This window comes from Salvia splendens, chromosome 9 (genome assembly GCF_004379255.2).
Source record: "Salvia splendens isolate huo1 chromosome 9, SspV2, whole genome shotgun sequence".
Taxonomy (NCBI): Eukaryota; Viridiplantae; Streptophyta; class Magnoliopsida; order Lamiales; family Lamiaceae; genus Salvia; species Salvia splendens.
The window spans coordinates 13,372,712-13,657,192 of NC_056040.1; the positions used below are offsets into that span (position 1 = coordinate 13,372,712).

Consider the following 284,481-nt stretch of genomic DNA (forward strand, 5'->3'; position numbering starts at 1 on the left):
GGTTGGAGCAGAGAGAATAGGAAGCTCGGCTAGATAACTTTTGAGCTCGTCAAAGGCCTTTTTCTGCTCGGCTCCCCACTCGAACTTTGGTGCTTTTTTCAACACTTTGAAGAACGGCAGTTGCTTTTCGGCTGCTTGGGAAAGGAATCGATTCAGTGCGGCTAGACATCCGGTTAGCCTTTGCACGTCATGTATGGACTTCGGCATTGCCATGTTTTGAATGACTTGAACTTTTGAAGGGTTTGCCTTGAGTCCGTCCTTTGAAACCCAACAACCCAGAAATTTTCCTGAATCTACCAAAAGGTACATTTTTGGGGGTTGAGTTTGAGGTTGGCTTTCCGGAGCACGTCGAGAGTGGATTTGAGGTTGTCTTCGTACTCCGAAGTGCTTTTGCTTTTGACAACTATGTCGTCGACATACACTTCAACCTGTTTCCCGATTAGGTGCCGAAAAAGCTTGTCTACCATCCTTTGATAAGTGGCTCCGGCATTCTTTAAACCGAATGGCATCTTTTTATAAGCGAAAATGCCGAAATCGGTGATGAAAGCTGTTTTCGGAGCGTCACTCTCATCCATCAACACTTGGTGATATCCTTTGTATAAATCAAGAAAACAGAAAATTTCGAAGCCGATCAAAGCTTCTACTTTTTTATCTATATTCGGAAGGGGATAGCAATCTTTTGGACAGTGCTTGTTTAGATCGGTAAAATCTATGCACATCCGCCATCCTCCTCCTTTTTTCTTGATCATCACAGGATTGGCCACCCAAGAAGGATATTTCACCTCGAATAGTACATCCGCTTTTAGTAATTGGCGGACTTCGTCATGGATGACTTGGCTTCTTTCTGCCGCAAAGAGTCTTTGCTTCTGTTTTACTGGCCGGATTGAAGGATCAATATTTAACCGATGAGTGATTACCTCGGGGGGCACTCCGGTCATGTCCAACGGAGACCATGCAAAGACATCTTTGTACTCCTTGAGGAGCTGAATGGTCTTTTCCCGGAGTAGAGGCGTTCCTGCGAAGCCGACGTTGACCGTTCTGGATGGATCATCTTCGTATAACTGAACGGTCATTGAGTTCGGCTCTGAAGTGACTTCGGTCATCTCGCTTGCCTCCGACTCCGGTTTGCTGTGATTGCTATGCTTGATGGTGCCGAACTGATTGCTCGGCACTTTTAAGCGCAATCTGCAGACATTCTTTTGCTCTTTTTTGATCACCGCGGATGACCGCTATCCCATTTTTAGTGGGAATCTTGATGGTGAGGTGATAAGTAGAGCAAACGGCCCGAACTGTGTTGAGCCAGTCCCTCCCCAGGATGATGTTGTACGGAGACCGAGCTTTCACCACAAAGAACTCGATCATCGTATTGGAGCTTGTAGGCGCTTTTCCCACCGTGATCGGAAGGCTGATAATACCTTCAGGGCGGGTGTCCTCCTGGGCGAAACTTTTCAGAGGAAGTGGAGCCGGACTGAGCCGAGCTGGATCCACTTCCATTTTATCGAAACATTCTTTAAAAAGAATGCTGACTGACGCTCCTGTATCCACAAATACTCTGTGGACCAGTTTGTTTGCCACCCCGGCTTGGATGACAATAGCGTCTTGGTGAGGAGAGATGGCTGGGACGGGATCGGCATCTGAAAATGTAATCACTTCGTCTTTCTTCAGCCTTTTATGTGTTGGCTCCTCTTGATTGGAACCTCTGCGTTCTGCTTTTAGGGACGACTTAGTCTTCCCGGCTGGGAGAGCATCAATAGTCAGGATTACTCCATCGTATTGCGGCTCGTCGTCGTCTTCGGGATCCTCATGTCTTTTCGGATCCTGAGGATTGCAGTTCGCACTTCTCTGCCTTTTGTTCTTTTTCGGCTGCTTGCTTTGGTATTTTTTTAACGTTCCTGTTTTCACAAGAACGTCAATACCTGCAGCCAAATCTCGGCACTCCTCGGTATCGTGACCGTGGGTTTGATGGAAGGAGCAATATTGATCCTGAAGTCGCCGTGCGGCTGATTTCGTCATCCGCTTTGGTTTTTCGAACATATCGGAATGTAGTTCGAAAATTTCCGCTCTTGACTTGTTTAATGGTACGAACTGAGCGGGCGGCTTCTCAGGATTGAGACGTGGTCCCAATCTGCCTTGTACTGGTGCCCTTTGAATTCTTTCAAAAGGAGTTCGGCGAGGAAGCACCTGGTCGCTTTGATCGGGCTTCCTTTTGTCTCCTTGGGATGAGCTGTCTAACGACCGTTTTCGACGGTCTGCCTCATCCGCACGAGAAAACTGGTCCGCAATGTCCCACATTTCTTGAGCTGTTTGCGGACCGCACTCCACGAGCTTTCTGTAGAGAGCTCCGGGCAGGATTCCATTTTGGAATGCCGAGATGACAAGTAGATCATTGAGATTATCTACTTGTAGGCATTCCTTATGGAATCTCGTCAGGAAGTCGCTGATCTTTTCGTCGCGACCTTGACGTATAGAAAGCAGCTGAGCCGAAGTGATTCGGGCTTCCGCTTTCTGAAAGAACCTCCTGTGGAAAGCATCCATGAGATCTCGGTAGGATCTGATGCTGCCTTGAGGAAGGCTGTCGAACCACCTTCTGGCGTTCCCGATGAGCAACTCGGGGAACAACTTGCACATGTGGACCTCATTGAGACCCTGGTTCGCCATATTATATTGATAGCGTCCCAAGAAGTCATGAGGATCCTCTAGCCCGTCATAAGTCATTGACGGTGTCCGGTAGTTCCGCGGCAAAGGAGTCCGGGTGATGTCGTCCGAGAATGGAGTCTTTAATGCTCCGTACATGGCGAACCCGACATCTCTTCGGTACGGAGGAGATGGAGTTCTCCTGTGGTTCCGGTACCGAGGAGGAACATGTCGGGGTTGAGGATTCTTTCTCCTGGAAGACACGTCACTACTGCGGTAGTGACTTTCATGTCTGGATGAGGAGGGAGAATCCGCCGTTGTCTTCTCCGACTGTTGGCTCTTCTGCAGGAAGGTTAAGAACTCCTCCTGCTTCTCGGCCAAGAACAGCTTGACAGCCTCGTTCAAATCAGGCTGCTGGGAAGACTCGGTGTGTGGACCTTTTGAGCGGCTTGCTCCTTCTCCGTGAGAACTGGAAGTAGATTTTTCACGAGGCTGCTTTCCAGGCCTATGGGCTGCTGGATTAGCTTCCTCATGGTTATCACGGACGGAGGCACGGGTGTTATGTGATCTGGTATGCATTTTTTTTTTTTTGGTAGAAGAGGATCAAAAACTCGCTTTATCACAAATTTGGTTCTCTGTTTCCCACAGACGGCGCCAGTGATGAAGCGGCGAATTTTCGATGGTAATTAATGCACGTAAAAATAAATTACGTGATGAAGCGGCGAATTTTCGATGGTAATTAATGCACGTAAAAATAAATTACGACACAGAGGTTTTACGTGGTTCGATTTACTGAGGTAAATCTACGTCCACGGGGAGAAATGGGGGCAGGTTTGTATTGCTTGATCTGCGAATTACAGCTTACAACACTGGCCTGCTTTATGATATTCTCTCTAGAGAGCTTTTTTAGAGTTTAAAAGAAGAAGCAGAAGCCCTTATCTATCTGACCTAGGTTCTATTTATACAGTGAACTAAGATCGTGGCATGCAGCATTTATTAGGTAGTGGATGTCGTGGAGATCGTGGCGACCTTGCATGGGTCCACTATCCTGCATGAGTTAATGACTGCTTGACACCACTAAATAGATCGTCGGTGTAGTGGAGGTGGAAATCTTGCATGAGTCCATTATCTCCTAGTTCGGTCGAATACTGAGACCGAACTGCTGAATTATTGCCGAGCAGCTTTTGCCGATCTGAGAGTAGAGCTTGATGCCGACCTGAGAGCAGAGCTTGATGAGTTGGCTTTCACCGAGCTGTAGGCTGGGGCCGAACTCTTTGGTTGTGCCGAACTGAACTCTTTAGTCACGCCGGACTGATACTCTTTAGTCATGCCGAACTGATACTCTGTCTTGGGCTTTACTGCTGTTGGGCTTGTTTAGTACGTACTCCATCACTAATCTTCATCGAATTTGCATAAACTATTCAGATATATGAAGAGAAATACTACTATGATATGTACTCCATTAATTTGTAACATTTGAGTTTCAAAGAAACACGGAGAATTTAAGACTAGTTAAGCACTGATGGAAAACAATCTAAACTAATTTTTATTATATATAATTATTTCAGAAAACTTATTAGTGGAGTATTAAAAAAGATTTATCATTAGATGCATTATAATTGGCAATATAGTGGAGTAATAAAGTTGATAAATAGGGATGTCAATGCATCTGAATAACTTATTAAATTTTGAGAATTTGAGTTAAAATTTTCTAATTCGATAAAATTTCAAGTTAGAACATAGCTGACCTAAAATCCCAGGGGTTGGCCCTAACTGCGCCTATTGCCTAATTTTTTTTCACATTTTGACAAATAATATGATACTTTAACGACAATTTCAAAAAAAAAAATAATTCTTCAATTTATATTTAATGTAACGGCATTAGTTTTTATTAGTATACTGTAATGTAATAGACCAAAAGATCTGGCAATTCAAGTTTACTGTTAAAAATTTTCTGAATTCTAAACTACTTATGATTTAAAATTTGGCGAGATGTGTTGATGTTTCATTTTTAGTTCTATAAATCTTTAATTAAATTTTTAACATGTCATTTTTATCTCATTAACTTATAGTTTTATGTAAAATGATTCAACAACTCATGATTTATGAAGTGTTATTTTTATCTAATGTCATATTTTTAAAATTTTATATTAATATACTTAATTAAGTTTGAGTTTATGTTTGTTATGTGATTAATATCTTTAATTTTGAATATATTTATAGATAAAAAAATTATAGGATCCTTATGAATAAAAAAATACATAAATTAATTTGATTAAATATTTAGTTTTTAATCTGATCAGCTCGCTGGTCCAAAATTCAAACATTTATGGGTTAGAGTTTGAAATTCCTAATCCAATTAACCCGCATCCGACTATCCCATAATTTTAGACAGACCCAAATTCGATGGATTTGGCCACTTGATATCCCCACTCATAAGCTTAACTAAAAAAATGAAACACGTTTTAGGTAGAGTGTTTAAAATTACCATGACTCCATGAGTGAGAGTGTTAGGGATGTGAGGCTATGGGCTTTTGACAAGTCTGGCTCTTTCTTTGTTTCTAATTTTTACCATCAGGTCTGTCGCATTGTGGGACAGGGAAGCAACCGCTTGTGTCATGGGAAGCTCGCATGGGAGAATGTGGCTCCGCCGCGTGCACAACTCCTCGTTTGGTTGTCCTATATAGCAGACTAAATACAAAGGAGAGACTTTTTAGATTACGATTCCCTGGAGTTGAGGATGAGCTTTGTGTATTTTGTGGGGAGGAACCTGAAACAGTGCATCATATTATTTTTGGTTGCATGTTTTCTAGTAGCTTATGGTATTTCGGATGCAACTGCTGGAACCTTGCTTTTTGTCTCCCCAAAGATCCGATGGCTTGTTTCCTTACATGGATGGATGCACCTTTCACGAGATTTGACTTTAAAATTTGGAGTTCCCTATTCTATGTGATCTCATGGTCTATTTGGTGGCTCAGAAATAAAGTTATATTTCAAAAAATGGAACCGAACTGGGAAACTGAGAAGAGACTCATTATTTGGAGGCTTGGAGCATGGACTAAAGGGTGGTGCCCGGAATTTCCTTTCTCACCAAGCTAAATGTGTGAGGACTTACTTAAAGCTAGAAGATGGACAGGGCATAATCACAGAAGCAACTCTGATAAACATAAAGGTGCAATATAGCTTGCCTTGTTTCCTAGTCAGTTTTTTGCTTGGTGGCTTTGGTTGATGGTTGTTTAGTTTTGTTTTATTTGTTCTGGGGTGCTTTTCCTTTGCTTGACTTGCTCTTTTTTGGTTTGAGGTTTTGTTACTTATTTTTTTTTTTGGACTAGTTTGTTGATACTCAACTTTGGTTCCTTTGCTCACTGATATCTAAGCGGTTTGTGACTTTTTTGTCCTATCAAAAAACTAAGTTTTTAGTTTATACTACCTTTATATACGTACATTTTTCATTATTGTTATTGTTCGGAATTATAGTTGCAATAATGGTGGTAGTTGTTATCAAATTTTGAATAATTATACTACTATTTGATATTGGTATGAAGGAAGGAAAACCCCGATATAAAAACAAAACTCGACGACTAATATGGAAAGAGAGAGCAAAACAAAAAAAATCTAAAATTATTCAACAAATTCTTTGTCCTTTCAAAGCTACACAAAAGTGACTACTTGTTTGATTAATTTCAATAGTGTAGCGCATTAATTAAATTTAGTGGAGTATACGTATATTTTAACCGCCACCGTCACCCCCATACAAATTTAACCTTTCACTCAATTCACCGAATAAGTCTTACTAGTAGTGTTAAAATATACTCCAAATTAACGTGGACTTGAACTTTTTTTTATCGAATACTATCTCATAGTGTTCTCCACTTCCCAACTTGGCTATTTCAACTCAGACCATTATCAAATGACTAAAGTCCCAAAATGGTCCTTAACATATGGCGTTTTTTTTTATTTTGGTCCAAAACATTATCTTTTGAATTATTCGGTCCCTCACATTTGAAATTGGACCATATTTAGTCCAAAATTGACGGAATAGTTAAAAAACAACAGAATGTAACAGTCAACGTAATTTTAATCAATTTTGACCAAAAATTCGATTAAGAGTTCGGATCTCTCGGAAGGAAGAGCGGCTCGCCGCCGTACTTGTTCTCGTCGTAGAGGAATTTCTTCGTCTCTCCGGTGATGAGGTTGACCTTCGCGAAGCCGGAGACCTTCGGCCACGGCTCGGCGATTGCGAGATACGCGTAGCGAGTTTTCCTGCCGAGCTTGTTGCGGTTGACCATACCGGCCTCCAGGTTGACCTGATCGTCGGCGGAGAGGATAGGGCGGCGGAGATTGAGGCGGATCTCGGAGAGGTCGCTCTCCAATCCTCGATGTCATGGGCGACCAGTGGTGCCGGCGGCGATCGACGGTGGTGAGGCAGTACCACAAGAACTACCAGCGGGAGATGTGGAACAGAGTGCTGCAGACGCTGAATCAGGATGGGCTGCTGGTGAACGGGAAGCCGAACAAGCAGATGATAAAGGAGAGGTTCAAGGTGTTCACGGCCACGTTCGAGGAGATATACCGATCGCAGACGGCGTGGATTGTCAACGACGAGCAGCTGCAGTCGGAGCTGAGGATATCGATCGCAGCCGTGCTGATCCCGGCGTACCGGGCATTCGTGGGGAGGTTCCGGCAGTATATGGAGCACGAAGCAGGAGGATAAGTACATCAAGTATCAGCCGGAGGATGTGGAGACGATGATCGAGAAGCTTTTTGAGGGGAATAGTATTTCGATGATGAGGAGGAAATAAGATCGTTCGTCTCCGGCTCCTCCCACGCGTTCCAGAGGTGGAAGCAGAAGCAATCCGACACTTCCACCCATTTCAACCATGGACCGTTACATTCCGTTACATTTTAACTATTCCGTCAATTTTAGACTAAATGTGGTCCGATTTCAAATGTGAGAGACCGAATAATTCAAAAGATAATGTTTTTGACCAAAATCAAAAAAACTTTATATGTTAAGGACCATTTTGGGACTTTAGTCTTATCAAAATTTGGATTACTTTCCGTTGATATAAGAGATGCAAATATTTGAACACTTTAAATACTTTAGAACTTCGATGAGATTTAGAAAATCACTCATTAAATCATTAGATAATTACATAGGCATATATCAGATTATAATAATAGACATGTCCGAGCACAAATAATTTTCAAGTTCAATGACGTACATATACCTTGAATTATTTATCATGTCTATCCATAACTACTAGTACTATATGTCATTCTTACTTTTTGTAACTATATATTTTATACAAGTTACAACCCTTTATATTAACCTTTATTTACCAAAAATGTCATTAATGGACTCACCATAATGACTATTATTGCAATAAAAGTCATACTCTTATTTCATTCACATTACATTTAACTAATTTAAAACTCTAATAAAAATGAAACTTTCAATTAACTCACCTACACTTATGAAATTTATCAAAATTTATCCCAAGTCAAAAGAAATATTTCCTCCATTTCAACCTAAGTGAAACATTTCTATTGGCACAAGAATTTGGGTAATAGTGATAAAAATTTAAATATTAAAGTACGTGAAATAATAAAGTAGGATATTAGAGAAAGAGAGAGTAAAAGTAAAGTTAGAGGAGCAAAATATAGTAAGAGCATCCGCAATGGCGGACTTCCGCGCGGAATTCCCACGGACGTCCCAGAATTCTGTCGCGGACGTCTGCCATTAGGCGTGCCCGCCACGGATACGGAATTGGGCTGAGGACGTCGCAGGTTCGCGACGTTAAGCCGAATTCCGCGGGGACGTCCGCCATTGCGCCGACTCCCGCGGAATTCCGCTTTATTTCGTTTTTTTTAATGTTTATATATACCGCTAGTTGAACTTCGTTTCATTTCGCACCACTTATTTTAATTATTGAAATGTATTTTTTTATTTGGTGAAATGTACTTTTCTTATTTTAATGGAATTTTTTCCTTATTTTCGTTGAAATTTTAATTACGTAAATTGTTTACTTCTGGAAATTGTTTAATTTGTGAATTTGTGATTTTTTAAGGTGAGAATTCCGTCACTGTGCAGTGGAAAGTCCGTATGACGTGGCAGTGCAGTGGGAAGTCATTATGACGTGGCATGAGGTGTTTTTGGGAATTCCGCACCACTGCGGATGCCCTAGGAGATAAGAGGATAAAATAAGAAAACAAATGAATTTAATTATTACCTAAAAAAATGTCTTACTAGGAGGCTTAGACTAGGATGTCCCAGAAAAGAATACACCATAGGCTGAGAATATGTGTGTATTATTTCATGGACAAGGAGCTTAGGGCATCATTAACCCCGTCCCCATTTCCGGCCCCAAGTCCCCTCCACGTCATCATTCCTCTACAGTTGCGGCCCAGGCCCCAACTGCTGTAACCCTGCAGGTTGCGGCCCGGACCGCAACTAATAAATGACACTATTCACAACTCCAACCTATTTAACTCGTAAAATAAAAAACGCTGGAAATTTATAACACGGAAAATTTAATTTCATCGAATACTGCAAAATTACAACATAGAAATTTTAAAACTGAAAATAAAATACATAAAAACATAACGTCAATTCTGGAAAACATTGGTGCGAGTCCAAATTTCTTCGATTAGATCGGCATTTTTTCGAATTATAGGAAGAGATTTGAAGTTGAATATGAAGTTGAATGTGTATGAAAATGGAGTAGTATTTATAGAAAAAATTTTCGAATTTAAAAAAAAAAAAAAAATTGGTTGCGGCCCGGCCCGAGGAGCGTGTAACGCTGGGCCGGGACTCTACAGTTGCGGCCCGTCACCGTGCAACGCCGTCCCAGGCCGGGACGCGGGACGCGCGACAGGCCGGGAACGCGGCCCCGGGACGGGCCTAGGCCGTGACTCTCCTCCGTGCAACGCTCGGGACGGGCCGGGACTCGCGAGATGCGGCCCGGCCCCTTACGTTACAGATGCTCTTAGGATAGAATAAACATAATGAGTGGAGTATTCATTAGTAATTAGGTATATTCTTAAATGGTCTGTTTTTTTATTATTAAAAACAAAAATACTCCGAATAACAGTCCCATAAAATAGAGGGTCTTAAACTAATTTGAGGTAACAGAATTTAAGTCAAACCGCCCTAGATATATTAAAAACAATTGTCTGCAGAAATTTTGGCCACTTATGTGGTGTCACATTTGAACACAAGCCAATCAAAGTCAAATTTATGCGAAATGAGGTCCAGTCGCCAATGAATAAAACAATGCCCAAAACTGAAGATAATTTATGACTAAGGATATAATTTTTGTGATTAATTTATCCTCACTATAGAATTTAAATATTATTTTCACAATATTATTTAGACAAAATCAGGGATTAGATTATATATTAATTATCGTAGTATTAATTTACACACAATGTAATATAATTACTAAATTTAATTGTAAAATCATACTCCTATTATAACACGATATATTAATATATTCCTTTTAATTTAATTATATTGTAATTTAATTTCTAGATTTTTCTTTATCATTAATATTTTTCCTTGGCCTTTTTCATTTTATTCATAAATTTTCTAATATAAATCATCATGAAATATTAATCATTTTTTAGAAAAGAGTAAGTATTTTCCTTTATATAATAGGTAGGAGTAGTACGATGATTAAGCATTTTCCTTTTTTTGTTACTTTTCTTTTATTTTTATTTTCCTTAAACTTGTTTAATCTTTTGTTAAATTTCCAAAATTAAGCAATTATTTTAAATTTAATATATTGAAGAAATGAGTTTTTTTTATATAATTAAATATTCGCATGTGCTAATTGTTGAATCGGCTTGTCTGATTAGTGGTCATACTTATTCAACTAACTGATAGTTTATCAGGTCATTTATCAATCTAATTTTTAAAATATTACGATCATTTTTATTCTTAAGTCAGAAAATTAATCACTTAAGTCATACTATCACTCACCTTATTTATAAATCATATTCCACGAAAAATTAGTTCATATTCGAAGTCATCCACTTTTCCATACAGCAAATTAAAATGAAAATTCATCTGAACATACTACTGTACCTAACAAGATTAAATAAAAATATCACCCAATTATTAATATAAAAAAACGTCATGCAATGCAAAACAAAGTGGGAAAGGAAGGGAGGTGAAAACATGATCAACGTGTCGGGATATGATTTAACATAGTAATAAATAATTGATGAAAAAGGCAGGCTAGGCTAATCCGTCACATGTCGGTGAGGTGACTCCTATTAAAATAAGCCGCGACTGCCCTTAACGGCTAAACCCATCGCTCTCTTCTCTCTCACACACACTCTGTGTTCCTCTGCATGTTGATTTTACACACTCCTCTGGTTTTGCTTACCTAGATACAGAACGGAAAGAAAAAGGGGATAGTTCTGGCCGGGTTAAGGGTCTTCTGTCGACTCGGCGGTGGAAACCGACGGCGGAAGGTCAAAATTAAGGTCATGGATTGGTGGCACAAAATCGTCTTCCCGGTTAGGCGGGCTTGGTTTGCCGTCTCCGCCCGCGTTAAAGCCCGAAAAGAAGGTGAAACTCTCATCGATATGCCTATTGGCTGGAATTTCATTGTATTACGACTCAAATGCATTTTTAAAATATGAAATTAGTGTAGTTAATTTCGATTAACATCTGTTAATTGAGGTTTTCTGGAGGTTTTGAAGTGATTTTCGAGCTTCCCTGGCCTGCAATATCAATATACACTAGTGCGTGCGTGTAAATAATTTGGTGGACTGACGTGTGCGAGGATTAAAAAAGTTGGTTTAATTTCTTTCTGTTTCAGCCATTTTTTCAGTTTGTTATTTTCCCCCTTTTACGGGTAGTTGGTAGGAGCAGATTTTCATGAATTTCCCTTCTGCGAGGGCTTCAACGGAATGATGTTTTGGTCCCCTGTTTTCATTTCTGCGTTTCTGTGAACAAATTATGCATGATTTAGATTTTTACTGGAAATTTGGGTGGTATTCCCTTTTTTCCTTCTTTATAGAATTATATCCATGGAATTTAGTACTGCTAAATAATAAAGCATTCACATATCTTTACACGTTTAAAGCAAAACACTTTGTTTGGGGACCTTGTTCTTCAAGGATATAGTTCATGTCACTCAATGGATTCCATCGGATGTAGCATCTATCGTTCATTTGAATAATGTCGCGTGCAAAATGGAATCCGTCTGGTATAGCATCTGTGAGACTCTCTCTAAATAATCCTAAAAATGTGGGGATTATCTCATCTCAGTTTCACTCACTGTAGGAAGATTCTTTGCTGCATTCACTAATAAATTGCCCCTTATCTTTTTTGCTTGTTTCTTTAACTATCATTGGATGCCTTAACCAAAAGTCTGTTTCCGAATCTAGGAAGAATTGGGTCGATATGGAAAGAATTAGGAGGCTTAGACTTGGTGTGTCAAAGGTTATAAAGGTTCCGTTGACATAGATGAGGCGTTTTGCTTAAGCTTTCGTACTAGTTGTTGCTGTTGATAGTGCTTGGTGGAAGATGACTACACAAGCACTGAGTAGAGCTCCCAGCCCCTGGTTTATGTAATGAACATTAGCAGACTATACGAGTGTATGATGTAAGCTAGTGATTGAGAAGGAGAATGACCAAACGAGGATGATGTTGTTAGTAGCTATCTGGTCAAAATGAAGTATTTAGAATGTATGACAAGGATAGGTTACTGATTTGGACACAATTTGGCTGAAGTATTTTATGATGTTCTTGTCATCCACTTGTGGATTAGTGCAGTCTTAGCCTTTGAAAACGGTATTCTTTCGCGCACTGATGATGGCTTTTGGAATATAGTTGCATTTGTTTATTGTATGGTATATGCTCATTATACCTAAAAATTCCACTTATAGGTGCTTGTAGTTAGTTCCACTCAAGAAAACAATAGAATAAGAGATAATTGGCCCCTTTAATATTACAAAACTAAAGCAATGTCCCACTTTTTTATTCTTTTTTCCTCTCTATATTGCCTGCTTCGCTTTCGGTTTCTGTTCTTTTCTTCAGATTTTTGTGGCACTAAAGATCACATGGGAATGGAATGTATATTAACTCTTTGATGCTTGTCAGTTGTAATCATCCTAAAAATCGAGTGATTTGAAGTGGGGCTCTGACGATTTAGTAGGATAAGGTTATAGAAACAGCCAAGGAATCAGATTCTTTGTGGATGAGATGGCTATAGCCTATATGCATCTTTCTTTTTTGCTTTAATGTGTGCTCATGTTCATGTCGCTTCGTCTGAGGAACTTTGGCCGTTGATGTGAGGGAATGAAAATGATTAATGATGGCTTTTACTCTGCTGTGTAGGTGGGGGGCTGCTGAAACTCCATGATGACATTCAGACATGCGGGTACGAGGATGTGCAGATCATGTGGGAGATGTTGAAGAAGACGGAGACGGAGGTGATGTCAAACCACAGCAAGCGCAAGCGCTGGTTCTTGAGGAACTTGAATCAAAGTCAATAAGGGAAAGCAGTCAGCAATTCATGGGTGCAGCAGCAGCAGCAGCTGTTGCAAATAATGGCAACATCATCACATCACCCCTTTTGATGTTTTACAGAAAATGTGCTTCTTCACTTTAGGATTGTAATCACTCCATTATTGCAGTGAAACTCATTTGTAAATATGGCTTTGCCATCCATCATCAATCCTTGCTCCAAGGAGTTTTACAGTAAAAAAACAAAGAGCAATATCTTGGCTTTAATCCATTCCACACACACTCTCTATCATAATTACAAGTCCCAAACATGAAGCAATAGAAGACATTTAAAGCTACAAAAGATATCCCAATGAACAATTCAATTTCAAAGGAAGAGTAGCAAAACAAAGTTTAAGACGTTTAACAATGAACATATGCGACAAAGACCACATTTTGGTAATCATCAGAATCTCTAAACCAAAAACACCAAGAACAAACCGTCACCTAGAATGAAGGGGGTGATCTCATAGTTTATGGTCTGTGAAGATGCATTGGTAGGATCCTGAGCTACTATAACTTATCCACAAAACAAAATTTAACAAACGTGCACTTAAGAGATAATGCCAAGAAAAAATAGTGATTAAGAATCTTTTCTAAAGGATCTCAGTTCTCATTATTTAGATACTACATAAAAAATTAGGAGAATTTAGATTCAGGTTTGACAAAAAAAATTAGTATCTACGAATTAGTTGGAGGCAACTAGTAAGGATTTGAAAATAACTTCTCTTTTTTGGCCAAACCTCATAAAAAACTGCTGCATTATTAATACTTGTTCTGATAAATCAGGCAAAGTGTTGCCACGGTACGAAAATGCCTCCATGCCCGTGTCAAATGCAGTACAATATGATAACATAAACATCATAAGAAACCGGCCACCACAGACCTGTGTTATTTGTAGAGCTCCATGCGCATGAATACTAGCATCAGCCTTGATCAGTATTATAACAAAATGCTCCCTCACCTGCAGAAGAGGTAACATATAAGTAATCATACTTTTGGAAACAGTAAGGTAAAATGTTATCAAAGAAGGAGAGGGCAGAGCACAGAATGGAAGCAAGTGGTTAAACTGTATTGTTAATATTAAGATCCCAACCAATCTTGATGGTACATACACAAGACTATTGTATCATGCAACCCCACCACTTTTTCCACTGAGCTACACAAATTATTCCTGCAAAACTGTTCTACAAATTTCTCACTGTAAATTACAGGACAAAGAAACAAAAAAAAGAACTTGGGATCAAGCTAAAGATACAACAGCGAGTGCAACCTTAGATTCGTGCATTCAGCTCATCACAGTGGTCGCTAATAATGGGTGTTTTGGATTGAAGAGAAACCAGAAGCAGAATGGAATAGACACTCCTGCTTTTGCCCTGGGCCGGTCATGAATTTGAGCTACTAAATCCACACCAGGGCCAGAAGAGCGGCAGCGCAAGCATGCCTTGAGATCCAATAGGACCATTACTCAACTATGAAAAACCATTAAATGTGAGCTCCCCGCTATTCTTCAAATGCATGTGTACATATCTTCTCCAGCAACATCGGCCAGTCTTCTCCAAGTTTTTGAGGATTCAGCTCCATGGCTACTCTAAAGTCCTGTAACGAAATGGGGGACTGACTTCTTTGTTCTTGCACTTCCATCGTCTTTCCACTATGTTGCATCAGAAATTCATGACCCGGTTTTACACCGTTTATCAGCTTCATGTAACTGGGATGCTTATTGGTTTTGTTCTTCGTTGACTCATGCCCTGATCTTGGCCTTACAAGCTCGATGCACGATCTAATCAATCCTTTCATGTAAGTATCTAAACTGTGGTTCAATATGTTGGCAGAATCCACTGAAACCCCTTCAAGACCCTGTACGAGAGCAATCTGCTCCATCTGTTCCCTTAATGTTAGACTGTCCAACAAAGAACCATTGTTATATGAGCCAAGACATCTACTGCTACTCGATAGAGGCAGAGCTCTGTGTGCTCCACCAACGCTAACAGGACATAACTGAACCCCAAGGGGAGCTCGAAGTGGACTCCTAGCTGAAGCCTCTTTCCCATCATCACTGACGACCAACTCAGTTTGATCTTTGCTACATGAAGGAGCTGAAACATCCAGAGATCTCCTAACGATGGACATTTTAGCAGCATTTGGGGCAAAGATCTCGTTTTCGCTCCCTGATTGCTTCCGTAGACTTCTCATATCAGGTGGATTCAAATCTCCATTCTCCAACACGGCACCAAAGTCACTTGACAGAGTAGCAGCAGGAAGCTGAGTAGCAAAACTAGCCTTCCCATTAGGTCCAAGTGCACTACGACGGTCACCAGCTTTCAGGTCACGGATATTTGTCCTGACCTTTCGAGGCGAGAGAGGTAGCAGCATGTCACCACCTCCATTTGATAAACAGGGTGAACCAGAAGCCTGAGCTATATTGGCGTGGGACCCGTTTTGCAGGAGACTGTCACTGGGCATATCCTTGCCGGCAAGGTGCACACCATGTCTCAAAACATCATCCTTCTGATTGGCCGGAGGTGGTGTCTTTGCACTACAAGCATTTCTCAGTATCGAACGAATCAACTGATTGTGAAGTGGAATATTCTCCCGGCCAATAATTCTAAGACACAGCTTATTGAACTCAACCTTACTCAATTTCAAACTCAAGAACATATGAAGGAAATAAAAGTATTGCTTTGCCCCCTCTGGCCCAAGTTTCTTCACTAACTGAGCTTTCAATTCAGCAAGATTGATCCGCGAATAGTGATGTGGTGGTTGCATTTCTCTCTGTCTCTATCTCTCTATCTCTACACTAAAAATCCATATAACAGAAACACAAACTTGCACGCAACCTTACAGCACCTTCAATGAGTTAGGGTTTTTAGCTGCTACATCTCCAATAACCCAGTTTCCAAACATCCAATCCCTCTAAAAACAACCCTAAAACGGTCAAAGCTATGGCTCATCTCCAACACCTCAATTTCAAACACTAAAGTAATTTGAGGCTCGAGTCCAAGCCCTGAGATCTCAAACTTCCAATTAAAATTGAGTCTCCCTCCAAAACCCCAAATTCAAGATAATTCACAAATTCTTCTACACCAACCACGAAATTCACAATTACCATCCAAACATCCCCTTTATTGAACTAGACCCCCAAATCCAGATACGTCCATGCAACTCCAAGTAAACCGCCCACCATTTTCACCTGTATTATACAAATTCAACAATAACCAAAATGCCACTCCCTCAATGAAAGATTCAAGCTTGAATTCTGAACTTCAAGCTCAGATTTTTACGGTCAGAATTCAAACTTGAACCAAAAAATTGAATCAACTAAGCATAAAGATTCAAACTTGGACAAAAATTTGAGTTCAAACCAACAAGATTACAAATGGGCTGACCTAATTGAAGCTCACCAAATTCAGATTCAACACAAAATTTAATCACATAACACTTCCAGCCTTAATTTTCTTCAATCTTCTTTTAACTACTAACTCTGACCCATCATGTAGCTTCTCCCACCATTGCTTCAAATTCTTGCTTCGCATTCCCCAATTAACTCTTCAAATTTCTTGCAGAATGATTCTGAATCAGAAATTTGAGAAGACCCTTCTCTTTGTTTTCCTCTCTGATCGCTCTCTTCTTCGATACACCTTTCTCTCTCTTCGCTCTTTCTCTCTCTCTTCGATTTCTGTCTGTAGAAAGTAAATGTGTTTTTTTTGTAATTTCGTGGAGAGGTACAATCGTTGATGCACGGTATACAACAAATGAATGTTGTACGTTGCGCAGTAGATATTGTACTTTGATCTGGCAGGGGGAATATCAGTTTGGCATTATAAATTTCTTCTTTTAGAAGGTTTTGGATGCCACGCTGGTATAGATCCGTGATCACTACTCGCTGTATCATTGGTAAGTCTTAAGTGACGTGCTTTTATATTATTGCACCGAAAAAAGCCTCTCCTCAACTGCGAATGTGGAAAAATAAGTCATGTGGATTTTTAGAGCGTGTTTGATAACTTAGTAATACAAAGATTGAAAATTATATATGGACATTTCTAATTGTTTGATATCATAGTTACGCTTAACTCAAAGCCTAATATAAGACAAGGGCACTCTCCAATCTTACCAAAATTATAACTTTAACCATGTTTATGTAACCCACCAATTTGTCAAGTTAAGCCATGTTATTTAATATACTATACAAATTTAGATAATTTCTTTTCTATCAAACAACAACGAAAAAAAATCATATCTTTGCATATCTTGACATGAAGCCCGTATTTCTTATCTTGGTTCACATATCTTCTCATATCCCATCTTTTTTATCAAACGAGTCCTTATAGTATTATTTTCCTATTAATCTTTGGGTGAGAAATTAGATATTTGACATAAAATTTCAGATAAAATTCCATCGCAGGGAGCACAAACACCTTAGAGCATCAGCCATGGAGCAGAATTCCCGGCGAAATTCCCAAAAACACCTCATGCCATGTCATATGGATTTCACACTGCCCTGCCACGTCATACGGAATTCCCTGCGGAATTCCCGACGGAATTCTCACATTAAAAAAAATTCACAAATTCACAAATTAGACAATTTCAGGAATTAAACAATTTACGGAATTAAAATTTCTACGCGAATACGGAGAAAATGCAACCACTTTATTTTTAAAAACAACCATACTTCATTAAAAAAAATACATAATTACTAAAAAAAAGTACATTATTATAAAAATAAAAAATGGCTTCTCACTCCTCGGATTCCTCGTCGCCAGTCCTCTCGTAGTCGGCGCCGCCGCCCCCTCGCCGCCATCGTCCGACATCCCGTCAAACCCCAAATTGCGGCACATACTATCGAGGAGGGGCTTAAGCTTCCGCTTGTAATGGGGGTCGGTCGCTTGGCGCCATTCAACCATCGCACGTAACAAGGTTTCATGTGCGGCGATGCGGGCGAATGAGGGGTTCTCGGGATCGTTTTGGGGGTACTGCCAATTGAGCCTCGGCGGATCCCCTGGTGCTTCCCCTAGACATCCGCGTCGTGGACTTTGGCCCAACCGGGCGACAACGACGGCCCAACGATGTGGGTGTGGGGAACTCTGCTTAGGCGGGGGGGAGTTCCGCGGAACCAGCACTGCTACTGTACTCTCCGGAGGCGCTGATCTTCATCCGCTTCGGCCAGCCAGATTCAACACCCGCAGTTAACTTGGGCGAAGACTGCACCACAAGAAACACCGACTAATACTTGAATTCCCCGAAGCCCTTCTCAGCGTCGGGGAACTGCTGATGAGCCAGCAGCTTCACATCCTCGGCAGACATGCCGCTGGTTGTCGAGCGGAGGTTGTTTGTGTAAATGCCGGCAAATCGGTTGAGATGCCTCTTCAACCGGTCCCACTGTTTTCCAGCATTGCTCCGCGTTGTGTGCCTTCCCCCCTTGCGGTTTGAACTAGAGGTAGCTTTGGCTAATGCGCCACCACATCCGGTCGATGTGCTGGTTCGCCCCGACGTATGGATCCTCCACTACACTGATCCACGCCTTCGCCAGCGCGACGCACTCGTCCATGCTCCAGACGGTCCTCTTGTTCCTGCTGGATCCCTCCCCCACCTCGCCTCCACACACCGGGACGCCTCGTCCCCTGCCCCTCATTCGCCCGGTCCTCCCTGCCCTCCCCGTCGCCTGTGGTGCATTAGCGGAAGTATCCCAGACCGGAGAAAACCCCAACTCCTCGAACGAGACGTGTCGACGCCAGCGAACTGAGTCTCGAGAGGAGAGCTAGCCGGGTTGTCCGTCAACAGTAAATCCATAAAAGGGCCGATAGACGTTGTCCACCGGCGATTGGGGGACCCCCTGCCTACTCACCCCCCCGGCGCAGCGACAGGCGACCCATGCATCTGGGGCATCATCCCCGGCATCTGGGGCCTCATCACATACCACTGCGTGTACATGTTGTAGTACCCGGGCATCATTCCCGGTGGCATCTGAGACTGGGGCATCATCCCCGGTATTTGAGGCATCGCAGCGGACATCAGCGTACTCTCGCCGATGGAAAATGGGGTGCCGGTGACTCGCTCGAGGCGGGGGAATCGCTCTCATGGTGCTCCATTGTTGATTCGAAAGAAAGGTATTTTTAGAGAGAGAGAGAAACTTGTTAATACAAGTGGTGCAAATGAAATGAAGTTCAACGGGATGTATATATAGGAACCGAAAAAAAATATTTAATGAAAAAAGCGGAATTCCGCGCGCATCAACGCAATGGCGGACGTCCGCACGGAATTCCGCGGAACACCGCGGAATTCCGTATCCGTGCCTGGGACGCGCAATGGTGGACGTCCGCCACGGAATTCCCGCACGCCGGTGGGAATTCCGCGTGGACGTCTGCCATTGCTGATGCTCTTAATAAATTTATAAAAGAAAAAGTAAAAATGAGTACATATGAGATTAAATTTATTTGTAAATAACTAACTCTAACAGTACTCAATTTTATTAATTGCTTCACCAATCAACTAGTTCTATGAAATTATCTATTTATATTTTTATGAATTTACTATGTATGAAAAGAGGTTTACTTGAATTAGTGTAGCCATTTATTTAATAAATTAATTAATTTATTATTGATTATCTTATTTTTCAAATGCTTAATTATATGTTCCGTCAATATATTATAGTATCAAACAAAGTAAAACATATTACAGTGAACACATTTTCAAATGCTTAATCATATGTTCCGTCAATATATTATAGTATCACACAAAGTATAACGTGTTACACTGCACATTTTTAAATGCGTAATCACACATGCTTCATTATTGAATTTATATTGATTGACAACATATATTCACAATGGTTGTTACTAGTATAAATAAGTGACAATAGTTCAGACTTCAGACTACTCTTATTATAGGGGAGTAGCAAATACGGAGTAGTATTATTTATATTGACAACATATATTGACGATGGTTGTTAGTAGTACTATATAAGTGCATGCTCAACAAACTAGGTGACTTAGATTTTGAGAATATAATGTAACGAGATGTCAACTTATAACTATAAATATATCAACTGAACCTCCCCAAAGAAGAAGGAGATATAATTAACATGTTTTGTTTTATATTTATTTATATTTTTGGTAAAGAAAGTGGTTAATTAATCTTAGATACAATGAAATAACTAAAATAAGAATCACCTAATCAATCTATCATGCAAAATCCGTTGGGGTATTTCCAAATATTAGCTCCTCTATAGAAATAATCAACAACCAAAAATTATCTTCTCTATGTATGTACTTGATCACCACATATTTGAAATCTTGACACAATCGATGCACCCTTTTTAAATACGAACGACAATTGACAAAGACCACAAACTGCCCATAATCATTCAACTCTAACAAAATATCACTTTCTATTTTCAACTTTCGAAATTAGTACAACGTTGTTCATTCTGAAGTCCATAATATATATACCAAATCTTTGCCATTATAATGGAACAAACTCCAATTTTAGTAACAAAATAATGTCTTGACAATTTTTTATCTGACATGAACACGCACGAAATTAATGGATTTGGGTCAACCCTTATTGGATTTGTATGTCCTTATCGGACTCACCCGTTAGGAACTCGATAATTTTAAGTTGAGTTGGGGTCGGATAACCCATTAAAAATAACATTATTATTTTTATTCCCAACTTAATTAAACTTTAGTTTTATTCTCTAAATTCGTATAAATCAAGTTTAAAACGTGTAGATAAGTTTTATCATGTAAATCATGTTTAGTCATGTAATACTTAGTTTTGATCGGGTTCTGATCGTTATCGTGTAATTATAGTGTCGTGTCAACACATATTAAATCGTGTCGTTAATGAGTTCATGTCGTGAGTAGGTCGTAGTTGGGTTTGAAAGTAGCATGTCAGGCTCGTATTCGAATTGAGACTTTACTTAACAAGTCAGATTCGAATTAGGCCTTATTAGAGCCTAGTCATAACTATTAGTATTATTAGTTACGCGTTCTCAAAATATGTAAGTAGTAAAAATCAGGAATTGATTTGATGAATATTTATTTCCATACAATATTAGAATTTAATTTGGTGTTAGTACGCTCTAATTTATTGCATAAATCTAGAAGATATTATTTAATATTACTTTTATTAATCATATTTATACTAGGATTTGATTTGATCTAATTTTCTTAAAATATCCTTTTTTATACATGTATTTTGTGGTCTTCCAAGTTCAATAAGAATCTTCTAAATATCTTTTGAGAAATTCGCCATTTGAGTATTGTCGGGTATAATAATTTAGTCGCATTTCGTCCTACAATTAAACATAAATGTCAAATCAAATAAGCTTAAACTTTTGTACAAACTTTATAATTCTCAAGTTGGTTTGAACTCAATCAAGCTTTTACCAAACGACTGTTCATACGCACAAAATTTATGTACCACTTGTAATATGCGTATTGACAAGTTAATTAGTAAACATCAACAAGTTTAAATGGAGAAGCAGTACACGCTAGTAAAGTGTTTTTAAAATAGGATGTGGTGCAAAAACTTCCTACACATTTATAGGTCCAAACTTTTTTAATTTAAATTTAATCGTAATTCATTATTTTGCCAAAGTAGTAGTAGTCCTTTTACACACTAAACTGCTGTCCAGTTCTTGATTCCCTGCCCACTCATTTTTCTTGTTCATCTCAGGAAGGTTTCTACTGAACCTCTACTTTTTGGCTACACAATTCTTTAAAGACACCGAAAAAAAATCCAATCTTTCTCTTACAAACGCTCTGCTTCAGCAAATGGAAGCAGCTTTTGAAGGTTACATTTCATCCATCCCCACTTTCTGAATTTTTGATGATTTAAGCTTCACTGTTTCTTGCCACTAGAGTAACTAATTCTGCTACACTCGATTGCTGAAAAATAATCTGGTTTATCGAATTTCTTTTTTATTGAATACTAATTTCTATTACCTGTGTAATGTTGATGAAATTCTCATTAAGTTTCTGTGTATTAGGCCTCTTAGGTGAGTTTATCTGCCAAGGAATTAAATAAAGATCAAAATTTGAAATAATATTCATTTCTTGTTCTAGAATAATTTGTGGATAATTACTTGTACAACTCTGAAATGATGAAAGATTTTTTTTTTCTTGGATTCTCGGAATTGTTCTGGAATGTATTGTGAATCGCTGCAGTGGATGGAGGAGGAGAGCGCCTGCTAGGTTTGGTAGATGGGCATTCTCCTGAAATGAAAATAGAGGTGAGGGATCTGACAAGGGTTTCTGACAAGGGTGTAAGAATACTGAACAAACTCAACCTAGACATTCCCAAAGGACTGATCATGGGGGTGATCGGGCCGAGTGGCAGCGGGAAATCCACATTTCTTCGCAGCCTCAACCGGTTATGGGAGCCCGCCTCTGCTACAGTGTTCTTGGATGGTGTGGATATCTGTCACCTTGATGTTCTCAGCCTTCGCCGAAAAGTTGGTATGCTGTTCCAGCTTCCTGTGCTGTTTGAAGGTAAAGATCTTTGTATGCTTGTGTCAATGAGAATTGCTTAGAGTTGGCAGTAAATTAGCTAGATGATCATAAAACATGATTAGTTTTTGTGTGTTTTGATCCATTTAGAAAGAAAGCAAGGGTAAAATCTGCTTTTCAGCCTGACGCTGTTCGGTTATTGCAATGAGTGCTATGAAAAGTCTACTTTCACAATTATTGTTAGAAGCAAGCTTTTTAGCTATAGATATGTTAAGTATTTGAGTAACATGGTTCGGTGGCATGCTTTGTTCTCAGATCCACGTAGTTTTGGTAACTCGTACGCTCCTTGTTCTGTTGCATATTGAGTAAAATGGTGTGAACTTGTTGCAGGAACTGTTGCAGACAACGTGCGTTATGGACCACAGTTAAAGGGAACCAAACTAAATGACAATGAGGTATACAAGTTATTGGCTCTTTCAGATCTCGATTCCTCTTTCTACAGCAAGTCTGGCGGAGAGCTATCTGTTGGTCAGGCGCAAAGGGTTGCTCTTGCAAGAACCTTAGCTAATGAACCGGAGGTGATCTTGAACGAGCTTCTAGTAACTCTCAAGTACATTGTGCTCGAAATAATTGGTCTGCTATTTAATCTGGAAAACCCCTTTTGTCTATGAAGGTTTTGCTGCTTGACGAGCCAACGAGCGCATTGGATCCGATATCAACCGAGAACATAGAAAATGCTCTGGTGAGGCTGAAGAAAGAACAGGAAATGACAATCGTTATAGTGTCTCACAGCATCAAACAAATACAGAGGATTGCCGATGTGGTGTGCCTTGTTGTAGATGGGGAGATTGTTGAAATATTGAAACCTGATCGCCTCTCCGAGGCTAAGCATCCCATGGCACAAAGGTTCTTGCAGCTTAGCTCTTAGACTTTTATATATTTGTCACACAAAAAGTTGTACCGATAAACTTGCGCAATATGTATAATATGCCATGTTGATGATCACCTGTAGTCCACTTTTATTTTGTCAATGTTAATTTTACATGGAAATCTTCACAATTTAGCTAGAGGAATGAATTTGACAGTATACATTGTTGAGAGAAGTTGATTATTGTGAATGCTATCAAGGGAAGAATTACAACTCTTTCAATGACTTATTCTAGCTGAGGGGCTCCCCACCTCATGACAGATCCGAACAACTCTTGAAAAAACAGAGTCGTAAAAGTTAAATGTTTCGATACTTGTTGCTGTATCAAACTGTTGATGCTAGGTAAATGCCGGACAACACCATTGTAAACACGAGACCAAGGCCGTACTCAAGAGGTGTGGCCGCGCTCTTCGCTACTGGTGTACCTCCGGCTGTAGTTGCTCCTCCAACCTCTGATGACGGTCCCTCTGCACCTGGAGCCATAGCTGAAACAGGGGCGTTTGCCGTTGGTGCTGTGGCTGGTGATGCGGATGGCCTGGAAGGAACTGGTGCTGGGACTTTTGAAGGTAAAGGGGCCTTGCTCGGCGTTGGTGTGGTTGCAGCTGCGACAGGAGCAGTGCTCGCCTTTGGCGTGGCTGTAGATGGAAGGGGAGCAGCATTGCTTGGTGTTGGTGGAGCCAGGGCTGGGACAGTGGCTGCGCTTGGTGTTGGTGGAAGCGTTGATGGGATCGGAAGCAAGCTTGCTAGTGGTGGCGGTATCGGTAGAGAAGGTAATGTGGTTGGCGGAGGGGTTGCAGCGGCGGTGGCTGGAGGTGGAGGGGTTCCAGCAACGGTGGCTAGAAGAGGAGGGGTTGCAGCGGCCGTGGCTAAAGCAGGAGGGGTTGCAACGGTGGCGGCGGGAGGGGATGTGGCCGGCGGAGAGGATGTTTTGGAGCCATCAATCCCCTGAGGTATGATAGCACTGCTCACTTGCAGGATTGAGATGTTGAAAGGCTCTAGGACAACAGATTTGACCAGGCTTGAGTCGAGTGGCGATCCGGGCATGGCTGAGCCGAAGGAGAAGCTGCCGACTGCGGGGCTGGACACGCTGACGAAGCCCTGCTGGCCGCGGGCGAGGCCGGTGGTCTGGAAGAGGGTGGTCATGAGGTTGCGGCTGGCTGCCTGAGTCTGCAGTCTCGGGGCATCGTAGTAGTCGAGGAGGACGTGCACGGAGAGGATGCTCCTGATGAGTTCCACGGGCTTCCCGGAGAGGGGGGAGAGGCTCCCGTTGTCGAGTACGAGGAGGGTGATGGTGTTGCGGGCGTTGATCTCGGCGGCCAGGTTGGTCTGGGTGAGGTAGCTGTTGAAGGTGGCGAACTCGGGGTATTGGTTGAGGAGTTGGGTGATGTCGTGGGCGTTGGCAGTGTGGAGTGAGAAGATGAAGAGAGAGAGAAGGAGAGAGAGGGGGAGAGCCATCTTCATGTTCTTTTTGAGAGAGGAGTGATGAATAGTATTATGGAAGTGAAGAGTGGGAGGAAATGGTATTTGTATATGAGCAGGGGCGGGGCTAGGAATTTGTAGAGACAGGGGCAAGTTTACGAGATAATTTTAAGAATTTGAGGAGGGGCATTTAAGAAGAAATTGAAAAAATTAAATTGTAAAATACACAATATATATATATATATATATATATATATATATATATACGAATATGAAAATGTGAGGTGGGGCAATTGCCTTTCTCTTCTTGTATGTAGATACACCCCTGTGTATATGAGTATGTGAGTGAGTATAGGTGGTTTGTAGGAGAAAGGTTCGATCTCCTTAAAAGGTGGAGATGGTTGGTTGGTTGGGAAGGAAGGCGAAGGTGGTGATCTAAGAATTGGTATTACTTCTCATTTCTTAAAATAGATTTTGTTCAATTCTACATGATTTTTGTTGTACTTGTTTTATTCAATTTCTTTATATAGGCTGTAGTAGTTATTTTGTGGAATTTCTTGAATTTTATTAGTTTTTGCTGAATATTTAACAATCTTAAAGTTTTGTATGTCAAGCAATGGCTTAATATATTGATTGGCTTGATCTTTTGATTAAGAACATATATTGCCTAGTTTCTATTAACCTCAATTGGAATACAGCTTATTAAAGCTGCGTCAGCCATATCTATTTTGTTTTATATAGTAGTACTATTTGTTTTTATTTTTTTATTATAACATTTCACAATATATTATTGACACCAATAAATCTTCAAAATTGCATAACATTCAAATGCTAACTTGTTAATTTATACTACTATAAATTCAAATTTTAAATAAAACAACATATCAAACTTTTAGTTTTCCATAATTTATAAATTTACGATGTTAATAACAACTTTGAAGGTATTATAATCAAACTAAATATATAAAGAAAAACAAAATCAATATTCACTAAATGATTGAGGTGCTTATAGATGTATATAATTTTTAAAAAAATAAAAATAATAACACTTTTATTTACACCATATAAGACTTTTTTTAAAAAAAAAAACTTTTTTACACATTCTATAATTACATTTTCATTATATTTTTCATGAAAATAAACAAGGCTTTCTACACTTTTTATTAGGGCTGGCAATTTTCGACACGACACGATAATCTGACACGAATCCGCACGAAATTATTGGGTTGGGGTCAAGTCTTATTGGATCCGTGTCTTTATCGAGTTGACCCATTAAGAACCCGATAATTTCGGTTGGGTTCGGGTCGGATGCGAGTCGGATACGGGTAACCCATTAAGAAATAATATTATTATTTTTATTATTATTTAAAAAAATATATATTACTTTAATTTTTTAATTTCTAATAAATTAGGTTTAAATAGTATAAAACTAATTTTAATTGTGTAAATTAGGTTAAAAATTAAGGTTTAATCGTGTAATATTAGGTTTTAATCGTGTAATATCAGGTTCGGGTTGTTATCGTGTCGTGTCAACCCATATTATATCGTGTCGATAACGGGTTCGTGTCGGGTGCGGGTTGTGTTCGGATTTGAAGGTAGCAGGTCGGGTTCGTGTTCGGATTTACAGTTTCCTTAACAGGTCGGGTTCAGGTTAGGCCTTATTGGGTTGGGTCATTATCAGGTTGACCCGATAACGACCCAATCCGCACGATTTGCCAGCCCTACTTTTTATTACTTATAATCAAATACTCTTTTATTTGTTTGACTTTACGATATTAAACGAAACTTCCCTTAAATATAAATGATATTATAAATGTAGTTATTAATATGAAAATAAGACTGGTTTAAAACAAATTTCTTTAGGTGTGATTAAAAGGATTGTAATTGGTTTAATGAAAACTATTACTATGAAAATATAGTTATACCTTGCACATGAAAGCCTTATCTATCCACGGTAGAAAAATTGGTCGTTGCAATTCGAAATAGGTGGTTACAGTTCATCAAAGGGAGGAATCGTAACCGGCCCGTGTAGGAAGGAGGCGGGTCCGGTTCCGGTTCGGCGTAATATTGTTAATCCCATTTCATTTTTTCAATAATTAATTTCCCTTTGACGAAGATATTATCCTGCAAGATTAAGATGTACTAGTATAATTTTATGTAATTAGACTAGATGGCCGATAGCATTACTGAACTCAAGTTTGAACTTAAAATTAATTATTTTGTCAAGATGAACTTAATTAGTAGTAGTACGAGATAAAGATTAGTTTGGTTACAGTTAATTTCATAGTTGGAAGTGGATAATTTGCATCCTATCACACTTAACTATAATTTTTTTTTTGGGTGCATCAGATTTTCCACTTAATGGACAGATTACCTGTGTTATGCTCAAAAAATGCATGCAAGCATAGTAAAGTATGTCGAAATACAAAGTGAAACACAAGTTAAAAAAGGCTGATTATTGTCAATTTCATTTCATTTCATCAAGGAAAGATTTGCATCTTTCAATGACTTATTGTAGTTGAGGGGTTGCCCGCCTCCTATAATGATCCGACAAAATTATAGTAGTATGTATGTGCTAACAACTCTACAAAATCCTTTCAAAATTTCCACTCTTTTCTCAAATTGTTGATGCTAGGTGGAGAGTGGACAACGCCATTGTGCATACCACAGCCACGCCAATTTCGAGCGCCGCTGCTGCACCCTTGGATGCAGGTTCGCTCGAAGCCGTTTCGTCTGATGCTGGAGTATCATCGGCCGATGCAGCAGGGGACGAGGCAGAGCCGGGGGCAGCAGATGGAGTGGCGGCCACGGTTGGGGCAGCAGCCTTGGTTGGCGCAGCCGCCTTAGTTGGAGCAGCCGCCTTTGTTGGCGCAGCAGCCTTAGTTGGGGCAGCAGCCTTGGTTGGGGCAGCAGCCTTGGTGGGAGGGGCTGCCTTGGTTGGGGGGGCTGGTGTTGGTGGGGCCGTGACCGTAGTATTGGCGGGTGGAGGAGTGGCTGTGGCCGTGGCATTGGCGGGTGGGGGAGTGGTGGTGGTGGTGGCGTTGGCAGTGGCGGGTGCTGGGGGTGGAGGAGTGGCTGTGGCCGTGGCATTGGCGGGTGGGGGAGTGGTGGTGGTGGCGTTGGCAGTGGCGGGTGCTGGGGGTGGAGGAGTGGCTGTGGCAGTGGCATTGGCGGGTGGGGGAGTGGTGGTGGTGGCGTTGGCTGTGGCAGGTGCTGGGGGTGGGGGAGTGGCCGCGGCCGTGGCGGCAGTGGTAGCGGCGGGGGCTGAGGTTTTGACAGCATCAATGCCTTGGGGAATGATGGGACTGCTGATTTGGAGGATTGATATGCTGTAAGGCTCTGAGGTGACAGACTTGACAAGGGTGGAGCTTTGGGTGGAGCCAGGCATGGCAGAGCCGAATGTAACGCTGGCTGCGCTCGGGTGAGTGACGTTCAAGAAGCCTTGCTGGCCTAGAGCGAGGCCAGTGCTCTGGAACAAGGTGGTGGGGAGGGGTGAGGTGGCCGCGAGCTGTTGGAGCTTGGCGACATCGTAGTAATCGAGGATGATGTGTACGCTGAGGATGTTCTTGATGGCTTCGGGTGATTTGCTGGAAAGGGAGGCAAGGTTGGCGTTGTCCACGACAAGGACGGTGATCGTGTTGCGGCTGTTGATGGCGCTCGCTAGGTTGGTCTGTGTGAGGTAGCTGTTGAAGTTGCTGAAATCCGGGTATTGGTTGAGGATTTGGGTGATGTCAAACCCATTGCTTCTATGGATCAACAGAAGGAGAGACAAGATCAGAAATGAGGGAACAACACTCATTTTCAACTTGTTGTTTTGCTAGTGGGAGATAGAGAGAGAGATGATGATGATGATGATGAATGGAGGAGAGTATTTATATGTGTAGTTAGTGAGTAAGGTGTGTGAATTGAGCACAAGTGTAGGCTGATGATGAATGGAGGAGGGCTCTTTCTCCTTCATTTCAGGATCTAAGTTTTATAACTAACCGATTCTTGAAATAGGTTGTAACATTCCAACTGTATCAAAATTTGTACTTCACTTAAAACCATGAGTTACACTATATAATAACTTCCTCTAAGATAAACATGTCATGTGAAATAAGACCTTGATATATCACATTTTGATCGTGTATATAATCTTTTACCCTGTAATTCCACTTTTATTTGGGAAAAGAATACCAGAAAAGAAAGCATGGGTAGAAAAATCACGAGAAAGAAAGAAACCAAAAAAAAAAGTGGAAAAGTGAGTAGTATGCTACATATTCCACTGGTATAGCATACAGTTCTTGTTTGTATGTGTACATAATTCTTCAGTCTTGGCATATTCTACAATGGCTTGAGGCCATGTCTAAGTGCCGCCTCCCACACAATATCAATCTGATCGACATTGATCGCCCCGACTTCGTGATGCTTCCACCCTTCAAGAAAATGTACAACTCCTCCTGCATGACAAGCATGCACCACCCCTCTTCCCATTGTATACTTAAAAAAAAAGGACAGTTTCTAGTGTTAGGACAGTAGTAAAAGGTACAAGAATGATCGTGTTCTCAGGTGCATACCTCGCATGATCCGAGCCCCTCGACGTCATCTGGCAGCCTCATTGCTGCCAGCTTCCCATAAGTGCAGCCCCTTCTAAAAGGGATGATGGGAGGAACCACAAACTGGTGGAAATGTGTTCCTGATGGAGCCCAGTACTGCTCTCTAGGCGTCGTCCACTTTCCGATTATCCATGTCTAGAAGATTCTGGAATGATCAGTACAAGGTTGAATTTATGTAAAATTCAAGAGTTGAGATGGACCAAGAATTACCTTACAGTGTTGTGCTGCCTGATACTTAGTGACTTGAACTAAGTGTTTTTGGCAGTCTATTGGTGCTTCTTTCTGAATCTTATTGAATCTATCTGTCGACAGCGTTAGCATCTGCGTTCAGACATGTTTTTCAGTTTAAAGACGACGGGTTTCTAGGATCAATAAATGAGCTTATGGTAAGAAGCTAATGGCCTCATCAGCAGATCTATGTACAAAAATGTGATTGTGTACTTACCAAGACTTTAACTTTGCGACGAGCAAGGTAGAGAGCGATGGCTCTCCCAAGTTTAGAAGTAGCACCGGTTAGGAAAACTTCGTCTGCGTCATTAGGAATCTCATGTAGGATCACAGCCGCTGTGAGGGTGTTGCCATGAACCACTCTTACTCTGAGGTTGGGGTGCTTGGTAGTAAAGAGCGTCCCTCCTCCATTAAGGCTCTCGTTCTATCAAAACAACAAATGTATCACCCTTGTATCCACGATGTAAGAGACGAGGCCAAAGGTAGGCAATGCTAACCTTATTTAGTGCAGCAAGACTAATAACCTTTACTCCAAGCCTATCTGCTTTAAGGATAGCATCTTCTATCTGATTATTTATGCCTTTTGTTGCAAACGGTAAGAAATACTGCCAAAAAATAATTGAAAAATATTCAGAGGGCTTTGCTTTATCTTTGCCAATATTGAAATATGTGTATTAGGGGGATCAAAATGCACCTGAAAACCGAATCTTGGGACGATCCATGTCTCGTGCAGTTTACCTCTGAGATAGTAAAGGCTGAACAAGAATGTTTTAGCCTTTGCCCACATAACAAGCATCACCAAATAGGTAAAAGGCCACATTGGAAACAAGAAGGGCTTTATAGTGAAAGGCATTGAGCTGAATGATCGGAAAACGAATGGAGAGTGTAACGCTGATATAACATCAACGACATGTGCAAGAAACACAAAATCTGCCACTCTGCTCTCTGCAAGTTTCCACTTTTTCTTAGTTTTAAAGAGCTATTTTTTATAAAGTATTCATATACTTTTGTGTTAAGAAAGAAACTTCACTTTTTCTTGAACTAATCTCTCGTTGGAGCTCCCATGATTGGGCGTTCGTCGTCTTCCATAAATTGTCGTAGAAGGGCATAAAGAGGCAGAAATTAGTCACCATGTCCGTGTGGTGAAGACTGTGGTATCTGCAGCAAAAGCATGATAATGGTTTTTATCAGATCATCAGACAAGCAAGACTATGAAGCTCAAAATGTGCAAGAAATCAACAAAGAAAACATGGACTTACGTAGGTGTACGAATGAGATGCTTGAGCAGTGGGAAATTATCAAACAAGTTACTGGTGAAAACTTCAACATTGCAATGAGCCAAACACTGAAGAAAATCGAAGGCCAAAAGATAACCATACATCAAGCTTATCGACCCGTATCCAATATAGATCGTTCCCAAAGTCGGGATTCCTACAACTACACAAAGCAGCAGATGTTCCAAGAATGTAGCATGTCCAGCTGCAGACAAGCACAAATCAGACACATACATTTTCATTCATGATCAATCGAAGTTGAAGGAAACGAGCAACTTAGCTTGTCTCGTATGGTTCCTAACCTGTGAAAGGATGCAGAACTCTAGAGCTATGGTGGAGCCAATGATAATGTTGGAAGAAAGCAGGGGAATGTAACAACCTATGCAGCCAGTAATACAGTGGCTCTGAGATTCCTATGTGGAGAATTAGGCACCACAAAAAACCCCTCGAATTGAAGATGGGAAAATCGGATAAAGGCAACCTCAAGCACAGTAATGAAGCAGCAATCATTTGAAGCATCAAGAAATTGTCCCTGTTGCATGATCAAGATTCAAGATTTAAGCACCAAGAAACCAAATTTATCCTAATTTGATAGAATTGTATTATACCAATGCCATTCTGCATCGATTTGCTTGAATTCCAAGCCCTTTTGATCAATTCTTCGATTTCGATTAAGGAAAAGCATGCTAGAATAGGTCCCCCAAAGCTGATGAACAAGGGCTCTAGCCCCAAATAAGATGAGAATATGCAAGCACCAAGCACCATTCTTGATTTCACCTCTATAGATAGCATAAAGGGCATTTGCAACTAATGGAGCATACACCAAATACTGCTCAAATACATCAAAAAAACACAAAAATCAAACTCTTGACAATAATCATAAACAGTGAAATTCTTGCAGAAATGAAAAGTTGTTACCTTTAAAGTACCCAAGTTCTCCCATGGCCAAGAAAACAAAGAAGCTTCATTCCTACATGAAACACTGCAATCTTTCTCACTTGCCATCTTTTCTGTCTGAAAACAAGACATTTGAAAAAAAATGAATCTTGGAGGATTGTAATAAATGAATCTTGGACTGTAACAAGGAAACCATTAATATATATACAAGTACATTTTCCCAAATATCCTTTCACCTTTTTCTTGATCTTTATTGCACTCCTCTCAAGTCTCAAAGCTATAGAGGCCTTATTATACACGTACATATATATAGATAGATAGATAATTCCTCTCTTTTCTTCTTGAATTCCACAGTAATTGAACCTACTGAAATATTGACAATATGCAGAAACTAACAGATTATTTTATGCATCTATGCCGAGATATAACTCATTAAACAGTTGACAGCTGGGGGTTGGCACCACAAAATCAAAGAAAATTTAATGTGAGTGAGAAGAAATTGAGATGGTTGGGTGCACAGACATTAAGCTTTTATGGGAGTTCTAAACTTGTAGTTAGTGGATTACAGATTGTGGTTGAGAGATGTGGACGACTTAGTGTAACCGTCCTAATCCTTTTATGAAGCCTATTTGCTTTCATCATCATCATCTCAATTACTACTCTTTTTTTTTCTTTTTTTGTTCCCATTAATTAATTCATTGTCTACAACTTTTGACATAGATTTCTGTAGGAATAATGAGATCACTTTGTAAACAGCAAACATTAAATAATATGTCAGAAATTAATCAGGTTTAGTCATGTAACATAAGCGATACTTGTGATGTTGAAGCTCTTTTGTTCATAGATTTTGTGTGGTGCCTAGGCTTGTAGGGTTGGGACTAGCTTCCGATAGTCATTGTGTCTTAACCGATTTCTTACCTAACAATCCCACAAACTTGGGATACTCTTGTTTATAATTTAGATTTCCTTTTATTGTACTATTATTCATTTTTGAAATATACATGTATCACTATATAATTGTGCTATTCAGAACATAATTCGACATACAATTGTGTTGGTACGTGTCGTGATCCTATTTGAGATTGGATGAGCTGGCATTTGTAACAATTGATTCATGTATTTAACACATTTATTAAAGCAATTGCTACGCTGCCCTAATTTGTTTCATTGAATGATGATATGAAATGTAGATCATTGCCCACTGTACTTGAATATGTTTGAAAGGACGTGTATGAACATAAAATACCAAATACAATCATCCTAAACATTAACTGAATAATATCCTTTATGCGGAAATTGATGAAGTTCTGACCGACCTAACTATCAATGTCGATATCTTACTTTTGGAATTTGGTTTTGGTCAATATCTTAATAATTTCTCATAAAATACTAGTCATTACCCAGATTAATTCTTTGGTTTATGTATTTTATTCAAATTGTTAAAGTAACAGATTCCTAATGAGACAATTTTAAATTTGCTTAGAACTAAATCATAAAGTATTTAATTTTTTAAAGTTAATTTGAAATATCTACGATTTGAGTAAAATAGTACTAATAGGGAGTAATAATTTTGGTTTATAATGTAATAATCTAAGTTTTATAAAGTACTAATAATTTTAGTTAAATCATATATTAATATACTCCAATTTTAAAATGATCTCAATAAATAAAGTATTTTAATAATTTGAATAAAATACATAATTAAATAATTTAATATGTTAGTGTCAATTTAAAATAATAAAAAACTGATTAAAATTAATACATTATTTTAAAAGTCAACTGTAAATCTTAAAAATTACTAATATGCATATTCATAATTTGATGGAGATGAGATTTTTTAGAATATAGTACTCCTAGTAGTTTATTTGGTGAGATAGGTTGCAATTATAAATAAATTAAGTAATGGTAAAGCGTAATAATAATGTTGAAATTGCATAATTAAAAAGTAAGGATAGTTTTGGTACAATATTAATAATTATCTAAGTATTGTACGAATATTATTAAAGTTCATAGTAATATTCTTGGTACAAACTAAATAATCCAGGATTAAATCGAATAATTGCCTACACATGCAGCACATGGTTACGTGTGCAAGACATATAATTACAGAGTTTTATACCCATGGCTTATCAATTCTCATTCAACAAACTAAACACATACCAAAGTAACATTAATAATTGTTTTAGTATATTCCCACTTCCCATCTTTGATCCTCTCAACTACTTAAAGCTAATTAATACTAAAACAACTGTATGTATTATATCATGACAAGTCATGCTGTCCTAACCATATTCTGTTTTACATCACCCTCACCAATATTTATATATAATATAATTGAGATATAAATTGAGGTTTTTGTTTTATAATTATTATTGAATTAAGAAATACTAACAGTTACGTTTAATATTGTGAACGATTTTAATCTTCTCCTCTTTGCGAACTGAATTTAACAAAATAAGGCTCACATTCACAAATCAAATCAAACTCTTATTTAATTTATTTTAATGTCACACCCACACAGTCAGCCAACTCAAAATACTTTCGTAAATACGTGATTTTTTATGGTATTCTTTTTTCTTTTAAGTACAGTATTAAATTTAATTTATGTCCAGTGTGTTACCTGTTTTTCTTTTGGCATTCGATATGTAAATATATAACAAGAATAAGAAAATCCTTAAAGAATATGGAAAAGTAAATATATTATGTGGACAAGTGGATAAAAAGAAGATTTATATACTTAGATTTTTTAGAGCTCACAAGATATATGAGTGGCACAACTGGACTCTAACTACCTTAGTTAATCTTACTAGTCAAACATATAAGAAAAACGATTCATGTGGAAATATTATTTTTGGAGATATTCAACTGGAGTGATTTAAGAATCAAATATCTTTCACTTTTTTCCAGTAAAAGATGATGCATGTGGAAAACTTTTACTTTTGTCTATGTTTTATCCTTTAAAAAATCATTACATAGAATTTCGTAGGTGACACAAGTACTATGTGACATGGCGTATACTCATAAAACGAAACACTCTATCTAACAGAATTTATGACAGAGATCTAACTTGGAAGCAAGCAAGATGAATCGTGCTAGAATATCTCATTACATATTTAGGTTTTTACAAGTTTACTACATAAAATCTCATGCCGAAAAACAAATGTTTCGTTTCTAGTGGAACAGAGTGGGTATTGTATTGTATTGTTATTTGTTACTGACCGAAATTCAAATTTGATTTCTTAGTTTGCTTAATTCGTAGTCGTGGTGCCCGATCTTTCATTAGTTTATTTTTCTTCATATTTTGTGTGATCGACGTATTTTCATGCACGCAACCTTCAAATATTAACAGTTGATTTATTAATTAAAAGATGTAATCATTGTAATCATAGTAGTGTAATGATCTGTTGCGTGTCTATCATTTTGGCGATTGGACACATTACCCATTTTTCTCTCTGTCCATTTAATTTCAATATCTCCTTTAATCTATCTATCTTATTCTCTTTTAAAAATAGAAATTATTTCTATTTTTAAACAGAAACTTTCTAAATTTCCTATTTTATTAAGTGAATCTCATAATTCATGACTTTATTTTCACTTTTTTTTCTCTTCCTCTCTCTTATGTTACTTTTTTTCATTCCCCATCTCTCTTACTTTACCAATTGTTCTATCTTATTTTACTAATTGTATATTAAAACTGATGTTGTTTCAAATATTTCTATTTTTCAAAGATGGAGGTTTAATAAGAACTGAAAAGCAATAGAAGACATATACTATAGTTCTACGAGTTATTATTTCCCTGTTATATACAGATTAAAGCAGGTGTTCGAGTTCCCCGTTTCGCCGATGAATGAGTGTACCAGAGGTTGATGTTGGATTCGATTATTAGACCCTTTTTTTTCTAACCTAGTTGCTATCTTTTCCTTTTTTTTCTGTTTGGTAAGTTAGCAATGCTTCCATGTTCTACTTTCATATTTTAGTTATAGGATATTGCTAATAGTAATTTATTTGTTTGCTGATGTGTTTGTATCAGCTTGATTATCTGAGAAGTCCCCTTTTTCTTGGATTTAGGTATTGGATTATAGGAGCTTTATTATTGATGTATTGCATGAGAATTGTTTTGTTACGATTTTGTCTAACTATCTACTAGAAGAGTCCTTTTTTTTTCTTTAGAGTGAACTGAACCAAATAACTCTAATTTTTGCACTTATTATACCAGTGACTCCTAATAAAAAAAAGCACCAGAGGGGCCTAACAAAATATATAATCACAAACAAGGTTTTTTTAGCCATTTTTCAGACGAAAATACCCAAATGACTTGAAGGGCAATATAGTCTGATGACCACCAAACCTACACACTTACTCTGCATACCTGTAGAGTTTTGTCAAATCATACAGATTATATTTTGGTGCAGATTTTCTATGAAGTTTTTGTGAATTACTAATATTTATTCTCATCCCCAGCCTCCGGCGGCGTGCCATCTTTTCCTCCGGACCTCCCCTCGTCGACTTGCCATTTTTTCCTTAGAGCAACTTTTGTTCTTCTAATTGAGCTTCAAGCAAAAGTAGATTAAAAGTTAATTTAGGAATTTGGAGAAGAGAGAAGTGGTGGGTGAAGTTTGAGTGGCATCAGGTTTGATGAAATTTAATTCTATATAACTAATTTTTATAAATAATAAATAATTAGGGACTTGATTAAATAAATGGAAACTCATTCCATATAAATGGCATTAATTAAAATCGAGCCTTAAATAAAAGGTTTTCTCTTACAAATTTTCGTAATATTATAAATTTCTAAACATAACAAATTCTTTAACATAAAATCATTATATTTTGATTAATAAAATTATAATTTACAATAGAATTAAGAAGATTTATAAATAACTAAAATTTTCAGAATTGTGCAAATTTTGGTAAATTGGATGGAGTGGGTTTTCATTCCCCAATGTCACAAAGCAGCTCTCACGCCTCCTACAGCATCGAGCCCACCTTTCACCAAACCCAACTCCTCAACCTCATTGCAGCTGTCGGTTCCACCCTCAAACGCAGGTCAAGTGCCTCCTTTCCATCGCTTCAGCAGCAAATCAATCTGAGTTGCATATAGAAATCCGGCGCCACCTCGTCGACGGAGCGTCGGTAAAAAGCTCAAAGGAGGCTTTGAGCATTCACTACAGCCTCCAACTTTGAGAATCCATCCTTAATCCCCTAGTTTTTAGACCAGAGCTAAATCCTCCATAGCTTTGAAGCTCTTGTTTTCCCCTCCTCGGCAAACTTCCAATACAACTTCCCCATTAACTTAATTCAAATAAAATAAAAAATAAAAATTAATTCAATCATCCTCAAGCTCCAAGATTGCGAAATAAGTGAAATAGAGAGGAAAGAACATCTTTAGCCATGGAATAGGGAGGAAAGAACATTTTTAAGTCATATCATTTGTCGATGTGACAGTCACACAGTACGTGCTCAGGGCGGCATCATCATTGTAGGTAATTTGACAAGAATGCCCTTTAAGTGCCTGAGGGTGTTATCGTCTTAAAAAACTTCATTTGTGATTGTATGTTTTATTAGGCCCCTCTGATGCTATTTTTTTTGTTATGAATCACTGGTATAACAAGTGCAAAAGTTAGGGTTATTTGGTGCAGTTCACTCTTTTATTTATTATAACAAAATTAAGCTTATTTGATACTCCAATTGGATGTGGTAGTGATAATTAGTTTTATTATGATAAATACATACCTGATGTGGTGCTTCTTAAACTCGTAAAATTTTAATATAAACTAGTACCTATACTACTAGGACTTCGCCATAAATAAGTAGGATATATAGGACTGTGCCCAACTCATCTGTATTTCGATCAATCCAGCCTATATAGTTTTAGTTGCTATACTTTTTATATACCAAAAAGTAAAATTCAATTATGTATTCAGTAAGTTTCAGGTTTTGATCGAGATTAACTACACACACAGAGTCACACAAACACATTACTACAAATATGCCTTTTTCATATGATTTTTTTGCAATATGCCGTTTTTCTTAAATGAGCTATAAATTAGGGGAGTGGTTGAAGATATTATTCCGATTAGTACTTTCTAATATCATTCTCATCTAGAAAAAGAGAATTAATTTAATAAATAAGAATCGAAACGTCATCAATTTTTTATTTTTTATTTTTGTATATTCCTGCGATATGAGAATACTTGTAAGTTGAAGGAAGCATTATTGCCTCTATTTGAGTTACGCCAATGCTACTTTAGTTTATATTGAGAATATGCTTTCATAGACTTGCCCTACTTTACAATGTGAAGACAAATGTAATTAATCAAAGAAATAACTGCAACTAACACACCACAAAACATGTACATGAAAATGAATCAAAGAAATAACTGCAACTAACCCACCACAAAACATGTACATGAAAATGATGTAGATAGTTGAGTCGAAGAATCTTGTCTTTCCAAAACCAGATACACATCTTATTTCTTGAGTAGTGCTCATAATTTGGCGTGTCGTTATTAATAATAGCATATGAAACAACTTTGTCGAAGCAACTTTGTCTCGTAAGAATAAGATAGTTGTACTACAAACTAACGAGCTCCAGCGAATTGGAACAACAAGTCAACAACAAAGGTTGAGCTTGGACATGTTTTGAATTTGAAAACAAAAACCAATATTCATAATTTCTTTTCATATGAGGGAAAGTGAGTGGGCTTGTTCTGGGCTTCGTGTCCATTCAGTTATACATACAATGATTACATTCCTTTCCTAATAACTTTTGAAAATGGATTTGAAAAATTAAATATCACAATCATTTATTTATGTCTTGGATCAGTCACACACCATCTACTTCATTTAATTTAAGAGAAGTAAATATTTAACGAAAAAAAATCAATCAAAGCCAGACACAACCACTTAATTAAAACCTGCAACTAACTTAACCAAACCTTATTTTCCAGTGTTTTATGCTCTTTTACTAATATGTTCAACATTGAAATTGCTTTTAAACAATCACAAAACTAAGATTAGGTGTGGAAAAAGGTAAAAACAATTAAATTGAAATAAAATACTCCTATTAAAAAAAATGCAAGTCACGTGCAGCGGACGTGCCAAATTCAGTGTAAAATTGATTTGAAAAAGCATTCAAGATTTCTTTGGTGCACTTTTTCATTCCCTCAAATCTCAATTCACTTCTCTCTCCTCTCGCGATCCATAGTGTGCTTCTAGGGTTTGTATATTTCTCAACAATCTAACATTTTTTCAGAAAAAATTGTTCGAATTCGCCGATATGAAGCTCACCGTCAAAACTCTCAAAGGCAGCTACTTTCAAATTAGCGTCCATGCTACCGATACCGTCAGTAACATCTCTTTCTCCCCCTCCCAGCGTCAATAATAATTGCATTTTAGTGTTGAATTTAATTTAAATTAAATTTCAAATTTGTTTTTTGGGTCTGCATCTGATTCCACACTTTTAGCTTGAGGACTAGCCGTTGTTCTGTTGTTGAGGTTTTGTCCCTACTTTTTGAAATTATGTTTGACAATGTGGGCTTGTTGATGAGGCTTTCGTGTTTAATTGCCAAAGCAATTCAAAGGAAAATTAGTAGCCATAGATTATGTCAATTGACTTTCTTTGGTTTTTCTAATTAATAGAAGATGAAATTGTTAAAGGGATTTGGTTTTAGAGTATCTTCTAATTTTTTATGTCTAGTGGATCTTTCTGGGTTTTCTTTTCTTTAGAAAAAAATTATCATCTTGGTGCATTAACTCTCTGAAGTTTTCAACTTTTTTGTGGGACTTTTTTTGCAATTGTGGTGGATGTGTAATGTGTTTTTACTTGTGGTGATATGCATCTGTTATTTCTATTTGATTACCGTGTTCTATTAGTGTTCTGCCTCATTGTTGTGACTGATCAAGATCTGGATACTCCTCTGTTCTAGATAATGGCTGTTAAGAAATGTATCGAAGATGTGCAAGGAAAAGATAATTATCCATGCGGTCAGCAGTTACTGATTTATAATGGGAAAGTGTTGAAAGATGAAAGTACCTTAGCTGATAACAAGGTCTCTGAAGATGGCTTTCTTGTTGTTATGCTAAGCAAGGTAACCACTTGGACCTAGGTTTTATGCTATGGACGGATTGTAATACTGCACTATCCGTGCTGTCTGTGCCGCCAACATATGGTTCTTGAAAAAATGGTGTACGAGCCTCATTGAACACCTTGTTTCTTTTTTTTTTCTTTTTTTTACAGAGCAAAAGCTTGAGCTCAAGTGCGTCAACATCTTCTCAGGTGTTAACATTGGAATGCACGTGTTTCATCATCTGTATGTTATTGTTGGTTATGTTTTGAGACAGTTAACAACTTAATTGTTTCTGCAGCCTGCTTCCACTGCTGCACCATCTAGTAAGCAAGCTGCGCCAGTTAGTAATCCTGCTCCTGCTCCTGCTCCTGTAGCTGAAGCTCAACCATCTGTACCGTGAGTTATAAAACATCAGAATTTGCTACATTAATAATGGTTATATATACATATTTATCATGTTACTTTCATTATGTAGGGATCCTAAGAGCACCGGACCAGATTCTGTGGCCCCGTTAGAAAAGTATGGTACTTTGTGTTTTTTCTACATGCTTGTGTATTTTCTGGATATTTGGTAGCAATGGTTGTATTGTTGTTACAGTAGCCAATCTGGATCATACGAGGAAGCTGCTTCCAGTTTAGTTGCTTCTGATAATCTTGACCACACTATTCAACAAATCATTGATATGGGTGGTGGTAGTTGGGACAAAGAGACAGTGAGACGTGCTCTTCGAGCCGCATACAATAATCCAGAGCGAGCTGTCGATTACTTATATTCAGTATGGCTTGATTTATCTTTATGTTTTACTATTATCTATGGTGACTGGAATTTGTACTGAATTTTTATTTTCCTCTATCAGGGAATCCCTGAGAGCACAGAAGTCGATGTTCCATTGGCTCAGCCTCCAGTAGATTTGATGGATGTAACTGGTCCACCAGCTTTAGGAGGACCAAACTCGTCCCCATTGAATTTGTTTCCTCAGGTTCTTCATCATCCTGAGGCTGCTTCATATTTCTTGTTTTTCTCGTGTTTCTCACCCTCCATTGAAAACCCTCCAGGAGGCTATTGCTGGTGCTGGATCCCTTGGTTTCCTCAGGAACAACCAGCAGGTGAGTTTATTTTTCACCATTTGTCCTTTAAAATCTGTTGACATTCCTGAAATGCTTTTGAGATCCTATTTTCTAACATATTGCCTATCCCTCTTAGTCATCCTAAATGTTTTTGAGCTATGTAACTAAAGTTGCTCTGATTTGATCCAGTTTCAAGCACTGCGTTCACTAGTTCAAGCTAATCCACAAATTCTACAGGTTGCCTTTGTGTGACTTTATATTTATCTGTGTAAATGATTTCTTTTTCTTAGAGCTAAAATTATTTCTTTTACAGCCCATGCTTCAGGAGCTGAGAAAGCAAAACCCTTCACTCTTGAGACTCATACAAGAAAACCATCAGGAGTTCCTTCAATTAATTAATGAACCTGTTGATGGTTCTGAAGGGTGAGTACTAAGATATTGCTATATAAAATAGCATGCGGGATTTGGGTCACGTAAGATTAACGTTAAATGTCTTACTGCTTGACCTGTGCTTCGATCTGTTATCTGTGAAATCTGGTACTATTGTGAGGAGCCTGCAATTAGTATTTTTTACATCATCCTATGGCATCGTGAGTAATGTTCCCTTCTAAACATCACTGTTCCCATCACCTCTCTTTTCCTCTCAAAATCTGCTTGATCTATGCTTTGAGCTATTTGTTCTGCTAAATTTGGTAGTGTTGGGAGGTAGTTGCAGTCATCAGTTTTACTATTTCCTCTGGCATTGTGGATGGAGTTTCATAAGTGTTTCACTTTAGTAATACCCTGGCCTCCTCTTTCACATGCTGATTTCTATTTTGCTGTAAGATTTCCTTGCATATAAAAGTTAATGCATTCTACAATTTCGAACATGATCTCTCGCTGTACCTGTGTGTTTTGATGTGAACATCTCCTTGTACATATCCATGTAGACCTGAGTCTTTAGAATGTTACAGGGATATATTCGATCAAGCTGACCAGGACCAGGACATGCCACACGCTGTCAGTGTCACACCTGCTGAACAGGAGACAATCGAAAGAGTATGAAACATGCCAAATGCCTTGGCTCCTTTATACACTAATTTGAGAATTGTATTTTGCATAGTAACATTACTAAACTAGCATCATTTTCTAGATGGAAGCCATGGGATTCGATAGAGCTCTTGTGATTGAGGCATTTTTAGCTTGTGACCGCAACGAAGAACTAGCAGTGAACTACTTGTTGGAAAACGCTGGAGATTTTGAAGATTGAAGGCGCTGGCAGGTTTAGATTGAAGATTTTTTTTGAAGTTAACCACAACACGGTTGAAAGAATTTTTCCTTGTTATAGTTGCAACATTTTGAAAGATAGTATATAACTATATACTTATGTTTGGTGTTGGTTGAGGGTGTGGATTGACAATTTATTAATAATGCTGATCAACTAAAGCTTGTTTGCTTGCTTCTTCTGCCCTAGCATACTTGACAACGGATCAACTAAAAGAAAATCGTTTTTCGCTGTTTGAAGGCCGGATTTGATGGCCAACTGTATAATATCAAAGCGATCTTTGCTGCTCCATCCGAGGCACACTTTGTTGCATCTGGACCGTGCTAATTAAATTCTAATTATGATCGACAAAATTTGAATAAAAACTGGAATGCATTGTGGCATTTTAACGTGCATAAAAATTTACCTTGCCTAATTAGTTTAGTCAGAGTACATGAAAGGATTGGGACATTTTTGTATGCACTTGACGAAATGCATGTGACAACGATAGCTTGATGCATCAAAATGTTGCAATTGTGTTATATGACAAAACGAATGATGATAATAGGACTACAGTTTTAAATTTGGCGCCACCAGACTTTCTAATACTTCCATTCCATATATTTAAAGCCAAATACTTGGTACTTATTTACCAACAAAATAAAAATCTGGAGCAACATGAAAGCACAACCAAATAGTACAAGTTCCATCGACAATCTTGAAAGTCATAGTTAATCTACACGCTTACATCCGTCTGGATTACAGTGGTTCATCAGAATTCTCTGTCAGGGAAGAGGACTGGTGCAACGAGGGACCAGATGAACAACGCAGCGGTAGCCCAACCAGTTACAATACGAACCCAGACAGACGGCCAACCTACATCGACCAACTTCCCGCTCTCTCCAACAGAAGTTGACCATCCTGTCAGCAGCATGGCGGAATACATGCTAGCTAGGGAGAAGATCAAGTGGAAAAATGAATACGAGTACGTGACAGACTTTTCTTTCTCTTTCTCTTTATCCTCATAATGCTCGTCTGCCTTGTCCAATGGTAGCAACGGCTTTCCAGATCCTATGCATGATGAAACCAAAAATGAACCATTTAAACAAGGAAAAAAAGATAGTCAATTCCTAGACATTGTTTCCACTTGTCTACCCCCCTGAGTCACTTTATTTCCACTGAAAAAAGGTTCAGAAAATATGCAAGAGAAATGCATTGGAACATGCCTTTTGGCTAGAAGGGGAAAAAGGTAATTACAATTAACAACCTACTCTAATGTGTAGAAGTTCAGTTCTTTTTTCTGGAATCATATGTTTGTGTGGGAAATAACTCCAATTGGACACAATTCTTCATGTGAATTATTTGAATGGCCAACTAGTAGAAAAACAATCATGATTTCATTGTGAACGAAAATAAAAATTAACTAACCTGCTCTTGGAGAGCTTGGAGGAGAAAGCAACGTTGTAGAAGATCCGGCACGGACAGCAGAATATACAACAGATAAAACTGTTGTGAGCAGCCCAAGGGCAAGACTACTGGTTGAAACTGCTCTAGAGTGCTTGTGAAGACCATTGCATTCATAATCCCTAGGTTCACTAGCAAGCCCAGTGTAGCAGAGGTACATGCAATATAAAGATATAACAGAAGATGGCAGAATGCTTCCGCTTACCTATTTCATTCAGAGCATATTAAGATCAGAAATCATAGCAATCTTGCATACTGAAAACAATAACTATAATAGATAAAATTTCTATACTAACATGCAAAGCAACAGAAAGAAGCTGATGACTAGATATGAGGAGAATAGTAAGCATAACAATGCCAGACAAGTTCATGAAGTGATATGATGATTTATTTAATACCAGCATGCAACCACACAATCTACATACTCAAAAGCCAACATTGTTAATCAAAAAGAAAGTCATGTTTCAAACAAAAAATGCTTTTGGAAAGACACAATATAAGAAATCATATAATGACTAACAATGTCTCCCTTATATATCTGAGGCCAACATGAGAGTCTGGATAATATGAACACTGCATCTTAAGTAATGAACAGATGTGATGTGTCTATGGCCAAATTGTAAAGCAAATACAGTTTAACATTTTCCCAGGACAATGCAATCCCAGTGATAGTTTATGATCACCATTTTGATTATAGAGGATTGGTTAATGTAACTACATAAAGTTCAGAAACTTACCGATGGATGCAATGTGACAATAGTAAACACAAAAACAAAGATCAATGTTATCACAATGAAAAAGGTATTGAGTCCACAATCAACTCCGGATGGGGTAAAAAGATAGAAGAGCAGGGCTGAGAACAAAATGGATGCCACGTAGCAAACAAGTGAGACCACAAGCAATGCTACAAACCTGAAAAGCACAGGAAACAACACTGAGTGGAAATAAATTTGCTATAGGTATGTAAATAAACAAAACGAATAGCTCACCAAAACTGTTCACCATATCCAACCCATTTGTCATTCCATCCATGAACAAAATCGAGTAGAAGTACAACTTGAACAAGAAGGAACAATCCCGATCCAAACTTGGAAATTGACTCTGCATTTATAATTCAAAATTAATCAGGAATGATATATGTTATTGGATTCCTTTACTTAGATGTTTTGCTGAGTGTAGTGATAAAATGATTCAGGGCTGTTATTTGCATCGGTGTCATTCATTAGAATAAAAATTATAATTATATAGTTTCGCATCATTGGAAGTTCAATTATATAGTTTCGCATCATTATAAGCAGAACTTCCGTAATCAATAGGAACAATTCCTCTTGTTCATGTTCCTTCCACTTGTAGGTAGAATTCAAAAGAATTTAAGCAAGGTCTTCAGCAAAATAGAGACCATGTTTATCAACACAAACAAGTGTTTTCACAATATTAAGCAATAGGATCATCCAGATATTCTAATAAAATTTTTAAAGATCTCTTAGCACAATTCTAAGTCCAAATAACAATGTGCATCCAAGGGCACAAGAAAAGTCTGTTATCCAAATTGCATTGAAAATTCAAATTTTGACATAGTGGAGACAGCACAATGATGGGAACAGATACATAATATGGGCCATAAACATAAAATGTACCATAGAAGCTCACGATCCCGTTGGGGAGAAAGAACATCAGTATCACCAAAATGCACCAGCAAATGATTTTCATCATCCAGCCCCCATGGTGCAAACTATCCCGAGGATCCTTCTGGTTCTTCACACCAATCATAAAAATAGCAAGGATGGTAAAGAACAAGAAATTTCCCAAGCTCACTCGCAATACTGCATCTGTCTCAAACCACTCTCTATCTGGAGTTTGGTGAAAATGATTGATCCCTTCAAAAAATTTATAACAGACTGTCAGATCACACTGCATCACAAGAAGTAACAAAAACTACATATTAACAGAAAATGTAGCCCTTCTTCCTATTTTTTAACAAAAACCTTCAAAATTTGTTCAGCTCATCTCTTAACCTCCCATCGATTCAGAATAGATCAACTCAAGTTTCCAAAATTAAAAGAAACACAGAGCAGTAGAAGTACACTATACCCATTATATTAAGGACTTCCCTTATCATTTCCCAACAGAAGTACAGCCAGAACATCAAAACATGGACGACTCAACAACCCAGTTGGATAAATCGAATTTATGTATAAAACTTTTGCTTACATGTAATTTGAAAACTCTTAACTGATTGACACAAAATCACATTTTATCGACATAAAACATATCAAAAGGGGAAAAAATAATGCACAGAGTGTTGAGCTTGAGTTTATAAAATTCAATAATACAAAATAAATTGAGTTCCCAAAATCCAATGACACAAAGGAAGCACTTACAAGGAATCTTCTCCATGAGGGGAGCAGCAACCTCGCGAAGAATCCACGAGACAATCAGTGAAAGCGCAAAGAGACCACAGTAAGCAATGCGAGCCGAGCGCCGACTGATCCCTGACACGACCGTCCGGCACGCGTCGCAAGCGCAAGCAGCGCAGCATGATGCTAGGCATGAAGCAGCCCACATCTTGCTTCTGTGCGATGTATGATCAACTGGTTTTGCAAATATATGTAATCCCTACAGCTACCGAAAAATCAAATTGGCCGATCAACATGAATTCAATTCGTCAGCATCAATCAAGATAAGTCGGAATCGTAAAACCCTAGGCAAATTCAATCAAATTCAAATCCAAACGGATAATTCAACAAATTTTTACTACCAGAAAATTAAGCACACGCAGGTTGAATGGTTCGATCATACCTAACTGGGCGAGGAGGACTGGGAAGATTGAGAAAACGCGTGTGAGCTGCAGAGAAGAATAATATGATCAACTTCGAATAGCCCCCCCCAACCCAAATCGTGATTTCCATGTATGTATTTATATAAATACTACATAGGACCCCGGAACTTCTTTGTTATTCTGAGATGACCCCGAAACTTCTATGTTAATCTGAGATGACCCCAGAAACTACTATAACACAATAGTACTATATGTTAGATTTGGCCCAATTATATATAATAGAATGAATTATACAAACAAACTAGTCATCTTAAATACTCCTCTCCTCTCCTCTCCTCTCCTCTCCTATATGGAATAAAAGATCGAAATTCTGATGATAAAAGTATATGGTCCTTTTCTGGCTTGTATTTGATAATGCCAAAAATCAGTTCCTACTGAAAGGCTCAACCTAATGTTTCGGTCACTAAAGTTTAATCCAAATGTTTGAAGTTCAAATGCTAAACTAATCGGTCTCACCTCCACAAAGCTTTCTTTGATCTTATTTAATGCACAATATATACTAATTTACATAAAATGCATAATATACTATGCACAAATCATATAGTACTATAAATTCAGACTAGCATATAAATTAATTAGGACATCTAACTTGCACATATTAATCCATATACATATTTTGTCTTACATGGAGACTTTCATAATCTAGGGAAAATAGTTGCACATTTTAATTCATTGCTATTTGAATTTATTTAAATATATTCTAAACACAATAATAGCAATATTTACTATTAATAAAAATTTTATTTACCATATACTAACCACTAAATATGTGTAGAATCCAAATAGATTTAAGTAAAAAAATTGTAACCAGAATTTAAAGTAGTTTAAGAAATTAAACTCTTGACGCAACTAGGCTGCAGTGCACGTGATGCTAATAAGTTTTAACGTGCCATTTTCCACAAAATACTAGAAAAGCTCTACACTCATAACTAAATTTCTAATAAGATATGGGCACTCTTATCAAAGAAAAAGGTGAATTTCTTGCTCAATAAGCATAATAATCGAAGTGCAACCGAAAAATAACAATTGAAAAGGGCACATCCCTTATTTAAGCAAGTTCTTAGTTAATACTTTAATCATCTTAAATCTGGATAATCTAATTACTCGAAAAACTGCATTATTTATAGCTGGGGACATGTTTGAGATTTAATTAGTAGGCATAATTGATAGTGATGGAGTACGTACTAAACAAGCCCAACAGCAGTAAAGCTCATCAGCCTAAAGCCCAAGAAAGAGTATCAGTTCGGCATGACTAAAGAGTATCAGTCCGGCATGACTAAAGAGTTCAGTTCGGCACAACCAAAGAGTTCAGCCCCAGCCTACAGCTCGGTAAAAGCCAACTAATCAAACTCTGCTCTCAGGTCGTCATCAAGCTCTACTCTCAGATCGGCAAAAGCTGCTCGGCAATAATTCAGCAGTTCGGTCTCAGTATTCGACCGAACTGGGAGATAGTGGACTCATGCAGAACCTCCACGACCTCCACTACACCCACGATCTATTTAGTGGTGTCAAGCAGTCATTAACTCATGCAGGATAGTGGACCCATGCAAGATCGCCACGATCTCCACAACATCCACTACCTAGTAAATAGCTGCATGCCACGATCTTGGTCCTTTGTATAAATAGAACCTAGATCAGATAGATAGGGTTACATTCTCTCGATTTCTAGAGAAAAATACAAAATAGCAAGTCTGTATTGTAAGCTGTAGAAAACAGATCAAGCAATACAACTCTGCCCTCTTTTATTCCCGTGGACGTAGATTTACCTCAGTAAATCGAACCACGTAAATTCTCTGTGTCGTGATCTGCATTTTCCTGCATTCATCACTATCAAAAATTCGCCGACTCATCACTGGCGCCGTCTGTGGGAAACAGAGAACCAAATTTGTGATAAAGCGAATTTTTGACCTTTTTTTTTTACCCCAAAAAAATGCATACCAGATCACATAACACCCATAATACCGTTCGTGATAACCGTGAGGAAGCTAGTCCAGCTCGCAGGTCTGAAAAACGGCCTCGGGAGACATCTACCTCCGGTTCTCACGAAGAAGGAACAAGCCACTCCAGGAGTCATCGCACCGAGTCTTCCCAGCAGCCCGATTTAAATGAAGCTGTCAAGCTGTTCTTGGCCGAGAAGCAGGAGGAGTTCTTAACCTTCCTGCAGAAGAGCCAACAGCCGGAGAAGACAACGACGGATTCTCCCTCCTCGTCTAGGCATGAAAGTCACTACCGCAGTAGTGACGTGTCTTCCAGGAGAAAGAATCCTCAACCCCGACATGTTCCTGTTCCTCCTCGGTACCGGAACCACAGGAGAACTCCATCTCCTCCGTACCGAAGAGATGTCGGGTTCGCCATGTACGGAGCATTAAAGACTCCGTTCTCGGACGATATCACCCGAACTCCTTTGCCGCGGAACTACCGAACTCCGTCGATAACCTATGACGGACTCGTGGATCCTCATGACTTCTTGGGACGCTATCAGTATAATATGGCGAACCAGGGTCTCAATGAGGTCCACATGTGCAAGCTGTTCCCCGAGCTGCTCATCGGGAACGCCAGAAGGTGGTTCGACAGTCTTCCTCAAGGCAGCATTAGATCCTACCGAGATCTAATGGATGCTTTCCACAGGAGGTTCTTTCAGAAAGCGGAAGCCCGAAGTACTTCGGCTCAGCTGCTTTCTATACGTCAAGGTCGCGACGAAAAGATCAGCGACTTCCTGACGAGATTCCACAAGGAATGCCTACAAGTAGATGATCTCAACGATCTACTTGTCATTTCGGCATTCCAAAATGGAATCCAGCCCGGAGCTCTCTACAGAAAGCTCGTGGAATGCAGTCCGCAAACAGCTCAAGAGATGTGGGACATTGCGGACCAGTACTCCCGGGCCGATGAGGCAGACCGTCGCAAACGGTCGTTAGACAGCTCATCGTCCCGAGGAGACAGAAGGAAGCCCGATCATAGCGACCAGGGGCATCCTCGCCGGACTCCATTTGAAAGAATTCAAAGGGCTCCGGTGCAAGACAGATTGGGACCCCGTCTCAATCCTGAGAAGCCGCCCGCTCAGCTCGTACCATTAAACAAGTCAAAAGCGGAAATTTTCGAACTACATTCCGATATGTTCGAAAGACCAAAGCGGATGACGAAATCAGCCGCGCGGCGACCTCAGGATCGATATTGCTCCTTCCATCAAACCCACGGTCACGATACCGAGGAGTGCCGAGATTTGGCTGCAGGTATTGATGTTCTTGTGAGAACGGGAACGTTAAAAATATACCAAAGCAAGCAGCCGAAAAAGAACAAAAGGCAGAGAGGTGCGAACTGCAATCCTCAGGATCCGAAAAGGCATGAGGATCCCGAAGACGACGACGAGCCGCAATATGATGGAGTAATCCTGACTATTGATGCTCTCCCTGCCGGGAAGACTAAGTCGTCCCTAAAAGCAGAACGCAGAGGTTCCAATCAAGAGGAGCCAACACATAAAAGGCTGAAGAAAGACGAAGTGATTACATTTTCAGATGCCGATCCCGTCCCAGCCATCTCTCCTCACCAAGACGCTATTGTCATTCAAGCCGGAGTGGCAAACAAACTGATCCACAGAGTATTTGTGGATACAGGAGCGTCAGTCAGCATTCTTTTTAAAGAATGTTTCGATAAAATGGAAGTGGATCCAGCTCGGCTCAGTCCGGCTCCACTTCCTCTGAAAAGTTTCGCCCAGGAGGACACCCGCCCTGAAGGTATTATCAGCCTTCCGATCACGGTGGGAAAAGCGCCTACAAGCTCCAATACGATGATCGAGTTCTTTGTGGTGAAAGCTCGGTCCCCGTACAACATCATCCTGGGGAGAGACTGGCTCAACACAGTTCGGGCCGTTTGCTCTACTTATCACCTCACCATCAAGATCCCCACTAAAGGTGGGATAGCGGTCATCCGAGGTGATCAAAAGAGAGCAAAAGAATGTCTACAGATTGCGCTTAAAAGTGCCGAGCAATCAGTTCGGCACCATCAAGCATAGCAATCACAGCAACCGGAGTCAGAGGCAAGCGAGATGACCGAAGTCACTTCAGAGCCGAACTCAATGACCGTTCAGTTATACGAAGATGATCCATCCAGAGCAGTCAAGATCGGCTTCGCAGGAACGCCTCTACTCCGGGAAAAGACCATTCAGCTCCTCAAGGAGTACAAAGATGTCTTTGCATGGTCTCCGTTGGACATGACCGGAGTGCCCCCCGAGGTAATCACTCATCGGTTAAATATTGATCCTTCAATCCGGCCAGTAAAACAGAAGCAAAGACTCTTTGCGGCAGAAAGAAGCCAAGTCATCCATGACGAAGTCCGCCAATTACTAAAAGCGGATGTACTATTCGAGGTGAAATATCCTTCCTGGGTGGCCAATCCTGTGATGATCAAGAAAAAAGAAGGAGGATGGCGGATGTGCATAGATTTTACCGATCTAAACAAGCACTGTCCTAAAGATTGCTATCCCCTTCCGAATATAGATAAAAAAGTAGAAGCTTTGATCGGCTTCGAAATTTTCTGTTTTCTTGATTTATACAAAGGATATCACCAAGTATTGATGGATGAGAGTGACGCTCCGAAAACAGCTTTCATTACCGATTTCGGCATTTTTGCTTATAAAAAGATGCCATTCGGTTTAAAGAATGCCGGAGCCACTTATCAAAGGATGGTAGACAAGCTTTTTCGGCACCTGATTGGAAAGGAGGTCGAAGTGTATGTTGACGATATCGTTGTCAAAAGCAAAAGCACTTCGGAGTACGAGCACAACCTCAAGTCCACTCTCAACGTGCTCAAGAAAGCCAACCTCAAACTTAATCCCCAAAAGTGTACCTTTTTGGTAGATTCGGGAAAGTTTCTGGGTTGTTGGGTTTCAAAGGACGGACTCAAGGCAAACCCCTCAAAAGTTCAAGTCGTTCAGAACATGGCAATGCCGAAGTCCATACATGACGTGCAAAGGCTAACCGGATGTCTAGCCGCACTGAATCGATTCCTTTCCCAAGCAGCCGAAAAGCAACTGCCGTTCTTCAAGGTGTTGAAAAAGGCACCAAAGTTCGAGTGGGGAGCCGAGCAGAAAAAGGCCTTTGACGAGCTCAAAAGTTATCTGGCCGAGCTTCCTATTCTCTCTGCTCCAACCGAAGCCGAAGTAATATTCTTATACTTAGCGGCTTCAGATCAAACCATCAGCGCGGTGCTTGTACGAGAAGAAGGCCTAAAGCAGTTTCCCATCTACTTTACAAGCCGAGCATTAAGAGGTCCAGAAACAAGGTATCAACCTCTGGAAAAAATTGCTCTGGCGCTAGTAAATGCAGCAAGGAGACTGCGGCCATACTTCTATGCTCACAAGGTATGCGTCTTAACCGATCTGCCTCTTCGGCAAGTTTTGACCAAGCCAGAAGCATCAGGCAGAATCGCCAAATGGGCCATAGAGCTGGGAGAACACTCAATCGAGTACCTACCTCGGAAAGCCATCAAGGGACAAGCCTTGGCAGATTTTCTTACAGAGGCCAAGTTCGATCAAGCAATCCCTGTCATTGCCGAACAGAAAAATTCTGCCAATACCGAACTAGCACAGCCCTTGGAATCCGAAGTAGAGCCGCCAGACTGCTGGAGCGGATTCGTAGATGGAGCTTCAAACAAGATGGGAAGTGGAGCTGGTATTTTACTCGTCGCTCCCGACGGACACGAGGTAACCTACTCACTTCGGTTCCTATTCCCCACTACTAATAATGAAGCCGAGTACGAAGCCCTCCTGGCCGGACTCCAGTTAGCGCAAAGTCTGCTCGTCAAATCTCTCAAAGTCCATTGTGATTCACAAGTCATAGTAAATCACATGTTGGGTACAAGTGAAGCCCGTGACGAGAGAATGAAGAAGTATTTGGACAAAGCGCAAAGCATCAGCCGAAGTTTCTCCTATTTTCGGATAATCCGCGTTCCCAGAGCGGAAAATAGCCGAGCAGATACCTTAAGTAAGTTGGCCTCAGATCCGAGCTCAAAGGCGGAAGAATTAATGCATCGAAGCATTGATGAAGCCGAGGTACATTCAGTATCCAGCTCGCCGAAATGGATGACGCCGATCTTGCAGTATCTGGATCAAGGACAATTGCCCGAGGATAAGAGAGAAGCTCGGAAGATCACGTGCCGAGCACTTCGGTACGAACTTCATGAAGGAGTCCTCTTTAGAAAGTCTTACCTCCAGCCGTTATTGCGGTGCGTAGGACCAGAAGAGACGGACTACATCCTCAGAGAAGTTCATGAAGGATCGTGCGGCAGCCACATCGGAGCTAGAGCTTTAGCTAAAAAAGTTCTAAGATGGGGATATTATTGGCCAACCTTGGTACAAGAAGCAGTGCAGCTCGTCAAGACATGCCCAAAGTGCCAAATCCATGCAAATATCCCAAGGATGCCGCAGACCGATCTATCCACTATGCAAAGCCCTTGGCCTTTCATGCAATGGGGCATAGACATAGTGGGACCACTTCCTCAAGCTCCGCGGCAAATGAAATTCCTAATCGTTGCCGTGGACTACTTTACGAAATGGGTGGAAGCTGAACCATTAGCTACGATAACGAGCTCGAAGGCATTGGATTTCGTCTGGAAGAACATAGTGTGCCGATTTGGCATACCCCACATCCTCATCTCGGATAACGGGACTCAGTTCACCGACAAGACGTTCAAAAATTGGTGCCAAGAGCTGAATATTCAACAGCGGTTCACTTCGGTCTCTCATCCACAAGCAAACGGACAAACGGAGGTAACAAATCGTATCCTGGTGAAAGGGTTAAAAGCTCGGTTAGAACAAGCCAAAGGACAATGGGTAGAAAATCTCCCTCAAGTCCTATGGTCCTACCGAACTACACCCACAACCTCCAACGGTGAAACTCCGTACAGTCTGGTGTACGGCACTGAAGCTGTAATTCCGGTAGAGATCGGCGTACCCAGTCCCCGAACTCTAAATTTCTCCTCAGAAATGAATGACGACGGACTGAGAGCCGAGCTAGATCTTACCGAAGAAAGAAGAGAATTGGCATGCATAAAAGCAGCCAAGTACAAGGAGCAAGTAGCCCGGTATTACAACCAAAGGGTGAAGAAGCTGCAATTTCAAGTGGGAGATCTCGTCCTGAGAAACAACGAAGTAAGCCGAGCAGAAAAGCTGGGCAAGCTCGAACCCACATGGGAAGGTCCGTATCGGGTGTCAGAAGTCCTCGGCAAAGGATCTTACAAATTAGCTCACATGTCAGGAGAACAGGTACCCCGAACATGGCACATTTCCAACCTCAAAAAGTTCCATTTGTAAGAGACAGTCCGGTCAGTCAGTCTTGAGTCCTGTTTGCTCAATGTGCTTTATTTGGTTTACTTGGTCTTTATTTGTCTCTGTGCGTTTTGTTTGTGTGTTTTGTCTGTCTCTGTGCGTGTCGTCTCTTACAAATGTTACTGAGGTATCTTGTTCTTCGAAGGCTGATCCCCTTCTTAGAACATATACAAGCTAAACGATTGTGAGTCAAAGCTTCTACAGAAGATACAAGACCACAATTCAGCTTAAACAAGCAGTTCGTCTGAAACGAGCTGCAATAAGCCAACGATTGTGAGTCAAAGCTTCTACAGAAGATACAAGACCTCAATTCAGCTTAAACAAGCAGTTCGTCTGAAACGAGCTGCAACAAGCCAACGATTGTGAGTCAAAGCTTCTACAGAGGATACAAGACCACAATTCGGCTTAAAAACCAAGCACTTCGTCTGAAACGAACTGCAACAAAAGTCCGATTCACGCGATAAAACTTGCCTGAATTAGGACAAGGGAAAGTCCGATCCACGCGATAAAACTCGCCGAATTAGGACAAGGGAAAGTCCGATCCCCAAATTAGGACAACGGAAAGTCCGATCCGAGCGATAAAACTCGCCAAATTAGGACACAAGCTTAGTCCGGTCAAAGATGTTTATTTCATCAGACCAAAGACAAGTCCGGTCAAAGATGTTTATTTCATCAGACCAAAGACGAGTCCGGTCAAAGAAGAGTTCACTTCATAAGACCGAGGACAAACATCAACTTACCCCGTACCTTTATCCAGAATGCCGAAGTAATTCACTTCGCTTTCCGGGGGGGGTAGTGATGGAGTACGTACTAAACAAGCCCAACAGCAGTAAAGCCCATCAGCCTAAAGCCCAAGAAAGAGTATCAGTTCGGCATGACTAAAGAGTATCAGTCCGGCATGACTAAAGAGTTCAGTTCGGCACAACCAAAGAGTTCAGCCCCAGCCTACAGCTCGGTAAAAGCCAACTAATCAAACTCTGCTCTCAGGTCGTCATCAAGCTCTACTCTCAGATCGGCAAAAGCTGCTCGGCAATAATTCAGCAGTTCGGTCTCAGTATTCGACCGAACTGGGAGATAGTGGACTCATGCAGAACCTCCACGACCTCCACTACACCCACGATCTATTTAGTGGTGTCAAGCAGTCATTAACTCATGCAGGATAGTGGACCCATGCAAGATCGCCACGATCTCCACAACATCCACTACCTAGTAAATAGCTGCATGCCACGATCTTGGTCCTTTGTATAAATAGAACCTAGATCAGATAGATAGGGTTACATTCTCTCGATCTCTAGAGAAAAATACAAAATAGCAAGTCTGTATTGTAAGCTGTAGAAAACAGATCAAGCAATACAACTCTGCCCTCTTTTATTCCCGTGGACGTAGATTTACCTCAGTAAATCGAACCACGTAAATTCTCTGTGTCGTGATCTGCATTTTCCTGCATTCATCACTATCAAAAATTCGCCGACTCATCAGATAGGTTTATCTGACCCTAGGCAATTTCAAGGGGTGGAATATAGTGACCCTCCCCAACGGCACAACCCCAACAACTTTCAAAAGCTCAATTCTAGAAGGGAGATGCCATGATTGGCTGATAAATTTATTTCGTACATCAAATAACAAATCTCTTGTTATTATTATTAGTAAGTTGTTTGATTCGATAACTAATGTATACTGATATTTTTGAATGGATAAATTTGTTAAAGATTGGAGTATCTACTTCATTCATATTTTCATGTAGTAGTAATGAAATACTCCACTAGATTCGTCTAATTCATGGTCTTTGCATTTGCACATTCACGACGCCCTAATAATAACCTAACCCATTGTAATTTTATATAGATAACAAATAAAGAATATGCAGTCGTATAAATGAGTAGAATGGTAGTCAAAAGTCAAAACCATTTAATGACAAAACCCTATTTACCACCTATTAAATTTTAAACAAACAAAACAATGATATAAATTATAAATGCAACGAACTAAATCACGGGATTGTAAATGGCATTAAGTAGAAAAAAGAAAACATGAGAGTATATCACTTCTCTCCTAACCCATTTCTAGTTGCTTCTCTCTCTCCACTGTTGGAAAGTGCGAAGCGCGTTCTCGCCGGCAACTCTACTTATATATCTACCCGAGTCACAAGCCCGTAACAAAATGAATCACAAATTCGCATAAAAATTCGTTGAGTGATAGTATTAGATACGTAGAAATCAAATTCAATTATTTGGGTTTGAAGAAACCCGAGTCAGTGTCTTTTCGTTAAAGCTTCTTTTTCCTCCCCGTTGTCAGCGACAGGAAGGTATGTTCTTGATTTAGATTAGATCTGCCTGTTTTCTCGCTTCTCTTGTGTGGGATTTTTATGATTTAGGTTTGGGTGAATTGCGCTAATCTTATTCTTTATTGATTGCGTGTTAGTTTGGAGTTCTTTGCCGTTTAATGTTTATGATTTAGTGGAAAGATAGGATTTTGTGATTAGGGTTTCAGAGTACGGATCGAGTTGAATTTCTAACAGATTGATGATACGCGATTTTATTCTAAATTATTTAGCCGTCTGAGCTTTCTTGATCTGATCTGGCATTGGTGATTGGGGGAAGAAAGAATGCAGTGGAATTTGGGGAGATTATTGGATTAAATGATAATTTGAATCATATTTACGGTTTAATTTGTTGTTTGTTCAATGCTGTGAAATTATGTTGTTATCTTGTGTGTGTGTGTGTGTTTTCTTGATGGAGTTGAATTTCTTAAGAAGAAAAGGGATGACATGAAGTTAATGGTATCCACACGTTATAGACTTGTTAGGTTTTAAATGTGATTAATTATGCTTACATTTCATGATTATACTGTACTTGGGCTGCATTAATCTGAATAAATGCATTCTCACTTTAGGAATTAGCTAATATGCAGCAACAAATTGAACCCTATGCATTGCTTATTTCTAGATAGCGTAGATACAGTGTGTGGTAACAAACTCATCCTGATTGAATTTCTATGTAGCTTTCGACATTTAAGCTTGATTAATGATTACAATGAATAAAAAATGTTGTTTAGCAAATAGCAATGCATCTTTGTTTGTTTTATGTCTGGCAATCAGTTTGGTTTCGTTTATCGTGTTTTTGAAGCCCTTTTTGGTTTTTGAGATGATCCTGCATTTTGAATGTTATACCCAGCTCATATATCATGGATAAAACATGTGCAGGAGCAAAGCAATTCAGGACATGGCTGTTGACAAAGTTATAACTTCACCTCATCGGAGGTCGCAGACACAGACTGCATTCTCTCCACCTTCACCTAGGAAGCAACACTTGCGAGACACAGAACTGGGAAGCTGCACAACCCTTGTTCAGAGACATCAATTCCTCCTGATAGCCCTCGCACTCCTTGTAGTTCTGTGCACTATTTATCTTTACTTTGCCGTGACTCTTGGGTCTGCCGATGAATGCTCCAACTTGGCGGGGGCTCAAAAGGCAACATGTCGTCTTCAATTGTTGAAAGCTTCTGCAGCGAAGGGAAAACTGAAATTCCTTTAGGAAAAAAGGACTATTTATACCTTGCCCTGTCTCCCGAGTTAAGTGCCAAAATTGTTTGAAATATCCTAGGCTTATTTTATTCCTTCCCAAGCTCACTGATTTTTGGTGTATATCCACAAAGCAATCTGCTTTGATACAATTTTCTATGTAACTTGTGAAATTCGTATTTCTAAATCTTCTCTTTAATTGTAACATATGCAACAAAATCATTTTTTACTATTTCAAAACAGAAAGTGAAATGATGCCAAGTTCAAGATCATCTATTCCTATGCAAGTAATTTCTCTTCACGGCTAATAAAAAAAGCTGTATATCTCCTTCTCATATCATGAAGAAATGCTCTAATTCTCAAGTGTTATGATGCACTGAAGCAATTCATCAAACAGCCTCAGACCCCAACATCCGTCATCCAAATGTCAATAAATCACAGAGCAACGACCATTATTCGCCAGCAGCCAAATATACTAGCATATCATTTTATTTAAATTGTATGCAACAAACGACTGGAACCATACTAAAACTTCACATTGGGACGTTTCCACCTCAAAATTTCCAGAATTCAACTAGTGGGTCATGTAGCAGAAAACAGGGTAAGTGCAGTATCTGAGCTACAAAGCAGAAATACCAGCAGGCATCAATATAGTACACATTACAACGATTGTCTTGTAACTACGCAGAAGAATGCTACTTGGCAAGATAATTTTGGTTCTGTGCGTGCACATCATTGTGTTGTGTTCATCCACCCGTGTAGCTGTAGAGAGAAAAGCGATCTTCTATGAGCACAAGAGGTTGCAGAGGTCTTCAATCCTAGCATGTGAAACATTAGCGTAGGGAAGCACCCTATACTTGCCATTGATGGAGCAAGTCAGAGTCAACTGTGCTGCACTTACCATTGCCTGCAACACGCACGAAACAAGAATCTTTATACCACTTGCTGTTCTATGAAGTTTAAAATGCAGGCATACTCCAATAAGAAAAGAAAAAAAAATCTGTTTTCTTCATGTTATAAGAAAACAGCCTTGATACAAATCATCTCTTATACTACTACTATCCGCAGATGTATAGATACCTGGCATTCCAATGTTTGGTCACTGCAGCTCCACCATCTAGAGGGGATACAATCCAAGTACTTGCACCAGGCACAGTATTCGTTCAAATTCATGTGTTGAAGAAGGGCCACAACACTTCCTGCAACTCTGCATGAAGAGGAGAATTATGATAAGATTTCACCCGAAGATGGTACAGATATAAAGCAGAAAGAAGAGCATGGACTTACAGAAGGCTGAGGACGACAAGAGAAACAATCCTTGAAGTTCGCCTGTCCAACTTCCTCTCAAGTTTGATGGAGCTCTTGACATCATATTCAAAAATGCCTCTTCTGTTTTGGTGCAGTTTCCTTGCTTCAGGCTTAAACAGGAGCATGAAACCAGCAGTGAAGCCCGAGATAAATCCTCCGATGTTTGAAAAGTTGTTGATGAGTGGCATCAGGCCAAGGATGAAGTTTAGCAATAAGATTGTAGCAAAAGCAACGAGAGTTGCAAACTGCACATTAACCGAAGAGATGTCATTGGTCTATGCTAAGATGCAAACAGTAAACAAATAAAGTGGATTGCAACATCAAGAACCTTTTTGGAGTAAACTTTCCAATTCTGGATAAGCCCAGATAGCGTGGCACCAAGCAATCCAAATAACGCCCCGGACGAAGCTACTGAAGGCCTGTCTTGTAGAAATAGGGATGCTAGCAATGAACCCGTAAGAGCAGAAAGTATGTAGATAACTCCAATCCTTACTGCAAAGATAGAATGAGAGTAAGTGAATGAGTAAGTGCATCAAAACAAAAGCATAATAGAACGAGTTTGGCTAAAGAATTACATGGTCCAAACTCTTGCTCCAAGTGAATTCCAACAAAAGTCATGCTAAAGAGGCTGATGATAAGGTGGAAAACGCCTGCATGCAAGCATGGACTTGTGAAAAGACGCCATAATTGTTTATCATTTGCCAGATACCTTAGTCGAAGTGACCCCATTGTGTCCAGCCTGTGGCAGGGAGAAAAAATTCCTTAGATGTTTAAACTCAGACTGAAAGAAGCATTTCTAACCCTTCAAAAGATTGACTTATTTTCATATATATCAATTTATCAGACGATCAATCCATATTTCATAAAATAAATAAATGAAACAGGAAGCATAAGCCACCCCTTGAATTGGTTGATTCATTCAAAATGTTTCAACCAAGCCCACAAGTCTATACATCACCTCAAAGCAGGATTAATATATTAATCTGAAAAAAAAACAATCAAAAGAGGAAAATTTCCATTTGATTTGCCAGACAGCATATCCCAATTTCAAAGAAGCACAGGACTAGCGTAAGCCCTTTAAAATCAGCTTATTCATTAAAGATGTTTGAATAAAAGATTACAAATCTGTGTATCAAGGATTGAAGCATAAATCCTTAGTCATTAATCTAAATTATCAATCATAAAACTAAATTTCATGAAATTGAGAAACATCTATCGATTCAGTAGCTCCATTTTCAACAATATGTCATCAATTTAACACATTATGCAGATATACAGCAATTCAACAAAGTCTGAACATCAATCCGTGCAAAAAGGAACTGAGAATAAACAGACATAAATTTCCTCTAAAAACCCTAAATAAACTCGATCCACTACATTTCCCATTCAATTAAAAAAGTAATCGAAAACTCAAACAGTAGAAACTCACGTAGAGGCTGAGGGGCCGAGCAGGGGGTTCTCCGACAGCGGCTGAAACGAGAACCTACCGAGTTGCTTGAAGGCACACTGACCGTGAGAATTTCCCCAACAATCATTCACGGCCATGGTTGTGACGAAAGCGATCAAATGCAGGATGACGAACAGAGAGATGATCCATGTGCTCTCCTTTCTCTCGGAAATTCGCCTGAAAAAGGGGAATGGAATTCTGTGCTCCTTGAGCAACTCTTCCGTGCTGAGTTCAGTCGACATTCTCGCAAATGAGGGTGGTGGAATCGACTTGATCTCCATGCAGGTTTGGAGCTTTGGGATCGGACTATCCGCCATCGGAACTTGATTCAAAGGTTTGGTCGAAAGAGGGGATTATTTAGGTTGAGAGAGAGAGATGAATGTGGAGTTGTGGCGGTTTTTACAGCTGTATCTCTGGAGTTGTTTGGCTGTGGCGGGAAATAGATTTAAATTGCAGTTAAGTTAGGTATAAGGTCTCCAAGCTTCGTTCACCTAAGTTCATTGATGATTATTTAGAAGAGGTGTGAAAAATAATATCATTAAGTTTTCTTTAATATCTAGGTTATTTTAGATAACAATCGACTAAGTTCCTTGATAGTTCATTGTTTGTTTGGATTATCCTCTTACGTAATGACTCTCGTCGTTAGACATCCGATAACCAAGTAATTCAGTTGAAAGTTGACTTGGCAAAGTTATAGCTCTCCGATGATTCGAGATGTGATTCCAGACATTCCTCATGGGAGAACACCCCAAATTATGTGCTTACAATAATCTCAATCGATATTGAATTTTAGTGCAGGATGTATCATGTATGTCTAATTCGAAAGGTCACAAACATCAGCATCAATAATTAGTATGTTTAGAGAAATGGTAGGCGATATGAAATTTAAGGTACGTATGTAACAACTTGAAGTCCCATTTTTACACAAAATGATAAAATGTAGACCATAAAAAAAAAGAACTCTAACTAAACTATCTTGAGTTCTTTGAGCCAAGAAGTGTGTAAGGGACATGGATCCTGTTTGCCTTGAGCGATTGCCTTCTCTGTGAGAGAATAGAACCATCCATTCCTCCATTTGAACTGCAGAAATAACTCCATAATCAAATTTTGAGCTCAAAATCATTACAACAATCAAAGCATCCGAAGAAGAATTCGCATTGGTACCTCTTTGACCGCTGTAGGGAAGTGAGCAACTGCCCGTGAGTAAGCGCATAGCCTCTCCTCAATCGCACCCTCAAAGACCAAACCTTTCTCTGAGGCTGCAGCTGCAGCGAGTTCACCTATAAGGGCTGATATCTGCATGTGATGATAGCCTCTGGATTAGCATACACCTTCATGTTTTTCTTCCCATCACCAGTTATTACTAATGACTAATAGTGCACATAAGGCCAAACAATAGCAGAATGCCATTTCTTCCTATAGTAAAGAATGTTCTTTTTCTACCTCAGAACGATATTCGTTCTCCACAGCACCTACTGTTGCTCCAGGATGGCGGGCTCCAACAAGCATGAAAGCACATATCCATATAAGTTTCTCAAGCATTTGTTTCTGGAAAGCCTCTTTTTCAAGCACCTAAAAGATTTTTTCAAGAAAAGAACTGAATCAATAACAATGTACTGACTACCATCACACCATCCAAAACCATATCAAACATTACTAAATCATCAAGCCCCTCAGCTCTTACCTTGCAAGATAGGCCCCCAGCACGCAATCTCCCAGCAACAGCAGAAGCCCACTTCCCATATGCAGCAGTTAATCCCTCTGGATTAGTGTCAGTTATCCCGTCCACAGGAGGCTCACCCAGCTTTGACACAGCAAAATATGCCAGAACTTGATCAGCATCTCCAAGGCCTTTAGTTTCAAACCACGGCTCCAGCATTCCGTTCTGGAAAAACACCAAATCTGCTACATTGTTAAGAATCATCACCATCAACTGATGAGCATTGCAGATAGCATTATAAACACATACACAACCACAAAACTTTTGCAACTATGGCCATATCCATATCCTAGAGTAGACTGTAGCTGTATAATCACGAGTGAACTAGTTGTAACTGAAAATATACAACCCACTCTAGCATAAGCAAGCTAGGTAAGCAAATTATACGCGTTTGGCCAATCTTTCTACACATCTTCCACTAAGATTGGATACAACAAGGGCCTGAAGATTGCAATTTTCTGCAAACAGTATATGGAATCAAAACGTAGTTGTACTACAAAATACACACAGAAACTTGCAATGATATCTAGCTCTGCCTGACTGGTGAAAACTTGTCAAAGAACCAATGCAAAATCAAAATCCCTAGTTTATAAATAACACAAAATGTACATATACATACATGTATTATGCATAATATAATGCTGCTGCAGACCTAATTTCAACAACAATGGCGGCATTGCACAAGTTAAGCACACTCACAAGCTCAATCACTTTCAATTTCATAAGCATCAATCAACATTAGTCAAATGTCAGAACAAACTGCAATTACCGCCAATAAACAATATTTAAAAAAAAAAAAATCCCCAAATCATACCGCTCCATCGCGATTTCGGAGTGGATTCAAGCACCGCATCTAGGTCATCATTGCGGGTGCAAACCAAAATCGGACCGGCGAAATCCTGAGGCACGGGCTCCCCTCTCTTAACTAGAACATCATCGCCGCCGCCCATGTCTTGCAGGGCTCTCCCGACGCGTCCACCGCCCACTATGACTGCGGGGATAACCTTCTCCGTCGTGGCAGCCATGGATGACGGGGACGTCGACAGAGAAGCTCTAAGTCTGAAGCTGGAGCTGCTTCTTGAAGTGGATTTCAGAAATGAGGAACTAGATAGAGAGAGCGTGGTAGCCATGGCTGATGTTGGAAGAGTGTGAAAAAGCCATGGTTGGATTGGATTTTCTGGTTTGGGGGATCATGAAGTGAGCCACTAGTTCCTCTCAACCATATCCGGATCGTTTTTCGGTTCGATGCGAGTTGTACCCGACCCGATATTTGATCTAATTTAAGAAATAAATTTAAGGAACTTTTTGTTGAATCAATTTTTTCGGGACAATTGGAAGCCCATTGCAATTGCAGTGGTGAAGCCCATTAAATGAATACTTATTAATACTCCTATATAGATGTTAGATGACAAATACACTATGTTTGGACGTTTTAATTCAATATACTTCACTTTATTATAATAAATAGGGATATTGACACCTAATATCATGAAACTTTCAAAATGTTGGGTTTTTCCTACAAACTTTAAAATTGGTAAATAATATCACGAACTTTACACTAAGTTTGTTATTTCCCAACAATTAAAAAATTATGGCTATATCAATAGATTGAAGAACAAATTTGGAGGGTGTGCTTCAAGAAAAACTATTCTCAAAGATTGAAAATCTTGAAACTCTCGAAGTTGCTGTCGAGAAATTATGAAAAAAAATCTGTATTATGATATTATTTGTCGGAATTTTTTCAATGGTGGGAAATAACAAACCCGGGGTAAAGTTTGTGATATTATTTGCCAATTTCAAAGTTCGTGGGAAAAATTCAATTTTTTGAAAGTTCCGTTATATTAGATGCCAATATCCCTAATAAATAAAGCAATAAATATATACCTACCATCAATTATAATAACAAATGAAAAATAAAATTAGTGTTTTATTATTATCTTTCTTATGTACCATAGGTATTATGTGAATAAAATACTACCCCCTCCATTCCATAGTAGTGGAGGCCCTCCATTCCATAGTAGTGGAGGCATTTCTTTTCGGTAGATTAAGAAAAATTGTGTTAAGACTTAAGTGAGTAGAAAATGAAAAAAAAGGTAGAGAGATGAATAGAAAATAAAGTAAGAGAGAGTAAAGTAAGTGAGAAGAAATGTATTAATTTTTACTAAAAATGAAAATGAGTCCACTTCTATGGAACGTACTAAAATAGTAAAATGTCTTCACTACTATCGAACTGAGGGAGTATGTGAAAGTCATCTAAAAGAGCCCAAAATAGCAACTCATTTTTTCACTAACACATTAAGCTAAATAAGTATTATGAGTTATTTTTGTGACTACTTTTGTAATATATTAACACAAACAAATTATCTTAAGATCCTAACACATATTCCAGAATGCAGAATTCATAAATCATACGTATTAATCTCTACATGTTGATATTCATTTATGTTATCAACAAAAACTAATTGTTTTGTAAATAATCACCAGTTCTTACTGATTTACGAGGAATATACTTCACTGCTTGATATACAAGTTAATAATAAATAAAATTATTCATTTAGAATATGAGGAAGACAGGAAAATTATAATTTTATTATAGAATAAAACAACATGAATCTATATATATAAGTCCATGTTACATATGAATAACCAAATAGTCTTAAAACATTCCAATCTCCATCTAAAAATTGAGATAGAGTTTACAAATAATCAAATCACCTAAGTGTAGAAAAATCAAAAATCAAAAATCAAAATAAATTAAAACCTCACCTTATTCATTTATCCTCCCTTTTCTTTCTTTCTTGATCATCTCAAGGCAAATAATGTACATTGATATCATCATCAATGATTAGGTAAAAATATATGAAAAGAATAGTAAAATTTGTAAAAGATCACGCTCACTCATCGAGCTCACACTGAAACATCGATAAAAAGTCATAGTCACCAAATGTATTGTCGTGCTCATCAGCATAGGTGCTCAAATCTTGAATATCAAAGGAGGTTTGTATGTCATCTGGGAAGCTACTACGTGGCGGATTTGGCTCCATCGTATCTTCAAACTTGGTGGATTTCAAAAGAAGCCCTAACGCCTCACCGGCTTCTCCCCCGATGGGTAGCGGGGGAGATGCTGCGGCCTCAGCCTCAGTCGGGGAAGCTTCCCCGGCTACAGGGCTATTTTCATCCATGTTACAAGTAATGTAACGGCTGAGGTCAAAATTGGTAACTGCATTATTTCCACGGTATTTTATTGCTGCCATGTCATATGCAGCTGCTGCCTCTTCTTGAGTGGCTACATAAAATAATTTGGAATGAGGAAAATGTGAGGGGTATTTTTGGAAATTCTGGTGGTTGGTTAATATTGAATTCAAGAATTTAATTTGCATGAGAATTTCGGTGGGAAAGGGAGAAATTATGTCTGCAGACCTATAGTAGTTGAGAGTTGGTAATTTATGCTTTCTAGCCAACCACATTTGTTTGCTTTTTAGTACTAATTGTCAATTTATTATACCATCATTAAATGTGCGTATCATATATAAAAAAAAAGAAAAAGAAAAAACTAATATGCGGTTATTTTTAAAGGGTTTAGCTTCCTATTATATAGGGACATTAATAATTGGCTATTAATGTAGTTATGTAGGTAGCCTAAGATGATGTTGATTTGTTATTGTGTAAACCAATTTCTTAGCTAAATTATGAATAAAACAATAACTCGAAGTCTAAGGTTTGCTCATCAACACACACCAACTTATTGGACGATTTCCTCCGTTCAAAATAAAATAGTTGGAGAATTAAATAGTTAAGCTACTTATGTATGCGATAAGTAGTACTAGTAATTAAATTAAATTAAATTAAATTGTATGGAAGTATATTGGCCTACCATATGTACCAAGGTATAGGTACTTGTTGCCAAACACCCTGCCAATACGAGCTTCCCATCTTCCATTATGATGATGCCTGTCCACACACAATATCTAATTTAAAATTTATTATCTACAAAAAAGATGCAATAAATTTAATATGATCCACTAAAATCATTAAATTAAATTAAATTAAAAGTTTATATACATTTCAATACAATTTATATAGGGCTAGGTATGTCTAAGGGATTAAGATAAAATCATAAAACTATAATAAGATAATTCAGTAACATTTTGAAGACTTGCACACATATAGTTTATTGCATAAGTTTTAGAGTATAATATTTTTATAGCTGTGTTATACTTCATGTTTCATTATCACCAAATTATACTACAAATATAGACTATCAGACCAAATTTTATTAAATAACATCATAATATATATATTTTTTGATATACACATGAAAAATATTAAAGAAAGTGAACAATAAATGTAATGTAATAGAAAAATAGAACGGTAATATATATCAGAGCAACTATAATTCAATAGGGAGCATTAAATTTCATTCATGTACATGAATAAGCAAACGTACACAAGCAATCCATAGTATTCTTTCGTCCGCCAAAATAAATATCTCAATTTTGATCGAGTTTTAAAAAATTGTTTGACTTTATGAAAGAAAGTAGAGAAAAAATTAGTAACATATGAGTCTTACTTTTATACTTATATTATTGATTTATAATAAAATGTTAGTGGAATGAGTATAAAATATTACCACAATAAAAATACCAAACACAAGATCTTGCTAGTATTAGGAAAAAGGTTCCTTTATTGAATAAGGTACACATATTTTTGGGGTACTCAAATAGTAGTAATACTTTTATGAAGCCACAAACCAAATCATACTATACTAAATTGTTCTAATTAATACGTACCTTGCTACGCCTCGGTATTTTGAGACACCACGAGAAAAACCACTACTTTTTCTGCCATTTCATTTCAAAAAAGATAAACAAGTTATGATATATACAATCAGTTTAAATAAAATAACAGAACAATTATAGTGGAGTAATAATTAGAGTCCAGTAATACCTTCTCAATGAACAAATATATTCTTCCTTTGACTGTGCCTCCATTTCTTTAAGCTCATTTTGATATGTGGGTAGCTACACAAATAATAAATTAACTACATAAACACTAATATGAACATTATTAATTTAATTATTATATTAAATGGATTCTGACTTAGTTAAATTGTAGACATACTGGAAAGTTTAATGTGGTGTCTTGACCCCAATATTTCAGGGCAGCCAAGTCGTAGGCACGAGCTGCTGCTTCCTCGTCATTATAGGCCCCTAAAATAATTTCATAAATATAAGAAAAAATATTATTATTTAAAGATATTGGATAAGGTCTATTGGATAGAGCCAATGGTAACAAAAACAAATGCCACATCATCACAAAAATAAACTATGAATAAAAGTATATATTTTTTATTCAGTTTAATATAGCATAGAGTGGAACCAGAAAATACATACCTAAATATACTGCATTTTAATAGCATCCCCACAACCATCACCATCAAAGTAGACCACCAAATTAGCAAGGAGCAAAAAAGAGAAACAGCATTAGTAAGCATTGAGTAAACAATAATTTGATATTAACAGTAGTTATTATTTTTAGCACAATCAAGTTGAAAGCATTATAGCAAAGATTTATACTATCACATCCTCTATTTAATGATTCTGTTCTGTATTAGTAATATCAGAATAAAAGATTTAATTTTGTAAAATAGGGATCATTGAAAACGACTATTAAGAAACCTTGTCTTCCTTTTTTGTTTTGTGACTCATTCCAGCAATCCTTATCCCATAAATGAGCTTCAAAACGGCCTGTCCATCGGTGCCTGAATTCATCATTTCACAATTATAAATACATTATTCCAAAAATTAAGATTAAAACAGAAATATATTATTACTCTATACAAAATTATAATGTTATGGAGTACTTAATTACTTTCTAAAAGTATACTACTACTACTACAGACAATCGCATTAAATACTGCTATAATCGTCTCATTTTGACAAGTCACGAGTTTGAATTTCACCGAAACGGACAGTAATAATTAAAAAAAATGACCTCGTCACGCCTCGGTGGATTGAGCTACGTTGTTGTGGAGACTCCCTAAGTGCACTTTTTCGCTTCCGCTTCCCCTCGTGGCGGCCATTGTCGGAATTCTTGGTGGCGGCGGCGGCGGGGCGATTCTTTTGTTTTGAAGACCGCGCCATGAAATGAAACAAGAGTTAAATTAATTAGAAGGGGGACCACCACTGAGAAGAGGAAATGGAGTGAAAATGGGGGATTTGGGCGGAGGAATAAACAGCCGGCGACGGCGGCTGTGTTTATGTTGAGTGAGATTTTGTATCAAGTGTTTCACTTGATGTGGGCAATATTTATATGTGTGTGAATGTGCTTTACAGAATCGTTGTAGACTGATAGTCAAGATTGGTGTGGGCTTTCCCTATTTTACTGTAATTATTTAATTTTTGGAAACAATTAATATGGCTTCTAGTAAAACGTCCACATTTTCAGTTCAAAATTTAATTCTCAGCTGCAATTTCTGATCCATACTTTTCTGACCTTCTCTCTATTTTATAGGCCGCAATATATACGCAGGATACCGTTACGGATGTTTTTGTTTTAAATTGGTTAGGCACCCTTTTATTTAATTATTTTGGTTAAATGGATGTACTACATCTCTTTTAATTTGTGTATTTATAGTGATCAATTTTAATTATTTGATAAAGGAAATTATTAAATATATATAAATTACTCCCTCCTTCCTTACGAAAAAAATTATATATGGAGGAAAGGTTCTCAAAAAAGCATCGAATTATAGAGTTTTGTATCAAAATTAGTAAGGCACTAAAATCTAATAAATGGGTATTAAAAATTTAATTTTTTTGGTACCAAAATGGTGACCGGCTATGGTGCTTATAATTTTTTACCCTTAATAAATGTCACATTTCTACCTCAAGCTTCGTATTAAATTTTTTCGATTGCAATTAAATGTTTTAACAAAGCAAAACTCGAGCTGTGCCGACCTCCGCAAGCATTAGTTAAAGTTAATTAATGCGAATTCCTTACTAAAAGATGTATTAGGACTTTATTAGAGATTCAGAGCTATTAATTTTGATATTGAAATCTAATTAGTTGTAATTAAATTTAAAACTTACTATCAATCATAACAAAAAAAAAACTGGAAAAACAAAAGCAAGGGGACTGGTTTAATGTGGCCTTTTTACCAATTAGTATCACTATTTCATTTTATTATTAAGGACATTAATCTCAATTGTGAAATGGTATGAAAGAAAATCTATATAAATAAATAAATGCTATTATATACTAGCATTATATTGACATGTATTGTCCATTCAACTTGGTATAGAAATGAACTAATGAAGCATGGATGATTGTGAACACGAGAAAATGAAAATATAGTGATTGTAAATTTATAAAAAGTCAGGGTCAAAGTCATCTTAGATGGATGTGTGGGTTGTGTTAATTATGTAACTTAAAGCATTTTATGTTACATAATTCATTGCGCCTAAGTGAAATAACCTATCTCTTTCTTTCGTGTTTATCTTAAATCAACAATTTTAAAATGATTTTTTTAAATATCAATAATACACGACAATCTTTCATTACTATCATACTTTAAATTTACATAGTTTTCTAGTTATTTTACTAAAATCACCAATCTCATATTGGATGTTATGAATAGCCATCATTCATCAAACTAAAACTTGCACACATATTTATTCTTTAAAAAAATTATTCTTCCCACTATCTCATCATATGTGATTGATTTTTGAAGAGAGGATTTTTGCACGTGTGTCGTGTGCACGTGTTCCTCCTTTCAACAAGATTTATAATTTTCCCACTAATGCAACAAATATTACGAAGTATAAGCGGCAAGAGCGGGGTCGAACCACTGAGACTAGGGACCTACTCGAGATTGTTTCTACGACACATTCAGAAAAGTGATCGGCTGCTGCCACGCAACGAGAGGGTTGAGTTTTAACTCCTAGACCTGGGAAATTAAACCTAATCTATTCTATCTACTGGGTCCAGAGAATGGAAATTGCTTGAAATATAAATGCATGCATGATTCGAAACTGAATTTAACTTTGGATCATTCACCGAATTTCCTGGGTCAAGCAAACAAGTTTCCTGGGTCAAGCAAACAAGTTTCCTGGGTCAAGCAAATAAGTTTCCTAAAATAGCCAGACAACAGATCGTAAGAAAAGCAGCAGAACAGATTTCCCTAAATAGCTACTGACAAGAAGGCTGCAACTAACAAACTAAAGCAGATCCGATCCTAACTACCAGCAAACTTCATCTTCTTCATGAAACTAAGCTAAAACAGAGTGAAAACAGAGCATTGAACACCATGAAAATAGAGCAATCTCAGATCTAAAATTAAACATGAAATTCAAGCTAGAACTGCCAGATCTACTCTCCTGGGTCAAGCAGAAAACAGAATAAACACAAATCAACCTTGCATGCATCACTTAAACTAACAAATCTGAGAAATAGAGCACGTGAATAACTAGATCTCAACCTCTAAACTACTGGAAATCATGTAAACATCATGGATCTAAACATCTAAGCTACCAATTGCGAAAAGCATCCAAGAACATGAGTAAATAGCATCATCAACATGAAAATAAACACCAAAACTCCATTAAACCCGAAATAGGTCGAGATCCAAAGGCGGAGTCGTCAATTCCTCCGATGAAACTCGAGATCCAACTACATCATCTCAAAAACGGTAAAGAAAGCAAGGATCCAACGCCGGAGTCGTCAATTCCATCGTCGAAACCATTGGACTAAGCTATGAAATCAGCAACCAAACTAAACTAAGCTAAGAGAGCAGTGGCGTTAAGCGCCTATGAGAGTTTCCTACCTAAACTACGAGAACGGTAGCGTTAAACGCTACCGAAAGCTCCCTACCTAAACTACCATAGCGTTAAGCGCCCCCTTTCTTCATTCATGTTGGTCCCTTTATATAGGGAGGCTTCAAGCTCGAATCCCTAGGGTATGCTCTTCATGATTTGACGTTTGTACCCTTAAAAAAAAGGATCTTTTAAATCTGCTCTGCTCCATTTTCCTCGCCCCGGGTAATTTGTGTGCGTTCCTGGGTCCGGCAGATTTTTCACACACCTGTTCTCCTGATAATTCTCCTTGACCTAGCGGATGTTTGACACTTTTTACTCCTTTTCTGCTCATTTTGCATCTGCTCGGTCAATTTGCAGCTTCTACTTGACCCAGCAAATATCTGCACACTTAAGCTCAAATTTGCGCATTATCTCCCCCAAAAAGCATGTAATATTACCAAAAAACAATGCATGAAACGAGCCTTATCAAACTGCTCACACTTAAACCATGCTTGTCCTCAAGCATGAAAGACAAGAAAAAAGAAATAAGGCAAGTTTCAATGCATGTCCCCCCTTTTAACCGACCCTAAGAAAAGAAAACCAAACTAAGACTCCTAGACCTAGGAAAACTTGGACATAGAAAACAGACACGAACACTCATACGGAAAACAACATGACAAAGAAAAACACAAAAACACATAAACGCATAAGCTGGTATTTTTCCTAGCAGCCATCCCCACAAGTTTAAGGTCAATCCAAGCATTTACAGCCTCAGATTCTTCCCCCTCCCTTCTTCTATCTAGTCAAGCTGTCAGTTCGTCAAGATAGCCTTAAATTTTACCTTCTGTTGGATTCACTTGATCACTCATTCCTCACCAGGGATGTTAGGATCGATTCACTCTTAAGTCAATGACACACCACTGATGCGTCGGGTTATGAGAGTTTCTCCTTTCTACAGTCCCCTTTTCCTTTTAAATCCTGGGTCAGGTTACTATTGCTTCCTGCCCTTAGATTTCTTTTTTTTTTCTATTCCTCCCTTTTATATATATATTTTTCCCCCTGGACTTCGTCCAGCTTATACCTCCGAATTTTTAGTTTATTTCTCCCCTGGACTTCGTCCAGCTTATACCTCCATTTCCTGGACTTCGTCCAGCTTATACCTCCTTTTCCTGGACTTCGTCCAGCTTATACCTCCATAACCCATTTTTTCTCCTTTATACTCTACTCCCTAAGCATTCAGTGGCGGTCCCCCCTTTTTTTGTTAGCTCAAAGTGTTTAGGCTTATAACTCACTCTTATAGAGGGGCTTCACAGTAAGCTTAAAATTTAGGCATTTTCTATCGTTCTTACTTCATCCAACTGACTTTGATTTATTAAGAGAAAATGATTCACAAATCAGCATGTATTTCCTCTTCAATTACTCTCCATAAGGGGCTTTTGCTATTTATTATACCGGTTATGCTAACACGAAACGTAAAAAAAAACTTCTACAAACTCCTAGACCTAACAGAATATGTACAAGACACTAACTGCACTAACTGCTTCCCCCCTCCCACTTCATTTATGCTTGTCCCTAAGCAATCCTTATGAAGTGGAAAACAGGCCAGTTAGTGGCAACACAACAGAAAAACAGAAAAACAATAAGGCACACACTTCTCACACTTAGACAAAGCATTGGGCTAAGTGTAAGAAGGAAAAAAAAACACAACGAACATGTACAAAACTATCTTCTCACACTTAGGCCAAGCAATGAGCTAAGTGTGAGCAGATACGCAAGAAAACACAGAAAAACAAAACATACTAGGCATATAAACTTCTCACACTTAGGCCAAGCTATGGCCTAAGTGGGAGAGAGCATAAAAAACGAACATCATAGCATGCAAACTAAAAAACAAAAATTAAAAACAGAAATGTAAAAATTTCTTGGTTACTGGGGGTGGTGGATCAATTCTGACCCTGGTTCCTTTGGAGTCAGCCTTCCTAGGGCTGCTGGTGGTGTTTGCCTTCTTGGTCCTCTTGCTGGTCATGGGGGTTTGTAGTGCATGTTTGGTCACCCCCTGCTGGGCGGTATCCCCTATTTCCCCTGTTTCTGACTTTCCGTTCTGCTGGGTCAGGTTGTCGCTTCCCTTATTTCCTACAAAACTAAAACTTGAAACTCTTAAGCAAACTGGTCAAGTGGATATAAGATCCAAATGAATTTTTTTTTCATTCATAAACTTCTTTCCCAGATTTACTTAGAATTTCGAAAATCTTTTTGGGCTTAAATTTTTTTTCTTTGTTTGGATTTTAATAAGGAATTTCAGAAAAGACATACTCACACTATGTACAACTTGTGCTCAAGTATTCTTGGGAGTATACTGGATCAGTCCAAAAATTTTCAAATTCCTTCCTATCTACCTGACCCAGCAGATTCCCGAAGAGTACTTAGCAAACTGACCAGCTAGGCAATAATTGGGTGCATGCAATGGAATTTCTTCCACTACGCGTAACTCCAAATTATCCCTAAATTTTTGTGTCTAGGTCTAGGAGTTACAAACTCCTAGACCTAGACCTAAATGTTTTTGTAATTTTTTTTTTTTGAAATATTTTTTTTTTAAAAACATAAAATCTTTTTGTAATTTTCTGATTTTTTAAAATATTTTTGAATTTTTTTTTTTTAGAAAACTATTTACAAAAATTAAAACTCTACTAAAAGTATTTACAAAATGAGCTTCTAAATTATCCAAGGATTATATATGCAACCAATAATCATAAAATTGAAAGAACAAGAAAACTCCCTGCCCCCACTGGCATTCTTTCAGCCACATGTATTAGGAGAGCTTTCCTTCTCCACTTCAGCCCTTGATTTTTTTTTCAACCTTGGAGACCGCCTTGGATAAGAAGTCATGCCTAAACAAAAGAAAACGATCAAAAACAGAAAATTAAAGAAAGCCGAAAGCTATTTACAGTGTCATAGAAACCAAATCAAGTAGATAACGCCATAGTCCCCGGCAACGGCGCCATTTGAAGAGAGGATTTTTGCACGTGTGTCGTGTGCACGTGTTCCTCCTTTCAACAAGATTTATAATTTTCCCACTAATGCAACAAATATTACGAAGTATAAGCGGCAAGAGCGGGGTCGAACCACTGAGACTAGGGACCTACTCGAGATTGTTTCTACGACACATTCAGAAAAGTGATCGGCTGCTGCCACGCAACGAGAGGGTTGAGTTTTAACTCCTAGACCTGGGAAATTAAACCTAATCTATTCTATCTACTGGGTCCAGAGAATGGAAATTGCTTGAAATATAAATGCATGCATGATTCGAAACTGAATTTAACTTTGGATCATTCACCGAATTTCCTGGGTCAAGCAAACAAGTTTCCTGGGTCAAGCAAACAAGTTTCCTGGGTCAAGCAAATAAGTTTCCTAAAATAGCCAGACAACAGATCGTAAGAAAAGCAGCAGAACAGATTTCCCTAAATAGCTACTGACAAGAAGGCTGCAACTAACAAACTAAAGCAGATCCGATCCTAACTACCAGCAAACGTCATCTTCTTCATGAAACTAAGCTAAAACAGAGTGAAAACAGAGCATTGAACACCATGAAAATAGAGCAATCTCAGATCTAAAATTAAACATGAAATTCAAGCTAGAACTGCCAGATCTACTCTCCTGGGTCAAGCAGAAAACAGAATAAACACAAATCAACCTTGCATGCATCACTTAAACTAACAAATCTGAGAAATAGAGCACGTGAATAACTAGATCTCAACCTCTAAACTACTGGAAATCATGTAAACATCATGGATCTAAACATCTAAGCTACCAATTGCGAAAAGCATCCAAGAACATGAGTAAATAGCATCATCAACATGAAAATAAACACCAAAACTCCATTAAACCCGAAATAGGTCGAGATCCAAAGGCGGAGTCGTCAATTCCTCCGATGAAACTCGAGATCCAACTACATCATCTCAAAAACGGTAAAGAAAGCAAGGATCCAACGCCGGAGTCGTCAATTCCATCGTCGAAACCATTGGACTAAGCTATGAAATCAGCAACCAAACTAAACTAAGCTAAGAGAGCAGTGGCGTTAAGCGCCTATGAGAGTTTCCTACCTAAACTACGAGAACGGTAGCGTTAAACGCTACCGAAAGCTCCCTACCTAAACTACCATAGCGTTAAGCGCCCCCTTTCTTCATTCATGTTGGTCCCTTTATATAGGGAGGCTTCAAGCTCGAATCCCTAGGGTATGCTCTTCATGATTTGACGTTTGTACCCTTAAAAAAAAGGATCTTTTAAATCTGCTCTGCTCCATTTTCCTCGCCCCGGGTAATTTGTGTGCGTTCCTGGGTCCGGCAGATTTTTCACACACCTGTTCTCCTGATAATTCTCCTTGACCCAGCGGATGTTTGACACTTTTTACTCCTTTTCTGCTCATTTTGCATCTGCTCGGTCAATTTGCAGCTTCTACTTGACCCAGCAAATATCTGCACACTTAAGCTCAAATTTGCGCATTATCTCCCCCAAAAAGCATGTAATATTACCAAAAAACAATGCATGAAACGAGCCTTATCAATTTTTTTTCAACATGAGATTTAAGAAAACGATCATGATAAACGATATTTACCATGTTTAAGTGTAGAGAGTAAAGTATGAAAGATGATAAAGTATGAAATAAAGAAAGAGTAAAGTAAGATAAATTATTGATATTTTATTTTTTAGCTAAAAAGAATTAATTACTTGTAGAGGAACAACCAAGAAAAAGAATTAGTCACTTTCAGTGGGACGGAAATAGTAGTTGATATTTATCTCACTTGGTTTATATTATTCGTATAAATAGCAGAGCAATATCCTCATTGAAATAGTTTCAGCAGACATCGATGCCGAAAACATCGACGGTGTAATAATGACTTAAATCCGCATGGTGCAAATTTTAAGTCTAGCATGCAAATACTCATGTCCAAACATGGTTAATGTCCAAACATTGATATTTTATTTTTTAGAGTGAACTTCAAAAACAGTTCCTGGACTATGCGTTTATCTTGCCCTTAGTCCCTAGCCTTTTAAAATATCATCATTTTAATCTTTTTTCGATCGAAAATACCCTTTTGAGGGTTTGGAAAATTTAACTTTTCATGGCGGTGTCAGCCTATTAATGATTTTGTGCATTGTTCTCTTTCTCTTGCCTCTCACCTTCTCTTTCTCTTATCTATCTATCTCTCTTCCCCTTCTCCCTCCTCTTGGTTCCTCTGCAAATTCTCGAATCAATGAGAAAGATATGAGTGATTTGAAACGTCGGATGTATGATATTGAGCGAAAAATTGGCAATTGTGCGGCTCCTTTCATGTCATCACCGCTGCTTCTTGCAATTTGATGACTGAATAGTGAAAACAATCATCCGGATATGCAGAATCAATTTTCGGAAAGCGATGGACGAATCATCCTCTCCGGATCAAAGAAACAGTAACGTTGATGAACTTCATCTCTTCCTCGGACATGCAATCGGTGAGGCATCTCTCGTACTTTTTGAATAACTCGTCGATTATCGTCTCCCCAAAGTGTTCGGCCACCGATCTCATGCATTTCGCCACATCCTCCCCGCCGCCACTGCTGCCGCAGTCAGCCCATCTGATCTCCGAGGTCTCGAGGCGGCTGATGGCAAAGGAGCCCTCGCTCCTCCTCACCTCCGCCGGGGAAGGAGTGTATTGAGGGATGTTGAATGAATGGAGCTTCTCTTCCTCAATGGCTCCCTCTGACACCATTTCCTTTAGAGAGAGAGAGCCAAGAGTTCCCAAATATAGCAGCACTCTTTGCTCGCCGCGTTGTCGCTCTTCCGCCCCCAGAGAGATGGATAGATGAGAGAAAGAGAAGGGTGAGAGGCAAGAGACAGAGAAAACAATGCACAAAATCATTAATGAAATGGCACACTAAAAAAAGTAAAATTTTTGAAAATATCAAATTGCCCGAATCTCCAAAAGGATATTTTTGACTGAAAAATGTCAAAATGACCATTTTTGAGATAAACATTTAGTCCAAGGTTGTTTGGGGATATTTTAAAAGTTCATGGACTAATGGCGAAATAAACGCATAGTCTATAGACTGTTTTCGAAGTTCACTCTATTTTATAGCTAAAAAAGGATCAATTACTTGTAGTCTTGTAGAGGAATAACCAAAAAAAAGAAACAATCACTTTCGGTGGGACAGAAATAGTAGTTGATATTTATCTCACTATTATTTAGTTCATATTATGCGTATACAATGGCAGGGTAATATCCTTATTGAAATAATTTGAGCATACATCGACAGTGTAATAATGACTTGAAATTTGCATGGGGCAAATTTTAAGTGAGTATGCAAATACTCATGTCCAAATATAGTTAATGTGATAAAATTTCAAACACTTTCCTCTTGAAACTTGATTTGTTATGCAGCAACGGTGAAGAAATAAAAAAGCAAAAGCAAAGACGCAAACGCAACCCATTATTAATGGTACTGTATATCTAAGGATTTTCATCTTAAACACATATTGATAAATCAACTAGAACAAAGACAAATGCACAAATAGATGTTTGACTCGCTTTTCATTTTAATTTGTCCACAGACCAATTATTAAAAATAAAAATATTTTTCTACTTACTTTATTACGTCTCTCTACTGTACATACAAAATAAAGATAGTACGGGTTTTTTCTTCTTTTGTTCTAAACTAGAACTTAGGTTCTTTATTTGTTCTAGACTTTTTTTTTGTTCCGGATTTGGGAGAGACGCATGACCCTCATGCGTCTCCTTTTAATGAGACGCATGACAGTCATGCGTCTTTCATAGAGACGCATGAGGGACATGCGTCGTTAATTTTTTAATTTTTTTCGGGCAAAGACGCATGAGGGTCATGCGTCACGGGCAAAGACGCATGATCATCATGCGTCGCTATTTTTGTTTCTTCGCTCCGATTGTCAGTGGTTTTTATTGCTTTAATTTGTTGGTTTTTGTTCAGTGATTTGACCACACATTTGACACCATAAATCATGTGATGGGCTAGGATGGTCCACCTCCCCTTATTTTATGTATTTGTCAAGTGATTTGACCACACATTTCACAATATAATAACGTGATAGGCTAGGATGGTCCACCACCCTTTATTTGTCGGATAGAAAATCAGCCCTCTAGGAGTTTACCTATCTTAGTGGACTAGCAATTATTGGTTCAGGTGTCATGTCACCCAACGTGCTTATCATCACCGCATTTGAAGTGCTTATTTCATTTATTGTTTGAACCAGGTCAGAAATAGCGACGCATGATGATCATGCGTCTTTGCCAGTGACGCATGACCCTCATGCGTCTTTGCCCGAAAAAAATTAAAAAATTAACGACGCATGTCCCTCATGCGTCTCTATGAAAGACGCATGACTGTCATGCGTCTCATTAAAAGGAGACGCATGAGGGTCATGCGTCTCTCCCAAATCCGGAACAAAAAAAAAGTCTAGAACAAATAAGGAACCTAAGTTCTAGTTTAGAACAAAAGAAGAAAAAACCCAAGATAGTACCATCTTCCTCTGGGGAATACTACAAAATAAACCCTTTACTAAAGTAAAATCAGAATTCAGAAATTTCCAAAATCTTCAACCCGATGTTCAGAAATGCAATCTTGCGAGAATGCGAAACTGTTCGAACTTATAGAATATGAAATTGATTTCAGGGATGGGGAAGGGAGACGGGCGAGAAAGAAAGAGGCGCGAAAATTGGAATGTCTGGCCGAATTCCAAGCCCTTTCTGCTCAGTCGTTTTGGGGGTGGTGATCGTGTGCACGCAATAAAACATGAAAAATGAGCAGAAATTGCAGCCCTCTAAAGCTCAGGTCTACCCCTCCATGATTATGATGCCTTAGATTGTCAAATCTCTCTGGGTGAGACTTTATTTTATATGCTGCTTGCTTAATTTTATGGGGCCGTTATAGCGCAAAGTGAAGTTTGTGGTGTGAATATTGATCTATTTTATGATATGTAGCACAATAAGGACTTTCTCATCCATAGAAGTGTGCAAAATTGAGTCACTGTAGGTTTTTCTCTGAGGGGTAGAAGATATTACTATAAGATATTTTCTTGAAATATTAGCCACAGTTTCAAAATGAAATTCATTTCTCCGGTGGCTTCATGCATATCATGTTATGGACAACTAGTTTGTTTAGTTTTTAGCTGGCAGCATGCAACTTGTGATGAGCTTCTTCGGGATTAGGGCTCGTGTAGCTAAGAGTTGTGTGCCCTAGGTTATCACGTACTCCCTCCGTCCCATTAAAGATGACTCACTTTCCTTTTTGGTTTGTCCTAATCAAGATGACCCATTACTAGAAATGGAAATACCTTTATCTCTACTTTATTTCATCTCTCTTGTTTTACTCTCTCCACTTAACACACAAAATAAAGTTGCATAAAAACCCGTGCCTCCCAAGGAAGGGGCCATCTTCCTTGGGAAGGAGGGAGTAGTTGTTTAGTGACATCCTATCAATTAAGACATAGAGAACACGTGTGAACAGTTTACGGAGACCTTCATTCAGACTACTCATGAGGGATATAAGATAACTATTTTGTGTACCTTTACTGGCCTGTGTTTATCAAGGTACATAAAGTTCATAGGTTTTTTGTCTTCAATGATCAATCTTGATGAAGATATATTCTATAAAGTGAAAGTTTTTTACATTAGTAAGTCTACTATATATGAAATGAGATATTCCAAAGATGCTTCTATGTACACGGTGCACCCCAGTATTTCTCAAGGGTCAAGGCACACCCTTTGTTCTGATACACATTTTTCCCCATTTCTCGAATCAATTCCAATGGATAGAGAAATGGAGATGTATTTAGCAGTACCCAACTCAATTCTGAATAGCTGCCTCTTCTGGGAAGACACTCTATTCATGAGATTTTAGTGTGCTGTTATAGCCACACTCTTTGATGGTAATAATTAGGGTTATAACCGAACTCTTTGTGAATACAGGCACAATTGGCATCATATTCATGATTATTCTATCACTCAAAAAGGACATGATTATTCTATCACTGGTACTACATTTGGAGATGTTACTATCGATGCATGTGTTACTAGTATGGCTCATCGCTCATCCTTCTGTTGCTGGAGAGATGCAGAACTTATGCGCATTGTGCTGTTCGGTGGGGCAGTTAGTTGGGATTCATACTAGTCCATCAAATAGGATCCATAGTTGCTATTACAATAGCACTGCATATTTCTGCCTCATTGTTGTAGATATGAGAAATGTAACTGTGATTTGAAAACTTTACTTTCTAGCTTCCTGCTTCAAGCTATTGCTCATTTTCCCAACTTCTTATGTTAATTTGCTTTTTGTGCTGATTATTTACCAATCATTTCCTCATATGGTGCATTAGGGGTCTTTAGGACCTTAGCATTCCAGCTGCACTTGTGAGTGTCGTGGGAATCATAATACAGGAGCCCGTGATCAGAAGTTTCTTATAAGTGAGTAAGAAACAATTACCAAGGTCATTTAGCTTTATTGCTTGTGTGGAGCTAGCATATAAAATGCATTTCTGAATAGATTAGTCAGAAGTTTCAGGATGCTGGTCGAGGCATGTGGAAAGCTCTCAGATCCCCTGTTGTTTGGAGGCCATGTTTATACATGTACCAATAATATGTTTTATTGGTCTACCAATGCACCAAATGATCCTTTTATTTAACAGGCACTTCTTTGCTCTTCAACTTTTTAATCTGGAGTCACGACATCTGCAAAATTCTCAAACTGAATACTTACTCATTCTCAAAATACACACAGGCAATATCATTTGTGTAATTGGATTATTATACTAGTTGAAGCGTAAGCTCAATCTTTCCCAAGTGCTGGAGGCAGTTGGATTAAAATCAGCAGCTGTTGGTGCAGTAGGCTCTCTTTCCACTGAGTGCTTCTGTTGGCACAGTTGCTGTATGTTGCTTCAGGAATGCTGGACGTGATATTGGTTTTTCGTATAACTTGATAGTTGTGGTTCCGGATTATGTAGTCGTCATATTTGGTGCAGCTGTCAGTCATGTGATTGGACGTTTCAAATTGATGCCTCTTCTCATGGAAGCTCTGGCCCTCTGGCATAGAAGGCAAATTCTTCGCCTTGCTCGTGTCAATTTGATCATGTAGGTTCGATCACGGTATCAGAACTGATCATAGCTCATCACACTCATGTTAGTATTGAAGCTGACACAGTTAGATTTATCCCTTGTTTTTCTCTTGTGTTGATCTGTATTCTGTTTATATTGCAGAAGAAATAAATCGATCCATGGTTAATCGAATTCACTTTTCTCTAGTCAAATACATAAGAGGATAGATACACCAGCTGGAGAATGGTGGCTGCAACTATCATCTGCTTAAATTTCACATCTTGTAGCAGTTCCTTTAACCTTCGCCTCTTGTGAATTTTGCCAGATAACTTTGGTTTTCATTTAAAGAATAGGCAACATGTCAGTGAGACGTCAGAGGGTCTAGCATCGAGACATGCTTTACAGGCCTAAAAGAATTCAAGAATTCAGAGATTCCCCTTGAAAAATATAACCTCATTTGTGGTGATTCTGGTGAACATGCAGAAACAATTCCCTTTTGTCCTTTTGTTTGTCAGTAACCGATGTAGTTATATGATTAATATATTACTACATTTATCTATTTCTGGGGAGTTTATGTGGTCTGGATGAAAGATCAAGTTTGAGAATATCCCTTCTTCATTTTTTGCCTAGTTTCTTTTATATCTCTCCAGCAGGATTCTTTTCCTAAGATTAGGAAAAGCTCGAGGTTCAAGACGACAAGGAGGCAGGTCCCACGAAATTCCCTGTGTTCATATGAGGTTCCCTCTTTTCTAGTAAACTTTCTGCTGAATAATGTTTATTTTCTTGTCATAAGACGACATCACATCAGTGCTTAGACAAGAATTTTTTGTTTTATTTGTTTGTAGCTGATGTAGTTTCCTATTCTTGTTTTCTGGGGTTACTTTGTGATATTTCAGTAGGGCTTCTTAGCAGAAGATGTTCTTCGTATTGTCTAGTAGATGCTATACATGATGAATTATACAAAACACATCCACATGATGTTTTTCCACCACGATATATACATAGAAGTTCTTGACTTATCATACCTTGTGTGGGAGTATTGTATTTGGACATTAAGCACAAAAAATAAGACTACATCAATATTCTATACCACTCATACAACAAATTCAAATTGCTGAATCAAATCTAGGAAATCAAACCTTTCTGTATGTGTTCATATTCATTTGGCTTTGCCAATGAATTTTGTGAATCACACATACAAATCATCACTCATTTCTGTGTCTTAACTGAAACTGCAAACTTCCTTCGCAAATCCCACTTGCATCTGCTTGGTATCATATATTACTCTTGTGTTCCTCTGCTGATAGTTTCCTATGATCCCAATCTGGTCTTCATAGGCGAGGCTTGCAAGCGCCAAGCACACCTGAGACGCGTCCCTCTTAGCGAAGTAAAACATCCCGGTTACATCCACACTCATCTCTGCATCTCCTTCGAATTGCATCTTAAGTGTAGGTATGTTGACCTCCTCATATGCTGACAGGTTGAAGCAGGTGTCGAGAATTGAAAAGCTCGGTGCTGAGGGATACCCAGTGAATTGTCTCAAGAACTCAGCCTTGACAGATGTGTAGACAGATGGGGGCAGCCTTGTGATCACGGTCCCTGAGTCGATCAAGACCCCGTTCCCCCCAAAACTTGGGGACTGCAGAGGCACCCCTCCCACACTAGCTCCTGTCATGTTCAGAATGTAGAAGCTGTATAGCTGAGGATTCGGAATGAGCCTCGTGTAAGAAACAGGTGTTGTGTTCTGGAAAATTAATGTATCGTTTCCTAGTATTAGCGAGCCCGATGTTCCAGAATCCGAATCAGGCAAACAGTAGGAGAAAACTCCTCCAAATACATCACTAGTTTGAGAAATGAGTGAGAGATCATTCCTGCCTAGTCCCAACAGGCCAGAAGCTGCACCAAATAAACCCCTGTTGTTTCTTCCACATCCAAACACGAAATTCTCGACTGGAGTCGTTCCAAGAGTGAGCCGGTCTCTGCCTAGCTCCCCACGGGTATATGATCCATCGCCATATGTTACTGCATAGTTGCACTTAGGTTCATTGTTCCCACATAACCCTGAGTTTCCTGTGTTGGACTGCAGAGTATGGCAGGGCTGCGAGTTGCACTGCACCGATCTGTACGAGGGAGACACCAACGGGTTGAAGAGGGGCTCCGGCTGAGTGTAGCACAGCCTACAGGGCTGGCATTGCACCCAAGAGAGGTCACTTCCTGTGTCCACAATCACAGTTAAGTTCCGGATGCCTAATGTTACTATCACAATGTAGTTTAATGTCTGAAGCTGGATGCCCGAACTGATAGGAACATGGGCTTGTGATGATTCTACGTGACCAGAGACGACGTTCTTGATTCGGGATTGTATGGATTCGACTCGAACCACATCAAGAGTCAGCCCTTTTTGGAGGTGTTTGATGTGCTTCATTTCTAGTATGGTTGCACCATCCTCTGTTCATTACAGAAGAGAATTAAACCTTAGTTTTAGTCTATATTTTGAAGCCTATTACTTTGATTCTTGAAAATATTAGATGACCTTATCTTCAACTACCTTAACTGAGTTAAGTGATGCAGATTCCTAAACAAAAGATAAAAGATGCAGTCATGCAGGCATGTTTTCTTGCATATATACAGTTAATACTCACTTGGTGTATGCGAGAATCGGGCAGGGACAGGCGTCGTTGTGAGGCGTTTGAGCGAGAGAAGCTCCTTCTGAGCGAGACTGAAGACCCCATTGAAGCAACTGAGGGCAACAAGAATGAGGAGAAGCACCATTGTTTTGTTCCCTGGGAGAGATGAGAGAAGAGTGAAAATGTGGAGAGTGAAATTAAGGAAAGTGGAGAGAAAGAAATGGTTTAGAGGGAGACGAGATTCTTAGGAGTTGGAGTTTGGCATGACAACAAAAGGAGGAGTTGGCTGACGACCCCACTTTTACATGAGAAATTATTGGGATTTCACGTGCAGAAACTTAGGGGGATATATAAATAAAAAACCACAGAAAATAATTTTTTGATTTTTGGAATTGGTTTTGAATGGATATGGTCTCTCCCTTGCCATCTTCACGGATTTAAACTGTCACCAACCTACTAACTAACACGAAAAGGAACATTTTTACATACTTGCCCTATCAGTTTCTCACAATTTTTTAATTATCTGGTTAATAAGAATTGATCAGCATGGACTTCCCTTTATATTTTATACAATTAATTAATGTATGCATCGATGAGTAATGTTTCACTAACTACGAACATCTATTGTGTGTATTGATGACGTGCTGTCCATATCATCATTTGTTTTCCTCTTTTATTTTAGAAATTATGGTTGCAATAATCAATTTTATATATTATTTACAAATTAAAATTTGATTTATTAGTTTTATTCCTATATTCGAAGTTAGAGAATAAACGAGACTTTGATTTTAAAGTAATTTATAAATTATAAATTTGATTATTCCAATTGTTGAGATTTCTATCATCCATCTCACATCAATTTGGTAATAGTGGACTTATAAATTTGATTATTCCATAGGGTAAGTTGATAATGTGTTTTTTGTTTTACGTGTGGAAGTCCGGTGATTATTTTGGCCTGCATATAGGGAAGTGTGGAGATAACCATCTCTTTTATATTCACTTTAAGGAGTCGAATGACTTATTTCAACACAACTAATCATAATTTTTAGAGAATAAGAGACATCAAGTGGAAATAAATATTATGAGGAGAATTTTTACGTTTTTGTTGCTCAAGTTTTAGGTGCCCATAAATAATGTGCAATCCCTTTCTATATATAGTATGGCAAATGTGAGGGTATGTAACAATCAGGTAAATTGGGAAGGAGCGGGAAGGATGCAACAATCTAGAGAATTTTGATACAACCACTTGGATCGAGAGGCCAAGAAAATTCATCAAAACAGTCAGATGGATTCCGCCGGACACGGGCTGGTTAAAGCTCAATATCAAGGGAGTGTGGAACCGGTCAGGCGCAGGAGCGGGAGGAATTTTCCGAGAGGAAAACATTGTCCGAGGCTTTATTCGGAAAGTGACAGCCGCGTCGGCTCTTGATGCGAAGCTGCAAGCTCTTTCCCTCGGCCTTGAGATGGTTACAGGTAGGGGTAGAAAAGTGTGGATTGAATCGGACTCTAAAGAAGTGATCTCCTTAATTCAACTCAACAAACCCGGGCCGGTACATCTACGACATCAAACGACGTTCATCCGAAACAAATTGAAGGAGGTTGTTGCCAAGTATTCCCACTGCTATAACGTCGGAAACAAAGCAGCGGAATATGCAGCGAAGCTAGGGAGTCCCGAGAGCAGGAATTTGACCGTGACACAGCCCCGGCGATGATCAAAGCGTTGGTAAGAATGGATCAACTCAACATGCCGAATTTCCAATTCCTAAGCACTAGTAGGATGGTGAAGTTCGGTGAACATAGGTTGATCTTACTGTAATTTTTGAGGTGAGTAATTTGGTGTCACTCACATGTGTGCGGAGGGGACAACAAATTACTCCCTACGTGGGCTCTATGTCACTTTTGGGCATAAAACGTGTAAATGGTCTTTTATGATATGAAGGGATGAGGGATCAAAAAAAAAAAATCTCCACTGCAAGATACCCTAATAAAATGTTTTATGTCTGTTTTCTTGAAAGAAAAAAAAAGACAAATGTGAGGGTATGTATGTTACATCTGTGTAACCGATTGGACTTAGCATGAACACTTATTTATTATTCCAAGAGTGGACTTAGCATGTTATGTACTTCTTATTAATTCCAAGAGTGGACTTAGCATGAACACTTATTTATTATTCATAGAGTAATCAAACTCCAACTAGCTAGGTTCCGAATAATAAAACCTTGTTTCGCGCTCCTCTTGAGGATATTATCAAACGAGACTCACCTCGCGCACGATTCAACATAATAGCAATCCTAGCACCGCTAGATATTAACCACTACGTACCCAATATATTAGGATTATTGGGTTGGAAAAAACCCGCACCATTTGATAAGTCAAAGCAGTGCATAATCAATACCGTATGCTCAATGCTAACATACATTAATTAAGAAATAAACATTTATCAAGACCTCGTCTTTCAGTAGATAGCATAAAGACTCGTCTCGCTGTTAGATCATTTCAATGCTTTACCACACCAATGTCATCTTATTTCAGTAAGGCTTAGAAATATGCGGACTGACATTGCAACCTTTCAGATTGGGTAGTCTAATTCCATCTAGGTTGTGAAATTCTATTTTTTCTTTGTTCAGAACTGACCATGTTACCTTAAAGTGGACGTCGCCCACAACCGGTCTACTAAAATAAAGACTTAGACTTTGTTAAGTTACTTATACATTTAAACATGCAATAAACATCCATTAAATGTAAAACATAATAACATTATGACAAAAATAATTTGTTTTATTCCTTGTAAAATAAAATAAGAGTTTTACGGTATTCAATCACTTTAAAAGTGATTCCTAGTATACAAACTCTAACCGCAACAACTTTGAAGAATTTGGGGTCATATCAAATATGAAAGAACTATGTGCAAAACACAAAATAGTGTAATACACAGACATATTTAAATGTAATTTAACTTAAAACCCCCTTGTTTGCTTAATTAAAAATAAATCAATTCTTGTTTTGGTTAAACGGCATAAATCATAATCATGTTCACTTGTTATTTAACATGTGAGTGCAATAAACATCTTTAGATTATTAGATAATTTATCAATTTTAGACATGCGTATAGTGACATAATTGAAAGCGCAAGTTTTATTTTTAGGTGCAACTGTACAAGTGTGGATAATATTAATAATTGCACATATATATCTTCGTATTTTTAATTTAAAGCGACTGCAATCATGGGGTTCCCTTATCACCATAATCTATATAGATTAATATTTTTAGAACCTTCCAATTTACTAAATGAAAGAAAAATAATTTACTTAATGAGAACTTCCCGATCTACCAATTAAAAAGGAATCAGTCTATCAACATTATGTATCATGAAAGAGTAGTACCTCATCTTTCTGCATTTCTATAATCATTATGTCCAGAAACCAAGATGTTTTAATAAGTTACAATCATGATGGATCTAAATTCATAATTGAGAAGAATGGGCTTGAATTTTAACTCATTTCAAGCTCTCTAAGATTATACTAATATATGTCCAAAATTGGAATGCATTTAAACGTTAATCAAGCTGCAACAATGTTCATAACTTCAAAAATAACTAGGGACTTTTGTAGTATTATATTTAAATCAAAGTTTTGTTAATAAACTCAACTCAATAACTATCAACAACAGCTCATACGTACTACTACGTTATTCAATTTCAACCTAAAAAAGACAATTCAAATTCAATTAAAACCTATACGGTCTAAACAGTTATAAATTAAACATCCCTTTTGCAGTTTTAGTACTTAAATATTATTGTAACTATCAAAATTTCCAGCATCTCTAATCCTATATGTTCAAATTAAATACATGAAAGTTACATGCCATCTACCAGGTCCTATAAACAGAAAGTAATGGATAGATACATTTGGCCTATTTTACCTGCTTTTTTTAGTGGTAGAAAGATTTTGGGTTTAATTTGAATTCATCATGTGTCATGACACTATTTATTTATTAATTAGAAAAATAGAAGTGATACACAATCTGGGTCCAATTTAACTAATTACTGGTGGCATGCAATTCTATGTCATTGTCTTGCTGAAAAGATATAGTCATTGTCGGTTTGCTGGCTATGGACCAGCCATAGTTTTGAGCATTATGGCTGTTCCCAACTTGTCAAAATATCCTATTTCGGTATTTCCTTTCCTAGTGGTAGATCGTATTTTGCTGGATTAATTTGAAAAAAAAAAATTTATGGTTTATTTGGATCAAATATATTCAAATTATTATAAGCTTAATTGTTTAAACATAGTGGATAAACGGATTCAATCAATTAAACATAGCGTCGTACGCGAGCGAATTTGCATAAATATGGAGTATTTGAATATATTATAAAGTAAAAAATTGTTTTAGGCTACAATAAGTTTCATCATTTCTTTAGACTCATGATGCAGATTCCTTCAATTTCAGCTATTTTTGCAAGTACGCAATTATAATTAACCTAATTAGGAATTTTTTAAAGGGAAAAAGGAAAAGTGTGATTTTCATTACTCCTTTTTAAAGTCTATTCGGATGTCATCTAATGAATCAAATTTCATAATTGATTCTATACTAGGAGTAATAAATTTAAGATAGTGTGAATGGGATTACATCATGATAATCATATGAAATCGTCATTAATAAAAAAATTGCACATTATATAATCTTTATGGTTAATTAGCTTTTAATCACAATGTGGACCTAATTGTAAATTAGCCACAACATTACAATCGTGATGAAGGAAAGACAGTAAAATTTTCTACTATCTGTATATTTCTAAATACATTAGTACCATGTAAATTTTACAATGTGGGCTAAGCCCAATTTTGTGAGATCTAATCAATGGGCTGGAGGTTCGATGTATATTTTGCACATCAACTTTATGGGCAGTTATGTTTCTGTTGTTTTTGTAATAATGGAGTGCTCATTTCAGTTGGAAGAAGCTCGGCTAGAAAGGAGTTCGGTAAGCTCGGCTTACCGAGCTGGAACTAGCCTGGAACTAGCCGAGGAGAAGAAGAAGAAGAAGGCAGAAGTCGGTAAGCTCAGCGGTAAAGAAGCTCGGTATGGAAGCTCGGTATGGAAGCTCGGTATGGAAGCTCGGCGTTGAGCTGGAATGAGCCGAGAAGGAAGAGTTCGGTTGTAAGCCGAGAAGGAAGAGTTCGGTTGTAAGCCGAGAATGAGTTCGGTATTGATCCGAGGAAGGAGCTCGGTCTTGAACCGAGAAGGTAGAAGCAACCTAGCCGAACTAGCCGTTGGAGCAGCAGTTAGTTAGCTGAGATGTAGCGGTTATTCTTCTTGCTTTCTTGATTCTTCTTGTAGTTAGTTAGTAGCAGTTGCTACATGATTATAGAGCTTTAAATAGCTCACCATGTATGTAGTTTAGAATAGAGTTTAATCAATAAAGAGTTTTCCAGTTTTCTCTCCAAGATTATCATCTTCAATACTCAAAGTGTGAGTGTGTGTGTTTCCTGCATTGTGTGATCTCATACAACAGTGAGTGTGTGTGTGATCTTATTGAGTGTGTGAAAGCCTTGTGTGCGTAAATCCCAACAAGTGGCGCCGTCTGTGGGAAAGGGATATTGAAGCTGATTTGCAGAGGGTCAAACGGTTTCAGAGATGGCAGCAAGGCTTGATGCAGAGAAGTTCACAGGCAAGAATGATTATGGCCTGTGGAAGATGAAGATGAAGGCGGTTTTAATTCAACAAGGCTTGGCGGCAGTTCTTGCAAAACCAGATGAGAAAGGAAAGGCTCCAGTGCTTGATGAAAAGGCTCAGGCAAAGATGGAGGAGATGCAGCTCAAGGCACATTCTGCAGTGATTCTGTGCCTTGGAGATAAGGTCTTGAGGGAAGTTCAAGAAGCCAAGACTGCGGTGGAGATCTTGGACAAGTTAGATGAAGTTTACTTGGCCAAATCCTTGGCTAACCGGCTGTATCTCAAGAAGAGGCTGTATGCCTATAGTTTTTCTGGAGATAGGTCCATCATTGAGCAGCTAGAGGAGTTCAACAAGATCATTGATGACCTGGGATCTGTTGATGTCAAGATCTCAGATGAGGATAAGGCCATTCTCACATTGAATGCCTTACCTAGCTCGTATGACCAGCTAAGTGATGCAATTATCTATGGAAGAGATAAGCCTATCACCTATGCAGAAGTCTATTCAGCCTTGATGGCCAAAGAACTCCAGAAGACAGCCAACAGAGGCTCTGCAAGCTCCAATGTTCAAGCTGCAGAGGCCTTGAATGTGAAGAAGTTCAAGAAGCAGAACTTCAAGAAGAAGTTTGAGGGCCCTAAACCCTCAAGTTCAGATGCTCAGAAGGAAACCAGAGCTTGCTATTGGTGCAAGAAACCTGGACATTTGAAGAAAGATTGTCATGCATGGAAGAGAAAGATGGCCTCAGAGGGACACAATCAATCTGATTGTGTGGAGAGTGCTGATCCCCCTGCTCAACTCATGAATATCAGTGACAGTGGGGTCAGTCATAGGTGGATAATGGACTCGGGGTGCAGCTTCCATATGTGCCCCAATAGAAGCTGGTTTCATGATCTTCAAGAAGCATCGGGTACGGTTGTTCTTGGTAATAACCACATTTGTCAGATCAAAGGAATAGGGAAGGTAAAGCTAAGCCTACAAGATGGCTCTATAAAGATCCTAACTGGGGTGAGGTATATTCCAGAAGTAAAGAGGAACCTCATCTCATTGGGAATGCTGGAACAGAAAGGGTTCACCATATTGATGAGTCAAGGAAAATTGTTTGTGAAATCTGGAGAGGCAGTGATGATGGAGGCTGACAGAGAGCATATTCTCTATTATCTGAAGGCTAAGGCTGTTGATGGAGAAAGCAATGCAGTGTCAGATGATTCCATAATGCTATGGCACAAGAGATTGGGCCACCCAGCCGAAGGAAGCTTGAAAGAACTCATCAAGAAGGGTCTGATCTCTGGAGATTTCAACAAGATGGACCCCTGTGAGCAATGTATACTTGGAAAGGCTAAGAAGGCACCCTATCCTACAGGTATTCACTCTTCTACAGCCCCTTTAGACTACATACATAGTGATCTGTGGGGGCCTTCACCGGTGTGTTCAATTGGTGGAGGAAAGTATTATCTAGCTATCATTGATGACTATACAAGAAAGTTGTGGGTATATATTCTTAAAGAAAAATCTGAAACACTCACAAAATTCAAGATATGGTGTAAGGAGGTTGAGCTAGAGAAGGGTAGAAGTGTTAAATGCTTAAGGACAGACAACGGCCTAGAGTTCTTGTCTGCTGAGTTTGATCTGTTCTGTAAAGAGAAGGGTATGAAGAGGCACCGGACTGTTCCTGGTAATCCTCAGCAAAATGGTGTTGTGGAGAGGATGAATAGGACAATCCTAGAGAGGGTGAGGTGCCTACTTCTTGGGTCTGGTTTGAGCAGCAGATTCTGGGGTGAGGCTGTGTATACAGCAGCCTATCTCATCAATAAATGCCCATCTACTGCCCTGAAATCTGAAACTCCTGATTACATGTGGTATGGAGCTCACAGTGACTACTCAAAATACAAGGTGTTTGGGTGTGCAGCCTATGCTCATGCTAGGCAAAGTAAGCTTGAAGCTAGGGCTCTGAAATGTATCTTGCTGGGGTATCAGAGAGGTGTTAAGGGGTATAGGCTCTGGTGCATTGAGCCCGGTAAGCAGAAGGTCTTGGTGAGTAGGGATGTGGTGTTCTTGGAGGATCAGATGCCATTCCTGAAAGATAAGCCGGACTCCAATGAAGATGAGGGTGATTTCTTCAAGGTGGAGCCTGTGGGGGTTGGCCTAGGAGCAGGTGGAGTCATTGACTCAGGGAGTGAGTCTGATTCAGATAAAGAAGAGGCTCCAACTCAGGGCAACCAGGCTGGTGAGTCTATATCAGACTCTATCAGGGACTATCAGCTTGCAAGGGACAGAGTTAGAAGAGAAACAAGGCCACCAACAAAGTTCTCTGATGTTGTGTATTATGCTCTGTGTGCAGCTGAAGGTATTGATGGTGCAGATCCACTCACATATAAAGAAGCTATGCAGAGTAAAGATAGAGAAAGATGGATTGAAGCCATGAATGAGGAAATAGAGTCTTTACTCAAGAACAAAACATGGATTTTGGTGGACAAATCCAAGCTGAATACAGATGGAAAGGAGAGGAAGCTGATCAGTTGCAAGTGGTTGTTTAAAAAGAAGGTAGAAACCACTGATAAAGACAGAATCAGGTTCAAGGCAAGGCTGGTGGCTAGAGGCTTTACACAGCAGGAGGGAATCGATTTCAATGAAGTGTTTGCACCTGTTGTGAAGCACACTTCGATTAGGATTCTATTGGCTGTGGTGAATCAGCTTGACTGGGAGCTACAACAGCTTGATGTGAAGACAGCCTTCCTCAATGGAGATCTAGAGGAAACTATCTTCATGGAACAGCCAGAGGGCTATGTGAAGATTGGAGAAGAAGGCAAGGTGTGCCTGTTACAGAAAAGTCTTTATGGACTTAAGCAAAGTCCTAGACAGTGGAATAAGAAGTTTGATGCACAGATGAAAAAGATTGGCTTCTCCAAGTCAGAATATGATGATTGCATCTACATCAAGAAAGCAGGCAAGACTCCCATTGCCTACCTATTACTCTATGTGGATGATATGCTACTTGCAGGGCCTTCTATGACAGAGATTCAGAAAGTTAAACAAGATCTGAAGTCAAGCTTTGAAATGAAGGATCTAGGAGAGTCAAGGAAGATCCTAGGCATACATATTCAGAGAGATAGAGGCTGCAAGAAGCTGTGGATGCTGCAAACTGACTATATTGAGAAAGTGTTGCAGAGATTCAAAATGGAAAATGCAAAAGCTGCATCAACTCCTCTGTCCCAGAGTTTTAAGCTATCAAAGGAACAAGCCCCTAAAACTAAGCAAGAGGCTGATGAGATGGAGGCTATCCCTTATGCTAGTGTGGTTGGAAGTGTTATGTACACTATGATTTGTACAAGACCAGATTTGGCTCATGCTATCTCAGTGACTAGCAGATACATGGCAGACCCGGGGAAGGAGCATTGGAATGCTCTTAAGTGGATATTGAGGTACATGAAGTCAACTAAGGACTGGGGGATTGTGTTCAATGGCTGGGAAGGTGAATCTGAGGAGGTTGTGCAGGGCTATTGTGATGCAGACTATGCTGCAAACCTGGACAACAGAAAGTCCCAAACAGGTTATCTTTTCACCATGTTTGGAACTGTAATCAGCTGGAAGTCAGGGTTGCAAAGTGTTGTTGCTCTCTCAACAACAGAATCAGAGTATATAGCTCTCACTGCAGCTGTACAGGAGAGTTTTTGGATTCAGGGAGTGATTTCTGACTTTGGTTTTGACCAAAAGACAATGGTGATTCATTGTGACAGCAGCTCAGCTATGTGCTTGGCTAAACATCCGGGTTTTCATGAAAGGAGCAAGCACATAGACATAAAGTTGCATTTCATTAGAGATGAGATTGAAAAGGGGAGAGTGAAGGTGATTAAGATTAACACCTTGCACAATCCGGCTGACATGCTAACAAAGTCTCTAGGTAGAGACAAGTTTGATCATTGCAAGAAATGGATCAATGTTTGTGCAAGAACTGAGATGAGCCCTCAGGTGGAGAATTGTAATAATGGAGTGCTCATTTCAGTTGGAAGAAGCTCGGCTAGAAAGGAGTTCGGTAAGCTCGGCTTACCGAGCTGGAACTAGCCTGGAACTAGCCGAGGAGAAGAAGAAGAAGAAGGCAGAAGTCGGTAAGCTCAGCGGTAAAGAAGCTCGGTATGGAAGCTCGGTATGGAAGCTCGGTATGGAAGCTCGGCGTTGAGCTGGAATGAGCCGAGAAGGAAGAGTTCGGTTGTAAGCCGAGAAGGAAGAGTTCGGTTGTAAGCCGAGAATGAGTTCGGTATTGAGCCGAGGAAGGAGCTCGGTCTTGAACCGAGAAGGTAGAAGCAACCTAGCCGAACTAGCCGTTGGAGCAGCAGTTAGTTAGCTGAGATGTAGCGGTTATTCTTCTTGCTTTCTTGATTCTTCTTGTAGTTAGTTAGTAGCAGTTGCTACATGATTATAGAGCTTTAAATAGCTCACCATGTATGTAGTTTAGAATAGAGTTTAATCAATAAAGAGTTTTCCAGTTTTCTCTCCAAGATTATCATCTTCAATACTCAAAGTGTGAGTGTGTGTGTTTCCTGCATTGTGTGATCTCATACAACAGTGAGTGTGTGTGTGATCTTATTGAGTGTGTGAAAGCCTTGTGTGCGTAAATCCCAACAGTTTTAATATTTAACTAGTTTGATTTTTAATCAAGACTACTAAAAATAAAAATGAAATTTAAGTGAAACAACAAAATGCGATTATTTTTGAATAATCGAATCAACACACAACTCTCGATGTACTCAGACTATATTCATGTGTGAGTAAATCAAGTTAATTTTTTTTTTCATTTCTAAGCTAAAAAATTTTCGATCATAACCCTCTTTCTTCAACTACTTGATTTTGTATTGAATTACCACTTGAGACAATCTTTAAATCAAGAAAAAAATGTTGGCCCCGTTTTGAGGTTGCCTCACAATTACGGTATCGACACAATATAAGCAAAAAGACTAAAGATATTACTATTAAGAGTACTATATGCTCATATTTATGCATTGAAATATTATTCCATCACTAAAGAAAATGGGATTTTTATAGATGCTCTATGCTTTCAAAAAGTATTCCGCAACAAGAATAAATAAATTCTTTTTGCTAGCTAGATGCTCATATATATGGTTTCAATATGCCTTCCAATAATATTTCATGACCAAAATAACTAAATAGGCTTTTTATAGACATGCACTCACCTCTGAGTAACACAGCTGTTACTCCGACCCAACTTCATAAATTCATACTCCACAAACTATTGTCCCATCTCTTATCTCTTATGACACATAAAACCAAAATAACCCACTTTAGAAATAATAGTATATTGGAATGTATTCCAACTTCTCTTAAACCGGATATATTCCAACAGTTTGCAATGTTATTTCAGTATATGTATTAAATTGCCACTGCAATTTTCCTCTTCTGTGATTTACAGATTGGTGTAAAAAAACAATTTATTGCTTATCTACAAAAGAAGAAAAATGCCAATGTCCTCCACAAGTAACTCCAAAATTAATGAAATTCAGGGTTTGACTGAGAATAAAAGGAGAATATGCTTAAGAATGAGGTCTTATCAAGGCAAACCACATAATTGAAATATTGAATTATATTAAAAAGTAGTACTAGTACATAATAACACTAGCTGGTTTTGGGTATGTTTTCGAATACTTTTTTATGAGATGAAATTTCCTATGTGGACCGATGCATTGTGGGCGAATAGTTATAAAGTGGCAAGAAAAGTGACAGTTCAAAATCTATCCACAAATAAATCATAATCCCACATTTTGTTATAATATTTTTGTGAGAGTTGTTCAAATATATACTGGACTAATAAACTTTCACTTTATTTGACATGCTTTGATATTAAAATTGATAGTTAATTTGGTGCACAATATCTATTATTCCGATTCTCAAAGACTCAAACTTACATATAATAAAATCTATAAACAACATGTTACCAAAAAAAAATCTACAACAAACAAATACTAATACTCATATCTAATTTTCTTCATATTTGAAAATAAAATTAATTCTTTAACAAGTGCTCTATCTCAAAGAAAATTAGATTTAATCTCATCAAACTTTTCATCTAATCTACCTCAGTTTCTAAACTGTATGCAAACTCTTTAATTATTCAATTTCTATGCAAGAATTAGTGTTTTGAATTGGAAGAGAGGTACGATACATAAAATCGGCAATGATTGGGTCTAAAAATAGACAGCCGCCGGAATAATATGTGTCCCACGCCTCCCTATTCGTTTAATTTTGCACTAGGGGACAAAATTCCCAATCATTATCTACTCTTGAAGCAAGCCTTATTTCTTACGTGTCTCCTAATGCTGGCAGATTCCTCCACGTGTCACCCAGCCCATCCCCACCGTCCCACTCTTGACAACTGGCGGAAGCTTCAAGAAAAAATGCCGGGCCCCACACTTTATCCACTACCCTCACGTGATTGACAAGACCACTTCACCACACCCCGCACATGTCCCCGCTTGTCAAAGTACTGTTCTACCCTTCCGCTTCACACACTTCACCTAATTCCTCATTTTAAAAAAATGAATAATCATTTTTCGATTAAGGATAAGCTAAACTGTCAAAGTAATTTAATGTTCTTAATTTTATTCCCAATTTTATATAGTAAAATAAAAATGAAAATTCAAGCATCGTGTAAATCGGTATAGCACGTGCGAGGGGCACCGAAACCACGAAACACGTAAAAGGCGACACGTGTGAGTCGCCGCCCCCAAATAAATTAGTAATTCCAGTTCAACTCGCTCACAATAATTTCGATCCTGTTCTACAGATAAATTTTGCGAAAATCATCCGTACAAATCTGTTTCCAGCCAAAATCTCTTCGATCTGAAGATCCTAAAAAGATGGTGCAGTTGATGAAGAACGACGAATCGGCATCGCAAGGCGAGAAGACGCCGCCGCCGCCGCCGCCGGTTAAGATGGAGGTGGAGGATTCCTTAGAGGAAGAACACGGCCCACTCCACAAGCGCATCAAAGTAATCATATCTAATCGCTATTATTTTTAATTATTGCTGCTCTCGTTTTTCTCTCTGATTAGTTATTATATGTAGATGCGTGGTGTTCAGAAATTTTAATCAAATACGAAGCGTGCAATAAATCACACGTTTGATTTCGGAAATACCGCTAAGAGTGTGACTGTGTGAGAATGTACTAATTTATCTGCTGAATGATGTTTTCTATTTGATGTTGTTAATATACTTAGGTTTATGAAAGTATCCCTTTGGTTTCCAGTAGAGAGGTGGGTGGCCTAGGCAATTTTTTTTATTAAATCAGATAATCTCGTATCTAAGCTAGTTAATTTTGGGAAAGGGATATCACCGATTTTTTATACCAGTGGAAGGCCATTCTGCTTGATTACGCCTAGGATGAGTTGGAACTGATTGCTTGTTGGGCTTATTTTGAAATATGCGGTAATTTTTTTGTTCATGGAAAAGAAGTTATTTAAAGAATATTCAAATGCTATAAATGTGTTCTAACTATGGTAACCTGAACTCATTTCAGCAGCAGCAGCCACAGAGTTTAGGAATGGATGGTTTTGGAGTTCCACCATCGCAATACAATCCTCTTGATGAGCCAAGTCCGTTGGGTTTGCGACTAAGGAAAAGCCCATCATTACTGGAGTTGATTCAAATGAAACTGTCCCACTCCTCTGTGCCTAAAGTCGGAACTCCTAGTAATAGTAAAAAGGAGTCCTCCAGAGCTGCTGGGGGATCTGGTGATAAGTTGAAGGCCTCCAATTTTCCTGGTTCAGTTCTAAGAATCGGGACCTGGGAGGTAACTGGCATTTCGTGTTTTGAAAAATTGTGAATAATAACAGTAAATATTTGTGTGATATTTATCACAATTTTTTTTTAATTTGCAGTATAAATCAAGATATGAAGGAGACTTGGTGGCAAAATGTTATTTTGCCAAGCATAAGCTGGTGTGGGAAGTTCTCGACGGGGGTCTTAAGAATAAAATTGAAATTCAGTGGTCTGATATTATGGCATTGAAGGCAAATTATAGTGATGATGCTCCTGGAACTTTAGATGTTGTGGTAATATACATTCTCATGATGTAAATGTTGTCTTTCTTTGTTTTGTTTTAGTGCTTCTTCAGTAAGTAATGCACCGTCCATAAAGCCCCTTTTTTCTGTTCATTTGTCAGCTGGCACGACAGCCTCTTTTCTTTAGGGAGACCAATCCACAACCTAGGAAGCACACTCTTTGGCAAGCAACATCAGATTTTACTGGTGGACAAGCTAGTATATGCAGGTATGGATTTTCCCGCTTCCAGATAGTATAAACGAAGTTTTCCAGTACTCCATTAGTCTGTTACAGTTATTTTCATGCTCACTCGCTACATATTGGTTTTCTTTGTGTATTCTAACGAAGTTTTCCAGTACTCCATTAGTCTGTTACAGTTATTTTCATGCTCACTCGCTACATATTGGTTTTCTTTGTGTATTCTGTGGTTTGTGTTGTCATGGATAAAATTTCATGTTTTATTTGTTTTTCTTATACTCCCTCCGTCCTAAAAAAAATTGACTAGTTTTACCATTTTTGGCCGCCCCCAAAATTCGACTAAGTCTAAATATGGAAAGTTTTTAACCAATTACACACTACTAATAATGTGGACCCTAAAAATGGGGACTCCTTTCTCTCTACTTTATTCCCTCTCTCTCTACTTTACTCTCTCCACTACACACACAAAATAAAGTTGCATAAATCCCCGTGCCGCCCAAGGAAGGGGTCAACTTCCTTGGGACGGAGGGAGTACCACACATGATTAGGGAGTTTTATATTCTGGCTAGCCACTTAGTGGGTATCTCTGAATGATGTCTTCCTAGCAAAATGTGGATTAATGTTGAGTAATGGTTGGTGGAGCTTGTTGCACAATCCCGGAAAACTTTTAGGACCTACCAGTGTGCTTGGGGTATTTACAGCCACCTTAAAGTACTGTCTTGACTCTTGAGATAAATTACATAGGAAGAAACATACTGAGAACATTATGTCAAGAAATGAGAGAGCCATCGAAAATCCCACTTCACTCTAATGAGTTGGTATATAGACGCAACAAACTCTTGTAATAGTTTGGATTAACCCTTTTGGCAAAGCAAAGATGGATGCTAAGTGGTTATCAGTGGAGGTTGTTGTGGCATTGTATATTTGATTGCTACCCATGTGGGCTTTACACAATTACGAAGGATAATACAAAATAAAAAAGAAACTTATAGATAAGGATCAGAATAATCCTATCCCACTGTAAAATATAATCACTGATAAAGAAGGATAGAATTGAATATTACAATGTTTTTAATAGCCAAGTCAGTTGATATGATGCAAAACTAAGAATATATATACTTAAATGTCTCCTGTCTGTAATGAACAGGTTCTTCTTATGAGTTCTGTTTACTGAAATAATGCTGGTGCTTGTATAGTGGTTAATTTTAAGTGAATCATCCAGTTCGATTATGAATCTCTCTCTCTCTTCTGTCACATGGGACGGTAGCTTGAAATCAGTTTGTAGTTTCCCATATGTATTGTGTTTTAACCTTTTACTCTCTGGCATATGATCGATTGTTAATGCCATGAAAACCTTGCCACATCCTTGACCCGTTTATTCTATTTTTATTTTTGGTTTCAGACAACACTTTTTGGAATGCCCACAAGGCTTGTTGGGGAAACACTTTGAAAAACTCATTCAGTGTGATCCCCGCTTGAACTTTCTTAGTCAGCAAGGGGAAACTAAATTAGAATCTCCATATTTTGAACCCCGGATTCCTGCTTTTGACGATCAGACTGAGGACAATCATGAATTAGATTTGAATAGGGAGGGAAGCCCTTCCTTCTTCAGCTTGCAGGATACTGCTTCACCGGCAGGGCCTCAATCTTCATCCTCAAAGAATGATGTAGATGTTCTTGGCAGACATTCGGAATCTTACCCCTGTGAAACACCATCTCCAAGCTCAGGTATGACAATTACTTGAACGGAAATGCTTTTTAATTTTTATGTATCTCTTATGTGGTATAGCTGAAATTGACTCGCTGGAGTTAATATACTTCTTCTGAGCCCTCTCGTCTGGTTGCGCTATGGGTTTTTCTGTTGATTTTTTCAAGCATGCTGTGTGTGCTGTATTTTGTTACCAAAACAAATTAGTGAGCTTTTGGGGTAAAAATAGATGGAACTTTTGTGGCCATTAATAGTTTTAGGTTTGTTAAATATTTATGCAGGTGAATAATTTCTTCAATGTCGCTTGAAATGCATGCTCCAGTATACTTGAAGCCAAAGATGACTGTAAAAAAGTTGGTTTCATGAGTTCCAGAACTAAATTGCGCATCTCGTGCAGCCACACTATTACAAATTTCAAATAATTATACCACATTATGAACCATTTGGGTTAGCTTGAAAAATGTTACATCCATAAGAATTTATCCTTGTGATATGATTGGGGACAGTTGTCAATTTTAGGAAACTGAATAGCCAGTGACAGACTGCTAGTATAACTCCCCCCCTATCTTTATACAAAAACAAGGATGCGCTTGATGGTTTTCGAGCATTCCGTGGTGAGTCAAATAATTTGCCCCGTTACCCTCTCTTTAATACTACATATTTTTATCTTGAGACAAACGAGTGGCAAAAGAAACTATGTTGACATTCTGAGAACCTGTTTGAGCATTGCATCATTACTTTGGCCAGAAATTGTTATTTCGAAAAGCTTCTACAAGGGGTCATTCGTACCTTATGGTGTGCAGTAGCCTGACATATATATGTATTGATGTCGTCGTTGGACTGACAAGTGCCAACTTCTCTTACCCAGTGAACAAATGCTTTGGCAATCTAGAATGGAACTACTTGATTTAAGTTTTAATAGAAATAATATAACATGTCATTTTGTATTTAGAGGAGTGAGACTTGTTTGACATGAGGAATATGAGCTGAGTAGGAAATTCTGTAACTACTTTTAGTTCTCAGGTATTTGCTGCATTGTGTTTTACCTCAAACATCAATTATGGGTTCACACAATTATGCATACTGCAGCCTGCCTGCCCTCTCTCTTCTCTCTCTTTCTCTTGTCTAATGATTAGTATGGCTGGATTAGATTTTGTGTCCTGTACAATTTTACAATAATTATGTACTCATGAAGTGAAACTAAAGAAGACCGACTGTACAAGAAGCAAATTGGAAGTAATTTGCTTTGGATTAGGTTTACTATTTTATCCAAGAATAGACACTGCTCTAAAGTTTGAGTTCTTACTGTTGCTCTTATATTTACACAGCTAGGGGCGCATTGACCGTTGAAGATATCAAAAACAGCAGAATTGATCAACTGAAGGAGTTCAGTAATTGGGATCGGATCAAAGCCCCTGGTCTCCACACTTCTATGTCTATGAGCGACTTAGTGAGCCATCTCGAGAATCGGATATCAGAACAGGGTACCTCTGAGAATCCTACACTCTCAAGCGAGGAATGGCAGAGCCTCCAAATCTTGGATGACATCAAACAGTGCTTGTTTAGTGAAACTCAGCACTTGCCAGACTCATATGAGAAATCACTCATGTCTAGGGTTGATTCTCTTTGCTGCCTCCTGCAGAAAGACACCCCTGCAGGTTCCAGCGCTCAGCTCAGAAGGGACAACAGCCTCAATCTTTCATTGATGCAGAAAGGAGAAGATGAATTGAGTAGTGATGGTTCATTGTCTATGGACAAGAAGGCTGGAGATAGCAATAACGAAGATGTCTCGGGCCCTAACCAGGCGTCGTCCATGTCGAGGAAAGACTCTGTTGGAGAGCTGCTGCTTAATCTCCCTAGGATAGCTTCTCTACCACAGTTCTTATTCAACATTTCTGAAGATTATGAAAACCAAGCTCGATGATGCACACTAGTTGGAGATGGATGCACGTGTGTACATGGGTGTGTAGTCGGTATGTATGGTGCCAACAATCTGTGTAGTTTGAGGGTTCGGAAATAAGATTGATGATGAATCCTGTAATTAGTTATGTTTTGAAGTTGGCATTTAGATACTCTCTGCTTCTGCTGGTTGATAAATATCCTGCTGCAAATTTGCACTTCCTAATCCTGAAATCATACTTTTGCACCAATGCATACTGTTGTACGTCTGTAAGAATATTAACACAGTGTCTAATATTATATGCCTATGATTGTGACGTGTGACTCTGAATTTACTTGTACAAATTATAATATGGAAAGAGTTCTTTGTAGAAAAAATTACTGGCAAAATTAGTAGTGAAATGTATATATAATATTATGTACTTATAAAATTACTGCATTCTCAGTGAATTCAATCAAAAATTGGAAAACGAAAATTTTGCACTTGAGTGCAACTCACAACCATGAATACTGAGAGAAGTTCTTTTTAACTATTTTATTTTTTGTCTGGTTATTCATTTGTACTAAAGTGGGCTCTATATTTCATTAACTTATTTTTACTCACGATTTCACGATTTTATAATAGTATGTAAAAGTAAGACTCACATTCTACTTACTTTTCTTTACTATGTCAATAATTTCTTAAAACTCACAAGTCAAATACTATATGACAATTAATAAAGAGTACTATTCACCTACATTTCTCATAATTTGTAATATATCTAATTTATAGTAACATTTAATTTAATTAATTTACAAATAAACAATAGCTACTAAATTCTCATTAAACAACAGAAGTCACCCTATTTATATAAACGAAAAACACATACTAATTGAATTTATAAACATAATGGAAATATAAATACAACAAAATCGGAGGGAAATATGCAATTAAGCGAGTGTCAATTTGGCCTTGATCTTCGAACAAGTCATTTTCGAATTTGCTTCGTCATTTCCCATATCACTTCAGCCATTTCCATTTCCATTTCCAATTTTATTTACAACAATTACTGGTAGTGATAAATTGACCGTATGATTTTCGTGATGAATGTGTATTACCATCATCCTGATTGATAGGTTAGCATTAGCACATTTTATACTTTTCATGGCCAACAAAATACAACAAAATATCTATGTGTCTCTCTAAAGCTCAAGTTCCCCAAAAAATAACTACTTACAATAGAGTGTATACACATGGACAAATGTAGAGATGCGCGTTCAACCTTGACAAATATCTCATCTCTCTTCAGTCTTACATTTTTTCTTCAAACATATACAAAAGAACAAACCACACATATATATAATGTCAAATAAAATAAAATAAAATAAAATAAAATAAAATACGTAAAATTTATGAGTCTCCCTGTGTCCCTTCATCCTCCACTGCTTCATTCTCCTGCAACACGTCCATCAGCATCGTTATCTGGCTCTGCAGCATCGTGTTTTGTCTCTCCACGTCTGCTCGTTTGCTCCGTTCATCGAGCAGCTGCAGCTGCAGGTGCTCCAGGCATCGAGCGTCCTCTTCCAACTGCTCGTTCAGCCCATCAATCTCCCTGTCCTGCACACATACATCAAACCAGTGTTTCATGTTCAGGTCACTATACTAAAGTCGAAGGCTTTAGATTATTAGCTAAACACCACCTTCCGGTTCATCTCCTGCACTGCGATTCTCCGCATGCTCTCCACAACGTCCACGTTCACCAGCTTCCGCTTCTTCCCAATCAGCCAACCCTTCGGATAGCTAGCTGATTCGAAGTCGGGAGGTGGGAGTAGGGTTTCTGCAGAAGGGCGTTTCCCATTTGAGTTGATCACAGGATCCAGTGGTTCGAATAGAGCCTTACGTTTCTCTGAGAGCACTGAGACGCTGTTCAGTTCTAGCTGCATGTCCTCTGCTGGTGACTCAGCTTGTTTCTCCGGGGTTTTGTCACCACTCGAACCATCGAGTGTCTCATTCGTGTTCTTCACAGTACCTGCCCGAACATTGATCATGAAGCATGACTCACAAGAGCAGTTCTTGAATTAATTCCCATTAACGAGGCAAGGCAAGAGACAAAATTTATAGAATGCAATCCTACTCAATTCCAATGTATTGACAATCAAATCCACATATTAGTCGTATTCTAGACACAAATGAAGAGGTCAAAATGCAGGGACCCTTAATGAAGCTTACTACATATCCAAATCGGAAACTCACAAGCAAATAAGTTTCCCTAGACAAGGATGAGTTGAAAAGCACTATCATCTGCAACTGACACAGTTTAAAACAGGAACAGCAATCGGACAATATAGGGCTCAGTGACGAACACAAGGCAAAACGGATTATACAAGCATCCCTTTTTCTTCTTTGCTATATTACACAGGTTATCAGATAAGTTTCTTCAGTGCCATTTGGGTGATTCAGGTAGTTCAAATAGAAGGAGTCAGAGTAAAGCAACATTTACATAAACCAGGTGGGGTAGGACCGCAGAATACGAACAAGCATCATTGATTGTGCAAAATTGCTATATCTTGGCTTATCATTGAGGTTATAACTACAAAAGCCAATCATAAAATATGTTAGTACTAAAAATTCCCAACTATTGGCAACTGATGTATACTTATCTATAGGTGAAAGTTATGAAGCTTCCTTAATCTCAAATTTGGATTACAAGTGAAGCTCTGGCAATGGCTCTAACAACCGATTATCGAGGAGAACAGATTAGCTGCTTTACAAACTACTCCACTACATCTTAGCTCAAACTTAATGAACAAGGAGCAATTGACTACAGATTTCAGTAAATAAATATATTTCAATTATTAAGTACTATATCTAATTGAAGAAGTCGCCGCCTGCAAAAGTCTTCAGCTGATTTAACGGAAGATCAAATTTTGGAAAATAATTACATAAATAGAATTTCAGCACTAATTCCACAAGTAGCCATACAAAAATAGTAAACGTTGAATCAAAGAAACTGATATCGTTATCGTTAGGTGAGGAAGCAGGTAATCAAATTATAGCCACAGCTAAGCGATACGGCGACGTTTCAGCAAAGCCAACCCTACTCTCATCAACACGGCAAATAATTGAAGCAAGAATCAATCTTCAACAAACAAACAAATAATAATGAATCAATTAAAACATGTGAAAAATCAATCCTTTGAAGATCCAACATCGCTTGATTGGGGAAAAATCTGGGTCTTACCTCAAACTGTAGCATGCATGCAAAAGATGAGATTAAACTAAACAGGAGCAGATTAGAATAAATCAGTACCATTTTCGCACAGTCACACACTAGTACAGAAAAATATAAATCAAGAATTGAAGGAAAAGAGAAGCTCTTAATTTACCAGTTAATCTTTTCCTAGATTTCCAAAAAATAGGAGCAGAAGAAACCGGAGAGAATCCATTCAAAGTTCCCCCTTTATTTGCCGCAGCTGCTTCTCCCATAACTCAAAGATTCACACCACAACAGTAAGTTTAAAATTCAGCTATTTAGCATCAGATTTTTCTTACCCACAAAAGTAATATTTCTGGGCGAATTTCAGAGTCTAGAGAGAGAGAAATAGAAATGGAAATGGGATACTGTTTGACGGCATCATCAAAGGTTGTTTGGACGGTTGGGATTTGTCGCTTTGTTTGGTGCACCTCTTTCTTGCTTCGGTACAAGGTTAAATTAAATCCAATTAATTCAACTGGTTATGTTGTCTATTTATTATTGAATAATAATGGTAAACTTATTGCATCGATTTACTGTATATGAAATGAGTATATCCAACGGCTTATTCATTATATTCGCGTGGCAAGAATTTTCTTTTGCCCTTCAATGAACACTGAATTTACCATTTAAAAGAAAGACATTTTATGCGTGCTAAAAAATGGGTGATAGAGAAAGAGATGATTAATAAGGATCTCGATCCACGTGGCATTAAGCTGTTAAATTAACAATTAAAATAGCTATGTGTTGGTTTGAGCTTCATGCCACTGAAACCCTTAAGGCACCAAACACTGACACGTGTAATTGTATAATTAAAACTTAATAGCCGGTTTAACACAATTTTAAATGTTACGTCATTTTTATTTTTAATATGCATAATTTAACTACAGGAATCACTAGTTTAAGGGCATAGCGGTGGATTCATACCAGCTTTATTCTTGGTAAACTGGGGTAGTATTTTTTAGCTATCCAGTCTAATTTGAGTCCCACCTTTTTTGCAGTTGGATCAACTCATTTTTATTTATTAATAGTTATAATCAAAACAAAAATGACTTAAATTTTCATAATTTAAAAGAAATAATTATCATTTACTACATCATAATTTTACATCAACTTCTAGTCTATCTTAAAACTTTTAAAACTGTAATTTAAAATTAAAATAAAAACTAATATAGAAAAAATCAAAGACTAAAGTCTCTTTTTGGTCCTTAACATTTAACGATTCTTTGATTTTGGTCCATAACATTATCTTTTAAATTATTTGGTCCCTCACAAATAAAAATCAATCACATTTGGTCCGAAATGGATGGAACCGTTAAAATTTAACAGTCAACTGGTTTTAAATCAATTTTAACCGGATTAAGTTAATAATTATGTTTAATTAATGTCTAATATCTAATTAACCAAAATCTAAAAAATTACATATCGTCGTGGATTTCTTCGCTGAGGGAAAATTTGATGAATGCTTCGTTCTAGCATGGCGATTCCGTTCACAATTAACAAAATTATTAATACAGCAAGGGGATCCAGTACATTGAAGCCTTAGCGAAGGAATTAACCCTAAGTTGGAGGAAATCGGGATTATTACTGAAGATGCTAGCGAGATAGGAGGACCAGGTTCGCCCTAATCCGGCGGCGCCGACGAGTCTTTCGAGCAAAATGTTACCGACGGCGATGAACGCGATGAAATCCCCTAACTCGAGGCGGAGGAAGGAGGAGGATCCACCAGCGACGGGGATCTCGACGGCGAATTCGGTGTAGCAGAAGACGTAGAGGAGAGCGGAGAGGCCGGAGACGGCGTAGGAGGCGATGATCGCGGGGCAGGCGGTGTCGCGCGTCTCCAATTCGGTAATGCTGAAGATGCCTGAGCCGATGACGGAGCCAGATCAGGTCCTACCAGGTGAGGCACTTCTTCATCTCGTGCTCGGATTGCTTCTTCGCCTCGATGAGCTCGTCGGATTCGGAGGCGCGGCCGAGGAGACGGTCGCGGAGGCGGCGGTGCGGTGCGGTGGCGGAGAGGTAGGCGGAGGAGCTCTGGAAGGAAGGCTCCGGGAAGAAGTCGTGCTTGCTGAATCGCGATTTTTCTCTGGCGGTGAGGAGAGAGATGTGAGGTCGTCGAGATTTTGATTTTTGTTTGATTAGTGTATCGCATTTGTGGAGAGTGATTGAGATTTCTTATAACACAAGAGTAACTGGAGGAATTGGTGGATTTGGCAGAGGAATTGAGATACGGATTTACAGATTTGGATGAATCTTTTTTCTTTTTCTTAAAATAAATTAAAATTCTAATTAGATATTAGACATTAATTAAACATAATTATTAACTTAATCCGGTCAAAACTGATTTAAAACCCGTTGACTGTTAAATTTTAACAGTTCCATCCATTTCGGACCAAATGTGATCGATTTTTATTTGTGAGTGACCAAGTAATTCAAAAGATAATGTTATGGACCAAAATCAAAAAATCGTCAAATGTTAAGGACCAAAAAGGGAATTTAGTAAAAAATCAAATATGACATGACAACAAAATCACATCATTCCAGATTTATCAAAGTCTATTACTCCCTCCGTCCCACTTTAGGAGTCTCAGTTGAATTCGGCACGAGTTTTAAAAAATATAAAGGAAAGTTGGTGAAAAAAGATAGTGGAATGTGAGTTCTACTTTTTTTATATTAGTTTTATAGTAAAATGTGAGTGAAAAAATGTTAATGGAATGTGGGGCCTAATAACATTTATGGAATATTCCAATCGAGATTCCTAAAGTGGAACACTCAAAAATGGTAAATTAGGACTCTACATGCGAGTAATTAACACTAAAAATGTGGAATAATAATGTCTTTTTTTTTTATCAAAAACAACGACGCTTTGTTGTCATAGCATAATTGATACAGTATTACTTTTAACTTTAACCATTATGAGATAAGTGAGGAAATGTTATAGCCTTATAGGCTTTATATGAAATGATCTGGACATTGTTGGAGTGGGCTCAATTTTATAGGTACTTTCGAGATAAATTAATGTGTAAAAAGCCCCAAGAATTCAGCTATGAATAAACCAATGTCAATTAAAATGGGCCATGAATATAAATACACAATGTCTAGAATGGGCCGACTAGTATTATCAATTATGTAGTAATCAATTTATATAAGTATACCTTTGATTAGGAAGAGTTCTCAATTACATTAAGAAAAGAAACAAGTGAATTAGATGTTAGTGTAGTAGTTTTCGAATTCCAAGCACTGTTTCAATACAAAATTGGTAAATTATCATTTCTAATTTCTAACTACAAAATTGTTATCTTTCCGCATCAAACACAGATTCAAAGTTAAACATACCTAAACAAATGTATTTTCGTCTTCCAAATCTGCAATTATCGAACCATTCATTATAGCAGAATCTTACAAAATGCATATAATATTACAATGTTAATTTATTTAAATAACATGTATGCACTTATAACACATTTAGTTGGATCAGGGCATATAATAGATTGATAGGATCGGAGGAAAGCTCCCTACCAATTGAACCGTGCTTCGTAGTCATGTTGAGTTTGCTGAGTTCATGATAATTTAGAAAATTGGCAACATAAACAAAAACCATGATTTAAACAATATATGGCAGCCAAATCAATATATAGAGGGTGAGTGCAGAATATAGTGATAAACCAAGATCATTAATTATATATGTGGGACATGCATGAATAACCTAAGACATGATCACATAAATTTAAGTGTAATATGTTTGCCCACCTTCCATATTAATACTTTTTTTATCCTGTTTGTCCCAGTTTAGCATTACTGATAAATGACGGTTTCCTAATTTAATATTACAAATATTTATAATATTAATATATATAGTACATGATTCTTTATTACTCCATAAATATTAAGCTAAAGCTGTGATGCATCATTGCTATAAACACAACTGACATGAAGATTATTATCATGTGAGCCTTTTCCCCCTCTCTAACATCTCAGAATTACGATCAATATCATCAAACTTACAACTACACAGAATCAATGCGTAACCTACATCTACTAATTTAATTCTCATTTTAATAAACTACAAATCGGGGTTTGATTTTCTATTTAATTTGTAAATTTGACAGATTTTGTCTTATTGTATGCGCGATTAAGAAAATGATACCTAGTAGGTGCTCATAAATGGTGCAAACATAGCATATGAGTCGTCTTGATTAATATTTAATTAATACATTTATAAAATACATATTAAGATATGTATCGAAACTGACCAAATGTAATATACATGCATGATTGTAAAACCAAATGCATGATTGTAAAACCAAAATATAATCTTCAATTCTTAGAAAAGAATTGTGTTGTATAGAATATAGATTATGGGGCTATATGTTTCGTTAGTGCTAAATTCTCTGTACATAGTGTTAACACTTTTTCTTATTTTACTATTCCACTTATTGTTCTTTAACTTAGATCTCTATTATTTTACTTAAAATTGGTGGGTAAAATTCATGAAATTTAAGACAAATCTTTTTTGTTGATAGCAACACTTGCCCACCTGGTTTGGAGTTGGACACTACATAATTAAAAGTATATAATTTTGGTGACTTCTATTGGCATATCAGACTCTATATTGAAAGACGACGTTGCGCTAGATTCCTTAACTATTTTATGTTTATGGACACATAATAATGATAATATGCATTGTGACCGTCAATTTGTATGTAATAATCAAATAAGTATTAAATAAATATAATTCCAATCCAGTATGATTATAGCAAGGGGAGTTGGTGTTAGTACTTAAAAATAAAGAGTTGGTGTTAGTACTTTAATTAAATTATATTATCGGTGTTCCAAAAAACTATATTAATCATTGCTCATTAAGAAGAATCTTATTCAATCAAATAAGAATATTATTCAAAGATACCTTAGGTTCCATAGTTATTGACTCGTTGTGGTATGAGTAAATTTTTGTTGAAGTCACGGGGTTGAACCTGTGTTTTGGTTATAAAATGAGTAAGTTTTTTATCCAACTAAACCATTTTAAGAATAGGAAAAAATTAAATATGACACTTGATTAAATATACAAGGATAAATAATACTCCTAGTAGTAGTAATTACCAAGCATGATTAAACAATGACGATAAATAATAATTAAACTAAGAGAGTGAGCGCCTATTTCCATATCATCAATATCTTTTTATATTTTCTTTCTTTTCCTTTTCTATTCTCCAATTTTCTTTCTCTTCGTCTTCTTCCCAAGCGTTTTCTTTGAATGCAACTGCCAACTAGAAACTTTCTCCTTGAGCAATTGCAATAAAAAGGGATTATCCTTCTTTTCCTAAAGCAATTTAGATATCTTCAATGCTGAAAATATATCTAACTCGTCTTCTCCCCAATTCCCAAACAATCGCATTTGCATGATAACTTTAACAAAATTCCTTGTAAAATTTATAATTTTTTAGAACTTAGAAGCGGCAAATGAATGGAGAGATAATTGTATGTGGAAATATATCATATCTCATTAAACTAAATGCCAAAGTCGTCTACAAATATAAACATGCAAATAGTGTCAAAATTTAAGTTTGCTGTTAAACCGGAAATAATTATAATAACGCGTGTTACGTTTCGAAGCAGTGATATTTGACACGTTTTTATTAAATGCACATTGTAATTAAAGCTGGATCTGAGTCATTTGACTACTAAATTTGGCATATTATCATCACCTTAATTACCCACTTTACAATAATTAAGACCAAACACACGCTTTTCACGTTTAAAATCATCTTTATAAATGCAAAATAATTAACTAAAACTTCTCGGAATTTCTTCCTTTAATTATTGTGCTCTTAGATCTGCCTACCCTTTAACTTGTTAGAATTTGATTAGGACTTAGGACTGGACGTGGAAAATAAATTGGAAACATATACGTCTTGTAGGGCTAGCTAGATACATGACACAAATCACTCAAAAAATTAATTTACTTATCAAACGCATGACAAAGTTCATAAAATTCTCATTATCATACTGTAACATACCCCTACCAAACGAGTAAAAATTCCATGATCCTTCCATATCAAGTTGGCATGGTGATTTGGTATACCTCACCAATAATTTATTGACAAATAAAAATAAAAAAGCCTTTCATGCCATATCAATTACACACCAATTCAATAAAACTTAACTGCACAAAATAAACGTCCACTAATCATGGAAAGTAACATTTACTACTATTAAATATTGATACATTCATATAATAGGTCCTACATTATGTAATTATGTATGTATATTGACTTCTTAATGTAATAATATTTCACGTAAAAAAGTAATCATATTACATGTCAAGAAAAAAAAAGCACATTACAACTCTTTGATAATACTATTTTAAGATTTTATTAATGAGACTTTTTTTTCTTATTTTATATTTATGTGTATTAAAAAATTTTACACAAATAAAATTTATGACTATAACTAATATATTTTGTTAGCATATTAAGTAATCAGTTATGATTTTCAATATTTTCTTATTACCATGCAAAAAATATCAAGAAATATATTGAAAGTTATTGAAAATATACTTAATTAGTTACTTAAGACTTAGATTATGATAAGAAAATATAATATTATAGTCATAGTTGTTATTTGTATAAAATTTTCGAATATATATTTAAATATAAAATAAGAAAAAAGGTCTCACTAATAAAATCTCAAACTAGTACTATCAAGGAATAATTTCTTTCTTTACATAAAAAAATAGTATAATATGATTACTTTTTTGTGTGTAAATATTACTCCTATTATATTAAGAGGTCAATATACATATATATGTCTAGTAATATTGCACGCCTATTCTATTTGGCAATTTCCATAGTTAATAGTGATATAATGCTACTTTCCATGATTAGTGAACGTTTATTTTGTGCAGTTAAGTTTTATTGAATTGATGTGGCATGAGGCCTTTTTTTATTTCCACTTGTCAATAAATTATTGGTGAAGTATACCAAATCACCATGCCAACTTGGTATGGAAGGATCATGGAATTTTTACTCCTACCAAACGACCCACAAATACAAAGTTGTAAAACAGAATTGGTTGAATGTCACACACATGCTGCTACTTTTTTCCTTGAAAATTGAAATAAAAAATTCAAACGCACAGTGATAACTAATATACTACTTCATATGTCCAATAATAGATTATTAGTTTCGGTTTGCCATTTTAGTTTGTTTTTCAATACTAAAACTGTTAAAGTATCGGTAGAATCGATATATTATTTCTGAATGAATTTACATTATACACATAGCGTCAATATATAGGGCTAAGGACTCATCTATATGGTAAACCTAATTAACATAATTACATTGATTCCAAATCTCCTATACTTGGTAAAGATTGATTCTCGTATATCTTTTCCCTGATTTGGTGCAATCTTCTCCAACACTCCCCCTCAAGTTAAGCGACAGGGTTACCGATGCTCAACTTGCACAATACTTCCCGAAATAGTTTCGAGTTCACTGCCTTTGTAAGGATGTCCGCCAACTGATCTTCGGACTTGACAAATGGCATCTCCACTATCTTTGCTTCAATGTTCTCCTTTATGAAGTGTCTGTCAACTTCAACATGTTTGGTTCGATCATGCTGAACCGGGTTCTCAGAAATGCTGATGGCTGCCTTGTTATCGCAAAACAATTTGCAGGTCTTCGATGAGTCTAGGCCCAATTCTTTCATAATCCTCCTTAGCCATAGTAGTTCGGTCAATCCACTTTTGATTCCGCGAAACTCTGCCTCCGCGCTAGAGAGTGCTACCACCTTCTGTTTCTTACTTCTCCATGTCACAAGATTACCTCCAATAAAGGTGAAGTATCCTGCGGTTGACTTCCTATCGTTCGGATTTCCTGCCCAATCCGCATCAGTAAACCCATGTATCTCCAAGTTCCCGTGTTTTTCAAACAGAAGTCCATGATCTGCCGTCCCCTTTAAGTATCGGACGATTCTTAATGCTGCATCCCAGTGCTCTTCTTGTGGTGCATGCATAAACTGACTTACAACTCCCACAGCATAAGCAATATCTGGCCTAGTGTGTGATAGATAAATTAATTTTCCAACCAACCTCTGATATCTCCCCCTGTCGGCAAGTCTTGCGTTTTCCTTCATTTGTAACCCATGATTTTGGACCATTGGAGTGTCCGCGGGTTTACAGTCCACCATTCCCACTTCTGCCAATAGGTCGAGGACGTACTTTCTCTGATTTATGAAGATCCCCTTCTTCGATCTTAGCACTTCTATCCCCAGGAAGTATTTAAGGAGTCCTAGATCCTTCATCTCGAATTCATTGAACAAGTTCTTCCTTAGCTCGATCATTTCTTCTGTATCATCTCCAGTGATAATCATGTCATCTACATATATGATTAGACACGTAATTTTACCTCCTTTCTTCTTAATGAACAATGTGTGATCGGAATTACTCTGCTTATATCCATACTTCTTCATCACCTCCGTGAATCTCCCGAACCATGCCCTTGGAGACTGCTTGAGCCCGTATAATGTCTTTTTCAGTTGGCACACCTCTCCATCTTGGAACTCACTAGCAAAGCCTGGTGGGGGTTCCATGAAGACTGGTTTTGGTAGCTCCCCGTGCAAGAAGGCATTAGTCACATCGAACTGGTGAAGTGGCCAATCCTTGTTGGCGGCGATTGAGAACAAGACCCTCACAGTATTAATTTTCGCCACAGGTGAAAATGTTTCATCATAATCGATTCCATAGGTTTGAGTGTACCCTTTAGCCACAAGTCTGGCCTTGTACCTTTCCACCGTGCCATCTGGTCTATGTTTTATAGTGAACACCCATCTGCACCCGACTGTCCTTACTCCTTCAGGCAACTTGCCTTTCACCCATGTATTGTTCCTTATTAGTGCCCTCATTTCAGTAAGCATAGCATCCCTCCAATGTTTATGTTTCATTGCTTCCTCTGCCGATTGTGGAATTTCCTCTTCCTCATACAGTGCGGCTTCGAAAGCCCGTGCCATTTTAGCCAAATTCCCTTGCACAAAATTTGCTACTCCATAACGGCTCTTCTTCCCAATCTTCTCAGGGGAGTATCTCTTTGGTGGTATTCCTCTTGTAGTCCGATGAGGGAGAACGTACCCTCCAGTATCACTGTCAATCGTATTATCTTCTTCGGGGAAATCTGGACTCAAGGGGTTAGGAGAAACTGTATTCTCACTAGGATCGGGTTCAGGAATTACCTCGGATATCATCGAAGGAGGATCCGGGGACGGCGGATGAGATGACTCTTGTGGTGAGACTTGCTCGGCGGCAATAACAACTGGTTCTGTTGGATCCTCAATCGAAGAGTTTGGAAGTGGCACAACCCAACTTAGATAGTCTGGTGAACTACCTGGATCACTCTCCCCCTGACTACTAAGGTGGGTGTGGTAAAAGAATTCGGTTTCTAGGAAGTTACAGTTCAAGGTAGTAATGACCTTTTTGGTGAGAGGGTCAAAACATCGGTATCCCTTCTGGTTTATCCCATACCCGACAAAGGCACATTTTGTTGCACAAGGTGATAGTTTGGTTCTCTCGTGTTTCGGGATATGGACATAAACGGTGCACCCAAAGACTTTAGGTGAAAGGTTCAGGTGTTGGGGAATTTTGGTCATTTTGGAGAGGGTATCGAGCGGGGTTTTTTTGTTGAGGATTTTGGTAGGGAGACGGTTCATGAGATAGACAGAGGTGGCTATAGCTTCAGGCCAGAAATGTTTGGGTACCTTGGATTCGATCATGAGAGCCCGGGTGATTTCAAGGATAACTCTATTCTTTCTCTCGGCTACCCCATTTTGTTCGGGTGTGTAGGCACAGGATGTTTGATGGATCATTCCCTTATCCTTACAAAATTGGGCCATAGAATTGTTAACAAACTCCCTCCCATTATCGGACCTAAGGGTTTTGATAGTGGTGTGAAACTGGGTTTGGATCATTTTATAGAATAAGACAAATTTTTCCACAACTTCAGATTTATGTTTCAAAAAGTATATCCAAGTCATTCTAGTGCAATCATCCACGAATAGCACAAAATATCGAAAACTGCCCCCACCAACAATTGGTGCAGGGCCCCACACATCAGCATGTATTAAGGAAAAAATAGAATTCATACGGGTGTTGGTAAGCTTAAAAGACTGTCTATGACTCTTGGCCAAAACACATGTTTCACATGAAAAATCGGTAGGAATAGAAATGTTTGGAAAAAGAAGTTTAAAGTAACCAGGAGAGGGGTGCCCTAGTCTTCGGTGCCACAGCCAAATTTCTTGTTTCGTGGTTCCGTGAGCCAGCATCGCATTGCCATGTTGAGCTATCTCATCCACGTAGTAAAGTCCTTGTTTCTCAGTGTCACGCCCAAGAATCCTCCTTGTCTGAATATCCTGTAATATACAGAAAGTGGGGTGCATCAGAAGTGTACAATTCAAGTCTCTAGTCACATGACTTATGGACATCAATCTCTGAGATAGCGTAGGAACATGTAGACAATTTGACAAACATAGAGTAGGAGATATATTGATAGTTCCCGACCCAACAACAGTAATCAACTCCCCATTTGCAGTTCTAATAAATGTATCAGTAATTTCACCATAGCTACTAAAATCATTTCTATCCGGGGTCATAGTATCTGTGGCTCCACAGTCAAAAATCCAACCCTTATTGCTCGATCTATCATTATTATAAACATGAAATGCAGCGGAAATAGTTTCTAACGATGCAAAGGGGTTGTTTGACATAAAACTGCAAATATTTGGGCTTTTTCGAGAATTTTCCATATTCTGGGGCCGTGTTTGATAACCCATAGGATCTGGGGGTCTAAATGAAATATCATGGGGTCCAATTTGTAATAAACATTTCTTCTTGGGGTCAAAAGTAGAGTAGGGAAAAATACAAGGGTTTGGTTTTAAACCAAACCCTTTACCTTCATAGACGGCGCCGCTCGTCTTCCTCAGCTCCTCCGCCCTCTCGGCGAAATTGCCGACTCTACGAACGCCGTCGCCGCCGGTCGAAGCTCCAGCCGACGATTTCCCTTGGCCAGTCGCCGTTTCCCTATTTCCGGCACCAATTCGAGCGGGATGCCCCTTCTCATCTACGCTGACCGCGAGCTTTGCTTGAGCTCTCTCATTCTGTTTCTCCTCCCACCACTTCGGATATCCGATTAGAAGGAAGCATTCCCCCCGGGAGTGTCTCGGTTTCCTGCAATGAGAACAGATTAGCCGGGATTTATCTGGCCTGCTTCCCGGTCGGTGAGTGGTCGTGGTGGGTCGTGGTGGTCCGCGCGAGTTGGGGCGTTGGCTCTGGGCAGCGAGGCCGTGCCCAATTCCTCCTCCTGTCGACGAATCGGATGCTCTGCCGTCGTCGTCTCCGGTGGGTGGGGGGCTGTGTTGATACTCCTCCGGGCAGCCTCCCTCTTTACCCAACCGTAGGCCTCTCGGCCTCCTATCTTGACTTTCGTCAATCTGGACCAGATCGGGTAGTCCTTTCCGTTCAGTTTGAACGTGACAGTAACGTTCTTGTTGTTCCTTAACTTTGTTGGTGTTTCCAGATCCGTTTTTGTATCCTTCTCGGTGTCTGACATCGTTTCTGATGTAGGGTTCGATTTCTGTGGTTGATTTGGTTATGAGGTCGAGAATTTGGTATATTGTGGCTATGATGATATTGTTCTGAGCCAAGATCATTCCTGCTCTGATACCATGTTAAAGTATCGGTAGAATCGATATATTATTTCTGAATGAATTTACATTATACACATAGCGTCAATATATAGGGCTAAGGACTCATCTATATGGTAAACCTAATTAACATAATTACATTGATTCCAAATCTCCTATACTTGGTAAAGATTGATTCTCGTATATCTTTTCCCTGATTTGGTGCAATCTTCTCCAACAAAAACTATTAAATAGGTCTCATATTCCATAACTTATTTCACTAATATTTTTTTATTATGAACTTACTATATAAACATGTCTCACATTTCATTAACTCATTTATCACTAATTTTTCTATCCACTTTTTCTTGAATTTCTTTAAAACTCATGTTGAGTGGGATACCGAGGTAATTGTAGACGAATGGAGTATATTAGATAGTCATCTTGCGAATTTAACATACGTGAGCTATAATTTGAACAATAAAATGTAAAACTAAATTAGTAGGTATGCTATTTATATTAATATTCGTATATTCTCAATCATGATTCCTATACCTCCGTAGATAGGAGGAGTATATTAGAAGACAGAATCTACAAAACTGGAACATACCAAATTTAGATCCGGCAACTTTGCTAAACTTGTATTGGCTTGAAAAGTTAAAAACCTTAAATTAGATAGTACTTGTGAATATTTTATTAGTTTCATATGTGAGTCAATCGTGATTAGCTTAAATTGAAGTCCCCAATTGATTGTGTTGTGCATCCTACCAGTGTCACTTTTTTCCGACTAGTTTCTTTCTTCAATTTTAGTCTCTAGTGTTTTAGTAAAATTGTATGCACGAATTAAACTTGGAGGATAACTTCGGCTTTAATTACACGGTTAGATGATCACTTAATATAATCAATCAATTGACACGTATGTTACCTCGAAGCTTAGTGCTATGTGGTCCTCATCTTCACTAATCCATTACTCCTATATGATGGTCATGGTGGATTAATAGCCACACCACATATGATTATAAAGAGCAAATGGACTAAACATTTACTGTGATATTTTACCATATGCACCTTGAATGTTTGGTAACTAACGTCCAAATATTAGTTAGATAAGCAAATGAAACGGATCTGAGATAGATTTTGTCACATTTAAAATTCGCCTTATAATCAGAAATCTAGAGGCTTGAGTTGGATGCAACGTGTCCTAATTCACTAATCTGGCCGGTTTAGTTTAATATGTTTGGACTGATGGATGATGGCTAGAGCTATTACATAGTATTAAGCTTTTTATTTAAAACAAATATAATTTCTAACCAAAAATATATTTTTTTCGCAAGTGTCTCATGTTTATTCACAAGTACTAGTATACTTTAGATGATGCTATTGCCTAAAATCAATTGACATTGTCTTTTCAATCTAAGATAAACCCATTTTTCAGTATCAAAAAGTCATGTTGATGAATAAAAATTTACTAATAATACTGGAATAATACGTTTCTATATATTGGATTAAAATCAGCCATTAATGAAAGCTCCACGCATTGTGAATAACGCATGTACGTACTTTGGCCTATATTCATTTAGTATTATGCTATACCTTAAGAAGTATTTTCATTTTTCTCAATATTATTTTTATAAATTTCGCTATAAAATATTGTGTCCTGAATAAACATCTTCATTTGTTGGTCGGTGAATTAATTCATAAAGTAAGAGTATAGTAGTAATATTTTTGTGACTGTTTTTATGTTAGTATTATAAGTTATAACTACGTTGGTTTTGTGATACATTTCATATGAATAGTAATGCCAATCTTATATTATATATATTTATGTTTTGTGATTATAATCGGAGAACCAATTATTTGGGAGCACATTCCCATATACTATAGTTTAATCAAAGACAATCTATGAATAAAGTATATATAGCAGGTTTGGCCAATCATGGAAGTGAACAATTATTAAATCCGCCAACAGTGAGCTAAATACATAACTTTATTCTATAAATAGTCCCAACTTATAGTTGTTAGACCATAGTCACAATTAAACACTAACAAATTTTATAAGTCACATAATGAGTTCTTTACTACTCATTTTTGTCTGCTCTCTTGTGATCAATTCTCAAGCCAGAACATTAACAGGTAACAGAAATATGCATCTACAAAAAAATTCATCATAGTAAATTAATTTCATTGGAATATAGCCATGCATAACATAAATATTGTGAAGCAGAAAACCGTGACCACCAACTCGGACTGCCTACCAGAGTGGCAGACTACAACGGCCCAGTGATTTCGAAACCGGGTTTTATTGAGATGATAGAGAGTTATGGGAGGGATGAGCATGAGTTTGCGCCGCCGAGCCCCAAGGAAGCGCCGCCTACTCACCAAGTAAGTGCAGCGGCCGAAGAAAATGAAGTTTGGAAGTTGAAAATGTATGGGAGGGATAAACCGAAGCGAGCGCCTCCAGCCCCCAAGGAAGCGCCGCCAACACACCAAGTGGGGAAGGAGGGCGGTGAGGTGGTACCTCCGCCTCCCCATCACGCACCACCAACTCACCAGGAGAATTACGGGAAGGAGGGAGGTCATCCGGCGCCTCCACCTCCCCACCATGCACCACCAACTCACCAGGTAAGTGGCACTGGCGGCGAAGAATCATGGGCGGTGTATGTGTTGCTCTCAGCCTCGGCCTAAGCTTTGTTTGATAATCAATGTTATGCTTTTAGCTATTGTATGTGTTTGTCATGTAAGACAATACTATTACTAGTAGTTTGGCCTCATTAGCTTTGTTTGTTTCTGCAATAAATAGGAATTTTTATCGTATATATGCTGCCCCTAATCTTAGTTCAGGGTCCTGTGTACCTTGAATATAATGTGGTTTTGTTAGCTACTATATTAATCATTACTGCCCAAAAATATAGATATAATAGGATGTGACATAAATTTTAATAAAACTCCTTTATGTAATGTGAGTGAAAAAATGATCGCACATCAACTATTCATAAATATATCGTGACGAGAGAAACTGATGGACCATGGAGTAGAGATAGTAGTAATTGAATTAGCTAGGGTTAATTATCTATAAAATCAAGAAGAATAAGTCATATCTGATTTGTTCTTCATCTGTTAAATAATAAATCACGAGTTTTAAATTATTAGCAAGCGCAAGTGTGTTAGACACAGCAATGACGCAGGTACTTGGCTTATGTACGCGCCCACAAACAATATTCATTCAAATTTCATCATACCATACTTCTATGTCTAGCCTAAAATAATGATTAATCGCTAACACTGCTAATGACAGATTGATAATTAAAGACTTCTTCCTAAACGACACACACTGCAACACCCATTGCGTAATAGTAGGACCACAGCTCCAAAACTCAATCTTGATAAAGCACGCATATGAATTCATGGTTTATAACAAATTTATCAAATTCGTTTCTAAATGTATATGTCAGCATAGCAGAAAAGATTCAACCCTATTTTAAGTAAAGATAGGGATACAACCGAAACCTGCAGAATATATTTGAGAATCGATAGAACTACCACGAACCCTCAGCGCCAAGAGTGGGATTTTTGAAAGCATTGAAATCCCAGAAGGTCTTCAATGAGTATGGCTCAGAAAGTGTGAAGCCCTCGTCTGTGATCTTTGCAATCTGGAACCAAGATTCATTATTATTAGAAACAGAATCTAGGATTAGAAATCAATATTATAGAACAGAGTGTAGGAACCAAATTTTTTGTGGACAACTGGACATCAAGTCACATATATGAAGCGAGCTGTAGAATTGAGGGCATTGTTTTCAAGTTATCTAAACAATTAACATCCTAGAGCTTATAGTTCTATAAGACTATAATGTGTTTTTAAACATAGATACAGTTTTGTTATTGGCAGTTAAGCCATTGGCGTTATTATGCTATTGATTTTCTGGCCTTTAAGTTGTTTTTATGTCTAGACAAACATATAAATGGATTCAATCATAACAGCTCAAAAGGATAATATCTATATGTACGTGCAGGAGATGCACAGCAACATGCAGGGCACGATTGAACCAACCAACACTACACACAGCATAGCCAGCTGGGGAAAAAGGTCAACTAGTATCAATACTTTACGATGGATTTTCATGGGAAAAGAACATACTGGTGGTCCGAGAAATCAAATAGAAGGATTTAAGATTAAGATTCAAATATAGTAGACCTTTCTACTTCAAAGAAACAATTTCATCAACATTTTAAACACAGAAAATGTATTACTTATAAATAAAGCCAAACCCTAAATACTCCATAAAGAGTAACCAAACAAAATTTCAAGGCTGATGAAATCACGAAACGTACCTGAAGTTTGTTGACAGCTGATCTGTCACGGTAGAGAAGCACCCGCATGCATTTCTCCAGTAACTTCACACCCTCTTCATAAGTCATGTCCTCGTGCCATTCATCACGAAGAATCGGCCTAGCTAGGTGGTTTCCGAACCCAGTTGCAACATGGTCGTCCTCATAATTCACTCCAATCATGCTAACCTGAAATCATATAACAAGATAAATAAAAATGCTATAACTAAAGTTCAGTAAAGATGTGATAGAGAACTTAGAAATCTAACACATACTGTTCCAAGATACTTCTGTCTGTTTTTTATACCACCAAGTACCAGTGAATTCCATAGCGGATTGAACTTATTGCGGCGATTATACATAACCCTAGTCAGATAGTTATGCACCTCTTTCGGACCCAAGGAATTTCCATCATCCCACATGTTATCATACAAGCTATATTCACAAAACATGCAAATCAATGAGTCATAGCGAAACTAAAGCAGTTCATAAAACAGGAGCCAGTACAATGAGGTAGATGACTTGCATAAGCTCATCAAGATAGCGCATGATCTCCTGGAAATCACTGATCTCGCCACTAGCACCAATAACAGAATGTTTTCCCACCGACTTTAGTCTTTCCACGGACTTGTAACGAAGAGTGGACCCATATGAACCTATCATGAAATAGCATTATGAACAAGTATTGTATGCTAAGCTATCAAAAGCAATTCCCATGTAATAGTGAACCAAAATAATAAAATCACCCACATAATCTAAAGCAAGCAATGAAATCAGATAGAATCACTAGGACTACAAGGAACAAGATCAAGTACTCAAAATGAGCCCTAAGCATTCAGTCATTTAAACAAACCAAGGTGTAAACCTCACATCAGTCAGCTAAATATCAATTGTTTGAGCAAATAAACAATCAAAGAAACTTTAATTTCACAAATATGAATCAAGGATGCATGATGTAAAACCAACCTCCCATATCAGCGGCAAAGAGAAGTCCATCTTTGTACTTAATCCCGATCACTGAGGTCCCTGTAACATACGGATACCTACACAAAAAAAGCCCAAAATAAAATTCTCCATTACAACCAGCCATTCACACGAAAACATATAACTAAGCAAAAATTACACGAATTATGCTAACACTACAAATTATACCAGAAATAATCAAAATGGGACCAGCTAAAACAGAAGAAATTATAAATTGTCAGATCTTTGCAAGTAAATAAACCATGAGGATCATACAGAGTTCTGTGAGAATCGGCTTCCGAGGAGAGCAAATTGTTCGTAACTGGAGCTGAATCGGCCAGCTGCAAGCAAAAGGGGGAAAATAGGAAAAAATCAGAAATTTAAAAGAATAATAATAGCATTGATCTTTGCAATTTCACGAACAGGAAATGCAGAAAAGTTGTAAACTTACCTGCATCATTGTAATTGATAGTATTTCAGAAACGCTGGAGAGATTTGAGAAACAATCTATTCTGTAAATCAAAATTCTGCACTCGGGTTTCCCTTTCCTCAAGACAACAGTACGCTTATTCTTGTGGTTAATTTGGATGGGCTTGGGCTCTGTAATTGGGCCACCAACCCCCGTAATGTTAATTAATCTCACATTAAATTGAAAAAGAAATAAGATACTCCTATTACAGAAAAAACAACACACAAATTTTCTGCTCATAATATTAATAATACTACGTCCATCGTTTAAGAATCAAAATTTTAGAAACGATACATATTTTAATATATAAGTAATTAGTAAAATAAACAACGATTTGAAATATTGTACTTAGAAAATGTGATACCAAACTCTTTCACAAACGGGATGGGAGCGAGATGAAAGAACTAAGTTGTGGGATAAAATAAAAGGCAATTGTTAAAAACATGCCTTTTTAGTTTAACAATGAAACTTTTTATATAGACAAAGGAAATTCTGGAAAACTAAAACTAAAAAATTAACACACTAATTGGAAAAGGAAAAATTATCAAAGTTAATTCTTTCCAATTACTATAATTAACTAATAAACCAAATAAATTACTATTAAATTAGTTTATCTAATAAAAACATTTGACTCAGCTTAACAACAACTTAAAAGAGTCCAATCGTTGCCACAATATTTCCCAGTTTCGGTTCCGCCTCCTGCAACCTCTTAGTGAGTCTGCATTCATGAAATGATTTCTCATTCTAAAGGATTTCTGATTTGTTCGCAGATTTTATTAATCCCCTTGCACAAATCACCATATATGTCGATTGAAGAAGAATGCTGCATTTGCTGCTTTATTCGTCTTCAGGTATTCGTATTCCAACAATTGAGCTCTGCGATTCTCTGTTTTTGAATTCATTATACGCATTCATATTGCTTCTACCGTTTTTCATCTTAATTTTAAATATGTATAGTATAGCTTATTTGTGCTTTTGATTATGAAATTGCTTGGATTATACAGTACATTCCCAATATAATACACCCAAATCCCTAGCTACGTTCAAACTGAATCTTTAATAAAGCCACTTTTATAATCTTACCTAATGAGTTCCAATCTATATATTTGGTTCCCATGATATATGATTGTATTTAGTTTGAGATTAAACTGATGAAATTGATCATATCCAAAAACAACAGAAAATGCATCAATAAAACACTTATAGCATGTATGCAAATTGTGGATGAGCTTCAAACAAATGGTCTCAAGCTAGATCTTTTTTTGCGTGATTTAGCCTTACATTCTGGGCATGCAACTGATTCACAGCTGCCGTTTTCATGCCAACATGATCCATCACATACCTATATTGACTCCTTTTGTTTCTTCTCTTGTTGCTGTTTACATACATTTGCTATGCCATATTGCTTGTGTTATATTATATCAGCAGGTTATAATTGGATTCTTAGATTTAGTTAGAGATATGAACGGAACTCTTACAGGTCAGTTTGTGATACTTGTTCTCTGCTTCTTCTGAATATTCAACCAAGAGAAAAGAATTAGAGTATGTTATAATCCACATGTTTTCTGGTTGCTCTTTTGAGATGCCCTTGACCATGCCAGATGCAATTGGTATGTTCTTCATGAAGGTAGGCAAGACCCTTGGCCATGCCAAGTGCAATTAATCACAAACACATAGTATAAAATACTAGTGATATGATGAAATACGCAATGAAAGAGTAAGAATGGGAAATAATGAAAAACCACTACATATACAACTCTTCTTGATATTAGGTAGAGAATTCATTAGAGCATTAGCTAGCAGTCTGCAAAATTCCACGCCCTGCCACCATTGCTGGAACACGAGCTGAAGGTGCGGCCCTGAGCAGCCGACATGCACCTCTCGCCCAATGAGAGGGCGAGTATGGACACGTGCGATGTGCGCGGCTTGTATTAAATTTTAGGCAATTTCAATTTTTGGAACTGAAATGGAAGAAATTGAGGTGGTCATCAACCCCTTCGGATGCACGGCTCAGTGTGGATTCTGTTGACAGTTATGCAATCAATTATTCATGCACATAGCTAATACATTGGATGTGTAGTCTTCTTGGTGGGTCTCAAGACGATGACGTGAGTGGATCAAGTTATATGGGAGATAACTGACCGGGTGGTTCAGTTACCAAATGTCGTTGTCACTTGATCAAGACGTTCTCTCTCGTTCCCACCGCAAATATATTTTTATAACTCCCAAATTTGCACTACTTTAACAGTAAAGCGGCAAGTTCGGGGTCGATCACACAGAGAAGAGAAACCGGTATGTTGAGTGTGTGAATAGTGAACAGGGGACGGCTGCTGCCACGCTTTAAGTTGAGAGTTTTTAAGCTACTAGATTACGCTAGGCAGATTATAAACTATCTACTTGATCAAGGCACTCATCATGCTGGAAAAAAACAGAAATTGGACCAAGTGAACGACAGGTTGGAATAAAGACTAACTACCTAATCACGCTAAGAAACTGCGAAAACACCTTGACATTCAACATATGAAACACTGTATCAGAGACTTTAAAGCAAACTAAACTAGAACTGTGGACAAATTTCTCAAAAACACAATAACCCCGAATTTTATATTAAAAGCTCAGACCAGTACTGTGAACATGCGGAATACAAAAAGATCGATTCTTTAACTACGGAACAACACGTAATTAAACTAAGCTAACAACTTCAGAAAATAAGAAAGCGAGTAAATCCGAGGAGCTCTCGGTCGGAAACTTGAGACGGTACCGAACAGATATTGAGTATTCTGTCGCGCTCCCTTCGGTCGCTCTCTCTCTAACTTACCATTTCTCTAACTAAGCTATCTTCGGAACTGGAAACTAAACTAGAAACGGAAAAGAGAAGATAAAAGGAAGATTTTCAATTATGGTGGCACATCCTCTATTTATAAGCTCGCCGCAACGACCTTCAGCTAGATAACGATTTCGGCAGAGAATATTCACTCACGCTAGGATCACGCACCTCATCAATTGACACGTGCCCCTTCTTCTAGAATGCGGTGGTCCCTCAGCAATCGAATGAGGATTCTCCTTTGTTCTTGATAACTGAGTGATGATCCTATCCAACGCATCAGCTACACGTGCTTCTCTTCTAGAATGTAGTGGTCCCCCGGCTAACTGCTTGATCACCCCCCTTGATCATTCCACCTGATTTTATCCTTTTTTGCCATCTGCACCAGCTTGATCAGCTTGGCCTTGTTGCCTTGGTCAAGCGGCATTCCTGCACAATTAACACTCGCTTTGTGCGATAAACTGATCAAGTAGCATACATTTTACCCCTAAACCGATGCATAAAATAGGCCTTATCACTTCCGAACGAACGAAGTCTCGCGACTTATGGATGTGCCATTTGATTCGATAAGTACCTACATGTTGCCTACGGGAATGCTTGGTATGATTCTGCTTATTTATTCGGAGTGCATTCAACGCATAATATCTTAGGTGGCAGACGGCTTAAACAATTGCTATGTCTGCACGAGGCAAGACATTATGAAGTGTGAGAAGAATAACAAAAGTGCTCGTGCGTGCTTCTGGTGTTATGCTAGGTCGAGATGCCAAGTCCTATGAATCCACTAGATCACTTGGTCTAGGAACTCAATAGAACACGGAATGCTCTGTCGTTGGGCATACTAAACTCCCCTTCAAAGATCCCTCAACCCGAATACTATGGATTAGTATAGAGAAGCAGGGGTCGATCCCACGAAGATGGACACGTAAGAAAGCATTTAGAAACTTTGGACAAGGGCGGCTGCTGCCACGCAAACTAGATTGAGGTTTAACTACGACTAGACCTAGGCAAGAAATGTAAACACTAGACCTAGGAAACTGTAAACATGCTGAGACCAAACATCATCAAGACTACGGGATATTAAATTCCCTTCTTAGACCGTGTAAACGGCTACCTAATAAAACCAGACAGGAAGCATATAACAGTGGGAACCATAATTCCAGAATTAGCAAGTACAGCAGAAATGCTGCAAATAACAAACTGAAACTCTAACTAACAACGACATGCATTTTTTTAACTAAATCAAAAACGAAGATGAAGAAAACAAAGCACGTACCTAGATTCGAAAAGAATATAAAAGTTGGGTCGTCGAAAACTTACAACAAACCGGAAATAACACAGATCTACATATACTAGACGGAATGAAATGAAAACACGAAGGCTATGCATAAATTTAAACCAACTCTGCTCAGATTCACGTCGGATGCTTAATCCACTCCGGATACAAGCGATCCGAACCAAACAACAACCTCAATCAACTCCATATCTTCCGATCTAACAGATCTACTCCGATCAACACCGAATTCAAACGATTCCAATCAACTCAGCTACAACACCGAATTCAAACCTCCGATTCAACCACCAACAAACTCTGATCAACCCGATCCAGCCGTTACTCTGCACAGATTCAGTGAGCAATTGCGAAACGCATCCAACACAAGTAAACTAACTCAAACTCCAGAAAATCACAGGAGTGAAATCAGAAATCAACATCAACAATATAACAGAAAATTAAACTTGCATTAAACACAAAAATATTCGGTAAAAACAGAGAGCCGAGCTCCGAACAGCGAAGCTCGGTGAAATCCACAAAATACGAGGAATTAAAATGGAACTTGTTTCTTCGCCCTCGACAGGACGGTGTTACAACCCAACTGAAATGCGAGAAAGCGAAAAGTGAACCCAAAATGCAAACCCCCAGAATTTCCCTCTAAAGAACCCAAGTGTATAAAAGAAAAGTGAGCTACGAGCCACAGACTGTTAATGAGGCCTCCACCCCCGAAGGTTCTCTCCTCCTCTTTTTTTTTCTTTCAGAATGCATGCTTCCTTCCTTATATAGGCGCGGACATAATCTTCTAGAAGCCTTCGTAGAAATCTCCATTCTACCCTTCAGCTCCGAGATTTCCTCCGTCTTGCAATTTTCCTCCACAATGCTCACTTCTTCGCCAGTTTCCTCGGACATGTGATTGTCCTCTTCTTTTCCTGGACCTAGCGAAATTCTTCTACACACCTGGCTTAAAACGTGTGTTAGACCCAGTAAATCCACGAATTTATCCCCTAGACCTATGCATGAAATTAGTCTTATCACATTACTTCCTCTGGCATGCTTGGTAGCATCAATTGCATGCATTGTTCATAGAAGAATTACCATATGCCAATGACAGTGATCGACCAACATCTATAGATTTGACATACGCTTTTTGGCAACGCTGGTTCGAACAATGGCATCAATGTCCTCAACCAGACTGACGTAGTCCATGACGTTATAAATGGTAAGGTGTTGACCATATTCGTTTCCAATGGTAATCGGTACGAAATAGGATATTATCTCATCAACGACATCTATCTGAAATGACCCACCTTCGTGTCGCAAACACAATTTCTTGTCCCATAAGGCCAAAAAGCGTTCGTTTCACCCATATTCAAAAGGTTGCACGGAAGGATGCCAAACGGGTATTCGGTGTTCTCCAAGTGCGGGTTGTTAGCATGATAAGACCAAGCATATGTGGTACAAAGGTGTGCTAGGTGACATATATACATGCATTATATTTCACAACACGATCATTGAGAACCGACAACGGATTCATTGTAAAACAAGTGTACCCCCAAATATTGACGCCTTAAGTATATGTTGCTTGGGTCAAGAGCAATAGTTTCAAGCTATAATGGCGGAATACATCTATTGTAATACCCTGACTTTTTCTACCCTTTTTATTTGTTCTTGTAGTGACATCGTTTGTGCACCTGAAATTTTTGTCTTGTTTCGTTTGTCGATAGAAGGATATAATCATTTTGGGCCTATAACAATTATTCTTTTCCTACCCCCAATTTATTTAATTTTTCAAGCCCAATTCATTTTTATTTGAAACTACATTTTGAAGCCCAAATTTTGGAGAAGTCAGTCTTTCTCTCAACACAAAACTGTTACCGTAAATCACTCCCCGCAAAATCTCAACAATTAGAGATTAACCGGTTTTTTTTATATACATGTATGTCTTCCTCAATCCCACGATCTTTCAACACATAAATTCAATTTCAGAGAAACCGTGTTTTCTCCCATGATCTGCAGTTACAAGCGCAACTCTCATTTACACCATGTTCCAAACGGCAGTTTCATAATCCATTCTATACTTCCTAATCTGCTCCATATTTCACAATTGAGAGGAAACACCTGAGTGAAAGCAGAGAGTTCTGTGAGTCGAAATTCAGCAAGGAGGATTCTGTTCCAACTCAATTTCAAACCCAGCATGTTCAGGAATCTGAACTGGCGCTGACCGAGATGATGCGGTGCTGGACGGCGACGCCTCTTTGCCCGATCAGCAGCCTCGCAACCGGCGGCCAGCAGCAGCGCACTGTTGAAACTCCGAGAGGGCAGCGACGGCGAACGATTTCGAAGATGACACACTGAGCATGAGGAGAGAAACCGGCGACCGGTCATGGTAGACGAGGGAGACAATGTTGTTCAGTCCGGAGGAATGGCGATGGATTTACGGTGGCTGATAGTGGCGGACGGCAGCTGTGTGAGCGACGGTGCTGCAGGCAAACTGAATCAGCGGCGACGGAGAACCCATTGTGCTTTCCAGAAACGAGACGGATCCACGAGAGAGAAGGGTGTTGAACTGAATTTATGAGAGCGAATTAGATGGAGAGAAATAGTTGCAGACGATGCAGATCGCCTGAGACAAAAGAGGAATTGGAGTTCTCTGATTTTGAGAGTTTGCTAAACGAGAGAGAAAGATGAGAGTTGATATAGTGTTTTTGGGAACACTCAAATTGAGAAGGGTTGTTGTGTATAAAAGTAAATTGGGGATGCATTGTTGGGGAAGAAAGAGAAGGAATAAGGTGACAATTCTCCTGATTTTGAATTGATAGAGGTGAGAGGCAGAGAGAGAGATCGGGAAGAGAGGGAGAGAAGGGACTTGTTGCTCAAAATCTAGGGAAGAAGATACTAATGGGCTCGTTTTTTTCCAAAGCTCGGGCTGCTCCAATTATAAACGAAAGAAAAGAGAAGCATGACTCAATGAAGGGAAATTCTCCACTGACAATATTGCAGTCGAATTAAGGAATTCAAATTCAGAAAAATTAACGAATGAGGTGGGCTTTCTTTTTAAATAAGGACTATGTCCTAAGTATATTTATTTTTGCGAAATATGTTTGTCATGCCATATTTTTGTGTTGCTATTGGACCTATCTGAAGTGGCTTTTGCCATATATGGTTAATCGAATTTGGGTCTGACTAGGGAGTGAGTCCCTACTCAGGCTAGTGTACACCCCGTAGATCGTGCGCTATCTCTTTGAGTTGGCCGGTCTAGTGGCTTGGAATGTGGCCACATTCCTTGTCATGTATGTTCAGATATGGTATGGTGATGTTGGTGATGTTGGTGAAATGTTTTAGTGACTCGGGCTCTTTCAAAGTTAAAACCTCGAGGTCGCTCGTTAATGGCATGAAAAATATTTTTATTGAAAATGTTTTCGGCATGAGTCCATTGAGTGCATCAAGTTCTCAGCTATGCATGTGTTTTCCCTATGTGCAGGTTGAGCAGTGACGAGCGCGGTGGGTGTTGAGCATGAAAGTGAAGAAGATAGTAAATAAAATTTTATGAATATATTATGTCTTCATACATAATAGTATTCTACTCTCGAATGCTTCCGCTGAATATTGTTTCTTTTGCCAAGTATTGTTGAGATAATATTTGTTTCGAGTTGCTGATTGTTGAAATGATACTCTGATTTTATTTGAGCTATTCTAACTCATTTTGAGTTATGGTCGAGTTGTGTAGATTTCCCCCTTTATTCCACGCTTCTTTAACCCTTCCCGAGTCGCGATCAACCGTGTTTTCTATCCTTAGAAAATGCGGGCGTGACATCTATTGTTTTGGTCGAGACCCATGTGATCGAATTCGGGTCTGACTAGGGAGTGAGTCCCTACTCAGGCTAGTGGACACCAATGGGGATCGTGAGCCGTCTTTTGGGTTGGCCGGTCCAGTGATTGAGTTTGCGGCCACCTTCTCGTTTCACATTATGTTGTTGATGTTGACGAGATTGATGTTGATGTTGATGTTGATGATTGCTTAGTGGGGAGTGAGTCCCTACTATGAGTTTAATCGAATTCGGGTCCTAGCAAGGGTGCGTCCCTACTCGGACTAGTGTACACGATAAGGACCGTGAGTCATCGAACGGGTTGGTCAGTTTTCGTGCTCGTGGAAAGTGGCCCCCTTACACGGCACCCTAAAGAACAGATATGGTAGTTTCTTAAATAATTCAAGGAGAAATGGTTGTGTTTTTAAATGATGAGGAAAAAGGATTTGAGGATGAGTTGAAAGTTTGTGTTTGAGATATTTTTAGTATCTCAGGCCTTTTCAAGTTAAAACCCCGAGGTCACTCAATGGTGGAATGATATAACTGTTTTTATAAACTTGTTTTGGCCTTTGTCCACTGAGTGCATCAAGTACTCAACCATGTATTTCTTTTAAAAAATGTGCAGGTTGAGCGTGACAGGTGCGGTGGGTGTTGAGCAAGACCGTTGAAGAAATTTAAGTGTTTAGAATGTGTCATGTCTTCACACATGGCATATTCCTTCTCTCAAATGCTTCCGCAGAGTAGTTGTCCTTCTTTTGAGTTCTTGTATCGCTGAGATAATATTCATTTTTGAGTTGTTGATTGTTGAGATACTCTGATTTTATTCGAACTATTCCCATTTGTTTCGAGCAATGGTCGAGTTGTGTTGTTTTCCCCTTTCTTCCCCGCTTTTTTAATCCTCCTCTAATCGCGATCAATCGTGTTTTCTATCCTTAGAAAATGCGGGCGTGACAATATAAGACATTCATATCAAACAAAATATATTTTTTAAAAATAATTCAACCACTTAGCTTTGAGTCTACCTGTCACTTGCTAATTCAACCACGTAGTTTTGAGTCTTGACAGTGGAGCACAAAGGGTTTGCTTTTAATGGGACAATTAATCCCATACGATGTGTATGTGGGGCTAAAAAGTTAAAATCAATATTACTACGACTATTACAGTCATACGTCGACAACTTACAACTATAAGTATTAGCTTTATCTTTTTCTGGCAGTTGTTATTTACTTTCTTAAAAATTACTCAATAGTCATACTATCTTAATTACTACTACTACTATTCCAATTTAGGCAGTTGATAGAGTAAAACTAAAACTCAAGAAGTTTCTTTAACTTGAGTGATCTCAATTGTATTTAGCTCTATATATAACACTTGTTTCATCGATCCAAATCACCATATATACATAAAACTGTTGTGTTTGAAAGTAGTGTCTACACACAGCAGGAAAGGAATGATGGACCTAAGACTTTGAGTATATACTTTGCTCTAATTTGAAGTTTGTAGGATTTCTCTTTTGAATGTAATTTATTTACTTCGTCCTTTTTTCGCATTTTCATATTGTTTGATTCGTTACCTCAATTTTAGTACAAACGATATTCATTTCCTTGATTGATGCTTTGCTTGGTGAACTATATCGAACCAGTGGGGTCAGTGAGCTAGCAAAATAAGACGTTTGATTTCTGGGATATTACAACATAAGGGTTTCTCCTTTCGTCTCCTCTAACACACACAACACATACAGAGAGATGCAGGAGGAGAGTATTGATCACTTTGTTCATGAGCATACTCTGACGCTTATTCAAAGTGATAACAACGATTTTTGCTACGGGTGTGGTAGATATTTCTTTGAAGAGGCAGCCTACGGATGCACCAAATGCGGTAATAGGAAATACTTGCACACCGACTGTGCAGAAAGGCCGACTAAGATTACGCATTCTAGGCACCCGCAACACACACTCGTCCTCAAATTAGCTGACGCTCCAAGGAAGTGTGCAGCGTGTCACTATAACGTATGGAGAATTGGTTACTTTTGTACTAGTTCAGGTTGTGAGTTCCAAATCCACATTCAATGTGAACTCGCTGCTGGCGTGAAGCATGTGGCCGATGAGCAGATATGCATACAGCACCCCAGCCACCACCAACACCAACTCATTCTCATGAAGAAACGTCATTCTTTCAACTGTGATGCCTGTGGCACCATGGAGACGGGAAGATCTTACGTGTGCATTGCTTGCCAGTATTGGATACACGAGGACTGTGCCGCCTTGCCCCCCACCATCGACTACAACCACCACCACCACCCTCTCTCTCTCGCTTTCTATCTCCCAACACAGTATACCAATTTTTTCTACTCATGCGATATATGCACCAAAGATCTGTTGGTCAACCGTTGGGTGTATCATTGCCAAATTTGCAGATACATTGTTCACATCAAGTGTGCCACCAATCCCCCCACTCCCACTGAATTGTAAGATATCATTTCGAGTTTTATGTCTCATGTTATAGTTTCCAAATTGGACTATTAATGATTTAATGCTATTTTCTTGCACTGCAACAGTCATGATCCAAACGATCAAGAGGTTGCCTCGTTTCCAGTTCGCGACGTGCATGAAGATCTAATCAAGCCGTTTGTTACCAGAGAAAGAGGACAAATGGTAGTCATCCCAGCTCCTGATGACCAAAAATACTCCTTTCCTTTCCATCGTCATCAGTTGATCTTAGTCTCATCATCCATCTCAGAAATCGATGATGATGATGATGATGATGACGACGACGGTGAAGATGGTGACGGTGAATTAGCATGTGATGCCTGCACTATGCCTATATTTCCATGCAAGAAACACCAATCATTTTCATCTTCATCTTCAGACTCCTATAGGTACATGAGCTGTGGTGAATGCAAATACTTTCTCCACTTGGCTTGCTTCAACTTACCGCCAGAGCTCCCCTCTCATCCACTGCACAAACATCCTCATCACAACCTAATCCTTGAAGCTTGTCCCAAACTCGAATTTTGGACCAAATGCAACATTTGCCTTTTCTTATCGAATGGGCTGCGCTACGCTTGTAGAGAATGCAACTTCATAGTGGATGTCAAGTGCGCTTCACTGCCCAAAGCCATCAAACACGAGGCGCATCCAAACCACCATCTTTATCTCAAGTATTTGCCTACCAGAGGAGATGGTCGGCAAGGAGTCTGTCGCGGTTGTGTGAACACTGTATGGTTTGGTTTACTGTACAAATGCAGCAGCTGCAGTTTCACTCTGTGCAGCATCTGTATATTTCTGCCGCAGGTGAACAAGCACGGGTGGGAGAAGCACCCATTGCCGTTGACGTATGAAGGCCGATTCAACCATCCCGGCGACTTCTATTGTGACAGCTGCGAACTAGAAATGCATCCAAGGGGGTGGATGTACCAATGTGGCCACTGCGATACCTCCTTCCATGCAACCTGTTTTCCTGAAGCATCTGGTTATTGTCGAAATATCAAGTTTGGGCAGCAGTACAACGTCAGGGGTGATGTTCACCCTCATCCTCTCACGTTTAAACTTGTCACCACTAAACTGCGCTGCGACGTTTGTCGTTTCACAGATATAGGGCCTGATCCCGCTGGATTATATTGCTCCTCGTGCAACTTCTTCATGTGTATGGACCGCTGCACTAGTTGGCGCCTACCTCAAATTCTCCCCGTCGAATAACGACTTCTCTAAGTTGTGTGTGTTTGTTAGCTTCAACAATAACTTGGTTGACATGGTCTCCCACTGTCACTGCTTTTGTGTTCTGAATTTATTTCTCTTGTGATGGTTTGAGTTTCTATTACATTGGTTTCATATTTGTTGACTTTTTTTTTATTTAAATATATTCTAATATGCACTTGTATTTGGGCTTCCGTTAAAGAGATTATACTCAATAAATATGGTGGGCTGCGTGTGCTTGATCAAACTTTTTAACTTTGTTTGCTTTCATTTTAGTTCATTCTCTTTAAGGACAATTTTATTTATTCTTTCTCCAAGTGGGAGTGTTTTAAACTCTTAAATAGGAAACAAAATTTAATCAACTTATTGAATTGGTGATGCGTGCATATAAATATTCGCATGCCATCTTCCTAGAGCCAATATTCGTTTGAAAAGGAATAATTCGACTTTAATGTGGGGTTTAAAAATGAGTGTTGTCCGAAATCAGTATTAAAACAAAAGTAAAGAATCCCATTCTATTAAAAGATTATCAATTAAGGAAATTGGAGAATTTGTTTACAACTTTGCTTCTCATAATTCACATGCATGAATAACTCTTCAATTACTATGCATTGGTTTTATTAATACTAGTACTAATTATATTGGTCATAACCTACAAGGTCTGTTTGGTTACGATACCAAAAATAAAGTTTTTATTTAACTAAATTATTAAATGAATCAGTTTTTATTTAAACCGCTATCACAAGCTACATCATGATTGAATATATATCATCACTTTTCAACAAATGTATTTGCGAAAGAAGTTGGGGGACTATAATATTTGATGAACGAACACTATGAAAATCTATGCAATATACTTCATTAAATTATTGAATTTATAAATCTACACTATATAGATCCATCTTTAAACATTTATAATAATCTACTGTTTATTTTTTTTTTCGCTTATTGTAAAGTTGCAAACTATATTTAATTTCATGCAACTTCGATTGTAGAAAGTAGAGAGGTGACATTTCCACATAAAAACTCTTATGTACACAACAAACAACATTGAACATATAATTCTACTCAATTTGGCTGACCTATTTGTTTCAATTCCAATTGGAAAAATGTAACAGAAAATCCCTATGCATACCAATTCTGACATATGATTAGGTAATAAAAGTTCAGGCAACCTCAAATTCAAAGCATCTAGCATAACTATGTTCGACTAATTTGCGCCACTAGTCCTATAACTTAAATGCATGGGCCATAAGCATAATTCTTCCAGCTGCAATTTGGGCAGACAAAGGAGAGAAGATTCTAGGATGCCCTGCACAAGCAAATGCAAGAATATGGAAAATTCCATATCTTGCTTCAGGCATATCTTCCTTTATTAATAAGTCAATCAATCCACTAAGGTCCTACCAAAACTGAAAAGGGAGCCTACAACTCCATATGCTAGTTAAACTTCATTATCAATTCACTAGCTTAAACAAAAGGGATAGATATATAGGTCAAAAATTTACATATGACTCCAGCCATTACACTCATCTTGTCAAAATATTTTTGAATTTTATGGGTGATGGTTGTGTGAGAAAGGTTATTTTCAATAAATTTTGGCTTTTATGTCATAAGCCTCTTTAAAATTTGGTTTTAGAAATCACTAATTAACCACTAGGCCATCTTCGAGAATACACAAGTTACCTTAATTTGACATAATAATTCTAATTACAAAACCTTCTTGCTTACCACTAAAACATTCAATATATCGAGAAACATCACAAACTCCTTTTTCGGCCCATCACTAAAACATCATTTTCTATTTTTTGAGTTCCCACATGATATGGAAATTTTGCTTCACTATATAACACTGTCCATCTACCAGCTTCATAACTGTGAGAGAGAAAGAGAGAAAAAAGAAAAAATGAAGTCTTTTGCTTGGATTTTAATCCTCTTATTACTATGCACATCTAATTTCATAACAACTTTTGCTCATCAAGATCTTGATATGCTAAGGAGCAAAGATTTACTGATTTCGTCGTCAGAGGAGGAGAAATTCTCGTTCCCGATTATGGAAAAAGTACATGGTGAGAAGCTTCCCATCAGTTCTATGTTTTTCAGTTTAGTTCCAATGGTTATGAATATTGAAATAGAGGTTCTACATAGATTCTGGCCATGCAAGAAAGCTCACGACAGTAGAGGAGATCACCTTTACCGGTAAGGGGCAGAAAGGGAAAGGCGCATATGGAGGCGCCAACGTTGTTCACAAGCGGCCAGGCGAGAAGAACGCTTCGCCAACCTATAGGCCTTGCTTGTTTTTATTCGCCGCCGTTGTTGGTTTCAGCTTCTTCTCATGAACAACAAGTATTGTGTGTTTTATAGTCTTTGAGTTTATTTTTTCCTTGCTATATTTGGTTGATGATTGTCTGTTTGCTTGGTGATTTATAGCGTGTGGCATTGATGAAACAGAAGATTGTGTTTTCTTATATTTCAATCTTGTATTTATTTGATTAATTTTGGAATTCTTCAAGAAAAAGTGGAAGCAAAGATTGTGCAAGACTACTAGTCTACTACACTTCACATGTCACATATGAGACGTTTTTATTTCATTCTTGTGTTTTATTTCATACGAGTAATACAAAAAAACATAAAACAAAAAATTACACCACCATATGATAGTACTTATCAGTTATCTAACCATTTTTAGGATTCACGCACAAACCATAAAGAAACAGAGGAAAGCAGAGCTTGTTTTACTTCGAATTTCATTGTAGATAATATTTGCGGGTGAAATGTGTTAATAGAATGTGAGGTTGGGGAGGGTTTATCCACACTTATAAAGTATTTATATAATTTAGAATTTTTATTTATTAGAAATGGACCACTCACCAGAAAGTGAGGTTGGGGAGGGTTTATCCACACTTATAAAGTAATTATGTAATTTAGGACTTTTATTTATTAGAAATGGACCACTCACCACCTAGTCGATATGAGACAAAATTTAGAGAATTTAACACACCCCCTCAGGCGTGGATAGGAAAGGACATCAGTATTCCATCACGTGGGTAGACAATGCAAGAGATAAGAGAACCGCTTGGGCCCGCTCTGATACTATATTAGAAATGAGTCTCTCACCCCTTAAAAAGGTCTTATAAGGGAGAAGGTTATCCACGCCCTTGTGCTTTAGAGCATCTCCAGTGGTAGCCCGTCCCACTCGGACATCTACTAGGACTTCCCAAAATTACCTCCTGCCACGTCACTAGGACTTCCCATCCCACTGTCACGTCAGTAGGACTTCCTATGCACAATTCGCCCTTCCCATCGCCCTTCCCACTAGGACTTCCCGCAATAAAATAAATCACAAATTCACAAATTATTATGCAATTTACGTTTACGGAAATAAAAATTTCAACACGAATACGAACGGGAAAATTTAACAACTTCATTAAAAAAACACTTTAACAACTTCATTAAAAAAAACATACATGATTTAAAGAAAACATACATCAACGTCAACCCCTCCGCGCCCAAACCTCTTCGATAATATCGTGCTGAAGTCGAACATGGGCATCTGTTTGCCGCATGTCGGCAAATGCACGCAACCGCTAAACCTCTTCATGAGGTACCCCCATATTCACATTCGCGGTGGCCACGCCGTGACTTGGACCTGTACCCGTATTATCTTCATTGGTCCACTGAGTCAGTTCCTCAGCTTCGTTTTCGACAATCATGTTGTGCATTATGATACATGCGTACATGACATCGCCAATATTGGAAATATACCACTGTCGTGCAGGACCCTTCACTACCGCCCATCGACTCTGGAGCACACCAAATGCCCGCTCCACATCCTTGCGCGCTGCTTCCTGACGGCTCGCAAAGTATGTCTTCTTTTCTCCGAGCGGATGCTTGATTGACTTCACAAAGACGGGCCAGTTTGGGTATATCTCATCCGCCAAATAGTATCCCATATTGTGCTGGTTGCCGTTGGCGACGAAACTGATGGCGGGACCAACGCCATTGCACTGATCGTTGAACAGGGGCGACGACTGGGGGACGTTGATGCCGTTGGCGACTGGAGAGAAACTTGTTAACACAAGTGGTGCGAATGAAATGAAGTTCAACGAGCCGTATATATAGAGTTAAAAAAATTCAAAAATCAAAAATACCGAACGACCGACCGGACGTCCTACCCCCACCCCACCCCATAATGGCGCCCGTCTACTCGGACGTCCCTCGGATATCCGAGGACGTCCGACGTCCTACCTTGATGGGCGTATCCGACCCCTTTTGCCACAATGGCGGACGTCCGGTCGCCCGTCGCCGACGTCCGAGCCGGACGTCCGCCGCCGGAGATGCTCTTAGTATTTCAGATATTAGAAATGTTAATTGTATTAAATTATAAATATTCCTAGTGTCGCTTTTCCAACTGCCACGTTTGCAATAGCATTCAGCTCTCTCTCGAATTATCTGTTTGCAAATTGCAATAGCATTTATTCCTATTGATTGATTGAAATGCATGTTTTATGTTTATATCACCCAATTCAGTCTGTAATTAAAATAATTCCCCGATGTGACAATACCAACTTCTGAAAATAAATTACACAGAAAGATACCTTTATTTTTAATTACAAGACATAATTGATTAAATATTTTCAGTATAATGTGGCTCATGATGGTAACTTTGGCTCGTAGTTTCGTTGTGTAATTAAGAAATTATCTGTTAATCATACTTCAATTCTATACTACTATCTTATTAATACCACAAACCAAACATCTCCATGAGGAAAAAGCCATATTCAGATCCTATACTTTTGATTTACAGATAATACAGTAGGAGTAGAAAATATTGATAACACAAAATTTGAACTATAAATCGAACCATAATATATTAGTACTGCTGGTAGACATTCAAGAAGCAAGAATAGCATCAAAATCCTTACAGATCAGCACATGTTGCCAAGGTAAAAACCAAATAATGTGCAAAACAGCCCTGCAAACACACTAGGCCAAATGGGAAATTTGACAGAATTCAAATCTCATAGAGCAGCTTCTCGAAGACTTTCATATGCTCTGCCTGCAGGGATATCGCGACGGATAGGCTCCCGTCATTGGACGGGCTGGGCAGCACGAAGCTCAGGCCCTCATACGCTATGCCTCCCGGCCCCATAAAGATGGGCCTCCCCCACCCAAAATCAGCATCGTGGATCGGGAGCCTCACCCAGCTCGTTATCCCAAGGTTAGGGCACCTAAACGTGTGCGCCCCTCGAACAAGCGCCTTGAGGTCGGGCTGGAGCTCCAAGTAATCCAGAGCTGACCTCAAGTAGTCGTTGTCCATTCTGGCCAATGCATCGTGGATCTTACTAGCACCGTACCAGACGGGCTTAGACTCCAGGTCCCCTGCCACGGCCATGGGCGTGGCCGTGAAGATCACATTACCAAAGTAGCCCTGTGGGAGCGGGGGCTGGAGCCTAGACCGCCCATCTGTTGCGATGTACAGCTTCGTGTCTTGGTCTTCGGGCAGGCCACGTGCCAAGCAGGCGCAGCGCCATATGTGGCCCGATAGCATTTCGTAGGAGCTATAAGTGACGGTGTTACCGTCCTCCTTGGACTTGGCTTTGAGAGTATTGAGTTGGTCCCGAGTTAGCTTGAATATCGAAACTACAGTCTCATCCGCACCATAAGATTTCATGGCCGGTGGGGGCTGGTACTCGATGTGCTTGAATTGAGGCCGAGGGGGATCGCGTGCCCGGAGGAGGTTCCGGTCGATGAATGGCGGGAGGGTGATGTCTAGTCCCCGAGCCATATCGGACCATGTATTGATGAAGTGAAGCCCGGAAAATCCGTCGGCTGCGTGGTGCTGCATTCCCACACCCAAAGAAACTCCACCACATTTGAAAAATGTCACCTGTATAGAACTTGTACTTAGAGCATCTCCAACCATTTATAATAAACACAAACTCATTTTAATGCAAGTGGATTAATCCAACCATGTACACTAAATTCAAATTTAAGAATATTCTCTATCCACTACCCTTTGTTTGTTTATTCATAAAATTTGAAAAGGTGATTTGAATTTGTTTGAGTGTAACCCAATGAATATATTTACTCATAATCCCAAAATGGGATGGATTTTGGAATGCTATTGAAACTAATTGCCTACTCTATTTAGATTTTAAAGTATTATGAAAATGTTATCGGTGTTTTCACTACTAAGGCCATCCACAACGCTGTTCCTATACCGTTCCTATACCGTTCCTTAAACCACTATTTGAGGGCCCCACTGTACTTTTTTACTCAATTCCTTAACTAAGGAACGGAACCTGCAACCCTTCGTTCCTTAACCGTTCCTTAACCGTTCCTTAAATTACTATTCATTCAATTTCATTTTTTTTTTATTTTCCAACCCAATTCAATTTAAATAAACACACTTTAATAAAAAACAAACACACTTTATTAAAAAACACACAACATTAAAAAAAAATCAACTCAGACGCAACCCTAGAGCTTCCACCGCCTCGGCTTCCTCCCTGGGTGGGTTCTACGGGGATATCCTCCCGAATCTGGGACAAACCCTGAGAAAGCCGCGAGCCGGGTGGTCGAGCGTAGGCATCCACATCGAAAGTGGGTGGTTGGTACCCACCCGGCGTCGCCGACCCCTGGGTGCCCGGCGTCGACGACCCGGAACCACCTAGTGTGTTGTACATGGTCTCCCAATCGCCGAACGCGTTGAGATCCCACCCACCGGAGCCGCCACCGCCGTAATTCCCGTCGCCGGACATTTTGTGAAGGAGATTGAAATAGAAAATTGGAGAGGAATTGATGTTGGTTTAGGAAGAGTAGATGTGTAGTCGTGTGTGAAATGTAATAAATTAGGTGTATTTAAAGAATAAGAAAATAAAAATAAAAATAATTAAAAAAAAAGTTAAAAAAACGGTAATATGACCGTTTAAAAAAAATTTTATAAAAATATATTTTTTTAAAAAAAATTAATTATTGCGTCATCGCTGACGTGTCCCACTCGCGGGCCGGCGAGTGGGAAGCACGCACGAAGCGGGGAGCGCCACGTCGCCCGAGCGCGTGGCGGCACAAGCCGTGCCGCGTTCCGTGCCGTCGGCACGCGGAACGGAATGGGAGCGGAACGGTGCGCCGTAACGCGTTCCGACGGAACGGCACGCGTTGGTGGGTGCCCTAATAACATAGACCCCACTCTCCCCTCCTCTCTATTACTTTAGAGATTATGTAGTAGTATAAAAAGGATCCAGCCAAATGTTCATTTTTCAAGGAAAGAGGGAGTATTAGTCAACACAACTAAGTAATTTCTCATTGTCTTTATTACTTTAATTATATTTTTTCTCTCTAAATTAACATAGTACTCCTATTAAATTAAAATTTTCTTTGAAGTTAATAATCCATCTCCAGACAGATAATAAAATTAAATGTTTTCATGTATTCAATTCCAAAATGAGCACTTATCACGGATCAACAGGAATCTAAATATACTTTAAAAAAAAGACCCAAAAAACGATACCAATAACACACCTGCAACACGAGAAGCGGATATTTGGATATTCCGAGAGAATAATCCACCGCCGGAATGAGGCGCCGGAGCTCCAAAGTTGGGGCAAAATCGCCGTAATCATCCACCGAACCGTCGGACACCGCCTCCACAAACAGCACGCCCTCGGCGTTGCAATTGATCTCGATCCGGCCGTCTTCGTCTCGCTTCAGCCTCCCTGCCATGGGGTAGAACGGAACCAGCGCGCGTCCGAGAGCCTCCTTCATCACCGCCGTGTCGGCGGCGGCGGTGGGGCGGTAGAAGTAGACGCTGGGGGTGTGGAAGTTCGGGACCACAAGGTCAACGTTGGAATTCCACAAGCTGACCGCCGGCGTCGCTGCCGAGGGACGCACCAGGGTGGAGTCCTTCACCTCGATCTTCATTTCTGATTGAATTCTAGGTATTGCTGCTTGCTATTGCTGTTGATTGAAGTTGATTTGGTGGAAGAGGTGGTGGTTTGTAATTGTAGTAGAGGGTGGAGGGATCCGTTTGGAAAGAAGATAAAAGTGAGTGCGTTATATAATTGCAATTGGCTTACCTACCTCGCTTAAATGAGGGTGACTGGATGACCATGACACTCAACCTATCTTTTAAAAATCGGACCGACAAGTGAACCAATAAGGCTATCGGTTCACGGTTTAACTAGTCCCATCGGTCGAACAGGAATACTATATAAAACATATTTATAAATATTTATATTATATTTATATGATTGTCATCACCTCAACATGCAAAAAAACGAAAGGCATATATACAATAACTTAAATAAAATACAGTATTTAAATGAACAATTACATATTACTTGTACACTCCCAAATAAAACAGCAGCTAATTTAGAGCATCCACAATAGCGCCTAGCGCACCGTCTAACCGAGCGCCGACGCTAGACGGTGCGCTAGGCGATCTATTGCAGCCGCCTAGCGCTCGGCGGTTTCGCGGCGCTAGGCGGTGCGCTAGGCGATCCGCTAGGCGCTATTGCAGCGTCCGGATCGCCTAGCGCACCGCCTAGCGCGAAATTTTAATTTTTTTTTTCCGAAACACTATATATACGCGACTTGCCTGTCATTTTCATTCGCACCACTTGTATTAACGAATACTCTCTCTATCTAAATTTCTGTACAAGATCAATAACGGTAAATGGATCTCAACAACGCGCCTACTTCAGGGAGTAGCGGATCTCAAACTCCCCCGATCCCCGTGGGAGGTGGATGGAGTCAGATGCACCCATACTACAACATGTACCCGTGGCATCAGATGATGCCCGGGATACCAGCGGGGGGGAGTCCGTCGGGGGCGTTTCCGGCGATGTCGGGGTGGGCACCCGGGATGCAGATGATGCCCGGGGGGTACCGGCGACGCAGGGGACGCCCGCGACACACGGGACACCGGGGGACGTCTATCGCCCCAGTTTTAATTTTTCGACTGGTTCGTCGCACACATCGACGCCAACGGAGGTTGCGCCTCCGGCCCAGTTTGACACTTTCTCCTTCGATGACTTAGGGTTAGATCTTTCCGGTGTTCCGAATGCTCCCGTTCAAACGGGGGGTGCAGGGCGGGGTCGGGGCGCCCCAAAGAAGAAAGGCAAGGGGAAAAGGGTCGGTGAGTCCTCGCAGCCGGGTGAGGACGACAACTCGGTACGGAGGAGGTAGACGGACGCGGAGAACGTCGCGCTGTCCAAGGCGTGGGTGAGTGTTTGCGACGATCCTCTCGTTTCGAACAACCAGAGGATCGTCAACTTGTGGGACAAGATAGCAGCAGCAGCCTACCAGAGGTTTTGCCCGGAGGGGAGGCCACGCAATGGGGAGGATTGCCGGAAGGGGTGGGACCGAATCAGGGTTGCGGTCTCCCGATTTTCGGGCTTGTACACCAACGCCCTCCGCATGATGAGCAGTGGGCAAACGGAGGACGACTGCAGGAGGATAGCGGAGAAAGCCTTCCCCCTGAAGGGGGTGTACAAGGAATTCACCTACTGGAACTGCTATCTTGTGCTGAACGACTCCGAGAAGTTCCGAGTAGGTGTCGACTCTGGCTGGCCGAAGAAGCAACGGTTGAACTATTCCGGTGATTTCAGCGGCAGTAGCGGTGGTTCCCACGACCTCCCTGAGACGGCCCAGGAGGTCCCGACCCCTCGTTCGTTTGCTCGCCGTACTCGCCCGGTTGGGCACAGGCGGGCTCAACGGGAGGCGAGGGGGGTCGCCGGGGGCTCATAGGAGGTCCAGTCGGCATCCCCCCTTGGCCAATCCACAGCGGATCTCAAATTCTTCGCGCGTCAACAAACGCACGCTCAGATGGTCAAGACGATGGCCGAATGGCGCGCGGCGGTGGACCCCGTGGAGAAGAGTTTGCTTCAAACATTGCTCCTGAGCATGCAGGAGGATTTGGAGGCGGCACGGAGGGAAGCCGCCGGGAGTAGAGGCGGCGGCGACGGAGGCGGAGGCGATGGTGGCGACAGCGACGGAGGAGACGACGACGGCGACGACTAGTGAATTATTGTACTTTTTTAAAAATTATTGTAATTTTTTTTAATTATTGTACTTTTTAAAATTTTAATAGTATTATTAATATTTCCCGTATATGTCTAGTAAATTAAATTTCGTATATTGTGTGATTGTTAATTATTTCATTTTGTATATATTTGTTAATAGTGATGTGGATATTATGTGGCTAGGCTATGGCTGGGCTATTGCTGAGCTATTTGCTTGTTTTGATGACGTGGCAGGAGGATTTTTAGTGCTGATGATGTGGCTATGGCTGAGCTATTGCTGGGCTATTTCTAGTGTGGATTATTAGTTGTATAGATATAGACTAGGCACATTATTAGGTGGGATGAAGAGTCACGTGTCTCTCTGAAGGTAGTAGGCCATTTATTTATTTAAATTAATTTTTATAATCGATCCAATAACATCACATCAAGTATTACTTTCTCTTCTTTTCTTCTCAATTTCGAATACCTCACACTCGTCTCTCCCTCTTCTCTTCTCTTCTCTTCAATATCAGACCTTACATCTACTTCATTTTTTAGGCAAAATGTCTCTTGAAAGTTACTCCATTCGCCGGCGCTGGAGTAGGAGGGGGCGGTGCCAAGGAAATGCTGGAGTAGGAGGAGCTGTGGTCGTGGCAGCACTGGAGAAGGAGAGGGGCGCAGCTGTGATTTTTTTTTTAATGTTTGGATGTGGAACCGGTCGAATCGAGCAGCGGTTTCCGGCCGAACCGTCCGATTTTGCTGGTTCATAACGGCTCGATTATCTGACGGTTTAAGATGCCAAACAGGACCGGAAAGGCTAACGGTTCGCGGCCAAACCGGTTCAACCGGTCAGTCCAATCCAATTTTTAAAACACTTAATTAAATTGGAACTAATATTTCTTCGCAACAACATATGGATAGGAAAGTACCCAAAGAGTGGAATATTAGGTGCAACTCAATATTAGGTGTACATTTATGACGAAATAAGTACAAAATGTTAGTATAAAAATTAGTTGAACCTAGTCTTGTTCTGGTTGACATTTATTCACATGATCCTTAATTATTACTAATTCTTTTTATTAGAGATCTTTATTACAAATATAAATAAAGAAGGTATCTAAAAAATTACTCCACTAATAATAATGAAGAAAGTATATGTATATTTTTAAAACAATGAATTGGTCATTGATATGATGGCTGAATCGTTCAAACCTAAACACTTGAAATAAATCTGTAGTATTTTAAACATACACACAATTGACAATACAATATCTAGGCTTGGATGTAAGAATGAAACTAATAAATATAAACACGTATATAAGTCATTGGATAGAAGGAAAAGACTAACGTCATCCACTACGCTGTCTCTATATCGTCCCTTAACCCGTCTCTTAACTATTATTTGACCACTATTTGAGGGCCCCACTGTCCTTTTTTCCTCCATACCTTAACTAAGGGACGGAACCTGCAACGCTCCGTCCCTTAACCGTCCCTTATTCCGTCCCTTAATTACTATTCATTCAATTTCATTTTTTATTTTTTTTCCAACCCAATTCAATTTAAACAAACACAATTCATTAAAATTAAAACAACATTACAACTTAAACTTTAAAAAAAAAAGAAAAAAAAGACATAATTAAAATTCTAAAAAAATAAAAATGACATAATTTAATCTTCTCCGCCAAAGTTTTCCCAAATGTGCTCAATTAGATCCTCTTGGAGTTGAGTGTGGGCGCTAGAGTCGCGTGTCTTTGCCCGAATAGCCAACCGTTCTTGTATAGACGGATGCGCTCCACTTCGCGGCGGACTACTTGCGGTTGAGCTTCCGGGGGATTCGGGGTCGAACCAATTTCCCGCATCGGGTCCTTCGTCTCGAACAATCATGTTGTGCAAGATTATGCACGTATACATGATGTCGACCATGCTCTCCATGAACCACGAACGAGCCGGGGCTTTAATGTTGAAGCGCGCTTGGAGAACCCCGAACGCCCTCTCCACATCCTTGCGCACAGCCTCCTGCTTCTGGCAAAAAGAGCCTGCTTTGGGTTTGCAGGCCTGCTGCACGTCTTCCCGAAGGTCGGCCACTTCGGGTAGATGCCGTCGGCGAGATAGTACCCCATTTTATACAGCCGGTTGTTGGCGACGAAGTTGATGGCCTGCGCTTTACCATCCAAAACTTCGGTAAAGAGGTCGGACTGGTGGAGCACGTTTACGTCGTTTTTCGAGCCAGGGACCCCGAAGTACGCATGTCAGATCCAAAGCCGGTAGTCGGCAACGGCCTCGAGTACAACGGTTGGGTGGGTGCCTTTGTGACCGCTCGTGTAGGACCCCCTCCAAGCCACCGGGCAATTCTTCCATTGCCAGTGCATGCAATCGACACTGCCAAGCATCCCGGGAAATCCATGCACTTGTTCGTGCAGGTTGAGGAGGAACTGACAATCGTCCGTGCTTGGCCTCCGGAGAAATTCGTCACTGAAGGCTACCCGGACGCCTCTGCAGAAGTTGAGCAAGCACATGCGCCCAGCGGTGTCTCCTATGTGGAGGTATTCGTCGAATATGTCTGCCGTTTGTCCAGTCGCAAGCTGACGGATGGCTGTAGTACATTTTTGCAACGTCGTGTGGCTGGGACGGCCTACCGCGTCGAACCCTTCTCGGAAGAACTCTTCCCGGGCCGCCAAAGTATTCGCTATGTGGAGAAATAGCGGTTTACTCATGCGGAAACGGCGACGGAAGTAGGTATCTCCCCAAATCAGGTTATCGCAGAAGTAGTCGCGTACTAACCGTGCGGCGGCTTCCTCCCGGTTCCGATTGATGTACTTCCGGGAGCGTCGTGGGGTGGCGCGGCTTCCTTTGCCTCTCTTCATCGATTTTCTTCAAGTGATTGTTCCATTAATTGACGCATTTGCTCAAAAGGATTCATTTGTTTGAGTTGATTTAAGATGGAAATTGGAGTGATAGAGAGGATTTGAGAGGAATAGATGTGTTTGTGTTTGAAATGAGTATGAAATGAGATTATTTATAGAGTAAAAAAAATTTTAAAAAAGGAAAATAAAAAATTAACGGTAATATTACCGTTTGAAAATTAATTTTTTTTATTATTAAAATTCGAATTAAAAAAAATGAATTATTGCGTCATCCGTGACGACGCCACTCGCGGGCCAGCGAGTGGGCGTCACGCAAGCATCGGGCGCGCGACACGTCTCCCGGGCGCGTGGTGGGACGACGCGTCCCGTGTCTCGCGTCTACGGGCTACGGGACAAGACGGGCGCGGACTCGGGACGGGATGATCGTTGCAACAGGTCCCGCGGAGGACCCATCCCTCCGGCACGAAACGCGAGCCCGGCGCGGGACGCGTAGTGGATGGTCTAAGTATAAAAATTCGATTGAATATAAAGTCGGCCCCTGATATTAATCCATAAATGGGTGAGAACTAATACTCTGCACCTACCATAAATAAATGTACTACTCCATTTACAAAATCATGATTTATAAAACGTACTCCTAGAATCAATTTATTTAAAGCTTAGAAACAATCACATCAATTTTCATATGATGGTGTATTTAAAAGAAGAAAAAAAAATACTCCATCTGCCCTATGAAAATAGCATATCTTGAAAGACAAATTTTAGTGTGCAATTGATAAATTAATGGAAAGAAGAAAAAGAAAAAGAAAAAAGTAGTCAAATTAGTTTAGTAGATTGTGGGGTCCAAATAGGATTTAGTTGCTTAAAATTTTCCTTATTAAGAATTAATACCTTCTTCGTCACACTTTAGGAGTCTTAGTTTCCATTTTAATCCACCCCTTATCCACAATTTTGGTACAATTGAGTTTCCATTTTAGTCCGTCACATATTAGGAGTCTCATTTAAAATATTTCATAAATGGTAATAGACCTCATATTCCACTAACCTCATACCATTCACATTTTATTACTATAAAATTAATATATAAAAATAGGACTCACGCTCCAATATGTAATATCATTTTTCACCAACCCTCATTTACAATTCTTAAAATATGTGTCAACCCTCGTTGAGACTCTTAAAATGGAACGGATGGAGTATAGTTTTAAGAGACGATCCAAAATGATAAAATTAATTTATTTATATGGGATAATGGAGTATATCAATTCATACCTAAACATTAAATTTTTTAACAATTTTCAGCATGATCTGACATTATATTTTTACTCAAAGTTCGTCTGGAACATACACACAACTTTAATACTAGATGTTACCCCGATACATCACTCCCTCTATCAACAAATATATTTAGATGTTAATTGTTTTACCTTTTTCATTTGTTACGTACAAAATTAATGCTTTATTATAAAAATGAAACTTATATTTTCAGTAAGTTTTATTCATCAACTTCTTCACAAGAGTCAAACAATTTATTGAATCTTTTGAATCCGCAATGAGTCAGAACAAGACTTATGGAGAACAGGGTAAGTATATTTGTCACTAATTAACGGTTTCAAAAGCCCTAATCTCTTCATATTCCGAATTAAAATCATAATCAGGCAATTCTAGGCTAATCAATCTCCACAAAAAAATATTATTAACACAATCGTTCAGGACCTATATTCTGACCAATTTTTTGTTCAAGTTTCAAAAACATCTATTTTAGCCAGCTTTTATAGTGTTACAAACATAATGTCCTAATAAATTAATCAGCCTTATTTTTCTTTACAAATTTGATATTGTTTCTCTCTTATACTCAGACGTATTACTAATTTATACTGAATGTATTGTGATACTCCACTACAAGGTAATACGTCAAATTACTAAAAAGGAAAAACGTTAATTGTGCAACTCGAGATTTTAATGATATGAATTAGATGAAAGTTGGTGAGATGGTGACATAAAATTTTTTAGTAAGTAATAAAATTAGTACAAACCTGTCTCACCTACTTTGTGGAGACTTTGCTTCCAGCCATAGAATACTACCTCTACTAGTAAAATGGAGTACTTTCTTCGGTTTCACGATGATTCGAACTTCATTTAACTTACTTTTAATCATTTAATGAATCTCAATATTATAACTCTATTCATTCAATACATCTATACTAAATTTTTGTATTTATGTTTATTTTTAACGAAATTAGATTAATCATGTGAGTAAATTAATTTTTAAAACAAATTTCTTTCATCCTTTGTTAATTAAGTTGTAGTCCTTTTACAATATCCTAAACTATTTTAATCATTTCTTTTTTGGGCAAAAATAAATCCTTTTACACAAGATTATAGTACTACTTTCAAATTTATTCTATTTTATTGACTCTCCAAATTTATTTTCTCTCTTAATTTTCTCTCTTACTTTATTTTTTTTTACTTTTAAATTACATGCCTAACAGTAATTAATAAAAGTAAGGCCATTAATATTAGTGTGGGCTGGCGTGCGGCCGCGCTGGTGAGGCGGTGGGCCCAGTCGGCCCACAGCCTTCAAGTACATTCTCCTAATCCCCATCCTTAGTTGGTGTTCTATTCTCTTGGTAAAAGAACGTATAGTACTAGCAGTATTTTTGAGAAATTAATAATTGACATAATTAGAGTAGTAAACTATAGTGACGTGAAGGTTAAGTAATAGGAGTACATAAAACATACTACCTTCGTTCTTTAGATTTTGTCACACTTTGACCGAGCATGAATTTTAAGAAATGTAATAGAAAGCGAGTTAAAAAAATTAGTAGATAGTGGATCCTACTTTTATATAGTATAATTTTATAATAAAATATGAGTTGAAATGAATTAGTGGAATATGAGGTCAACTACTAAAAATGGTAAAATGTTAAATGTGATCAATTAAGTAATGTGGGATGGGGGAGTATTTGTTTTATAGTAATAAAGTGTGAGTTTAAATGAGCCGGTGGAATATGTGCTCTACTATTAAAAAAGGTAAAAAGTGAAATGTGATAAATTTTATGGGATAGACGAAAATGAAAAAATGTGACGTAAAAAGTGAAATGTGATAAATTTTATGGGATAGACGAAAATGAAAAAATGTGACAAAATTTATGGGACCGAGGGAGTATATGGTGTTGAAAACTACGCACTATATATATACAATTACTATAATATAGTGTAAAAAGAATAAGATGCTTCCAAAAAAATACTGTAATAATTAAGATGGCATTCAAATCAATTATATGAAATGAAGTCAAGCCAGAATATTGAGAGGCATGCTATTATAAATAGAGGGAACATCATTTTTGGTCTACGAACTTTGCCAAAGTATCATTTTAGGTCCGTGAACTTTGAAAATATCATTTTAGGTCCGTGAACTTTGAGTTAGTATCATTTGAGGTACTTTTTACTATTTCCAAGTTTTTTTGGACGAAAATACCCCCAATACCTTAAAGTGTATATATTTTTAATAAATTTATCATATACTCATATTTTTTTATAAATATCTTTACAATATATTTTTGACAAATTTTCTAAATATAATTTGACCGTAAATATTATCACTTAATTTTGTGACATGCAAGTAAAATTGCTTCTTCAATTTTTTATATTAATTTTTTATAAAATTAAATATAGAAATTTTCTTTAATAATAAAAAATTGAATAAGCAATTTTAAAGAAAATTCAATTTTTTATTATTAAAGAAAATTCTTTATTCAATTTTTAAAGAAAATTAATATAAAAAATTGAAGAAGCAATTTTACTTGCATGTCACAAAATTAAGTGATAATATTTAAGGTCAAATTATATTTAGAAAATTTGTCATAAATATATTGTAAAGATATTTATAAAAAAATATGAGTATATGATAAATTTATTAAAAATATATACACTTTAAGGTATTGGGGGTATTTTTGTCCAAAAAAACTTGAAAATAGTAAAAAATGCCTCAAATGATACTAACTCAAAGTTCACGGACCTAAAATGATATTTTCAAAGTTCACGGAACTAAAATGATACTTTGGTGTTCACAAATAATAATTAAAAATTGTGGGTGTGGTTGTTGAAACTTTCTAAATTGAGACAGTGGAAATAAATTTATTTTACGGATAAGTGACGGAAAAGATTGACGCCGTCCACTTTGGTGAAAGTTCGTTCAATGGAGTTGGTGAGCAGCACAATTGAGACAATTGGTCATGTTAATATCACCAACCGATTAGCCAAGTCAAATAAATTATATGTCATCAATGTGAAATATTAATTTTATTTGTACTTGTAGTATTATATTGATATTGATAATAGTACTAATATAAAAAAAATCAAGTGTGGATTTGGATATCCTATAAGTTGTAGGAAAGCTATTTCAAGTTTTCAACCTATGGGTATTATTAATAATAGTGGTGAAAATGGAGGAAGATGTTGCTATCGATGAGTCATTAAGGGAAGCAAAATTTTGGATTATTAGGGTCGAAGAAAAGAAGTAAAAAAGGAGGAGTTAGTTAACAACAATAAATAGGTATATTCCTATGGAAAATGAGTGTATTTTTCAATTTTGACATCTATGTCATGTATTCTTTTTAGCTTTACTACTACAGTATAATTCATGATTCATTTAGTCTAAAAGACAACACTAATAATTTGATACGTCATAAACTGGTTTATTGGACTGTTTCTAAAGCAATCAAAATAAATAAATAAATAAAGGACATATCTTTCATATCTATTCAAAATTTAATTGTTTTTGGATGAATTCGAATTGTAACTATTCTTGGATGAATTTAGAATATAAATAGATTACATAGTCATTTCATGTGTCTAATAAGTGGAGAATATTTTTAATGCAGGCCCAGACCTTCATTGTCTAATAGGTGGCATATAATTTAATGCAGGCCCAAACCACTCTTAGTAGTAATAAAAGTGTTTTTTAGTGTTGTGCAGCATCGGCAATAGAAGTTGTAATAGTCAGATTAGTAGTGAGAGAGAATAAATTAATACTAAATCAGTAATACTATAAACTAAATGTATAGTATATAGTTTCAGTTCGATTTGTTAAATAAAATAATCATGAGAGGTAATATAGAACCAAGTTATAAGATTATTTTAGCTGCATGAGGGTGACTATGACTAATTATTATATGATTATTTATCTAGAATTGAGTTGTGGGATTCAATCTCATGAACCAAATACAATACTCTCTTTGTTTTATCATAGTTGAGGCGAAACTTTTCGGCACATAATTTTAGAAATGAATATTGAGTGTGTTAAATAGATAGATAAAAAAGTAAGAGAAAGGAAAATGTAGAGAGAATAAAGTATAAAGTGAATAAGTAGAGAAAATAAAGTATAAAGTAAAAAAGAAAAAAAAGTCACCATATATGAAAATGACTCAATTATGAAGTAACTTTCCAAAATAGAAAAATGACTCAAATATAATATGTATATTCTTATAAATCGAACCGTCCCATGGGCCATGTGTATCAGTGTATGTCGACAGGAGCGACGATACTATAATAATTGCTATTAATAGCATTCTAACTTTGCGACGACGCATCACTGACACCAAACGATTCGAAATGCTACAAGTACAATATCATTCAATTCTATCTCGAATGCTCCGTTTTGCAAATCGCAAATGCATTCAATTCTATCTCAACTACAGGATTGCATCAACGTTCAATTCTATTGGTTGATTGAAACGAATGTTTATGTCTCTTAATTGAGCACGTAACTAAAATAATACCCCAATGTGACAATGTCAACTTCAAATAGGAAAAAATATTTATTTATCAACAAATTCGATCAATTACAATAAGGTTCTCCCCTCCATCCCATAATAGATGTCACACTTTCCTTTTTAGTTTGTTCCATAAAAGATGTCACATTTCCTTTTTGAAAAAAGTTTTCTCTCACATTAATATAAATATACTATTTTCTCTCTTCATCTAACACACAATACAACATCTCATAAAATTTCGTATCATTATTTAATTATGTCATCTACCATGGGACGAGGGAGTACTATTTGTTTTGAATTATACGACATAACTGTAAAATAAACTTTCTGTATAATGTGGCTCATGACGGAAAGGTTTGTTCAAATTTTTGTTGTGTAATTAAGAAATTATGTATGAATCATACTCCAAATTCAATTCTGTACTATCTTATATAGTAGTACTCCATTATAAGTATATTTCCACAAATCTAAATATATCGACGAAGATTCATAAAGCAATATTCAGATCCTACAATTTTTTAACTAAAGATGAATTCAATATAAAAATAATAATTAACGCAAAATTGGAACGTCTGATAACTCCAAATTATCATGGAAGGACATTTTGCATTTTTATTATATAACTTTACAAATTTATGTAAATTTTTGTGTTATACTATATGATTTTTCCCATTTTTTGCAATTTATGTAAATTATGAAGTAGAAAAAGAGATGATATACACACAATACACACCTGTAGGAAGAGGATTCGGTAACTCGAAATTTGATGCGAATAATCCACCGTCTGGATGAGGTGGGAGTGATCCGTCGTAGGAGCAAAGTCACTCAAGTCATCGACAACGCCATCTGCCTCGCCTCCACAAAGAGAACTCCCATGCCATTGCACTCGATTTGATGTTGACCTCTCTATCACGCGTCAACCTTTCCGCCACAAGTAAGACGCTACATTGCATGGTTGAGCACCGCCTTCAACATCATTGTATTAGGAAGGTTGGCCGCACCAGTTGATGATAAGAGAAGTGATACATGAGATGAGAGTTATATAGAGGTTTACCTTTTTCGTATAAAAATTATTTTTTATCATTCAATAACTTCAACCCATAATTTCTTTACACTAAAAATAACTTTCTTAACCTCACTTTTTTTTTTCTAGAACTTTCTAGGGGTAAGCAAAAAAATCAAAAACCGAATATCCGAACCGAACCAAACCGAAATTTTGAAATTCGGTTCGGTTTTTCGGTTCGGTTTTAAAAATAAAAAATTTCAGTTTTACGGTTTTGTTCGGTTCGGGCGAAAAAAATCAAAAAACCGAATTATTTTTTAAATATAATATTATATATATTTTGTCTAATTTAATTTATTATATCATATATATAATATATATTCTTTCAAAATATTTTATATAATATGTATTATATATATTCTTTTAATTTTATATTATATATTTATATTCTATTAGTATATATAAAATAAAATAAAATTATATATATTATTATATACACCATATTTTTTCGGTTTTGTTCGGTTTTTGAAGTTCGATTTTCAATTTTTCAGTTTTTCGGGTTCGGTTCGGTTTGGGTTTTGAACTAAATTCGATTTTTGGGGTTTGGATTGGTTTTGGCAAAAAACCAAACCGAAACCCGAATGCTCACCCTAGAACTTTCCACTAAGTCCATCGGCAATAATCAATGGGCACAGGTAAAGCTACAGTGAATTATGGCCAAGAAATATGGCCTCAGAGTGTTACGGGCCTTGAATCTTATTATTATTGGGTTACCAATCACTTATATGGAGTATGTATTGGATCAAGATTAATAAGCTTATTTCCCTTTTAACAATAAATGTTCCTTATAGTTATTCCAATTTGCAACTAAGGAAAATAACTCTTTATACTTCTTATTTCGTTTTCTCATGGATCCCAAAGTGCCAAGCTAGGAATTAAGCACAACTGCACAAGAAACACAGAATAAATTTGTGATATCCTTAACGGATTGTAGCATTTTTGTTGGGCTTCAACATTGTAACGGTATTTAAGACCCGTTAGACTTTTATTTCTGCTTAAAATTGCAGCTGGCCCGTTGCAAAATTTTCTCTTTCGAAGATATGAAATCCAGCCAATTCGACAATTCAGAATACTAGGCTTCATAATGATGAAAAACGTGTATAAAATGACTGATCTGGAAAAAATATTAATTACATCCTAGTTCCATAAAAATGAAAATATTCTTATTAATCAAATCAAAATAATAAAACTTACTAGTATTATTTATAAGTGGTTAGAAAACTAAGAGACTAAGAAGAAAATAAAATGAAAATTACTCCCTCCAGTCCCGTTACGTTACAAGTGAAGCGCTCCAAATAGGATGGTATTTTTGCAAAAATGATAATAAATACTACTGATTAAAGTAGAGATAAAATAACTCGACATGCATCAAACAGGTTCGCCACTAGAGAGCGACACATGTTTTGTGGTGGGTGTGGTGTATCTCTGATTAAATTATACTAGTACTTCTATAACAAAAATTACATTTCCTAAAAATGAATCAAGATTTGAAAATAATAGGCGGTGTTTGAATATAGAGAAAGCGGTGGTCTCATTTAAAATTAACATAAATAGTTCATTTAACCCCACCCTCTCTGGTTTTGGACCCTTTCCCTTACAGTTACAGAAGAATGAATGATTTTGGCAGACATTCATTCAAACCCTTACAAATTCAGAAAGCACAAAAAAAGAAAACAACAAGATCAATTTAAATCTCATAAAACAACTTCTGAAAGCGGTCCATATGCTGCGTATGCAGCGTGATCGACACGAACAAGCTGCCGTCGTTATCCGGATTCGGCAGCAGATAACTCTTCCCTTCAAACGGCGCCGCCCACGGCCCCATGTACACCGCCTTCCCCCACCCGAAATCCGGCTCGTAAACCGGCAGCCTCACCCAGCTGATCACCCACAGATTCGGGCACCTGAAGCTGTGCGCCCCCTGCGCCAGCTTGCTTATATCCTCCTGCTGCTCCAAGAAATCCAGCGACGACTTCAAGTACTCCTCGTCCAGCCTCATGATCGAGTCTCCAACTCTCCTCACCGCGTACGACAGCGAGTTCGTCTCGATCTCCCCGCACGTCGCGATGGGCGTGGCGAAGAAGATGGCGTTGCCGAAGTACCCCTTCGGCAGGCCCAGCTTAGCCCGCCCGTCGAAGGGGATGTGGAGCTTCGTCTCCTGGTCTGCGGGGAGCCCGCGGGCCGCGCACACGCAGCGCCAGATGTGGCCCGCGAGGACCTCGAACGTGCTCCACGGCCTCTCTGATTCATCTGCGGGCTTGCACTTGGCCTTGAGGGCGGTGAGCTGGTCCCGGGTCACCTTGTACTTGGAGTAGGCGATCTCGGTGTGCTCAAGCGGGACCGGGAGGGTGGGAGGGGGCTGGTACTCGGAATGGCTGAACTTCGGCTGAGGGGGGTTCCGGGCTGAGAGGGAGCTGCGGTCGAAGACGGGAGGGGGTGACGGGGCGGGGGCGCCGCGGGCGAAGTTAGCCCATGTGTTGATGAAGTGGAGGGCGGAGACGCCGTCGGATAAGTGGTGCTCGTTTGCGACACCTAAGCCGACGCCACCGCATTTGAAGCGGGTCAGCTGGGCCAAAATTAGTCCTCGTTAGCATAATCCGATGGAATTACTAATCATTAAATAGATAAACATCAAATTTGAAGCTAGCAGTTATTTCCTATGCTATAAAGTATTATTCTCTGTGTTGTTACGCAGTAACAGAATCATTTTTTTTACCCAGAAATTAAAAAAGAGATATAAAGTGTATTAAATAAATTGATAATAAAATAGGAGAGATACCAAGATATAGGAAAATGACTCGAACTGTCATCGAACAAAGGGATTAGTAATTAATGAGTTTGGGAACGGAATGTGTGGATATGGAATTGACTACTAGTACTATGTTTATGAATAGAAAAGTCAAGTAGTTGGATTTTGAATATGAAATTGGCAATGACGTCTTGTGTTTGATTCGCCTAACACAAACAAAAGATGATCAAGACTATAAATCAGGAAAGAAGATGAATAATCTTGAGACCTTAATTGTTGCCTAAGAGCATCTCCAATCCGCGACGGATGACCGGGACGTCCGCCATTGTGGCGTCGAAGGTCGGATACGGACGTCCCGTGAAGACGTCGGGTGTCCTCGGACGTGCGGGCGACGGCAGGCGGACGTCCGCCATTGTGGAGTGGGTTGGACGTCCGGTAATTAATTTTTTTTTAAACTCTATATATACGGCTCGTTGAACTTCATTTCATTCGCACCACTTGTGTTAACAAGTTTCTCTCTTCTTTTACTACAAATTTCATTTCTACTTAATGGAGAACAATAGGAACTCCCCTACCACGAGCGAGTCGCAGACTCCGGCGTTTCCCATCGACCTGGAGGGAAACGTTAGCGGAAATGTGACAACAGTTCCGACAATGTCGGGGATGGGTGGAATGGGTGGGATGATGTCCCCTTATATGTACAATTGGATGGGTGGGGGCGGCATGGGCGACGAGGACATCGCGGAGTGAGCCGGGGATATTGGACTATGTATTTTTCTTTTTTTGAATGACTATGTATTTTATTTTTTTTCTAACTATGTTTTTTTTATGTTTTATGACTATGTATTTTTGCCCGTATTTTGCTTTCCCGTATTCCGTGTCAAAATTATAATTCCGTTTTTACGTAATTACATTATTGTGATTTTTTTTATTGCGGGAAGTCCTAGTGGGAAGGGCGATGAGAAGGGCGGATTGTGCAGGGGATGTCTTAGTGACGTGGCAGTGAGATGAGAAGTCCTAGTGACGTGACAGGAGGTGTTTTTGGGATGTCCTAGTGGATGTCCGAGTGAGACATCCGCCCACTGGAGATGCTCTAATAAACAACAAATCTAAATCCAAACGAGTACAACTCTTAAGGTTTAAAATTGGTCCCACTACTTCTTAGTGTATCCAAACTAGACACAAAATGCTACGTACCAAACGACAAAAATTAAAAGTTCTCAATTCAATCATTCTTAGAAAGTATAAATCCGAATAAAAGTGAAAAATAAGGAGAATGAAATTAGAGATTTGATTAACCTGAAAAAGCATGAGTGGATAGGTGGAAATTCCCTTGGCGTAATCGACTTTGGGGATAAGGTTGAGATCGGGGCGGGGAGCGAAGTCGCCGAGCTCCTCCAACGTGCCGTCGCTCTCCGCCTCCACCAGCAGCACCCCCTTGCCGTTGCAATCGATCTCGAGGCGGTTACTATCGTTGAGCTTCAGCCGCCCTGCGTAAGGGTAGAAGACAACTAAGGCGCGGGCGAGCGCCTCCTTCAGCGCCGCCGCGTCGAAGAAGTCGCCCGAGCCGTCGTGGGGGTAGAAATGCACGCTGAGCGTGTGGTAATTGGCCGGCGATAGCAAGTCCAGATTCGACAGCCACACGCTGCCGCCCGGCGTCTCCGAAGCCGGCCGCACCATTGTCGAGTCTGTGATATCGATCTTCATTCTTTAGAGAGAGAGAGAGAGGAAGGAGAGAGGTGATAAGTAAGTTCAGAAAAAATTGAGAGGGGAGACTAATAAAATAGTAGTGGTGTTGGAGGCTTCCTTTATTGAGAAAAGTATGTGAACAAAAATCATCTATGTAAATTACTTCCTTTATTTATAGGGTAAATTATTGATGATGTTATACTCCTATATTGAAATGAGCGATTTAGGGCTCATTATTTGTTTGGGGTCTATTTAGGGTGTCCAAGATAAAAGCGGACACCCAATAGCCCCGCCTCATTTTTTATCTATAGCCTCAGTTTTTTGTCTATAGCCCTAAAATTTTATTTCCGCCATTATAGTGGACATTTCCAATAGCCCCAAATTTTATAATTAATTTTCATTTTAGTTTCAATCAAGTATAATTTAAATCATCGCAATATAAATAATTAGAAAATGAGGTAATTGGACCCGAATATTCGTTGTATTGCAAAAGGGTAAAATTATACAACGAATATTTAAAATAAAATATAACTAGATCAAATATACAACGAAAATTTAATCTAGTTCAAATCACAAAGGTGTTCACACTACGCCGCCACCTCCCCTACGTGCCCACACTTCTTCAATCAAATCGGCCTGGAGTGTGGTATGTGATGTGGTCCTGCGCATATCATCGAAACGTTGGATCAAATATTCATTGCTCCGTGGTACGCCCATCTGGATCTGCGCGGAGGCAACACCGTGACTTGTACTTGCGCCCTCTTCCGGTGCCCAGCGCTCTGCCGCAAATCCTTCATCCTATTATCATATTATGCAATATGATACATGCTAACATAATATTCGCGACATCATCTTCGTGCCAAACTCGTACCGGGCACCGTATAATGGCCCACCGCGCTTGGAGGACACCAAAAGCCCGCTCAACATCCTTCCTAGCACCCTCTTGTTTGCGCGCAAAATATTGTTTCTTCAGTCCAACCGGTTGGCGAACAGTCTTGACGAATTTTGAGTGATGAAAAGTTGGAATTGTGTGAAAATAATGAATGGAATGGGGTGTATTTATAGGTGAATTAAATTGAATAAAAAAATCAGGGGATATAGCCGTGCCGGACACCGTGCCACTATAGAAGCCCCGCCTATCCGCCGCGTCCGCCCCGGAGTCGCAGCGTCCTCGCCTCGGAGTCGCCGCGTCCTCGCCTCGGAGTCGCCGCATGCCCGTCCGCCGCCTACCGCGCCCACACTCGTCGTCCGCCCCGGGGGCGGATGTCACCTCCACTATAACCGCCCCGAGATCGCCCCGGCGAGGGCTATAGCCGCGCCTCAACCATAGTAAATACTCTTATGTTTCAACTAACACATAAATAAACAAGCAGTGGCGGAGCCACCCCAAAACCTATCATCATAGGTATACCTAATAACAATTCGCAACCTTGGTCCAGCGGTAATCCACTCTTATTTAACATAGTAGTCCTGAGTTTGATTCCTAACAAATGCCCCTTGTATATCTTTTTTCCTACTGCTCCTTCATTTGTTTATTCAAATCTTTTGTATTGTTTTTCTTACCGCCCCTTATTTTGTTTATTCAAATCTTTTTATCTTTTTCATATGGACTCTAAACTAGAAACCCATTTAATGCACACATCTTTTGTTTATTAAATCTTATGCATTTCTATATTTTTCATTCTTTTTTTATATTCTAATGCATTTGAAATCTACACTATTAACATATATATTTATATTTTCTATTTTTTCAAATCTTTTAAAGCATTTTTTACACCTGCATCATTTAAGCCTTTTAAAACTATTTTAATGCATTTGAAACCTATAAAATTCACACATATATTTATTCTTTCTATTTTCAAATCTTTAAAAGATATTTTTCATTATCTTGATTATTTTAGCTTTTAAAAAATATTATAATGTATTTTAGTTGCATATCGTTTACGCTTAGTCACAACATATAGTAATAATTTTTTATCTTTCCAATCTCTTCTTATGCACATATCTATAATGTTTTTAATAATTAAAATAAAATAATCAATTATGATTGAGAAAACAAAATAAAGAAAATAAAAGGAATCGATTAGATTTTGAAGCTTCGAAGTGTTATAATTATTTATCATACTCTCAAACAGAAAATCATGGATCCGCCACTGTACACAAGGTACATTTGGCTTCAAAATGGAGTCAGATTGTCTCATTTCTTAATTTTGTTCATGTTTGATTTTATAGGGATTTTATTAAAATTGTTCTTACAATTGGCTTCAAAATGGAGTCAGATTGTCTCATATCTTAATTTTGTTCATGTTTGATTTTATAGGGATTTTATTAAAATTGTTCTTGCAATTTACACGCAAGTCTATGACTATGCATATAACACCTATTGATTTGAACTTTGAAATAATAAATGTTGGGTTTCTATCCTATAATATGGGTAGGTGTGTGTGTTAGTTTCGTGCACTATGTGATGTTTTATTGGAATTCTTAGTCACTTTATTAAAAATGCATATAATATAAATTAAACATCTCTAGATTGGGTTTTGAGTTGAAAAAGTCGCCGGAATGGGATAGAGTCGTTTTTAAAGCTTCATTTAATGCAGGTACTTACCGAAAGCTTTAAAATTTATTGCTTATAGTAAAATTAGGACAAAAATTGTACACTTGTGTGAATGTGTGACAATATTCTAACTACACATCATTAATTACGGCACTTAAAATGTCACCACCTATTAAGTTTGAAACTTAAAATGCGTAATAATCATCTCTGAATTCAATTCAAAACTACCACTTCATCTTTTATTTGCGGAGTATGAATGTTTTTGCTTCTTTTTCTAAACTTAATAAAAATCCTACTAGTTGAATATAACTCCCATCTATGTCCACCTACCTCATGCACGTGTTGAATCTTCCGAAACCTGCCAATCGTATTTTAAATTATTTACACCTTTTTTAGGCTATCCACGATAGCGCCTAGCGCACCGCTTAGCCGAGCGTCGGCGCTAGGCGATCTATTGCAACCGCCTAGCGGTTTTCGGAATTAAAAATCGCCTAGCGGTTCCGTGGCGCTAGGCGGTGCGCTGGGCGATCCGCTCGGCGCTATTGTAGCGTCCGGATCGCCTAGCGCACCGCCTAGCGCGATTTTTTTTCGAAACACTATATATACACGTCTTGCACGTCATTTTCATTCGCACCACTTGTTTTAACGAGTACTATCTCTATCTAAATTTCTGTACAAGATCAACAACGGTAAATGGATCTCAACAACGAGCCTACTTCATGGAGTAGCGGGTCTCAAGGTCAAACTCCCCTGGTCCCCGTGGGAAGTGGATGGAGTCAGATGCCATCATACTACAACATGTACCCGTGGCAGCAGATGATGCCCGGGATGCCAGCCGGGGGGAGTCCACCGGGGGGTTTCCGGCGATGCCGGGGTGGGCACCCGGGATGCAGATGATGCCCGGGGGGTACAGGCGACGCAAGGGACGCCGGGGGGGGGGTACCGGCGACGCAGTGGAAGACGGGGGGATCCCCGGCAACACAGGGGACGCCGGGGGACGTCTATCGCCCCAGTTTTGATTTTTCGACTGGTTCGTCGCACACATCGACCCCAACGGAGGCGCAGCAGTTGCCCCAATTTGACACTTTCTCCTTCGATGAATTGAGGTTAGATCTTCTTGGTGTTTCGGATGCTCCCGTTCAAACGGGGGCGCAGGGCGGGGTCGTGGCGCCCCAAAGAAGAAAAGCAAGGGGAAGAGGGTCGGCGAGTCCTCGCAGCCGGGTGAGGACGACAGCTCGGTACGGAGGAGGTGGACGGACACGAAGAACGTCGCGCTGTCCAAGGCGTGGGTGAGTGTTTGCGACGATCCTCTCGTTTCGAACAACCAGAGGATCGTCAACTTGTGGGGCAAGATAGCAGCAGCCTACTAGAGGTTTTGCCCGGAGGGGAGGCGATGCACCGGGGAAGATTGCCGGAAGGGGTGGGACCGAATCAGGGCTGCGGTCTCCTAATTTTCGGGCTTGTACACCAACGCCCTCCGCATGATGAGCAGTGGCCAAACGGAGGAAGACTGCAGGAGGATAGCGGAGAAAGCCTTCCCCCTGAAGGGGGTGTATAAGGACTTCACCTACTGGAACTGCTATCTTGTGCTGAACGACTCCGAGAAGTTCCGAGTATGTGTCGACGCTGGCTGGCCGAAGAAGCAACGACTGAACTATACCGGTGATTTCAGCGGCAGCAGCGGTGGTTCCCACGACCTCCCCGAGACGGCCCAGGAGGTCCCGACCCCTCGTTCGTTCGCTCACCGAACTCGCCCGGTTGGGCACAAACGGGCTCAACGAGAGGCGAGGGGGGTCGCCGGGGGTTCCTAGGAGGTCCAGTTGGCTTCCCCCCTTGGCCAATCCACAGCGGATCTCAAATTCTTCGCGCGTCAACAAACGCGCGCTCAGATGGTCAAGACGATGGCCGAATGGCGGGCGGCGGTGGACCCCGTGGAGAAGAGTTTGCTTCAAACATTGCTCCTAAGCATGCAGGAGGATTTGGAGGCGGCACGGAGGGAAGCCGCCGGGAGTAGAGGCGGCGGCGACAGAGGCGGAGGCGATGGTGCCGACAACGACGGAGGAGACGACGACGGAGCAGAGGAGTGAATTATTGTATTTTTTGTTAACTATTGTAATTTTTTAAAATTATTGTACTTTTTAAAATTATTGTACTTTTTAAAATTTTAATAGTATTATTAATGTTTCCCGTATATGTCTCGTAAATTAAATTCCGTATATTGTGTGATTGTTAATTATTTCATTTTTATATAATTGTTATTAGTGATGTGGCTGGGCTATTTATGATGTGGCAGGAGGATTTTTAGTGTTGATGATGTGGCAGAAGGAGTTTGTGGCTAGGCTATGGCTGTGCTATTGCTGGGCTATTCCTATTGTGGATGGCCTTAGGGAATTATGTCGATTTGACATAAGCGGCTAATATACTCTCGATCGAATTAGAGTTCATAAGGCCATCCGCAACGGCGCCTAGCGCACCGCTTAGCCGAGCGCCAGCGCTAGGCGGTCCATTGCAACCGCCCAGCGGATTTCGGAAATAAAAACCGCCGAGCGCTCGGTGGTTTCGCAGCACTGGGTGATTCGCTCGGCGCTATTGCAGCTCCCGGATCGCCTAGCGCACCGCCGAGCGGAATTTTTTTTTCTTTTTCGAAACATTATATATATGCGGTTTGCACGTCATTTTCATTCGCACCACTTATTTTAACGGGTACTCTCTCTATCTTAATTTATGTACAAGATGAACACCGAGAAATGGAGAACGCCAACAAAGGTACTACAGTGACGAGCGGGTCTCAAACTCCCCCGGTACCCGTGGGAGGTGGATGGGGTCCGATGCGAGGGTACTACAACTTGTACCCGTGGCAGGGGATGATCCCCGGGATGGCAGCCGGGGGAAATATGCCCGGGATGGCAGCTGGGGGGAGTATGCCGGCGTGGTAGGGGGTACCGGGGATGCAACCCGATATGCAGATGATGCCGGGGTGGGCGCCCGGGATGCAGATGCTGCCGGGGGTGCCCGGGATGCAGATGATGCCGCGGGGGGGGGGGGGGTAGTACCCGCGACGCAGGGGGAGGGGGACGTCTATCGCCCCAGTTTTGATTTTTCGACTGCTTCTTCGCACACATCGACCCCAACGGATGCGCAGTTCACACAATTTGATGTTTTTTCCTTAGAGGAGTTGGGGTTTGATATTCTCGGAGTTCCGGGTACTCCCGTTCAAACGGGGGGAGCAGTGCAGGGTCGTGGCGCCCCAAAGAAGAAGGGCAATGGGAAGAAGGTCGGGGAGTCGTCGCAGCCGGGTGAGGACGACGGCTCGGTACGGAGAAGGTGGACAGATGCGGAGAACGTCGCGCTGTCCAAGGCGTGGGTGAGTGTTTGCGACGATCCTCTCGTTTCTAACAACCAGAGGATCGTCAACTTGTGGGGCAAGATAGCAACAACCTACCAGAGATTTTGGCCGGAGGGGAGGCGACGCAACGGGGAGGATTGCCGGAAGGGGTGGGACCGAATCAGGGCTGCCGTCTCCCGATTTTCTGGTTTGTACGCCAATGCCTTCAGCATGCAGAGCAGTGGCCAAACGGAGGAAGACTGCATGAGGATAGCGGAGAAAGCCTTCCCCCAACCCGGGTTGTATAAGGACTTCACCTACTGGAACTATTATCTTGTGCTGAACGACTCCGAGAAGTTCCGAGTAGGTGTCGACGCTGGCTGGTCGAAGAAGCAACGACTGAACTATATCGGTGATTTCAGCGGCAGCAGCGGTGGTTCCCACGACCTCCCCGAGACGACCCAGGAGGTCCCGACCCCTCGTTCGTTCGCTAGCCGAACTCGCCCGGTTGGGCACAAGCGGGCTCAACGGGAGGCGAGGGGGACAGCCTGGGGTTCACAGGAGGTCCAGTCGGCATCCTCCCTTGGCCAATCCACAGCGGATCTCAAATTCTTCGCGCGTCAACAAACGCGCAATCAGATAGTCAAGACGATGGCCGAATGGCAGGCGACGGTGGACCCCGTTGAGAAGAGTTTGCTTGATTGCTCCTGAGCATGCAGGAGGATTTGGAGGCGGCACGGAGGGATACCGGCAGGAGTAGAGGCGGCGGCGACGGTGGCGACGGAGGCGGAGGCGATGGTGGCGACGGAGGCGGAGGCGATGGTGGCGACAGCGACGGAGGAGACGAGGAGTGAATTATTGTACTTTTTTTTAAATTATTGTAATTTTTTAAATTATTGTACTTTTTTAAAATTATTGTACTTTTTAAAATTTTAATAGTATTATTAATGTTTGTCGTATATGTCTCGTAAATTAAATTCCATATATTGTGTGATTGTTAATTATTTCATTTTTATATAATTGTTATTAGTGAGGTGGCTAGTGATGTGGCTAGGCTATGACTGAGCTATTTGCTTGTTTTGATGATGTGACAGAAGGATTTTTAGTATTGATGATGTGGCAGGAGGAGTTTGTGGCTAGACTATGGCTGGGCTATTGCTGGGCTATTATTATTGTGGATGGCCTAATTGTTGAAACACAATGAAAAAACATGTAATTTTTTTTAATTTTATCAGTATATAAAATCATTTTATTATCTGAACTATTCATTTTGTATCAACTTTACTCTCTGGGATCATTTTCTAGCACCACAATATTGGCGTGGCTTGTCAAATTGCCATGATGTTTTCCACAACTTTTACAAAACAAAAGAGATAAATATCACTCAACATTAATTAAAGTATTTTCGCACTATAAATTACGCCATAATTTAAACTATAGAATATTATTTAACCAGTGAAATATCGTTTGTGTACCAATAACACGTTACGTCGCATATCGAATTGCATCAATGTGTTTAATGCTCACAAAGTTTACCTAACAAAAATGATTTTATTTTTCCAAAGTGTTAATCACATTATGATAGACCAACATTTTATGCAATTTGTATTTAGATAAAAAGATAAAGATATTTTTAATGTAATTAAATACGTTAATTAGTACTCCCTCCGTCCCTGAAAGTTTGTCCCATTTTTCTATATCCATCTGTTCCACAAAATTTGTCTCATTTCACTTTTTACCATTTTTAGTAGTGAACCATATATTCCATTAACTCATTCCTACTCATATTTTATTATAAAATTAATATATAAAAATAAGACTCATATTCCACTAACATTTTCAACTCACTTTTCATTACATTTCTTAAAATACGTGTCAGTCAAAGTGGGACAATAATTGGAAGATGGAGGGAGAAATATATTTGAATATACCACTAATGTTTCAAAAATATTCTTATTCTTCTTGTCTTAACTGAAATTGGGAATGCAAATAAAAGTATCATTGAATAACAAATGATTAAGATAATTTTGTCCACAAACTAGAGACTCTTTTTTTTAGTTCTTAATTATGGTTATTTTTCACAAAATTTTGAACATAAATAACTATTGTCTCTATTTCCATGTCCTTAAAAGATTAAGTTTTTTGTAATGAAGAAAGATACAATTAACACATACTCCCTTCATCACACGGTATTTGAGTCGTATTCTATTTTGGATTTCCCAAGTTACTTGAGTCATTTCTCTTTTTAGCTAAAAAAAACATTTAATCACATCTACTTTATTCTTTCTTTTACTTTACTTTCTCTCATCTCTCTTACTTTATTCTCCCTTCTATTTTATTTTACTTTTTTTAACTCATTAAATATGCCTCAAGTAACGTGGGACGGATGGAGTATATATTAAAATCATTTTCTATGTTTCTTGATATAAGTGGTATAGTGAAAGTTGTTTTTGATACTTTAATAAATTCAGTAATGCATAATTAACTTAGGTTTAAATTGATAATTAAGTTATACTTTAAAAAGTAAACAATTACTTTTTCATGAAAAAGTTGTTATTAAAAAGTAAATTTATGGTATCATAGATTTTAGAAAATTAAACACTTATTCGGAAAAAGATTCATCAATGAAATAAAAATTTGCAATTGACGGAGTATATTAGTGAATAAAACAATATCCCCATTTCATCTTAAAATTAAATCGTCTGTAAAATAAATTATACACCCGTGCAGATTTTTAGTTGAAATATGATTCCCACTGGTCTACTTATCCAAGTCAGAAGAAAATTACTTAGTAATTAGCAAAAATAGTAACATGACAAATGTAGAATTAATATATAATACTCCCTCCGTCCCATAAGGATTGTCTCACTTTGGTCGGATACGAGTTTTAAAAAATATAATGAAATATGAGCCCTACTTTTATATATTACTCCCCCGTTACATGATTTAAAGAACCATTTTACCATTTTGATTTGTCCACGATTTATAACATACCATTTACTTTATTCCACTTTTAGTATACAGACCCCACATCCTACCAACTTTTTACAATCACAATCTAATATAAAATTAACACTTTAAATGGGTCCCAGTTTCCCTTCACTTTCTCCCTTTACTTTTCTTCACAAAGTCAAACAATTTCTTAAAATCTGTGCCGAGTCAAAATGATTCTTTAAATGGTTGACGGAGGGAGTAGTTTTATAATAAAATATCAGTAGGAATGAGTTAGTGGAATATGAGCTCCACTAATAAAAAATGTAGAAAGTGAAATGAGATAAATTTTGTGGGAGAGAGGAATACTTACTAGTTCCATATCTGAGATTGTGAATTTTCCACCTAACAAAGTAGGTGAGTTTCTGTGTAGTAGTTTATCGATGCAATTAAGATCATATACTTATCAAATAAATAAGACCACTGTAGTCCATGTGAATTCCAAAATCCAGCTGACATCTTAATTTATCACATTGGAATTTTGTTCATAATTTGGGATTGGGTCTTCAAAGCTTTGGATTCAATATTACACCCATTTTTGTCAATTTTAAATCGGATCCGACCGATACATAAAGTCATAATTTTCTTACATTATGTAATTTACCTTGCCCTAACCATGTTGCCACTTAATTAATGTTTGTAATATGAATGATTATAGGGACTTTAAATGATTATTAACGTATTTTAGTCTCTCTAATTTAGGATTCATTTTCAAATATCACAAACATATAGATCCGGGTCTACATCTGTGAAGTCGTGAATCTGGAACATAGAGGAATCTAAAAAATATTTACTTGCTTCGTCCCATAAAAATATGTACACTTTCTATTTTTGTTTGTCCATAAAAATATAAAAATTTACATTTATGAAAAGTTGTCCCGAACTCATTATCTATCTATATCAACTTATTTACAATTTAGATCAATATGATTCACCATTACAATTCATTAACACTTACTTATAATAATTAAGGTCATACTATTAATTATCTACTAACACTACTATAGCTATTTTTCCTTTCATTTTTTTTTGCTTTAGTAATTGTATATTAAATTTGTGTCATTTCAAATAAACATGATTTCATGGGACTATGGGTAAAGGGGGAGTAATTAAATTGAATGTAGACCCTAGGCAACAGTGGAGCCATAAAACAACTTTTTTCTATACACAGCATGAGTTGTCAACCAAACAATAATTAAGCAAGTACTAGTATTTATTTTTTCAAAAGATGATGATTGATGACTAATTATTTTCGTCCCACCACTAGAAAATGGATGCAGGGTTGGCCCGGCCCAGTCCATACCAGGCTGGATAGAGCAAATATCGGCCCAAATAAACGACTACGGTTATTTGTCACACCTACTGGGCCTTGTCTTCATCACTTGCCCAACTAAATAGGCATTATTTATTTGTCATTTCATAGCAAACTGCCGATGGGCTGGCTCGGAGGGAGGGTAGTAGGCATGGCGTCTCCGAGATTGGCCTCACCATACTCGACTCTTTCACACTCACCCTCATGTTTTCTGATTTTGTTGAGAGAGAGTAGGATTTCCTACAATCCACAAGTTATGTTTTTCTACACACAAGAAATCTCAATTATTAAATCATACTCCATCTACCCCCAATTATAGTCCCACTAGTTTATGGTGGAGTGTGAGTCCAATTATTTGCTGAATTATAAGATCTACTAATAATCTAAAATGAAAAAAAATCAAAAATAAAACTATTAATAGTGGATATTCCAAAATGGCTACTATTAATATTCCCTCTCCTAGTTAAGTTGTAGTATTCCTTTTTTAGTTGTCCTAAAATAGTTGAATCATTTAATTTTTTGACAAAACTTTATAATCTCTCCTACTTTATTTTCTTTTTCTCTCTCTTACTTTACTTTCTCTAAAAAATAGATAATAATTGAAACAACTCGAATTTTAATGACAATCAGTAAAATAAGAAACAAATAGAAATAAAAAGTGATTGGAGTATTATTAGTAGATAATGAGACCCACCCCATTAGTGAGAAAAAAGTTTCCTCAAATAAAACTGGTCTACTTTTAAGGAACATCTTAAAATGACAAATATGGTCTATTTTTAAGGAACATCTTAAAATGACAAATATGGTCTATTTTTAAGGACGGATGGAGTATTATTTTTTTACACGCGTACCGTGAATATTATGATGCTAATTTCTGAATAAAAGTATTAAGATGGAATATCATGTTAAGTGTTATGTGGAGTTTTTCATTTATCAGATTATGTGTTAATAAAAGTATTCATGAACACTATTTTGACTAGTCTTTTCCTTATTTCTCTTACTTTATCAATTATGCATTAATTATCATATCATTTTAAATGTATACTCGCTCCGTCCACAAAGAATATGTACTTTGGGTTCGTCACGGGTTTTAATGCAAAATTGGTAAAGTAAGAGAGAGGTAGAGAGAAAAAAGTAATTAAAGTATTGTTAGTGGAGAATGAATCTCTCCTTATTAGAGAGGAAAGAATTTCTAAAATTAAAAAGTACATATTTTTATAATACGGACTAAAAATGAAAGAATGTTTATTCTCGTGGGACGGAGGAAGTATATTTTTATGAGACTATGATCAGTATTTTTATGCGACAATGAGTCAGGAGTAATTAATAAATGTAGACCCTAGGCAACAATTGGATCGCACTAGCCATAAAACAACTTTTGTGCAAGTAGATTTGAATTCTATACACAAGAGTTGTCAACCAAACAATAATTAAGCAACTACGAAGGAGTAGGATTTTGTTACAACAGAACGATGATTGATGACTAATTTTCGTCCCACCAAATAATGAGTCACTTGAAATTGCATGCAGGGTTGGCCCAGTCCATACCTGGCCGTATAGAGCAATTGTCGGCCCAAATAAACTACATTAAGAGCATCCACCGTAGGGTGGACAATATCCAATAGCCCGTCATTTTTTTTTGTCTATAGTCACTTTTTATTTGTCCGGGCCTATCAAAAAAAGTATCCGCAACTATAGTGAACATTTTTTAGCCAATTTTTATTTTATTTTATTTTTTATATATTTTAATTAAATTATAATAAAAATTATCGGACTACACATAATTAGAAAAAAACGACTATAATTAAATAAATTAAAGTTGAATACTAAATTTTCATCGTATTAAAGTAATGGAAAAATTATACAATGAAAATTTAATCTACAGAAAATCACACCACTTCTTCACGCTGTGCCCCCTCCCCTACTTGCCCATACCTCTTCAATCAAATCGGTCTGGAGTGTGGTATGTGTTGTGTTCATGCGCATATCAGTGAAACGTTGGAGCAAATATTCATTTTTACGTGGTACACCCATCTGTATCGGCACGGAGGCAACACCGTGACTTGAACTTGCACCATCTTCCGGTGCCCAGCGCACCGCAGCAAAGCCTTCATCTTCTATTATCATATTGTGCAATATGATACATGTTAACATAATATTCGCGACATCATCTTCGTGCCAAACTCATGCGGGGCACCGTATAATGGCCCATCGCGCTTGGAACACACCAAAAGCTCGCTCAACATCCTTCCGAACAGCCTCTTGTTTTCCCTCAAAATATTATTTCTTCGGTCCAACCGGTTGGCGAACTGTCTTGACGAATACGGGCCAACGAGGGTATATCCCATCTGCCAAATAGTACCCCCTGTTGTACTGCGTTCCGTTGGCTATGAAGCTGATTTCTGGACCCTCCCCCCGGCACTCATCATTGAAGAGAGGCGATGACTGCAGAACGTTGATGTCGTTGTTCGAACCTGCAACACCGAAATACGCATGCCATATCCGCAAGCGGTAGTCAGCAACGGCTTCCAGAATCATCGATGGACCTTTGCTTTTGAAACCAGTGGTGAACTGGCCTTTCCACGCCACCGGACAGTTTTTCCACTCCCAATGCATGCAATCGATGCTCCCTAACATCTCTGGGAAACCGTGCACCGAACCGTGCATATCTAGCAGTCTCTGGCACTCATCAGAGGTTGGCTTTCGTAGGAACTCCAGACCAAAGATTTTCCGGATCCCCTTACAAAACTGTCTGAGCACTGTTAGGCTAGTCGTCTCACCCATATGTAGGTATTCGTCGAACATATCAGTGGGTCCGACATAGGCAAGCTGCCTAATTGCAGCGGTGCATTTCTGAAAAGTAGACAGCCCGATCCGGCCAGTGCAATCACTCCGGAGGGTGAAGCACCTGTACCGCTCCGCCAAATTCGTCGCTATATGGGTGAAGAGCCGTTGCGACATTCTGAAACGCCGACAGAAAATTTCGGGTGGATAACAGGAGTTATCCACAAAGTAGTCCGCCATTAGCCGCTGGTGCGCTCCGCTATGGTCTCGTTGGATGGTCCGACGAGCAATAATCTCACGAGGGATCGCGGCCTCCGCCAATTCCGCCGCGCTCGCCGCATCCTCCTCGTCGACTTGGTTCTGCACCTCTTGAATCAGAGAATTCCACGCGTCATTCCATAAATCGTCCATTTTTAATACCAATGGAATCCACAAATTTTAGTAAGAGAAAGTATGAGCGGAGAGTTGGAATGGTGTGAAAATAATGAGGGGAATGTGGTGTATTTATAGGTAAATTAAATTTTTTTAAAAAAAAAAAAATCGTCCGATCCTAACAGGCGCGCCGCTCACCCCGCGCTATAGGCCGGCTCGCCGGCCGGCGCGTCCTCGGCGCCTAGTCGCCGATCGCCCTACCGCCCCGAAAATTTTGTCCGCTACGGGGCGGACACCCCGCCCACTATAGATAGCCGCGTCCTCGGCGTTTCCGGGCCGGCCGGCGCGCCGCCCCTGTAGTGGATGCTCTAAGACATATTTTCACACCTGGGCCTTGTCTTCATCACTTGCCCAACTAAATAGGCATGATTTATTAGTCATTTCATAGCAAACTTTCTACTGCCGAGCTGGCCCATCGGGTTTCGGAATTGGTCCGAATAGCTCGATAAATTTAGAGGGTTAGGCCATATATGTATAAAGGTAAGAAAACATACAAATTTCCAATGCTTTGTACTCACTACAGTCAAGTTCATTTTTTTTAGAAAAACATGAATAATTTATTTTTTTAAAGCATCCGATAATGTTTATTTAAATAAAAGAAGTGGTCTCAAATATGATAGAGCAAGTTCCGAAAGGCGTCCATATGAGGCTCGAGGAGCGTGATCGCCAGCAACATGCTACCATCATTTTTGGCATCAGCAAACAACAATGCCTTCCCTTCAAACTGAGGCCTCCCCGGCCCAGCATACACCGGCTTCCCCCACCCGAAATCCGCTTCGTAAAACGGCAGCCTCACCCACGTCGCTATCCCAAAATTAGGGCACTTTACACTCCTCTCGCTTCTCGCGATGTCCTTATTATTTGGCAGGTGCAGCTCCAAGTAGTCCAGCGCCGACCTCAAGTACTCGTCGTCCATTCGGACCAACGCCTCGTGGACTTTCTCCGCCGCCACCTCCACCGGATTCGACACCAGCTCGCCGTAAGTGGCCGTCCACGTGGTGAAGAACACCCCGTTGCCGAGGAAACCAGGCGGCAGCGGTGGCTGCAGCCTGGCCCGCCCGTCTACGGAGATCTGCAGCTTGGTTTCTTGTTCTCCGGGGAGGCCGCGGGCCTCGCAGACGCAGCGCCACACGTGGCCGGTGACCGCCTCGAAGGTGGTGTAGACGGATTCGTTTTGTCGATTGCATTTTTGCTTGAGAGATTTGAGGAAGTCGGGGGTGAGGGTGAATATATTGTGCGATTTGTTGGTGTTGGGGAGAGGGGTTATGAGCGGCGGTGGGGGCTGGTATTCGGGGTGGGGGAATTGGGGTTGCGGCGGGACGCGCGCTGAGAGGAGGCGGCGGTCGAGGAAAGGAAGGACGGCGGCCGAGGAGGCAGTGTAGCCGCGGGCGATGTCGGACCACGTGTTGATGAAATGGAGGGCGGAGAACCCGTCCGCAATGTGGTGCTCGCTTAAAACGCCTAAGCAAACGCTGCCGCATTGAAAGCGGGTCAACTACAATCAAACATTTTCATTCAAAAAAACACAATTATTTGTATTTATAAAAAAATAAATAAATAAAGGTCGTAAAGAAAAACGTTCCTAAGTTGAGACAGACCTGTATCAGCAAAATTGGGAAGGAAGAAATTCCATGGGAATAGTCGACGTTTGGGACGAGAGCAAGGTCGGGGCGAGGGCTGAAACCACCCAAGTCATCGAGATGAGTGTCGCAGTCGGTCTCCACGAACAATACTCCCTCGGCGTTGCAGTTAATCTGTATGCGGCCATCATCCGCCTTCTGCAGCCTCCCTGCGTAGGGGTAGAAGTCAACTAGGACACGCGCAAGCGCATCCTTTAGCACTGCAACGTCGAAGAACGTGGCGGCGCCGTTGGAGCGGTAAAAGTAGACGGTGTGAGTATGGTGGGTAGTAGGCATCACTAAGTCTAAATTCGAGAGCCACAAACTCCTTCTCGGCGTCTCCGCGATTGGCCTCACCATACTCGACTCTTTCACACTCACCCTCACCCTCATGTTGTTTGATTGTTGAGAGACTACAATTTCCTACAACCCACAAGTTATGTTTTTATACCCACAAGAAATTTCAATTATCAAAATCATACTTCCTCTACCCTCCATTATAGTCCCACTTTGAATATTAAAAAATTGTAAAGGAAAGTAGATTTAAAAAAAGTAAAATATAGGTCCCATTTTTATTTACATACTAGTTTATAATGGATTGCTAGTGCAATTATTTGCTGAACTATAAGATCTACTTATCTAAAAATTTTTAAAAAAACTATAAATAGTGGATATTCCAAAATGGCTAAGAATACTCCCTCTGTCCCAAAGTAATTGAATCACATTCCTTTTTTAGTTGTCCTAAGAAGTTGAATCATTTACTAGTTTTTTGGCAAAACTTTATAATCTCTCATACTTTATTTTCTCTTTTTCTTTCTCTTACTTTACTTTCTCTATTTAACCTTTTACACATTAATTTCTTAAATTTCGTACCTAAAAGAAATGTTTCAACTACCTTAAAATGGAGGGAGTATTATTTTGTAATCGAAGAAAGTAGAATAATAATATAAAATTTGAATCTCCAAAACAAAAAATAGTTTAGATGACAAAAGAAAATTTGGTAATATACATGTTTGTGGAAGCGAGAGTATATGTAAGCAAAAAGAATAGATCGAGACGGTTACGAATACAAGGGCTGATGCAACGCCGATAGCAAAATGGCATCTGCTAACCAATAATATAAACCATTTTCCACAACTGTAAGATATTACGAATTTATGCTCAATTCATTTCTTATCATCATTCTATTTTCATCAAGGCTACATGTTCAATTAGGCCCATGTGTCTTTTAGCTGCCCCACTATTTTTTATTTCTCGTGTATTTTTCTAGGTCCATAAGGAAAATGAATTTTGGGGTTCTACGTGTTTAATTTAATATGTATAACTATTTTTTAATATTTATTAATAATCAAAATGTAGGTTAAATTGTATTTAATTCATTATAGAAATAAGTATAATTGCCTTATAAGATTTTCTATTTTATTAAGAAATCGTATAGGAAATAAAAAAAACATATATTTTGTACTGAGTATTAATATAAGAAAGGGTTATAGTCACATATGTTAGAAGAATGATTTCATATTTCTATTTTAATCATATGGATGAGATCATAGGTGCATAGCAATTCCACCATTCAATTCTATATATATCAAGGTACGTTTCCGCTTTTTAATTTATGTTCCTTCTTTGTTGTTCTTCATTAATCACCATAGATAAATTTATTTAATTGTTCTTCAATTATTATAACAAGTGGTATCAGAATCATTCTCTTGATGATTCTCTAAATATTGGAAAATGAGAAGTCATACTCCCTCTATAATAAATAGACAATATTTGAAACACCACGAGTTTTAATGCACAATCAGTAAAATAAGAAACATATAGGAAGAAAAAGTGATTGGAGTATTGTTACTGGAGAATGAGACTCATCTCATTAGAGAGAAAAAAGTTTTCTTAAATAAAATTGGTCTATTTTTTAAGGTACATCCTAAAATGGCAAATGTGATATATTTTTAATGACGGATGGAGATTATTTTTTGCTTTGTTTTGTGAATTCACAAAATCGTGTTTTTTGGATTTATTTAACTATTTGGATGACAAATTGCTAATTTAATTCAAAGTTATTGTTAATTATTTGTTAATAACTAGTACTCCCTATTAATTCCAAGCTATTAGAGCATTCACATATATGCTCTTGCCAAAAAGCATGGATATGGGCCCGAACCCACTTTTATTTATTTTTTACTCCCCGCTCTTCCGCAAAAGCACAACACCCATATCCATGCTCTTCCACAATAGCATGCGCAAGGGTCTCACCATTCTATTATTCAATTTAAATACTTCAATTACTAAAAACATTTTCACAATATTAAAATGCATTAAAAATACCCGAAATACTATTACACATTACTAAAAAATTAAAAATTACATAAATAAAATCCTAAAAATTTAAAATTATATAATTAAAATCCTAAAATTTAAAATTACATGATTAAAATCCTAAAAATTGAGGTTAAGAGAGTTGTTTGGTATAGTGTGATTTTTTGTGTTGAAATGAAGGTATTTATAGATGAAAGTGTGAATTTTGGGATAAAAATAATGAAAAATAAATTAAAAGTGTGAAAAAATGGATATATTTTATTGGGTAATGCGGAAATATTTTTTTATTAAATCTGAATTTTTTAGATTTTTTTGAATTAAAAAAAATGATAAATCAACGGTCAATCAGAGCATGTCACATCGGCTGCTCGTGCTCTTGCCGTTGGTACGGCGGTGCTCTTAGCTAAGAGCCGGGCCGTGCCGTTGGCAAAATGCTCTTAGATCTAAATGATTTAGTGGTACCTAGCGGTCGGCCGGGAGGAGCATTAATTGGCCGCCGAATTAGTTGGTGGAGCTTTATGTTATTATGTATTAGTATGAATTAGGGGTGGGTCGATACGAGATATCGTATCGAAAACGTTGTATCGTATATCGTATCGAAAATATCGATATGAAAGAATTTCATATCGTTATCGTATCGAAAGTTTCGATATATCGAACTTTCGATATGGATAATATCAATATCGATATCGTATCGAATACCTGTGTATCGAAAATTATAATTTCAAATATGTTTCGATATATACGATATATTCGAATATTCGATATAAAATGATATATCGAAAATATCGATATAAAACGATATATCGAAAATATCGATATATATCGTATATTCAATATAAAACGATATATCGCGATATAAGGAAATTCATATCGTTATCGTATCGAAAACTTACGATACGGTATCGTTTCGTATCAAAAATTATGATATATCGAAAATCCGATAATTTTTCAATATTTTTCAATACGATACGAGCGATATATCATTTTTTCGATATTTTTCCCCAGCCCTAGTATGAATGACCGATCAATTGCCCGCCGAATTAGTTGGCTGAATAATTATGTACTATATAGAATAATAGAATATAACAAGTTCATGAATCGTTTTGTTAATTCAAGGTTATACTCCATTTGTTAATTTTGGGTCAATCGAAAATTTATTTTGGTAGACATATTACTATGAACTATGAATCAGAGAGACTACTTTCAATGGTGTTTTGAATTTAATTCATGATTGTATCGTTTTTTTTTTTGTTTTTGTTTTGGTCAATCTAATTTATTAATGAATTGAAAATTTGAGAATTTTAAAGAATTTGCAAATTGTATATTTTTGTTCGTTGATTAGGGTTCATGTTCTTGAAAATTTATATGTTATACATTTGGGTTGATCATACAACTCTTGATTTATCATTTTCTCTATATGAATTTGATTTAATTTTGCATTTACATCATTCTTATTGGTTGTTTTCTAGTACTTGGAAATTTTGATTTGTTGCAGCGACTGCTGGGAATGTAATAGAGTGGTCGTTGGGATTTAGCGACTCGTTGGCTAGCCACTGTATTCCATAAAGTTATCAGCTACTCACCGAGTTCCCAAATGGTGCGAAACTAGTACGTTGGTGAGCGTCTGTATAATATTTTAAATTTTAAAATTCAAATTTTTGGGTGCATCACATATTTCTATATTTTCTACTAATATTCAAAATAAATTTATCAAAGATGTTGAAAAAATAATATACAGTACTTAATCAGGACGATTTCTTTCTGCGTAGATATTATAATTTGATGTGTGAGTGTAGATTACTTGATCAATCTGAAATTAGTTTTAGTTGTGGCATTCTTAAATTGATCAACTTTAAGTAAATGAAAAATAATAATTATTGTAAATTATTTATGAACCCTCCGTTTTTTTTAAATAACAAATATTTTTATTTTGAGTCGTTTCTTAAAAATAGAAATTTTAGAATCTTTTCTATTTTAGGACATGAACCTCAGAATCCACTAATTCTACGTTCACTACTATTTTATCTTGTATTCAACGCCTGACAACAGCTGTAATATCGATCCAACTTGATGTTACAACTTACGAGGTGTTATTCGATTCAATAAATTATTTTTCTATAACTTAAACACTACGGAGTACTATATGTTAAAGCATCCTCTCCAAATATCAATTACTAATATATCTAAAACAGACATTGATTTTGACATACGCATGCTATGTTCAATGTCCAATTAGCAAATATCCTGACCTGCGCAATATGTCTTACAACTCGTCTGAATTAAACAAAATATATTATGTTCCTTGATGAGTATATATAATGAATTTCGACATATTTAAATACTCCATCCGAATCAAACAAAATATACACGTTCCTGGATGATAGATATAATGTATTACAATATATATTTAAATAATCCATCCATCCTAAGGTATTATATATTTAAATACTCCATCCATCCTAAGGTATTTGAGCATTTCTTTTTTATAGTTATTTTTTAAAAATAACTCCTCCTTCCACCTTAAAAGAATATACACTTTCGGTCAGTGGCGGATCCAGGGGGCAGGTGGGGGCGGTCGCCCCTACCCGACCGTCCGGAGAGCCTAAATTTTTCATTGAATCAAGCCGAAAATAGCATATCCGCCCCCTCCATAGAGTGTAGAAATATTTTTGTTTTCAATACTGTCATGTAAAATGTAGTAGTTCAATTGTTTGGTTGTTGGATTTTTAACTAAGATGTTTAGGGTTCAATCCTCAACAAAAACATATTTTTTTTCATTTTTCATTTTTTATTTTATCCATTCATATTTCTTCTTATTATCAAAATAATACCTTTAAATACTTTATGTAATCTAAACTTTTACTAAGTTGCATATATTACGTTGTTATATTTATTCTTTAGTTAAATTTATTTTTAATCTTGTGTTAAAGTCTTTTTTATCCTATAGTACTTATAATTTGATTCATGCATCTTAATTATTCTCTATGGAACAAAATAAACATTTTAAATATTTTTGAAATATAAATATTTAGTGCTCTACTTATATCACTTTTGTATATAATATTTACAGTGATTTAAAATGTACATATATTTACAATAATTTTATATTTTAAAATGAATAATACATATTTGCAAGCTAAAGCATGTTTATATTTATATATTTTTTTATTTTAAAATGAATAATACATATTTGCAAGCTGAAGCATGTTTATATTTTATTAATGAAGCTAGTGCTACTTAAATATTAATATAATATTTATTTATTTTATTATTAAAAATAATATTAAATTAAATATTTAATATTTAAATATAAGTTCCGCCCCGCCATTTTCGGGTCCTGGATCCGCCACTGCTTTCGGTTCGGCACGAGTTTTAATACAAAATTGGTAGAATAAGAGAGCGATAGACAGAAAAAGTAATTAAAGTATTATTAGTGGAGAATGAGCCATACCTTATTAGAATGAAAAAAGTTTCTAAAATTAGAAAGTGCATATTCTTGTAGGACGGACTAAAAAAGAAATAGTAAATATTCTTATGGAACGAAAGGAGTAATAGTTACAATGCTAATACGGATAAGTAGTAATGAGGGCATAACATTGAGCATATAAAAAGCTATAGGTGTATAAATGAGAACGTGTAAAAGAATAGGACTAAATATATTAATTAGAGAAATAAAATTGGATTCCTTGAAAAAAAACTCGCTTATTAATTTGTAAGCATAAACCCGAAATCCAGGCAAGGGCCCAATTTCATTCCTGGACCATGCGCTGGCCCAAGATATTGTTTTATTAGTACAGTACCTATTATTTTTTGTTTTGTCTTTATCCTACAATATTGTTTGATTATACTCCGTTATCTTTTTTTTATTAGAGGGAATGAAATTCTTACCGATGTTACAAATAAGGAAATTTTATTTACCATGCTTGGTCAATATCAATTTTAGTTTCTTATATAACTCTTATCATTGGATCACATTTCACTTTTTACGAAATTCTACTTATCATGCTTGGGTCGATATCAATTTAAGTTTCTTATTGAACTCTTATAATTGGATCTCGTTTCACTTTTTTACACGTATACATTGAATATTATGCTGCTAATTTCTGAATAAAAGCATTAAATGATGGCAAATCATGTTAGTGTTATGTGGAACTTTCTTTATAAGATCAGGAATCTCGTTTTAGATATAAAAGCTGCAAAGTAGAACAAATAACATCGACACCGACTTTGTTATTATCTATATCTATACTCATATAAGGAAAGAGTTTTGATACTGTTTTCAAAAATGTCATTGAGCTATGTTTTGAAGGAAACATCATAAATTGTTTAAAAAGTTTGGTTATTATATTTGAAGCATATTGTAAAAATTTATTTTAAAATCAAAACATAGATTTTTATCAAAAATAGAGTTAAAACATAAATTTATTAAAATACGAGTAAGATATATTCATTCATTAATACATGCAGTAGAGATAATAGCTTCTCAAGTTTTAAATCTCTAGAAATACCACATAAAAACGAGCAGGAACTTAATCTAGAATAGAAACAAAATCAATACTAACATAAACAATAAGATCAGAATACTTGAATTGATGAAAATCTATAATTGCTACATCATACTACAGCGAGGCCTGCGAGCGGCAATGCCACAAGGTATGGCGGTGGAACAGTGAGGCAGGTTGGCGGTAAGGTGGTGAAGTAGGCGAGGCAGGGCGAAGGCCTATTGAATTGAGAAAAGACGTTTTATCAACTGAGCTACGCTTATTGTCTTCTTATTTTAGTATGTTCATTGTACGGAATAAGTTCAAATAAACAATATGCCTGATTTTTGTAATTAAAAATTGAAGATAATTTATAGTAATAGAAATATCTAAGACTAAATCTAATATTTAAGAATAAAATAGAGAATTCTATAAGAGAAAAAAATAGGATGAAGCCTAATTTCTGTAATTAAAAATTGAAGATAATTTATAGTATTAGAAATATCTAAGAATAAATACAATATTTAAGTATAAAATAGAGAATTCTATAAGAGAAAAAATAGGATGAAAACTTTAGAACAAATACATAGATAGTTTATATATGTCTATTGTAAATATTTTGTAGATATTATGTTTTGCATATTTAGTTTTTTTTTTCTTTATTTTTGAATTCGAGTAATGATAAAGTGATATGTATTAAATTAGTTTTCGTAAAATTAATTGACCTGTGCATTGCACGGGAATAGATACTAGATTTTAATGGAATATTTAGAATTCTAACTAAAACAAAAACAACAACAAAATGGAATATTGTATTAGTATTAATTAGAATTTTTAATAAAACAGTTCATGAATCTCGCTATATATAAAAGCAAAGTGGCATAGAATAAGATTGGAAGTGACGTTGCTGATATTTTTATTAAGATTAGGACGCCATTGTCTATTCTTGGATGATGATTGGTTATCATTTTAATTTATTATTCTTTGGAATTAGAATAAAGACGAAATTGGACTATTGGAGAATATAATAATTAATTAATAAAATCGCTGGACACATCAATAGACAATAGCCCCACATGTGAGGATCAATCGAAAATAAAATATAATATATAATCATACATATATAGTAGGAGTAGTATAATTCTTAAATTAACAATTGGAAGATTTAATAAAAAATAATGCAATATAGTTAATTGAACTCTTATAATTTCTCTATCAGTTGAATTAGTTTCAGTATTAAATGGTGAGAAGTTAGTCAAAGATTCAAAGCAAATGCAATAACAAACAATTAAACTTGACGAAGTTAGTTTGCTTTACTCCTTTTTTTTTCTGAGATATACCGAGGTTAGTTAAATCGACCCAATCAATTTATATGGCAAAAGTCAGAATTAATATCGATGAATCACTCAATAATAATCAAAATTGACGAAATTTGTTTTGACATAATAATACTCCACTATAATTGAGCAAGTTGTAGCATAAAATTTGTGTTGGTATAATTTTATGCCACATTGCATCTCTTTTGTTAAAATACTCTTCTACCCTCATAGTATAACATATATTAATTCAAGGAACAAAATACAATTATTAATATTTGAAACACAGTTCGATTGATTTAAATAAATAGTAAAAAATAAAATTAGGATTGGAAATTTCTACTCCATCAATTAACTTCAATCTAACATGATTTTGTTGGAGCCACGAATACTTAAATAACGAAAATTAGAAAATAAAATGATAATCATTAATTTAATTGTATGACATTTTTCATTTTTATTCGATACTTAGCAAAATTGCAGGCTTGCAGCTATCATGGTATGGTTTTATTATATTCCTATGTGAAAAAATTGGGAATGAAATGTAGACACTAGTTGAATTAAGTCGTACTATAAAATATGAGACCAAAATAAATACTAGTACGATAAAAAAAAAAGATGAATAGATCTAATGATCGAATAAATGACTTCCACGTGCTTAATTGGTTTCAGTGGATCATAGAGCATCACGTGGCGCCACATCAGCTTTTTTCTCTATTACATGGAAAACAAAATTTATAAATTTTATCCACTCTTTTATCATCCACAGGAAAACAAAATACAGATTACAGAGCATTTACATTGAAAAACACATGACCCACGAAAATGAAGATAAAAAAGAGATAAATCCAAAATACTGAATTACTTGCAATTTCATTTGTTTTAAATTATCTAAAAGTTTAAAACTATTATATTAACTGAATTGCTTCGATTTAGATACAGAAAACAAAAGTACAAAACCCCATATAAAGTTTCACAAAATGATTATACCGGTGCTTTTCTTTTGTACTTTAAGTTCAAATCTCAATTCATTCATCTCAGATTCTCAGATATATAAAAAATCTTTATATATAGAGCTACAATTATTGAAATTAGAGAGAATGTAATTGTAAATACGAACCAATGAACCATCAAATTAATCTATAAATGTTAGACGTATTTAAAGATTCTTTAATTTTCTTCTGCGTCCGATATTTAAACATCCACTTTTACAAAATCTTATAATTCCTACGATTAAATATCGCGTTGAATTTATAATTGTAGGTTGATCAAGTCATGGTGAGCAGCGGCTTGATCAAGTCATTCAAGCAACTTGATCAAGCCAACCCAAGCAGTCTGATCAAGTCAACCCCACAACGTCCATACAGATTCGACCCCCACACACAACAAGAATTGATGAGGAAGAGGGTTTAACGTATATTTAAATCTAAACAGGTTGGTTTGTAGTCCGTTAGATGAAGTTTGAATGTAAACCGTTGATCAAGAATTTGTTGATCAAGATAGTTAGTCAGTTCTGTTTTCTTCTCTCGGTTAAATAGCAGACTTGAGAGGTAGTTTTGTAATCGATTTCATTCAGCTTAAATAAAGAAGATCTCTTTCTCAATTCTCTCTCAATATTCCAAATTCAGATTCCAAAGAAGTTAACAATTGGCGCCGTCTGTAGGAAGCGCAAGCAATCAGATCGAATTGCGGCTTGATCTTTGGAATCGAATCCGCGGTAAAGATGGCGGCGAGGTTGGAAGCGGAAAAGTTCACCGACAAGAACGACTTCGGTCTATGGAGAATGAAGATGCGCGCGATGCTCATTCAACAAGGGCTGTCGGCTGCGCTCGATGAAGAGAAGGAGGATGCAGAGACCGATCTTGATGAGAAGGCGGTCATCAAACGAGCTGACATTCTGGCCAGAGCCAACAACGTAGTGGTTCTGTGCTTGAGTGATAAAGTGCTCAGAGAGGTCGCGAAGGAGAAGACGGCGGCCGGAATTCTAAAGAAGCCGGAGAACTTATATCTCACAAAGTCCCTAGCCAATCGGTTGTATATAAAGCAACGTCTCTACTCATATAAGTTCTTGGAAAATAAGGCGGTAATCGAGCAACTTGAAGACTTCAACAAAGCCATTGATGATTTAGAGAACATCGACGTGACGATTGGCGATGAAGATAAAGCGATACTTCTACTCAATGCTCTCCCTAAATCCTATGATCACCTACGAGATGCCATCATGTATGGTAGGGAGGGGACTATCACGTTCTTGGAGGTTCAGTCTGCCTTGAGAGCTAAGGAGTTACAATCCTCTGGTTCAAAGCATATTGACTCTACATCTGAAAGCTTGAATAGCAGAGGATCAAAGGGCAAGAAACCGTTCAAGAAAAAGTATGAAGCGGCCAAGCAGCCTGTGAATGACAAGAAAGAAACCAGGGTGTGTTACTGGTGCAACAAACCTGGCCACCTTAAGAAGGACTGTTTTGGGTGGAAAAAGAAACAAACTACACATGGAAATCAAGGAGCAAGCACCTCTGATTGCATTGAATCAAATGATGCAGTAGAAGTCTTGAATGTTATGGAAACCATTGATGGTGCTTCTTGGATTATGGAAAGTGGTTGCAGCTTCCACATATGCCCGAATCAGGATTGGTTTGAGACTTTACTTGATTCTGATGGTACTGTCACTCTTGGAAATAACCAAGTGTGCAGTGTAAAAGGCATAGGATCGATCAGACTCAGAATGCAAGATCAATCAATCAAGGTTTTCAGTGATGTTAGGTTCATACCAGAAGTCAAGAGGAACCTGATATCTCTCGGATCATTGGAACAGAAGGGCTGCTCTTTCTTGTCAAAGGAAGGAAAAATGCAGGTCAAGAAAGGGGAAAATGTGATCATGACAGCCGAGAGGAGATGAAGCTTGTACTATCTTTATGCTTCAGTAATCAAGATCCAGAAAGGTGGTGAGTAGCTGAATCTGGTGAAGCTCCCTAGCTTGAGAGTATGGCATGAGAGGCTGGGTCATCCTGCAATAGGAAATGTTAAAGAACTAGTCAAAAAACAAGTGATCTCGGCTGATGAGTCAGAAGAAATTCATCCTTGTCAAGACTGCATCAGAGGCAAAGCTAAGAAGTTGCCCTATCCCACTGGTAAACATACTTCTTCGTCTCCATTGGATTATGTGCATAGTGACTTGTGGGGACCTGCTTCTGTGAATACCATTGGGGGAGGGAGATATTACATGAGTTTGATTGATGATTTCTCTAGAAAAACATGGATTTACATTTTGAAAGAGAAATCAGAAGCTCTTGCAAAATTCAAGGAATGGTGTGATGAAGTGGAGCTTGAGAAAGGCTGTAAGGTGAGATGTCTCAGAACAGATAATGGACTAGAATATGTGTCCAAGGCCTTTAATGAATTCTGCAAGCAAAGAGGCATAAAAAGACATAAGACAGTTCCTATGAATCCTCAACAAAATAGAGTGGCTGAGAGGGCTAACATAACTATTGTTGAGAGAGTGAGATGTATGTTGTTATCTTTTGGCTTGGGAAAGAAGTTCTGGGGTGAAGCAGCTTCTACTGCAGTATACCTAATGAATAGATGCCCTTCTAGCCACATTAATGGTGACACTCCAGATTATAGGTGGTATGGCAGGAATGCAAGTTATGACAACCTGAAGATTTTTAGCTGTAAAGTGTTTGCTCATGTGAAGTAAGGAAAGTTGGATCCCAGGCATTAATGTGTGTGATGCTGGGATATCAAAAGGGAGTCAAGGGGTACAAGTTGTGGTGCATAGAGCCAGAGAATTACAAGGTGATCATTAGCAGAGATGTGATATTTTTAGAGAGGGACATGCCTTTTCTGAATAAAGGAGATGCTAATGCTGATGGAGTAAGGATAATGGCTAATGATGGTGCTGAGTTTGAGGTGGAGCCTGCAGAGAAGCAAGATCAGATTCAAAATGATAGTGATTCTGATGCAGGAGCAACTGGAGATTCTGGTGTTGATCCTGATACTGCTCATGATGTGAATAGTGGTCTAAGTGGCTATCAGTTGGCCAGAGACAGAGTGAGAAGAACTCACAAGCTACCAATCAGGTTTTATGAGTATGAGACAGTGTTCTATGCTCTGATTGCTGCAGAAGAGATAGAGCTTGAGGAGCCCCTCACATATAAGGAGGCCATGAAAAGCAAGGATAAAGAGAAGTGGCTGCAGGCAATGAAAGAGGAGATGGACTCTCTCACAAGGAACAAGACTTGGGTCCTTGTGGATAAAATTGAAGGCAGAAAGCTAGTCACTTGCAAATGGATTTTCAAAAGGAAAATTGAGGCTGATGGTTCAATCAGGTTTAAGGCCAGGCTAGTGGCAAGGGGGTTTACCCAAGATGGCATTGATTACAACGAGGTGTTTTCCCCTGTTGTAAAGCATAGCTCCATCAGAATGCTGCTGTCAGTTGTTGCAAAGAATAATTGGGAGCTTGAGCAAATGGATGTGAAGACAGCTTTCCTCAATGGGGATCTAGAGGAGACTATATATATGGTGCAACCTGAGGGCTTTGCTGCTCCAGGACAAGAAAGAAAGGTGTGTAAACTGATCAAGAGCATCTATGGTCTTAAGTAAGCAAGCAGACAGTGGCACAAGAAGTTCAACTCACATATGATAACCTGTGGTTTTATTAGATCCAAATTTGATTCTTGTGTGTATTTCAAGAAGAAAGGTGGAGTACCAGTAGCTTATCTACTATTGTATGTAGATGATATGCTCATTGCTGGATCAAGTATGAAGGAGGTAGAGCAAGTGAAGGAAGATCTGAGGTCTGGTTTTGATATGAAGGACCTCGGACCTGCCAGAAAGATTCTGGGAATGAACATAGTGAGAAACAGGAAGAAGGGAGCTATATGGCTGGGTCAATCTGATTATATACTGAAGATGTTGAAGAGGTTTAGGGTTGATAACATGAAAGAAAATGTAACTCCTTTAGCTCAACATTTCAGATTGTCAGTAGATCAAAAACCTCAAAGTGAAGAGGAAAGAAGGGAAATGAAACTGATTCCCTATGCTAATATAATTGGCAGTGTGATGTATGCAATGGTTTGCACAAGGCCAGACATTGCATATGCTATCAGCACTACAGGCAGATTCATGGCTGATCATGGAAGAGAACATTGGTTAGCTTTGAAGTGGATGCTGAAATACATGAAAGGTGCTGCAAAGTTAGGAATTCTGTATGAAGGAAATCAGACTTCAAATGGTGATGCCTTACTTGGCTTTTGTGACTCAGATTATGCTGGAGATATAGACAATCGAAGGTCACAGTCAGGCTATGTGTTTACAATGTATGACTCTGCAATAAGTTGGAAATCAAGTCAGCAAAATGTGGTAGCATTGTCCACAACTAAGGTTGAATATTTGGCTCTTGCAGCAGCTATCAAGGAGAGTTTCTGGCTGAAAGGTCTTGCAGCGGAACTGGGGGTGATCCAGAAATGCATTGCAATCGGTTGTGATAGTAGTAGTGCAATAGCTCTTGCGAGACATCAAGTGTTTCATGAGTGAAGTAAACACATAGACGTGCGCTTACACTTCATCAGAGAAAAGATTGAAGATGGAGAGGTGGAGGTGTTTAAAGTGAGCACGAAGGTGAATCCGGCTGATATGCTTACTAAAGCTTTGCCTAGAGAAAAGATTGAGCTTTGTACAAAGCTGATCATGCTGCAAACTAGTGGTGAAGCTGATTGAGTGAAGGTGGAGATTTGTAGGTTGATCAAGTCATGGTGAGCAGCGGCTTGATCAAGTCACTCAAGCAACTTGATCAAGCCAACCCAAGCAGCCTGATCAAGTCAACCCCGCAACGTCCATACAGATTCGACGCACACACATAGCAAGAATTGATGAGGAAGAGGGTTTAACGGATAGTTAAATCTAAACCATTGGTTTGTAGTCCGTTAGATGAAGTTTGAATGTAAACCGTTGATCAAGAATTTGTTGATCAAGTTAGTTAGTATGTTCTGTTTTCTTCTCTCGGTTAAATAGCAGACTTGAGAGGTAGTTTTGTAATCGATTTCATTTAGCTCAAATAAAGAAGATCTCTTTCTCAATTCTCTCTCAATATTCCAAATTCAGATTCCAAAGAAGTTAACAGTAATTATGTCCATATATCACTACTTTAACAATAATTATCCATCTAAAGAAAAGCTTAACTTGTTGCCGTAGATTTCTGAATATTGACTTGAATGGATAGGATAAATTGATGAATAGAAGATTGATTATGTAAAAGATAAGATAATGAAACAAATTCACAATTAATTAATTCATTGAATTAGTTAGCTTGAAGTATTTTTATATAGCCACCTGACCAATCATACTAAACTTTATATCGTACGAAGTATTTTAATCACAAGTGGATATTTAATTCTAAAGTGCTTCCTATTTGTAAATGACGTCGAAAATGTTGTGTAAAGTACTCCAAATTCTTTCGACAATAGCAATATATCAATGTAAAAAAAAGGATTTTCACAAAAAATTAATAATTATATCAAACTGAATGTATCCAACAGAAAAAAATCCCCAGTTTAGGTTACAATTTTATTTTATTTGAACAGGCAGCTGAAGTTACAAATAGTGTTAAATTTAAAATAGTGATAAGCAAAAACATTATGGAAAAATAGGGAATATTCGGGGAAACCAAAAGAGCAGATTCCTAAATTGAAAAGTATTGGTAGAAATCAGAGTTGGACAAGATGAATAGACACGCCACGGTCCACGGATAAGATCGTCTAACATACAATACTGTAAATAATAAAATTAATTTTTAATTAAATTCAAATTAATTTAAAATTTAAGGATATTATGTACATGTATAATTTATGTACATTTTTTTTCTTTGTATATTAAGTGGTGAGGGTAAATGGTATATTCATTATGAAGATAATTTTTGTAAAAATAAAAATATAACATCTTTAATAAAAGAAACTAAAAAAATATGACATTTATTATCGGATAGAAAACAATTGTGAGAAAATACCATAAACACTGATGCGTACGCAATTTAAGACAAGGACCTTTAATTGATTCGTCGCACCATGTCTTTTCTCTCCTTTTTTTTCTCTCATCCAAAAATATAAACCTCATTTATCAACTAAAAAGAAAAAGAAAACACGAAAGTCTACTTCCCAATTAAACAAATATCTAGTAGCCCTACCGCCTTCTATTTTACTACCTCCCTCCCCTAAATATTATCTCACTTTGACCCGACACAAATTTTAAGGAATATAATAGAAGTTGAAAAAATTAGTGGATTGTAGGTCCTACTTTTATATATTAGTTTTATGATAAAATGTGAGTAAGAATGAGTTAATGGAATATGAAGTCCACTATAAAAAATGGTAAAAAGTAAAATGAGACAGACTTTGAAGGATGAACGAAAATAGAAAAATGAAACAAACTTTCAGTGAGGTAGTAATTCTTAGATAATGTGGTAACATGAAAGTCTAATTCTACTACATCCATATTAAATCTGTCGAGTTATGAACAATCTTTGGAAACTTTGGCAGTCTATATACATATAGACAACAACTTACCAAAAAAAGTTTAAAGTACTTATCTACACAACATAATGTCTATATGAACACACGTTCTTAAATTTTAAAATATTGCAATTAAAATATATCGTTTATAATGTAATTATTTTTTTCACCAATAAAGCTATATTGTTTTAAAATTTAATAGTATAATGATGCCGTTTTATATGTATATGTACATGTAATTTAATGTTGTTGTTTTGTTTTATACATATAATTTAATTCAATTACATTAAAAATTGTTATTGACATTTTTTATTTTATAATTTTTATAAAAATTAAAGCTCAATTTATCATTTTATTCATTTTAAAAAATTGAGAATATATTATACTACTATCAAACAAACTTTTATTTAAAAATTGAACTATATTTATCTCATGATTTGTTTAGAAAATTTAACAAAAATACAAGCTATAGAAGAATAAATTAACAATAAACTAAAAACTAAACTATGAAATGGTTAAATGAAATTTTATTTGAAAAGTTATATGAGTAGTACTATATAAAATTATAAATTATTTCATAATTAAATATAGTATTGAATTTGTAGTATGTTAATTAATACCATGATAATTAATTCATAATATAAATTAAAGTAGATTTCTTAAAATAACAGTGTCCCAAAATATCCAAAGTTATTTATTAAGGTAAATTAGTAAATTATAACTCTAAAAGTGGAATCAAATCAAAAAATTAATTTGATCAAAATCTAAATTTTAGGATATTATGCACACAATTAACGTAAATTTGTTTTTCTATAATTAATTAGCATTTCCCAAATCGTAATACTATAGTTTGATTGAACGTGCAATCTACGTCACATATGGATTAGTTTTATGTGAAAAATGTCATTCCACTGCCCACAGAAATGAATGCGTGTGTATATAATATAAAGAAATTGTATGTTGATTAGCATTTCTTTGCCTCATTTCTTTGATTCCATAATTGCATTCACAAAGTTTCAGCTCTTTAACAAAAACTATCGAATTTATTGACTGTTTATTCAATTATTAGAGGATTGAAACTACTATTATAAAAGGCCTCTCCCCAAACAATTCTCTATTCATACAATTCATTTCAAACAGCCTCCCCTTTTGAAAACTGCTCTGTTTAGTTTCTCCCTGGCTTTTCACATTGCTCCGAAAAATCAATATAAAGCTTCCCAATTCTTTAAATTTTGCATTCGAAACCTGAAATTAAATCTCGAAATTCATTTTTGGTTGGATTGAGATAAAAATTTCACCTTTTCCCTTTCTTCGTCTGAGATTAAAATGGCTGCTGCTCTGGGATGCGCCTCTGCGTCTGGTTATTGGGCTCAATTAAGGGATAATGATTTGTCAAGAAAAAATTTGGGGAATCGTAATAAAAGAAAGGGATTTAGGGTATCTTGCATCTCCTCTGCTGCTGTGTTTGATTCTTACAAGACTTTGAGGATTCAACCAGGTGCATCTGAATCCGAGGTTAAGAAGGCCTTCAGACAGCTTGCTCTTCAGGTTTATTTTCCAATCATTTCTACTAATTCATTGCCTATTTGTTATGGCTGAAATGATCAAGAATTCATTGAATCATATTGTCTTGTTTCGTCAATTTATTTCGTTTTAAATAAGCTGGGTATCTAGTTTTTTTAATGAATATATTTTCATTTAGTAGTACATGTTTTTCCTTCGGTTTGACTATTTCAAGTGATCTAAAGAAAATTCTCACACATAATATGCAAAAAAAAATATTTTACTTGATAACCGTTATAATCCGAATATTAACGAATTAATAAATCTATGAATTTTTGGTAAAGAAAATTTTTGAGTTATTAATCTTTACTTAATTTAATCTCGTTGCAGTATCACCCTGATGTCTGCAGAGAAAACAACGGCGGAAACCAATTCCACATAATTAATGAAGCATATGATGTAAGTCACCATAATAGATTATCTCTCTGAATTTTAAAATTTTATGAATATTACAATTTGGGAATGAGTTGATTAGATTAGTTATGTGGATTTTTTGGCTACACACTTGTCTTGATAAGCATCATTGTACATTTTCCTCATTTACGAAGGGTCGTTGTTTTGTTTTCTTTTTTGTATGTACTCTTTTTAATATTTGACCTTATACTTATGCTTGATGCTTCTTTTTATTACTTGACCTTATTAAATAAAAAGGTTTGATGTTACAATAAATCTAATTTCTATATTAATTGAGCAGTTTGCGAGTCGCTCTCAATGACCTACCCACAATAGTAAACTGATCACCATTTGTAATTGCAAATTGCACACTAAGTACTTTGGTTGAATTACAATTTTTTAGTAATAAAACTATGTTATGATATTTATTCTATTTTTTTGGGGGAATAAAAAACTATGTAAATTCATCAGCTCACCATAAAATCAAAATACTTGTAATTATTTTCTACAATAATCTAGTTTAAAATATAGTCCCAAAGTATGATTGAATGTTGGTGGTGCAGATTGTGATGAGCAATTTGCGAGGAGAGAGAGCGGAGGCGGAGGAGGAAGATGAGGAGATGAGGGGAATGAACGATCAAGATTGGGATCTGTGGGAGGAATGGATGGGATGGGAAGGAGCTGGAATCAGAGATTACTCTTCTCACATCAATCCTTACATCTGAATTTCTCATCTTTCAAAACAAGAAAAACCCAACATCTTTCGCAATGTTTACTTGTAAAGATGTTCGAGGTTACTGTATATACCCCTCTGTTTCATGTACACCTAAAACAATTTCAATCACAATTTCTGTAAATTGTTTTTTCTCGAATTTCTGTATTACTACTCTGTAAATTATTATATTTAACCCCTGCCATTATGATTTAATGATTTATGATTATATTAGTAAATCAAAACCACATTTTTGGGAAGCAAGCGTGTTCAGAAACCACAACCGCCACTAGTTTGGGGATTTGTTTTAGTATTATCCTATTTTATGATTTTACTGTAAGGTCATAAGTTCAAATCCAATCACTGATTTTGGATTGAGTATTAGGTCTGTTAAGTTTGATTTTTCTATTTATGATATTAAACCCAGATAGGTTGAAATTAGAAGTTTCATAATTGAAAATCTGTGATTGGTCGTGGATATGATAGAATTGTTGATCTTAATCTGCAGTGATGTCGTCGTCTTATTCACGACTTTTAAAAATCTTGTGTTCTTTGCAGTTCTGGATTTTGTGTGCTTCTCACTTTTTTTTTTCTGGTTGGGGTTTCTGGGATAAAACAGTGCGATTTTTATGTATTTTAATAGTGACCATGAATAATTGCCCAATAAATATTTTTATATATTTCTTATAGATCGGGATAATTCTTGATATTTAAAGTGATATTGACCGGTATATATGTGGTGTGGTATGTAATTAATTTTAGTTTTATACTATTGATAATTTAGTAATTAATGGAAGATCTAGTGACTGAAAAATGAACAAATTTTGGGGTCAGTTTTCAGCTAAATCGTATAGTTTTTTTTCGAGCGAGAAAAATCTATTAGGTGGAATATATATCTCATCAATTCAAAATTCATCCATCATTATCAACAGCTTCATAATTGTATTATTTGATTTTCAATAGTGAAATAGAAAACCAAATATTGCCAAATTTAGAAAGTAAAAAATAAACCGAATCTGTGATTATTTTAGCTTAGTTTTACTTTTTTCCCAGTATTTTTTATGTGACCCTTATCTTATCTTATCTGTTTCACAAATCACAATACTTTCTTTTGTGGGCATCCATCCCCAAGGAACAATCGTGACCTTCTCATCATTAAAAAATGAATAAATTTTAAAAAGGAAAAGTAAAGCGTATAACCTATATGCAAGTACTTAGAAATACGAAAATAAATAGACTTATTGCATTTGGAAAGGATGGTTACCAGATACAAGTCCAATAAGTAAAATTGAGAAGATTATTATTTAACTATTTAAGGAATCGATCATATACGTAATCCAAAAGAATTACTCCCTATTCAACAAAGAAAATGGATTTCAGTCCTTTTAGCCAAAATCCCTATTGTAGACTGTATCATATACCTCAAAAGTAATGATCAGATTATATGTTCCTCAAATCTAAATCATTATTACCATAATTTCACTCACTGTCCGGTCCCATAGATACAATTATTGGGGGTGGTTTGCATCATTTATCCTTCTCTTTTCATATTCAATGAGACCATTATTTAATTAGTAAATTTATTTACTACAATAAGTATTTTATCAAAATTGTGTTGATTTAAAATATTGTGATATAGAGATACACTAACCGGACGTAATACAACCCAATGAAGAATAGAGAAATTAAACAGAAATAAATTGAAATGAAAATAGAATTATCAAAAACTATAAACCGTAGATGTAATTTGTAAGCCGAGTCTATGAGTCATCTTTCCGCAAGACGAGATACGCCCCGGTAGTGCTATCGGATTGGCGTGTCGTCCCCAAAGATAAAACGGCTTCGTCTTGTTCATTGCAGTACCGCAAACGGAACAAGCTCCGGCGAACTGGATGATAGCGAGAGCAGAGCTTCGACGGAAGACTATGCAGAGAGAGGGAACTATGAAAAATGATATGCAATATATTGTGTAGAGAATGAAATGGATGCAAGCCTTTTTATAGGCCAAGTCCACTCATTTGAATTGATGGAGTCAACACCTATTATGTGTGTCATGATGACTTGATTGTAACCGTCGGGGGTTACAAGCCGTTACGGACGTTACAAACGTCAACCATGGAGCATGAACCTGGACGGATGTATCTAGACACCTCTCACGTAGTTGTTCATTCCAGAAATGTATCTGGACGACCCGATCAATGTGCACGCATTCTACGAAGCTCTGTCCGTGTGCTAATTTGCCACATTGTTTTGTCTACGTGTCTAAAATAGATAAATTAATTAATTTCATATCTCCATATTGTGACGCCCCATAAATTTCGCGCCAGGATTTGAAGCATAATTTTTTTTTTCTCAATGGAAATGAAGGATTTTTTTTTGCGTTGGAGATAATAATAATTTTCGACATGGAACTCAATGGATTTTTTTAGCAAGCAACTAGTTGAATTCAATTTCAAAGGATGACTTAAGTAGCATCTCATTTTATCACGTTGGACAAAGTACTCGGAATTTGTGAATCAAGACATCACCTTGGAAAATACAAACGTTGGGAGATGAAATTTCCAATAAATTACAATTGAAAGAAAGTCAAAAGGATCTCCAATTGGAAATAGAAATAAGAGAAGATGCTAAGAGTTATCAAATGATATACTATACATATACATAAGGGAATGTATGGACGTGTATAATGTTTATGTATGCATGGGAATTTGCAAGTCATAATTTAACTCTTTCCCAAACAAGAAATTCAAGAGACACACTTTACAAGGAAGAATTCCATCTTTCATGGAAAAAGGTTCATTAAAATTTTGGGGAAGAAGACATATCTACTTTACAAAAGCTATCCTACATAGAGAGCTAGCTATAAAGGGGCAAGGAAACAATTGCTATGAACTACATAAATCCTTGAGGATTTCCTCCACACCCATCTCGATTCCATACATCACTTTATGCCAAGAGGTCAATTTGTAGTCTCCTAGAGATAGCACGAGTTGTCCTTCCACCTGCCAAGGAAATTCCCAAAAATAGTTAGATTTCTTCTTCAACAAAAACCGAGGGAAAATGTTATTCAAGAAAATGGTAAGGAGCCATTTAAGATCTTGCAAGAGTGTCTGTCACTACTCTCCTACAAAGCCAAGATGGAGACAAGGAATGAGATATCCCAAATCTTTCCAAAGTGGAAGCAATGACAATTGGACGAAGAATGGTGAGATCATCTCCTTAACCAAAAGAGTGAAAGTCCTTTTTTCCCACATGAGAAATTAAGGAACGAGATCAACAAGTATAACTCTTTCCAAGATTTTCATCAAGAAGGTAGGAAGGCCTTTTTAACAAATTCAAAAGAGAGATGAACATAGAGAAATTATACTCCCAAAAATCTGCCACAAAGGGACAAAGAAATCGGCTATATAAACAACACCAATCCACACTTCCTTCACCCTCTTTATCACTTAGAAAATTTCATCGGAGAATCAGCAAGAAGTGAGAGGAGATGGAGGAAACACTCGAACATCACAACAATTAAGGAATCACCAAAGCAAGGTAATTCTCCCCAACATCTTTTACGAAAATAACATTCATATAGATCCCAACATAGCAATTGTAAGATAGGACATAGAGAACATAGAAGTAGCATCAATCAACAGTTAGTACCAACATCAAGATCAAGCCTTTAATCACAACCATTGCCCATGCTTCTAAGATCACACATAGTTGCTGCCGAAAACTCGAACATAAAGAATTAAGTTTTAGTAGAAGTTAGAGGACTTAGCTTCAAGCCGAAGGGTTGCCCCACGACCTCCGACAGCGGCTAAGCCACGAGGGCAGCCGCGCGGACTCCTCGGCGGTAGCAACGGCGAAAACTCGAACATAAAGAATTAAGTTTTAGTAGAAGTTAGAGGACTTAGCTTCAACCTGAAGGGTTGCCCCACGACCTCCGACAGCGGCTAAGCCACGAGGGCAGCCGCGCGGACTCCTCGGCGGTAGCAACGGCGAAAACTCGAACATAAAGAATTAAGTTTTAGTAGAAGTTAGAGGACTTAGCTTCAACCTGAAGGGTTGCCCCACGACCTCCGACAGCGGCTAAGCCACGAGGGCAGCCGCGCGGACTCCTCGGCGGTAGCAATGGCGATCACAAGAGCCGACAGCGACGAGCGGAAAGGTGGCGGAGACCAGCGCCAACCAACTGCGCGATGCCGAGCTGAGCACAGCGACAGAGACAACGATGCCGCCGAGAGGGAACCTGCCGCTGTGAGGGTACGATGGTGGTGGCAGCAGCGGCTCCTGGTCCGGCACGGATTCGCCGCTGGGACGGCGTCGGAGGCTAGCTGCGGAGTCGCAGAGAGAGAGAGAAAGCTCGATGGTGAGAGAAACAGAGAGAGATATGGAGAAAACCGATGGGAATCACCGGCGATAGGGAGCGTGATACAAGACATTAATGCCATATCTTCCATATCTTTTATTTAGTTATATTTTGATTCATAGTATCTTTTCATATAATGTTTTCTTGTTCTATAAGCTAGTATTCTAGTATTATAAATAGGGATAGGTTGTTATCATTTGATTCATTCAACCAATTAATGAAATCAGTATTTCGCCCAACTTGGCATGAATCACAAAACTCTAATTCTCTATAGCTGCCGACGAGAACCTCTCTCGCGCCCAGCACCCCCTCTGCCGGAAGTCTTCGCCGACTCAAACCTCTTGGGCGCTCGACGACTACAGTCTCTGTTTCTTGTGTGTGTGGAATTCTGACGTTAAGGAAGGCTACCCTTAACAGAGCGTCGACGATTCGATCACTGATGGACGGCCGACGACTGTGGAGCTGTACGACGAGAGTGAGCTCGACGGGAGCCGGAGGCGGCGCTATGGAGAGCTGGCGACGGGTTTTTGAGAGAATGAGAAATTGAGAATGAGAATTGGAGAAGGAGAATTTGAGGAGAGATGAGGAGACGATGGAGGTGCTGCTTCTCCATCTTCAATTTTAGGGATTTGAGTTGAGGATGTAATTTTGGGAAGAAGAGAGGGACCGGCAGGTTGTTGAGGTAGTGAATGCTCCCCAATTTTATTTGGGCTAAGTGCACTAATTTTAGTTTGGGCTGATCCCAAATAAGTCTAAGTTGGGCCAGCAGAAATAAATGGAATGATGGGCTGCCTTGATGGATTAATTGAAGTTGATTTAATTAATTTAGTTGGAAAGTGGAGTATTGTTGAATGGAACGGGCCTTGAGAAATGATTAAGGATTTAATTTTTCTCCCTATCGTTGAGTAAGGAGGAACATGGCAGGTGGGCTAATTAGCATAATGTTGGACTTTAGTAACCAAGTGAAGTATTGGTTGTTTTAATTAGTAAGGCCAAGAGGATTCTCACTATTAAATTGGGCCAAGGAATTTAATTAAAAAGGAACAGGCCGATTACTTTTGTGGATGGACTATACTATTTATGCTAGTTCTTTTTTTTAAAGAGTTTGGACCAATTTATTAGTTAACAATGTGGACCGAGAATGGTTTATATTTTGGACAAGGACTAAAGTTAGTGTTGGGCCACTTGAATTATCATGGACTAGAATTTATATAAGTGGAGCTTAGAGCTGGATTATTTAGAAAAAAAGAGGTACAAATTTTCCTTTAGAGAATGAGGAAATAATGATGAAATTGGGGACGCGAAAGCCGACCGGCGTCGCTCGCGACGCCTTGGCCACCCTTAAGAAAATTCAAAGAAAAGATGTAGAAAGAGATTTTCCAAGAATCCATATTTTATTAAATAAATGTCCAAGTGGTTATTTTTGAGAAAATATAATTTCACCGAAATTAGTTAAGTGAGTAAGTAAATCCTGCAACTTAGTAAAGCCCAAGAAAGGATTAAAGATCCTATAAGACGAGACTAAGATATATGTGCTATCCAATAGGATGCATGCATTCTTTTCTCAAGAAAAATATTTCAAGTACTAATTGAGCGTGTTACGCTGTTTTTTTAAAAAGGATATTTTTGGCTCGGAGGCAAAGTAAGGCCGACGCGAGAATTTTAATTGAGGAGTAAACATATCAGGTGGCATTTCTTTTAATATCCAGCACATTAGTGTGGATATAAACCAAATACTTGTGAAATTATGAAATATCATCTTTTCTCAAAATGGAGTTGTGATTAATTTTCAAGTTGTTGTCATGCCATAAAATGTTTGTTTTCGAGGCCTATCTGTTGGACTGTATGTTAGTTGGATTTGGCTACGCCAAAACGTTATGATTTGGAATAGAGCGCGCGAGGGCTGTGAGCCATCCAAGAGGGTTAGCCGGCAATGGTGTCCGCGGAAGGTGGCCACCTTCCCGGCACGATGAATGATGAATGATGACTGATGAATGATGGAATGATGGAATGATGAACGATGAATGATGAATGATGAATGATGAATGATGGAACGATGAATGATGGAATGATGAATGATGAATGATGGAATGATGAAAGAACTTAGTCTGCAGACGAACTTTTAGCTCACAAATGAATTTAGTAAGCTCGGGCCTTTTAAGAAAACCCCCGTGTGTTAGTATTGATGGCTTGACAACTATATATAATGTATGTTTTGATTTTCGGCAAGTGCCCACTGAGTACTCTCGTACTCAGCCCTGCACGTATTTCTAAATGTGCAGATTAAGCAATAAGGTGGAGGCGTGCTGATCAGAGTCGATGCTACTTAAGTAAATAAGTGTGGATCTCTCGACGCTTCGTGTCTTCATACGCGAGGTTGTTCTTTGGACCTTTCCACTGCAGTTTGTTATGAGAGTATAGTGAACTCTCATCATCGAAACTCTGATTCATTTTGATGAAATGCTATTGTTATTCAAATCCTTGTAATCGAATACTTGGATCTTATCTTATCATATTGTTTGACTTTTCAATATGCAAGTTCTATCCTCATTTCTTTAAACCCTTTTATTAGTCGCATTTTATCCGCTTTTGCTATCCTTAGCAAAGCGCGGCCGTGACACATATATCGTGACATATTTTAATATATTATTTCTCACTCGCCGGGAATCGGTTTAGAGAAAGTGAATATACCACAATCATCTACTCGAAGCGTAGATCGATTATAAATTATTTAATTATTTTTAAAATTAAATAATCCGTCACTTGTACGACCCGGTCAATTGCGTTGACCGGACTACGATTCCAACATAATATACAATTTAAAAAGTTCAGTAATGTTTTAATTTGATATATTTGGAGAATCAAGGTAACGAGATCCTAGAAAGATAAAGGAAATCCTTAATCTTGATTTAGGATATCCTACGCATGTGAACGAGCGTGGCTTTTAAGTTTTATCACACATGTAGTATTACTCAGTGCTCTACTGCTCTTTGTCTCTCTCCCTTGGCCACTAGCTATTCTCAAACAATAAATCTACGTGACTAAATTTTCAAATGGTAGTGTTTGTAATTCACACATAATTTGTCTACTCAACTGTCTAAATATTATTGGATATTATAGTGATTTCACATATTTTGCGATTCTCATAGAACTCCACTGTTTTTATAGCAATGTAGAGAATTAGAAACTCCCTTCATAGTTCATACCATTAGCAACAATAAATTTCAAAAAATGTTTCATATGTGATTTGGGAACTTAACTTGTAGTAGAATTAAGTAAAAAATTAATATCAGCTTCCACCATCCATCAAATTTTTAGTATTAAAATATGAGTTGAGCTATATATTAAATCAACTTTAGTAAAGCATGGCATGAAAACTTTCTTGGATCCGTTATGTGTAGGCATAATGGGGTGGGACTATTAAGAACCAACCAACAACTCCCAATTGGGTAAATCTGATTTCAAAATGTCCAGCTCAGCAGCCCCTCTCCTCCAGCTCTCCTCCGCCGTGGTCCTCCTCCTGGTGTCCTCCTGCGCGGCCACCGACCACATCGTCGGCGCCAACAAGGGCTGGAACCCCGGCCTCAACTACACCCTCTGGGCCAACAACCACACCTTCTACGTCGGCGACCTCATCTGTACGTGTAACTATAGTTCCCCACCCCCTTTCATTTCTATTTCCTTATTTAATTAATCCTATTTTCAAATGTTGCAGCGTTTAGGTACCAGAAAACGCAGTACAATGTGTTTGAGGTGAACCAGACGGGTTACGATAACTGCACGACGGAGGGGGCCACCGGAAATTGGAGCAGCGGCAAGGATTTCATACTCCTCGACAAGGCCAAGAGGTACTACTTTATCTGCGGCAATGGCGGCTGCTTCAGCGGCATGAAGGTCTCTGTTCTTGTCCACCCCCTCCCGCCTCCGCCCAAGTCTTCCATGGCGGACCACACCTCTGCCGCAGCGGCGCCGATTGGAGTTTTGGGGGTGATTTTGGGTGCGTTGGTCTCTGCTTGTTTTGGATTAGGCTAGTGTGGGTGTGGCGATAGTGGTTGTGGTGTGTGCCTAGAAAGTTTTTCTTGTGTTTTTTATTTTTATTTTTATTTTTGCTCTCACTCTTCATTTATCCAATTGTTGTAAGTGTAAACTGTATCTCGACATTATGAATGATTTTGATTTATGAGATTTGATTATGTCGTTTTAGCTTTGAGTTGAGCTATTTATAAATAGACTCGATAAAATAAAATTTGCAACTTATATTATAATGTAAACAGCCCTACTAAATAGCTGACTTAGATTGTGAAGTTATTAACTTGCTTTATTAGGCCATCTCATATTAACTCTATCTTTAATAAGAGAATAACAACTTTTGATAAATGTAACAAATTAATAAGAGAGCATAATGCCATGATCTTCAATGTAATAGTAGTAGTAGCAGTAAAATGTTTTTGTTAAAAGAAGAAAAGATGTGATCAGTAGATCATTTAGTTATGAAAAATAAGAGCGGAACATTTGTGTGGTAGGAGTAGTTTGCATTAATTAAATTCGTATATATCCAATAAAAACAGCTGTATCGCACCCATTGTCCCATACATTCATATCCAATTGGAAGTCTGTCGGGCGCAATGACTTTTTTTTTCTATTTTAAAAATAAAAAATATTATATTCCTCCATGAAAAATAATCCAATTTCTTAAAATAAAAATCCTCTCTCTCATATTTTACCTATTTTTCTCCACTTTCTTTTCCTTTACCTATTTTTCCCCTATCTTTCTTACTTTACGCACTTTTTCTCCGCATTTCTTATACTTTATCAATTTTCCATTAAAATTCGTCCGTCCACTTATAAAACTGTTTTTTTTTGTGGCCGGAGGAAGTAAAAATAAAATGAAATTAAAGTAACAATAATAAATCACGCGCAGTAGTGTTTTTAACAGTATAAGACTATACGAATACCGATACAGTTGAAATTAAACACACACAGGTTCTTCTATTTTTAATCTTATAATCGAATTCGTTAATATTTAATTGACTAATTAACTAATTTTTTTTTCAGTATTTATGATTATATATATAGGGATATGATCACTTAATAACTATCTTAAATTAATAACTAGCAATTATGTCAACAACCCATGTTATGAATATCAACACGAAGAAATTTGTGTGCCAACTAAATGTAGTTGACATACGTATGTTTTCTGTTGATATGTAAATATTGATTTTAATAGAAGACACACGTATGTCAACTAAATGTAGTTGACATACAAATATCTTCGTGTCGACATTTATAACACGTGTTGTTGACATAGTTATCAGTTATCAATTTAAGATACTAATTTTCAACCTAACAAGACCTATCATATTATGTGCTTCAATTTAAATCACATAATCAGACGCTTTGAAACAAGTATTTGTATTGTATATCTAATTTTGACATAATATGATGTTAGACACTGATATATGGCCGATCAATTTGATTACAAGTTAAATACCTATGTTGGGTATCGGTGGTGCACACCCGAACTCCACATTAGTATGATATTGTCCGCTTTGGGCGAAGCCCTCACGGTTTTGCTATTGGGGGTACTCCCCAAAAGGCCTCATACTAATGGAGTTGGGATAGCCCATTTATATGCTTGCAACTCTTGTTCATTCTCCGATGTGGGATATGGTTTGCTTCACCACAATCCTCCCCTCAAACCAAGACCACCAGACCAAGACCACATGTCTGTGCCCCATGTTACAGGTCACCAGGTCACCACAGGTCTTGGTCGAGCTCACGCAGAGACATCGGAGAACTTGCAAGCGCAACCCACCGAACCCCGAGCCACACAGGCCCAGCCCCTGAACCAGGGCACTGATACCACTGTTGGGTATCGATGGTGCACACCCGAACTCCACATTAGTATGATATTGTCCGCTTTGGGCAAAGCCCTCACGGTTTTGCTCTTGGGGTACTCTCCAAAAGGCCTCATACTAATGGAGTTGGGATAGCCCATTTATATGCTTGCAACTCTTGTTCATTCTCCGATGTGGGATATGGTTTGCTTCACCACAATCCTCCCCTCAAACCAAGACCACATGTCTGTGCCCCCATGTTACAGGTCACCAGGTCACCCCAGGTCTTTAGTCGAGCTCACACACCACATCGAAGAACTTGCAAGCGCAACCCACCGAACCCCGAGCCACACAGGCCCCAGCCCCTGAACCAGCACTCTAATACCACTGTTGGGTCCCGGTGGTGCACACCCGAACTCCACATTAGTATGATATTGTCCGCTTTAGGCAAAGCCCTCACGGTTTTGCTCTTGGGGTACTCCCCAAAAGGCCTCATACTAATGGAGTTGGGATAGCCCATTTATATGCTTGCAACTCTTATTCATTCTCCGATGTGGGATATGGTTTGCTTCACCACAACCTAGAGTATGTATTATTTCAAAAATGTATTCCATTCGCAATATCATCTTTCCCACATAAAAAAGCAAATGATATTGCATAATTTAATATCTAAATTGAGTTTCCAAAATTTATTGCAACTATATTAACTTAATGCACATCAATAATAATTTCAAATGGAAAACTGTATCGGATAATATTAAATTACATATAATGAATGGGCGGCATTAAATTCAAATTGAAGACTATTGTCCAGAATTAATGGGTGGTCGATCGCTACCTATGTATTCAGCAAACAATCATGTATATCTTCTTGAAAAAACAAAATAATAATCCAACTGGAAGAGGGTTTATTTTCGCAATCTTATAAAATTTCTACATTTTCAAGCAAAGTATAGAGAGTGGAAATTGGAGAAAGAAATCATTTTTATAATTTATACTCACTGTTCCAATTCTCACATCATAAACAAAAATGATTCTACCAAACATTTCAAACATTAAATACTGTTTCGGCTCGTTTGGTTTTAAAATTTTCCTACACAACCAAATATTACTACTACTTAGGTGAACCATAATAAATCATGATTCCAATGCAGCTGGGGTGGCTCATTTTTGTAATAAATATCCCTAACTGCTGAAGCAAGACCTCACTTCATTTGTCTTGTAGATTCCTTGTCCCTTTCACACTAGGACTTTCTTCACTTGTCAATCGTCATATTAAAATTTTGTAAGTTTTTTAGTCTTCTTCAACTCAATTGGAACAGCACAAGTTCTTGAATTCAAAGGGTCTAACTCTTAACATTGAATCCTATCTTGTGTAAGTAAGAAGGCAAAGCTTAAACTTTATCACATCAATCCACAATTATAAACATCATTTGATCACAATATTGAAACATTCTTGATCAAGCCTTTTTCCTGGTCTGATCCAACGAAACGACCTAGCTAATCCACGCAGCTCTTGTGTCTTCGTCTTGAACGGCTGTGAAGCTTGGGAGGCGGAGAAGGGGAGAACTCAAATGGCAGTGAAGGGAGCTCCATTTCTCCTTTCAAAACCTTGACAATGTCGCCAATTTCCGGCCTTAACTCGGGCATTTTCTGCAGGCAAGCAAGGGCTAAATTTATGCACAAAGTGGCTTGTTCCTTGCTGTACTCATCTCTCAGCCTTTGATCAACCAGCTCTAGTGTGTTCCCAGAGTGAGCCAAGCTCTTGCACCAGCTAATCAAGTTGGCCTTCTCTAGCTTCATAGGCGAGGACAGCACGTGCAACGGCCTTCTCCCGGAGATTATCACAAGGATTAGCACTCCCAAGCTGTAAATATCAGCCTTCTCCATCAAGTAGCCATAGCCGTTGTACTCTGGCGCCACATAGCACAACGTGCCCCTCATGCTCGTCGTGCTGCTCAACTCCCGGCTGAAAAGATCCTCGCTCCCCATGGAACGCGGTGGATTCTTTCTCCTCCACCCCTTTCTGAAGCTAAACTCCATGTTCTGATCATCTGCATTGTGATGATCATCTCCATTCCTCAACTTTTTCCTATTCTTGAACTTGAAGCATTTCCCTAATCTCAAATGTGGCACTTTGAACCTACCCCTTCTCCAAACTAGAAGCCTACTTGCCTTCTTAGCTTCATCCATTTCCTCCTCTTTCCACCATTCATGCATCTTCCTATGCTTCCTTCCGTGAGCCCTCCGCCTTTTTGAATCCTCCTTCTCAACACCCTCCCCACTACATTCAAATGCAGGTTCTTGAACAGAATTCTCACCCACTTCCTCACATTTATACAAATGCTTAGCATGATCCGGGCTAGCTTTCTCTTCGACTACCCCCTTCTCCTCGTCCCAATCAGTCGAATGGCAAATCTGGCTACCAATCCACTCCATCACATAGTCCTTACTACAAAACTCACCACTCCCATCCTGCTTCCACCACCAATCCTTCCCCCATTGCTTAGCACCCGCATCTTCTCGACTGCCATTATCTTCACCAACGATGGCAGCATTCGAGTTCAGCTCCTTACTATGATCCACACTGCTCAACTCATCATCATAAGGCACAAATTTACTCCACTCCACCCCACCATTTTCATTTGCTGATAGCTCCTTCCCTTTCAATTCCCCACCCCCCTTATTCTCACTCCCACAATCAGGGCTAAAGTTGAAATTCAAAGAATTTATAGCTAATCCCATAACATTGTGATAAACCCTACAACTACTCTTGGAAGAGGCAGATGCTTGCAAAGCTAATGCAAAATCCACCTCATCGTTCTCATGGCTCTCCACAGGAGTCCCTACGTTAGGAGTACTCTCATTCTCTCCACCCCCTCCCACGCCAGCATTCGAGTTTCCAGAAAGTTCTTGACTCTTCCACAGATCCTGACTGAACAAATCAACACCAATCTCACCCTCACTCTCAACCTTCAACCTAGACAAGCCGAAATCGGAAAGCTTAGCTCTGAACTCAGTGTCAAGCAACACATTGCTTGGCTTCACATCCCCATGAATCACAGCAGGATCACATTCATTATGCAAGAAAGCTAAAGCCTTTGCAACATCATGAATTATACCAAACCTCCTGCCCCAACTCAGCCTCGTATCACCACAGTTAAGGCTGTCTGATTCAGAGAATAACGATTCTTGCAAACTTCTGTTAGGCATATATTCATACACCACGAGCCTCTTCTTCCCCTCCACACAAAAACCCAACAGAGTAACAACAAAAGGGCAGGATTTTATCCCACCAAGAATCTTCAACTCATTCTGAAACTCCTGTTCACATTGAAAAGAGGCTGAATCAAGAAGCTTCACAGCCACCAATTTCCCATCCCTCAAGATTCCTCTGAAAACAGTGCAAGAACCCCCTTTTCCTATGCAGCTGGAGCTACTGAAGCTGTTGGTGGCATTCTTGAGCTCTTTGTAGCTGAATCTTTGAAGCTGCTTCAATGGAGAAGCTCCATCAAATGGGCTGGTTCTTGACCTGTGAACTAAAGTGTACCATAAATAGTAAATAAAATACAGAATTGCAGAGAGAATGATGAGTGAAGTCGAGATTGTGATTGCAAGAAAAATTATGCTGGTTTTAGGCCTTGGATTTGGTGGGAATGGCTGCCTTGAAGCCATTTTTTTTCACTTCTGGCTTTCTCAGAATGTTGAAGAAAACTAGTAAATAACTGTGGTGACGTGCAAGTACTGGAGTTTGATAACCATAGAAATATATTAGTACTACTATATACTCCGAAAGTTTGCTGAAATTATGAAAAAATTGAGTAAGTTGGATAATAACAGATTTAGGGAGATATGGTTTAACTTAATGTGGATGATTGAGTTGAAATTGTGGAGAGAATTGAAGAAGAAATAAATTGAAAAAGGGGCCCATATATTGAAACTTTTGACTAAACAGACATGCATTTGCAGCTTTGAAGGGAGAATTTTGGGGTATCGGTATGATTGTTATTTTAATTTTTTCTTGTTTTTTAATATCTATTCAAATCCTTTCTTATAAATATAGCTACTGACAAATGATATTGTTTGATTGCTTAGTGATGGAGTACGTACTAAACAAGCCCAACAGCAGTAAAGCCCATCAGCCTAAAGCCCAAGAAAGAGTATCAGTCCGGCATGACTAAAGAGTTCAGTTCGGCACAACCAAAGAGTTCGACCCCAGCCTACAGCTCGGTAAAAGCCAACCAATCAAACTCTGCTCTCAGGTCGGCATCAAGCTCTACTCTCAGATCGGCAAAAGCTGCTCGGCAATAATTCAGCAGTTCGGTCTCAGTATTCGACCGAACTAGGAGATAGTGGACTCATGCAGGATTTCCACCTCCACTACACCCACGATCTATTTAGTGGTGTCAAGCAGTCATTAACTCATGCAGGATAGTGGACCCATGCAAGATCGCCACGATCTCCACGACATCCACTACCTAGTAAATGGCTGCATGCCACGATCTTGGTTCAATGTATAAATAGAACCTAGATCAGATAGATAGGGTTAAGTTCGGTTAAGTTCTAAAGAGCTCTCTAGACATAAAAGATCATATAGCAAGTCTGTATTGTAAGCTGTAGAAAACAGATCAAGCAATACAACTCTGCCCTCTTTTCTTCCCGTGGACGTAGATTTACCTCAGTAAATCGAACCACGTAAATTCTCTGTGTCGTGATCTGCATTTTCCTGCATTCATCACCATCAAAAATTCGCGGATTCATCACTGGCGCCGTCTGTGGGAAAACAGAGAACCAAATTTGTGATAAAGCGAATTTTTGACCCTTTTTCCACCCCAAAAAAATGCATACCCGTAATACCGTTCGTGATAACCGTGAGGAAGCTAGTCCAGCTCGCAGGTCTGAAAAACGGCCTCGGGAGACATCTACCTCCGGTTCTCACGAAGAAGGAACAAGCCACTCCAGGAGAGATCGCACCGAGTCTTCCCAGCAGCCCGATTTAAATGAAGCTGTCAAGCTGTTCTTGGCTGAGAAGCAGGATGAGTTCTTAACCTTCCTGCAGAAGAGCCAACAGCCGGAGAAGACAACGGCGGATTCTCCCTCCTCATCCAGACATGAAAGTCACTACCGCAGTAGTGACGTGTCTTCCAGGAGAAAGAATCCTCAACCCCGACATGTTCCTGTTCCTCCTCGGTACCGGAACCACAGGAGAACTCCATCTCCTCCGTACCGAAGAAATATCGGGTTCGCCATGTACGGAGCATTAAAGACTCCGTTCTCGGACGATATCACCCGAACTCCTTTGCCGCGGAACTACCGGACACCGTCAATGACTTATGACGGGCTAGTGGATCCTCATGACTTCTTGGGACGCTATCAGTATAACATGGCGAACCAGGGTCTCAATGAGGTCCATATGTGCAAGCTGTTCCCCGAGCTGCTTATCGGGAACGCAAGAAGGTGGTTCGATAGCCTCCCCCAAGGCAGCATTAGATCTTACCGAGATCTAATGGATGCTTTCCACAGGAGGTTCTTTCAGAAAGCGGAAGCCCGGATCACTTCGGCTCAGCTGCTTTCTATACGCCAAGATCGCGACGAAAAGATCAGCGACTTCATGACGAGATTCCACAAGGAATGCCTACAAGTAGATGATCTCAACGATCTACTTGTCATTTCGGCATTCCAAAATGGAATCCTGCCCGGAGCTCTCTACAGAAAGCTCGTGGAGTGCGGTCCGCAAACAGCTCAAGAAATGTGGGACATTGCGGACCAGTTTTCCCGTGCGGATGAGGCAGACCGTCGAAAACGGTCTTTAGACAGCTCATCCCGAGAAGAGAAAAAGAAGCCCGATCAAAGCGGCCAGGTGCTTCCTCGCCGAACTCCTTTTGAAAGAATTCAAAGGGCACCGGTACAAGGCAGATTGGGGCCACGTCTCAATCCTGAGAAGCCGCCCGCTCAGTTCGTACCATTGAACAAGTCAAGAGCGGAAATTTTCGAACTGCATTCCGATATGTTCGAAAAGCCAAGGCGGATGACGAAATCGACCGCGCGCCGACCTCAGGATCAATATTGCTCCTTCCATCAAGACTACGGTCACGATACCGAGGAGTGCCGACATTTAGCTGCAGGTATTGATGCCCTTGTGAAAGCAGGGACGTTAAAAAAATACCAAAGCAAGCAGCCGAAAAGGAACAAAAAGCAGGGAGGTGCGAACTGCGCTCCTCAGGATCCGAAAAGGCAACGGGATCCCGAAGACGATAACGAGCCGCAATATGATGGAGTAATCCTAACTATTGACGCTCTCCCTGCCAGGAAGACTAAATCGTCTCTGAAGTCATAGAGCAGAAAAAGGCTTTTGACGAGCTCAAAAGTTATTTAGCCGAGCTTCCAATTCTCTCTGCTCCAACAGATGCCGAAGTGATTTTCTTATACTTAGCGGCATCCGATCAAACCATTAGCGCGGTGCTTGTACGAGAAGAAGGCCTAAAGCAGTTTCCCATCTACTTTACAAGCCGAGCATTAAGAGATCCAGAAACAAGGTATCCACCTCTGGAAAAAATTGCTCTGGCATTAGTAAATGCAGCAAGGAGACTGCGGCCATACTTCTATGCTCACAAGGTATGTGTCTTAACCGATCTGCCTCTTCGGCAAGTTTTGACCAAGCCAGAAGCATCAGGCAGAATCGCCAAATGGGCCATAGAGCTGGGAGAACACTCAATCGAGTACCTACCTCGAAAAGCCATCAAGGGACAAGCCTTGGCAGATTTTCTTGCAGAGGCCAAGTTCGATCAAGCAAACCCTGTCATTGCCGAACAGAAAAATTCTGCCAATGCCGAACTAGCACAGCCCTTGGAATCCGAAGTAGAGCCGCCGGACTGCTGGAGCGGATTCGTAGATGGAGCTTCAAACAAGATGGGAAGTGGAGCTGGTATTTTACTTGTCGCTCCCGACGGACACGAGGTAACCTACTCACTTCGGTTCCTATTCCCCACTACTAATAATGAAGCCGAATACGAAGCCCTCCTAGCCGGACTCCAGTTAGCGCAAAGTCTGCTCGTCAAATCTCTCAAAGTCCATTGTGATTCACAAGTCATAGTAAATCACATGTTGGGTACAAGTGAAGCTCGTGACGAGAGAATGAAGAAGTATTTGGACAAAGCGCAAAGCATCAGCCGAAGTTTCTCCTATTTTCGGATAATCCGCATTCCCAGAGCGGAAAATAGCCGAGCAGATACCTTAAGTAAGTTGGCCTCAGATCCGAGCTCAAAGGCGGAAGAATTAATGCATCGAAGCATTGATGAAGCCGAGGTACATTCAGTATCCAGCTCGCCGAACTGGATGACGCCGATCTTGCAGTATCTGGATCAAGGACAATTGCCCGAGGATAAGAGAGAAGCTCGGAAGATCACGTGCCGAGCACTTCGGTACGAACTTCATGAAGGAGTCCTCTTTAGAAAGTCTTACCTCCAGCCGTTATTGCGGTGCGTAGGACCAGAAGAGACGGACTACATCCTCAGAGAAGTTCATGAGGATCGTGCGGTAGCCACATCGGAGCCAGAGCTTTAGCTAAAAAAGTTCTGAGATGGGGATATTATTGGCCAACCATGGTCCAAGAGGCAGTGCAGCTCGTCAAGAAGTGTGCGAAGTGCCAAATTCATGCAAATGTCCCAAGGATGCCGCAGACCGATCTATACACTATGCAAAGCCCTTGGCCTTTCATGCAATGGGGCATAGACATAGTGGGACCACTTCCTCAAGCTCCTCGGCAAATGAAATTCCTTATCGTTGTCGTGGACTACTTCACGAAGTGGGTGGAGGCTGAACCATTAGCTACGATAACGAGCTCAAAGGCATTGGACTTCGTCTGGAAGAACATAGTGTGCCGATTTGGCATACCCCACATCCTCATCTCGGATAACGGGACTCAGTTCACCGACAAGACGTTCAAGAATTGGTGCCAAGAGCTGAATATTCAACAGCGGTTCACTTCGGTCTCTCATCCACAAGCAAACGGACAAACGGAGGTAACAAATCGTATCCTGGTGAAAGGGTTAAAAGCTCGGTTAGAACAAGCCAAAGGACAATGGGTAGAAAATCTCCCTCAAGTCCTATGGTCCTACCGAACTACACCCACAACCTCCAACGGTGAAACTCCGTACAGTCTTGTGTACGGCACTGAAGCCGTGATTCCGGTGGAGATCGGCATACCCAGTCCCCGAACTCTAAATTTCTCAGCAGAAATGAATGACGACGGACTGAGAGCCGAGCTAGATCTTGCCGAAGAAAGAAGAGAATTGGCATGCATAAAAGCAGCCAAGTACAAGGAGCAAGTAGCCCGGTATTACAACCAAAGGGTGAAGAAGCTGCAATTTCAAGTGGGAGATCTCGTCTTGAGAAACAACGAAGTAAGCCGAGCAGAAAAGCTGGGCAAGCTCGAACCCACATGAGAAGGTCCGTATCGGGTGTCAGAAGTCCTCGGCAAAAGGTCTTACAGATTGGCTCACATGTCAGGAGAACAGGTACCCCGAACATGGCACATTTCCAACCTCAAGAAGTTCCATTTGTAAGAGACAGTCCGGTCAGTCAGTCTTGAGTCATGTTCGGTCAATGTGCTTTCTTTGGTTTGCTTGGTCTTTGTTTGTCTATGTGCGTTTTGTCTATGTGCGTTTTGTCTGTCTATGTGCGTGTCGTCTCTTACAAATGTTACTGAGGTATCTTGTTCTTCGAAGGCTGATCCCCTTCTTAGAACATATACAAGCTAACGATTGTGAGTCAAAGCTTCTAAAGAGGATACAAGACCACAATTCAGCTTAAACAAGCAGTTCGTCTGAAACGAGCTGCAATAAGCCAACGATTGTGAAGTCCAAGCTTCTGAAGAGGATACCAGACCACAATTCAGCTTAAACAAGCAGTTCGTCTGAAACGAGCTGCAATAAGCCAACGATTGTGAGTCAAAGCTTCTAAAGAGGATACAAGACCACAATTCAGCTTAAATAAGCAGTTCGTCTGAAACGAGCTGCAATAAGCCAACGATTGTGAAGTCCAAGCTTCTAAAGAGGATACAAAACCGCAATTCAGCTTAAGAATCAAGCACTTCGTCTGAAACGAACTGCAACGAAAGTCCGATTCTCGCGATAAAACTTGCCTGAATTAGGACAAGGGAAAGTCCGATCCACGCGATAAAACTCGCCGAATTAGGACAAGGGAAAGTCCGATCCCCAAATTAGGACAACGGAAAGTCCGATCCGAGCGATAAAACTCGCCAAATTAGGACACAAGCTTAGTCCGGTCAAAGATGTTTATTTCATCAGACCAAAGACGAGTCCGGTCAAAGATGTTTATTTCATCAACCCAAAGACGAGTCCGGTCAAAGATGTTTATTTCATCAGACCAAAGACGAGTCCAGTCAAAGATGTTTATTTCATCAGACCAAAGACGAGTCCGGTCAAAGATGTTTATTTCATCAGACCAAAGACGAGTCCGGTCAAAGATGTTTATTTCATCAGACCAAAGACGAGTCCGGTCAAAGAAGAGTTCACTTCATAAGACCGAGGACAAACATCAACTTACCCCGTACCTTTATCCAGAATGCCGAAGTAATTCACTTCGCTTTCCGGGGGGGGTAGTGATGGAGTACGTACTAAACAAGCCCAACAGCAGTAAAGCCCATCAGCCTAAAGCCCAAGAAAGAGTATCAGTCCGGCATGACTAAAGAGTTCAGTTCGGCACAACCAAAGAGTTCGGCCCCAGCCTACAGCTCGGTAAAAGCCAACCAATCAAACTCTGCTCTCAGGTCGGCATCAAGCTCTACTCTCAGATCGGCAAAAGCTGCTCGGCAATAATTCAGCAGTTCGGTCTCAGTATTCGACCGAACTAGGAGATAGTGGACTCATGCAGGATTTCCACCTCCACTACACCCACGATCTATTTAGTGGTGTCAAGCAGTCATTAACTCATGCAGGATAGTGGACCCATGCAAGATCGCCACGATCTCCACGACATCCACTACCTAGTAAATGGCTGCATGCCACGATCTTGGTTCAATGTATAAATAGAACCTAGATCAGATAGATAGGGTTAAGTTCGGTTAAGTTCTAAAGAGCTCTCTAGACATAAAAGATCATATAGCAAGTCTGTATTGTAAGCTGTAGAAAACAGATCAAGCAATACAACTCTGCCCTCTTTTCTTCCCGTGGACGTAGATTTACCTCAGTAAATCGAACCACGTAAATTCTCTGTGTCGTGATCTGCATTTTCCTGCATTCATCACCATCAAAAATTCGCGGATTCATCACTTAGAAAGCCATGCACGTCGTTATTTGATCGATGTGCCAGAATTACGGAAATGGGTAATTTTTAATACTATTATTCCTTTAATGTGAAAATGTAAGGCATTGTATTATTTACTACTTCACATATTCAAGAATCCAATATAAATAATGCAAGATTTTTGAACAATATATATTTCACGTAATTAACTGTAAGCATAATAGATCGAAACTTACCTTGACGATCCATAGCGGAAGCGATTGGGGAAGAAGGAGAAGACTTTCCTTGAATTTTCTTTGGTGTAGTAGTAGAGCAACTCAACTCCAAGGATTTATTTCTCTCTCTTTTCGTAATTTATGTGTTTCTAACTTTCCATCCAAGTGACTATTCAATTAGGACATATTTTTTATCAAGTAATACCAAAATTAAATTAAATAATTGATCACAGTAATTTAATTTGATTTTGCAGGTGAAAGACATATTTAATGCCAAATTCATGACAATCATAACCATATATATATATATATATATATATATATATATATATATATTTTTGGACTAAATTAATGTTAATCAAGATATTATATATAAATATTCCAATTTTCCTTAATAGCAATATGTTAAGAACACACTAGACGAGCATACTGCAGAGATGTCAACCCCGACAACAGAGATTCCAAGTGATAGCACAAAGAGGGACGAACCCGGAACTGAAGTGGAGGAGCAGCCCCGGGAAGTGAAAGCACCGAGGAAAGTGGTGCAAGATGAAGGCACAACAGCTCGGGAACTCAGGCAACGACAGCAGATCAAGCAGCCGGAGTGGTTCCGAGACTACGCAGCCAAATATGCGTTCTTTATTTTTGTTTATTTCCTTGTTTTTGTTATTTATTTTAAAACAATATTTGCGTCGAGCGTTTTATAAGCTCCGTTCGGGTTTTCTTTGTTGATTCTTTCCCGAATGATTAGGTTAGGTCGAATCAACCCTAGGGTCCTTAGTCTATAAATAGGGCTATTCATTAATCTTGCTTTAATTAATGAAGAATTATTTGTCCATTGGCTTGCGTCCAAAGTTATCACAAAAAACCTAGTTGACGACGGGAAACCCCGCGCCAACATTCTCTTTCGCCGCCGACCCTTTCCGAGGGCGCCAGAATCGTTGTTGTGAGGAACGAGTGCAGATTGACAGTTAAGAGGAGGAGCCTCTTAACACAATACACCAATAGAAAACATATATATTAGTCAATAATTAATGACTAATTAGGAAACATCCCATTTAGATCACTATATTCAATTAATAGCTAATTAATTAGGGAAAAATGTATCTTATACCAAGTGAATGTATTATATTAAAAATCCAATTTCTATTTAAGATTCTATCACATGTGAGACATAAAACTTACGACCATATCTCAACTATAAATCTAATTCTTGATTTGAATTAATTCAACCATAACATAATATGATAAAGTGGAGATAGAATTATCAACCTTCATCCAGGGGTGGCAAAATGGGTAGCGGGTAATGGGTAATTCCCATCTCGGCCCGCTACCTGTCGGGTATCAAGTACCCGTTACCCGACGATAACTAAAAACGGGGTGGGATCGAGTAGTGTGGTTTAGATTTTTATGCCCGCTACCCGCGCGAGTATACCCGTTAATCCCGATGATACCCGATATTATATGTCTAAATCCATAACAAATCCTGACCATGAGATTTGTCAATCTAATGGTTATAAGTGTTTTGAACTTTTTGAATATTTTAAATTACAAACTAATCATCCGCAACAATTTAGAAATTATATATATCTACAAATTTAAGAAAAAAATAGTAATGTATATAATTATTCACATCAAACTCGAAATTATTAAAAACTTTCATAAATTTTCCATAACATTTCTTTTTTATTTTTAATAAAGAAATATATAGAGAGTACTAATTAATAACAAAATTAATGGTAATTTAATTGAATTGAACTTAAAATTTAGGAGTAACATTTATTTTCATTCTTTTCGAAAATGAAAGACTTTCCAAACTTTGAAAAATAAGCGTCTTCCTGTGCATATCAAGTTGGCATAATGATATCTTGATAATTATACACTATATAGTTTTGATTTGAGTATTTGACAAGTGAAAGTGGTCCATACCATATTATCTAGTGGAAAATTCACTTTTTTAACAGAAAAAAATGAATAATTCCAAAATACTGTATGTTAAGACTTCTAGGATCTAGCAGTATAATAGTCATGTGCTATTCCATAGACTAAGGTTCACTTCCTGTTAGTGCATGACTTCTTTTTTTTTTTTTTCAGAATATCTATTCCACTTAATTAACTCGATCAATTCTTTGCTCGCCCACTTGCTTTTTGCTGTGAGCCATCTTTGTATTTTATCTTCTTTTTTTGGTTTTTGTCAAAATATGTAATTAAACTTATAGTATCTATTCAATTCTTTGCATGCCAACCTGCATTTTTTTTGTCTGTGAGCCCATTTAAATATTTCCAAATATTATTTGAAAATTCTGAAGAAAGAGACTTGCTAACGTGCTATTTCAAAGGTTTGATCAAATTTTTGAAAGAAAAACTAAAGGAAAAAAATCTCTAGTTGCGAAAACATAAAACTCTATTTAGAAAAAAACAAAAACGATATTATACCGTATAATAATATGTTAACTACCACAATTAAAAATGAATTCCTCAAATTAAGGAATGGATAAGATGACAAGTAATTAAATGTTAAATGTCTTCTTAATTAAAATTAATTAGAAAAGATTGATGTGTTATATTTAAAATTGTTAGACATACTAATTGTAAGTTCATATTAAAAATTGTTATCAATAGCGGTCTGGCTAATTACAATAGCCAATATATAGGTGTAAGGTTCACGCTATAAAACGAAAAAATTCAATAATAAAAAAGGTCGTATGAATTTTTTATACCAAATTTCCTCTGTAATATAAAAGAATAATGAAATCTCCAACATTCTTTTACTTTACAGTAGATTTAAGGCTCACGCTATAAAACGAAATAATCCTGTAATAAAAAGGGTCTTGTGAAATTTTTACACAAAAATTCCCCTCGTAATATAAAAGGATAATGAAATCTCCAACACTCTTTTACTTATTCTTTTTAGGCCACTTAAATCTCCTAAATATATATACTCCGTAACGTTTACAGAATAATCGATCAATCTGATATTCGGTCTAATATGAATAACTAATGTTTCCCATAAAATTAAATCGGATTTGCATTTTTGACTATTGAACTAGATTAATAGTAGTATTAATCTATGTGGAAACTCTATTTTGATTGGATCAAATGCGAAATAACTTTATTGAAATGTTTATTGAAGGAAACTTGATTGAGCATCTTTTGGTTTGTCTAGTAATAATGGATAGGTTCACGAAAAGCAACCAAAAGGAAAAATAGTAAGTAAATAAAGTTGTGATTCATAATTCCACTGCATAGATTGAAGAATAAAGAAGAATCAATCATTGAGAGGAACATAAAGTTGTAGCATAGGGTCTCTATATATGAACAATGTCCAACCAAAAATAATAATGAAGAAAAGTTTTGAGCATTGGGTCTCCACACTTGTCGTTGCATAAAATATTTTTTTAAGAGGATAAATATTGGTTTCCTATTTACTTCCGTAATATCCGACTTATTGAATAGGAAAAAATTATCTTACATATGGTAAATTTGATCAAACGCGCACTTAACTAATTTAGATACAATTCATATACGCCCACCAAATGAATTAAACTCCCGATTTATTAATTAAAGATAAATGTCTTATCAATTAAGTTGTTTAGTCGGAAAACATGAGATTATTGAAACCCCTAAAAGATGAAAAATTGTAAACACCTTTGTTCGGATTTCTTTTTTTTTCCTTCTTTTTAATAGTACGTGGGATGAGATTGATCTTCTTGATGAAGTAATTTAATAAAAAGTATTTGCATAAAAGAAATTAAACTATATTCTTTCTAATAAAATACCTTAATGTTTAAGTAGCTGGCTCTGCATGTGTAATATGACAATAACAAATGTCAAATGCCACCAGTCCAGTATATATGGTGGGCAATTTAGGTATATGATGTAATTCATCTTTTTATTTAGGAATTATTATTCTTATCCTATATGAATTGTGTAAATATATCATTGCGTGTTGTGATGTCATGTTAGTATTATTATTTGCGGATATATGAATTTCTATGTTACTTTAATTTCCTTTAAGTAACAATACATAGTAGTAGTAGATTGTCCCTAAGCAGACATGATCGAATGCTGGCAGCCGCAGTGTGGGAGTTTCACCACTGTGGTGGCTCCTTGTGTGCTGGTTACCAGTGTAAGTTCCTCCCACCTAATGGGCCGCTGAGGTACCGTGTTTGAACCCCTCCATAGCGATGTCGGGCCGGGTTATGGGGGCGCCTGGGGTGAGCGAATCACCTTTTTGTCCCTAAGTAGTAGTAGTAGTATATTTTTTACCGCTGAATATGTTGGAAACGTACTATGAAAGTATAATATATTTATTTGTCATGTTTTCTTTAATGGCCGTAGTAGTAAAAGATTTGGTGAAAAGCTAAATTGACCAAAATGGTTGTAGACAACTTGATTGCGAATTTATTATTGCGATTAGAATTTAAATGACAATTATCACTACTTCATGTATATATCCAAATCATCTATATAATCTACGCTCTCAAACCAAAGAAAATGTATGCATTGATTTGTCAATTTCTTTTCCATTGATAGATAAGATAAAATGATTTCAAAGAGAATAGTGCTTTTTTGGTTTATTAATTTGGAAACAAAGAACGTGGGATGGTAGATGGAGGGAGGTAGGCCCATTCACCGTTTGAAAGTAAAAGAAAAAAAGGGGGAATTTGAGCATGGGGTTATAAGATTCCATGATGTTCTTGCTTTTCTTGCGTCACTTTTCAACCCTTTTCTTGATAAATCACTTTCTGTAAAAATATTTTCACTCATATTCGATTAATTTAACCTTTGCTAGGTTGGTACATTTTGCAACTTTTCTTTTTTGTCTTTATTCAATTCAACTTGTATTATTTGATTTGAGGCCTTAGCCCAAATTCGATATTCATTTGGGCTAAAATTGTATGAGTAAGGCCCAAATTCCCAAACCCAATATTCCTGCACATCAAGCTAGCGTGAATCTACATCTGCTCCGGCAAAAGAGACGAGGAAGAAGGAGAAAAAATGGGGATATTGGCGTGCATAGGTATGATATTGCCATTTCCATTTTACTACTATCTTTGGAACCACCCGCAGTCATGGGTTAATCTGTGTGGGAGGAGCCGTGACCCCTGCAAAATCATGGCCTTGGTGTCGCATTTCATTAAGATCGTTCAGTTCGTGTCGCTCTTCTCCGTCTCCGATCTTCATTGGCCGCCGCCTTTCTACTTCTGGCCGCTCTTCTTATTCGGCCAGTTTCTCAACTTCAGGTTCGCGGCCAACTGCTCTTTGCACACCATGTGTTTGTTGTTTGTTTTTTAGAGTATTTCGATATTTTTTATTAGGTTTACAGTATGTCGTATAGTTGTTCGGGTAGATACGTCATTAAACAAGCTTGATCATAGTTTCTGTGATTGGTTTGGAGAATTTGTTAAGGTTTAGCTCTATTAGAGTTTGTTAAGCTTGATTCGATTGTTAGTTAAACGATTCAAATACTTGTCTTAAAGCTCGGTGTCGATTTAGTCAAGTTTGAAATTAGTGTGTTCGTTTCAGTTTTGTTCATATACAGCCTAGTTGTGTTTGAAGTACTGTTTTGAGATTAGGCATTCTGCATTTGGGCGGTTCTTTTATGGCTAAACTGGCAATTTTGGTTATCTGTTTGAGTTTCTTGGATCATTGTTGCTTTTGTGCAAGGTTTAGGTAGTGTTTCCTTCTGTCAATTCTCTTTTATATTGTGGGTAATTTTCAGCTCCTGTACATGATTCACCTTGCTTTCCAGTGAAGTAATGTGTAGGCTGTGTTTCTCTTATTGGGTTAATGTATTCCCCTTTTCTGCCTATTTGACTAAAAACGATATCCACATGAAACGTTGGTCATTTGATAACTATGATGGACGCATTAAGGCCGGTGCTGAGTGCGGACAATGGAGTCTCATTAGATGCTAATTTAGGATCCAATAGGCAGTTATCAATCCCATTGTGTTAAATTCCAAGGCCTTTGGTTATATATTCGTATACGTAACATTTTGGCTTCATTTCCATAGACTTACTTTCACTTGGGAGTTAGGATTTCTGTCTTGATTCCATTTCCATGTCTCTATTTTAGCATAACTGAGCTGGCCATTGCAGTTGAATTTAGACAGGAAAAACACAAGTATGAACGTGCATGGACGAGGCAATTATATTGAAATGACCTGAAAGAAACAATGTAAATGTCTTGATTCTTGGTCTACCATCTTTTCAATTTTTTGATTTCTTTCAGTTGCAGTCAAGGAACACAAAAAAAGAGAAAATGCAGTTTAGGAGTGACTTCGTACGATATTTTACCATGGATAGATGAAGCATTTACCAACTCATTTCATTTAGCACTGTGATACTACAAGCATATGTTTTGTATGAAAATTGACTGCTGTAATTGGCATGGTATATGCAGGGTCTACCAGCTTTTGGGAGAACCAGGAACCTATTATGGTGTGCGTTTTGGGAAGAACATACCATGGGTGACTGAGTTTCCCTTTGGAGTAATTAGAGATCCTCAATACGTTGGAAGCATCATGAGCCTTGTCGCATGTCTTCCTTGGGTACCTTATTTATACATCGGCCTGTGGGTTCTGGGCTACGTATTTATGATACAAGTTGAGTCGAAGGAAGATCCTTCAACTCGTGCAAAGCCTCTCTCTTGAGGTTAGGTGCCGAAGCTTCAATATAGTTTCTTGAATAACCTCTTTCATGCATAATTTATCCAATTTTTCCCTTTGTTGTTGTGAACATGTTTCTATGAACCTCAGCAATATGGCTGGTGCATTCGAATCACTTGATAATTAGACCTGTCGAAATCTAGGGGCCAGGCTTATGGCCCAAATGGAAGAACTCATGTCGGGTCGTGCTTTAAAATCGTTCGGATCTAAAAAAGCATAGCCGCAGCCCAACCCCAAAATTGGGCTGGTTTGCAGCCCAATTTGATGTGAAAATGGGCTGGCACCGTAGAGTGTAGAACGTGTCAAATTTTACAATTTTATCGATAATTGATCATAGTAATTCCTAATTTAGTGGTGAAGTATACATGTATTTGGCAATAAGTTTTCCAGACATAGATTGAGACTTAAGTCCATATTCAGTGACATATTTGCTGTATTTGTCTCCTGATTATGAATTATGTTAAACTACTCAAATCTCAATTTGATCAAAACTAATTTGAACTTGTTCAGCATAGCTCTTTAACTCGACGAGTTGCACTAGTTATTAAATTGATTAGTCATATTGATTATTGAAAACTAGTAGTATATAATTGCACTAATCATCTCATTAATCGATTCGTTACCACCAGATAATGAGCTTATATATAAATACTGAATAATTAATGCTTTAAATATAAATGAACCAAAGAGGCATCCCTTCGGCGGCTTGGTCCCTTGCCATCATAAATTTGTTGATAGGATTCTCTATTCCTAATCATATTCAATATTGTATTACATTTATATAAATCTATAGTGCATAGAATCATATAATTGTTTATATATATATAAATATGGAAATATATAATCCTCCCCTTGCATTTATATATACATATATAGGAGTATTAAACATGAGATGAACATAAGTAGGTAGGTTATAAGTGAGCCTCATATGATTGGTTTCATATATATAATAACCAGAATTTTATTTGCCATGATTTGTAAACGTCAACAAATATGTGAAGATTCATTAGGGTCACTATGCGACAAATTTATACGAATTAATTATGTATGAGAAGTGGAGGAATATCAATGCCATCCTTATATTTCTAATAACTAACTTTGTCGGAAGTGGACCTTTGGCATGCATTCTTAATAGCTTGATTGATACCATTGCAATAAAGTGTAAATAAGTTTCGTCTTCCAAGAAAAATAGATAGTATGATTTTTGTTCGGAAAAAAAAGTATTTATAAAAAAGAAATGGAAATTATCATCTTCACAATATTAACAAGTGAAGAAAGAGGCATCATATTCTCCTTCCACAATATTTGAGGGTCACTGATACGAGTATATCTTCGGAAATATCTAGCATATCTCTATTATTATATTATCATATCTTTTCCATATCGTTATTATCTTGTTCACCAAGTTAGGTTATTCATAGGAGTATTATAAATAGGACTATTGTCATTCTCATTATTCAATCAATGAAATAAGAGAATTCACTCTATTTTCCTTTCTTCTACAATCCAAAACCCTAGTTCTTATCGTTGTTGATCGTCGGGCAAAGATTCCCGCGACTCAAGGAGGAATTGATCCTAGTTCTTGTCGTGTGCGATCGACGGGCAAACGTTCCCGCGACCTCACGGAGGAATTTGTGCGAGGTTAAGGAGTACATCCTTAACAACGGGTGCTTTCATTGTAGATCTCACTAATCCATGGCGAATCGTGTGGGGAACTGCACGGAACCGATCGTAGCACCGGGCGTCTCTGTCGGATTGGAATCACAACCTTCGCCGACTGTTGCCTTGGCCACGCCGGCGCTAGCCTTTGAACATATACTTGCTTCGATCGCACGCATGGAGGCAAGGCTCGACGCGTCGGAACGGCGTACCGCCATCACACAGCCACTGCCGAGGCCCGACCCCGATCCGCCATACTCCGATTGGCAGCGAGGGCGAGACGACACAACGCGGCATCGGGCTGTGTTGACGACGGCGACATGAGTTTCTTCGCTGCCACATCTAGGGTTTGGCGGCGGGACTTCCACGCATGGGCCGCTACACGCGAACCTCTCGGGGGCGTCACCATGGGATCACGAAGGGCTCAGCGGCGTGGGAAATCGCAGCAGACAGCCCACAGCGTGGGTTAATCCGACGCATAGGTCGGAGCATCGATCGGGCAAACCCATGTCGACATGCGACAATGCATGGGGCCGCCTGGAGGGAGGGGGCTACTCTGACACGCCCCGTTTGGATCAAGTGCGTGTCGAACAACAACGCTACGACACGCCCCATTTGGATCAGGTTCGTTTCGCACAGCCGCGTTACGAGAAGATGAAAGCCCCGCGTTTCGAAGGATCTGATGCGGCGAATTTGCGGGCGATTAGGGTTCTTGTCGATGAGAATCAGAAGATAGGAGCGGTAGGAATTGAGGATTTTCGTTTACCAATTGGTCATAGAGTGACTGAGAACGTAGATTTGGATAATGTGGAGCAAGCATCTCTAGACATACAACTGCCATCATCAAATGTCGGATTTAGGCTTCTGCAGAAGATGGAATGGAAGGGGAGGGGGCTTAGAAAGGATGAATAAGGGATAACTGAGCCAATAGAATCTGGAATAAGGGATGCCAAATTAGGTCTGGGTAAACAAGAGGAAGATGATTATTGTGATCTCTGCAACAAGCAATATAAACTGGCAATGGAGTTTGAAGCTCACCGAAGCTCCTATGACCACAACCACAGAAAGAGGTTTAAAGAAATGAGAGATATGCATGGAAGCAGCAGTCGTGATGATAGACTGAAAAGAGAACAGCAACGCCAAGAGAGGGAGATGGCTAAGTTTAAGCAGAGGGCTGATACACATAAGCAGCAGCAACAGATGAAGAACAAGGAGGAAGCTGTAACCCTTCCAGCTACTCCTGCACCAAGTGGTGCTACTATAGTTGCAGACCAAGTTAAGCGAAAAGTTTTGAAGTTCGGATTCTCTGCAAAACGCAGTTCAGCCAAGAGCTCTACAAAGAACAAGAAGCCGAAGGTTGCTGTTGCTTCAATTTTTGGGAATACAGATGATGAAGGGAGACTCCCAATTATGCCGTGTGTGTTTGACCCTGGAGAAGAGACCTCGCCAAGGTTTTCGTTATTAATGTTGTTCGTTGTATCGTGGTTTCCACCTTGAGGACAAGGTGGATTTCTACCGTGGGGGAGTTGATACGATCATTATTATTATTTATCATATCTCTATCATTTTGCCCATTAGTATTATATTATCATATCTTTACCATGTAATTAGTTTCTTATTCCCTAAGTTAGTGTATTTAGCATTATATATAGGGACTTTGTTATTCATTTCCATCATTCATAAAATAAGATAATTCACGCTATTTTCCTTTCTTCTACAATCCAAAACCCTAGTTCTTATCGTTGTTGATCGTCGGGCAAAGATTCCAGCGACTTCACAGAGGAATTGATCCTAGTTCTTGTTGTGTTCGATCGACGGGCAAACGTTCCCGCGACCTCACGGAGGAATTTGTGCGAGGTTAAGGAGTACATCCTTAACAACTGGTGCTTTCATTGACGATCTCAGATTATACATGACGACTCATGTGGGAAGCCGCATGGAACCGGTCGTAGTGACGTCCGCCGGAGTAATCTACGGCCTGGAGCAGTTTCAATCGTCTAGTGGTGCGCTGGATTCAACAGCGCTTGCGTTTGAGCATGTGTTGGCGTCGTTGGCGCGCATTGAAGGGCGATTGGACGCATCGGAGAGGCGGCAAGCCATCGCCCAGGCGCCGCCTAGACCATAGCCTGACCCACCTTACGACGAATGGCAGTGTGGGCGACGCGATTCAGGGAGACAACGTCCGCTGTTGTCGACAGCAACTACTGTGGCTTCGCAGCCCCTGTTAGGGTTCGACGGGCAGTCGTCTAGGGCTACGCATCAGCCGCTGAGTTCGGAGGCGTTGTGGTGGGATCGTTACGGATCCGGCGGCGAGGGAGTTCGGGGGAGACGCCCGACAGCATGGGACAACCCGGCCCATAGGGTCGACGACCATGCCGAGAGACGGGCGCCTACATGGGAGACGACATGGAGCAGACATGAGGGCGGTCGCTATTCGGACCCGCCGCGGAGGTTCGACGCGTCGGAACGTCGTGCGGCCATCGCACAACCACCGCCGCGACCCGACCCCGATCCACCAGACACGGATTGGCAGAGGGGGAGAGAGGAATCGGGGCGGCAGAGATCAGTTTTGACGCCGACGCTGGCGGTAGCGTCAATACCGCGATTAGGGTTTGGCGGTGATTATTCAATTCGTGGGCCGCAGCAGGCAACCCAACCTGGTGCATCTTCAGGGGCCAGATACACGGTCAAGGGCGACAGGGATCGGGGCAAGCAGCCATCAGCATGGGATAATCTTGTTCACAGACTCGATACTCGGTCCGGCAGACACATGTCGGCGTGGGACAACGCATGGGGCCGGTATGACGGATCTGCCTACTCCGACGACGATAGCAGAGAGGAGACAGGATTGTTAGATGAACTTCTCCCGCCCGCTGTGATCTCTCCGCTGTGCTGCCCATATATCAGTGGAGAGGAAGAAACATTGTTAGATGACGACGAGGAGGTTGATTCCATTGGGGAAGTGAAGAAGGTCATCGCATCTCTCGAGGCTGCTCGAATAACATATCACGATGTTGTGGAGAATTGTTTGAGTGAAAATTGCGGTGCTTATCTATGTGCATTAATTGGAAATAAAGTTTCACCGTCCTTTCCAATACATTGGAAGGAGATTGCCTTTATCTGTGGGGATCTGCTTGTTCGGGATCCTACACGTTTGAAGCCTAGATCAACATCTCTCGACACCGATGCGAGGTTAATCCCTCCGCGCAATGACACGTCATGTTTGAGCATTCTTGGATGTGCGAAAAAGCTTTTCGTTTTGGGATGGAATTTTGCCGACCATATTGGGTATCCTTTGTTGATTGATGATGGAGGTGATGAAGGGAGACGTTCAGCTGTTCGTTGTGCGTTTGATCCAGGAGGAGACGTCTCTCAACAATTTTTGGCTTTCAACTCTCATCGTTGCTTCGTGATTTCCACCTTGAGGACAAGGTGGATTTCAACCGTGGGGGAGTTGATACGAGTATATCTTCAGAAATATCTAACATATCTCTATTATTATATTATCATATCTTTTCCATATCGTTATTATCTTGTTCACCAAGTTAGGTTATTCATAGGAGTATTATAAATATGACTATTGTCATTCTCATTATTCAATCAATGAAATAAGAGAATTCACGCTATTTTCCTTTCTTCTACAATCCAAAACCCTAGTTCTTATCGTTGTTGATCGTCGGGCAAAGATTCCTGCGACTTCACGGAGGAATTGATCCTAGTTCTTGTCGTGTGTGATCGACGGGCAAACGTTTCCGCGACCTCACGGAGGAATTTGTGCGAGGTTAAGGAGTACATTCTTAACCGTCACAATTCACGATCTTATTTTAGCTCACATAAACTCTAATAATCTACTATTTGAATTTAAATAAATATGTTAACTAAAATTCATTCATTCATATCTGGTAAAGTTGTTAAGTTTGTCTGTCAATTTCTCACCATTTAATACTTCTCTTGCCATGCTAAAATGGTCTATATGATTTCTTTAGAAACTCCTTTTTTATTGTTAATTTATTTGACTTATTATGACTGAAGATAACAGGATTGATCGTCAATAAATTAACACACACTAATTATGTACGTTATGTATTTTATATGATTAACATGAATGTTGCAATAATAACCCTATCTTTCGGTTATCTTAAAATAGTAAACTATCCAATATTTTTTTCGAAGAGTATCTTGTCGAAATGCAATATTAATCAAATAAAAAATATCAAGGTGAAGCAGCCACACCTTGGCAATGCCCGTCTAATGTCCTGAGATTAACCTAATTTGATGCGTTAATTTTGGAACAAATTGAAAGATAATAAAATGATTATAATATTTGAAAGAATTACAAAGTAGGTAAAAGTTAGTGGCGATCATCCTATTAAAAGCTCCATCTGTAGATTAACAATTGTCCTTATCAATTTCCAGAAAAACACATCACAAATTTACAATGTTGCAAATAGAAGCTGTGCATAAATACGATCTGCTATTAATTATTTATTCGCCGTTAGATATCGTATTTCATTTATAGAGTAGTAGTAGTAGTAGTAGTATTATTTTTGGTAAATAAAATTTATTCATATTTTATTAATATATAGTAATTCATATTCCACATATAAAAATATAATTTATATTTAACTAATTTTTCTACAGACTTTTCTTTAAAAGCTAGTATTTTTAAAATTCGAATTAAAGTCGGTTATTTATTAATGGAGGTAGAATGTAGTAGTGTTAAAAAGTCAAACTTAGGTTTACGTCCGACCTAATTAATGTTTGATCAAAATAGATATAATTAGTAAAAAGAATAATTAAAAGAAAAAGGCAGAGAAAAGAAAAGGGAACTCACTCACAGGCTGCCTTGTTGAGATGGCAAGCATTTAATGGTTAGTTTCTGTTCGCTTCTTTCATCACAAATGCACTCACCTACTATCTCTCTCTCTGTTTCACGCACACACTCGCTTCTCCTCTCTCTCTCTAGAATCATCCATCACTGCCACCCGCTGATCAACCGCCGCAGCAGTTTCTCCTCCCTTCCGGCCGACCCGCGCCGCCGCTCCAGCTCCACCACACTTCTCTGTAGCTAAATGTGCTCCCATCTCTCTCTCTATGCAGTGCTAATTGCTTCTCTTGTTTCCACTACAGCACAATGCGCCTCCTTAAAGCCCTAATTTAGTCTACGCTAAGCGAATTTCTTGAAATTTGATTTGCTTCTTGTGTCTATAAACCCTAACTGTTTGTGGCCGATAATGTCTGAGCCGCCGATGGTGAATTCGATCAATTTTACCGAATCTGAGGCTCGGCCGGTGCTTGGACCAGCAGGAAATAAAGCTAGATCTGTTGAATTGAGAAAACCAGCTGTGAAGCCGAAGAGTGTGGATACACAGAAGCCTCCGGCCACCGGCGAGGCGAAGGGGAACAGGTCTCCGGCGGCATTGAAGTCGCCGCGGATGATTGCGGATAAAATTCCGTCGCCTGTGGGATCCAGGAAGAATGTAGGTGGTGCTGCGTCGATTCTGAGGCAGCGCCAGCAGAACTTGTCGATGAATGCTTCGTGTTCTTCGGATGCTTCTACGGAGTCCTCTCATAGCAGGGCGTCGACGGGGAGGGTTTTCCGACGAACTGCAAATTCTGCACCAACTATAAAGAGGAAGACGCAATGCGGCTCGAGAGGGGAGAGATTTGAGATGGTGGAAGGATATGTGAGAAGTGTTGGGAGTGAGAGTGATGATGCATCATTGGATGGTTCTTTGGTTAAAAAAAGGTGTGCTTGGGTAACTTCAAACACTGGTACGTTACTTCATTGAGTAGTAAAGATTGGTAGATAGAATCATACTACACATTAAATGCTCATTTTTTGTGATTACTGTTGATGTTCGGATTTCTATGCTTGGAGTGAATGGTACTTACGGTATTTGGTTAATTATGTTTGAATTTTACCAATTTGTTTGGATGCCATAAGTTTATGGATTGGAATAGGAAATGCATTTGAATTCGATTTGTAGACATTGGAATTCATAGTCTGTTTTGAGCACTAGATGATGACAAATTGACAATCCTTCATTTGCTTTTATTTACTTTGAGATGGATGTCAGAGTGGGAACTGCTATGCGGTGCGCCAAAGCCTATATAACATTACTACACCTTTACTAGGTGATTTAACATTTGTGTATAATCATCAATTTCCGAGACAATGCAGTATTTGAGGAGAACAAACATTGGGGGGGGATACTTTAACCACAGATAATTTCCAGATTAAAATGTATAAACGTGCCTCATACTATAGTGGATATGATTTGTTTATGATAAGAGAGACATTATTTGTTGCTCGGCTTAATGCATTCATACATTAATATTACACGGATAAAAGATCTCCGGAGGCCAACTTAAAGTGGTGTTTCTCTGGAGATCTTTTATTTTTGCATTTCCCTGTCTAGGATGACTCCTCGCATTGCTTTTTCTAAATGTGTGTCACTGACTAGGTGTCATTTAGACTGGTTTCAGTGAATATTTGTGACTGATTAGGTGGCATTTGAACTATCATATTCATGGCTACCAAGAGGCAACATGTTAGAGAAAGAGAGATCCATGTAGGCTTATGAAGAAGATGTCCAAGGAGAACTTTATACAATTCTGGAACTTTCTGATTGGTTGAGTATCCATCCCTCTGGACTAACGATTACTCCTGTTTGTCTGTTTAATTAACATGGAAAACTAGGGAATTAACTAAGAAAATTGGGCCTTAGCGTTATACATTGTGGTTTCTTAATACCAAAGAATGTGATGCCAATACTCTTCTCACAATCTTGTGTACACTTATCTTTATCTAAAATCCAGTGCCTCTAAAGAGAAACAAACCATTACACTAGTCACCTGGGCCTGTAATTGTTCTATAGCACACATTTCGTTCTTGTACTGGACTTCTTAATGATTTTGGGACATTTTTATAGAGTATTTCTCTTCTTATGTCCTGATATGTTTTTCACTCCTCTCATTGACTTCTGGTCGTCATAACAAATTAATCCAATCCTGTGAAACATTGTTGCAACCAATTGGTCCAAGTATCTTGACTCCAGCTGTTTCTTGTTTCCTTAATATGACAAATTTTAAATTTCTTGCTGAATGCTGACATATGGTTTTGTTATCTGCCCCCCTTGTATGTTGCTGATTGCCTGCCCATTTATTGTAGCATCTAATCTGAACATGCCTGTGATTGTGCTTTGTTATTCCCTCTACTGACGGATTTCTTTTCCACAAGATTCACTGTATGCTGCTTTTCATGATGAGGAATGGGGTCTTCCAGAGCACGATGACAAGTACATATCTCCTCCTTCTCAGTTGACATGATGTATTTGAAAAGTTAAATATAGTAGGCAACTAGTTTGTTCATTCGTCCCATTTTGCAGGAAACTCTTTGAACTGCTTAGCTTTTCCACAGCATTGGCTGAAATAACATGGCCTGTTATTCTCTGCAAAAGGCATATATTCAGGTAACATAACTGCTGCTGTAGTATTGTTAGGTGAAAAAAAGTTATTATGACAGATATGAAGTAAGCTCTAGATTTATGAGGATGCTAATTTGTTGTGCAAGTTTTTGACAGAGATGTCTTCGTGAACTTTGATCCAATAGCTGTGTCAAAATTAAATGAGAAGAAAATCGCTGCACCAGGAGGTCCTGCCAGCTCTCTTCTGTCTGAAATGAAGCTGCGAGCTATAATTGAAAATGCACGTCAGTTTTGTAAGGTATGCACTGAGACCTTGCTTTATTGACTTTTCTATCTCTTGTGGCTCGATGAGCTTTCTGGTTGCATTCATAAAATCATAATTGTATTCGATTTACTATATATTACTATCATTATCCCAGTTTCAAGAAGAGATTGTATAGCTGCTAGTAGCACTTGAGTATTTTTGTCCACATAGAAGGACTCTGTATCAGGAAGTGAAGCTTGACTAACCCAGAAAGAGAACTCTGACATGTTAAGAAGCATAGGAAGAACAATTGAAAATTGTACTGATCATTACTCTCATGCTTGTTGTGCAGATAATTGATGAAGTGGGGTCTTTCGACAAGTACATCTGGGGTTTTGTGAACCACAAACCTACTGTTAGTAATTTTCGTTATCCTCGTCAAGTTCCAATTAAGACATCGAAAGCAGATACCATAAGCAAGGACCTTGTGAGAAGAGGATTCCGTGGAGTTGGACCTACAGTCGTCTACTCGTTTATGCAAGTTGCTGGGATCACAAACGACCATCTCACCAGTTGTTTCAGATATGACGACTGCATACATGCAGTTGATTTGAAAGAGACAAACGAGGTTACATGCAAGAATGAAGAGAATGTAGCTGACGATCTTGTTCAATTTGAATTGTCCAGAGACATCGATGCTTTGAATCTGTAATCTGTCATATGAAGGGTTTAGTTTCCCAAAATTGGATCGGCTATTGCAGAGAGATTTATGTACAAATCTTGATAAATTATTTTGTTCTTTTCTTGTAGATTGCATTATAGCACTACATGTATGTATATGCAGGAGAATAAACCTCTCCTGCTTCTTGCTTCAATCAGCTTGACAAATTATGAAGCGTATAATGTGTGCGTGTGTGTGTGAGAGAGAGACCCTTCCTTCAGTCTCCTTTACATAAACCCACCACCACCACCATCGCCGCCACCATCACAGATTTATTTCGAGAGATGGAGGCTCTAGGGTTTGGACTTAGTGGGTTGAAGCTTTGGTTTTACTAAAAGACTTACACAGGGATATGTGAAGTTGTTTAGGCTTGCACTGCTTTGAACATAACTCTTAGAATCATATAATATTCATACAATTAAACTATATATTTTAAAATTTATACTTTGAAAATTCCACAATTTTGTTTCTTGTGTCCCTAAACATTCATTTAGAATTTAATCATTGAATTATGTTTAAACAGTATCATCAGACTTTTGTTTTGAAAAGTCATTCAGTTCAATTATTTGTTGTTCTTACTGTTGCAACTATTCTAATTGGACTCCATCAAATATGACTGCAAAGTTTAAGGTCTCATTTGAACAAAACAAAAGTTAAATCACTCAGTTTTATAGTTAGTTATTTTTAGTATTCATGATTGCACTCAATTATAGCATGAACCGTAAAGTTTTAAGGTTTCAATACAAGTTAAAAAAAAAGTAGATTGCATACTCTCCCAAACTAACAAAAAGTTCGAATATGTTCAAGAATCTATCTATGCATAAGATTCCCATTTCAATACGCAAATACATTTCTTGCCCCTAATGACGAATTTATTATTCTTTGTATCTTCTTCTATTTAGAAATAACACTCAAACCACTGAGATTGAATTGGATATGCATCGACAAAATGCATCAAGCAGAATAAGCAGAGAATTTCCCACACAGAATCTTTGCCTTAAACAACTAACCATCAAATATCTCAAACCCCAAAAATAAATTTATTCACAGCTTTCAAAATCTAATCTAAACAACTTTTCATCAAAAAAATCCTTTGAAGAATCTCTTTCCCCTTGCAACAATGCCACCCGGAACAACAAATCACAAATTGCCTTAACTCTGTCTCTGTGTATAAAGATGAAGTTTGAGGTTGTTTCAAGTTCGATTTGGAACTTGAATCTACACAACACTCATTTCACTATCCCTACCATTTCTCCATCTAATTATTGGACTGAAGAAACTTCCCCGAAATAGCCGCTGCAAGAGCCGCTTTGAAGTTGGGATCTTTAGTTAAGGTAGAAGCCATTTGCTCAACAAGGAACTGCTGCATCTCCGGCGAACCAAGCGTGCCTCTCCCGTTTGTCGATTCTTGTTGGACGGCCTTCGGCTTAGTGAGATCAAGGGTGACGGTGGCAGGAGTCGAGCTAACAGAAGTCGAACATGGCACGGTGCCTAAGTTATTCGAGTTCTTGTTTGAGGCAGAGGTGTTGGACTCAACCTTTGATGGCTGAGGATGGTTGTGCTCCCCTTCATAAGTTGCAACCAAGATTGATTGATCTTCCACACTTCTTTGAACCTGATGAATCCCACATCAACAAACATTTAGTTATAGAGAAATAATTATCAAACAGTAGTAGTATCACATTGATTTAAAGATATAAATCAAACCAACCTTCTTTTTGACAGGGCAGGTTGGAGCAAAAGAGCATTTGAAGTAGGCTCTTGGGCAAGGGTTGTCCCTAGTCACCTTCTGCCCATATTTCCTCCATTGATATCCATCCTTCACTATCTGTAAACACACACAATACACACTCATTAGTCAAAGAAACACACAATATTGTTTCTAATATACTACCAATTGAGAAGGGGACTTACAAGGCTTGTATCGGATGCTTCTGTTCGCACACAAACGCTCGAAATCTTGGCCTTGATGTGCTCTTCTCTTAGCTTCTTCGACGACTCCTCATCGCTGGAGCTGCTCTCGGATGCACCAACGTTCAACACATCAATGTTGTTGTTGTTGCTGCTCTCTGCCTTCCTCTTTCTTGATGCTGCGTTGCTGTTTTCCACTCCACCATTCATCATGTTCTTGCTTGTCTGCTCCACCAACTGGTTCCTCAGCTCTGTGTAATTCTCACACATCACTGTCAGCAATTCAGTCAGCTTCTTGTTTTCAGCACTCACCCTATTCAGCTCCTCAATCAAAGCACCCTTCTGCAACACCAAAACCTTAGATTAGATACATCAAATAAATCAACAAAGACTCTTCTGCTATACTAATAATACTCACTTCTTCCTTGACATTCACACCATTTCTTCCCAAGCCAATGAAGCTGCTCTCAAGCACTTGTTGTTTCACTTGCGGCGGCGACTCATCGATGAATCTCAGAGGCTTGGAATTCAGATCCAATGAGCTGTTGAGCAGGCTAGTGAACTCCATAAAATTTTCAGACAAGTTTTTGATATTCTTTGCAGTTGAAGAGATTGATATTGTTGAAGCTGTTTGTTGATGAAATGATGGTTTGTGCAGCAGTTGCCAATGAAGAGAAGGGGTGTGGGGGGTTTTTATAGGGAGAGAGAGAGGAGGAGACAAGTTGTAGGAAGGAAGATAAGGAGGAAGATGGAGTGAGAGATAAAATAATGGTCCCTTTGAGAGCTGTCTCTTGACATAATATGGTCAGATTCTAGACACCTTTTTTTGTACATTTATATTTTAATTGCAGTGTTGGAGTTGGCAAGAAAATAACACCTAGCTCGGTTTAGTAGAAAATTTGTCACACGCTTACATAATTTCGTATTTATATACGAGTGTATTTGCATATGTGGGTATTTGATGAATTAGTTTATTCAGGCTTTATCCTGGACACAAAGAGAAGAAGCTTCGTGCATAGCTTAATTAGGGTTTTTTTTATTAGTTACAATTAATTAATTAATTAATAGATTTTCGTGGCTGAGAATTTTATTGGGGTGTCCGACAGATAAAACGAATTCAAAGAAATACAGTAAAAATCAGTTGGAAGGTTACTTTTAGAGTGAGGGGCGATTTTCTCTAATTAATAGGAAAATAAATAATGCGTTTCGACTAATTTTGATTAAATATAAACACGAAGTCAAATACAGTATTTATTTATTTTAGTAATTACCTACTCCACATTATCGTGCCGGACGGATTCTTCGTACTGTAAATCTTATTTAATAAATTTAAATACTAGTAATTTAAGAAGATAATCGGTGACACGCAGCATAACACACAAATTAAAAGTTGGTTAAAAAGAGAGAAGGAAAGTGGAAAGAGAAAAGTAGGAGAAAACATGAAAATCATATGGATATAAAATAATTTGATTGGAGGTCAAAGTCAAGCCCACCTTTGGGAAGAAGAACAGAACGTACGTACCTTAATTTATATCATTCTTATTAGTCATTACAAATCTCAACTTGACCAGTCTCTCTCCTTAGAGCATCTCCAATGCTGGCGGACGTCAAATAGCCGTCAAATAGCCTTCACACTGCCACATCATCAGCACTACAATTCTCCTGCCACATCAGCTTGCCACATCAACTGGACATCAAATAGCCATCAAATAGCCTTCACACTACCTATCCACATCACTAATAACAATTATATAATTTAATTTACAATTGTATCAACATACATAATTTAATTTACGAGACAAATACGGAAAATTCGAATAATAATATTAAAATTTAAAAAGTACATTACTTTTAAAAAAAAGTACAACAATTTAAAAAAATTACAAAAAGTAAAAAGTACATTAATTTAAAAAAGTAAAACAAAATCACTCATCGCCGCCGTCCTCGTCTCCGTCGTCGCCCAACGCTTCTTCACTGCCGTCGCCGCCGCCTCCGTCGCCACCTACGCCGCGGCTATTCCCGCCGGTGTCCCTCCTCATCGCCTCCAGTTCTTCACGCTGGCTCTGGAGCAATACGCGAAGAAAATCCTTCACCTCGGGGTCCACCGCCGCTTGGAAGTCGGCTAAGGTCTTCACCATTTGAGCGCGCGTTTGTTGGCGCGCGAAGAATTTGAGCTCCTCGGTAGACCTGCCGAGGGGGGATGCCGAATGGACATCCTTGGAACTCGGTGTGCCCCCCCTCGCAACCTGCTGCGCCCGCCTTTGCCCAACCGGGCGAGGTCGGCGACCGAACGACCGAGGAGTCGGGACCTCCTGGGCCGTCTCGGGGAGGTCTGACGAACCACCGCTGCTGCCGCTATAATCTCCGGTATAGTTCAGTCTCTGCCTCTTCGGCCAGCCAGCGTCGACGCCTGCCCGGAATTTCTCCGACTCGTTGAGCACAACGTAGCAGTTCCAGTAGGTGAACTCATAGTACTTCTTATCCGGATCGGGGTAGGCTCTTTCCGCAATCCTCCTGCAGTCTTCCTCTGTTTGGCCACTGGTCTGCATGCGGAGGGCGTTGGCGTACAAACCCGAAAATCGAGAGACGCCAGCCCTGATTCGGTCCCAGCACTTCCGGACCTCCTCCCCGGTGCACGGTCTCCCTTCAGGGCAAAATGCCCTGTAGGCTGCAGCTATCTTCGCCCACAAGTTGACGATCCTCTGGTTGTTTGAAACGAGAGGATCGTCGCAAACACTCACCCACGCCTTGGCAACCGCAACGTTCTCCGCGTCCGTCCACTTCCTCCGGCCCCGGATTTCGGCGCGGGGCTGCGACGACTCGCCGACCTTCTTCGCCTTGCCCTTCTTCTTACCCCGCCCTACTCCCTGGCTTTGAATGAGAGTTTCAGAAACGTCGTTAATATCAAAACCCAAGTCCGCTAAGGAGAAGGTCTCCGAATACTGTGCATCCGTTGGGGTCGATGTGTGCGAAGAACCGGTGGAAAAATCAAAAGTCGGCCGATAGGCGTTGTCCCCCCCGTGCGTCGCCTGCGACTGTGGAATCATATGTTGCGCCGGTGGCATCATCTGCTGCGCCGGTGGCTGCATGCCGGGTGCCCACCCCGGCATCATCTGCATAGGGGGCTGCATGCCGGGTGCCCACCCCGGAATCATCTGCTGCCACGGTACACGTTGTAGTACCCGCTCATTGGAGGCCAACCACCTCCCCCAGGAGCCGGGGAAGTATGGGACCCTGCCCCGGGAGTCGGGGGCGTCTGAGACCCTACACCGGGAGCCGGGGGAGTCTGAGACCATCCCCCGGGATTAACTGGAGTACCTTCGTAGTTGTTCTCCATTGCTCGTTATTGATCTTGTACAGAAAGTAAGGTAGAGAGAGAGTACTCGTTAAAACAAGTGGTGCGAATGAAAATGAGGTTCAACGCGCGTATATATTGTGTTTTGCGAAAAAAAAAAAAAAAAATATTTAAATCCGACGCCGGTTTGGCGCCGATCCGGGAGCCACAATGGCGCCCGTGAGGATCGGCGTGGGAACCGGCGTCAGCGCGGGAATCGGCATGGCGACGCCGATTTTGACGCCGATTTCGCCCACGCCGGTTCCTATGGTTCGGCGTCAAACCGGCGTGGGCGAAAAATCGGCGCTCCGGTGGTGACGCCGACCATTGGAGATGCTCTTATCTTCATTTTTACACACACACAACACGTATTATACACATACCATGTGTGTGTTTTTTTTACTATATACTTATAAACTCTGATTAATTTCTTTTCATTTTTCTTGCTCTCACTGCTGCAAATATACTACTACTCCGTACTTGTTAACTTCATACTCTGTATAATACATTTCCTATAATATTAAATATATAATAATAGTAGAACTATACTACACTACATAAGATATACTAGATTTTTTTTTGGCATTGAACTGGAAAGTAGCAATTTTTCTCTTTTCGAAATACTATGGGTATATATTCTCTAGAGTAGTTTATAGGGATTAGGGGTTGGGGTTACGGCTTATTACCGATTAATTAATGAATATAAAAAATATTAATTTAATTTATGGATATTGACATCTAATACCGTGAATTTTTTAAAAAAATATTCCTAGCAATTTTAAACTTGATATATAATATTACAAACTTATATTTGTAGGGATCAGATCACTTATGATCACTAATTATCGGGACCTCTTTTGATTTCGTATCACCGCTGAGATGGCCAATCTCAGCAAGAACAAGCCAGTTACAAACCCAAGTATTACACTAACACAAACTTGAGACAAATACAAGATTTACAGAAAACCCTAATCTATTGCCGAGTCTCAACCGACTGCAATAGCATCGGATTATTCCTCTGAAATCACCTGCACAACCAGTACACAAGTTAGTAACACAAGGTAAAGGATCCTCTCGGATCTAAGCAACTAAACTGACAACAAATGAAATATTGGAACACAAGGATCAGAGAGTGGCTCAGGTCCCACACACGACTTCACTGGGCCAAGGACCTCCTCTATCTTATCCAACAAGTCACAAGAGAGCACCGTGAAACAATCGGACCCCGAGCTAGGGTTTCCCGATTACTACAACACGATAAACCGCCCCACGCGTTCAAAGACTCACAACCACAGTCTCAAGCCTCAAGAACACTCAAAACCCACGGATCTATGAAATCAACCGAAGATCTCTCCAGAAAGAACCAGAAACGAACTCAATCGTTCGAATCTCACACAAATCTCCAGATCAACACAGGGGTTGAGAGATGACACTCGATCCTCACTAAAACAGAGAAATGAGCCACCGGAGAAGAAGATCAGAAGACATTACAAAGAGAGAGAGAAGAGAGTTTAGAGAGAAGCTGGAGCAAAGTCGAGAAGAGGGAGAGAGAGAGAGAGAGAGTACATGAACAGACTAAGGAGTCAAGGAGGCACCAGGGAGTGTATAGACTCCAAACAAACACACCTCAAATCCAACGGTCCAGCTTCATGATCCGCGTGGGAAGGCACACGTGGCAGCCATCGGGACAGCCATTTAAGTATTGGGCCAAATCCGGATTGGATCAATACACAATTGCAAACGGGCCATCAAAATAAACCAGCCCAGCTGATTTAATTTAGCAAAGCCCAAAACTGCAGTCCATCATTTCACATACTCCACCTAGGACTACTTTTGGTAAATAAAGGAGAGCCTTGGTCCACGTGTTGCTTCATCACAGCCTACAAGGTTAATTCGAGACACCAAAGAGCCAAGACTCATTAGTCAAGAAATTAACCAGGTTGCCTAACAAGACACCAAATGACAAGCCAATTAGTCAAGTAGGTTTTTCAATTGCCCTGTGATTGCAGTAGGCTAGAGCCTAGAGAATCAACAAGGTTTTCCCCCGGGACAAGCACATACATGCACATGTTAACCACAATCAAAATCCTATCTCTTAATGCAAGTGAGCAGTTTATAAGCAGGCAAACATTTGGTTCTCATATCAGCAGGGTTCTTTTCAGTATGCACTTTATGCAGCAAAATCTCTTGTTTTTCAACCACATCTCTAATGAAATGGAAATTAACATCTATATGCTTAGTTCGTGATATCACATGTCACTTTTAAAGTTCATGAAAGAAATAAAAAAAATTTGAAAAATTTTATGATATTAGTCGGCAATATCCTTTTAATTTATCATGGTGCAAAAAAATTATTGTGACTCACTGATGGTGGCTCTAAAATATGAACAGCTCTATAAAACTATAAGCAAGATGCAACAAAAAATTAGCAAAACTAATATTCCTTCAACCACATGAAAATTTAAACTATTTTCATTTTAGTTTGTCCTATAAAATTAGCCAATTTTTATTTTTAGGTACATTTTTCTCTATAATGAAGTAGACCCCATTCCCCATTAACATATCCCAATAACTTTGTATTTCTACCTCATTCCTACTTTATCTATTACGCATTAAAACTTGTGTCGTTCCAAATATGTTTATTTTTATGGGACAGATTCGTACATTATAAATCAGTATTGAGTCTAAATCTTGATTGTAAACTACAAATTAACATTAGAGGCATACTCCTACTATATAATTTGTTAGGGAGATTTACTGAAATATGAACAACCGGATATACTGAAAGGCGTGAACAACACTTTCAGATCAAATTAATTTGGTGGTTCTACCAATATTTGATCGGATACAATTCAGGTTTCGAAGATATTCGTATGTAGATTGTGTAATATATCTTTGAACCCAGAAATTGATCATAAAAAGAGACTGAAAACGAAGAGTCGCGTCTCTTCATTTCTTAACTGTTTTTAACTGTTTTCTTAACCCAGCCAGGGGCTCTGCCCCTTGGACCCCGCTATTCGGGGGCGCTGCCCCCGAACCCCCATCTAATCATAACGAATTCAAATAAGTGTACATTCTGCACTTTCAACTTATTTGATGTATCATTATGATCACGTTGATCAATTAAGTTAATCCAATTACACTAAAATATCCAACATAATTAACTTTATAGAAACCCCCATTAAAACTATTACTCTCCATCTCAAGTTTCTGACATCTCAACTCTTTGGCCAGTTGTAGCCCAAAAATATTCACCAAAGTTCAATCGACAAAATAGAACAGATCCTAATATAAGTTACAGTATCATTTAAAGTGGGACAAAGAGAATATAATATGTTTGATGCAGCAATACTTAGTCGTCAATGACGGGTGGCATCATCTCTTTTTATATTGGCATTATTTTAAGCTTATTTTCCACGTTGGATACATACATATTAAGAGCATCCACAATGGCGCCCGTCCCGGCGGACGTCCGACCGGCGTGCCGAAGTTCCGCGCGGGATTTCCGCCATTGTGCAGCGGTGATGCGGATACGGACGTCCGCTGCGGACACCGGAGTTCCGCGACGTCCTTGCGGACGTCCCGATTATTTATTTTTTCTTCGAAAATTCTATAAATACGGCTCGTTGAACTTCATTTCATTCGCACCACTTGTATTAACGAGTATCTCTCTCTCTAAATACTTTTCTTTCGAAGATAAATGGAGCACCAAGATAGTGATTCCTCCGCCACTAGCGAGTCACATGGACCGATCTTTCCCGTTGGCGGAAGTACCCCAATGTCCGCCACGATGTTCGGAATGGCGGGGATGATGCCCCAACCCCAAATGACGGCGGGGATGATGCACAGGTACTACAACATGTACCCGTCTTGGTATGAGATGATGCCCCAAATGCCCGGGGTGAGTTCCGGAATGACCCCAATGCCGGGGATGATGATGCCGAGGGTGATGCAGGGCTCGCCTGTCGCTGCGGGGGGAGTAGGCAGGGGGTCCCCCAATCACCGGTGGACAATGTCTATTGCCCCTATATGGATTTACTGTCGACGGACAACCCCCCGAGTACTCCTCTCGAGACTCAGTTCACTGGCATCGAGACGTTCTCGTTTGAGGAGTTGGGGCTATCTCCGATCTGGGATTTTCCCACAGACGCACCAACGGCGACATGGAGGAGAGGGAGGACAAGGAGAGGGAGGGGCAGGGGACGGGGCACTACCTCGCCTACGGCGGGGTACGATGGTGAGGCGGTGGCAGCTGAGGTGGGGGAGGGATCCAGCGGGAAAAAGAAGACCGTCTGGAGCACAGAGGAGTGCATCGCGCTTGCGAAGGCATGAATCAGTATAGTGGAGGATCCATATATTAGGGCTAACCAGCATATCGACAGGATGTAGTGGCGCATTAGCCAAAGCTACCTCCAATTCAAACCACCAGGGGGAAGCCTCACAACGGAGAGCAATGCCGAAAACAGTGGGAGCGGATGAAGAGGCAGCTCAGCCGATTCACCGACATTTACACAAACAACCTCCGCTCGGCAACCAGCGGCATGTCTGCCGAGGATGTGAAGCTTATGTCTCACCATCAGTTCAAAGACACTGCGGCGGACTTCGGGGAATTCAAATATTGGGAGGTGTATCTTGTGGTGCAGACTTCGGGCAAGTTTACTGCGGGTGTTGAATCTGGCTGGCCGAAGCGGACGAAAATCAGCGCATCCGGGGAGTACAGTAGCAGTGCTGGTTCCCACGAACTCCCCCCCCCTCCCCCGCCGAGGCAGAGTTCCCGACACCTTCATCGTCGGCCCGTCGCCGTCGCCCAGTGGGCCAAATGTCCGCGGCGCGGATGGCGAGTGGAAGCGCCAGCGGGTCCGCCAAGGCCCAATCGGCAGCTCCTACCCAAAACGATCCCGAGCTCCCCTCACTCGCCCGCGTCGCGCAACATGAAACCCCGTTACGTGCAAGGGTTGAATGGCGGACATCGACCGATCGGCATTACAGGTCGTCGCTGAAGGATATCATCAACAGTATGCAGCGCGATTTGGGGTTGGGAGACATGGCGGAGAGTGGCAACAAGGGGACTACCGGCGGGGACGACGAGGGTACTGGCGGCGGGGAATCCGAGGAGTGAGACGACGGTTTTTTTTTAACTATGTAATTTTTTTTTTAATAATTATGTATGTTTTTTTTGTACTATGTTTATTTTTAAATAAAGTGGTTGCAATTTTTCCGTATTTGTGTCAAAATTTTAATTCCGTAAATTATTTAATTTGGTGAATTTGTGATTTTTTATTATTGTGGGAAGTCCGTCAGGATGTCCTTGGAGATGTCCACGATTGTGCAGTGGGATGTCCTTATGACCTGGCAGTGCAGTGAGAAGTCCTTATAATGTGGCAGAAGGTTTTTTGGAATGTACGCGGGGATGTTTGCCTGGACATCCGCACCACTGTGGATGCTTAATCCATTTATACCTTACGACCTTCCCAAATTTATTAGAACCAATTACTCCACGTGGTTTTCTCATTCAATTTCCAAATTTTTTTTATTTTATGTATGTTGCTTTACAGATGAACGACTTCTTTTAGATTTTTCTATGACGTCTTCTTTTTAATATGAAACTCAAGATTCGAACATGTTTTGATCGATAAACATGTGCTCCTTATATTTAGTGGAGTAGTACTAATTTTTGAACCGACAGTTTTAATTCGAAAATAAACATTTCTTGTTATTGAAATTGATTCAAATTCAACTTGCGTCGAGCTTGGTTTGTTATTTAAACTCTTAAGTGACAACACAACACTAACCATTTATGGTAAAACTACTAATCTGGTATCAATTTGTGATAAAACTATATGTTTTGTACCCATTTCTATGTTTTTTATACCCCTCTGTTCATAAAAATATGGGCATATGATATGATACGAAAATTAAGACAAAATTAATAAAGTAATAGAGGGGGGAGAAGAGTAGTTAAAGTAGTGTTAGTGGATAGTAGGACTCACATTATTATTATAGTATTTTAATGGTGGTATAAGTTGTAAATAACTTGATATATATGAGTAATAAATTGGGACAACTTTTCATAAATGAAAATGCTCATATTTTTATGGAAAAATGTAAGTGCATATATTTTATGGGATAAGGGAATATAAAAACAATTAAAACTAGGAGTATATTTATCTTTGCTTCATAAAAATTAAAAGAACTCTCGTTGCCTATTTAAATGGAGGGGTAAATGGAGAGAAAAAGAAAAATATGGAGTAATTATCAGTATTTATCTTTCATTCATAAGAGTTCATTATTCACTAGAATGAGTATTTAAGAACGTATTATATCTTTTTTTATTTTTAAAAAAGTATCTTTATATCTTCATATAAAAAAAGTAAAATGTTAGTTATTTTTATTTGTCTTTTCAAATCTATCTAATTTATTAGAGTTCATTATTTTTAAAAAGTTAGTATATAATTACCTTATACTATAATCTATCTAATTTATTAGAGTTCACTATTTTTAAAAAAGTTAGTATATAATTACCTTATATGAAGCGAAATGATGATGTATATTATTAAATTAATCTAATTTATTAGAGTTCACTATTTTTGAAAAGTTAGTATATAATTGTCTTATATAATCTATCTAATTTATTAGAGTTCACTATTTTTTAAAAAGTTAGTATATAATTACCTTATATGAAGCGAAATGATGATGTATATTATTAAATTAATCTAATTTATTAGAGTTCACTATTTTTAAAAAGTTAGTACATAATTGCCTTATATAATCTATCTAATTTATTAGAGTTCACTATTTTTAAAAAAGTTAGTATATAATTACCTTATATGAAGCGAAATGATGATGTATATTATTAAATTAAATAATTTCATCTATTGGACATGGACAATGGTTTATAGCATTAAGAAAATCGAAGTAGATATGCAGGGAAACTAGAAACGATAAATGAAAATGAGATGGCAAAGAGTATAACAAATGAAACTTTGAAGTTTAGTGTAATACGACGTTATATTGTTGCCTACAATGTGGCGTCGTTTGTCAATGTTCGACAATGCTATTAAAGAAATTAAGTTTTTACAGTATTTCCAACCATTTATACTAAACTCAACTTATTTTAGTTTAATGTCGCATCAAATAGTGATTTTACTTCAATTATTTACACTAAACTTAAACTTAAAAGAACATTCTTTATTCACTACCTTTTTTACTCACGAAAATTTGAAAAAATAAATTTGTTTAATGTAAACCTAAAGATAGATACTCCCTCCGTCTCGTATTAATTGTCACTCTTTGACCGGACAAGAGTTTTAAGAAATGTAAAAAAAAGTGGATTGGAAAAGTTAATGGAATGTGGGACCCACTTGTTGATATTGGTTTTACAATAAAATGTGAGTGGAGTGAGTTAGTGGAATGTGAGACCTACCTACCATTTATGGTAAAAATAAAGTGTGACAATTATTGTGGGACGGAACGAAATGGAAAAGAGTGACAATTATTGTGGAAATGAGGGAGTATATTTTACTCAATATCCTAAAATTGGATCGGTATTGGATTCCATTAGAGCTATTGGCTACTCCATTTTTAACTTTAGTGTAACATTAGTCGTGGTCCTAACATATATCAGCACAAAAAATTATTTGGTTGCAAAACGATAACAAATCTGTTTAGAGTAATTTATAGCGGATCTTAAAATTCATATGGAGTAGAAAAGAATTTGATAAAAGTTGAGGAATTCAGACGCAAATATTCATAGAAATGATAAAACTAATGAATACTTATAAAGAGTGTAGTCCAATTAATTCATGTGAAAAACACAAATCTGACTATCTTTCGTACAAACTCAATCCATCACCAATAGTAGTTGTAGAAGGTGAGAATCCACTTGACATTTCACGTTTTTTCTTAACTCCATACAATATTTTTCTTTACCTAAAAGGCTAAAACCATATAGTAACATCTTTTACTTCTACGTATTTCACACGAGTCCATTTACAATGACCCCACCACCCCAATTTGCACATATATACAAATTTGTGATGACCATATTATTCTTCTTAAAATCAAATTAATATAGGTTCCTAGTTGCAATTATATTTTTCTTAGATAAGGCCGTACAAGAGTCAATATTTTTCTTAGAAGAAAAAATATTATGATTAAATGTTATACCAATATTTAAGCGGATTTCGAAAATTGTCTAATATTTAAAACATAAATAATTATATGTAACGTTTAATCAATTTCACAAAGAAATCCCACAACGACATTTATGGCCGTTCAATCTTACAAAAAAGTACTATTTCGAAATTATATAGTATATTCATATAAAAATCTTCTACTATTAACATGTTTAGTAGTACCAGCATAGTATTTTTTTTCTTGTTTCAATTGAAAACTTGAATTCCACTTGAAATAAATCAAGAAAATGTTAGAGTTAAACAGGATCGAATACAATGAATGAATTATGAAAACGTGTCAAAGTTGGCTGGTCCACTTGAGCTGATGTTCAAAAGTATACTAAACTTCAATAATATTTAATAGACGCGTGATTAAGACGTATTTGTAGAAGATAAATCATTATTTAACTTCTGTTGAATTAACATGAAAACCTTGGTTTGGATTTTTGCATTAAAAGAAGAAACACAAGTCTTTTCTTTTTCTGTGCATCGACGTAATTAAATAAGTGTGAATTTTATTTCAAGTCGTGTAGTATTTAAAACGAGTGAATACATACATATTGAAAAAAGTGGTATCAAATTATTAGAAACGGTAAAAAATCAATTTGATCTTGAAACCATATAATCATTGATCAATTAAAGTAAAATTAGAATATATGCCAAAAGTTGAATTCTAAATTTGTAAGCAAAGCAAAAACTAGTAGTATGAAAGACTTTAGCATAGACCAAGACCAAATCTACATATGTGTGCACGAACGTGTTGGTGTGATATTCATTGAACCATGTCTTCTCCAACTTGTATATTCATGTCCTAATTCAATTAACCAGCCAATTTCTGGTTTATTTTACTCCTTTCGTTTCTTTTTTTTGCCTTTTCTGCCTAATTCATTTAGTCGTTTCTATTCAAACTGTGCGATATATATGGGTATAATAGGTGGTTGAACATGTATTGTTCTTTAATTAGTAATCCCTCCATCTGCAAATAGGAGTCCCACTTTTTTCATTTTAGTCCGTGTGAATAGGAGTCCTGGTTTATAATTACGACTCCTATTCGCGGACGGAGGAAGTATATCATTGAGATTATGAGATATGCCAATTTGTTTTTAAAAGTAAACAATGAAAAATTCAAGAGATGTGGTCGAGTGACATAAGACTTATTTATCCTTAATTAAATAGTCAGATTATCGATCTCTGCTTTGGGCATGGACCAGTTTTAAATTCTTGGACCAACTGTCTCTTTTTTTTAAAATGTCTATAAATCATCACATGAAAAAATCACTAGATTTATCAGTGGATACCCTTGGTCTAACAATTAAAAAAAGTAAATAAGGAAAAATTCTAATTCTCGAAGCATGTCTAAATACAATTAATTGGACAAAAGCGGTTTACCAGTACTGACTAATACGAGGAATAGAGGTGGTGTATTAATTAATGTGAATCACATAGATGAGACTTTAAAATTTTAAAGAAAGTACTATATCAAAGATTGTTTTTTTATGTTCTTTAATAAATTCAAGGAAAGTATTAAAGATTGTTTTTTTATTATATCAATTAAAAAAATTAATTCTTCAGTACCCATAATTTAAACCCTTAATTTATCGATAAAATACCAATTAATTAAATTGGATATAATCAATAATCATAGTACTACTATGAAAGATTGTCGTATATACTTTTTTGAGGTGGTTTGTGGGCCCAGACTTGGATGTCATGGCGGCGGAGACGCCATAAACTTCGAATTTTCATACTTGGTCGTCTGAAAATACTTCGAAAAATAGTAGGAATTGAATCTTTTGCGAAGACTTTGGATTTAAATAAGTACTCTAATTTTTCTTTTTATCTAGTAATTATTTCTTAATATATAGGCAAAATAAGTAATAGAGGTAGATAGGTATGAAAAGCTAAGATGGTTCCATATTACATTTACTTTGGGTTTCATACATTAATTAATCTTTTATAACTACTTAGAATAGTTATTAGTACAAGGGTTTGCCACACACTTTATAGTTTATACGGACGTCTTGAATTTTAGCCGTCAAAATTGAACTTTTGGGTTTAGGTAATATTCTTTGTACGAATGATCGGTTGACAAATCAGAGTCCCTACCACTCTCTCTCTCTTAAGATATTGCAACCAGAAAGATTAAAATAAATGGCTTATTTTGAAGAAAAAGAGGCTTCTTTTTTATTTTCAAAGAAAATAAGAAACAATTTTATTACGTAATTATTTAGAGGATTTGTGATAAAATCCATAGAAAATATCCAATTAGAATTTTATGCTTTAGATTGAGTTCATCATACATAGAGGCTTAGTAGTTTTATTAGCTTACTTACAAATTATACTAGGACTATTTCCATAGTGTTGTTAGATAATTAAATATATGCTATGAATAATATTAATTATATTTGATTTTATTATGTAATACATGAAAGTTTATATTTATAAAAGTTGGTTGTTTGGGTTGTTAGGATTGGTGTATTGAAAGCAAGTTTTGAACAGTTTGCATAATTAGAATTACTTGGAAACAATAAACTCTACAATTCACTTTTACTCAAGGCGAGAAGAAGTTTAGAGCAATGAGTTTGCTTATGCATTTATAAGGTATTTCTCGAACATTTAACTGTGTAAAAAACAAATAAGTCTAATTTTTCCACATAGTAGATTGGTCGTATAACATTATACTCCTCACGTCTACGAAATGTTATCCGTATTTGACTAAGCACATGTTTTAATAATTGTGAAGAAAAGTGAGTGAAAAAAGTTAGTAGAATGTAGATTCCACATTTATAAATTAGTTTCATAATAGAATGTGAGTGTAATGAGTTAGTGAAAAGTGAGCTCCATTTATCAAAAATGGAAAAAGCAAAGTTGACAACATTTTACGGACATACCAAAATGACAAAAGTGTACAACATTTAGAATAACTCATTTTTATCAAATACTAATCAATTAAAAAAATTCGCCGTTGTCGGGGATCGAACCCGGGTCACCCGCGTGACATGCAAGAATACTAACCAGTGTGACGCACAAGGGTTATGCGTCATTAGGGTAAGACGCATAACCCTTATGCGTCGTTAAACGACGCCTAACCCTTGTGCGTCATTAACCAAAGACGCATAAGGGTTGTGCGTTTCATTAATAACGACGCATAACCCTTATGCGTCACTCCCTCTTCCGGAATAAATCTAATCTTCTTCATTAAAATGGAATTTCATTATTCGGCTTGAACAAAAGTAGAAAGACCTCCCCCAATATGGTTTGATTCATAAAACTACAAAAATCAATCTTTGATGACCTTTCACAAATTAGTAATTACACTTTCACTATCGCACAAATTAGACTAGTGTAGTGTCTTCTTGTGCAATAAATTAAATGGCTAATTTTCAATCGTAAAATAACAGAATGCACTTAGAAAGTGGGAATTATGGCAACACAAAAGGACAGCAGAAACTTACAAAACATGAGTTGGAAAAATTGGATAAAATGAGCACTAATTGACTAATCTCCTCACACGTAAATTGACGATCGTAGAATTGTCGACAGACCAAATTGTCGGCCGTTGACACCGACCTTACTTTTTTTTTAATAAACCTTCATTTCCTGCTTATTTATTTCATTATTTATATACTATTTTCGTATATTTTATTCCTATTTTATAAATCACGTGACATAGATGAATTTTTAGTATTTGAATTGGTAATGTGTAATATGTAATGGTAAAGTTAAATAATTTACTAATATTGAAACTTCATATGTGATTTATAACAATGGTTTGAATTTTAGTTCTCTCAATAATTTTTTGGTTTCTTCTGTCAATAGTCAATAGGAGTGTGTCCACTTAGTCTTTAGGAAAAATTTAAATAGATGCTACTACTATTTATAAATAGGTTCACAGTTTTGACACGCCTTTCAAGATTAATTTTTTTTGTAAATACTTTAAAGAAAAGATTTTGTCATTTAATTTATGTATGGATGTTTCAATAATTTATACAGTATATAACTGTTTTTTCATAGGAAGACCTATTCATTATTATTAAGTTGCATCTTGAAATTATATATGCCGATTTGGGTATGGCGTCAAAATTGAGAAAGGTAATTGTCGGAGTTTCTTAGATTATAATTTAAAAATGTTACGCATGTCATATTCTACTATGTAGTCCTAATATTGGATTCAAATAGAATTCTTGACTTCACTATTTTATGTTGACATTAAGAAATTAGTAATCCTACAAAACAATGAAATGATGCTCCACGCGCACTTTTGCCATGTTTTGATCGTGACTTGTGGCTTGTGACGCAATGCATTACATCATCAATTTGGACAACAAACTAGTTTATGTGCTTTTTATATGAGATTTTTACATTTTGTCTTTGTTGTCTCTTAAAATGTGAAAGACAGACATCAATAAAAAAATTAGTATTATATTCAAATTAATGATTGTTAATCTTAATGACACAATCATCTTTTGGTGAAAAACATTATAAATGACGTAATTGTTGAAGAAGACTTTGTTTTATAGTATTAGAACTACTCTTTAAATACAAATACTATGTTAGTATTATGTTATCCTTGTGACTTCGATTGACCATATATTATGATCACATATTTTTTCCCCATACTTGAAAGTTACAAAGAGACCTACGTTTTATGAATAGGAGGGGGTACAATTTTGTATTTATGACGCAGTAGATTTGTTACATACATTAATTCTACTAACATACATTATATATATTGAACTGTAAAAATTTGCCAAAAAATGTGATTTTATCATAGAGAATTCAAAAATTAGTCACACCCACTATTTTGGGTCAATTGGTATTTATTAGTAGGAGAAATTTTGAGCTGCTTTTTTTATAATAATCCTCGTGGATTTTCAACGTGGATTAAATTGGTCTTTGGTCTTCTTAGATTCCTGTATTTACTAATTTACTTTCCTTTAATTCTATTTTGTCCTCACTCTTCGTGTTTGTGTCTCATTCCAAGTTAGGGTCAAACCGTCGAAGAAACGTAATTTAAGAAATCTAACCTAGCTACTGGTATTATAAAACCATAATCTAGGAGTATTTGTTATTGACATAATGTCTTAATTAATTAGCAGGTCTTAATTTAGAAATTTGAATTGCAGCTTTTTTTATTCATAAATTGACAATGACCCACTTATAAAATAAAATTAATATATGTATTTGCTTAGAGGTAATATTAATTGTAAATATATATACTATTATTAATAATATTATACTCCTTTCGTCTAATAAAAATATGTGCATTTTCAATTTTCATCCACTCCACAAAACTATGTGCATTCCATTTTTAGAAAGTTATCCCAACCCATTTTTAGAAAGTTGTCCAATTTTGCTTATAGCTTTTCTAGATGAGTTCATGTTTTAGAAACTCCACCTTTGGGGTTACGTAGTTGGTTGATCCATGATAACATAAGTATTTCTTATATCCGTTAATTGTGTTAGTTTCAGGCTTTACCTGTATTTTGTAATAAAAAAAAGAAATAATATAGGTCTCACTGTCTAGTAACACTACATTAATTACTTTTCTCATCTTCTCTCTTATTTTATTAATTTTTATCTTAATTTTCATGCTTCATTAATTATTTATATTTTAATTGGACGGAGAAAGTATTTATTCTTGCCAAAACAAGGGGATGTGGTAGCCGAAATTGGAACAGTGATTTTGGTATTTATCAAGTTTATAAATTCAATGGGCCGAATTAATGCTGATTGAAATTAGACTTTAGTGATAAGTGTTTACGTGTATATATCTTTGTCGGTGTTGCACGTTTTATATCCATAGACTTTAACGTCAGTTCAAGAGGCAGAGAGACTTTATCCACGCCTATATATTTGTTTAATGATTATCATACTCAATCTGGGCATTATTAGATTGACTTAATAATCTTTCTTATAGTATTTGGTATGAATATAATTTAATTAAGAAATTTCTTGTGTCACACTTTTTAATATAGCAAACCAATTATAAATTAGCACGTTGTATGTTTATAATCCCAACTTCTCAATCTTATCTGCTATGGTTGGTAGTGTGGACACACTATATGAAGACTTTTTTTGGAATTTTCAAAATTTCCTTTTCTTTTGCTCTTTTTATTGTTTTCTTTTTTTTGGGGGGGGGGGGGGGGTTTAAATTAGGGGTTGAATTATTTCTTGATTAGTGAAATTAAAGTCAATAGATAACTGGAATTGGGCGACAGGGATAAACAAGCAAAGTGAAGAATATTATTGATAAAAATTGGTTGCTTTATTTTTAGTATTAAAAAATGAGGTGCTGTAGGTGCAGATACACCAAGAGAGTGAGAGGATTGCAGGCCCAATTAGCCTTTAACCGCAGTGGCGCAATTTGAATTATTATTGGGCCAATGCGTAGAGGTTAATATATTGCCCATTGCAAAAACTGAAATTTAGTCGCCTACCCAATTAGACTATTTATTTTTGGATAAATCATGCCTATAATGTTTGCTATAGAAAATATCCATAGAAAAATTTTAATTATTGAATAAATCATTCACTTAATGTTTGTTATTTTAATTATAGTATATAAATTGATATTTTTGGCGATATTAATAATCAATTTATTTCAATAAAATAAGGAAAAAAAATTTAATTTGACCTTTCATATATTTTGAAATAAGTCAAAATTTGACTCTTTTATATAAATTTATGAAATAAACGATACTATTATAAAAAAAATCAAAGAAGTTAGCTTAAACATTTAGATTAAAAATATTAAGAGAAAAAGGAGAAAATAATAGAAGTAGAGAGAAAAAGGAGCCACAAAATATAGGAGAGAGTTTATAATGGAAATGTATTTTCTTTACTTAAAAAGAGATCCATATGTCAAGCTTATAATGGTGTATTGGGAAATATAGTACACAATGTATTAGGTGATCCCTTCTGTAAATCGTATATCCATTTAATTAGTTACTGAGTAGTACTACTATAATTTTTGGGAAGAATATATATTTACTTTAGACACGATGGGCCTATATTTATTCAAGTAAAGAGATCTTTGATTGGAGACCAGGTACAACGTAGTACATATGACGATTTGAAAATTATCGAAATTTGAACTTAAAATAATCATTACAAGTTCACAACCATAAAATTAGTGTAATAGAAAAATCTAAAGAATGATGAATACCAAAAAAAGGTAGGACCTCAGCCTCGGATCAAATCAGTTTAGGTCATCCATTAAATTCATTCATTCACTCAATAAGCAATACTCACAATCCACCATTCTCTAATTTAACTATTTATTGATCTCATTTTTCATTTCTTTAAATAAAAAATGCCAAAATAAAAATTTCAAACTTTAAAGTAACATTTAATTTCGAACTTCAAAGCCTAAGAATTAAGATGCTCGCTAACTGGTGACGGAACCAAGAGAGCTGCTAATAATTGTACAAAAGTAAATCAATTCAAATTGGCGTGGCCCCTTCCAATTCAGTCTTAAAAAGGAGTAATAATAATATAGTACATAATTGAGATTTTAATTTTTTTTCAATATTATACTAGGAGATTGTTACTGGCATGAGTGGCATCCATATATCTAGTCCCAAGCTGGCAATCCCACCTCTCACTAATGACCAAATAGGATGTGGATAACTGGATATACAAAAAATGGTGTTGATGTTGATTTTGATCATATCCTTAATCTGCATACTGTAATAATTTAATTAGTAGTAATTGCATTGGAGTATCAAACTAGTGAAAGAAATGCTTCATATGTATAACAAGTGGTTCAATCTTAGTACTATTTGATTGTCATTCGACTCATTCCCATCAGCAAAATTTAATCTTAGGGGATTTAAGTTTTGTTCTCGTTTGAAAACAAGATAACAAGTCGAAAATATAGTTAAACATATTCCAGTAAATGTGAAAGTAGTAAGGGCATATCCAGTGGCTTTCGCCCAGCAATAGTCCAGTCACAAACTCCTCATGCCACATCATCAGCACTAAAAATTCTCCTGTCACATCACCAGGACAAGCAAATAGCTCAGCAATAGCCTAGCCACATCACCCCTAATTATATAAAACAAATAATTGACAATCACACAAAATACGGAATTAAATTTACGACACAGATAAGGGAAAATCCAATTCTTTTATTTAAATTTTTAAAAAAGTACATTAAAAAAATTACATAATTAAAAAAAAACAACGCCGTGCAATCTTCCGCGCCCACAACTCTTCAATTAAATCCTTTTGGAGTCGAAAATGACGTGCAAATCGCGGATATATAGTGTTTCGAAAATTTTAAAAAAAACATTAAATTCGCTCGCCGATTGCTCGCCGGTCCTGAGCCTGCAATGGCGGCGAGCAGACCGGCGAGCGCTAGCGAATCGGCCAGAGCTCGCCGAATTGGCGCTCGCCGGTTCCAATGGTTCGGCGAGCGCCGAAAATCGGCTAGCCTGCCCGCTCACCGCCATTGGAGATGCTCTAATTCAACATTTCTATTATGCACTTCTTGCGTGTTAATTTCACCTAACTCGGTAGTGAGAGTAAGAAAAGGCACCTCAGGATACATAAAGTGAAATAAATTAAAATTGAAAATAAATATGTGAGTGTGAGTGTGACCATATTATTTAAAATTCGTATAGCTAAGTGCTAACCAATCCAAAACGCTGTTAATGAGTAGTACCATATAAAATGTAGTTTTATTATAGTGAGTTTTACATGACATGGTTAACACTTTGTAAATTTCTCATTAACTCACCTTCACAAGAGAATCCCTTATGTCATTTTTATCATCAACTTTGTTTCTTCACATAAACATTTAGAAAAAAGGAACAACAAATAATAATATGATTTGGACTTTATTCTAAGTCTCCAAATAGGTCAAGACTGAATACGAATGGGCTCCTCCTCATTCTGAGTTGGGACTGGAATATGGCCTTTTTCTTGAAGACTCTTAACTGTGTCATATAAAGTTTGCTTCACAGGTGTGAATTCAAGCCCCAAATCCTTCAGCTTTTGGTTTGAGAACATATATGGTTTTTTCCTTGGGTTTTTCTCATCAGAGCACCTGCATTATTCAAAATTATAGTATATGTTCATAGTGGAATAAAGTATAGTAGATAAGTTGTGCAGCCTTTATCCCACCGAAAACAGGGAAGCAATTATTAGTGGGAAAAATATGTTTTATTCAATGCCGAAAAAGGGTTACCCCACTATGATTAAAAAGAAGAGAGAAAGTGTGCAACCATGATGGATTAATATTTGGTGGATTGGGTCCCCATTTTTGATAGTGACCTAAGAGTTGGTGAAAACTCTTGAGCATCACAAAAAATGGTGTGGAGTATACTTTTTTCCATGATGATTAATGCCCACAAGAAACTTGGATTTGCTTTACTTATATCTTAGTGGGTCAAATCAAAATACCCAAGGCAAACTATAAACGTATTACCAAGAAGCATATGTGGTTAGTATTCAATTCATGCTTACCTACCTACTCCACGAAAAAGACATAGTCAAACAAACACAACGAAACTCACTTGGTAGGTATGGGATACTCCGGGAAGAATTTGGCAAGAATCTCCACTACTTCGCCTCGGTGGAGGACGCTCTCCGCGCAGAGGTAGCGGCCAGAGGCCGCGGGATTCTCGTACAAGAGGATGTTGGCCAGCGCCACGTCCTTGACATCGACGTAGGCTTGAATTGAGTTGGCATAAGTCTTTGCTGAGCCAGTCAAATATTTGAGTATGTGAAGGATACTAGCATTCACAGTTGGTTGGAGAAGTGGGCCAAGCACCAAAACAGGGTTGATCACCACCAAATCCACCCCTAATTCCTTAGCTTCATCCCATGCAGCTTGCTCTGCCACAGCCTTCCCATAGCAGTACCAGTTCTGTACACAACATGTCCGAAATTACATAAAATATTTTATTCATATGGTAATTATTCTTAATCTTGTAACATTATCCCTCGCGCCTAACATGATAGAGACATCAGAGGGCACCAAGGAGACAATCAATATGGTCACATATCGACAATCGATTAAAGTTATTTACACGCGTACTCAAATGATAACATGACAATTTTTATTATGTGAATCAAGTTGCCTCTTTAGAAGTAAACTTGATTAGATTTTGATTATTTAAAGGTATAGAATAGAATAGAATAGAAACCTTGGTATTTTTACAAAACTCAAGGTCGCTCCAGCAAGTCTCGTCCACGACTTTTTCAGGGTCTCTGTTGGGATCCATGTAAATTGCACCAATTGAGGATGTTATCACGACGCGGTGGACCTTTGCTTCCGCCGCTGCGCGTATCACATTCTTGGCGCCGTTAACAGTCGGTTCCACCATTTGTTCCTTTATTATTAACACATAACAATTGATCAAAAATTAACTTTTGCAAACTAAGCATAATGATATCTATAGGAAATTTAAATTTTAAGGTCATGTCTTAGTAGACTCAAACCCCATACCATTGGTCTCAGGTTAGGTATTACTACTTTAGTACTAGGCCAACTCGCACACACTTTCCTTTTAGTTTATCCCAAGGTGATATCACACTTTCCTTTTAGTTTATCCCTAAAAAAAATGCTACATTTCTTATTTTTTGGGGAAATAAGTTTTCTCATGCATTAATATAGATATATTTTCTCTTTCTCTCCACTAACCAAGTTTATGAATAAGGGAGTAATACTTTTGTTCATAAGTTATGTGAATAACTTTATATTTTCGTCATATTAAATCACAGGTTGACATACTATAAATTAATTTTAAGGCTCCAAGATCTTCATTGAGCTTAATCAAATACTTAATCCACTAAAGTAGGAAATGTATTCTGATCTTGGGTATAAGTGATTTCCAACTCGCTTCACCATGACTCTTCTCCACACGTCAAATTGAATATACACAATACCAACAACCCACCGGAGAACCGCTGTGACGTAAACATTCAGTCTCTCTCTCACTCACACACACACACACACACGCAATTGCAGAATACGAGAGCAACAGAATCGATTGGAAAAACTTACTGGATCATCGGTGACAGGCGACGCCGTGTGGAAGACGCCGTCGCAGCCATTAATAGCTTCGCGCAAGCTCTCATAGACGTTGAGATCAGCTCTGCACAGAATCAGCCTCTCATCCGCTCCTTCAAGCTCTCTCAAATGCGAATTCTTCGGATCATCTGGAGAAAAAAATAAATCCAAGACATTAACAAACAAAAAAATTAAAATCAATTTCCACAAAATTCAGCAATTTAACCTGGATTTCTAACAGTTCCTCTGACAGTATAGCCTTTCTCGAGGAGGAGCTTAACCAGCCAGGAAGCAATGAAGCCTCCGGCGCCGGTGACGCAGACGAGTTTCCCGGGGACAGAAGGCATAGTGGCGATGGTTGGTTACCGCTTGTGAATTGTGATTCTGTGTGTGTGTGTGTGTGTGTGTGTGTGTGTGTGTGTGAGGGACAGAGAGAGGCGCGAGCATGATTTATAGAAGGAAAATAAAATTCCTCACTTTACCTACCACGATGCTAAAACAAATTGGAAATTAGTAGTATTAATTACATTTTCGAATTTAGTGTGACATAGAATCCATTGCTTTTATTTTATTTATCTAAATCTGAATTTTTAAATTTTATTTTTAAATGGGATAGTGATTAGAGATTAATGCTCTATACCACAATAAGGATTAATGTGTAATTTTTTAAATTTTTCGTACTGATTAAGTATAAAATTTGTACACCGTAGTATTAGAATTACAATAAATTAATTTATTTTAGCAATATAATGCAATAAATTGTGCGTACTCCATATAGGTGTCGTTCGGTTTTCAAGATAAAATAATACAAGATACAATGTAGGATTGAATTGTGAGATTATTTTAGTAATAGGTGGTTAGCTATGACTAATTATCACATGATTATTCATCTAGGATTGAGTTGGGGGACTAAATCTTATAAACCAAACACACTACTAATTAGTCAGAAGATACAATCTTGCAAACCGAACCCCTAATAATAGATTGTACTATCCAAATTACTCTAGCAGGCGCGCCTTCTGTCAGTGCGGATCCCCAATACTAGTAAAATCCAGCGGCATTTGTATAATTTAATATAGAATGTGTGTGATTTAGTTCAGCCATAGAGTTTTAAAATGTCTCACATCATAGGTCTCGGATTTGAGTTAATTATAGTATGACCTTTAAAGTCATACTCCTTTTTGTCTATGAAAAAAATATTTCATTTTTCTACTTTTTTTTATTTTTAAGTAAGTAGAATCCGTCGTGCAACTAATTCATTAATTACACTCACTGTCAATTGTAAAATTAATAGTATATAAAAGGAGTTGATATTTACACTAACTCTTTTCACCATTTTCATTCATAAAATTAAATAGTAATTGCTTAAAAACTCGTGTCAAGTTAAAATAAGTCTATAAATAGCAAAGGAATGAAATACTCATTTGCCTATAAAAAAAACTACTGGTACTACAATTGAAGTGTTCATCCCAATAGGCTAAATCAATTGGCTCATTTAGACAATATTGTTTTATCAAAATAAAGGGTAATTTTTATTTATTTGAACAGATAACTTTTATTTATTAGAACATTTATTAAGTTAAATATTTTTTTGTCTTCTAAAATAGTAACTTTATTATGAAAGATAGTAGTAGTACTTTTATTGACAAGAACATAAGCTTTCATTAGAAAAATAATATCTTTTGTATATTAGAATAGTATTTTTATTCATAAGAAGAGTAACTTTTATTATCAATAAAAATAGTAGTACTAGTAACTTGTAATATTTATCATAACGATAATTTGGAATTGAATCAACCCAGTAAATACTAGCCAATAATTTAACTGAATATAGTCATGGTGCGACATTGATGTACCATTTGAATCCATTCAATACAAATGGTATACCATAACAGGTAAAATTATCAGTCGTAAATGTGATTCTTGATTTAATTTGCAGTTAAATGTTAATCTTCATGAATAACCTATTGTCAATTAAAAAAAATTACTTCACAATCCAACCAGCCAGTTCCTATGCAAGGTTAAGAATGAAAACAAGCCGTTCAATGTCAACAAAACCTGAGAATTGAGATATAAGATAAATATTCTAGGCCTTTTTCACAAAAAACTTATCTAATAGTATAAATTTTCACAATTTACAATTCACTCACATGCATAAAAAGAAAATAGTGAGTATGATACCAAAGCATCAAGAAATAAATAACTTCAATACTAGTATTTAGTTCATGGAGAAATTACTACATCAAGAAATGCATAATTTATTCACAATTAAATTTCTCATATTAATATTAATATTAATTAAAAAGAATAACACATGACATGTTGCATGCAAGTTGGCAAGTACTCCCTCCGTCCCGTAATAGGAGTTATATACTCCATTCATCCCAAATCAAGTGATTAATTTCTTTTTTGCCGTTATTTTGAAAACATGATAATAAATAGTTAAAGTAGAGAGTACTCCATATAAAAAAAATCATACAAGGCTGCACTTGAATTAGTAAAACAATAAATTTCCTTATAATCACTTTTGTTTCCATTTCTTATTTCTTATATATATAAAATTATATAATTGATTAATTCCGAAATTAATAAAAATTGATAACAATGCAAAATTATTATTAAATCTTGATGATATATAATATAATATAATATATATATATATATGGGAGCGTTATTCTCCTTTTCACATCTTAGATCCTTTTTCCTTCTTAATATTACGCGTTAGATCTAAGGCATCAACGGATCAGATTGATTCTATAAAACTGGTTCCGTGTTGCATTATAGAAGGTGGTTGTATGCATTACAGGGTTATTATTGACATTTGATGGAAAAGTAACTGCCACATTTTGGTATCTGCGAATAATGCACCACATGGTCACAAGTAATGCATATAATTGACTATATAATGCACAATATGTGAACTGCAATGCATACGAATAAGTTGTACCATGTTATGATGTTTGGACACACGTTTCTTGTTTCCCCTAAGGGTTTAATAAGCTTAGGGGCTAGGGTATAGTACGTAGACACGTATGTAATCTTCACATGGTAACGAGTAATGGATATAATTGACTATATAATGCACAATTTGTGAACTGCAATGCATACGAACAAGATGTGCTGTGTTATGATGTTTGACACACGTTTCTTGTTTCCCCTAAGGGTTTAATAAGCTTAGGGGCTAGGGTATAGTACGTACGCATTAATAACAAATTATAAAACGATACGAATAATTCACCAAATTGTCACGAGTAATGGATGTTATTAACTATATAATGCACAATATGTGAACTGCAATGCATACGAATAAGATGTACCATGTTATGATGTTAGACACACGTTTCTTGTTTCCCTAAGGGTTTAATAAGCTTAGGGGCTAGGGTATAGTACGTAGACATTACTAACAAATTGTTGTTATTGGAATATACGTATGTGCATTATTTGGTTTAGGTAGTGCATTATGTAGCTGTTAATTGTCATTATCTCAGTATATTATGCATTATTAGAGGTATTGTGTACATGGGTTAATCAACGGATTGAAGATTACATACGTGTATTTAGTAATGTCTACGTACTATACCCTAGCCCCTAAGCTTATTAAACCCTTAGGGGAAACAAGAAACATGTGTCAAACATCATAACATGGTACATCTTATTCGTATGCATTGCAGCTCACATATTGTGCATTATATATTTAATAACATCCATTACTCGTGACAATTTGGTGAATTATTCGTATCGTTTTATAATTTGTTATTAATGCGTACGTACTATACCCTAGCCCCTAAGCTTATTAAACCCTTAGGGGAAACAAGAAACGTGTGTCAAACATCATAACACAGCACATTGTTCGTATGCATTGCAGTTCACAAATTGTGCATTATATAGTCAATTATATGCATTACTCGTTACCATGTGAAGATTACATACATGTCTACGTACTATACCCTAGCCCCTAAGCTTATTAAACCCTTAGGGGAAACAAGAAACGTGTGTCAAACATCATAACACAGCACATCTTGTTCGTATGCATTGCAGTTTACATATTGTGCATTATATAGGCAAATATATGCATTACTCGTGACCATGTGGTGCATTATTCGTAGCGGTTTCCAGCCTAGATTAGATTACTATTGTACCCTCATAATGCACAAAATAGGACAAATAATGCAACACGGGATTAATTACCCAATGTTGATCTTGACCGTCCATTTCTCTAATCTAATGGCTGATATTAAGAAGGAAAAAGGAGGAAATATAGGAAAAGGATATATATATATATATATATATATATATATATATAGAGATGTATTCATTTCCTTTTCCTATATTTCCTCCTTTTTCCTTCTTAATATCAGCCATTAGATTAGAGAAATGGACGGTCAAGATCAACATTGGGTAATTAATCCCGTGTTGCATTATTTATCCTATTTTGTGCATTATGATGTTTGACACACGTTTCTTGTTTCCCCTAAGGGTTTAATAAGCTTAGGGGCTAGGGTATAGTACGTACGCATTAATAACAAATTATAAAACGATACGAATAATTCACCAAATTGTCACGAGTAATAGATGTTATTAACTATATAATGCACAATATGTGAACTGCAATGCATACGAATAAGATGTACCATGTTATGATGTTTGACACACGTTTCTTGTTTCCCCTAAGGGTTTAATAAGCTTAGGGGCTAGGGTATAGTACGTAGACATTACTAAATGCACGTATGTAATCTTCAATCCGTTGATTAACCCATATACACAATACCTCTAATAATGCATAATATACTGAGATAATGACAATTAACAGCTACATAATGCACTACCTAAACCAAATAATGCACATACGTATATTCCAATAACAACAATTTGTTAGTAATGTCTACGTACTATACCCTAGCCCCTAAGCTTATTAAACCCTTAGGGGAAACAAGAAACGTGTGTCAAACATCATAACATGGTACATCTTATTCGTATGCATTGCAGTTCACATTTTGTGCATTATATAGTTAATAACATCCATTACTCGTGACAATTTGGTGAATTATTCGTATCGTTTTATAATTTGTTATTAATGCGTACGTACTATACCCTAACCCCTAAGCTTATTAAACCCTTAGGGGAAACAAGAAACGTGTGTCAAACATCATAACACAGCACATCTTGTTCGTATGCATTGCAGTTCACAAATTGTGCATTATATAGTCAATTATATCCATTACTCGTTACCATGTGAAGATTACATACGTGTGTACGTACTATACCCTAGCCCCTAAGCTTATTAAACCCTTAGGGGAAACAAGAAACGTGTGTCCAAACATCATAACATGGTACATCTTATTCGTATGCATTGCAGTTCACATATTGTGCATTATATAGTCAATTATATGCATTACTCGTGACCATGTGGTGCATTATTCGCAGATACCAAAATGTGGCAGTTACTTTTCCGTCAAATGTCAATAATAACCCTGTAATGCATACAACCACCTTCTATAATGCAACACGGAACCAGTTTTATAGAATCAATCTGATCCGTTGATGCCTTAGATCTAACGCATAATAATAAGAAGGAAAAAGGATCTAAGATGTGAAAAGGAGAATAACGCTCCCCTATATCTATATATATATATATATAAATCAGTTATGTAAGACAAAATCATTTTCGAATTTTATATCGATTGATACCCAAAATTTTAGGATTGGTTGTTAATTGATTGATATATTAGTAAAGACATGAAATATAAATTTCGAAAAAAGTGAAAATCATAAAATCGGCAATAAAAAGACTAAACTCTATAGATATTATGAATGTCCTCTCAATTATGTTCGAATATGGCCCATCTACTGTTTTGGTTTGAAAATCATAAAATCAATTTTGTTCAGTAAAATTCAATTTTAACAAAGCTTATGGATAATGGATGGAGCTAGTATTATTTTATGCTACAAACGGAACGAAATTAATATCTGATTATTTTGCAGGACAAACATTGTTCATACGTAATTAATTTGAACCTTGTTTTTGTATTTTACATGTAGTTATTTTATACATAAAAAAATTTACCATATGAACAATATCACCAAATTTACAAATCGAATAAATTGTATTGACGTCTTATTTGTGAGTTTTATATCTCTCTTTAACATTAAAAAGGATTAAAGGAGAAAAGAAAAGGTGATACTGGTTTGAATAGTTTTTAATTAGTAAATTTGATGATTCTATTTTTGAAAAGATAAGAAAAAAAACTAAAAACAAATTATTCATCGAGTGGGGATGGAATTTTCAATGAGCTACTAGAAAGTGAAGTAGTTCAGTTGTAAACTTGTAATGCTATGCGCAGAAATGAATTAATTACGTGTGTTTGTTTGCTTTTGAAATTTTAACTTTTTTCATACATTTAAATAGACAATAGTTCACTTGATCTTCATAGAATTATTAAATTAAAAGGTTAAAGTATGTATGTGCGTGGCCCTCGTCTCTATTTATTTTGGACTACACTTTTGTACAATAAGAATTTTCAATGTCTAAAAAGTAGTGATGTCGTTGATACATGTGATATATTATTGCAGCTGACTACTCCTATTTGATTTTTAAAAAAAAGTTACACCATTAAATCAATATTATGATGATTTTATAATCTCAAACTTGTTATCAAATGATATGTAATGTCTCTTGATATTTGATTATTTATTACTACTGCCGTCGACCTTCGTCGCATTTAAGATGACACATTTTATTTTTTAGTTTGTCTCAAATAAGATGTCACATTACTATTTTTGGAAACTTTTTCTCTCCAATTAATACATAAAATCATTTTTTTTCTTTCTCCAATTAAATATTCAACTCTCATTCTCTCTCCATTTAATACTTACAATCACATTTCATTTCTTCAATTAAACACATTAATCAACAACTTCTAAAATCTCGTGCCGACTAAGAAATGTGTCATCTTAGCCGGGACGGAGAGAGTACTAATTAGTTCTTGCAAAATCAGGTAAATAATTTGATCTCACAACATTAACATATTTATTGATTGGAGGAGCAACGCGAGTAATCAATGCCATTACCACAATTCAAGGTTAGTTCTAAAGAATAAGAAAAAGCTCATAAATATTGATATCTCAACCGATAACCAATTGATTCAATAATAACCAAGAGATTATTTTACCAACGTAATCATGTCATTAATGACATAAGAAACAAATACTAATAAAGTCTAGTTAATTTTGATGGGGTTGGTTCATTTCGCTGCTGTTGTATTTCTAATTTTCTATGCTTTATTTTGAACCACGCCGGCCTTAATCTCAATAATTATTTAGGAAAACTTATTTGTTTTCCCAATTACCACTTTGATGTAGTGGTATTTATATTTGTTGTGGAATAGTTAAAACCCTTTTAGGACTCGTTCACTTTGTCAGTTTTGACCAGTTTTCGGCTCAAAACAGGTGAAATACGGATGTTCAACTTTTAAGTTATGAAACTGTGAAGCCCAATATATAAAACACGGCCCACACTATTCATCTAAACATTCTTCAGTTTTAAAACTTCCAAAGTACGTGATTTTCAATTCTATGCTTGAAAGTTAACTAGAATTGGTGGGGCCCACATGATAACTCACCCAAATCTCATATACCGAATGAACATATTTGATCCATTAATTGGTTGGCCATCCATATTCAATTCAGTCCTAGTTATAAATATGAGTTTTCCTAAATGACTAAGACCATCCACAATGCTGCCCAGCCGACCGCCCAGCCGAGCGCCGGCGCTGGGCGGTCTATTGCAGTCGCCCAGATGGCGAATGGAGAGAGAAACCGCGCAGCGCTGGGCGGTCGCGTGGCGATGGGCGGTGCGCTGGGCGGTCCGCTCGGCGCTATTGCAGCGCCCGGATCGCCCAGCGCACCGCCTAGCGCGAAATTTAAATTTTTTTTTCCGAAACACTATATATACGCGCTTTGCTCGTCATTTTCATTCGCACCACTTGTTTTAACGAGTACTCTCTCGTTAAATTGGCACTCCTTTTATTATTGTATTTTTTTAAATTAATGTATTTTTTTAAATTATTGTACTTTTTTAAATTTTAATATTATTATTAAACTTTTCCCGTATATGTCTCGTAAATTAAATTTCGTATATTGTGTGATTGTTAATTATTTCATTTTGTATATATTTGTTAATAGTGATGTGGATATTATGTGGCTAGGCTATGGCTGGGCTATTTGTTTGTTTTGATGATATGGCAGGAGGATTTTTAGTGCTGATGATGTGGCAGTGGCTAGGCTATGACTGGGCTATTCCTATTGTGGATAGTCTAAGTGAAAAGTCCTTAATTTAAAACCAATTTTGAATATGATTAGGAGTCAATAGTGGAGGGCATCTATCTGTACCATTTAGACGTCAAATTTTCTCCCGTCATTATAGTAGAATTATAGCCGTTACTTTCCTCATGGTTTATTTTAAACTTTGCATCTAAATCAATATAGATGTGGTATATTATTCAGAGCACATGTTGATTCACATTAGTATATTTGCAAGTGAAGATCTTGTCCCTATCCATAACTAAATTTCGAAATTTATTGGAAGCTAAATTAAATAAAGAATCAACGAAATCGGAGACTTGGAGTAGTAGTACATTTTATTTAACAAATTGAGAAGTGGGAACATTGAAAAAAATAATCGGAAATCATTCTACTGGATAAAATGATTAGAACACAAGTTTGAAAGTAGGTGAGGTCAAAAAACTCGGAAATTCTTTTGCCACAAATTGCGAGGTCAGAAATCTTGTGTTTTAACGCGTTGTGCGAGTCCAAAAATTAAACATTAATTGAAGCAGCATTTAATATTTTGTCAATAATCTTTTATGTAATTGTCAACGACGTTTTACCAGACCAAACTTCCTTGATTTTTTGTTATCACAGATTGACTGAAACTTATCATCGTAAAAGTAAAACTACAAATTTAGAGAGGGTGAATTTTGCGACGTCAATTTAGCATAAAAAATTTGTCAATAAGTGTGAGCGACGGATATTTATGTAGTACGACTATATTTTGAATTGTCAAAACATGATTGTTTTATACTCCGTCCGTAGTAGATAAAACTCGAGATATTATAAAGCAAATACTTAGTGTATGTAATATTGTATATTAATATATAAATAATAAGTTGTTATAACGAGGATAGTTGAATAAAAATATATCTTGCCTAATATAACGCATTTCTTAGTTGACACGAGATTTTAGGAGTTATAAGTTAATGTGTTTAATTAAAGAGATAAAATGTGAGTGTGATTATTAAATGAAGAGAGAAAAAAATAGTTGAATGTACTAATTAAAGAGAGAAAGTTATTTTTTTGTCTTAAATATAGAAATATATCATCTTATTTAAGACAAACTAAAAAAGAAAAGTGAGTTATTTTAGTTGGGACGGATGTGGAGGTGAATAGCAAATTAGTGTGCGATTATTTAAGACAACGGTTGTTTGAATTTGTCTTGGCCTTCTTTGGCGTACTCGTAAGCCTAGAGTTTATTGTTTTTTGTATGCCCTTTTCTACGAAAACACAAAAAAGAATAATACAAGTACAAGCGCCTTATCTATGTGGCACTTGCTTATAGTCATTCCAAAATAATTTGGCAAAAAATTTATTATCAGTCTTATTTACATAAAAATTAAAATTGGCTTTTTTTTGGTTGGATGGGCTTTATCTTTAGCATACCCCAACTTTCTCGGTGTTTGACAAACACGAATTCCCAAGAAATAAGTGTTGATTTATGAGCATAGCTAGTAGTGGAAAGATAATCTATATCGTATCAAAAATGTTAATACCGTATACCATATCAAAATAATGCTATGTGTTGTTATTCTATTGAATTTTTCAATATACAGAACAGAAGTTTCAGTATGAAATATTTTCAATCCTGTACCAAAATTTTGGTATACCACTGGCTTGGCCGTGGAGTTTAGGCCATCCACAACGCTGTCTCTATACCGTCTCTTAAACCGTCTCTTAACTACTATTTGAGCACTATTTGAGGGCCCCACTGTCCTTTTTTCCTCCATCTCTTAACTAAGAGACGGAATCTGCAACGCTCCGTCTCTTAACCGTCTCTATACCGTCTCTTAATTACTATTCATTCAATTTAATTTATAAATTTTTTTTAAAACCCAATTCAATTTAAACAAACACACTTTATTAAAATTAAAACAACATTACAACTTAACATTAAAAAAACGAAGACATAATTAAAATTCTAAAAAAATAAAAATGACATAATTTAATCTTCTCCGCCAAAATTTTCCCAAATGTGCTCAATTAGATCCTCTTGGAATTGGGTGTGGGCGCTAGAGTCGCGTGTACTTGCCCGAATAGCCAACCGTTCTTGTATAGATGGATGCGCTCCACTTCGCGGCGGACTACTTGCGGTTGAGCTTCCGGGGGATTCGGGGTCGAACCAATTTCCGGCATCGGGTCCTTCGTCTCGGACAATCATGTTGTGCAAGATTATGCACGTATACATGATGTCGACCATGCTCTCCATGAACCACGAACGATCCGGGGCTTTGATGATGTTGAAGCGCGCTTGGAGAACCCCGAACGCCCTCTCCACATCCTTGCGCGCAGCCTCCTGCTTCTGCGCAAAAAGAGCCTGCTTTGGGTTCGCTGGCCTGCCGCACGTCTTCACGAAGGTCGGCCACTTCGGGTAGATGCCGTCGGCGAGATAGTACCCCATTTTATACCGCCGGTTGTTGGCGACGAAGTTGATGGCCGGCGCTTTACCATCCAAAACTTCGGTAAAGAGGTCGGACTGTTGGAGCACGTTTACGTCGTTGTTCGAGCCAGGGACCCCGAAGTACGCGTGCCAGATCCAAAGTCGGTAGTCGGCAACGGCCTCGAGTACAACGGTTGGGTGGGTGCCTTTGTGGCCGCTCGTGTAGGAACCCCTCCAAGCCACCGGGCAATTCTTCCATTGCCAGTGCATGCAATCGACACTGCCAAGCATCCCGGGGAATCCGTGCACTTGTTCGTGCAGGTTGAGGAGGAACTGACAATCCTCCGTTGTTGGCCTCCGGAGAAATTCGTCACTGAAGGCTGCCCGGACGCCTCTGCAGAAGTTGAGCAAGCACAAGCGCCCAGTGCTGTCTCCGATGTGCAGGTATTCGTCGAATATGTCGGCCGTTTGTCCAGTCGCAAGCTGTCGGATGGCTGCAGTACATTTCTGCAGCGTCGTGTGGCTGGGACGACCGACCGCGTCGAACCCTTCTCGGAAGAACTCCTCCCTGGCCGCCAAAGTATTCGCTATGTGGAGAAATAGCAGTTTCCGCATGCGGAAACGGCGACGGAAATAGGTATCTCCCCAAATCGGGTTATCGCAGAAGTAGTCGCGTACTAACCGTGCGGCGGCTTCCTCCCGGTTCCGATTGATGTACTTCCGGGAGCGTCGTGGGGGTGGTGCGGCTTCCTCCGCCTCTCGTCGTCGATCTTCTTCGAGTGATTGTTCCATTAATTGACGCATTTGCTCAAAAGGATCCATTTGTTTGAGTTGATTGAAGATGGAAATTGGAGTGATAGAGAGGATTTGAGAGGAATAGATGTGTGTTTGTGTTTGAAATGAGTATGAAATAGAATTATTTATAGAGTAAAAAAATTAAAAAAATTTAAAAATGAAAATAAAAATTTAACGGTAATATTACCGTTTGAAAAAAAAATTTAATTAAAAATCGATTTTTTTTAAAAAAAATGAATTATTGCGTCATCAGTGACGACGCCCACTCGCGGGCCAGCGAGTGGGCGTCACGCACGCATGGGGACGTGCCACGTGTCCCTGGCGCGTGACGAGCCATCTCGTCTCGTGTCTCACCGAGACGAGCTACGCGACGAGACGGGCGCGAGATAGAGACGAGATGGGCGCTGCAATGCGTCTCGCGGGGGTCTCGTCTCTCCGAGACGAGACGCGAGCCCGGCGCGAGACGCGTTGTGGATGGTCTTATGAAGTACGGAGTAGTATTTTTTGTTTTCCTGCACACAACTATGATTAAAATGAGCAACATGAATGTGACGCCCCGAGAATTCGTTCTTTTCTTTTAAACTAAATCGGGTTATTAGCTTAGTTAATTCTCGTTGAGATGACGTGGAATTTCCGTTGTACCCTTCCGACTTTGAAATAAATTAAGTGTTGTTGTTTGGAGGAACAAAATGCAAGTTAATACTTCAATAATCAAGTGGAAGAAGTATTTAGTAGAAAATGATTAGAGAAAATTTAATACAAATAGTACATGCCTTGTTTCCCGCGCAATGAAGACAAAAACTAGGGCCGGCAATTTTCGACACGACACGATAATCTGACACGAATCCGCATGAAATTATTGGGTTGGAGTCAAGTCTTATTGGATCCGTGTCCTTATCAGGTTGACCCATTAAGAACCCGATAATTTCGGGTTGAGTTCGGGTCGGATGCGGGTAACCCATTAAGAAATAATATTATTATTTTTATTATTATTTAAAAATATATATATTACTTTAATTTTTTAATTTCTTATAAATTAGGTTTAAATAGTATAAAACGAATTTTAATTGGGTAAATTAGGTTAAAAATTAAGGTTTAATCATGTAATATTAGGTTTTAATCGTGTAATATCAGGTTCGGGTTGTTATCGTGTCGTGTCAACCCATATTATATCGTGTCGATAACGGGTTCGTGTCGGGTGCGGGTCGTGTTCGGATTTGAAGGTAGCAGGTTGGGTTCGTGTTCGGATTTACAGTTTTCTTAACAGGTCGGGTTCAGGTTAGGCCTTATTGGGTTGAGTCATTATCAGGTTGACCCGATAACGACCTAATCCGCACGATTTGCCAGCCCTAACAAAAACCACAATTAATCCTACACTACATTTTGAAAGGGACAACATCAAGCTAATGACTAAACTAGAACTTGGTCAAGAGCTACTTCAAACCTAGTACCTCAACAAAGTTGCTAAATTTAGCAATAAGACAATGAGTGATGTAGTGAATCTCATCCTTTGTCTTCCTTCACATCTTCATCGATCCCCACCTCCACCAAAACTCCAATAGAGGCAGCCCTAGACCTGCAAATCAACGCAAAATTGGGGTTAGAAAAATAGGCACACAAGAAAGGGAGAAGGAGAGGCAAGCTCGATTAAGATGGTGGAAGTAATAGGCAAATAGCACAGCCAAGAGGCTGCAGAAATTGCCGTGAGATCAGCCACGGTTGCCATCCCTAACTTGCACCAATATGGAATCAAACAAGGCTGCCACAAGGTAAGGGAACCCAACCACAAGCCAAAAAGGATGGAGGAATGGAACCCTCTTATCGAGGCTTGAGAAACAGCCAAGGAGGGGTTGTTTTCTCCCAAGAATTTCACCATTTTAGCATAATCACAGAATCACAAAGCTCAAAAGGGAGCAAGCTGGCAGCCAAAAATAAGAGACTTTGTCCCCAAGTTTTCAGGCACAAGCTGCCAACAGTTAAGAGCTATATAAGGAGCCACAACCCTCTTCTTCTCCCCCACTTTTCGGTCACCACAAGTTTCACATTATTTCATAAGAAGAGAGCAACAAGAGGGAGGAGCAAGGGGAGGAATTGGCAGCAAGAACACAGCAAGGGTTCACCAATCAAGGTAACCTCCCAACACAAACCACGCATCATATAGGAAGCTTCGTACAGCCACAAGATCGATTTTAGAACAAGCCAATAGATAGCATGAGAACTTAGAATTTCATTAGGATCTTCACATCAATACCAAGAACAATAGCAGAATAGCTAAAATTTGGGGCTCATTCCAGTGAGCTAATTATGCCAAGGAAAAATCAAGACTTGAGCAATCATAACCAAAACAATTGGACAAGGCCTTCAATCATCACATAGCTACTGCCACCATGTAGAACAATAAAAAAATCGGAATGTTAAGGAAAGGGGAGGGGAATTAGCTTTATTACGAGGAGGAGGCGACGCCGCTGGAACAATAGCACGAATGGCGGTGGCGCGCCTTGAGTCTCGCCCGAACAGCAACAACATCAGGAGCCTCCCGAAGCAGCGACGGCCTCTGCCGGACTCCGGCAGCGGTGCTGCGAGCACCGGGGAAGAGCGGTATGTGGGGGAGCCGAGTGACAAGGGGCAGATGCAGGTGGCGGGTGAGAAGGAATATTGATCGGTGCTGCGAGCCCTGCATGTATTTATAAATGTACAGGTTGAACGTCAAGAGGAAGGAATATTGATCGGAGTCGATGCTATTAAATAATCAAGTGGATTTCTCTACGATTCGTGTCTTCATACACGAAGTCGTTTAGTAAGGACCTATTCCGCTGTACTTTTGTCAAGTGAGAATTTCAAAGACTCACCTTCGAACTCTGATTTAGTTGATATGATGAATTATTCTATTTTGAGATCTTGTAATCAAATACTTGGCTTCTAATTTGTGGTATCAATTTGCAAGTCCCTTGAGTTCTTTCCTCATTTCGTTAATTCCACTTATTAGTCACGGATTTCCCGCTTTTGCTATCATTAGCAAAGTACGGTCGTGACAATGAACCATTGTCAACCTCTGTTTTTTTCTTTTTTTTATATGAATATGTTTGTGAAATGTCCTCACACATCCAACATCCGAGAATAAAGAAGACTCACAAGTCACAAGTACTACAATGTTAGATAATAATAATAATTATTATTATTATTATAAAATAATTGAAAATAACTTCTCTGTGTTTTGTTAAAACACATAGACCGAGATAAGATATCGATTCATAATAGGTTAATTCCACCGGCATAAATGCAACGACAATTTACGAATTAATGCTGCAAATGAGAAATCTTCATTATCTTCTACGCAACATTCTTTATCTCTCTCAATAAAAGTTGTTAGTGAAAATTCAACTATATGTATGCATATAAATTTTGTATGATGTAAGATTTTTGCATAACAACCATTTAATTTATTTCAATCAAACCATTAAAAATCGGAATTAGGTTCATTAATCATGGAGAACCTTTCGAACTACACGCATGATCTATTGATATTAAATTTATGGTCGCATATGCAACTCATATCGGATTACAAAAATGACTACATAAAGTCATAAATATAATACTATGCTATAATATGAATGTGGATACGGTAAATTGAGGTATATAATCACTAAAAAAGACTTATTAAGTTTCGAGTAAATTCAAATGTAAAGTTAAAGCCTACCTGAAGTTGTAGTCAATTACTTGACGACCGCCCACGAATGGCTGCAGTGGCTCAGGAATGACAACGGGGCCATCCTCTTGATGGTAATTTTCGAGCAAACAGACGAGCATTCTTGGAACAGCACACGATGTGTAGCATTGAGCGTGTGCACGAACTGGGTCACTCCCGAACCGCCCTTTCCCTTCTTAGAAGGGGTTGATGGTATTTTAGTCTTGATAGTTGATACATATTGCAAGTGACAAATTTTATCAAGCCATCATGAATAAGGAGTACAAACTTTAAGTAAATAGGGCATGCAAATGAAGATAAAGGAATAATATGAACGATGAGAAGAGGTGTCTTCCTCAATACTAATAATTTCTACCTTGCTAAATTGGTGCTCCATCGGTAAAAAGAATAAATATACTACATACATAATTCAAGATAAAGAAAAAAATAATAGCAAGAAAATAGGGAAGAGCAAAATTAATTACCTAAAGCCCGTTTTAATGACTTCTGATAGAGCCCAATTTACGAGGCCCATCTCCAACAAAACTGCTTCATTCTATTTCTTCAGGTAATACAACTTTGAACCACCAACCTATGAAATAAATTGTGAGATTCAGAGTTGAAAACAGAACGCCTCTCATAATCATTTTTGTTTTCATTTTTTAATACAAATGAAACTGAATTTATTTTAAATTTTAAATTTTAATATACTCCTATATAACTCATCTAAAATGGAATTCTATGAAAAAAACAATAAAAACATTATGTAAATTAGATATTTTAATAAGTTATAAACTGAAAATGTTTTTATTGTTCTTACGATAATTGAAGGATCTGAAAGAATATATAGATGAAAAGTAATAAAATTGGAAAATGAAAAGATTGTTTTTGTTTTTGTGATTAATGGGAAAATTGAAAATATTTTTGAAGAAGAAATAGTGAAAGGTTTTAAAAAGAGTATAAATATTTATTGAATTGTTGCTTTATTTTCAAGTTTAATTTACTCTCTGTGCATTTCAGTTCACAAGTTCGATCCAAAAGTTATTGGTTGGATAGGATTGTAAAATTGTTCACAAGCCTGATTTAATTCATTTAATTGAAAATTTTGCATAGATTATTGGGAAGGTTTATAACTCTGTTTTGCAGTTGTTTTTAGCGCTGTGTACAAAATATGTAAGGTTATCGGTGTTTGATTATGAAGCTCGCAATTTTCATTTTCATAATGTACACATCTGAGACATCTCCATATATTTGAGATGAAGGTGATTAAGTTGGGAGAAATGAAAAAATTATTTTTGTTCTCGTGATTAATGAAAGAGGAGAAAAGAGTAGGAAGTGAACGGTTTTGGAAGGACTATTAATATTTATTTATTGGGTTGTTGCTTTATTTTAAGTGTATCCAGTCACTCTCATTTATCTCTAATCTAAAAGCGTGCGTTATTTTGTAGTACAGACAAATATTATGATTGAAGTAGTTTGTTGCTTATATATCGACGATGATCACTTTGTTTTCATATTTGGGATGTAATCATGTAATGTACTATGTTTGTCTACAAGAAAATTCAGATAGTAAAAGTAAGAATTTTCTATTTCTTTCAGAAATAGAATATCCTGGCACATTGTGCTCAAGATCCAATATTCCCCCTTAAAAAATAATACTCCCTCCGACTTATATTACTTTAGTCACTTTTTTTTTGCACTCAATTTTTGAAAAATGATAATAATAAATAGTTAAAGAGGAGGGAGTAATGTAATATAAAGAAGACTTTTCTTTACATTATTCTCTACTATTTTAATTTTCTTACATTTTAATTATTTATTACTATTATTTTTTAAAATGACTGCGAAAAGAAATGACTCAAAAAACGTGAAATAAAGGAAGGACTAGTAACAATGGCAACGTTCAGCGGAGGAAGTCAAGTGGGCATCCCATTCTAGTATTAGTATTTTCTTAAGAAAATAAAATTTATGTCGTGTATCGATTAGGTTAGATACTAATAGAGAATAAAATATGGGATAGAAAGTAAATGACTAGAAAATATTTTTTTTATTAAAATAGAATACAATTCAACTAAAAGATAATATGAGAAAGAACATACATTATTGTCAATAAGATTAATAAATAGAGGATTACATCACATCACTAAATAAATACTCCATTATTAGTCGAAGAGAAACAGTTTTTATTAAGACATACGCAAATAATCAATAGCATTTAACATTTATAAATAAACTATTAAGTGTGGCTAGCTTATGCTAGTAGGCACGCCATCATTCGTTAAGTTTATTTTCAAATTGATAATGAGAAGAAATGCTTCTCCAATTCGAAGAAAAAACAATTGTTGGGCTATAGTACTATACTATCTCAATAAAATAAAGCAAAAAGAACAGATTAAAAAAACATGCAAACCACGTTTTTTATATTCTGTAAATCAATTATTCCATCCGTTTTCGTTTAAAGGAATTTTTTTTACAAGACACAGTTTTTTTTGATATAATTGTGGATTATTAATAAATAAAAGAAAAAAAATTAATTAAATCTTTTATCATGAGATTTATTATTATTATTATTATTATAAATACAGAAAGATGTCATTTTAATTTGAATTTAGAACAATCTAAAGAGAAATATGGGCATCAAGATTCTAGGGGAAATGTTTTAAGGGATATATGTTGTTGTCCACGTGTCTTGTCCTATATTAAGAAGTCGAGCTTAGAGCATCCACAGTGGGGCAGACGATAGCGCACCTGCATCGGGCGCGCTATCGTCTGCCACTGTGGCTCCGCGGACGACGGACGATGCGTCGTCCGCGCCCTACGCTTAGTCCGCGGACGAAGCGCGGATGATAGGGCATCGTCCGCCCACTGTGGGCGCCGCGGACGATGCAACGCGTTTCTGTTTTTTTTAATTCGAAATTTGTCTATTTAAACCTCGATTGTCATTCTATTTTTCATACGAACATTTCTCGCATCTCTCACAAACCAAAATGAACCACGACGACGACCGAAGTTCCTCGGAGGACGGTAGTCCAACCATGATTGAAGAAGTGTGGCCCCGTAAGCGCCGTCGATGAGTTTGCATTTTTTTTAATTCGCATTGTAATGTATTAATTTTATAAATGAAATGAAGGTTTTCCCCAATTTTTGTAGTTATTTAAGTATTCAAATAGAAGAAAATGTTTAGGGCGCCCCACTGCAGGTGAAAGGGCATGAGGATAAAATGCTGACGTGGCGGTGCATAGGGCGGGCTTTAGGGCGCCCCACTGTGGATGCTCTTATGGAGAAAATTAATGTATTTCATATACCAAATGGTATTATTGAAAAAGTGATATCACTTGTTCCGAACAAATAATATCACTAATTATAATTGCAACATCTCATAAATCCAATATCAATTAAAATAAAACTGTGTAAAATTTGTCTCAGGATTTTCAAAATAATACTAGTAATATTTACTTTGACGCTTCATCTGATTTATTTGAAAAGTTGGAGTAATCTAATTATCTTAACCTTCTTAAAAAAAATTGGGATGTGAAATTACGAATGCAGGTTATCCTATACAGGGTTAATTAAATTTAAAACTGAATCAAATCTCATTTTATATAATTAAATCAAATATCAAAATTAGGATTATAATATCAAATGAGTAAGATATATGACATATGACAAGTGACAACTAAATTTAATTTATTATAACGATTAAGAGTAATTATGTCAATTAATATCACAATCGATTATGATAATATCTCGATTATTGTAAAATTTGACCAAATCACGGAATTTACTTATAATGATATATACATTCAATATTATAATACTGTAAACTCAATGCTATATAAATATATTTTTTTAATATATAATTACATTTACCATTTTCAATTACAGTTGGCATTGCTTAAATAAATTTTAAAATTTTAAATTTCATATAACTCCATCTATTCAAATTATTTTTGCACGCTATATATAAACCTAAAAGTAATTTTACAAGCATTTTAACGAAATCCTAATCGCATAGGTTTGCTAGAATAAATTTGCATGAAAAATAAATGTAAGTATCTATGTTAATGGTCATTATAATGTACTAGTAAATTAAATGTTATGATGATATTAATCTACCTTTAAAATTTACTTTATGATCAAAATATTTTTAAATTTAGTATTAGTGCAAATGACAACGGTTAGTCAATCTTAATTTTCACTGGGTTGGCATATTTGAAGTGTGGTAAAGTACATTCAATATTATGAGCGGTGAATATTGAGTCGTTCTGTCTTATGCATGCCCGTTCTATACAGTCTTGCTTGATTGTTATCTATTGTAGTCTTTGTGTTGCATGATTGTATTCCTTATTATTTTCTTGCTTGTGTTATTTACTCGGTCTTGTTCGAATTGTTTTTATTTGGAGTTGAATTTGTTACTAATAAAGAATAAAATATGAAAAAATATAAAAAATATGTAGGATAAGAGATTAAAATAGAGATACGTCTAAAAAAATATTGAAATTTCTAATGCCAAATGTGTAGAATTAAAAATATTTATTGATTTGCCTATTTTGTCTTAGTGATAAATGATAAAATAATGAAATTTATAATTGAAACCCGAATTCATTGGTATAATGAAACATTGCCTAAAATTCGTAATGAGAAAGAAAAGTGAAACATGATTGAATATGGAGAGAAGTAAACAAAACACACTAAGTAATTAATGCTTACTATAATTTCATATGAAAAGGCAAATAGGAGAGCATTTAATCAAAACATGAAAATGAAGCAAAAAATCTATACAGTGATTAAAGAAATACTGGGAATAGATTGCAATTTAAAATTAAGGGATAATTGTCAGGCTCTAAAAAACAACTAAATAAGCGCTGGAATCGAAATCCATCTAACTTTTTTTCCTTTTTCTTTTGATGCCCAGCACAGGAAAATGCGTCGCATCTGTGTTCACATCACTTTCTAAAAGAACTCTCTCTCTATCTCTTCTCTATTCGGTTTTTTATTCGCTTCGCAGTTCTCATTTCGAGGCCCAATCCCGCTCTCCTCCTGTATCTGTACACCGTATAATACTTACTTGTTGTGTGTATCCTTCCTATATTTGACTGGTTCGCCTCATTTGAATTTAGAGTTTCTCAGGTAATTTCATTTCTATTCCATAAAAAAGGTTAATCCTTTCTGAATCGATTGCTTCTGTATGTGTTTGATTAGGTTTAGTACCTTTTTTTTGGATCTGAATTGGAAACTTGTGATGCTGATTTTTGCTTAATTGATTTGTGAGGATTTGTTGATTTCGAGCTGATATCGTGTTTTGGTTTTTGTTTTTTGCAGATCTGGTTTATAAATCATGAATCTTTAATCCTTTGGTTTCGGGGGTTCTCCTAAAGCTCAAAACTTGAGCGTTTGGGACATCAGAAGTTCGCGATCCAGCTCTTTAATTTAAGGTTTACTCTTATTTCAGCGGATCGCGTAGATCTGGTGTGTTTCAGCTGATTTCGTGAAGAAACGACGACTTTTTTTCAACAGATCTGCTTCTCGTGCTCTTCCCAAGATCTAATTCTAATCGTGTCGGTACAGGGAAATTTGGGGGTTTTCGATTTTAAATATTGTGGTCAACTTGCTCTGATTGTGTTTGTGAAAATGTCTGTGTTACATAAAAGCGATTCGATTCAAATCCGGGAGGTTTATGCCGACAATCTGGATGCAGAATTCGCGCTGATCCGTGAGATTGTTGATGATTATCCCTTCATCGCCATGGACACTGAGTTCCCCGGTATCGTGATCCGGCCGGTGGGAAATTTCAAGAACACCAATGATGTCCACTACCACACATTGAGAGACAATGTGGATTTGCTGAAACTGATTCAATTGGGGCTAACATTCTCCGACGACAAGGGGAACTTGCCAACTTGCGGCACTGATAAGTACTGCATCTGGCAGTTCAACTTCCGCGAGTTCAACCCAAACGAGGACGTGGCAGCACTGGAATCAATCGAGCTCCTGCGCCAGAGCGGCATTGATTTCACCAAGAACACTGACAAGGGCATTGATGCATTGAGGTTCGGGGAGCTCCTGATGTCGTCTGGGATTGTTCTGAACGGAGATATGCATTGGATCACGTTCCACAGCGGCTATGATTTCGGGTACTTGCTCAAGATCTTGACTTGCAGGAAGCTGCCGGAGTCGCAGGAAGGGTTCTTCACCTTGATCAAAGTGTATTTCCCAGTCCTGTACGACGTCAAGCATCTGATGAAGTTCTCGAACAGCCTCCATGGCGGGCTGAGCAAGCTGGCGGAGCTGCTGGAGGTGGAGAGAGTGGGGATCTCTCACCAGGCGGGCTCGGACAGCTTGCTGACATCGGCCGCTTTCATGAAGATGAGGGAGAAGTTCTTCAATGGAGCAGTGGAGAAGTATTCTGGTGTGTTGTATGGTTTAGGTGTTGAGTAATAGAGCAGGCAGAAGGTGGAATGGAAGAAGAAAAAAATAAAGAAAATGTGATTTCTAGGATGTTGGTTAAAAAACTAGGTGTGTTGTGCACTGCCAAGATTTGAGGTGCCTCACATTTGTACACTATACAAGTTTTAGCTTTTGTGAATTTGAGTTATAATTATAAATTCTGTTTTCTGCAATTAATTTCAGTATATTTGGTTTAGTGCTGTATATTTGGTTTATGACCAATGCTTAGAGAGAATATCTCATTGAGTTTGGGTAACACAAGAATTGTAGTAGTAATGTAGTGATGGGTGTGGTTTATCTAATATCTAGTGTAACACGATATTTTCACCCATTAATTTTGCCGGAAGAAAAGGGATTTCATTGGTAGAGTAGGTAAACCATATCCTTTTTTTGAAGTTTTTTGAAGGGATAATAGCTAACTTTCCTCAAAATCTATTATTTTCTCTGAATTTTAAAAACGACGGAAAATGCGATGAACTTTAATAGACCTGTGGATTCAATAAAAACATAACTATTTTAAATGCAGACTTATGAAAATAATATTGCATGATTATCTTAAAATAAGTTTATTTTTTTGTGCGAAATTATGATAAATCTTTCGAGTCAAACTCTTTTTAGTGGATTCTTTTAGAATATAAGAGCATCCGCAACGCGTCTCGCCCCCATCTCGATCTCGTCTCGAAGAGACGAGACGACAGCGAGACGCCGATGCAACCCTCCGTCTCGTCCCGGTCTCGTTCCCTGTCTCGTCCCGGAGGGTGGGTTCACGAGACAGCTCACCACGCGCCAGCGCCATGTGGCGCGCGCTGGCGCTAGGCGTGACGCCCACTCGCCGGCCAGCGAGTGGGCGTCGTTATGCTGACGCAATAAATAATTTTTTTTAAATTCGATTTTAATAAAAAAAAATAAAAATTAAAAAATAGTAATATTACCGTTGAACGGTAATTTTTTTTAATTTCTTTTTTTTATTCTATAAATACTCCTATTTCATTCTCATTATACACACAAACACACATCTATTCCTCTCCAATTTTCATCTCTCTTTCCTCTCCAATTTTCATCTCACCTCTCCAATTTTCATCTCAAAATGTCCGGCGACGGAAACTCTGGCGGCTCCGGCGGCTATGACTTGAACACGTTTGGCGACTGGGGGCATGTACAATGTCTTGGGTGCTTCCGGTTCCGGTTCGTTGACGTCGGGCACCTAAGGCTCATCGACGACGGCGGCGTACCAACCACCCTATTTTGACGTGGATGCATACTCTCGTCCCCCGCCCCGAGGTATGGTCAATCGCAGGGATTATCCCAAATTATGGAGGATTTTCCGGCTGAACCCACTCCGGAAGGAGGACGAGGCGGTGGAAGCTCTGGTGGTCGCGCATTCGAAGCCGTGGAAGAAGATGAGGATGAGGAGCAGGATGTAGGCCGTCATCCATACAGCCGCAAAGACACGATGACTCTGTTCAACGCTTGGTCAGCGTCTCGTACGATCCCATCGTCGGGAATCAACAAACCCGCAAGTGTTTTTGGGAAAAGTTCATCGACGCCTACAACGAGAACAAGCCAAAGGGCTCACGCAGCCGCACCATGAAGATGCTCCGCAGTAATTTTGACCGAGTCGATAGAGATGTCAAAAAATTTTGCGGGATCTACAAGAATGAAGCGGCGAATTACCAAAGCGGAGCCAGTGGAGTCGACATTCTGATAGCGGCTTTGCGAGTCTTTTTTGACGACAACAGCAAAGAATTCAAACATGTCGATGTTTGGGAGGCGGTCAAAGACGTTGAAAGGTGGGCTGGCGATGTCCAGTCCAGCACGGGCTCGAGCTCGAAACGCACGAAGCACACGACGGGTGGCCAATACTCGTCTAGTGAGGGCGGGTAAGGCAATGCCTCACAGGAGGTTGAGGGCACGACCACCGATGCAGGGGCTCCTCCAGTGGGCGCCGTCGGCCGCAAGGGACCAAGGCGGCAAAGGCAGCTAGAGGGAGGAGGGGCCGAGGCGAATCAAGCCAGGCGGACTCGGTCTCGGGCTCGAACACCCTATTGTCCATGTACTTGACCGCCATGATGGCTGACACTTCCCGCATGACGCCTCCCCAATATCTAGCCCATCTTGCCGGAATTGAATATATGTCAAGATAAATTGGTATTCCGCCTACAGGTGGCTTGAGTGCACCGCCACCGCCTTCGGGGGATGATATACCGGCGGAGTAGTTTTTATAATTTATATATAATTGTTTTTCAAATTATGTATTTTAATTTTTTTCCACTTTTTATTATTTGTTTTTTTTTTACTTTTTTATTTTTTTAGGATTTTAAATTGTAATTTTATTTTATTTAATGAAGTGTGTTTTTATTAATTGAATTTGTTGGAAATAAAAATAAAAAAAATGAAATTGAATGAATAGTTAAGGGATGAGATGGTTAAGAGATGTAGGGTTGCAGGTGTTGTCTCTTAGTTAAGAGTAGACGTCACCACGGTTCCGGAACCGGCGGTTCACTGTTAGGAACCGCCGGTTACGGTTCAATAAATTGATGAACCTGAACCGGCCCGGCCAAGGTGCGGCGGTTCTGGTTCGTGAACCGTGGAACCGCCGGTTCAAGTGAACCGTGGAACCGCCTGTGATTGGCCGGTTCCGGGCCGGTTCGGCGGTTCGTTTTGATTTTTTTTTCATTATAAATATGTAATTCAAGTAAAAAATGTAAATATATTTGCATAAATAAAATTAGAATAAAGCAATTTTAGAGATACAAATTACAAATACAATTTTATTGATACAAATTACAACTTCAAAATTACAAATTACAACGGTAAAATTGCAAATTACAACTTTAAAATTACAAATTACAACTTCAAATTTACAAATTACAACTTAAAATTACAAATTACAACTTTAAAATTGCAAATTACAACTTATTACTTAACATTACAAATTACAACTTTAAAATTACAAATTACAACAATTACAAATCGAAAAATTTAAATACAAGTTACTTACAACAATTACAAGTTACAACAATTACAAATCGAAAAATTTAAATATAAGTTACAACAATTACAAGTTACAACAATTACAAATTTACAACTTACAAGTGTTGACAAAAAAGACTTAGAAGATCATTAAAAGATATTCCTCATTTGATAAGTATCTTATTGGTGAAAAAGTGGGTAATGGGTATCTTTGGGGCAGATGATACTGGAACACAAATTTATATATGGAATCTGGATGAATGAGGATCAGATTATAGTTTAAAATGGGAAGCTGGGTTCATTGGCGGGAGTTTGTTCATCGTTAGACTCGGATGAATATACCACCCTGATGGCCTGATGAAACAAACTCCCGCCAGTGAACCCAGCTTCCCATTTTAAACTATAATCTGATCCCCATTCATCCAGATTCCATATATAAATTTGTGTTCTAGTACCATCTGCCCCAAAGATACCCATTACCTACTTTTTCACCAATAAGATACTTATCAAATGAGGAATATCTTTTAATGATCTTCTAAGTCTTTTTTGTCAACACTTGTAAGTTGTAAATTTGTAATTGTTGTAACTTGTAATTGTTGTAACTTATATTAAAAATTTTCGATTTATAATTGTTGTAACTTGTAATTGTTGTAAGTAACTTGTAATTGTTGTAAGTAACTTGTATTTAAATTTTTCGATTTATAATTGTTGTAATTTGTAATTTTAAAGTTGTAATTTGTAATGTTAAGTAATAAGTTGTAATTTGCAATTTTGAAGTTGTAATTTGTAATTTTAAGTTGTAATTTGTAAATTTTAAGTTGTAATTTGTAATTTTAAAGTTGTAATTTGCAATTTTACCGTTGTAATTTGCAATTTTACCGTTGCCCCGATCACCACCACGACGAGATGAAGACATGATATTATGGAAATTGGAAGTGGAGAATAGAGAGTAGTGTTTATGTGAATATGATAACGTGAACAAGAACAACGTGAGTAAATTATGAGCGCAAATAACGTAAACAACTTGAGAGAATGAGGATAGAGAATAGAGAAATTGAGATTGAGAGAGAAATTCTTATCAACACAAGAATGGGATAAGTAGAAAATGAAGAGGAGGGGGTATTTATAGGGGAAAAATGTGATTAAAAAAAAGAAAAAAAAAAGAAAAAATTTCAAATTTCAAAATTTTGAAATCCGGCGGAACCGCCGGTTTACTCCTTGAACCGCCGGTTTTTGGTCAGAAACCGCCGGTTTCGTCAACGGTTTTCTGACGAAAACCGGCGGTTTCTGACCTGGTTTCTGAAAAGGCTACGTATAGGCCGGTGGTAGCCTGAAAAGGTGTCGGAACCGGCGAACCGGCGGTTCGGAACCGCCGGTTACTGTTCGCAAATTTCTTAAACCTGAACCGACCGGTCGGAACCGCCGGTTCCGGTCACTGTTCGAACCGCCGCCGACGGTTCCGGTTCCGGTTCGGAACCGCCGGTGACGGTTCCGGGCCAGTTCAGCCGGGCAGGTTCGGTTTGGTGATGTCTAGTTAAGAGATGAGATGAAAAGTATAGTGGAGCCCATGAATAATGAAGAGATGAGACGGTTAAGAGACGAATAAGAGACAGCGTTGCGGATGACCTAAAAGCTGCAAATCAGTGCGATAACATTAATAGTTTGATCGATTTATGTGCGTCCATTTATCTTGATTTTAATTATATTTTGCCTCTTGGAATAACTTGTTCAGCCTGTTATATTTATATAAAAAAGGCATTAAATTAAAATTTGTATGGAATAAGAAAAAAAGTCGTTTACATACATAATTATAAACAATAATTGCACTCTAATATTTCTATATATATTGGTCAGAGGAGAGAACCTGCATAAAAAAGTACACCCATTACAATAAAGTCAAGAACGGCATGATAAGTGGTTAGATGAAATAATATTATATATACATCATGCCTGCCATGTTACTCATCATATTCATAATTTTGTCTATAAAAATAACATTTGTAATAATTCTTCACAAATCATATTGCTTGGGTTGGCAATCATCACCACAAAATTACAAAAATAATCGAGATGTTGTACGTGCATATACACAGATATTTAAGTCAGAAATTTTATACGCTCTATTAAAAACCTTGTGGGAAAATAATTGACAAATTGAACGCAACAATATGAATCAAAATTTTATCTAAGTAAGCATTAATTTTTTACGTAGCCAATTAAGGCCAATAATATAATTGGAGACTCAGACTCCTTTAATACTTTGTGGGTACATGTTTTTGGGCCGTATTATTGCTCATGTCGGTTGTTGTTCTTGCATTTAATACTCTCCAATAATTTTTATGATCTCAATGGATATAAAATAAATTCATGATTTTAATGGTTTCGGGAAATCTGAAAGTTACATTGTAAGTTGAAAATTAATAAGTTGAATATTATACTCCATATTAGAATCTAATATGAATTAATAAGAATGGGCTTACGGGCTTCTTGATGAATGGTGCTAAAGTTTTGTCGGTAAAAATCACTTTGCCTTTTTCTTTTCGTCTTTAAGTAAGAAAAAGTATTGATTGATATCTCAACAATCATAATCACAATTGGTATTAGTAATAACTTAAATTCACTGTTGTTACACCATCTAAAATATTGAATCCATTGAAGCTATGAATTTTGTTCAAAATTGCTCAGAAAAGTTGAGAAATCTACCAACTAGATGTAAAGTTTGCATTCCTCAACGAAGAACTTGAATAAGAAGAAGAGCAACATGAAGGTTTTGTGGAAGAGCAAGAGAGAGTATATTTAGCTAAGTAAAGCTTTGTGTGGGCTCAAACAAGCTCCTAGAGCTTGGTACAGAAAAATCGATGGCTACTTTGAGAAACATGGATTTGTTTGGATCAAGAGTGACCCTACGCTCTACACAAAACACATTAACGTACCATTTCATTGTACGTCAATGATTTTGTCTTCACAAGAAGCAATGAAGCCATGACAAATAAGTTCAAAAGTGACACATGAAACATAAAAAGAAGTGGAATCAAAATGACACATGAAACAACGAAATCAAACATAAGTATAACATATGTAGAGAAAATCTACAAGTTCTTAGGTACAAAAACTACGAAATGTATAGCCACAACAAGATGATTGGCATTCAAGCATATACTAAGAGAGAAACTGTTGGCTATATAGAATCATAATCATCATCATAAAATGAAATACTACTATCTATTTGTCCTCATTTGTTGCAGGAATCTTCTTCTCCAACGAGGCTTTGATGTTGATTACTTCCTGTGTCATATCTTGGAATTTCTGAATCACTCTAGCTTTAAAGTTTTGACATCGGTTGATATCGAATTGACATAGGCATTAACAAGATGAGTTGAACGAGTGTTGGCTTTCCTTCAGACTGATGAAGTCTTGAGTCAATCCTTCAAAATCACGGATTATGCCAGACAGATTCACCATAACTTTGCTAAAGCTTGGCTTCATATATGCAACACTCGTTTGATCAAGCTCAGTAACATCACCAAGGCTAATGCAGAGTCGTCGACGTTCAGATTTTAACGTATTGATATGGCTTTCAAACCGCATAACCCTATCAAGAAGCTCCTTCTCCATCTTCATATATAACCAATTACTCTCTCAATCATAGCATAAAACAACAAAGTTTTACAGATATTGTAGTATAAATAAGATAATAGTAAAAGCTTTGGTAGCCCATTTAAAAAAAATGGGGTTCTTTTATTCCTATCTCATGATTCTCAATTGAAGCAGGATCAGTAAAAATAACGTCCACAAACACACAGTATGATTAACAAAGACATGATAGAGATTAAAGAGGAACCTTAGCAGTATCTTTATCTTGTCTGGCGAAATGGTTTGCTCTCTGCTTTGAATAGAAACTCGAGTAGCTTTTCCTTTCATGGCGAAATGGTTTGCTCTCTGCTTTGAATAGCGAGAAGATGAGTCAATGTAATACTCCTAGTTATATCTATGGCTAATCTGATAACAATGTCGATTTGAATTCTAGGGTTTATTTGATTGATGCGTGAAATATTTTTGTTCGTTTCAATCTGAGGGAAGAAAAACACAAAATGAGCGACAAATTTTGGAGAGAGTGATGTAGATGGCAGAACGCATGGTAAAAAATGCGTAAAAATTGGGCAAGAAGACCGGAGTGAAGTATGAATAACAGAAGATGCGAAATCAAAGGTGATGATTGAATGAATCATCAGTTATGAATATTCAGTTGTAAAAAAGCAAAGACAAAATACTCCATGAAACATGTTTGCTAACCTGTGCAGAGGAAATGTGTATCGGCGAAATAGGTATATCTTCCTGGAGAAGAAAACGAAGATTTTGAATGAGGGAGTTCATCACTTGGACTGCCTACGCAACTACTCTACATATAAGACAAAATTAGTCTTTTCGTTTATAAAGTCCGAAAAATGCTTTTGATATGGACAGCACATGGCATATTATAGATTCATTAATTTAGATTTTTTTTTTATTTTTATATTAGAGTTTAATATGGTAATATTTGTATTTATTTTCACTTTTAGATTTATGTTGTTATAATTTTATTACTATTATTGTTATAGTTATAAAAATAAAAGTAAGGATTATTGGAATTACTCACAAATCACAATTATTAGTATTAGTATTAGAATTAGAATTACCAGGGCAGTCCGAGAAAAGTGGATGGTAAAAGAGAGTAGAATAAATTTATTAGCAAGATCGCAGTGTGTGGATTGGTAAATACATTACACTTAATGCAAATAAATTACTCATTGCAGGCGTGCCAACATATCTCTAAAGCCTTGATAACAAATAGATTCATTTACAATCTCATCAATCATGTTATACAATCATGCACAACCTTTGATCAATCAAAACACTACCTTCACGGCTTCATCATTACTAGCTTAGCGCTCTCTTTTGTGATTACACCAGTAATTCCTCGTCTCATTCTCATTCTCATTCATCTCTCTCCAATTCACCAACCTTATCCACAGAATCCTTCTGGGTTTCCTCCTCGTAGGCATCAAAACTGCACTGCATCTACAATTATTCTCACAATCAATGATATACCACCATCAAATAAGTATGACATCCAATACATAAGAGCAAGCATATAAGCAAGGAAGAGGACATGGAACTAACTACAAAGATACAAAAGCTGAGTGGCAGAACTATTAATGAATTGCATCTCAAAATTAACTTGTTTCTACTTTCTAACATATGCATAATGCACACAAATCAAAGCAGAAATAATGTAGTGGAAGACGGACAACCTTTCTGGTGTGTGATCTCAATCTCTTGGTAGGAGTTGGAGCTTCCCACTCTTCAGATTCTGCTTTCAATTTGTTGACGAGAGTGATGGCAATGCATCTAGCTATGACAGTGCTTGGCATCTGCTTCCAACCACAAGTATTTTCAATTCAAGTCCCTTCTTCCATACCATACCTGTGGTTTCCCCCTTTTCTATTTAAGTCCCTTCCTGTCCGAGTTAATAGATCCACTTGTGTGCTCAGGGAAACTGCCTACTCAAAAGATCACTAATCAAGCAAAGAAATTTGGCTTTAAGATTTCAAATATATGAATTGCCAACACATAATATGAAGGGACTACTTTCCACAGATTTATGATAATTAAGCCATATCGATATTCTATTTAATATCGACACATGTAATGAACAAGTATAGGACAATTGTAGTCTGTAGACGATATGACTGTATACAATAACAAGAATATCAAACAGCGACTACACAGAAGTGAATGCAGGAAAGAATTTCACTTGTATTGCATAAACTCAATGCACCTCTTCTGTCATTTGAAACTACAAGAACACACTCATTTGCACTACACACATCTGTGGCCACATGTTTTGCTCTATTCATCATTCTGAAGTATGTAGTGCTAGCTATCATGTGCTAATGAACATATGTATGCAAATTCGGAATCCCAAATATTGATATCCAGTATAGGAGCAATAAATGTACGTACGCAAGCAGGAAACCATGGAAAGCCAAGAGGCAACATGAATGATCAATGTCATCATACCAGCAAAAACCTTGGATCTCCATGGCTTAAGAAACGAACCTTGAAGTTTTCACCTAAACTTTACCCCATATTCACAGCACACATCAATTACTCACCATGTTGAGTCTTCTCTAAAAAACATACCTTCACTAGGAAAAAGGAATAACTGCATACTGAGTCATGATAGCACGAGCTTTGCACATATTCAAGCTTGGAGAAAATTGAGGCTAACACGACATAAAACAATTCACTAACTACTGACTATGTAGAAAACTGTGTGGTCAATCTGAAGTTCATCTAAAACTGCTTCAAAGAATGTCTAATTCCAGGGTTTTACAATTACACTACCTGCTGTTAACCCCAGAATCAATTTTGAAATTCTAATGTATAAGTTCACGGCTTTGCATCTCAGTTCCAAACCAATATTTCATTCATGCATCATTTCGTAAAAGTAATAGATTTGCAGCTCAATTTCAATACCTAATCTGCTGACATCTCTCTTAAACCATTCCACAAACACTTTTGCCCAAGTTATCGAATTGGTGGTTCTTGCTGCAACCATCTCAATGGCATGATCTTGAATGCAAATAATCCTAAGAAAAAAAATGATTGCGAGCAACAAACATTAAACTTTCCACTCAATGAAAAATAACTAAGCAATCCATGATTCGCAATCTTTTTTATCAATAATCTGCCAACGTACAACAACATTCACCTATATCCATGAGCAGCAACACACAAAACGACGCCGTCCTCGCCAATTCAAACCATGTCAAGCTCCCGGTGTTGATCCGGACAGTTAGCCCCGGCCCGGGAGGCTGATGCCCTGTAATTGAACAGGTAGAGAATCACTGCGGCGAGTAGAATTCCGATCAAATCAGCAACCGCATCCTTGGCAGATGCACCAGCTGATTTGAAATAGCCCAATTCGTCGGCAAACTCCTTAGCGGCGCCGGCCGCAAATGATAGGAGTGATCCGATCCAAATGCTGCGGCGGCGGAGGAATGGGTAGCGAGTCCCAGCCGCGAGTAGAGAGGAAACGACGGAAATGAAGAAGCAGAAAAGAACGTGATACAGTTTGTCGGCGGCCAACCAGTCGTCGCCGTTTTCCATCGGGCGGCGGCGGCGAAACTTGTGCTAGCGTGAAGATTTAGCAACTAACGTTACTAATTTGTTTTCCTTGAATCAAATGAGATAATCTGCTAATCTTTATAGTGGTTTAATCACCAAAAAATTATTTTCATACTTTGTTGTTTTGGGTAAGAAACCATTTATGT

At 38.0% G+C, this 284,481-nt stretch overlaps 28 protein-coding genes and 4 long non-coding RNA genes across 56 annotated transcripts; 14 read left to right on the top strand and 18 right to left on the bottom strand.

The window, feature by feature from the left end:
* Positions 1-13,866: 13,866 nt before the first annotated feature.
* LOC121748145 lies at positions 13,867-16,842 on the bottom strand. 7 transcript variants are annotated; one of them, XR_006039403.1, is made up of 3 exons: positions 14,430-16,842; positions 14,272-14,338; positions 13,867-14,120 (listed from the first exon to the last, which is right to left on the bottom strand). XR_006039403.1 is itself a non-coding variant. In XM_042142371.1 (2 exons), the coding sequence occupies exon 2, from the start codon at positions 15,923-15,925 to the stop codon at positions 14,660-14,662; it is 1,266 nt and encodes a 421-aa protein (XP_041998305.1). In that variant the 5' UTR covers positions 15,926-16,349; positions 16,561-16,842; the 3' UTR covers positions 14,218-14,659. The 7 variants fall into 7 exon arrangements, 2 of the variants coding, with proteins under 2 accessions (XP_041998305.1, XP_041998304.1); XR_006039404.1 differs by having other exon boundaries at positions 14,272-14,343; XR_006039400.1 differs by lacking the exon at positions 14,272-14,338.
* A 4,919-nt stretch (positions 16,843-21,761) lies between these two features.
* LOC121748167 (ABC transporter I family member 17-like) lies at positions 21,762-23,613 on the top strand. The gene is made up of 4 exons (XM_042142392.1): positions 21,762-21,952; positions 22,327-22,650; positions 22,999-23,186; positions 23,282-23,613. The coding sequence occupies exons 1-4, from the start codon at positions 21,934-21,936 to the stop codon at positions 23,534-23,536; spliced, it is 786 nt and encodes a 261-aa protein (XP_041998326.1). The 5' UTR covers positions 21,762-21,933; the 3' UTR covers positions 23,537-23,613.
* A 269-nt stretch (positions 23,614-23,882) lies between these two features.
* LOC121749173 (circumsporozoite protein-like) lies at positions 23,883-24,485 on the top strand. The gene has a single exon (XM_042143764.1). The coding sequence runs from the start codon at positions 23,883-23,885 to the stop codon at positions 24,483-24,485; it is 603 nt and encodes a 200-aa protein (XP_041999698.1).
* Positions 24,486-27,572: 3,087 nt separating this feature from the next.
* On the bottom strand, positions 27,573-28,823 carry LOC121749174 (fasciclin-like arabinogalactan protein 14). The gene has a single exon (XM_042143765.1). It carries the CDS (start codon positions 28,752-28,754, stop codon positions 27,573-27,575), a length of 1,182 nt encoding a protein of 393 aa, XP_041999699.1. The 5' UTR covers positions 28,755-28,823.
* Positions 28,824-28,970: 147 nt separating this feature from the next.
* LOC121748166 (very-long-chain aldehyde decarbonylase CER3-like) lies at positions 28,971-32,577 on the bottom strand. Of its 2 annotated transcripts, none has more exons than XM_042142390.1 (12): positions 32,186-32,577; positions 31,971-32,066; positions 31,661-31,881; positions 31,355-31,584; positions 31,038-31,257; positions 30,809-30,936; positions 30,473-30,723; positions 30,276-30,383; positions 29,996-30,202; positions 29,761-29,871; positions 29,512-29,685; positions 28,971-29,434 (listed from the first exon to the last, which is right to left on the bottom strand). In XM_042142390.1, the coding sequence occupies exons 1-12, from the start codon at positions 32,252-32,254 to the stop codon at positions 29,279-29,281; spliced, it is 1,971 nt and encodes a 656-aa protein (XP_041998324.1). In that variant the 5' UTR covers positions 32,255-32,577; the 3' UTR covers positions 28,971-29,278. The 2 variants fall into 2 exon arrangements, with proteins under 2 accessions (XP_041998324.1, XP_041998325.1); XM_042142391.1 differs by having other exon boundaries at positions 32,164-32,194.
* A 6,521-nt stretch (positions 32,578-39,098) lies between these two features.
* LOC121748769 (ubiquitin receptor RAD23b-like) lies at positions 39,099-42,526 on the top strand. 2 transcript variants are annotated; one of them, XM_042143277.1, is made up of 12 exons: positions 39,099-39,294; positions 39,878-40,039; positions 40,189-40,227; positions 40,317-40,414; positions 40,494-40,538; positions 40,617-40,794; positions 40,876-40,998; positions 41,075-41,125; positions 41,276-41,323; positions 41,400-41,509; positions 42,040-42,124; positions 42,219-42,526. In XM_042143277.1, the coding sequence occupies exons 1-12, from the start codon at positions 39,229-39,231 to the stop codon at positions 42,333-42,335; spliced, it is 1,122 nt and encodes a 373-aa protein (XP_041999211.1). In that variant the 5' UTR covers positions 39,099-39,228; the 3' UTR covers positions 42,336-42,526. The 2 variants fall into 2 exon arrangements, with proteins under 2 accessions (XP_041999211.1, XP_041999212.1); XM_042143278.1 differs by having other exon boundaries at positions 40,620-40,794.
* A 402-nt stretch (positions 42,527-42,928) lies between these two features.
* On the bottom strand, positions 42,929-46,712 carry LOC121746511 (probable serine incorporator). 2 transcript variants are annotated; one of them, XM_042140384.1, is made up of 7 exons: positions 46,593-46,712; positions 46,175-46,415; positions 45,431-45,670; positions 44,783-44,894; positions 44,531-44,705; positions 43,758-43,998; positions 42,929-43,400 (listed from the first exon to the last, which is right to left on the bottom strand). In XM_042140384.1, exons 2-7 carry the CDS (start codon positions 46,356-46,358, stop codon positions 43,102-43,104), a joined length of 1,251 nt encoding a protein of 416 aa, XP_041996318.1. In that variant the 5' UTR covers positions 46,359-46,415; positions 46,593-46,712; the 3' UTR covers positions 42,929-43,101. The 2 variants fall into 2 exon arrangements, with proteins under 2 accessions (XP_041996318.1, XP_041996319.1); XM_042140385.1 differs by having other exon boundaries at positions 46,175-46,409; positions 46,593-46,690.
* A 9,256-nt stretch (positions 46,713-55,968) lies between these two features.
* Positions 55,969-57,683, top strand: LOC121749860. Its single transcript, XR_006039670.1, has 2 exons — positions 55,969-56,261; positions 57,159-57,683. It is a non-coding gene; the product is annotated as an uncharacterized LOC121749860 (long non-coding RNA).
* A 264-nt stretch (positions 57,684-57,947) lies between these two features.
* LOC121747515 (RHOMBOID-like protein 8) lies at positions 57,948-60,627 on the bottom strand. Its single transcript, XM_042141566.1, has 6 exons — positions 60,214-60,627; positions 59,360-59,523; positions 59,113-59,276; positions 58,764-59,029; positions 58,557-58,683; positions 57,948-58,383 (listed from the first exon to the last, which is right to left on the bottom strand). Exons 1-6 carry the CDS (start codon positions 60,546-60,548, stop codon positions 58,261-58,263), a joined length of 1,179 nt encoding a protein of 392 aa, XP_041997500.1. The 5' UTR covers positions 60,549-60,627; the 3' UTR covers positions 57,948-58,260.
* A 429-nt stretch (positions 60,628-61,056) lies between these two features.
* LOC121746642 lies at positions 61,057-63,147 on the bottom strand. 2 transcript variants are annotated; one of them, XM_042140549.1, is made up of 5 exons: positions 62,766-63,147; positions 61,916-62,133; positions 61,675-61,803; positions 61,396-61,527; positions 61,057-61,311 (listed from the first exon to the last, which is right to left on the bottom strand). In XM_042140549.1, the coding sequence occupies exons 1-5, from the start codon at positions 63,079-63,081 to the stop codon at positions 61,198-61,200; spliced, it is 909 nt and encodes a 302-aa protein (XP_041996483.1). In that variant the 5' UTR covers positions 63,082-63,147; the 3' UTR covers positions 61,057-61,197. The 2 variants fall into 2 exon arrangements, with proteins under 2 accessions (XP_041996483.1, XP_041996484.1); XM_042140550.1 differs by having other exon boundaries at positions 61,916-62,116; positions 62,766-62,955.
* Positions 63,148-64,541: 1,394 nt separating this feature from the next.
* LOC121746869 (AP2-like ethylene-responsive transcription factor At1g16060) lies at positions 64,542-68,340 on the bottom strand. Its single transcript, XM_042140819.1, has 8 exons — positions 67,946-68,340; positions 67,630-67,712; positions 67,345-67,353; positions 67,073-67,161; positions 66,899-66,972; positions 66,742-66,792; positions 65,826-65,902; positions 64,542-65,237 (listed from the first exon to the last, which is right to left on the bottom strand). The coding sequence occupies exons 1-8, from the start codon at positions 68,092-68,094 to the stop codon at positions 64,846-64,848; spliced, it is 924 nt and encodes a 307-aa protein (XP_041996753.1). The 5' UTR covers positions 68,095-68,340; the 3' UTR covers positions 64,542-64,845.
* A 9,938-nt stretch (positions 68,341-78,278) lies between these two features.
* LOC121747726 lies at positions 78,279-82,465 on the top strand. Of its 10 annotated transcripts, XR_006039330.1 has the most exons (7): positions 78,279-78,633; positions 79,722-80,216; positions 80,308-80,676; positions 80,771-80,927; positions 81,006-81,580; positions 82,181-82,243; positions 82,324-82,464. It is a non-coding gene; the product is annotated as an uncharacterized LOC121747726 (long non-coding RNA). The 10 variants fall into 10 exon arrangements; XR_006039324.1 differs by having other exon boundaries at positions 80,308-80,927; positions 82,181-82,230; positions 82,324-82,465; XR_006039325.1 differs by having other exon boundaries at positions 80,296-80,927.
* LOC121747725 (aspartyl protease family protein At5g10770-like) lies at positions 81,840-84,023 on the bottom strand. Its single transcript, XM_042141825.1, has 2 exons — positions 83,486-84,023; positions 81,840-83,291 (listed from the first exon to the last, which is right to left on the bottom strand). The coding sequence occupies exons 1-2, from the start codon at positions 83,613-83,615 to the stop codon at positions 82,066-82,068; spliced, it is 1,356 nt and encodes a 451-aa protein (XP_041997759.1). The 5' UTR covers positions 83,616-84,023; the 3' UTR covers positions 81,840-82,065.
* Positions 84,024-95,907: 11,884 nt separating this feature from the next.
* LOC121748416 lies at positions 95,908-101,313 on the top strand. Of its 3 annotated transcripts, none has more exons than XM_042142764.1 (6): positions 95,908-96,141; positions 96,668-96,940; positions 97,029-97,202; positions 97,313-97,419; positions 98,792-99,117; positions 100,426-101,313. In XM_042142764.1, the coding sequence occupies exons 1-6, from the start codon at positions 96,010-96,012 to the stop codon at positions 101,019-101,021; spliced, it is 1,608 nt and encodes a 535-aa protein (XP_041998698.1). In that variant the 5' UTR covers positions 95,908-96,009; the 3' UTR covers positions 101,022-101,313. The 3 variants fall into 3 exon arrangements, with proteins under 3 accessions (XP_041998698.1, XP_041998699.1, XP_041998700.1); XM_042142765.1 differs by having other exon boundaries at positions 96,671-96,940; XM_042142766.1 differs by lacking the exon at positions 95,908-96,141 and adding an exon at positions 96,160-96,576.
* Positions 101,314-102,171: 858 nt separating this feature from the next.
* On the bottom strand, positions 102,172-104,675 carry LOC121748534 (protein HEADING DATE REPRESSOR 1-like). Its single transcript, XM_042142952.1, has 3 exons — positions 104,363-104,675; positions 102,677-103,005; positions 102,172-102,593 (listed from the first exon to the last, which is right to left on the bottom strand). Exons 1-3 carry the CDS (start codon positions 104,460-104,462, stop codon positions 102,387-102,389), a joined length of 636 nt encoding a protein of 211 aa, XP_041998886.1. The 5' UTR covers positions 104,463-104,675; the 3' UTR covers positions 102,172-102,386.
* A 13,249-nt stretch (positions 104,676-117,924) lies between these two features.
* On the top strand, positions 117,925-118,667 carry LOC121747595 (early nodulin-75-like). The gene is made up of 2 exons (XM_042141665.1): positions 117,925-118,029; positions 118,121-118,667. The coding sequence occupies exons 1-2, from the start codon at positions 117,963-117,965 to the stop codon at positions 118,579-118,581; spliced, it is 528 nt and encodes a 175-aa protein (XP_041997599.1). The 5' UTR covers positions 117,925-117,962; the 3' UTR covers positions 118,582-118,667.
* A 595-nt stretch (positions 118,668-119,262) lies between these two features.
* LOC121746728 (proteasome subunit beta type-4-like) lies at positions 119,263-121,789 on the bottom strand. Its single transcript, XM_042140648.1, has 7 exons — positions 121,640-121,789; positions 121,465-121,529; positions 121,192-121,268; positions 120,752-120,881; positions 120,501-120,660; positions 120,229-120,414; positions 119,263-119,546 (listed from the first exon to the last, which is right to left on the bottom strand). Exons 1-7 carry the CDS (start codon positions 121,646-121,648, stop codon positions 119,433-119,435), a joined length of 741 nt encoding a protein of 246 aa, XP_041996582.1. The 5' UTR covers positions 121,649-121,789; the 3' UTR covers positions 119,263-119,432.
* A 546-nt stretch (positions 121,790-122,335) lies between these two features.
* LOC121746850 lies at positions 122,336-133,499 on the top strand. 2 transcript variants are annotated; one of them, XM_042140793.1, is made up of 3 exons: positions 122,336-122,508; positions 131,200-132,024; positions 132,115-133,499. In XM_042140793.1, the coding sequence occupies exons 2-3, from the start codon at positions 131,303-131,305 to the stop codon at positions 133,253-133,255; spliced, it is 1,863 nt and encodes a 620-aa protein (XP_041996727.1). In that variant the 5' UTR covers positions 122,336-122,508; positions 131,200-131,302; the 3' UTR covers positions 133,256-133,499. The 2 variants fall into 2 exon arrangements, with proteins under 2 accessions (XP_041996727.1, XP_041996728.1); XM_042140794.1 differs by having other exon boundaries at positions 131,299-132,024.
* Positions 133,500-134,433: 934 nt separating this feature from the next.
* On the top strand, positions 134,434-135,791 carry LOC121746746. Its single transcript, XR_006039070.1, has 2 exons — positions 134,434-135,321; positions 135,401-135,791. It is a non-coding gene; the product is annotated as an uncharacterized LOC121746746 (long non-coding RNA).
* Positions 135,792-138,097: 2,306 nt separating this feature from the next.
* Positions 138,098-141,304, bottom strand: LOC121749716 (shikimate O-hydroxycinnamoyltransferase-like). Its single transcript, XM_042144315.1, has 2 exons — positions 140,777-141,304; positions 138,098-139,142 (listed from the first exon to the last, which is right to left on the bottom strand). Exons 1-2 carry the CDS (start codon positions 141,173-141,175, stop codon positions 138,267-138,269), a joined length of 1,275 nt encoding a protein of 424 aa, XP_042000249.1. The 5' UTR covers positions 141,176-141,304; the 3' UTR covers positions 138,098-138,266.
* A 13,162-nt stretch (positions 141,305-154,466) lies between these two features.
* On the bottom strand, positions 154,467-157,663 carry LOC121747317 (rosmarinate synthase). The gene is made up of 2 exons (XM_042141335.1): positions 157,009-157,663; positions 154,467-155,526 (listed from the first exon to the last, which is right to left on the bottom strand). Exons 1-2 carry the CDS (start codon positions 157,414-157,416, stop codon positions 154,648-154,650), a joined length of 1,287 nt encoding a protein of 428 aa, XP_041997269.1. The 5' UTR covers positions 157,417-157,663; the 3' UTR covers positions 154,467-154,647.
* A 13,609-nt stretch (positions 157,664-171,272) lies between these two features.
* LOC121747157 (rosmarinate synthase-like) lies at positions 171,273-172,940 on the bottom strand. The gene is made up of 2 exons (XM_042141151.1): positions 172,398-172,940; positions 171,273-172,294 (listed from the first exon to the last, which is right to left on the bottom strand). The coding sequence occupies exons 1-2, from the start codon at positions 172,809-172,811 to the stop codon at positions 171,407-171,409; spliced, it is 1,302 nt and encodes a 433-aa protein (XP_041997085.1). The 5' UTR covers positions 172,812-172,940; the 3' UTR covers positions 171,273-171,406.
* Positions 172,941-188,987: 16,047 nt separating this feature from the next.
* Positions 188,988-190,970, top strand: LOC121749618 (chaperone protein dnaJ 8, chloroplastic-like). Of its 2 annotated transcripts, XM_042144198.1 has the most exons (3): positions 189,003-189,590; positions 189,936-190,004; positions 190,562-190,970. In XM_042144198.1, exons 1-3 carry the CDS (start codon positions 189,369-189,371, stop codon positions 190,721-190,723), a joined length of 453 nt encoding a protein of 150 aa, XP_042000132.1. In that variant the 5' UTR covers positions 189,003-189,368; the 3' UTR covers positions 190,724-190,970. The 2 variants fall into 2 exon arrangements, with proteins under 2 accessions (XP_042000133.1, XP_042000132.1); XM_042144199.1 differs by lacking the exon at positions 189,936-190,004 and having other exon boundaries at positions 188,988-189,590.
* A 2,556-nt stretch (positions 190,971-193,526) lies between these two features.
* On the top strand, positions 193,527-199,273 carry LOC121747284 (lamin-like protein). 2 transcript variants are annotated; one of them, XM_042141292.1, is made up of 3 exons: positions 193,527-194,250; positions 198,472-198,708; positions 198,786-199,273. In XM_042141292.1, the coding sequence occupies exons 2-3, from the start codon at positions 198,537-198,539 to the stop codon at positions 199,100-199,102; spliced, it is 489 nt and encodes a 162-aa protein (XP_041997226.1). In that variant the 5' UTR covers positions 193,527-194,250; positions 198,472-198,536; the 3' UTR covers positions 199,103-199,273. The 2 variants fall into 2 exon arrangements, with proteins under 2 accessions (XP_041997226.1, XP_041997227.1); XM_042141293.1 differs by lacking the exon at positions 193,527-194,250 and having other exon boundaries at positions 198,215-198,708.
* A 3,031-nt stretch (positions 199,274-202,304) lies between these two features.
* LOC121746684 (putative receptor-like protein kinase At1g80870) lies at positions 202,305-204,848 on the bottom strand. Its single transcript, XM_042140599.1, has one exon. It carries the CDS (start codon positions 204,583-204,585, stop codon positions 202,411-202,413), a length of 2,175 nt encoding a protein of 724 aa, XP_041996533.1. The 5' UTR covers positions 204,586-204,848; the 3' UTR covers positions 202,305-202,410.
* Positions 204,849-215,940: 11,092 nt separating this feature from the next.
* Positions 215,941-218,489, top strand: LOC121746773 (phosphatidyl-N-methylethanolamine N-methyltransferase-like). Its single transcript, XM_042140702.1, has 2 exons — positions 215,941-216,637; positions 217,800-218,489. The coding sequence occupies exons 1-2, from the start codon at positions 216,393-216,395 to the stop codon at positions 218,047-218,049; spliced, it is 495 nt and encodes a 164-aa protein (XP_041996636.1). The 5' UTR covers positions 215,941-216,392; the 3' UTR covers positions 218,050-218,489.
* A 6,060-nt stretch (positions 218,490-224,549) lies between these two features.
* Positions 224,550-228,272, top strand: LOC121747186 (probable GMP synthase [glutamine-hydrolyzing]). The gene is made up of 5 exons (XM_042141185.1): positions 224,550-225,498; positions 226,967-227,024; positions 227,115-227,198; positions 227,310-227,451; positions 227,750-228,272. Exons 1-5 carry the CDS (start codon positions 224,958-224,960, stop codon positions 228,107-228,109), a joined length of 1,185 nt encoding a protein of 394 aa, XP_041997119.1. The 5' UTR covers positions 224,550-224,957; the 3' UTR covers positions 228,110-228,272.
* An 863-nt stretch (positions 228,273-229,135) lies between these two features.
* On the bottom strand, positions 229,136-230,777 carry LOC121748597 (probable WRKY transcription factor 40). Its single transcript, XM_042143062.1, has 4 exons — positions 230,448-230,777; positions 230,033-230,371; positions 229,830-229,946; positions 229,136-229,733 (listed from the first exon to the last, which is right to left on the bottom strand). Exons 1-4 carry the CDS (start codon positions 230,595-230,597, stop codon positions 229,377-229,379), a joined length of 963 nt encoding a protein of 320 aa, XP_041998996.1. The 5' UTR covers positions 230,598-230,777; the 3' UTR covers positions 229,136-229,376.
* A 19,418-nt stretch (positions 230,778-250,195) lies between these two features.
* Positions 250,196-252,981, bottom strand: LOC121746677 (cinnamoyl-CoA reductase 1-like). Its single transcript, XM_042140591.1, has 5 exons — positions 252,784-252,981; positions 252,552-252,706; positions 251,692-251,877; positions 251,059-251,411; positions 250,196-250,589 (listed from the first exon to the last, which is right to left on the bottom strand). The coding sequence occupies exons 1-5, from the start codon at positions 252,902-252,904 to the stop codon at positions 250,403-250,405; spliced, it is 1,002 nt and encodes a 333-aa protein (XP_041996525.1). The 5' UTR covers positions 252,905-252,981; the 3' UTR covers positions 250,196-250,402.
* Positions 252,982-265,494: 12,513 nt separating this feature from the next.
* Positions 265,495-266,995, bottom strand: LOC121747499. Its single transcript, XM_042141545.1, has 2 exons — positions 266,508-266,995; positions 265,495-265,636 (listed from the first exon to the last, which is right to left on the bottom strand). The coding sequence occupies exons 1-2, from the start codon at positions 266,738-266,740 to the stop codon at positions 265,564-265,566; spliced, it is 306 nt and encodes a 101-aa protein (XP_041997479.1). The 5' UTR covers positions 266,741-266,995; the 3' UTR covers positions 265,495-265,563.
* A 5,612-nt stretch (positions 266,996-272,607) lies between these two features.
* On the top strand, positions 272,608-274,350 carry LOC121748447 (probable CCR4-associated factor 1 homolog 7). Its single transcript, XM_042142816.1, has 2 exons — positions 272,608-272,875; positions 273,068-274,350. Exon 2 carries the CDS (start codon positions 273,377-273,379, stop codon positions 274,181-274,183), a length of 807 nt encoding a protein of 268 aa, XP_041998750.1. The 5' UTR covers positions 272,608-272,875; positions 273,068-273,376; the 3' UTR covers positions 274,184-274,350.
* A 5,859-nt stretch (positions 274,351-280,209) lies between these two features.
* On the bottom strand, positions 280,210-281,593 carry LOC121747279. Its single transcript, XR_006039175.1, has 2 exons — positions 281,459-281,593; positions 280,210-281,104 (listed from the first exon to the last, which is right to left on the bottom strand). It is a non-coding gene; the product is annotated as an uncharacterized LOC121747279 (long non-coding RNA).
* Between the last annotated feature and the right edge of the window lie 2,888 nt (positions 281,594-284,481).

Coding starts and splice junctions, on each gene's coding strand:
- LOC121746728 (XM_042140648.1), bottom strand. Junction 120,882..121,191: donor CTTTGCCGCTGATATGGGAG/GTTGGTTTTACA, acceptor ATTTCATGATAG/GTTCATATGGGTCCACTCTT. Junction 120,415..120,500: donor GACAGAAGTATCTTGGAACA/GTATGTGTTAGA, acceptor ATATGATTTCAG/GTTAGCATGATTGGAGTGAA.
- LOC121747499 (XM_042141545.1), bottom strand. CDS start 266,740: ATGCAGGGCTCGCAGCACCGATCAATATTCCTTCTCACCCGCCACCTG. Junction 265,637..266,507: donor AGCGGCGTCGCCTCCTCCTC/GTAATAAAGCTA, acceptor GTTGATTTGCAG/GTCTAGGGCTGCCTCTATTG.
- LOC121747284 (XM_042141292.1), top strand. CDS start 198,537: ATGTCCAGCTCAGCAGCCCCTCTCCTCCAGCTCTCCTCCGCCGTGGTC. Junction 198,709..198,785: donor CTACGTCGGCGACCTCATCT/GTACGTGTAACT, acceptor CAAATGTTGCAG/CGTTTAGGTACCAGAAAACG.
- LOC121748597 (XM_042143062.1), bottom strand. CDS start 230,597: ATGGAGTTCACTAGCCTGCTCAACAGCTCATTGGATCTGAATTCCAAG. Junction 230,372..230,447: donor GTGTGAATGTCAAGGAAGAA/GTGAGTATTATT, acceptor TTGGTGTTGCAG/AAGGGTGCTTTGATTGAGGA. Junction 229,734..229,829: donor CCTGCCCTGTCAAAAAGAAG/GTTGGTTTGATT, acceptor GGGATTCATCAG/GTTCAAAGAAGTGTGGAAGA.
- LOC121747317 (XM_042141335.1), bottom strand. CDS start 157,416: ATGAAGATCGATATCACAGACTCGACAATGGTGCGGCCGGCTTCGGAG. Junction 155,527..157,008: donor ATCCACTCATGCTTTTTCAG/GTTAATCAAATC, acceptor ATTTTGGCCCAG/CTGACCCGCTTCAAATGCGG.
- LOC121746642 (XM_042140549.1), bottom strand. CDS start 63,081: ATGGCTACCACGCTCTCTCTATCTAGTTCCTCATTTCTGAAATCCACT. Junction 62,134..62,765: donor TCCGAAATCGCGATGGAGCG/GTATGATTTGGG, acceptor ACAATGTAGCAG/ATTTGGTGTTTTTCCAGAAC. Junction 61,804..61,915: donor CTGGGGGCCTATCTTGCAAG/GTAAGAGCTGAG, acceptor AAAATCTTTTAG/GTGCTTGAAAAAGAGGCTTT.
- LOC121749173 (XM_042143764.1), top strand. CDS start 23,883: ATGCCGGACAACACCATTGTAAACACGAGACCAAGGCCGTACTCAAGA.
- LOC121746677 (XM_042140591.1), bottom strand. CDS start 252,904: ATGCCTTCTGTCCCCGGGAAACTCGTCTGCGTCACCGGCGCCGGAGGC. Junction 251,412..251,691: donor AGTTTTGTAAAAATACCAAG/GTTTCTATTCTA, acceptor TGTTGTGTACAG/AACTGGTACTGCTATGGGAA. Junction 250,590..251,058: donor GAGTATCCCATACCTACCAA/GTGAGTTTCGTT, acceptor TGAATAATGCAG/GTGCTCTGATGAGAAAAACC.
- LOC121748416 (XM_042142764.1), top strand. CDS start 96,010: ATGGTGCAGTTGATGAAGAACGACGAATCGGCATCGCAAGGCGAGAAG. Junction 97,203..97,312: donor CTGGAACTTTAGATGTTGTG/GTAATATACATT, acceptor TTCATTTGTCAG/CTGGCACGACAGCCTCTTTT. Junction 97,420..98,791: donor GGACAAGCTAGTATATGCAG/GTATGGATTTTC, acceptor TTTTGGTTTCAG/ACAACACTTTTTGGAATGCC.
- LOC121749174 (XM_042143765.1), bottom strand. CDS start 28,754: ATGAGTGTTGTTCCCTCATTTCTGATCTTGTCTCTCCTTCTGTTGATC.
- LOC121746773 (XM_042140702.1), top strand. CDS start 216,393: ATGGGGATATTGGCGTGCATAGGTATGATATTGCCATTTCCATTTTAC. Junction 216,638..217,799: donor GGCCAGTTTCTCAACTTCAG/GTTCGCGGCCAA, acceptor TGGTATATGCAG/GGTCTACCAGCTTTTGGGAG.
- LOC121748769 (XM_042143277.1), top strand. CDS start 39,229: ATGAAGCTCACCGTCAAAACTCTCAAAGGCAGCTACTTTCAAATTAGC. Junction 40,539..40,616: donor TCTGTGGCCCCGTTAGAAAA/GTATGGTACTTT, acceptor TTGTTGTTACAG/TAGCCAATCTGGATCATACG. Junction 42,125..42,218: donor AACAGGAGACAATCGAAAGA/GTATGAAACATG, acceptor ATCATTTTCTAG/ATGGAAGCCATGGGATTCGA.
- LOC121746850 (XM_042140793.1), top strand. CDS start 131,303: ATGCAGGAGGAGAGTATTGATCACTTTGTTCATGAGCATACTCTGACG. Junction 132,025..132,114: donor CCCCCCACTCCCACTGAATT/GTAAGATATCAT, acceptor GCACTGCAACAG/TCATGATCCAAACGATCAAG.
- LOC121747157 (XM_042141151.1), bottom strand. CDS start 172,811: ATGAGGGTGAGGGTGAGTGTGAAAGAGTCGAGTATGGTGAGGCCAATC. Junction 172,295..172,397: donor TCCCAATTTTGCTGATACAG/GTCTGTCTCAAC, acceptor GTTTGATTGTAG/TTGACCCGCTTTCAATGCGG.
- LOC121747186 (XM_042141185.1), top strand. CDS start 224,958: ATGTCTGAGCCGCCGATGGTGAATTCGATCAATTTTACCGAATCTGAG. Junction 225,499..226,966: donor TTGGGTAACTTCAAACACTG/GTACGTTACTTC, acceptor CTTTTCCACAAG/ATTCACTGTATGCTGCTTTT. Junction 227,452..227,749: donor ATGCACGTCAGTTTTGTAAG/GTATGCACTGAG, acceptor CTTGTTGTGCAG/ATAATTGATGAAGTGGGGTC.
- LOC121749716 (XM_042144315.1), bottom strand. CDS start 141,175: ATGAAGATCGAGGTGAAGGACTCCACCCTGGTGCGTCCCTCGGCAGCG. Junction 139,143..140,776: donor ATCCGCTTCTCGTGTTGCAG/GTGTGTTATTGG, acceptor AGTTCTATACAG/GTGACATTTTTCAAATGTGG.
- LOC121749618 (XM_042144198.1), top strand. CDS start 189,369: ATGGCTGCTGCTCTGGGATGCGCCTCTGCGTCTGGTTATTGGGCTCAA. Junction 189,591..189,935: donor TCAGACAGCTTGCTCTTCAG/GTTTATTTTCCA, acceptor ATCTCGTTGCAG/TATCACCCTGATGTCTGCAG. Junction 190,005..190,561: donor TAATTAATGAAGCATATGAT/GTAAGTCACCAT, acceptor TTGGTGGTGCAG/ATTGTGATGAGCAATTTGCG.
- LOC121746869 (XM_042140819.1), bottom strand. CDS start 68,094: ATGGCGCGGTCTTCAAAACAAAAGAATCGCCCCGCCGCCGCCGCCACC. Junction 66,793..66,898: donor TATATTTGTTCATTGAGAAG/GTATTACTGGAC, acceptor ATGAAATGGCAG/AAAAAGTAGTGGTTTTTCTC. Junction 65,903..66,741: donor AAATACCGAGGCGTAGCAAG/GTACGTATTAAT, acceptor GTGTGTGGACAG/GCATCATCATAATGGAAGAT.
- LOC121747515 (XM_042141566.1), bottom strand. CDS start 60,548: ATGGCGGATAGTCCGATCCCAAAGCTCCAAACCTGCATGGAGATCAAG. Junction 59,030..59,112: donor GGAAAGTTTACTCCAAAAAG/GTTCTTGATGTT, acceptor GTTAATGTGCAG/TTTGCAACTCTCGTTGCTTT. Junction 58,684..58,763: donor CTTGTCGTCCTCAGCCTTCT/GTAAGTCCATGC, acceptor CTCTTCATGCAG/AGTTGCAGGAAGTGTTGTGG.
- LOC121747595 (XM_042141665.1), top strand. CDS start 117,963: ATGAGTTCTTTACTACTCATTTTTGTCTGCTCTCTTGTGATCAATTCT. Junction 118,030..118,120: donor TCAAGCCAGAACATTAACAG/GTAACAGAAATA, acceptor ATTGTGAAGCAG/AAAACCGTGACCACCAACTC.
- LOC121748166 (XM_042142390.1), bottom strand. CDS start 32,254: ATGTACGTGTATAATAAGGCCTCTATAGCTTTGAGACTTGAGAGGAGT. Junction 30,384..30,472: donor TCCCAAGATTCGGTTTTCAG/GTGCATTTTGAT, acceptor ATTTTTTGGCAG/TATTTCTTACCGTTTGCAAC. Junction 30,203..30,275: donor GTCTTGCTGCACTAAATAAG/GTTAGCATTGCC, acceptor TTGTTTTGATAG/AACGAGAGCCTTAATGGAGG.
- LOC121748145 (XM_042142371.1), bottom strand. CDS start 15,925: ATGCAACCACCACATCACTATTCGCGGATCAATCTTGCTGAATTGAAA.
- LOC121748534 (XM_042142952.1), bottom strand. CDS start 104,462: ATGGGAGAAGCAGCTGCGGCAAATAAAGGGGGAACTTTGAATGGATTC. Junction 103,006..104,362: donor ATCTAGGAAAAGATTAACTG/GTAAATTAAGAG, acceptor ATGTTCGGGCAG/GTACTGTGAAGAACACGAAT. Junction 102,594..102,676: donor TGCAGGAGATGAACCGGAAG/GTGGTGTTTAGC, acceptor GTATGTGTGCAG/GACAGGGAGATTGATGGGCT.
- LOC121747725 (XM_042141825.1), bottom strand. CDS start 83,615: ATGGTGCTTCTCCTCATTCTTGTTGCCCTCAGTTGCTTCAATGGGGTC. Junction 83,292..83,485: donor CCGATTCTCGCATACACCAA/GTGAGTATTAAC, acceptor TGTAATGAACAG/AGGATGGTGCAACCATACTA.
- LOC121746684 (XM_042140599.1), bottom strand. CDS start 204,585: ATGGCTTCAAGGCAGCCATTCCCACCAAATCCAAGGCCTAAAACCAGC.
- LOC121746511 (XM_042140384.1), bottom strand. CDS start 46,358: ATGTGGGCTGCTTCATGCCTAGCATCATGCTGCGCTGCTTGCGCTTGC. Junction 43,999..44,530: donor TTGTCACATTGCATCCATCG/GTAAGTTTCTGA, acceptor TGAATGAAATAG/GTAAGCGGAAGCATTCTGCC. Junction 43,401..43,757: donor TCCAAGCTCTCCAAGAGCAG/GTTAGTTAATTT, acceptor CATCATGCATAG/GATCTGGAAAGCCGTTGCTA.
- LOC121748167 (XM_042142392.1), top strand. Junction 22,651..22,998: donor GCTTCCTGTGCTGTTTGAAG/GTAAAGATCTTT, acceptor AACTTGTTGCAG/GAACTGTTGCAGACAACGTG. Junction 23,187..23,281: donor CCTTAGCTAATGAACCGGAG/GTGATCTTGAAC, acceptor TTGTCTATGAAG/GTTTTGCTGCTTGACGAGCC.
- LOC121748447 (XM_042142816.1), top strand. CDS start 273,377: ATGTCTGTGTTACATAAAAGCGATTCGATTCAAATCCGGGAGGTTTAT.